The sequence below is a fragment of the Sminthopsis crassicaudata genome, chromosome 3 (assembly GCF_048593235.1).
Source record: "Sminthopsis crassicaudata isolate SCR6 chromosome 3, ASM4859323v1, whole genome shotgun sequence".
NCBI classification, from domain to species: domain Eukaryota; kingdom Metazoa; phylum Chordata; class Mammalia; order Dasyuromorphia; family Dasyuridae; genus Sminthopsis; species Sminthopsis crassicaudata.
Genome location: NC_133619.1, coordinates 262,846,825 through 263,135,182, shown reverse-complemented (window position 1 = coordinate 263,135,182; position 288,358 = coordinate 262,846,825). Strand labels below are relative to the sequence as shown.

General features: G+C 32.3%; 2 protein-coding genes and 2 long non-coding RNA genes across 11 annotated transcripts; 2 read left to right on the top strand and 2 right to left on the bottom strand.

The window, feature by feature from the left end:
- Positions 1–37,315: 37,315 nt before the first annotated feature.
- On the top strand, positions 37,316–50,150 carry LOC141559480 (uncharacterized). Its single transcript, XR_012487431.1, has 3 exons — positions 37,316–37,530; positions 48,963–49,049; positions 50,098–50,150. It is a non-coding gene; the product is annotated as an uncharacterized LOC141559480 (long non-coding RNA).
- A 26,035-nt stretch (positions 50,151–76,185) lies between these two features.
- On the top strand, positions 76,186–206,760 carry ERG (ETS transcription factor ERG). 7 transcript variants are annotated; one of them, XM_074300651.1, is made up of 11 exons: positions 106,773–106,849; positions 128,417–128,559; positions 130,392–130,609; positions 159,336–159,487; positions 182,296–182,499; positions 184,991–185,071; positions 185,782–185,853; positions 199,494–199,559; positions 200,236–200,292; positions 200,853–200,900; positions 205,655–206,760. In XM_074300651.1, exons 2-11 carry the CDS (start codon positions 128,542–128,544, stop codon positions 206,173–206,175), a joined length of 1,437 nt encoding a protein of 478 aa, XP_074156752.1. In that variant the 5' UTR covers positions 106,773–106,849; positions 128,417–128,541; the 3' UTR covers positions 206,176–206,760. The 7 variants fall into 7 exon arrangements, with proteins under 7 accessions (XP_074156754.1, XP_074156755.1, XP_074156756.1 ...); XM_074300653.1 differs by lacking the exons at positions 106,773–106,849; positions 128,417–128,559 and adding an exon at positions 76,186–76,327; XM_074300655.1 differs by lacking the exons at positions 106,773–106,849; positions 128,417–128,559 and adding an exon at positions 76,555–76,696.
- Positions 206,761–208,475: 1,715 nt separating this feature from the next.
- Positions 208,476–224,379, bottom strand: LOC141561273 (uncharacterized). Of its 2 annotated transcripts, none has more exons than XR_012488008.1 (3): positions 224,115–224,379; positions 215,870–215,945; positions 208,476–208,659 (listed from the first exon to the last, which is right to left on the bottom strand). It is a non-coding gene; the product is annotated as an uncharacterized LOC141561273 (long non-coding RNA). The 2 variants fall into 2 exon arrangements; XR_012488007.1 differs by lacking the exon at positions 208,476–208,659 and adding an exon at positions 213,417–213,742.
- Positions 224,380–240,286: 15,907 nt separating this feature from the next.
- KCNJ15 (potassium inwardly rectifying channel subfamily J member 15) lies at positions 240,287–287,477 on the bottom strand. Its single transcript, XM_074300649.1, has 2 exons — positions 287,245–287,477; positions 240,287–243,610 (listed from the first exon to the last, which is right to left on the bottom strand). The coding sequence occupies exon 2, from the start codon at positions 243,587–243,589 to the stop codon at positions 242,462–242,464; it is 1,128 nt and encodes a 375-aa protein (XP_074156750.1). The 5' UTR covers positions 243,590–243,610; positions 287,245–287,477; the 3' UTR covers positions 240,287–242,461.
- Positions 287,478–288,358: the final 881 nt, after the last annotated feature.

Below are 288,358 nucleotides of genomic sequence, written 5' to 3'. Positions count from 1 at the left end.
TGGCTTGCTATTGCTTATAATATCAAATACAAAATGCTCAATTTAGCATCCAAAGCCCTTCATAAGTAGTGCCCTCCTGCCTTTCCAATCCTTTCACTTTACTCGCTCCTTAACCTAATGACTGTGATGAGAGTTTGGAAAGGGGGATCCCCTCTTGGGTCAGCGCAAGGATAGTCCTGTGATGGCGCAGAGTCCCCTGTGAAAGGAATTTACAGGCCTGAAAACCTAGATTGATAAAAAAGGTTTATTGTAGGGGTTTAGAAGTAAGGGCAAAGGTAGAAAGACGCCAGGGCCAGAGGTAGTCACTGGGCAGATGGAACCCTTACATGGCCTGAAGGATACCATGTTTGGGGGGAGAAGGGCTCCTGCAAAGAGATAGCTCCATTTTGGTTCTTTTATACCTAAAGGGGCTTGTGGGGAGTGTCTTAAGTTGGTTCAGATCCGGTGGGGTCTGGGACAGACCTGATAACCAGGATTTGTAAATCAAAGGTTGTAAGGGGCCTTTAAATGGGTGCCACAGTGCATTGGGAGATTGAGGCCCGGAAGTAAATTCTGTGGATATTAGGACTGCCCTTGGGCGGGATCCTGGCCATATTGAGATAGCTTCGTAATGGGTGACTCTCTCGCTGATTGGCTGTGTGTGTGACTTCACAGGCCCTATGTAAGCCCACTGCAGGCAGCAATAGCCCTCTTTAATCTGGCCTTCTTCATCCTGGCTCCCTAGCCTGGGTGGCTAAGCCGAGATGGATAGCCAACAGAGGTAAGGGTTTTGGTAGTGAACACATGGGTCTTCTGACCAGGTGTTCACTAGGGAACCAACAAGTCAGGGCATCAGTTAGGGCATTATGTGAGTAGGTATAATAAAGGCTTTTAAGATTACACGTGGTTGTTCTTGAGTGCGCTACCGGTTATTAAGCTATAGATTCAAGAGATTGTGGCCAGAGACATTAGAAGGCCTCAGAGGAGGCGAGCCAGGTAGAGTTCACACTGCTAAGGACAGTGGTCAAAGGTACTCTGGTGGGTCTAGGACAGACTAGTAATAGTAACTGCCAGGAGAGCACGTTACAAAAGGTCAGCTGGAAGGAATCTTAAAGGGACCTCAACCTCCATCAACTCTAGTCTTTGATTCTTCTATGAAATAAAGACATTCTCAGTTCTGGGTTATTTCTCTGGCTGTCTCCCATCTCTGGAATGTTCTCCCTTTTCCACTCCAACTACTGACCTCTGGTATCTTTTAGGTTCCAATTAAGATCTCAATTATTTATTATTATTAAAGCTTTTTATTTTTCAAAACAAATACATAGATAATTCTGCAACATATGAGCCCTTGCAAAATCTTGCATTCCAGTTTTCCTCTTCTTCTCCCATCCCCTTCTCCTAGATGGCAAGACCTCAATTTCTACGGGAAGCTTCATCTAACCCCTTTTAATTCCAATTACTTTCCCTCTGTTAATTATTTGCTATCTATCCTGTACATAGCTTACTTTGTATATATTTATTTGCATGTTGAATCCCCCATAAATCTCTTGTCTCTTTTTGCATCCTTAGCACTTAGCCCTTAACTGGCATTTAGTAGAGGCATTGTGCAGTGGATGGATTCACCTTCCTAAATTCGAATCTGACTTCAGACACTGGCTGTGTGACCATGGGCAAATCATTTAAGCCTGTTTGCTTCAGTAAAATGAACTGGAGAAGGAAAGGACAAACCTTTCCTGTTTCTTTGCCAAGAAAACCCCAAATGAGATGATGAAGAGTTGGATTCAACTTGTGTGGTACGGAAATGGTGAAGGGTCACCATTTAATAAAAAAAGCTGGAGAGAGCTCTAGAGAAAAGCAAAGTTTATTGTACATTCTCGCGAGAAGGGCGTCCCACTCTTCGAGTAGACTATCGAAGAGAGGAAGCGCCTCCTGTGGGCAGGACAGCACCTTTAATCCCTAACGCAAAACGCCCCCTCCCACCACTGACCCTCATCCTCATTGGCTGAGAGTCTTACATTCTAAACGTGAGATCTACCCATGAAATTGAACTTGACCAATAAATACATAGTTGCCCATATTTGGATGAAATAGGGAGATATCATGGAGGGGAAGGCAATGTCCTTTACTTGAACTTCAAAGTCCTTCAGGCCTACTAGAATTCTGAAGTAGATGAAGCCTTACTCGATTTTCGCAACTGTCTTGAGAGATCTCACCTTATCTCATTCAGTCCCTCCTCTTATTTGTACATTGAGATCTCTTCAAATTTTTGTAACATAACCTCACATTCCCTATCAAATTCCTCGTTTCCTTCTGGTTCTTGTTGCCACTGTTTCACTGGCTCCCATCCTTGTCCTTTTAATACCCTCAATCTAACAGACCCCTCAGCTTTTTCCTCTAGCCTAACCATTCCAGATAATGAATTTCAGACAATTCTGGTTATTAATCTGATCAAACAGGGGATGCAGATAGGGAGTAATATAACACCACTAAGAGCTATAAGGCCAAACCAAAGGAGCTGCTTCCACCAGCTTTCCCCAAACCAGGACCACCAAGAAGTACTGAATGGTGAGGTCCATGTCTGTACAGGAACATGAGCAAGCTTCCTAATGTTCTTAGTGATTTCTTTCACTAGATTACCATTGTTATCAATCTTTATACAACATGTGGATAAATTTAGGGTTAGCACAAACTCTCCCTTCCTCAGCCAACAAATAATCCAGCACAAGTCTATGTTGTAAAATAGCCTCTCTGGTTTGAGTAGCTTCATCAGCCAAAAGATGTAGTGCCTCAGCTGTCTGATTGGTGATAATCTCTACAACTGCCTGAAGCCTAATTATCCTGTTCAACATGTATATTGGAGTTCTATATCCCCAACTTCCATCTTGAGCCCAGGTCGCTGGCCCATACTCTTTGACTATTCTTTCTGGAGGCCAGGCCTCACCCCAACCATTTGCATCTCCAGTCCAAGTGATGGAGGTATCTAAACTCCGTTTCTCCCTTCCCAAATCATTATACAACTGAATCCCTAAATATTGGTTTGCCTGTTCGCAAAGAAAGAAAAAATTTTGGCCTTATTAGTCCAATATAACAATTCCCTGTCCAATTGAGAGGCAGGTGATTATAGGCAGTTAAACCACAGATCCAATAATGACCCTTTAGAGCAGGTTGTTCCCTTGGAAATATGTCTGAGCTATTCCTTGTAAAAGGGTAATATTGTTGGTCTCTCGTCCCTAGGGGGCTTCTCTCCACAAAGGGGTCATACTGGCATTTCCATAAACCTTGCTCTTTTCTCCAACTACAATTGGCAACTGGCCACTGGCCTGTTAGATTAGAGGTACTCCAAAATGTGGAAAACAGAGTCCCATGTTGCCCGGGTGTCCCTGGGGTGACATTATACCAACCCCATTGGTAACTGTACCCAATGTATATGTTCCTTTTCCTCTTATTCTCTTTTATACATCTTAATACATCCCATTCTACTTCACACTCAGCAGTAGTGACTTGTTGATAGCAATATCCCTGCTCTCCTATTTCTGGGAGAACATCCAAGGTACAGTCTTTCTAGTCCTTCCCACACTTCAATTGAGGATTCCTCCCCGTATCCTGCCAATATTTAGACATTTTTGTACAATCAATTGTCTTTGGCCTCAGGTCTGTTCTCGAATAGGTCCACTCACATACACTAATTCCCAGCTTCAAACCTTGTCCTGTCTGATTTAAGCAGTATTTCCCTTTCCTATCTTTGGTCAATGACCACTGATGTTTCTCTTCTCAAATCTGGAAACCGGTCCCATTATGAATTTGGGATCTGTTGCTAAGGATCCAGGCTGGGCTTAGGGGGACAGGTACCCATGGCCATTAGTTCAATTGTTGGGATCCACCACAGATCCAACAATTCGATAAGTTAAATGTTCTCCTTATATTCTGCATGAGCAGGAGAAATTGGTTCTCATCTCTAGAATGTCATAAGGAAATAGATAAACCCAAAGCTTAGGGAGAGCCTCATAATGTTCAGCTATTATAACACCGTGAAGTTAAGGTGAACTTCCCAAAGGAAAATATATCAAATCACAAACAGGCAAAGAGACCCAGAGTAAGAAAAGAGAAGTCATACAGTTACAATGCACTGGATTCAGAATCAGTGTTCCCATTCAATGGAGGTCCCCTCCTCTTATGTAATTGGAGGTCTCCCCTGTCTTCAACTGTCCACTCTGATAAAGGTGGCGCCACAGGTCCTTTTGTCCTGGTGTGGTGTGTCCAGCCTCGTTCCTGGGTGCGAATCGCAGTATCTGAGGTCAGTATCACTTGGTAGGGTCCGTCCCAGCACGGAGTCAGCTTCTCGTCCTTCCAGGAACGGATCAGCACCCAATCACCAACCTGAATTCTATGAACAGGGAAACCTACAGGAGGAGTCTGAGCTATTAGCCCTTTTTGTTGAAGTCCTTGCAAATGTTCCAGCAATGATTTCACATATCTCTTAACAAACAAATCCTTAGTTTCTAAAATAGGGTCCCAGTCTCCCTTAGGATAAGCCTGGAAAGGATGACCATACAATAATTCATAAGGTGAAAGCCCAATATCTCTACGTGGCTTGGTCCTGATTCTAACCAGAGCGAGAGGAAGGCATTTCGTCCAAGGTAGTTGGGTCTCTAAAGATAACTTAGTCAGCTGCCATTTTATTTCTTGGTTCATCCTTTCTACTTTCCCAGAAGAGGGAGGATGACAAGGGGTATGGAGATCCCAAGTGATTTCTAAGGAATCAGATTCTGCAATACCTGGGCAGAAAAATGTGTTCCCTGATCCGAGTCTATCCTCTCCACCATTCCGTACCTAGGAATAATTTGTTCTAATAAGACCTTACTTACTGTCGAGGCAGTTGCTCGGCCTGACGGGAATGCCTCCACCCATGAGGTCAGATGGTCCACTATGACCAGCAAGAACTCGACCCACTGGTGGCAGCTCAGTAAAGTCCACCTGGATGCTTTGGAATGGTCTGATTCCAGGAGGTCGTCCCCCTTTTGGAAGCTGGCGTTGGGCAGCCCTGTTAGTCCTTCGACAAACAAGACAACCGTCCACCAGTTGTCGAGCCATAGTATATAGGCCGGGGGAAACATACCTTGTCAGTATAGCATCACACAGGTTTTGGACATCCCAATGACTGCCCTGGTGCAGTTGCTGAAGGACTTGCCTCATACTTGCTTTGGTCAGTACCTCTCTGCCGTCAGGTAAGAGCCATCGTCCTTCCGAGTTCTCAACTGCTCCCAGAGTTGAGGCTTTCTCTTTTTCCTCCTGAGTAAAACTAGGAGAGGGTAGACTAGGGGGAAGTACAGGTATCAAAGCCATTATATGAGAGATTTCCTGATCTCTGGCTCCCTTGGCCTCCCGGTCTGCTAATCTATTTCCCCTTACCTCAAAAGAATTTCCCATCTGATGTCTCTTTACATGTATTACTGCTATATTCCTAGGAGTCAGAATATTTTCTAGTATCTCTCTGACTAGTGTATGATGAACCAGTTCTTTACCTTTACTGTTTACATATCCTCTTTCCTCCCAAATCCTCCCAAATACATGCACCACACCCCAGGCATATTTAGAATCAGTATATATATTCCCATCTTGGTCACGCAATAATTTTAACGCTTGATTTAAAGCATACAATTCACAGCAATTCACAAGTTTGAGCCAACTAATGGGCAGATAGACTGCCCTTGGTAACAGTGGAAGTTCTAATAAACCCATTTCTTTTCCCATTTACCATCCTAGAAGAACCATACATAAATTCTAAACGAATATTTATCATAACCTTGTGTTGATAACAATAAGGAATTTGTCCCAATGAGTTTATATCCAAGTAGATCTTTCATAAGTGAACATTATTCATACAAATCAGTTTGTTTTTAAAAACACCCAATGCAAATACAATCATACAGAATGTCTAATTCCACACAAGAGAATTCAAGAAGTTTTGATAATAGATTCCCATTAACTTGTAATGGGAGAGACATTCTGCTATTCTGAAACATAAGGTCTTATCAAGTATTCTGATAGAGGCAGGGGGGGGTTTTGCAGAACTAAGAGGCAGGGAAACTGAGGCAGGACTGAGTCAGGACAATAATTCAAAGTTAAAACATAAGCTAGCCAATCATAGTCTAGCAAATTTTCAGCTAGAGTCCCCTGTAAAGGCCTTTTGTCTCTGCAGCCTTCTCCAAACCCCGCATCTGCTAAAATCAGGTGTGTCTAGCTAGTGGACAGGTAAAGAGCTTTTTCAACTTTTTGCAGCCTCTCCCTTATCTGTAGAGACAAGAGAGCGAGACAAAAGGAGACCTTTCGTCAATCGCAGCAATTCTTAAAAGAATTGTGCCGAGCATAGAGCTCTAACAACGATCCAGGCCAGAAGCAGCCTGGATGTCCGGTGCAAAAAAGAAAAAAAAATCTTTTACCTTTTCCAGAGTTCCATTCAGTACCCAAATTATGTCTATTTTCGTGGTCCTTCATCAGGGAACCAAAATGATGAGGTAAGCAAAGAGTAAGTAGTTTCCAATTATGCCTGAACTGAAATAAGACATCAGTTTTTCCCAATTTTCTGACCAGTTAAAATCTCAGTTTCCCTTCCCCCCCCCCTGTTTACAGAAATTATCATATTATACACAACAGACTAGTAAATTTCCCAAAATAGCAATAGTCATACAGTTTTATACAGCAATAGTTCTGTTCTCCAGGGGACAAAAAGGAAGCAGGATTAAAATTTTTGCAAATAACCCTATCAAATTATCAGATCAGATTAAAATAATCTTTAAACAAGGAGACTATCACGCATGTAAATAAATATTGAATAACTTGTTTTCAGAAAACTTCAGTTCCAACTCCTTAGAACAGTTATAGACTTGAAAAATAAAAATAAAACATTCAGTTATCAACACCATATAAATGTAGGCTTTTCCTTTAAATAGTAGAAATAATTAATATCTAAATCAGCAAGGAGGTGCAGTTATTAAAAACAAAAAAACCCCACTATACTTAATGGGAGGGACCTCTCCACGTGGTCACCCTTCCCCCACACCACCATGCTTCCCGACCCAATATATCATAGCTCCATTTAAACTATTACTTTTACAAATCAATCTTTCCTGTCCCGTCTTTAAGTAAATATATATGTATATATTTTTAAACTTTACACTTCAATGTTTGCACGTAACTGACCCAAATTTCATAAAACTTAATACATGCCCAACAGAGCTGACAAACACTTAAGGCATAGCTCAGTTACAAATTACCCAATTACTTCTAGCAAACATACCATCGAAGTAGGGAGATACAACCACAACCTCCCCTAAGTAAGCTACCAGCATTGTTTTAAAAACCTATGTTTTAACTTAAAATCCCAATCACAGCTTTAAATTCCCAGTAATATAAAACTACTTTGCTATCAGATTTAAAACAATGAACTTCACCAAATAGCGGTTTCTTTCCCCCGGCCCACGTGGCCCTGCTGCAGTCAGGACACGTGGGAGGAAGAGGAAGGAAGCCACCATCTTCACTGGCTCAATCCCACAAACTTCCCCATGTACAGGGTTTCTGATCCCAAATGGGATTTACTAACAACTATTTCTGGTCAGCTGAAACGACCCCTGCTTCAAAAGACCTAGTTCTCCTCCCCGCCCGAAGGCCCCTGGAAGAGCTAATGGAATTAAATCCTCTCAGGTCCTTCCTTTCAGGTACCATTTAATCCTTTTGGCACCACCAGTCTGCAACAAAACAACAATACCTTATCCACTTTTTCTTGCTTTTTATTTTTCCTCATATTTTGGCAGTTTGTTCCAATTACTTAATTTATCTCCCAAGGGAATATCTACCGGTATTTTCTGATATTTTTCTCATTTCTCTCCGCGAGGGCTGGCTGGGACTAGGCCACACCCATTGAATTTGGAAGGAGTTTAACAGACTCCTAAACGCCCAAACACGCTAACTGTCACCAGTTAACCCAGTCACCCAGGAAGGCCTAGCTCTCTTCCTGTCTACCGTCTACAGCCCCCTCCAGAATCTATAACTAGACTCAAGGGGCTTCACAGGACGCTTACCTCCACTGGGTTGCTGCGCAGCAAATTTCTTGACTGATCTGTCCTCCACCAACCGGTTGGGATTTTCACCGCGGAGTTTCCGTTGCTTTTCTCTGAGTTTCTCCACTTCGGGTCCACTCTACGTCAGGGAGCAAGGAGAAGCCCCTGGATGCTAGCGGGCTGCCTAAATCAAGGCAGGGCGCCATCCCACTAGCACCCAGGAGTTCACTTACTCACCGAGTAAAGGATCCGGACTAGCCCCCAAACTGTGTGGTACGGAAATGGTGAAGGGTCACCATTTAATAAAAAAAGCTGGAGAGAGCTCTAGAGAAAAGCAAAGTTTATTGTACATTCTCGCGAGAAGGGCGTCCCACTCTTCGAGTAGACTATCGAAGAGAGGAAGCGCCTCCTGTGGGCAGGACAGCACCTTTAATCCCTAACGCAAAACGCCCCCTCCCACCACTGACCCTCATCCTCATTGGCTGAGAGTCTTACATTCTAAACGTGAGATCTACCCATGAAATTGAACTTGACCAATAAATACATAGTTGCCCATATTTGGATGAAATAGGGAGATATCATGGAGGGGAAGGCAATGTCCTTTACTTGAACTTCAAAGTCCTTCAGGCCTACTAGAATTCTGAAGTAGATGAAGCCTTACTCGATTTTCGCAACTGTCTTGAGAGATCTCACCTTATCTCATTCAAACTGAAGAAACTGAGCAACAGCAATGACAAATATTGATTGGGCAACACTTTTGCTGTTGTTGTTTTTTGTTTTTTGCTAAGGAGATTGGGGTTAAGTAACTTGCCCAGGGTCACACAGCTAGGAAGTGTTAAGTGTTAGAGGACAGATTTAAACTCAGGTCCTCCAGACTTCTGGGCTGGTGCTCTATCCATTGCCCTAATTAGCTGCCTCTGGGCAACACTTAAAAAAACAAACAAACAAACAAACAAAAACACAAAAAAACATCTATTTCTTGAGTAAGATAATCTATTTCCTAACTTTGGGTCTTTTCCCTAGGTACCTCCATGCACTCCTTTTCTTCTGTCTCCTGGCTTTTTAAAAATTATGCTCAAATCCTACTAAAAGCCTTTTCAAATTGGCCTTAATGCTAATATCTTCCCTCTGAGATATGTGCAATTTATCTTTTATGTATCTTCTATTCACTTTGTTGTTTGCAGGTTGTTTCTCTCATTTAGAATACAATTTCCTCAATTGAGTACAGGGATTGTTTTTGCATTTCTTTTTATCTGTGGTGTCTAGTTAACACATTTCGGCCACATGGCAAGTGTTTGTTGATTTGTTGACTTTTTCTTCCAGGTAGTTATTTTTGTCATTTAAAAAATTAATCTTTCTGCCATATATTACGCAATGCTGTAGGTACACATCATTTCATAGCACTCTGCTATTCTTATTTCAAGAAATTTCACCTGGATCATAATATTGACAGAGATTCTCCAATCAAAGAAGGTATATTTAACCTTTTCTGTGTCATACTCTTTTTAAGTACTCTAATACCAATATATATATATATAATATTTAATATGATATATATAATATTATATATATATAATATATATAAGCTTGCTTATATTGATTTATAATTTAAAATATTTAGAAAACAAATTTGTGATATGGTAATGCATATACTTCTTTATTAACTCACTAAATAACTGGACAATTTATTTAAAATGTAAACAAGTTTAAGTTAAATTTTATTTTTTAAAAACATTAGTTTCAAGACTATTATTACTTAATTTGAATAAAATATTAAAGTTTGTAGGTCTTTGACAAAGCAACATATCACATGAATACTCTGATTTCTATTGTGACAAAGTCATTACTACTATGGTTTCTTGCCTATAATAACAATGTAAGAAAATGGTAATTTCAGTTAGATATTAGTGAAAATAAAGATATATTTTCATTCATTTTCATAGAGCCTCTCAGATATATCCACAGACTTAAGAATCCCTTCATTAGAAGAAAGTTTTTTCCTCCCAATGTCTTTAGTATTCTGTGTAGTCCTTGTTACTTAGTGAATCTTTAAATAAATGTTTATTGAACTTAATGGCATAGTAGAATTTCAAATTAATAAGTATATTTGGCATTTATAGTGTTAAAAGTTTCTTTAGAACTATAAGTCCTAGAAAAGGCATTCTAAAAAAAAAGTCACTATGTAGACCCACTTTATTATTTTTTTCCCCCTCGAAAACAGGAAATGGAGCCCTGAAAATTTTCTTAACTGGAAAGAGAGTGGAAAGGGAGGTCTATTCACACTACTCAAAATCAACTCTGATCTTGACCTAGACTTGGGGGTCTGTGTGTGTGCTTTTCCTCTCTCTTTTTTTCTATTATTTTGGCAGACTTTTAGGAATGTCTGGGAGCTAAGGGCTTTGCTTCATGGAGCAGAATTCGTAAGCTAGAAAAAGAGAAAGTTATAGACTAAACCACAGAAATGTAAACATGTCTGCAGCTAAAATAACTCTACTTTCATTGAAAACATTCCTCACTCTCAATCAGACTTCTATGTGCTAAAGTTAAAAAAAAGGGCATGTTAATAGTAACCAATTAATAGATTATATTGCTTTGCCTTAAAAATTGAAGCAGTTTTTTTTTCTTTTAATATTAAAGAAGTCCTTAATTTTCCTCTTCCCTTCTTTTTCTCCCTTTTGCTTTCTTTTCTGGCAGTTATTCATGGATGTTTGAGGTCCAGATAACAAAACTGTTAGTTTTTTAGTTGGTCAGGACAGAAAGGTGGGACAATGTAAAATACCCAGAACCTATCCTACTGATATGGATATCACTCAGAAAATGAAAGAAGAGACATATAGGTAAGCAACTTTTGAGATTAAAATTTATTTTAAAATGAGGATAATTCTTTGGAAATTTTTCGTAATCGGAATAGTTTGACTTCTAATCATTTCATTTAAAAAATTCTGTGTGCCTATGCATAATTATTTCTCAGAAAAGTTGATATTCAGATACTTATATATATGTATATATATGTCCCTGTATACATATGTGTGTGTACCTATGTTTTCTTTTTTTCCTTCTCCAAGGAAAACACTTACACTCATTTCTTGCCCTACAATCGGTCCTTTTGTAAAATCATCTGTAATGAGATGATTAAAGTTTATACTATTGAAATTATTTTTTTCCCCCTTTTCTTTCTTTCTATACTAAACAAATTGTAATTTTTTGAACTTTGTTTTTAGCTATTCAGGCTATTTTATTTTCTCATGATTTCCATTTCGATGGAAGAAATTCAGGCTTAATTAGACAATTCTTATAACACTAGTTTAGTCAGCACCTCTTCTCTCGACTTCTCCACCCATACCTTTATTTCCATCCCTTCCCCATTCCTCTCAGATGTTGATTTCAATTTGCTCTTGCCTTTCTTATCCCTTTCAGAGATCAAAGATTCGCCCCTCTTACTTGGAAGATTTTTTTGAGCTGCATTTTTCTTCTTCTGAGCTATTAATAGAATATATAGCAATCTGTCACATATACGTTACACTCTGGTACACACACACACACACACACATACACACACACACACACACACATCCCGTCCCTGGAAGTTACACTTTGGTAATAAGAGTTTAAAGTCTGGGTAGTTCTGTTTTCATCCATGATTGGAGAAAGAAAGAGACTCATTGAGGCCGGGGCCAACACTTCCCCCACCCAACCCCTCAAAACCCACCGGCCCGCGCCTTGGCTGCAGCCACAATGCTTCCCTGGGCGGCTGCAGCAGCATCTCCGCTTTTCCCTCTGTCAGGGTCTTCACTCTTCCGGTGGTAAGTCTTGCTTGTCTCCTTTCTCACCCTCTTCATGTTTTCCTTCCTACCCGCAAAATGCTGGGAGGTCAATTAAACAATCAATCCACCTTCCCCCTCCATTCCCTCCTCCCTACCACTCTTTCTTTCCCCACCATCTCTAAGTGGTAAGAACGAGGGGAAAGTTTTGACAGATGGATGATAGAAGTTGTTTGATAGAAAAAACAAGATTGGGACACGGGGTCCCAAAGTGGAAACGAGGAATGCAGGTTAAGACCAGAGGGCAGGATGGGGGTGGAGTAAGAACTGGAGATGACCACTCTCTCTTCCTCCTTCCTTCGCTTCCTCTCTAGTCCTGCTGGGGCTGGACCTGAGGATGCCTCTGGGAAATAACAGAGGAAAGCCTGAGCTGCGTAATTAACTTAGCACGGCACGTTTGGATAATGATGAGAAAACAGCGGTTTCCACTTTCTGAAGGCTCTTTGCTTAACTCGTTGTTAAAACAGCTCAGTCTCAATAAATGTCTACTCTGGATACTAATCGAGGAGAGGGTCAAAGGCTGCCGGTTCTATTCAATGTGGTGTAATGGAAAGAACACTTCCTTTGGAGTTAGAGGATTTGGGTTCCACTTCTGCTTGTTTCTTGCTACTTGGGTGACAACCTTCCTGGGCCAAAATTTCCTCATTCTTAAAATGTGTTTGGACTAGACTAAAGAAAGGTCAGTTCTTCTCTGCCCTCAGCTTCATCCAGTAGTTAGTTCTTGAGGTTGGAGTTGGGTGGGATCTTTCACTTCTGCCCTAGGGATGCCAGAGACAGAAAAGGAAGGTTTCTTTCTTTGGGCAAGCCAAAACACAACTCTGGGGATAAAAAAGAAAAGTCTCCCTTTTTACTGTCTTCTCCCATCGCAAGAATGAAGAAAAATTTGAGAAGCTGCTAGGATGAGATGAAAAAGGATAATAACCCAAAATACACCATTAAAAATATCTAACAGATTTGGTCAGTCCGGTAAGGGAAATACAGATTCCTGGCTTATTTGGAAAAGGTAAGAAATCTCACAGCAAGGCAATATAATAGGGTGTTTTTCAGTAAAATATTTGTTTTTTTAATCTGACATTAAGTGTGATTTTCATCCATATCATCTTTCCATGGTTGAAATAACTTTTTTTTAAAAACTTTATGATTTATGATCCTTCTACTATCTTTCATATGCTTTAATTCTTTTACATAGAACCTATATTCTTATATACCAAGTTGTTGAATATTTTCATTGGTGTCTGATTCTTCATAACCACATTTGGGATTTTCTTGGCAAAGATACTGTTATTTTCTTCTCCAGTTCATTTTTACAGATGAGGAAAATGAGGCAAAAAGGGTTAAGTTGCTTGCCCAGTGTCACACAGTTTACCAATTGTGTCTGGAGGGCCATATTTGTACTCAAGAAGAATAGTCTACTTGATGCCAAGCCTGGAGGTCTACCCACTGTACTATTTAACTGCTCATAAGACTAAGTACCTTTTTTTTTTTTTTTAACATTTTGAATAGTTTCAAGACAGATAGTCTTCACATAATCTTTCTCTTTCTTCCCCTCTCATTCTTCCTTCATCCAGTGATGTAATGGAAAGAAAAAAAATCCAGCAGGAGTTGGAGTCTGATAACATCTATTAAAATCCTTAATGTCATTTAAATCCTGTGTGACCATGATTTAATCTTTCTGGAACAGCTTCCTAATCTGTAAAATAAAGTTTTTGGACTTGACGTCCTTTTATGCCCCTCACAACTTTCTATGATGATGCATATTCTTTACAGCATAATAGATTTGTAGTTGAAAAGGACCTTATGAAACTCTCCATATTACTTTATCTCTATGCTACTTAGTGAAGAAAATTGAAACCCAAGTGACATATTCAAAGTCCTGTACATAATAAATGTCAGGTGTCAGATTTGAACTGGAGTATTTGGACTTCAAATATAGTGCCTTTTCTTCTTTCTTTACAAATGTATTCCTCTCTCCTGGTAATTAGTATATTAACTGCCACCTAATTCATTAGGGTCCAATTTATGTTATATCTAATCCACTATTTTATATAGCATTTGTCTTGATACTTGAATAAGATATCTACTTATTTTTCCGAATTCACATTGATCTTATTAACCCTACAAAAATAAATTAGATTAAGATTTTGCTTAAAACAATAAAGTTTAGAATATAATCAATAGTTTAAAATTGTCTAAGCCTTTCAATAATGGATTTGTTCTTTTGTGGTTGCTGTTGTTATTGAATTAAGATTGAGATATGGACTCAAGTAACAATGTATTACTATGTGAAGAAATTGAAATGACTATTAAAATATGATTTCATAGGTAATATAGAAATATATTCCAGTTATATATTAAGTTCTATATTTCAGAAAATTTTAATCTGTCAATCAGAAATATTTTTCAGTGAATCCAAAGCAATATCTGTTAACATTAATGTTATCAGTAGAACATTTTCATAGCATATATTCTACATTAATAGTTTATAGTCCACTGGAATATTGTATTAGGTCTAACAAATTATGTGTAGAGAATTATCACATTCCTTAGACTCCATTTTCAATGCATTATGGGAAATAGCTGGCAGTAGACTGTTCTTAGTATTTTCAGTAATCACTAGGTAGCCCAGTGGGTAAGAGTGCTGGACTCAAAGTTAGGAAGACTCCAGATGTTTAATAGTTATATGATAAAGGGCAAATTACTCAACCTATTTTAGCTTTAATAATCACCTATAAATTGGGAAAAACAAGAACACAGTTGTGAGGCTCAAATGAGATAACACAAATACAGTCTTTCGCAATTCTTAAGGGTTAAATAAATGTTAGCTATTATTATTAGCAGTTATAGTGATGAGATTTATTTTTAAATGCTTGCTAAAGCAAAGAGAAAAATAAAACTCAAAGTGGGTGGCATTTTGGTTTTATTTTAAAAATTATTTATTTAGTATTTTATTTTCCCCAATTATATTTAAGAAATAAATTTTAACATTAAAAAAAACATTTTGAGTTGAAAATTCTGTCCCTCTTCTTCCTCCTCATTGAGAACGCAAGCAATTTGATATAGATTATATATATAAATTCATGCAAAATATTTTTTTCAATATTAATTATGTTGTGAATGGAAAAAAAATAAAGAATGTTTAAAAAGATATGTTTCGATCTGCATTCAGACTCTACCATTTTTTTTTTCTGGGAATGTATAACATTTTTCATATGTCCTTCAGAATTGTTTTGGATCATTGTATTTCTGCAAATAGCTATAACTTTCACAGTTGATCATCATACAATATGGCAATTTATTTTAAAAATTGTTGATGTAATGATCTAGGATGAGTGGGTAAAAGTAGGTGTTTTGATAATATGTAATGCTATGTTCATAAAGAAAAATTTTAGGAATATTGTGTTATGTTTATAAAGTTGTAATTTAATCATTAGGGTTTGCTTCTGTGTGAGTAAAATAAGGAAGTAGTACTAAATATAAATGCTAAGCAGTTTCTAAATGTTTGTGGATTAATCTCATTCAATATCCTTTAAAATTTCATTTTTTCCTCCTTTACAATAGCTCATTTCTCTCAGTTTAATAGAAGGCTAAGAACAGAAGTATTCTGTTGATTTTTTAAATGAACCATTATTATGAATTTTATTAATATTTCAATTTAAACATTTTTTGAGGCATATTTTCTTTTCTTCATTTTGTGATTTTTGATATAAATGTTTACCCTATTTTTCAAAACTTTGTTTTTATTTTGGTAAATCTTTAAATTCATATCTTTGTATTAGATTTTACTTAATGAATTTTTTTTAGAAATCCCAACAGAATGCAAGAAATTATATAAATCATAAGATTAAATTAAAAGATAAAATGCCACACCAAGAATTTCATTCTATTTCTATGATCACTTGATATGTACATATTATATCATATTTCTCATAGGTTAGGAATTTTTAAAAATCTTAAGAAATGATTTTTAAAAAAAATCAGCATTAATGTTGATTTCCACTGGTTTCAAAGTAATAATAGTAATATAAAAGTATGTAACAACATGCTTTCTTTTGGCAAGGAAGCCTCTTTCTCAGTCTTCCAGTACTTGTTATATTGATAGGAAGCAATCTTGTCTGTTGGTGTTCACAGGAGGGATGTGCCTGCTTATGTAATGCATAGATTCATATCATTCATGATGGTAAGCAATATGTAGTAAAGTTAGCTTAATGAAAATTCTTTATTAGATAAACCACATTTGAGATTATGACCCCATTTCAACTTGACATTTTTCTTTTATTAATTCTTCAACAAGCACTTGAATAAAGTCTTTAAAAATTTTTCTTCGAATCATTATACTTCAGTTGCCTGCCTCCTAATTATCAAAAGAAAACTGCTTTATTTCACTGGTGACTGGTTGTGATCGAAGGCATATTCTTTTTTAGGAGCTATTATTTTTTTCAAAATGTAATTTTACTTTCTGGGTTTTTTTAAATATGAAATTATTTAAACCTTTAGACAATGTATAAATTTCAAGTATTGAAAATTATACCATTTTTTGAAATTTAATATATTTTATTTTCCCCTCAATTATATGTTAAAACTTTTTCTTTTAAAGTCTTGAGTTCTAAACTCTATCCCTTCTTCCTTTTTTTTCTCCCCTATCCTTGAAACAGTAAGCAATCAAATATAGATTATACTTATGGTATCATGAAAAACATTTTCATAGTAGTCATTTTGTACAAGAAGACAAAAGAAAAGGAATGAAAAAGTGAAAAATAGCATTTTTCAGTTTGTATTTACACAATATCAGTTCTTTCTCTGGAGTAAGATAATATGCTTTATCATTAGTCCTTTGGTATTGTCTTGGACATTGTCCTGCTGAGAATAACTATTGATTTTTCTCCTTTAAAAAACTCCTGAAAGATACATTGTGACTTCAGTATCTAATAAAAACCTAGCATTTATGCCTTAGTTCTTCATGTGCAGATTACTTTTTCTATAACAATAATAATTTCATGGAATTCCACTGAAGATTGAAGTCTGAGAAGTGTTAGGACAACTACACAATCAGTTAATGTGTATAGAATCTATCTCTTCTCAAATGTTCTTCCTCTAAATTAAGGTGCACATAAGGACTTTACTATTTCAATGCTTAACTTCACAACTTTAGATAAATTTTAATACAAGGTTTGTTAGCTATATATTTAAAAAAATTCCAGACCTATAGTTTTCTTATTGTTGAAAACTTCTGTTGAGAAAACATCTGAGTCATAGAGAAGCTGTATCTTGTGCACAGTCAAACAGATAGTATATAACAGATACAAGATTTTACCTCAGGTCCTCCTGAATCTGAAAGCAACCTTCTTTTTATTATGTAAACTTTTCCCAGCAATTGATTCAAAGGATCTTAAGTAATAGCAATTAACTTATCACAAACAATTTCTATAAATAAATACTCAAATAACTTTCAGCTGCTAGGAAAAATTTAAAATAAAATGACTCCTAAACCCCTAAATAGTTAGGAAACCCACTGCTAGTTAGGAAAGTGTGTTTACAAGGCTCTTTTGGGGAAGTGAGGTGAGGATAAAAGGGAAATCCTTTCTAACTTGACATTTTATTTATTCTTTCACAATATTATCAAGAGATGACAAAATATTTCATTATAAATCTTGTGATAGGCATAGCTAAACAGTATAAGGTTAATTTCTTAAATTTAAGTATAAGCAAAATGTAGACAATCCCCTCAAATTAAAAGATGCTTCCAAAAACAAAGTTCTGGACTGAGCTTTTGAAGTGTGACAATCTTAAATATCAGTTTGTATACAAGAAACAATAATTGAGTAATTAAAGTAAGAATCTTAACTTGCTGTGTGTCCTAAAACGTTCAAGGAAGGTTTATTTGTGTGACTTTTTACTATAATAATATTAGTAATAATAGCTAGCACCATCATGGCACTTTAAGATTTTCAAAGAACTTTATATTTGATCCTTCATTTTTACATTTTACACTTGGTAATACAAAACCATATGTAATAAGATTGATAAGGAAACTGAGGACGAAAGTTGTTAAGTGACTTGTCCAAGATCACAAAACCAGTAAATTTTTGATTTAGGATTAAAATCTAAGTTTAGTATTCCATTTATTTTGTTAGCCTAATTGCCTCTATTTGCTACTCTGTTTATTCTATATGATAATAATAAATGTATATGAGAAAAACAAAACTTATGTCTAAATCCACTTAAAATTAGAAGTTCACATAAAATTGATTTATGACTTTTTATATTGCTTGTAGAAAGAGAGTTTAGCATAATGAATAAAGAGCTGACATGATATCTAGAGAGAACTGGGTTCAAGTCTCATTTGTGACATATATAGGTTGTATAACTCTGGACAAACCACTTAACCTTTTAGTGCTCAAGGTACCTCCCCAAGACTATAACACGAAGAGAAGGTACTAGTATTTGTGACAGTTCTTCCCCTGAATTTCTCTATAATGAACATAATCACTGGAATATCCCTATCCTTTCATCTATACTAATATTCAATTCTGAATAAACAGAAAGGTCTTCAAGAAGAGTAAAAAAACAATAAAATGTAATATAAAATGTAATATATATATTTAATATATAACCTATGATATTCAATATTTTAAAAGGTCTTTTAGAAGATATTTAGAAGGCATGTTTCTTGTATCATGTAATCTTTTTTGTAGGCCTAAAGTTATTTTAATCAGAAAAAAATTAATTGTCCCTTATGACATACAAAATAAAGAAGTAAAATTTAGTATTTTTTTTTTTTTTGGTGCAAAGATATATTTTTTAAATGTTATAATTTATTTATGACCTTTTATAGACCAATCAGGTCAAAAACTCTCAAACACACATCAAGAAATATCATGACAGACATTACCTATATCAGTACATTTTTTGTTTTATCTGTAGGAATCTTCCACTAAAGTTCTTTTCTGATGGCATTTAGATGGCAAAGTGGATGCTAAGCTTGGAGTCAGAAAATCCTCACTTAATTTTTCTTTTCTTTTTCTTTTTTTTTTCTTTTTTGGTATGGTTGAATATTCTTTTCTATTTTTTTATTAAAAACTTTTTTTATTAAAACGTTTTATTTTCAAATTATGTGCATGGATAATTTTCAGTATTCACCCTTGCAAAACCTTGTGTTCCAAATTTTTTTCCCTTCCTTCCCTCACCCTTCCCTAGATGATAATCCAATATATGTTAAACATGTACAATTCTTCTCTACATATTTCCACAATTATCGTGCTAGCATTTTTGTTTTAATATAGCAAATTTATGTTTTTAGTTGACTTATGAGTTATGCCAATGTTCCCAAAATCTACAGTTCTAATACATGTAATTGTATCATAGCTTTGAATTAAGTTACAGAGGAGGAAAGCTTTGTGTAAATATTGTGTCCCCATCTTTTTATTATTTTATATAACTGGTAGAAAATAATTATTTTTAATTTAGGAGAATCTGTGAGATATTGATATTTTGGTGGAGTTGCTGAAATAGGTAAAACAAAAAACCAAGAGAAGTTAAAGCAATTTGCGACGCTACAACATATGTTTGTGAAAATATTTGGATTTAGTAAATGCAAGTTTTGAAACATAAAATTATAGTGCTATTTAACTAGAAGCAATAAAATGAATATAATTTGAAATTGAATCTTTAAAAGCAATTGGACATGGCAATTTATGTTTTTTACAAATTTTATGCTGAACAAAAGTGAAACAATGACCTTTTGTATGACCTTTTTGTTTTGTTCAAGTCAAGACAATAAGGATTATTCAAGATTTTGAAATAGTGAGAACTATGATAAGATACAAAGGTTTTCTGATAAATGTTTACTGACAAAAGAAGTATGCACAGCACATTTTAAGGTTTAATCTGCATTATTAATTTAATTTCATTATTATCCATCATAATTTCATTGATAATTGAATTATTAATTATTTTCTTCTTTATGGTCTTAAGTCTAGATAATCAACAAAATAATTGTCTTGATTCATAATATTTGTTGATTCCTGAGGTATAAATACTGACATTAAAATTTTAATTGTTGGCTTTCAGAAATTGATAAGCTGGCTCCAATCCAGCCATCATAAATTCATTTCTTAATAAGATAATAAACTGTGTTAAATCCTAGCAAATAGGAATGCACATTCCTCTTTGAGGAAAAATACTGATTAGTCAACTGATTATTACAACTAATGTGTGCATGAATATAAATCTACTGTGAACATGTTAGTATTTTTTAATATATATACTTCAAAAGATCCATGATCCCATAGGACTCATCTTTACCTTACTATTTTGTATAATTCTTCCCTCAGGCACAACAACCTTGGGTTATAGGTGCTATTACTATCTCCAATAAAACTATATTTTATAGTTGAGGAAAATGAGGCAGCTTCATTAAGTGGCTTGCCTAGGATCACATAGGTAGTTAGTACCTACTAAGGTACTGAAGCTAAATTAGAATTTCTTCACTTCAGACTTAGTTGCTCTATCCTTTTAGCTGCTACCTAACATGTTCAAAGTTCTTTAGGTATTTTAAAATTTCATGGAGGTCAGTACATCATTCAACCTTATCTCTTGCCCTTACTACATAACTGATTATCTCCTTTTTTGAAAATACATTTTCTCCATGTTGTCTTTTATATTGATTCTTGCCCATAAGCAGTTGATAAAATGTTGTAGCCTATATATGTCTGCCTTGCATTTTTCTTTGGGTACACTTTCTTCATAGGCTATTTGAAATTTTTATTCTTTAGAGATAATGGATTTTTTGTTTTGTTTTTAACCATGATCAGTTGTTAGAAATTGTTAATTAGAATTAAAAAGATGGAATTTTAGTCATGGAGCAGTTTCACATACTTAAAATACTGTCTTTTTTCTCAAATATGATCTAGTTCTTTTTCTTCCTAATTCCTATCTCATTGTGCAGCTATGATTATTTTATAATCAAAATCTATAAGATGATAGATTAAATCAATGAGTTGCCTATACAACTGCATGCTCTATTGAGAATAATAGACAATATTTTAGGTTTTTTCTCCCTGTAGTTATCAGTCTCTTCTGAATGACTATGAGTCTACCTTTGTATAGGTTTTGATATAAATAACACAGTTCATCTACACAGGAGAAGATTTTAGAACTATCGCTGGGATTCCATTTTTCCATTTATATTTTATATAGAATATTCCTTGTGATAAGAACCAAGATATGTTTTCTTAGTTCATGGCTTATTTTATACAAATAAGCAGCGTATTATCGAACAAATTATATCTGTTGTTTCATTGTGTAACAAGATATCTGACAATAAATTAACATATATAAAACATATTGTAGAGGAGTTTTGAAAACTAAATACTTTTAGTACAGAACTTTGACTACTAATAATTGACATTTATATAGCTTTTTAAAAGTTTGCAAAGTTACATACAAAATCCACCTTTGAGCTTTGCAACAATATTGAGGTAAGTACTATAGATTTTGTCATCTCCATTTTACATAAAAGGAAGCAGAGTAGTTCATTGACTTGACCAGGGTCATACAGAGATTAAACATGAAAAACTATATTTGACAAAACATCCAACTCTATGCTATTGTTATTGAAGATTTTTTGTTATTGCTTATATCACACTGTATTAGTAAATGAATGTTCTGGCAAATGACAGATTCAATTGTCATGTGTATATGCAAAGAAATACATTTTTATAAAAATGCATAGGTATACAAAGAATAGAATGTATCTTTTAATACGTTTAAATAAACTTGGTCATTCTATTCAGCTATTGGGAAGGAAAGAGTAGATGCTTTCCATAAATTAGTTTTTGTGTTAGAATTATGGAAGATAACATGGTGAAGTGGTAATATTTTTGAGTTTAAAATCAAATTCCATGATATCCATGTGACATTTTACAAGTTACTTGACTTCCTTGTCCTTCAGGTATAAATAACAGTGTTGAGCTAGATAGTTTTTAAGGTTTCTTTTGTTGTCCATCTATGGTCTTAAGAGTTCTTTGTGACTGATTCTAAATTATTAGCCAAGAAGTATGAGGACTTTACCAGATTTGGGTATCTGATAGATGAGATTATAAGGATGCCCGAAGAGGTGTTGGGAGAACTAAGAGAGCCATTGGTCTCCAGATGATTCCGAATAAGGAACTGTGGAAAACAAACATTATCTATTTTGTGTAGGCCCAGTCTTATCATTAGAAGTGGGACAAATCATATTTGAAATCAGTACTAGTGCAATAATAAATAAATCTGATAACAATTTATGTAAAATCTAAATGAAGCAACCTTCCATGTTACTTTTATCACTAAATACCAATACTTCTGTTTATCTTTGTCCCCTTCTAAACTTCATTTTCTTTTGTGTATATTTTCAAACACATCTTTTTTTTTGTATATAAATATACATACAGTTTTTAAAAAGTGTATATTCATTTGTTAAGAGTTTTTTTTTCTTTTTTAATAAGAGAGGCAGGTAGAAGAAAGAGAAAATAAATGCTAGATAAGTCAAAATAATAAAATTTATAATAAATTTGATATGCTAGTACCAGCATTGTCATATTTATTTCCTCTTCTCTATTCTGTGTATTTGTAGGTATTTTTTATTGACGATCTTGATTCATTACCTTCCCCTCCCCTTTATTATTACTTAGTCCTCAGTTAAACTCAATCTCCTACCTCTAAATAAAAATCCTTCCTTGAAACAACTAAATAAATTTGCACATTGGTCAAGTCTGAAAAATGTGGTTCATTTGTCACTGTTGGCCCATTGTTGTTGTTAATACTTTTTTCTTTATTTCTTTTATTTTGGTATCACTATTACTTCCCTCACCATCAAAAAAAAAAATCAAACAAAATCCCCTCAACATATCCCACATCTAAATGTGCTTATTTCACCGCATTCTTAGTTCCAACCCTAATGGAAGCAACCTAAGACCTTGAGCCCACTAATTCTGGGATAGCAGTGTCCCCCAGAAGACTGAACCTGCTTCTATCCTGGAAGTCACCGTTAAAAGAAGCAACCACTACAGAAAATGAACCAGTCATCTTTACTATTACCCAGCACTAACGGCTGATCCATAAAGCTAAGTTAACTCCCAATATTCTTGGGAAGAATACCATTCTTCTTTCCAGCCCAGATCTTCCCTTCTCTGCTCACCCTCCTTCCCTGGCCACTAAAGCAGCAATCATTTTAGGAATGAATGTAAATAGTAATCATTTCTATTTTGGTCAAAATCCCTGAGGGTCTTCCTCACCCAGATTTATTTTTATTTATTTATTTTTGGACTAGGTGAAAGAGGCCATTTGTTTCAATTGCTACTTTGCCTTAATCACTGAAAGGGTTCAACCACAGTCAAACTGACATCTGTTAAAGACCTTAGCTTAAAAAGATCAAGTTCTCTCCTTGCATCCAGGGCCATCTGTAGTTGTCCTGATCTATATCTGGCCACTGGACCCAGATGGCTCTCAAGGAGAAAGTAAGATAAGTGATCTTGCCCTGTCTGCCCTCATTTAAATTCAATTCACTTGTACGTCATAGCAACACCTCCTTAATGTCATGGTCCTCTTCAAGAACGAGGACAAACACAACCTACTGCCAAACAACTGTCACCCTACAGAGCAGAAAAGTCAATTTGGCCAACAAAAGGAAGTGTGTTCTAGAATAGTTAATCCACCACTACTATATAAAACACTTCTTAGATTCTCATAGAGATGGTTTAGGACTTTGAGCATAAGGGCTACAGAAAGAGCTACTAGTCCAGCCCTGATGATCATCATTTAGGGAATCAACCCGTGGAGATGCTATTTGGCAGTTGCTTCTTCAGGTTCTACAGAATATGCTTCCTCAGCAATAATAGATATTAAAGATCAGAAAATGATTATGACACTATCAAATAATTCAATAACAAATACATGTGGTTGTCATTAAAGAATGTGAGTTATGAACTGCTTTTTCACTGTACTTGAAGAATCATGGGACAAAGCTTGCAGGTCCCAAGCCTGAGCTATCTCTGATATCTTGGAACAGCATAATGCTCAATACCCCAAGAAAGCAGCAATGAGATCAGTCCAGATCTTCTCTCCGGAAGTGCACAAGACCCCATATCAGCATAAAATCTGAAGGCACAAAGAATGAAAAAACAAAAGAAAAATTCCCATCATAAAAAACTGTTATGGTGAATGAGTGCTCAAGACAAAAAGTCAGAAGAGCATAATTATACTTATAAACAAAGCCTCAAAAAAATGGCACAAGTTTAATTAGAATTAAAATGAGAACAGTATAGAGAAAAATGGAAAAATTAATAATTATGGAAAAAAATCAGAAAGAGAATAGGCAGATTGATACAAATACAAAACCAAGCAATAAAAATCAAAATGAATCAAATAGCAGTCAGCATCTCCATGAAACCACAATAAATATAAAAACAAAGATAATAGTTTTGAATCATTGAACTTGGACATAAGACAAATAGCCATTTCCTCATAGATTAATGAGCAAAATATATGAACAGATAAGAACAAAGAACTCTCAAAAAACCTGCAAAATATTCACAGTAATATGAAAAAAATGCTCCAAATCACTAAGAATAAGAAAGATGCTAGTCAAAACAACTCTGAGGTTTCATATCACACTACTGACAAAAATAAAAATATTTGCAACTGTCAATGTTGGAAGGGTTGTAGAAAGATAGGACACATCATTGGTGGAGCTATGAAGTAGTACAGGCATTTGGAAAGCATTTTGGAATTAAGCAAATAAAGTGATTAAAATGTTCTTATCTTTTAAACCCAAGAATCCATTATTGAGCTTATACCATAAGAAAGCCATTAGTAAAAGTCCCCATAGACTCCAACATATTTATAGCACTATATTTTGTGATATCTAAGAATAGGAAATAAAGTAGATGCCTACCAATTGGGGGATGACTAAACAAATCATGGTACATGAATGTAATAGAAACTACTTAAGCATGGAAAGATCTATATGAAATGACGCAGAGTGAAGTTAAGTAGAACCAAGAAAACAATATGCACAATGACTACAATAATGTAAGTGTAGATAATGACACACACACACACAAAAAAAATCAGAGGTAAATGCAATGAACTTTATCAAGCTCAAGCAGGACTAAAATGAAAAGCTAAGAGAAGATTCCTCTAACTTATGAACTGGTAGAGGTAATAGGTTCACAGATGTTACACATTACTCATGTTTTTACTTATATTTCTTTGGTGAGACTTGAGATTCAAGTTTTTTTATTTTGCTCATTATTTTTCTTTCATAGGAGGACATAAATTCTGCTCTCATAATTCTCATTTCTCTTTTATACCACTCAGAAACTGTGTTATTGTTCCATTTTTCCTCTCAAATTCTCATCAAGCACTGAATCATTTCCCTTCATTTTGCAGTCTTTATTGATAAATGCCTGAACTCACTAAATCTGGAGGCCATATTTCCTTCTGTTGTTGCTTTTTTTCCTATTGATTTATCTGTTTATGATAAAAATCTATGAAATTCTACTTTCTGAAAACTTTGGTACTTTCAATCCTTCCCTTATTTTTCCTATCATTTGTTTCCTGACTCTCTCCCCTCTGACTGTGGTTTCCTTAGAGGCTGGATCTCAATTAACCAACCTTGGGATGGTCAGAAATGATCTGGACTGAATGTTATGCTCTTTCCTTCAGGCTTGGTGGAGTACTGCACAGTTCCTCACACAGAGGATGTCCTATCTTGTTAATCTGATCACTTCCATTACTTAGTTCTCTGGCTGGGTACGACCCTAAGATGTGGGGGATGGCTGCTGAGTGAGATAGAATCACTGAGCATCAATACCTGGGTTTTGATTTGCTTTTGTTTTTTAACCTTCTTTTGGATCCCGGGTGACCTAGACAATGGAAACAGACGATGTTGCTTTATTTTTGATGCATAATTTCTGTTTTGGAGAGGTATGAGAGATGATGGGGATCAGAGAAAATGTTTATTTTGTCCTTTTGGTGCTCATGTGATATTAAAGTCCTTTCTTTCATTCTCAGTATCAGCTGGGGTGAGAGAGACAAGGTAGATTTTTGCTAATTAGAAAAAAATAGAATTTTTTATAAAAGAAATTAAAAAAAGAAAAACCCTTCCCTCAAGGAATTTACAATTTAGCATATATAAAATACATGTATATATGACTACAAATAAAACCAGATTAAGACAAGTGTTTTGTAAATAGAACAAATTAAATACTCTGTTGTTGACTCCAACTGAATTGATCCCCAAAACAGAACATGCTGTTTTCCTCCCTAACTCATCTTTCCTCCAAGAGTTCTCACTTTCTGTGGAAGATAACCATTATTATATAGTTTCCACAGCTCTAAAGTTTTTAGTCACCTAGGTACACAATCTTGGATGAGTAACATTCATTATCTTGTCATGTTGATCCTATACTGCTAATAACTCTCAAATTTATCAACTTCCTTCAACTTACATGGCCAATGTTCTAGTTCAGGCTCTCCTGCACTTCTGGCTGAATTATTGAAATAATCTACATTTTGAAATCTTCTTGGCAAAGATACTATATTGGCTTGCCATTTTCTTCTCTAGTTCATTTTATGAGTTAAACAGGGTGAAGTGACTTACCTAGGGTTATATAGCTAGTAAGTGTCTGAGACCAAATTTGAACTCAGAAAGAGTCTTTCAGACTCCAGGTCTAGAACTTTATCCACTATGTCACCTAGTTGCCAAAAGCTAATCTTCCAAAATAATATCTAGGTGTCCTCTACACATATCTTTTTGAATACACTTCTCCTACTATAACTAAGTCAATATTATTTTTAGTTAACTATTCAATGACTTATGAATGCTTTCTTTCGTGCTAATATGAACACCAAACTTACAGGAGACCAGTGTAAGTCAGGCTTAGAACTGAACAAGTACAAATCATCGAGGACTGGAGCAGAATATAGTTATCCCTTCTACATCACTGGGACTAGGGGCATACCTCCAAATATGGAAAATTTGTGTAAATTTTTTTGGCTTTCCCTTCATGCCACAGAAATCTGAATTTTTTCTTTTTCTTTTCTGAGGTGTTTATAGTGCCTTACTGCAAATTTGGGTAAAGTATTTGGTGGTAGGCTCTGTGTTGTCTGCTGATATTTGTGTGTTTCTCCAAAACTCCCAGAATATTCTCATTTAATTTCTTATGCCAACTACCAATATGTTGAAACTGTAATAGGGAAAGTCATGATATGGAATGGATAACTGTACTGGTTTTGATGTGACAAACAAGTAGTGGATAGGAAAGTTCAGAGTGACTGGCTTTCATGATTCTGGTAGTCCTTTTGGTGATGCTTTTTAAGACTGTAGTTACTTATTATAAAGTGCCCTGAAATATTGGACGTCAGAGAGTAAACAGTTTGTAGTTTTTCTGCAAAGGGAGACTTATGCTTAAGGACACATATGCTTTTTGTTCTTAAGAACTTTTCCTTGAAGTTCATTTTAGGAAACAATTTTTTAGGACAACTGGTTGTATTGTCTCTAGAATTGCCAACCTGGTAATTTAAGCATCTTCCAAATACTCTAACAAGAATCTTCCAAATGCAATCAGATGATCTCTTCTGAACTCAATTTACCTTATGGGAAGTATAAAATTTGGAGGGACTGAATGTGTTTTTTATTTTGCATTAGAAAAGAGCAAATTCAGGAGAGTGAGTTGTATTCTATGCTAACAAGGTCTGTTTCCCTTTATATTCTTGGTTGTCATTACTTATTTGTCTTAGGGAGGCCTACTGAAAGAAAGCCCTTTAAAATATTAAGTATTCATATGTATGGGTGAATGGGAAAAGAACTGTTTGGTTTCAAATGGTTTTTCTGAAATGACAATGTAGTTGAACAAATTCTCAGTTCTATATATGAACATAGCCAGCTAAGAGGTAAGAAGGATACTAACAATGACAGTGATGAGGTTTAGAATTGGGGTACCTAAATGAAATTAGGTTTAATGGAGGTCTAGTGGCAGGTTCAGGGCACAGAGAGTCAAATAGAGCTCCCTTGCAACCCCTTTGGATTCAGCTCAAGGATACAGAGTTAAATTAGGTCTAGTAGTGGCGCAAGAGTCCCCTATAAAGGAATTTACAGACCTGAAAACTTAGATTGATAAAAGAGGTTTATTATGGGGTTTAGAAGTAAAGTCTATATGGTAAAGTTGAAGGTAGAGATAAAAGGCACCAGAACCAGGGTTCCAGTGGGCAGAAATCCTTTGACATGCCAGGCGTAAGGCTGCCATGTTTGGGACCTCTGCAAAGAGAGGACTCCAGCTTGGCTCTTTTATAGCTAAAGGGGCCTGTGGGTGGAGTCCCAGGTTGGCTCCTGGCTGAGTTTCAGCAAGGACTAGAATTTGCTAGGTGGGGGTTGGGAAACCTGAGCAGATCATTAGAATGGGGCTGGGACAGCCCAAGTTGGCTCAGATATGATGATGGCTGAGAGAGCCCAGATATCTTCTATTGGAATTCAAAAGGGTGCTTTGACCAGGATTTGTAAATCAAAAGTCCTAGCTTCTTCAGCTAAGAGGGATTGGGAATCAGAAAGGAATAAATCAATCTGAAAGGACTAGTCTTAAAGGGACCACAACCTGCTTCACCAGTATGTAAATCAAGGCAGATGTCTGAAATTTTAGCTACTGTGTTAAAGTCCTATTTGTTTTTGTTTGTTTTTAAATTGGCATTTGGAATTTTACCACATAGATTTTATAATGTTTTGGGGAGCACACTACTCTTGGAAGTACTTGTAAGGACAATGCTTAATTGTCCCTAGGACAATTAAGCCCAGAGCACAATTGATGCTAATGGTTCATCTGAAATTGAGGATATGGACAAATGTACCAATTTTTTTTCCCAGTTAATTTGTTGAGGACAGCATCAATTTCAAAAGTTTCCACTCTCATCACTTAATTGTGGACTATGACTACCCCTCCTTGTCTTTTCTCTCTCTTTATGTCTCTGTTTGTCTGTCGGTCTGTCTCTCTCTCTTTATCTCTGGAATTTTGACTCTTGATCCAATGGACAATGGAACAGGAACAGTCTTAATGTCAGGGAAGAAAAAATAGTCCAGTATCAAAAGAATGAGCACTGCCACACATAGTTGCAAAAGATAGGCCCACTAGTGCTTATTTCTATAATTGGCTTTTCCATATTCATTCAAGTATAACACCTTTTCCTCCCATGATCATTATATAGCACCTCAGAAAAGCCTCAGAGGACCTCCCATACCTGGGAGAGAGCTTACTTTTTAGCAAGGAGGTAAAGGTGAAAGTACCTATCTGGTCTCTTCAGAAGAAGAGAATAATCCTTTCCAGAGGAATCTCACTATTAAAGATTGTTTTATTCCCTTCTTCCCCTTCCTGCCTTGGGGGAGCACTAAGGAGATAGTGGTACAGAGAAATTCTTTCAAATTTAAAATGAGAAATGATAATTATACAGAGTCATCATTTTTCATGTATACCTGATATTTCTGGTATTGAACCTTCTTATGGTCGCCTTTTTATGTTGAGAAATACATGTTTAAATTAAAAACACCCAATTAAACATCAAACTTGAAATTCTAAAAATAAAAGGAGAGATTAATAAAATTGAAAGTAAAAAAAAAAAACTATTGAATTAATAAATAAAACTGAGAGTTGGTTTTATGAAAAAACCAACAAAATAGATACACCTTTCATTAATCTGATTAGAAAAAGAAAGGAGGAAAATCAAGTTGTTAGTCTCAAAAATAAAAGGTAAAACTTTCCACCAATGAAGAGGAAATTAGAGCAATAATTAGGAGTTATTTTGCCCAATTTTATGTGAATAAATTTGATAACCAAAGTTGCAATGTTCTCTGTTTTGGCTTTCTTGGAGTCTCTGAGGCAGCCTTCTTTTCAGTTCAGTAATCACCAGAAGAGTAGCCAAGGGTTAAAGTCCAAATCCTTTATTATCTCTTTGCCTGATGCTGAGCAGCTTTCTGGAAAGCCTTTCAGTCTGTTCTTGGTCTTAGTGGGGAAAGTGCAGGAGACTAGGCCAGCTACCAGGAAGATTGAAGATTGAATTGAATTTTTCCCCTTGGTTCTGAGAGCTTGAGCTCCTGCCTGTTTTTTGTTTGAGATCTTGGAGTTGGGCCCTGCCTCTCATTTCCCTGGGTCAATCTATATTCTGAGGCACAGTTGCAATTTGGATATAGGGTTTTAGGTCTTCTCTCACTCTGTCTTCTCACTCTAACTCTATGCCTACATTGAGCTCTCAGATGTCCTATTTTTCCACATTGAAAGCATTAACAAGTTTCTCTAGAAGTTCCTTGCCAAGACAGACCTCTTCTTTCCATGTTCATCATCATAACCCGGGTGTAATAAGCATTTGCGCCCACTGTGGCACAGCCGTCTTATGATCTCCTCTAAAGGAGCATCTTTGTTTAGTCCCCATATAATTCTTCTACAAACCTTATTAGCATTTTCCTTAGCCAGCTGTCTCATCATAATTCTTGTAGCTGAATTTTCTCCAATGGTTTTTGTGACAGTTGATTGCAAACGTCCTACAAAATCAGCAAAAGGTTCATTGGGACCTTGCTCTATTTTTGTGAAGGCTTCCCCTTGATCTTTCCCTGGGATGGTGCCCCAGGCTTTTATAGCAGCAGCAATTTGCTCATATGCTATCAAACGGTAATTAATCTGTGCTAAAGCATCTGCATACTGACCTTTACCTTCTAGTTGGTCAAAGGTGATTTGTATGTTAATTCCAATTTGCCTATTGCATTGAGCTTGTATCCTGCATATTCAGAAAGTCACAACAAGTTTTGTCCAGGTTCTAAACATGCCATTGCTATAGATTTCCAATCACTAGGGGTTAGAATTTCATAAGCCAAATTCTCTAGTAATATCTTAACATAAGACAATGTAACCCCATAAAGAATGCAACCTTTTTAAAATCCTTAATTTTTTCCAGAACAAAAGGAGTGTATCTTCTCCTTTGTTGACCTGAAGAGTCAAGCTCTTCAATCACAGGGTATGCATTTATTTTTAAATCAGATATATCCTGTCCTTGTTTTTTTTGCTTTAACTAGTGCCTCTTGTAATCTTGTCATAGGCTGCTTCATATATGCTGATTGTGTCACAGCCCTTTCCCCTCCTCTTTTTCCCTCCACCCATGAAGGATTAATTGAGGAGGGAGGGTCAAGGGATGGGGAATGCTCTAATGGCTCCTGCTGTGAAGCACCACACTCAGAATTGTACTTAACTCCATTCTTATCAGAATCTTCATCCTTTTCACCTAGTTTATCTGGATCCTTCCCCTCCTGCTCTTTCTCCTTTTTTTCTTATTCTAATACTTATATAATTTCTTAAAGCCAGTTGTATTAAGTTATATGTATAAAGTGTTTCTTTGGAAATTGAGTCAGGTCCATTATCATTGTAGTCTTCACATAGTGGCTCTCCTACTAATTTCCACTCCTTTGGATCTAATTCTTTTTCTTTAGAGAACCAAGGAGATGTGTACTATACTGTTTCTAAAAGTTCAATGATCTGCTCCCAAGTTACAATCAAACCTTGGTTTTTTATAAGTTTAACCAAGCTTTTGACACCTTTTTCTTGAATTGGAAAAGAAGACTGTTTTCTAAACATCTGTCTCATTTCAACTGAAGCACTAGTTTAGCCCTTTACAAAGTTTCCTTCTTGTACTCACCCTAATTTCTGGGTCACAGAGAGTTTTCCACTGAAATCAGGATCACAGATTTTTTCCACTGAACTCAGGATCATGTCAACCCCATGGGATGTCAAAATGCAATGTTCTCTGATTCAGTTTTCTTGGGGTCTCTGAGGCAGCCTTCTTTTCAGTTCAGTAATCACCAGAAGACTAGCCAAGGATTAAAGTCCAAATCCTTTATTATCTCCTTGCCTGATGCTGGGCAGTTTCTGGAGACCCTTTCAGTCTGGCCTTGGTCTTAGTGGGGGAAGTGCAGGAGGCGAGACCAGCCACCAGGAAGATTGAAGATTGAATTGAATTTCTCTCCTTGGTTCTGAGAGCTTGAGCTCCTGCCTGTCTTCTCTGCCCTCTGAAAGCTTCTTGTTCTCTTGTCCTTTATGGCTCTCAGTCCCTGCCTATATGCTCCACACTGAGTATAAACCAATCATTATATCACTAGGAAACCATTATTTGTTGTAGGATTAAATCAATCAATTTGAACCATGCTAAACTAGATAACCATTGTCTCCTCAATTCCACTTAGTACCTTGTAAGCATCCTTGTTTCAAGTTCAGAGTTCTGGCCCATAACACTAAGTGAAATGGAGAAATACCTACAAAAATATAGATTATCCAGATTAATGAAAGATGAAATACATTACTTAATTAATTCCATTTTACAAAAAAAAAAAAAAATAGAACAAGCTATTAATTAACTTCCTAAGAAAAAATTTCCAGGGCCAGATGGATTTACATGTTAATTCTACCAAAAATTTAAAGAACAATTAACTCCAAAACTACACAAACTATTTGAAAAAATAGGGAAGGAAGGACTCCTATCAAATTCCTTTTATGACACAAATGTGGTACTTATATCTAAACCAGGAAGATTAAAAACAGAGAAATAAAATTGTAGACCAATTTCCCTAATGAATATTGATGCAAAAATCTTAAATGAAATATTAGCAAAGATATTGCAGAAAGCCATCTCCAGGATAATACAACAAGACAAAGTAGGATTTATATCAGGAATGCAGGGTACAATATTAGGTATATTAGGTTTAATGTTAGGAAAACTATTAACATAATTGACTACATTAATGGCCAAATTAAACAAAAAAACCAAAAAACATGATTATCTCAATAGATGCAGAAAAAGCATTTGATAAAATCCAACATCCATTCCTATTAAAAACACTATAGAATATAGGAATAAATTGACTTTTCCTTAAAATGATCAGTAGTATCTATTTAAAACCACCAGCAAGCATCATTTGTGATGGGGACAAACTAGAACCATTCCCAATAAAATCAGGGGTAAAACAAGCTTGCCCACTATCACCATTACTATTCAATATTGTATTAGAAATGTTAGCTTTGACAATAAGAGAAGAAAAAGAGATTAAAGGAATTAGAGTATGTAATAAAGAAACCAAATTATCACTCTTTGCAGATGATATGATGGTATACTTAGACAACCTAATTAAAAAACTACTAGAAACAATCGACAAACTAGAAATATAGCAAAGTTGCAGGATACACAATAAATTCACAGAACTCATTAGCATTTTTATATATTACTAACAAAGTCCAACAGCAAGAAATACAAAGATAAATTCTATTTAAAATAACTGTTGATAATATAAAATTTTTGGGAGTCTACTTGCCAAGGCTAAGTCGGGAACTATATGAACATAACTACAAAATACTTCCTACACAAATGAAGTCAGATTTAAACAATTGGAAAATGTTAAGGACCATGCCTAAGTGCACTGTAAGGGGCAGGTCAATTCTCCGAGAGCCTCCACAGCTATGAACATCTGAAGGAGTTGCAAAACAGCTTTTACTGACACAGGTGTTGCTTGTGGACTGGGAAAATAAATTGGCGGCAGAGGGAAGAAAGAGGAGAGAGGTCAGACAATGCAATAGCTTCTCTTTTATTTTATTTTATTTTATTTTTTTATTTTTTAATTTTTTTTACTAATTTCCAGTTTTCCCAGCAGTTTTTGTCAAATAATGAATTCTTATCCCAAAAGTTGGGATCTTTGGGTTTGTCAAACACTAGATTGCTATTTTTATTCACTATCTTGCCCTGTGAACTTAACCTATGCCACTGATCAACTACTCTATTTCTTAGCCAATACCAAATGGTTTTGGTGACTGTTGCTTTATAATATAGTTCTAGATCAGGTACAGCTAGACCACCTTCATTTAATTTTTTTTTTTTCATTACTTCCCTTGAATTTCTCAACCTTTTGTTGTTCCATATGAATTCTGTTGTTATTTTTTCTGGGTCATTAAAATAGTTTCTTGGGAGTCTGATTGGTATAGCACTAAATAAATAGATTAGTTTAGTGAGTATTGTCATCTTAATTATATTCACTCCACCTATCCAAGAGCACTGAATGTCTTTCCAATTATTTAAATCTGACTTTTTTTTTTTGGTGGCAAGTGTTTTGTAATTTTGCTCATATAATTCCTGACTTTCCTTTGGTAGATATATTCCCAAATATTTTATACTATCGACCATTATTTTTAATGGAATTTCTCTTTGTATCTCTTGCTGTTGGATTGTGTTGGTAATGTATAAAAATGCTGAGGATTTATGTGGATTTATTTTGTATCCTGCAACTTGCAATAGCTTCTCAATGGGGAGGTCAGAGAACAGCAACTGCCTCTCAGTCTCTTTGAATCATCATTATCCTCTCACAAGAAGAGAAGAAAAGGTCTACTAGAGGTAAAGCAAAGTTACATATTGTGTTTCCAACAGGAAAAATATCAAGTGTTCTTGGACAGGCCAAGTGAATATAATAAAAATGAAAATACTATCTAAATTAATCCACTTATTTAGTGCTATATCAATCAAACTCCCAAGAAATTATTTTACAGATCTAGAAAAAAATAATAACCAAGTTCATCTAGAAGAACAAAAGGTCAAGAATTTCAAGGAATTAATGAAAAAAATTCAAAAGAAGTTGGCCTAGCTGTATCAAATCTAAAATGATATATAAAGCAGTGATTATCAAAAGTATTTGATACGGGCTAAGAAATAGAGTAGTTGATCAGTGGAATAGGTTAGGTTCATAGGGCAAAATAGTCAATGACCCTAGTAATCTAGTGTTTGACAAACCCAAAGAGCCCAGCTTTTGGGATAAGAAGCTTTTTGCCACTATTTGACAAAAACTTCTGGGGTAATTGGAAAGTAGTATGGCAGAAACTAGGCATTGATCTATACCTAACATTGTATACCAAGATAAGGTCTAAATGGGTTCATGATCTGTTATAAACAAATTAGAAGAAGATAGGATAATTTGCCTCTCAGATCTGCAGAGGAAGGGATTTGTGACCAGAGAAGAACTGGAGATCATTATTGATCACAAAATAGATAATTTTGATTATATTGTTAAAAAAGTTTTTATGCAAACAAAACTAATACAGACAAGATTCTTAATATTAAAGCAATAAACTGGGAAAACATTTTTGCATTCAAAAGTTCTGATAAAAGCCTCATTTCTAAAATATATAGAGAACTGACTAAAATTTATAAGAATTCAAGCCAGTCTCCAGTTGATAAATAGTCAAAGGATATGAACAGACAATTTTCAATTGAAGAAATTGAAACCATTTTCAGTCATATGAAAAGGTGCTCTAAATCATTATTGATTAGATAAATGCAAATTAAGACAACTCTGAGATACTACTACATATCTCTCAGATTGGTTAAAATGACAGGAAAAGATAATGACATATGTTGGAGGGGATGTGGGAAACCTGGGTTACTAATAGATTTTGGTGGAACTGTAAACTGATCCAGCCGTTCTGGAGAGCAATTTGGAACTATGCCCAGAGTTATCAAAATGTACATACCCTTTGATCCAGCAGTATTTCTACTGGGCTTATATTCTAAAGCGATCTTAAAGGAGGGAAAGAGACCACATGTGCAAAAAATGTTTGTAGCAGCCCTTTATTTTTGTAGTGGCAAGAAACTAGAAACTAAGGGGATGCCCATCAGTGAGAGAATGGCTGAATAAGTTATAGTACATGAATGTTATGGGATATTATTGTTCTGTAAGAAATGATAGACAAGATGATTTCAGAGAGGCCTAGAGAATTTACATGAACTGATGCTGAGTGAAGTGAGCAGAACCAGAAGATTATAGTACACAGCAACAGCAAGATTATATGATGATCAATTCTGATGGATGTGGCTTTTTTCAACAATGAGATGGTTCAGAACATTTCCAAAGATCTTATGATGAAAAGAGCCATCTGTACCCACAGAGAGAACTGTGGGAACTGTGTGTGGTTCACAACATAGTATTTTCACTCTTTTTGTTGTTATTTGCTTGCATTTTATTTTACTTCTCATTTTTTTTCTGGTTTGATTTGATTTTTCTTATGCAGCAAGATAATTGTATAAATATGTAAACATATATTGGATTTAACATATATTAAACATTTGACATGTTTAACATATATTGGACTACTTGTCATCTAGGGGAGAAGGTAGGGGGAGGGGGGAAATTGGAACATAAGGTTTGTAAGGGTTAATGTAGAAGCATTATCCATGTATATGTTTTGAAAAATCTAAAGCTTTAATAAAAAAGAGAAATAGATTGTTAACTTCAAATATGGCATCAACAAAAATATGGTAAACTTGAGTCTTGATCCTTCAGGAGAGATTGGGGTGCAAACAAAACCTGACATTTCTTATCTTTATTTTTTTATATTCAACCACTCTTTTTGAGAGCTGGAAAGTTTTTTTTTTTGTGTGTGTCTCTTTTTTTTAACCTTTTCTTCTCCTCCTTTAATGGTGCCTAATATGATTTGGGACCACTAGGTGACCAGTGGATAGAGTACCAGACCAAAGTCAGGAAGCTATATCTTTCTAAGTTGAAATCCAACTTCAAAAACTTACTAACTCTGACGTGGGGCAAATCACTCAATCTATTTGCCTCAATTCCTCATCTGTAAAATAAACTGGAGAAGGAAATGACAAATCTTTGCTTAAAAAAAAACAAACCTAAATGGGGTTCACATAACTGAAACAACACAATAATGAAGTGACTTGTTGAATATCAAAGTTAATGGTACACTAGTAGTAATAACTCTAAAGTGATTTAAATGATGAAAGGTCCTATAGAATACTGAATGAACTTTATCACCAGGAGGTAGAGGTAGATCCTAATCTGGTTTGCAAACTCTTTGGGGGTTTACAATGAAAATCCAAAGGGTTTGTGCAATCATATCATATTAAGCAGTAAATAATTGTTGAATTATATTAAAAATGTAGTTTTCTTGCATGACAGTAAGAATGAAGATTTGTTTAGGTTCATTTCTGCAGCATTTTGAAATCATCATTATCTGTGCACAAATTTTGTATTTGTTCAGTGATTACAAATTCTGACTACTTCTAAGTGCAACATGTTCTTGCAGTTTCTCAATCTGTCATCTATTTGTTCCAAATCAACACAAGGATTTGACATTCAAGTACAAACTGATTCTGAAGGATAGTCAGTAACATGTATATCCTTATTTGTGTTCTGTACACTATATCAGAATTGCTCCCTTATTCTCAATTGTTGTCTTGCAATTGTAGCTCATCATCTTTGTAATCATGTTACCAAGATGTTACAAATGTTTGTTTTATTACAGCACAAATGTCAACCTGTTTGAAAACCTTGATCACTGGCCATGACCATTGCAAGTCATCTTAAAATCATCATGGACCATCACAAATGTTCTACAGAAACATACCTTATATTGCCTTTTATTGCAATAGCAAGGCTGTTTTCCAATTTAAACTCATCTTCCACTTATGTTATTCTTCTTCTATCTGGTGGATTTTCAAAAGGATTGGTTGGCAACACTGGTCAATCATTCAGTGGAGCTTCTGTGAGAGTATTACTGGTGCTCCAGTGGTAGAGAGAAGAAAGTCATGTCTGAAGAGATGATTTCCTTACAAAGGTTAGTTTATAGACAAATATTGTTAAAATGAATATATGCAATTGAACTTTAAATATATTCATCATCTCATTATGTAACACAATCAGTAGAAACTAACTTTTTATTTTCATTAGTTAGGTAACTAAAAAAAAAAATTGTATCTCGGGGCAGCCAGGTGGTGTAGTGGATAGAGCACCAGGCCTGAAGTCAGGAGGACCTGAGTTCAAATCTGGCCTCAAACACTTAACATTTCCTAACTGTGTAACCCTTGGCAAGTCACCTGACTCTAATTGTCTCAGCAAAAAAAAAAAAAAAAATTACATGTCTCAGAAAGAGATCTTATAAAATTCTCCTATCATTTCCCACCATGTTTGTGTAAATGAACATTTTGACTTTTTGTAAATCCAAATATAGAAATAAACTCAATATGGGTACACATTTAAGACCATTTGTTTGATGTTGAGCCAAATATTATGAACTTTTAAGGTACATTCAAACACAAATTGATTGCCAAAGATAATTAGACATAGATACATATACTCATTTGTGTTCTCATGTTCAAATGAAAATAAGTCTAACATTGAAATGAAATTTGCATATTGTTATTTTATTGTTAAATATTTAAGTTGTAAATTATTTCATGGAGTCTTGCAAATAATAGTAAACATTTATATTTGGTATTGTCTACAGAATTACAGAATATCCCACACAAATATTCACACTCATAATTTCATATTTAAATTTTTTATAAATATAAGTAAAATAAAATATTACATTTTATAATTATGGCTATATAATATAAAATTTAATTTAGAGCTTTTGAGGACAGAAATTATCAATGTAGTTATTATAAGAACTTAATGAATGAATTTAAAATAATATTCTGATTAACATATTAAGTTAGCTTGGGAGTTCACAATACTTTTTATTGTTGTTAAATAGTTTTTGCAGAAGATAAAACATTAGAAATCACTGCTATATAGCTATAAATCTTTGTTTCATGTCATCCATTACATATGTTATATACAGTCAACAGAGTGGTATATAACAAATCTGAGCAGGCTACCACATATTATAAAGAATGCTGCAAGACAATTTTCAAAAAGGATAAAGCTGATAATGTAATGATCACAAGAAATATCGGGATGGTTTGTATGAATGAATGAAAAGCACTTGTATGCTAAATCTATGCTAATTGTTAAATATTTAGATGTGTAAAATAAGATAGCCTCTGTTCTCAGGAGCCTTAAATTCTACTAGGAGAGACAACATATGTAGATGAGGGGTGGCAAATGAGGAAAGAAAGTTATAGTCTGGCAAGTTATATGGATGATGAGTGGAATAATAGGCATACCGTTTCCAGAAGTAGTGTTGATTAGACGATAGTACTCAGAGAAAGAAATAAAAAAAATGAAAAGGGTGGTGGTGGTAATGTTATGTATTTGGCAGTAGGATGGAAAATGTCCCAGTAACAGAGAAAGGGAACGCAGAGCCCAATAGCTTACCTCTCCAAGGAGAATCATTCCGTTGATATCCAAACATTGTCAAAATATTTAGCATAAGGCCTCTAGGACATCAGATGGATCCTTGTGAGAAAAGTGATTATATAGGATGTAGATGAGAATCTCACAAAAATAAGAAAATATGGATGAATAGTTCTAATCTAGTCTATTTTATCCCAGATCCATTGATGTACAAATCAAAGAATCCATGAGGGCAAACAGCATTGGTATGTTTTTATTATTTTGCTTTATGGACCAATATACTTGATTACGTTTTTGAGAAATATACTTTTCACATATAAATATTGAAAATTTGGCTAGGATAAGAAAATCTAGACTCAAACAGTTAAACAGTTCTTTCATTCAAAAAGAGGTAGGTTCAAAAGCAAAGGTGCAAATGCACAGGTCTTAAATGTGATAATCTTTTAAATGATATTGTATTTATGATTTATTCTAAACATATAGAATATGAAAAATACAATATAATTCTTGATTGTCTATAACTTTTAGGAAATACTTAATTTTTATCAAGAAGAGTTCAATTATAGAAGCATTTTCTATTTTATTTATTTCAATTTGCTTGCACTTCATTTTTCCCCCCATCTTTCCCTTATTTTTTTCCCCATTAATTATTAGGGCTATTCCTGGGGAAAAATCTCAGCAAAACATAGAAGAAACAAAGGTTAATTTTTATTAGCAATGATTTTTCAGTCAGTTTAAAATTTAAATAGTCGAGATGAAGAAACAATATTTTATTTGTAACACTGGGTGTCTGTGAACTCTTGCTATTTTTCCCATGTTCAAAGTGCACTGTTTTGTTTATAAATTTTTAAAGTCATGACACATAAAAAGCTCAAAATTTTGTTTATAGACTATACATTTTACCAACAAATTAGTGAAATATTTAATTGTCATGATGCAAATATAAATTTACAAATGGAATTTATTAATACAAGACAAATTAGTTTATTTACAAGAATGTATATCTTCTACACCTCCTAAGAGTAATAGATAAGACTGAAACCTTCCAGAGGAAACTTGTTAACATGAGGAAACTATCTCACACTTTATTGTTATTCTGGAAAGTGAACTACCAATCATTCCATATGATATTATTTTGACTCAATCTTCCCATGAGTAATGTTTTTCCAGTTAATTAGGTCCATTTTTATTTTTGCAAAGCATGTTTTATACTTGAATTCATATAGTTCTTGCTAGATACACTCTCAAATATGTAATAGCTTCTGTATTTATTTTGATCCCTCCTGCATTATTGCCTAATTTTGGTAGAAAAGCTTGTGTACAACAGTGAAACTATGAGCTATGCCAAGTAGGGTTAGCCGAAATGGACATGTCAAAGTGGAGAGTTCTGACCAAAGGTGATCTACTGGAGAAAGATATGACAAATCACTTTAGTATCTTTGCCAAGAAAATCCCATATTAAATTGACAAAAATATGATATTGGAAGATGAACTTTGCAGCTCTCAAGGCATCTAACACTCTATAGGGGAAGAATAGAGGGCAACTATAAGCAGCTCCAGAAAGATGAAGTAGCTGGGCCAAATTCAAAAGGAAGCTTTTGATTTGTCTGGAGACTAAAGGAAAGTCTGATGTTGTAAAGATTAATTTTGCAATGAAATATAAGATCTATGAACCAATGTAAATTCTATATGGTCAAATGGGAGATAGAAAGATTAAACATCCATATCTTGGGTGTCAGTGAACTTAAATAGATAGCAATGGGTGACTTTAGTTTAGGTGATCATTAGATATACTATATAAAAATGGAGTAATTCTCATAATCAAAAAAAAAAGGTTGAGAAAAGTAGTACTTTGATATAACCTCAAAAATGAGAGAATTATTTTTGTTGAAATTCAAAGTAAACTTATCAACATCAAAGCAATAGAAGTCTCTGTTTCAACCACTGATGCCATATAAACCAAAATTGTACAGTTCTATGAAGTTCTATGTTTTCTAGGGATAACATTAAAAATGTTATGTATCATAGGTGTTTGGAATGCTAATATAGGAATTCAGAATAACAGTTATGTTAAGATAACTTACTAGTAAGAGCAAACACTCATTTTTCAAAAACCCAGATGACTCTACATATGTGCATCACTAAATGGTCAACAATAAAATCAGATTCATTATATTTTTATAGCCAAAAGTGGAGAAGTTCTTTATAATCCGTTAAAACAAGACCTGGACTTAACTGTGGGTCAGATCATGAATTTCTTACATGGAAAATTTCTGACCTAAATTAAAGACAGTATGGAAAACCATTAGACTATACATATATGACCTGAATAACATTCCTCATGAATATGAAGTGGAAGTGATAATAGATTTGGGAGTTTAGGTTTTGTAGATAGACTGCATGAAGAATTATGGATAAAGTTTGCAATATTGTACAGGAAGAAGAAACAAAAGCACCCTAAAGAAAAAAGAAGAGCAAAAAAGTAAAGTGGCTGCCTTATATGGCTTTATAAATAGTAGAGGAAAAGAAAGCAAAAGGGAAAGGAGAAAGGAAAAAAAAATATGCCCAAATGAATGAAGATTTCTATAGAACAGCAAAGAGAGATGAGAAAGTTTTCTTAAATAAGAATGTAAAAAAATAGAAGAAAATAGCAGATTAGGAAAGATGAGATGTCTTCAAGAAAATTAGGAACATCAAGGGCATATTTCATGTAAAAAATGAATGTGATAAAAGACAAAAGGAATCAACTTAAGAGAAGTAGAAAAATTTAAGAAGAGGAGTGTTTACTGATCTATAATCAGACATCATGAAGAATGAAGTCAAGTGGGCCTTAGGAAACATTGATAACAATAAAACTAGTGGAGGTTATGGAATTCCAGCTGAGAAATTTGGAAAATTGGAAACGATAAGTTTACATCCCAATCCTAAAGAAGGACAATGCCAAGGAATGTTAAAATCACTGCACACACTGTATAGGTCAGCACAGTGTTAAGATTCTGCAAGGTAGACTTCAGCAGTCTATAAACCAAAAATTATCATAAGTAAAGAGCCAGAGGAGCTATAGAGAAAATTGACAACATTTGGTGGATTAGAGAGAAAGCAAGAGACTTCATTGCCTTGAAATATGTGTATCACAATGAAATGTGACAAGTCTTCAAAGAGATGGGAGCACTAGATCATGTTATTGTCTCCTGAGGAACCTGAATGTGGATCAGAAATCAACAGCTAGAACTGAATATGGAACATTTTATTGGTTTAAGATTGGGAAAGAAATACAACAAGGCATTGTCACCTTATTTATTTTACTTATATGCAGAATATATTATGTGCAATGCCTTGGGTGGATGAATTGAAAGCTGAAATTAAGTTTACCAGGAGAAATATCAATAATCTCAGACATGCTATTCTGATGGCAGAAAGTGAAGAAAAATTAAGAAAGCTCTTAATGAGAGTGAAAGAGGAGAATGTAAAATCTGGCTTCAAGCTTAACATAAGGAAAAAAACCCCTAAGATCATGTTCCATCAATTCTTTACAAATAGAGAGAGAGAAGAAAATGGAAGTAGTGGCTGATTTTATATTCTTGGGTTCAAAGATCACTGAAGATTATGACTGCAAGATATGAAATTAAAAGATGCTTGCTCCTTGGAAGAAAAGCTATGACAAAGCTGGACAACATACTGAAGAGCAGTGACATCACATATCAAATCAAAGTTCTTATAATCAAAGCTATGATTTTTAAGTAGTAATGTATAATTGGGAGAGTTGGACTATAGGGAAAATTGAGCACCACAGAATTGATGCTTTTGAATTTGACAGAAAAGACCTTTGAAAACAAGGAGATCAAATCAGTCAATAGTTAAAGAAAATAATTCAAGTTAGTCAAATTAAACTGAGTTTAAATATTTTGACCACATAATATCAGGACAGGACTCATTGAAAAAGGCCCTGTTGTTGGGAAAGATTGAAGTCAAAAGGAAAAGAGGCCAGTAGAACATGATGTAGAAAATGTATGGAATTGCATAGATATATTCAATATAAAATTGCTTACTGTCTCAGGGAGAGGGGAGGGGAGGGAGAGTTGGATAGTATTTAAAACTCAAAACTTAAAAAAAAACAGTGAAAAATAAAATATTATTAAAAAAAATAAAGAGTGTCATGGAAGCAATGAACAGGAGCTTGATAGACTTAAGGAAATAGTGACAGACAGAAGGCCATAGGGTCAAAATTGACCAAATGGACTATTATGTTATGCTGATATTTTATGTGGATTTGTTTCATGTGTTGCAAATTTGCTAAAGTTATGAGTTGTTTTAATTAATTTTAGTTGGTTCTTTAAAGTTTTCTCTATCATCAGCAAAGAGTTATCGTTTTATCTCTCCTTTACTTATGCTTAATCCTCAATTTTTTATCTTATTTTACTAATACAGCTGATATTTCTAGTATTGTGTTCAAAAGTAATTGTGATAATAGACGTTTTTGATTTACTGCTGATCTTATTGGAAAAGCCTCTAATATTTCTCTATTGTAATCAATCTTTATTGCATGTTCCCTGATGATACTAAATACTGTATTTATTATATTAAGGGAAAATCTATCTCTATGATGAGTTCTAGGTTAAAAAAATAGAAGTAAGTGTTAAATTTTCACAAGATTTTCTTCAACACCTATTGATAAAATCCAAATGTTTATTATTTATATTATTAATACAGTTTATTATGTTTACAGCATTGGTCTACAAGGTGATTTTAGGGGAACAGTAAATTGTGACTATTTAGAGGAATGGCTTATACTATTCTTCTTGCCATGTCTTCTCTTTTGCAAAAAAGTAATTGATGTTAATTGATTTTCTAGCCAGCTAACAACTAGAGAGCATAAAGGAAATTCTAAACTGTAACTGGTAATGATTAATATTGGAGGAACATATTAGAATAAGGGCTTGAGCTAATAGCAACAGAAAAATATCATCATAGCTCCTTAGGTGTACCCTAGAATCCTGTAGGGAAGATAGTAGCACATTTCACTCTTGAAACATGACATGTGGGTTAGAAGAATAAATTCAAAGTACCTTAACAATACAAAATAGAATTGTGTTTATTTTGTAGAAAGATCTTAATTTTTCATAGAGGGGCTATGGAAGTAAGATGAAAAAAAACATTATTTACATACAATATGACATTTGATTTTCAATTTTTATAAAGGTTGATTTTGATTTTTTTAAAGAGCAAGTTTTTTTAAATAAATTTTTTCTACTCACTTATCCTCTTTCTCCCAGTGAACATTTTTTTAAAGATGAAAAACAAATCCTTCAATACATTATTATATAATCTGGCAAAACAAAGCAAATTCCCTTATTATGTGACATATGAAGTGAGCCTTAAGGAAAACTATGAATTCTAAGAAGCAGAAGTGAGGAATTAGTGCATACAGGCTTAAAAGGATGGCTAGTAAAAAACATGGAGAAGGAGACAGAATGAAGGAATAAATAAATCATTTAAAATTATTTAGCATTTCATTTCCTTTCAATTACATGTAAAAAGTTTTTAACATTTGTTTTTAAAACTGAAGATCCAAATTCTCTCCCTCCCTCCTTTTCCTTCTTTTCCTTGCGAAAGCAAGCAATTCAATATAGGTCATAGATGTATAGTCATGCAAAACACATTTCCATATTAGTCATGTTGTGAAAGAAAATGTAGAACAAAAAACTCTAGAAAAAATTTTAAAATATGCTTCAATCTGTATTCAGACACCATCATTTCTTTAGGGATGGATAGCATTTTTCATCATAAATCCTTCAGAGTTATCTTGGATCATTGGATTTCTGAGAATAGCTAAGTCATTAACAGCCGACCATTTTACAATATTGCTATTACTTTGTACACAGTATATTTCACTTTGCATCAGCTCATGTAAGTTTTTCCAGATTTTTCTGAGAACATCTTCTTCATCATTTTATAGCACAATAGTATTCCATCATAATCTCATAGCAAAATTCTCAATTTATGGGCAACTTCTCAATTTCCAACTCCTTGCAACCAGAAAAGTGCTACTCTAGATATTTCTGTACATATGGGTCCTTTTCTTTTTTGTTTTATATCTCTTTTGAGATGTAGACCTAGTAGTGGCATTACTGGTCAAAGGGTGTGCATAGTTTTATAGCCCTTTGGGCATAGTTCCAAATTGCTCTAAAGAATGGTTGAATTCACCAACAAGGAGTGTCTCATTTTCCCTACACCCCTTCCAACACTGGGCTTTCTCCTTTTCTGTCCCATTAGCCAATCTAATAAGTATGGGGTTGTACCTCAGACTTGTTTCAATTGCACTCCATCAATCAATAGTGATTTAGAGAACCTTCTCATGAGGCTTTGGATAATTTTGAGTATTTCATCTGAAAACTGTTCAGATCTTTTGATCATTTATCAAAGGGATAATTGCTTCTATTTTTATAAATTAGGCTTAATTCTCTAAGTATTTGAGAAATGATACTAACTACATCATTTTGGCTGGATTACTGTGTATATGAGAAGAAGAGTAATGAATATAATAAAACTAGAAAGGGAGTTTGGGGTCAGATTGTGAATGATTTTAAATGTCAAAGGAATTTATATTTGATTCTTGAATTAATAGGGAACTATTAGAATTTATTGAGTTGGGGAATGTTATGGTCAGATTTATGAAGTATCCATGTATGAAATATCCATCTAAGGAGGCAGCAAAGAGGTGCCATAGTTACTGTACTAGAAGACAGCTAATTTGAACAATCTTATGATTATTTCAACCCATATTAGACTTTAATATTTATTCCTGATAATTTTCATATTATCAAAATAGACTGCATATTCTAGTCTATTTTGAATTCTGTCTCCATCATACATTCTAGGTATCTCTCTCAACATTGGATCATATTTTAAGAAGGCCATCTGTGCTGTTAGTCATTAATAAAAATGTTAAACAGTACAGGGTCAAACAGAGATCCCTGATATACTTCATTGGAGAACTTTTTATAAGTTTATATAAAACCATTAATTATTACATTTTGGGACTGGTCCTTCAACCAGTTGTGAATACACACAATTTGTATTATCATTTTGCTCACATCTTTCCATAATTTCCACAAGAATAATAAAGGAGACTTTGTTAATATATAAACAACTATTACCACATTCCACTCATTTATCAAGTCAGCCATCCTGTCAAAAAAAGGGAATTTACCAATAAACATTAAGCAGTTACTAAGAATACAACTACAAAAATGAAATGGCTCTATAACATTAAACCTTTTTACTATATTGTTATCTATTCCCCAACTTGTCACCAATTCTATCTGTTAGAGTGTTTCTATTATATTCTGAATAGCAATTTTGCATCTATATCTATCTTTTAAAACTTTTATCCAAATTCCCTCCATCATTCTTCTCTTACTAGGAAAATAAAATACACTCACAAAGAAATAAATACAGCATAGATAGATCTACTTCTATACATACCAACATACACATACTGTTATTTCTTCTTTCTTCTCTATCCCTTTACCTATTCTATTTTGAATAACTAATCTTTCCAAAACCATATTCTAATAGGTCTTATCCCATTGTCTTAATGTTATATATGAGGTCAAGTGCTCCATCTTGTTTCAAGATTCTATATTAATTTTATTACCCCCTTTTTCCTTTCCCCTTTTGCATTAATAAATAGAAATTTAAGATAATAGATATTTTTGGAAAATTTATAGTAATCATATAGCTTGGGAAGCATTGTGAATTTCTTTATGGCCCTGAAAGATATGCCATGGGAAACCACCAGACAGACCTTTCAAAAAAGTAGTTGTCACAGTGCTGGTTTTTTTTTTTTTTTTTTTTTTTTTTTTTAAGACACTCACTGGATTATTTCTCTGAACATACCTGTGAGTGGAAATAGAGCACAAAATGCTTTTTTCTTTTGGGAAAAATGTGTTTACATTTAAATTATTTACATATGTTTTTAACTTGTAGGTCCCCTATTTCACCAAAAGAAAAGCAAAATAAAAAATCAATCATAATATGCTTATAAAAAAAAATTATGCCTGTCTTTATTTTGGCAATTGGGATTAAGTGACTTGCCCAGGGTCACACAGCTAGAAAGCATTAAGTGTCTGAGGTCATATTTGAACTCAGGACCTTCTGACTTCAGGGCTGGTGCTCTATCTACTTCACCATCTAGCTGCCCCTATGCTTGTCTTTGTATTTTAAGTTTATCAGTTCTGTGGCAAAAGATGTATTGATCAAAATTCTAAAGGCTTTTAAAGGTGCTTCATATAAAATGCTATTGCTATTGTATAAATAGTTCTTTTGGTTTTTCTTATTTGACTCTTCAACAGTTTTTAGAGGTCTTCTAACTGTTCAATTGTCATTTCTTTTGGTATAATAGTATTCCATTATATTTTACATACTATTTGCATGTTATAATTTGCTTCTTTTTTTTTAAATACGCAATTAGGTTTGAGTGACTTGCCCAAGATCCCACAGCTACATATTAAATGTCTGAGATTAGATTTGAACTCAGATCCTACTGACTCCAGGGCTGATTCTCTATCTGGTGCTCTATCCACTGTGCCATCTAGTTGCCCCTAATTTGTTTGGCCATAAACAAATTTAGCTTCTTCCTTACAACACTGTCCTTCCTTTATTTGCCTGAAAAATTTTGTATTTGTTTCTTAGCTTTCTTTGGTAGATCCTTCTTTCCTTCTTTTGTTTTATGTAAATGCCTCTTCTTCTTCTTCCTTTTCCTTCTCCTCTTCCTCCTCTTCCTTCTTCCCTCTCAGTCTAATTCTCCCTCTAACTCTCATTCACATATATGCATATATGTGCATTTAATATATATTTTTATTGAATTATTCATAAGCATCTATCTGCTTTCCTCCTCCCTTTTTAAGTTTTGCTTTTCTTTGAAAATGTAAGATCCTTTTGAAAATAGGGACCACTTTTGCCCTTTGTTTTTGTAAACTCAGTGCTCAGACTGCAGTGACTGACACATAGTAAGCATTTAATTAATGTTTTATTTAATTATGTATTTATTGATTTACCTAGCTAACTAGTTCTTTACCACAGATGAGCATTTTGAACTACAAAGAACAGTCTATATATTTATACAGGAAGATGTAATAGTTATTGTTTAATGTTTGTTACTATTGTTGTTGTTTTTAGTGTATGTTAAATTTAATATTATATAGTGTAACTATACCTCTGGGGCCATTTCCATAAATGCTATTTACTTGCTAAGGTTGGAATGGGTGTCCAGAGAACATCTATTCTTTATTCTTGAAGAGGATCAAAATAATAATGTTGGAGTCAAGGTATAGTGTGTCCAGCTGTGATTAATCTAATCAATATGAATTTGGAAGCCTCTACCACAAGTAAAGCGCAAATAGTCCATATGAACATCTGGAGTTGAGATGACTCTAAACATGCACATCTTATGTTTCTTTTGAGTTACTGTAATTCTGCTTCACTCATAAAGTACAATCCTTTTTTTGATGTGGGCATAATATTCTGTGTGGTAATGAGCTAGTGTCTCCCATGTCACACAGTTAATTCCGAAGTTCTTTAGAGAGACATTGAGAATATCCTTGTATTGCTTCTTCTGACTTTCTTGTGAGCATTTGCCTTGTATATTATTCATAAAAAAGTCTTTTTAGGAAAACTTTCTTTTAAGATTCAAACAATGTGTTCAGCTAATCAAAATTGGGCTTTCTGTAGCAGAATTTGAATACTTTTTTCAGCCTGAGAAAGGACCTCTGTGTCTGATACCTTATCTTGTCAGGTGATTTTCAGATTCCATTCCTAAGACAATTCAAATGGAAGTAATTCAGTTTCTTGGTGCTGTTATATTATCCAGGTTTTGTAGGCATACAACAATGAGATCAGCACAAAGACTCTGTAGATCTTCTGTTTGGTAGGCAGTCTAATACCTCTTCTCTCCCACACTCTCCTTAGGAGCCTCCCAAACATAGAGCTAGCTCTGGCAATGTGTGTGTCAACCTCATCATCTATGTGTACGTCCCTGGAAAGTATGTTTACAAGGTAAGTGAAATTACTTTTGTTAGAGCTAAATGCTGCTTTCTTATAGACAGATGAACTATCTTGTTGGTAAACACTGGAGATCATGTTTTTCATTTAGCAGCTTCTGAATTTCCCCATTATTTTAGTCAAATCATTTTAATGTTTGTGAGTCTTCTGGGCCCGATGATTAAATACAGTGCTACACACCAAATCTCTGAAAGATGCCCATTCTTTTTCTGCTTCACTGTTGCCAACTGTATGTTGGCTCAGCTTTTGCTCCAAGTTAGCAATGAACTGTTCTCTCTGAGAGAAACTTTCTATTCTGTTGACATTAAGTTTTCTGGCAGTCATCTTTCTTTGGGGCTTCTTCTTTTGTTGAATGCAAATATTTAGATCGTAAAGGTTAAATCTATGACTTCAGCATGACTATGCCATGCATCACCTTCACTGCTCTTATATCTTGCCTGTCTTTTCTACTTATTATGATATAGTTTATTAAATGTCAATATTTGTTGTGAGGGTGCCTTTAGGTAAACAGATGATAGTATCGGGGATGAGAAGGTCAGGAAATATATAAGTTTTCAGCAATAATTGACTGTTGTTGTTGTTGCTCTTTCCAACTCCATTGCTCTTGAGGATTCCTTACCATATTGGTAGTCTGTGCATATTCTTGCACAAAAATCACATAGAATTATAAGACTGTCCTCTTTTGGCATACTGATGATGAAGGTTTCTTAAATTTCTTCTTAAAAGTTTTCTTTCTCTGATCCAGATTCATCATGGTGGGAAAATATTCACTGGTGATGGGGGCATGGCACTTTCCTGCAAGTGGCAATCTCATTGTCATGAACTGGTCATTGATTCCTTTTGGTAGGCATAAAAGCTTGTTGCCTAGATTAGTTTTTATTGAAAAACCTATGTCAGCTTCACGGTGCTCCCCTTTACTGTGGTCACATCAAAAAATGTGTATCCAGCTCCAAATTCTGTAAGCTGGCCTTCATTTGACAACTTTGCTATTTGTTGTGATACCTGCTGAGTTCTCTCTCAACGAGAGCTGTTTATCTTTCAGGTCTACTGGATTTCATGTTGTCCATAAGTGTGTACACATTCCATATCCCAATGGTGAGTGGAATCATCTTTGTAAAAGTTTTAAATTATTTATTTATTCTTGATGTTTTGAATGAAGGGTAAGATTCTCACCTGCTATGGTAAGCAGGCCAGGATTGAATAAAGATGATAATTTTTAAGACACATTTTCTAACCCCTTTCTCACATTAGGAGATGAGGAGTACACTTTTTTAAAAAAGTTTTCTTAGACACCCAGAGCCTGCTGAATCTTTCTTCTGCTTTAGTTTAGTGAGAGACTATCCTGTGAGTTGGGCTGCTACTGTACAAGGTTGTGACTATAGCTCTAAATGTATCCATACCTGCTGCTTCATCATTTGCCTTTTGTCACAGGACTTTGAGATAGGTAAAAATGGTGAAGTGATATGGGTGATACTTTTTGGTTGATATATAAATTGTATTTAAATGAGGCAGAGTTGAGTGAAGTCATTGACCTCACTCTTTCTTCTAGAATCATCAGGGTCCAGTGGGAAAACAAAGTCAAGATGACTGGTGATGATTCAGGATGCAGTCTATGACCAAGGTATATTTAATGTCTAACAAAATTCTAAGCACTCTACAATGACTGCTTCAGTGGCCTTCATGGTAACTGGAAAAAATGGTTTTCATCAGTTCTTTTTTTGGGGAAAGTCTTGCAGTAGACACCCTCCCAACCCACTGAAAGATGGGTTACTATTAATCTGGATTAGTCTTTTTACTTTTTTACTATTTATTAGCCCTATTTACTAGAGTGTGATCACTGTGTATGCCACAATTTCTTGGAGCAACAGGCGAGAATTGAATGAATTAGGTAGACACTAAAGGGGGAAACTAACTCTCCTGCTAGAAGTACTATTCTTCCCTGAACATACCCCACACATCTAACTACTACTATTTTGAGGAACTAGGGGTAACCCTGAAAGATATGATACTACTCATTTTCAAACTCCATAGATATACTCTCCATTAAAAACTATTAAACTAAGCCTTATAGAAATATTATTTTGTAAGAAGGAAGCTGGGGAAGCCAATAGGTAGAGATAGAAGTATTACAGCCATGGGGGAGAGTCCAAGAAAAATGCTTATAACATTTCATATTTCATCATGAATCCTTTGAAATTGTGTGAGATCTAGTGTTGACCATAATTCTTAAGTTTTTCAAAGTTTGTATCATTGTTATTGTATAAACTACTCTCTGATTCTGCTCACTTCACTTTGCATCAATTTATACAAATCTTTTCAGGTTTCCCAGAAATTCATTTCAACATTTCCTGCAGTGCATTAGTATTACATCTTTGAATTCTTGATATTTCTTTCTAAGTTTTTATAACATTGATCTCTCCTGCTTCTCTTCCTATCTGACTACCCCTTTATTTTCTTTGCTGGATCTTTATCCATGCCCATCAACATTGGGGTCTTTCAAGGAGACTTCTTTTCTTCCTCTATATTTATTTTCTTTTAAAAATGTATTTATTATTTTTAACATTCTCTTCTTAGTAAATTGTGAGCTTCAGATTCTCCCTTTCTTTTCCATCTCTCCTCTACCCATTGAGAAAGAAAACAATACAATACATCATTATATAGGTGAAATCATTCAAAAAATGTTTCCTTATTTAGCCATATCTCAAAACAAAGCAAAAGAAACAAAGACAATTATTCAATTTTTACTCAGACTTCAGTAGTTTTTTTCTCTGGAAATGAATAACACTTTTTCATCATGAATCCTTTGGAATTTTCTTGGTTCATCATATTGATCAGAATTGTCAGTTTTCCACAGCTTAGTTCCATATTGTTCTCTAAAATGGTTGAACTAGTTCACTACTCCACAAACAATTCATTGTACTATTTTCTTTCAAACCCTCCAGCATTTGTCAATTCTAATAAGTGTTAGGTGGTACTTTAGTAGTGTTTTAATTTGAATTTCTGTAATCAACAGTAATTTTGAATTTTTTTATAATTATAAATAGCTTAGATTTCTTTTTCTGAAAATTGTCTGTTCTTATCTTTTGACCATTAATCAATGGCTCATTTAAAAAAAATAAATTTGGCTGTTCCTTAAAAATATACTTTAAAATTAGGCCTTTAATATTTACCTTTATGTGATTCTCTTGAGTCTTTTATTTGATTGTCAAATTTCTATTCAGCTCTCGTCTTTTCATTGGGAATGCTTGAAAATTTTCTATTTCTTTCTTATCTGAATTATTATACTCAAATTTATTGGGTATATTATTCTTGGTTGTAACCATAACTCTTTGCCATCTAGAAAATCATATTCCAAGCCTCTATCCCCTTTAATGTGAAAGATGCTAAATCTTGTGTTTTCCTGATTGTGGCTCCATTATATTTGAATTGTTTCTTGCTGCTTGCAATATTTTTTCCTTGACCTGAGAGATCTGGAATATTTTTTGCTGTTTGTAATATTTCCTCCTTGACCTGGGATTTCTGAAATTTGGGTATAATATTTTTGGGAGTTTTCATTTTGAGATCTCTCTCAAGAAATAACTGGTGGATTTTTTTTTTCAATTTCTACTTTACCTTGTCTCTATGATCTTGGAATACGATGTCTAGTCTCTTTAAAAATCCTGACTTTCAAATATTTCAATAATTCTAAAATTATCTTTCCGGTATTTACTTTCTATGTAAATTTTTTTCCCCAATTGTTTTCTTGTACCAAGATGATAATTCTTTCTCTCTCCCCCCCTGCCTCCCTTGCATTTCTTTTTTCATTTCCTTCCTACTACTCTTATGTCCTTCTTTAACTCTTTTAGGAATTTTGCTGGACTTGCATCCAATTCACATTTTTCTTTGAGGCTTTGCTTGTAACAGTTTTTGTATTGTTTTCTTCTAAGTTTATGTTTTAGTCTTTCCTGCTACAGTAATTGAATTTTATGATGAACTTCTTTTGTTGTTGCTGTTTGATCATTTTCCCAGTCTACTTTTTCACTTTGAATTTTATGTTAAAGTTGAGGGTTTTTTTGTGCTCCTGTTTTCAGAACTATTTCTGTGGGTCTGCAAGTTTTTAGTGCTTACAAGGTAGTACGGTTTTGAGAAAGGTATGGTCACTGCTTTTCTGGTATATATGCTCTGATCTTTTATCCCAGTTCTCCTTCAGACACAAATGTTAATACTTCTCTTGACCCTGAAATTATAATCAGCTTCCCTGCTTTTCTGCAGTCACAGGTGTTAGAACTGTTTTTCCTGGAACTACAATCCAGAACTGTTTATGAGCAATAGAATTGCGAATCAGTGACAGCTACACATGATTTCTGCAATGGTTCCCATTAATTTCTTTACCCAGGCATCTCACTTTTTTACTGCCTTTTGACTGCTCCTGTCATAGCCAAAGCCCAAGTGATACTTTTGCTACACTCTGAGTCTGTCCCCACTCCAGTGTTACAGAACTCCAGTGTTACAGAGCTCCAGTCATAGGCTTAATATTCTTCTCTGACCTGTTGCTCCAAAATTTGATTTGAGATGCTATTTTAAAATTGTTTGAAGGGAGATGTTGGGATAGTACAGGTGGATCCCAGCCTGCACACTACCATGTTGGCTTTGCTTCTATATTATTTCACTTGATGATTTTATTACCTCCTAGGATTTTAATTATCATTGATCTCTATGCAGGCGACTCTCAAATTTACATTCTAGCCATAATCACTCTTCCTAAGAACAATCTCTTGTTTTCAACTACTTTTTAGACAAATTGAAGTGAAAATTAGTAAAATGTGGAACACCTGTGGCCCTTTCACTTATTTAAAGGAGTGGGTTGGGGCAAAGCAGGAGGTGGGCCAAGTTGAATAGGCTAAGTAGATCTATTAAATTTACAGTATGAGTTTTTACACCTTAGAAATCAGCTAATATTGAAAATCAGTTTTATAATTTCATTGATTGTTTAGATACAAGGTGAGAAAATTTTGATGAAATTAAAATTAAACTTGTGGTTCCAAAAACTTAAGGAAGAAAATAACTCCTTGAAAACTAAAATTGGGAAAGGAGAAGCTAATGAATCTGTAAGACACCAAGAAATAATAAGACAAAAATCAAACAAATGAAAAAAATAAAAGAGAATGTGAAACTTTTCATTAAAAAAACAAATGATCTGAAGAATATATCAAGGAGAAACAATATAAGAATTGTTTGATTACCTGAAAGTTACAATTTTAAAAAAGGATCTTGATATAATATTATGTGACATTATTAATGAAAATTGCTTTGGAGTTGTAAAAAAAAGTTTAAATAGAAATAGAAAAATCCACTTATCTCTATCTGAAAGAGATATCAGGATGAAAACTTACAAAAATATCAGAAAATAACTCCTTGAAAACTAGAATTGGGAAAGGAGAAGCTAATGAATCTGTAAGACACCAAGAAATAATAAGACAAAAATCAAACAAATGAAAAAAATAAAAGAGAATGTGAAACTTTTCATTAAAAAAACAAATGATCTGAAGAATATATCAAGGAGAAACAATATAAGAATTGTTTGATTACCTGAAAGTTACAATTTTAAAAAAGGATCTTGATATAATATTATGTGACATTATTAATGAAAATTGCTTTGGAGTTGTAAAAAAAAGTTTAAATAGAAATAGAAAAATCCACTTATCTCTATCTGAAAGAGACCTCAGGATGAAAACTTACAAAAATATCAGAAAATAACTCCTTGAAAACTAGAATTGGGAAAGGAGAAGCTAATGAATCTGTAAGACACCAAGAAATAATAAGACAAAAATCAAACAAATGAAAAAAATAAAAGAGAATGTGAAACTTTTCATTTAAAAAACAAATGATCTGAAGAATATATCAAGGAGAAACAATGTAAGAATTGTTTGACTACCTGAAAGTTACAATTTTAAAAAAGGATCTTGATATAATATTATGTGACATTATTAATGAAAATTGCTTTGGAGTTGTAAAAAAAAGTTTAAATAGAAATAGAAAAATCCACTTATCTCTACCTGAAAGAGATCTCAGGATGAAAACTTACAAAAATATCATAGCCAATTTTCAAAGTTTTCAGGTTAAAGAGAAAATATTATAAGCAACAAGAAAAAAACCACATATTCAATTTTAAATACTGCAGAGTTACAATCAGGATCATACTTCTGGCAGCTTCTATAGTAAAAGACTGTAGATCTTGGAACATTATATTTTTAAGGGCAAAAGAGCTGTTTGTGATCTAAGAATAACTTACCTAGCAAAACTGAGTATAGTCCCAAATGGAAAAAAAAAAATGGACATTTAACAAACTGAAAGACTTTCAGGTATTTGTGACAAAAAGATGACAAAAAGAACTCAATGGAAAATTCAACATATAAGATCCAGGAGAAGCATAAGATAAACATTAAAGACCAATTAATTATAAAGGACTCACTCTATAAGGCCAAACTGCTTTTTATATGTTAAAATGTTATCAGTACTCTTAAGATTGTTGTTATTATTTGGGAAGTTTGAAAGAAAGACTGGGGCTATGTTGAATAAGATAGGGTAATTCTAAAAAAAAAAAAAAAAAAAAAACTTGTAGGAAAAACTAAAAAGGAGCAATTATTTCAAAATTATTTTTGTCCATAATATTGTTATTGTAGAAGTTGTTTTCCTCATCCTGCTCAACTCACTCTTATCAGTTCATACAAGTAACCTTCTCCTTTATCCTTTATTTATTTATTTTTATAATCCAATAGTATTCCAATACATAGCTATTTTTGTACATACATTTGTGTATATATTTCTAATTTTTAAATAAAAGCTATTAAATACTATTTTGTGGTTAACTACTTTTAAATGATAATACTTTTTATGAAAGAAGCAATAAACTTTCATTAATAAAAAACATTACTAAGACATAAATGTAAAAAAGAGAAGTTGAGAACCAGAGAGCTTGCATTAGTTGAAAGCATTCTCTCTCTCTCTCTCTCTCTCTCTCTCTCTCTCTCTCTCTCTCTCTCTCTCTCTCTCTCTCTTTCTCTCTCTCTCTCTCTCTCTCTCTCTCTTCTCTCTCTCTCTCTCTCTCTCTCTCTCTCTCTCTCTCTCTCTCTCTCTCTCTCTCTCCCTGTCTCTGTCTCTCTTTATCTCATTTCTTTCTTGGACATGGAAATAACAGCTATAATTTAATATTGGAAACAAAGAGTGTTCTTTCCTTTTTTGCTCTCTCTCCTTCTCCCCCTACTCTTCCTCCTCCTTCTAGTTGCAATTTCTCACTTGGATTAAGGAAAAATTTTTTCAACAGATAATATTCATCTGATAAATTCATTGAGAATCTAATTCAGTAGTTTACATTTCCAGTTAGATATTTTGATATGATCTTTAGAAATTTATCCCAGTTAATTTGTACTATATATATTAGCCTTAAATTTTATATAAATATATATATACACACAAATATACATGTACAAATCTTGTATTTGTATATAATTTGTATTTATATGCAAATTCAGAGATATTAAAAATTATTCCTAAAATCTGGCAAGATGAATTAATTAAAATATATGGTTCAGATTCAATCTTATAGCAAATTTTATGAGCTCCTGAATATTTTAATATCACATTCCTTCCTTCCTTCCTTCTTTCTCTTCCTTCTCTTCCTTCCTTACCTTCCTTCCTTTCCTTCCTTCCTTCCTTCCTTCCTTCCTTCCTTCCTTCCTTCCTTCCTTCCTTCCTTCCTTCCTTCCTTCCATCCTTCCTTCCTTCCTTCCTTCCTTCTCTTCCTTCCTTCCTTCCTTCCTTCCTTCCTTCCTTCCTTCCTTCCTTCCTTCCTTCCTTCCTTCCTTCCTTCCTTCCTTCCTTCCTTCCTTCCTTCTCTTCCTTCCTTCCTTCTCTTCCTTCCTTCCTTCCTTCCTTCCTTCCTTCCTTCCTTCCTTCCTTCCTTCCTTCCTTCCTTCCTTCCTTCCTTCCTTCCTTCCTTCCTTCCTTCCTTCCTTCCTTCCTTCTCTTCCTTCTCTTCCTTCCTTCCTTCCTTCTCTTCCTTCTCTTCCTTCCTTCCTTCCTTCCTTCCTTCCTTCCTTCCTTCCTTCCTTCCTTCCTTCCTTCCTTCCTTCCTTCCTTCCTTCCTTCTCTTCCTTCTCTTCCTTCCTTCCTTCCTTCCTTCCTTCCTTCCTTCCTTCCTTCCTTCCTTCCTTCCTTCCTTCCTTCTCTTCCTTCTCTTCCTTCCTTCTCTTCCCTCCTTCCTTCTCTTCCTTCCTTCTCTTCCCTCCTTCCTTCTCTTCCTTCCTTCTCTTCCCTCCTTCCTTCTCTTCCTTCCTTCCTTCCTTCCTTCCTTCCTTCCTTCCTTCCTTCCTTCCTTCCTTCCTTCCTTCCTTCCTTCCTTCCTTCCTTCCTTCCTTCCTTCCTTCCTTCCTTCCTTCCTTTCTCTTCCCTTCCTTTCTCTTCCCTTCCTTTCTCTTCTCTTCTCTTCTCTTCTCTTCTCTTCTCTTCTCTTCTCTTCTCTTCTCTTCTCTTCTCTTCTCTTCTCTTCTCTTCTCTTCTCTTCTCTTCTCTTCTCTTCTCTTCTCTTCTCTTCTCTTCTCTTCTCTTCTCTTCTCTTCTCTTCTCTTCTCTTTCTCTCCATTAGAGGGTGAGGATATAAATGTTTATTAATTGAAAACAAAAAAAACCCCATGAAATTATGTTTTCTTTTGAGAACTGCAACAGCTGTAGTTTTGAGTATTACAATTAAAGCCACGAAGTTAGGCAAACATTGTTTTTATAGGCAAACATTATTCTTACAGACATTAAAAGGAAATATGAAAACTATATATATTGTTGATATAAAACTTTTGCTTCAACTAAATTTAAAATATAACTATTTAATGTGATTATTTCCTAGAAATCTAGTGGGAGACATATTTCTCTCTCTCTTTCTTTCCCCTTTCCACTTAGCACTGAATGGCTAACTGCAATTTGTAGCTAAAAGTATGTGATATATTGCAGAAAAATTTCAAATGTTTAGCATATTATGAGTTTAGCAATTTAATTATATTCTGAGTAACACTTTATCCCAGTTTTTTTTAATCTAGAGAGGGGCAAAATCAGGTATTTTTAAAAAAATACTTTCTGATATATTTCTGATATCTGTCATACAGATTCTTATTATTCTTATAATGAGTACAAAATCAATTAGTACATATTTAGGGGAAAGTTTTTGCTTTTGGTTCCAGCAAAGAAATGGACAATGTTTGGGGTTTTAATTTAAATTCTTTCATTTGAAAGTTGACCTTTGGGAGGCAGTGTGGCATAGTGGATAAAATGCTAAGCTTGGAGTCAGGAAGACGGGTTAAAATGCCAACTCACACATTTAATTAGCTGTGTCCCATAACTTTTCTAAGTTTCAATTTCATTACTTGTGAGATGAAGTGGATTATTTTTAGGTCCCTTCTAGTTCTAAACCTATTATTCAATGAAATGGAAAGTAAAAGAAATTTTGAAGAAATTACATTCTAATATACATATTAAATTTAACTATTTTCATTTGTAATCTATGAAGATTTATTGACAAGTGAAATTGTGTCTACAAGTAGTAAAGGTTTTCAGTGAAAGGAAAGAAAAACTGATGCAAAAAAAAGCATTTGTTTCCCAGAAAACAATAATTAAAAACTCCAGATATTGGATTGTAGAGTGTGATAATTAGTGTTGATGACCTATTACTGGAAATACATTTTGTTTCTATTATCTACAAATATGTCTGGTCTGAGGATTTGAAGCACTAAAATTTGCAGTGTGAAATCTCTCACCCTTTTTGAGTATAGATTTTGGTTCTTAAAAGAGGGATCCTTGTTTGAAGTATTTCTACAAAGAATGGAAGATTTAGTTTTTAGGTCAGTGTGCTGAAATGTTCCTTTAACTTGGAAAAGTCATGAATTATCATTAAGAATTATTTTATACCTCATGAAGTTCAAACAAGTAAATAATTTGTGTATCATTTGCATAAATTTCCATTGAGTACTTTCAAATTGAACTGAACAATGTGTTTTATTTTCTTTGAAAATTTTATTCTATTGTCCAGGATACCTTTTTCTGACAAGTTCTATATTTGAAGAGCTAAGAAAAAAAAATGAAGAAAAAAGATAAGATGAAGTAAAGATTCAAATTTAGCACTAGAAATTAACTACCAGGCTTTTCCATTAGAAAAAAAGCCTTTTTAGAACACTTTTCAAAAACATTAGAGATTCAGAATAACTTAAGGAATCTCAAAAATTTACAATGGCAATATTAAGTTTATTTTACCTTACCTCAGTCTCTGAAGGGAGTAAGTCCATAATTTAGCTTAGTTCCAACCTAGTTCTACCAAGTTTCATGACTATTGATAAATTTTTCCTCTCAGATTTTGTGATTTGGATTTAGAAGGTCAATTTTGAAGGCTACACTTTGGACCTCAAGGCATTAATATTGGACTATTCACAAAACCTAAGTTGGATGATGACTTCTGAATTCCTGTGACTCCCTCTACCAATCTTTCAAAACTCAAAAATTTGGAATTTTCATTCTCTTTACCTAGAATAAAAAAACAAAAAACAAATGTAGAAATTAAGGACAAAAGGCAGTATTTTTGGGCCAGATGGCCTCAATGAACAAAAGGCCCCAAGACTTTTTTCCTTTTCTCATTGTCTTTCACTATTCTCTGTGTAAATGGAACAATTAAACTGATTGATGTTACTGAGGATCAGTTGAGATTATGTAACATATATTTATAGTGAACTCAGTATTAAACTTCCAAAGTATATCTGACCTAGATATGAAAGGTCACATCATCAACAAACTACAGGAGCAATGAAAAAAAATCTGATCTATTAATAGAACTAGAATTGTTGACTAAATAAAGAGGATAATACAAAATAAAATGGATAGTTTTGAATATATAAAAATTTAAAAGCTTTTTGCATTAACAAATCTGATATAAAATTAGATGGGAAATATTAGTGGTAAACATTTTTATGAAACAAGTTTCTTTGATAAATGTCTCATTTACAAGATATATGAAAATTAATTCAAATGTATAAGACTAAGCCATTTCCCAAAGATATTTAATAAAAAAAATGAACAGGCAGTTTTCAAAGGAAGAAATATGAACTATCCACAATCTTTTTTTTTTAAAGTTCTAATTTACTATCAATTAAAGAAATGCAAACTGAGGTTCTACTTCACATCTGTGAGACTGTCAAAAGATTACAAAAGAGGAAAATGTCAAATGTTGAAGGTTCTATGCATGGTACATTATTACTATTAATGGAGATGTGCATTTGTTTAAACATTTTGGAAAGCAATTTGAAACTAGTCCTTGAAAGTTACTAAGCTATGCATAGCCTTTGACCTAGTTATACCACTACTAGCCCTATCTTTTTTTTTTTAAAACAACAACAAAGAAAATAGAAAAGAATCCATATATATATAAATATTTATAGTTGTCTTTTATATTGTACTATAAAACTGGAAACTAAGGAAGTACTCAGCTATTGAGGAATGATTAATAAATATAAATGTAACAGAATATTATTGTATCATAAAAATTATGGACTGGACAATCTTAGAGGAAACTGGGAAGGTTTATGAATTTATACAAAAAATGGGAGCAATTTATATAAATATAACATTATAGAGAATAGTATCTTTGAAAGATTTTAGAACCCTGATCAATACAATGATAAATCACAAATCCAATATGAAGGTGAAACAGGTCATTTATCTTCCAACAGAGAGATAAGTAATTTAAAAAGGGGAAATATGTACATTTTTGGACATGACTAATGGGAATTTGTTTTTTTCAGATTCTATAAACACACATGCATGCATGCACACATGCATGCTTAGACACACACACACAGAAGGTTTTGTATTTTGTATGTTTCTTAAATATTTGCTTAATGAGAAGAAAGATAATAAGAGAATCTTCTCATTAAGATTAAGTTTAAAATTAATTAAATTTGTCAGATTAATTTTAAAATATGACTTAATTTGAAACTTTTAACAATAAATTGAATGGCTATTTGCTGTTTGTTGTCATCACAAATATTGTTGTATGTTTCTACCTACTTCACTTTGCATAAATTTATGTCTTGTAGCATTCTATTCTCATTTCTTACAGTACGGTAATATCATGTTCCTTTTGACATATTTTCAACCATTCTCCAATTGATAGATATACACTTTGCAGTTCTTGTTGTTAATAAAGAGTGCAGCTAGAAATATTTTAGTGTATATGGACTTTTTTTATTACTGATATCTCTTATATCTACCAATGTAGTTTCTATATCAAAAGAGCTATACACTTTAATTTCAGAATGGTATCCAAAATTTAGTCTGGAAGATAAAATATTGATAAAATATTACATATTCAATTTACTACATTTAAGTTTTTGATCTTTTCCCTTTATTTTATTGTCTTTATTCAGACGCATGGTATGTGATCATGATTGTTAACTGCATATGGAATAAATTAATTAGGAAAACAATTTTCTATTAGTATCAGTAATTATTTCTCCAGAACATGAATACCAGCAACTTTTAAAAATAATTGTGGCATAACCAAATGTTCATTGGGGCACCTAGCTAAGCATCATTATTGAATTTAAGCCCTGCCTTTACAAAAATTAACTAAGTTTTGTAATTTCAATGCTTTCAGGGAATTCTAAAATTGTAAATTACAGATAAATTGCCTATTTATCATCAACAAGAATTCTCACACTAGAAGGCCCATATATGGATGAAATAACAGGTGCAGATTCTCATCTCCCTTCCTTCAAAATGTTTCTCATATGTTTTACAATTTATACAAAACTTTCATATATATATATATGTACACATATGCACACACATACATACACAAAAATATGTATAGGTTATTGTTGATTTTATTATCTCAATGTATTTTATAGATGAGGAAATTGAAGTTCAGAGATGTTAAATGAGCCCATAGTCATATGCTACCCAGAATTCTACAGAAATCTGCAGTTTTGCAGCCAATAGGTTTTGGATCTGAATTAGAATCCAGATCATCTCAGATATGGACATTCTAACATATATTATACTTGTGAACCTTACTCATTTTTGTTGTATTTTCCAGTAACTTAACTTAACTTAACTTTTGTATTATTTTCTTTAGTGATGCCATTAGAGAGGAAGAATGACATGGAGTTCTAGAGTTGGACTTATTTTTTAATTACTGCATGGCTATTGGTACCACATATACCCTCTGCAAGCTGTCATTTATGGAGAAAGAGATTACATATATCATACTCTTAAAATAGACCTTCCAAGTAAAATTGGAATACTCAATTAAATTATTTCTTTTGTTACCCTATTAGGAGAGCTAGTGTTGCTCACTGAAACATGAACTTCTAAAATATTGGTAGACTATATGACCCCGACTTCATGATGTGACTGGATACTTTCAAATATTCTGGACATGGGCTAGTAGAGCCACTTGCCATATTATGTTTAAACTGAACAGTTGTCCTAATATCTTTTCTTCATTCTGATGGTCATTTAAATAAGCCAATAACTTTTACTTTGTGAAATTATATGACCTAGGTATAGGGAGGAAGAGATAGAGAGAGAAGGGGAAAGAGAGGCAGACACATATAGAAACAAAAACAAAGATAAATGGAGAGACAGAGATAGAGAAAGAGACAGCAAAAAACCTACAAATTTCTTTAAGTACCACAACAACAGAAAAGAGAAAACAAAGTATTAAATCAGTTTATTTGTCATAATGTTGGATACTCAGGAAATAAAAGTGTTATTATGCATTTAGTTTAATTTAATTTTCTTCCCATCCACTTTGTGGATTAAAAAAAATGTTTATAATGTTCACTTTTGATTCTTTTGTGGGTTTTTCTTTAAATTTACATGGGCAGTAGTATGGTTTGGTGTTTCTATTTTTTGTTTTTTGTCTTTTTTGCTCTTCTTATTTCATTCTGAATCAGTTCATGTAAATTTTTCCATACTTCTCTGCATTCTTCATATTTATAATTTCTAATAGCACAGTGATATTATGTTGTATTTTTGTATCACTATTTGTTTAGTCATTCCCCAATCTATGGGCATCTAATACTTTGTTTCTGTTTCTATCACAAAAGTGCTATAAAATAATAATACTAATGATAATAATAATATCTTTTCTTATATATGGGAACTTTTTATTGTTGATCTCCTTGGGGCATGAATCTCCAGATTAAAAGGTATTTACATAATTTCAAATTACTTTCCAATTTGGTTGTATTTATTTGCAGCTCTACCAACAATTTACTAGGATTTTTTATCGGCTCACAACTCCTCCACCATTGATTATTGCCATCTTTTGTTTGTTTTGCCAATTTGCTGTGGAGTGAATATTCAGTGTAATTTTAATTAACAATATTTTATTGCTAGTGATTTGAAACATTTTCATATGATCTGGAACATTTTCATTGTTAAGTGCTTGTGATTGTTGTTTGGGAAATTATTTGTCACATATTTTTGGAATGACTGTTGACTAGCATCTTTCTCTCTCTCTCTCTATGTTTATGTACACACCTGTGTGTACATGTGTTTTCATGTACATATATAGGTCAGTTATATATATATATATATATATATATATATATATATATATATATATATTATATCGATATCTATCTATCTATCTGGGATACAAAGTCCTTATCTGAGAAATTTGATAAAAAGTTTCCCCTCTCAAATTGATAATTCCCTTCTTATCCTTGGCCCACTAATTTTGTTTAAGTAAAAACTTTTCATTTTCATTTATTTCTTCTTTAACCTCTCCATTCCTTATGGAATTAAAATTTCTATTTTGAGTTCCCTCTTATAAACCATTTCTTTGTAAATAATTCTCTTTCTTCCCTTTATTCTGACATACTTCACTTGGCAGTATGAATTCCTATATGTGATGGAAAAACCAGAAGTGTTCATAGAAATGGTAGAAATTTTCTTGAGTTACTGATTGTGTAGTTCATTACTTACCCCATACATTCTCCATGATCAGTTTCCTTCCTATTTGCCATGAAAATTCCCCTATGGATCCATGCCCTCTCACTCTTCTGCATATCAGTAGGCCTAAGAATCCTGATTATTCTTCTCTTGAGGGAGGATACTGTCCACAAAGGAACAGTACTTTCTCAAGGGTAGTTGTTTTTTTAAAGATCAAATCCACGAATAGTCATTATAATACCTCCATGTCTCATTATATTTCTTTTTTTCTCACTCATGTATTCTTTGGTTGGGCTCCATCTCACCACCAAGTCAGTCTCCCTCTTTTCTTTACCTTCTTTTCTGTTTTATTACTTCCCTTTGCCATGTTACTTATTTTTTTATAGGCTGTCTTTTTGCTAATCGACTGAAGAAGTTTCTCCTCTCCTATTTTTGAAAAACCGATGATTTGAAACATTGAAACTGAAGCTTGATTACATGAAACTGAAAACTTTTTACTTAAACAAGCATTGGAAAGTAATAGGGTCAAATGATGTTATGTCAACAAAGAAAAGAACTTAAGAGATCATCTAGTCTAAATCTATTTTATGGATCAGAAGCTGAGACCTAGAAATGCAACGTTAATGAGATTCATCCAGCCTTAGAGTAAGGAGGACCTGAGTTCAAATATAGCATCAGAAACTTATACAGCTGTGTGACCCTGGCAAGTCACTTAATCTCATTGCCTAAGACAAAAGAAAACCAACCTAAATGAATAAATATGAAGGGCAATAAAGAAGAACTTCAACAAAACTCCTTGGGAACTAACTGCGAAACAGCTTCCTTGAAGTTAGCCTGGAGGTCAGTGTGTGGAAGGCATACCTATGCATTCCTAGGACAACTGTCTCTTGGGGCACAGGCTGGGCATTTGGGCTGAGCTTTTCTCATGTAGGCAGTGTGACCCTCTGGCACTTTTGAAGATGGGGAGGCTTTCTTGGTGGCTAGTCAACAAGTGCAGATAAAGCAAAACTTACTGGATGAGTTTTTTGCCCACTTCTATTGTAGCTCCAAGATATATCCTTCACTTTAACTCTAATTCCATTTTGTTGTTAATCTTTGCTCTCTTTTGTCCTTCATTTTGGCTGAAGTCACCCTGGGCACCCCATTGTTTGACTTCAGATTGAATATTCTGTTTCTTCTAGATAAAAATTGATGTGATCTGCTGAAGTTTATATAATTCTCTCCCAGTTCTCCATTTATGCAAGTGCATTCTAATCCTCACAGGTCTAGAAAGTTGTAGAAAGAAATAACCTTTGAAAAGATATGTAATCCATATTCCATTTAATTAATAATAAATTCACTAACGTAGCACTAATATATCAGGTAACTATGAACCTTCTCAAAATTTTTATAAGACCAGAAGGCAGGTGGGTTAGAAGTCATGGAGATGAGTTTTAGGTTGGTCATTCTAGATGTATCTTCAGCAAAATCACTTTATCTCTCCAGGACTGGACTATACAAACATAAAATTCTATGTCTGAAATTTAAGATGATATAATTCATTTTTATCTTTGGAGTTTATTTTTAATAAATTAGTGAGATTAAAAATCACAAAATTGCACTATTTTGCAATAAATTCATGAACTTTTATTTTTAATTTTTCCATTTTATTACTATGCACTGGATAAACATCAAAAAAACATAAACATTTCCACATTTAAAGAACAGAAAAAAGACCACCATATGAAATTTTGAATCTCTAATACTATAGCTTTTAAAACATATGTATTTTATATTTAACATGCTGGTTCCACCATTGTTGTATTTTTAAAAATTTCATTCTGAATTCTGCTCTTTCATTTGTATTTATAAATGATATATCAATGTTCTTTTCTTTCTTTTTTGATATCATTAATTGATTATCATTAACCTCATTTCTCTTCAAAACCCTTCTGTTCAACAAGAAAGTTATAAAATTTAAAAATAACTTGTATTCCTTTTAGGCAACTGGTTCTAGAAACATGTTTTCTTTCAATGAGATAAAAATAGAATTTATTAAAAATTACTCATTCTAGAATAATAATAGCTAATATTGAATTGTGTGCCAGATATTATGGTTAGCATTTTTCAAATATTATCTCAGTTGATCCTCACAACAATACTAGGAGTTAAGTGCTATTATTATCCCTTTTTTAGTAGATGGAAAAACAAAGGTAACTAGAAATTAAGTCACTTGCTCAAAGTATCACAGATACTATTTGTCTGAGTCCATATTTGAACATGGGTGATACTAGGCAACACAGTGGATATAGTGCTATGACTGACATCAGAAAGAGCCGAGTTCAAATATAGCCTAATTAAATGCACGACTCTGGGCAAATCACTTAACATATATTTGTCTTAATCCACTGGAGACAGGAATGACAAACTAGTTCAGTATCTTCATCAAGAGAACTCCATGGACAATATTGGCATAGGATCATGAAGAGTCAGACATGACTGAACATCAATAAATTACTGACTTGAGGTCTACCTGGCATTTTTTTTAAAGAATAAAACACTATTTAATTTAATTTTATTTAAAAGATACTTCCTTAGGAAGAACATAGCAACAATTTAAAAAATCTTGGTGGTACATTTAACATCCCTTAGTAACAATGGAAGTACAAGTCTGAGATTATTTCTAGTTTCCGTCTAGGAAAAAAAAGCAAACAAACCATAGCAGTTACTTTATTGTTCCATAAATTCAGTTCCTGCTTAGCACTTGTCACTTGAGGTAGACTTATTTTTGCATCTGTATGTGGACAAAAAAAATTTGTATTCATGCAACTTAACCAAATTGAAAATTTACTTCTTATTTTGACACATCATTTGTAATAAATTCAAAAGTAAATGTTTTCTTTCCTTCACCTAAAGTCTTCCAACATAATATGTTCTGGTATAACTTGAGTACTATGTAGTATCTTTTTGTAATTGCTGAGAGGAGTCAAGATTGATCACCTTGAAAGTCCAAAGCTTCCAGCTATGAATTGAACAATTGATTAGTTAAATGAAAGCATAGCAGATAGAAGGCCAGACTTGTAGACAAGAAAACTTGGCCTCAGGTCCTGTCTCTGGCATATATTAAAGGTTTGGTCCTCTGCAAATTATTTAACCTGACAGTGTCTCAAATAGCTGTTTAAGGTTATAAATTATAGTTGAATTGTTGATTTTCATCAATACAGGGAAACCAATAAAATCATAGATTTGTCCCTTCACTCATATATTATTCAATAAATAAACAAATGTGTAAATAAATAAATATATGTACAGAATTTAGTAGTATAAAAGGAGTCTTTTTAAAGCTAATTTATTACTTCAAAAATGTCTTTTTTCTTAGTTTAATTTATTGATATATTTTTAAATGCTTTCCTATGTTGAAAAGCATAGCATGCCTTACTTTTATATTTTTATTAATTTATTAAAAATTAATTATATATAATTTTCAGTTCTTATTTTTCTTCCATCTCTTCTCCCTCTCCTCTTTCATTGAGAAATCATTGAGAAATTTTTTTATTTTAAATTACAAATATGTATATTCAGTCAAAACAAATTTCTGCATTAGCCAGGTCATATCTATAAATACATACATACATACATACATACATATATATATATATACATATATATATATATATTATACTGAGTTTACTACCTCTCTATTTGCTCTCTGGAGCTATTCCGTTTTTTCAGTTTTTCAAAATCATTTGTCTTTACAATACAATTGTTATTGCATAAATTATTCTCTGTTATATTTATTTCACTCTATATTAGTTTATAAATGTCTTCTTAGGTTATTATAACTTAATTCTACCACTCAGCACTTTTCAGTTTCTGACTTCCATATTCTTGTGACTTGCTCTTAGAGCTGTTCAAAACTTCTACAGTCAGCATGGACTCTCACTAGATACTATGAACTAAGGAATTACTAAATAAAAGCAACAAAAAAATTAGTAGAGGAAGTAGCTGAAGTCAATAGAATTTTGTGAATGTCTCTGCAGCCAAAGTTTCTCTTCTTCAACAGTTGTTTAGTTGTCCAGTTTCAAAATATCTAGACATAACTGTATATGCTCTACAAGGTACTTTTATAAATCATACCCTGAAGAGCAGATTTCCAAGATTCTCAACATGGAGAGAAGCCTTTATACATGTACTCAAGCATTTATACACAGTCTATGAAGTTTTAGTTCTGCTCCAAAGGGAAGCAATTTTGTAATATATTCAAAATTTATTTTTTGATCTGAATCTTTACATATATATATATATATATATATATATATATATATATATATATATATATATATATAACTATATAGTTATATTTCATTTGGGATAAACAGAGAAGGAAGTGAAGCTTTTCAGTGAGTCATTTCCCAGTTGTGTCCAACTCTTCATGACCCCATTTGGGGTTTTCTTGGCAAAGATAATGAAGTGGTTTGCCATTTCTTGTCCAGCTCATTTTACAGATAAGGAAACTGAGGCAAACAGAGATTAAATGATTTGCCTGAGATCACATAGCTACTAAGTGTTTGAGGCTGGATTTGAACTCAGGATGAGTTTTCCTTACTAGAGGCTTAGCACTCTATCCACTGCATCATATAGTTGCTTGCAGTGAAGTGAAGTTGAAACTGTATTAAACATGTGGGAGTAATATTTTTTTCCCTCAAAATACATTGAAACCATCCTTGAAACTAGCTTTGAGGATTAAAGGCTCAGGCTGTTGACATAGTTTCTTGTTCACTTGAGTTCAAAATAGACATAAAGTGCTTCAGGTGCTGTCAGGTGCTTGGCTGGCAGATCACAATGGGGAACTCAGGCAAAGGAGCATTATTCAGCTAAATCAACTTATGATATTCTTAATACATGACTTTCTTGAATATATTCTCATTATGGCTAAGTTAATCTCTTTTCATTAACTGTCAAATGGCCTATGAGTTTCATTATTTTATCAAATTTAAATTTTCCAAAGCTGGGCCTGAGTCATGTTCTCTCAGAACAAAATCATTAACTTATGAATTCTCTCTGTAGGATTAAGAAAATTACGTAAACTGGCCCTTTAAAAAACTCTCTACTAACTTACACATCCTAAGGCTTATAAAGGTTAAGTGATTTCCCACGATCATACAGATATTAAGTTTAAAAATAAGATTTTATCCTTTATTTTTGAAGAGGACTAAATGACATCATTATGTTGGAGTTAAGGAACAGTGTGTCTACAGTGACTGATCAGATCAATATGAGCTTGGCAGTCTCTACCACCGTTGGAACACAAACAGTCCATATGACCATTTGGAGTAGAGATGATTCTGAATTTTACACATTTCACATTTCCTTTGAGCTATTGCATTTCTGCTTTGGCCAGAAAGCACCGTACCTTCTTCGATGTAGACAGCAATGTTGGGTGACCCTGTGCCAAGTGTCTCCCATGTTTTCCAATAGATTCCAGAGTTCTTCAAAGAGATCTTGAGGTTGCTCATCACAGTTGTTTGCTCTGTAGTGGAGTTTTCATTTTTGGCAGTTCAGCCTGAGAAAGGACTTTATTGTCTGGTTTCTTATCTTGCCAGGTGATCTGCAGACATTTCAAATGGAAGTGATTCAGGTTCCTAGAAAGGCACTAATATACTGTCCAGATTTCACAGGCATACAAAAATGAGGTCATCACAATGGTTCTGTAGACCTTTGATTTAAAATCTTCTCTCTCATACTTTTCTTTGGAACTTCTCAAATATTGAGTTAACTCCAGCAAAATGTATATCAGCTCCATCACTTTAAGCCCTACACATACTTCCTAAAAACTTAAAGATTATTATGTTCTTATATGAAATCACCTGCTTACAATGAAAAAGTCCATATTATTCCTAAAGTGCCTAGTGTAATTTTATATTGCAGGTCAGCTCCAGCTGGCTAATTATGTATATATATATATATATATATATATATATATATAGTGAGGGGATGCTCTGATACTTAAAGAAAAACATGCATAAAATCAATAGTTGTTGATAATAGAAAAGCTTGGCTATTAGAATTAAAGTTGAAACTGAAAGAAAAAGACATATTCTTCTGTATTCTTTCTATCACAGTTAGTAATATGAACAGGTTCTTCTCAGACCATTCCATTATCTTTTTATTAGATATTCCCAAGGTATTGCTCCATCCTTCCTTGTTCCCAGTTTAGAGACAAGATCGCATGAAGTATGAAACACCTGTGTTCCAAGTTATATTTCAACTGACTCACCAATGATTCAATTAACCTAGAGATTAAATAATCATAACACATAAATTGTTAATCTGTAATTTAGAAACTACTGATAAGAGGCAGAGAAAATTTGGCAAAATAAAGGCAGGGATTCACTTGAGTTTTCCAAATTTCATCTCTAAACAACATTAAAATAACATCTCTAAACAAGTTCTGGAGCAGTAGAGCCAATGAAAGCCTAAGGTAAAATAATTTTTTATTCCAAGGAAACATGAAAAGTCTGAAGGAAAAGTCTGTCTCCCTGGGGATGAGACTGAAATGCATTCCAGCTTAGGCTTTAACAGGATGCCACACAAGTGAGAAGCAGGTTTTAGGTATGACTGAATCACAGTGGTGATGGTTTCCAGGGTTCTCAGCCAACAGATAGCAAAGGTGTGAGACAAATGGCCAGAAGAAGTTTACAGAGAATCTTTTACTGGCACTGGAACCAGGACTTTGTTGCATTGACCATATGTGATTCTGGGTTATAGTTCCAGAGCAAGGAGTGGGGTTTTGGTCACACTTCTAGGACAGAAAAGAGTTTGTCGTTACTTACAGATTAAGTTACAGGTCAGGAGAGCAGTGACCACAGTTCTCCTTAAATCATACCTTCTTGGAAGAACTGAGAGTTTGCTGATCCCAGAATTAACTTTGAAAACTATAGTACAGAAATCCTGAAATTTGGGACAGTATCTCTTCACTCCAGGAGCAAAGTCCAACTTTACCATAAAGTTCAAAATGAAGAAACAAGTTGGAAAATCAGAAAATGATGAAAAAGAATCTGACCTTAGAAAATTACTATAGTGACAGGACAGATCAAAACAAAACTCAAAAGAAGACAGCAAAATCAAAGTAGCTATGTGCAAAGCCTGAAAGAAAAAAATATGAATTGGTTTCAGATCCCAGAAGAGTGCAAAAAGAATTAAAAAACAACTTAAAGGCAGAGTTGGTCAAATATAAAAAGAGGTACAAAAGTTCACTGAAGAAATCATTCCTTAAAAATGAGAATTAGGAAAATAGAAGGTAACAACTTCCTAAAGCTCAAAATTAATTGAGGAGAAATAATTTAAAAATTTTTGAACTACCAGAAATCCACGATTAGCAAGGACCTAGACATCATATTTCAAGAAATGATCAAAGAAGATTGCCTGATGTGCTAAAAACAGAGGATAAAGTAGAAATTGAAAGAACCCACCAATTAACTCCTGAAAGATATCCCAAAATGAAAACCCCCAAGAATGTTATACAAAATTTTGAGAAGAATATTCCTAGCAGCCAGAAAAACAAAACAAATTAATTCAAATATCATTTACTCAAAGTCAGGATGGCATAAGATTTAGCAGCTTCTACATTTAAGAATTAGAGGACTTGTAATATAATATCCTGGAGGGCAAAGGAACTCAGATTACAATCAAGAATCACCTCCCAGCAAAACCTCCCAAAATTAAAATCCTTCAGGAGAAAAATGAAAATTAGTAAAAATGAGACTTTCAAGTATTCATGATTAAAAGACTGATTAAAAGAATAAAATATTTGAATTTCTAATATGAGATTTGAGAGAAGCATGAAAAGGTAAGAAGAAGAAATCGGTAGGAACTTGTATGGTTAAACAGTTTACATTCCTATATTAGGATGTGATACTTTCTTTCTTTTCTTTTTTTTTCCTGAGGCTGGGGTTAAGTGACTTGCCTAGAGTCACACAGCTAGGAAGTGTTAAGTGTCTGAGACCAGATTTGAAATTCAGGGCTGGTCCTCTATCCACTGCGCCACCTAACTGCCCCCTAAGATGTGATACTTTCAACTTCTAGGAACTTTATCATTATAAGGGCAGTTGAAATATACATAAAATGCATAGTTGTAAGTTGAATGTGATGGAATGATATCTAAAAAATGCAAGTAAAATGTTAGAAAGAGGGATGTATTAGAAGAAAGGGAAAGGGAGAAGTACAATGGGATAAATAACACAAAAAGGTGCAATAAAACTTTTACAGTTATGGGGAAGATGGCTAATACTCTTCAGAATTATCTTGGAATGACATCTATATTCAGCTGGTCATAGAAATCTATCTTATCCTTCAGGGAAATAGAATGAGAGAAGGATAAGAGGATACTGTTAATAGAAATTGGGGAAGGCAGTGGTCAGATGGAAAACACTTTTCAAGAGGTACAGGGTGAAAGGAGAATGAAGGAGGATGAACTATGGGGATGGTGGAGAGTAGCATATAGGGAAGTACACAAGTAGTAATCATATTTGAATTTGAATGGGATGAACTTACCCATAAAACAGAAGAGAATAGCAGTGTGGATTAAAAAATGTGGAATTGTGCAATATTTTGTTACAGATACCTGAAGCAGAGAGACACACACACAGAAAATAAACAAAAGGAACTGGTGCAGAATCTAATATGCTTCAGTTGAAGTAAAAAACAAAATAAAACAAAATCCAAAACAACTGTGGTAAATACAGTCTCAGTCAAAGTAAAGTAAAATAGATTTAATTCAAAGAGATAAGTGGGGAAACCTAAAAGGTACCATAAACAATGGGTTTATTTATTTTTGCTAAGGGTACCATAGGCAATGAAGTAAAACAATATTTAATATATGTGTACCTAATTATATAGCAACAGAATTCTTAAAAGAAAAGTTAAATGAATTACAGGAAGAAATAGACAATGCAACTATAGTGGTGATGGACCTCAACTTTCTTCTCTCAGAACTAAATAAATCTCACCACAAAATAAACAAGAAAGAAGTTGAGGAAGTGAATAGAATTTTAGCAAAGTTTAATATGATAGATCACTGGCAAAAAGTGATTGGTGATAGAAGGGAATATACTTTTTCTTCAAAAGTACTTGGTCCTCACACAAAAATTGACCATGGATTAGGGCATAAACCCTCACAATTCCTGTAGAAAAGCAGAATTATTAAACGCATGTTTTCCAGATCATAATGCAATAAAAATTACGTTCAGTAAAGGGTCATGAAAGTACATATCAAAAATTAATTGGAAACTAAATAATCTAATAATAAAGAATAAGGGAGTCAAAGAACAAATCAGAGAAGCAGTAGTTTCATTAGAGAAAATAATAACAGTAAGACACCTTACCAAAATTTATCAGAGGGAGCCAAAGTGCCAAATCTCTAAAAGTATGCATCATGCACTTAGAAAGAGAACAAATTAAAAATCCCCAATTAAACACTAGGGTGAAAATCCTGAAAGTCAAAAGAGAGATTAATAAAATTGAAAGTAAGAAAACTATTGAATCAATAAATAAAACCTGAATCTGGTCATACGAGAAAAATAAACCAATAAGATAAATAAACAATTGGTTAATTTTATTTAAAAAAAAGAAAGAAGAAAACTTAAATTACAAGTATCAAAAATGAAAGGAGCAAATTCATGACCAAATGAAGAGGAAATTAAAGCAATTATTGAGCTATTTTGTCCAACTATGAGGTGATAAATTTAAAAATTTCAGTGAAATGGATAACTATTTTTAATAGTTGTCCAGATTAACAGAAGAAAAAATAAAATACTTAAATAACCTATCTTACTTAGGAAAAGGAATTGAACAAGTCATCAGTGAAGTCCTTAAGAAAAAATCCCTAGGCCCAGATGGATTCACAAATGAATTCTACCAAACATTTAAAGAACAATTAATTCTTATATTATATAAACTATTTGGAATAATAGGCAAAAAAGAAGTCTTATCAAATTCCCTTTTTGATACAACTATGGTGCTGATACCTAAACTAGAAGTATATAGACCAATTTCCTTTTGAATATTGATACAAAAATACTAGCAATAAAACTAGAGCAATATATCAAAAAGATCACATACTATGACTAGATGAGAGTTATATGAGGGATTCAGAGTTCGTTCAATATAAGAAAAACTATTAACATAATTAACCATATCAATAACAAATCCAATAGAAATCAGATGATTGTCTCAATAGATGCAGAAAGTAGCTTTTGACAAAACACAATACTCATTTCTATTTAAAAGACTAAAAAGCATAAAAACATTTCTAATTTTAGATTTATAAAATATTTTCAAGGAAATAAATGTTTAGATTTTTTTGTCTACTTAAGAAAAATTTACATTAACTCAGAAAACATGTCTAGGTAGATATTTAAATTTTGGTTGTATTACATTTGAGCCAGGGAAAATAGTTATAGCACTTTATTAGATTGGAATATTTCAATAGAAATAAAATCCTTGATGCTTCTTACTATGGAGACAAAGAATATGTTAAATTATGAAGAAGCAGAGAGAATGGTCAACTGTAAATGGTCATGAAGAATTTTCTTTTGTCTTTTTTTCTTATTATCTAACTGTACTTTGAAAATTGTAGTTGTCAACCATAGTAGAGTACTCTATGCTATAGTGCTGTTTTAAACTACTACTTCTTATGAAAGAAGAGAAACTAAAGAACATTGGGTGGAAATTACCCACATAAAATAGCTCCAAGTGTTTTGAAAATTTAGGGGAAATGAATTTCTAATCAGCTACTCATCTCACTCATTGTTTGGAGATGAAAGTAGAGGAAATCAACATTCCCACCAAATACAATTGCTACAAACTGGTCAAGTTTTGATTTTCACACAGAAAAGAAAAAATTTCATTTGTCATCTTTCTTGGCCAGGCACAAAGGTGAAATCATTTTTGTTGTTGTTGTTTTTTAGGTAGACAAAAGACAAATAATCTAGTTTACAAAAATGAGACTTATGATCTGAATTGAATGGTGTAAACTTTATGGTTTCATCAAATAAGTTCCTTGATCAATTATTTGTAACTCTTAGCAGACTTTGATTCAGGATTTGACTCTATTGTGTTCTCTTCTGTTACATATTTGGGCCACACCTTTTTACTTGTGTAACTTTCCTGTAGCCTGTCTAGGCAAAATGTTACTGCCAGAGTATGTCATTTCCTGAAAATGAGTAATAAAAATTATGTAGGAAATTCTCTAAGTAATGTGCATGTCTATATTCATTGTCTGAATGTTCGCTGCTATTGTTGTTGTTTTTGTTGTTATTAGGAGAAAGGAAAACAAAAAAGTGACCCTGAACTTATGGATCAAGTTTAGAAAATTTCTTAATTAATCATTTCACATAACATGCAGGCAAAATCCCTTGGGTATCCAAGTTTCTTTGCCTTTGTGACTTTTGCCAAATGACAGTATTCCTACTGGTATTATGTGATTATTATGAACTAAAGAAATTTTGAGTATTGTATTTAGTTTTTTAGTAAAATGGGTAAAAAGACACTTTCTCCCCATTAATTTACTTTGATTCATAAAATTCTAGAATCTTTAAATTTGTACACCTTGAAGGAGAGAAAGTACAAGGGATAATCAAGATGCCTTGGAATTTAGACATTGATCAGAATCTTGAAAATATTCAAAACGCTATTAATAAATATCTTGTGGCTCTGTTAAATGAACTTTACCTGACAGTTTCCTTTCATGAGAAAGTCAAAAGGTCAGGGAACCTTGATTTATTTGATTCCTTATTAATGATGATGTATGAGGTTTGACAAGACAGAGACTGTCAATACCTAGTGATCCTGTTTGGTAGACATATTAAATAAGTGGGTCCCTAGGGATTAGCCTATGTAAAATTGCACAGTACTTGGCCCAGTTGGACCATCACCTGCATCCTGCTTCAGTGGACAATGGTACACACAGTGAACAGCCAATCACACCTGCCCAAGCAGTCAGTCACAAGCAATTGACACTTCTTTTTAATTAGGGAAAAAAAAAAACAAATCTTGGCTGTATGTAGTCAAGAAAAACAACATTGTTTTTAGGGTCTCTTATCTCTCTGCTCCCAAATATCCTGTTTCTTCGAGTCATGTAGCCAGGACCAATAGAAACCTCTTCCTGCCATTGGCTGACTTCATTTCCCAGACTTAGCACAATCTCATCCGCTTTAAACAACCTCATCAAAACTACTTTCTGGTCAGAGAGAAGCAATAATTATTATTATCAATAATTAACGATTAATAAACTTGAATGCACTATGGCCAGCACCATTAAGGTAAGGATTGGTACCTTTTGATTTGACAGGAACTTTTTTCTTGTTGCTCTGCTTTTGATTTCCTTTATCAACATAGATAAGTTAGGATTGGGAAACACCCCCACTGCCACAATAGAGGACAACAAGATTTCCTTTGTACTGCCTAGTAAATTTCCTTTTTCCTACTCCAACCATCCGCAAGGTTTAAAAACTTCAAACTCAGAAAAAAAATAGGATTTTAAAATTAACCACTCAGTACCATGGATTACTTTTGCAAAGCACTATTTTGCAGCATTTTTGAATTTTTATTTTCTTTAACTATCATTTTGTACAACTTGGATATATGTCTGACTAGAAGCTGAACTAACCTGGAAAGGAGTAGCAGGCTGAGTAAAAATAAATGTTCTTATAAATATTTAATTTTGGGATGCTCTTTGATTAACATTCTGATGCTCAACAATGAAAAGCCTTTCAAATAGAATTGAAGGGGCACCTGGCAAGGTGTTATTAATGGAATCTACAGATATTATTTGCTTGATTTTATGAGATCTACATTTTGATGGCTACCTTGTATGAATATACATATATTCTTATACATACATATGCAAAATTTTTGTGATTCAGTGGTACCTACTAAGAACATAGAATATCTTAGTTCATTTTAACAATATATAAGTTTTATTTAGAGCAAAATATTTGTGAGATTTCTAGAAATCTAGAGCTAGATGGCTCTAGCTGATTTTATGACTGGATAAAGCTCCATATTTTCTTTGCATGTATTTCTACAGAGATAATATGTAGATAACCTATGATAGTTGTAAAGATTAAATTCTAAATAAGGTTGAATTCTTAGTAACTATATTAATTTTATGTATCTTGTGAATCAAAAAGCACTGCACATATTGTCATATACATACCTTGGGGCTACGTTTATACTTTTCTGTTATTGACCAACTATCACCATCAAAAAGTAACCAAACTAGGTTAGAAATATTGGAGGTAATTGCATTTATTACATGTTATTAACTTTACTATAAAATGTTGAAATTAAATTTGTGTTTTTTTTAAAGTTATGGTTAATGTTAAAACTCAGAAAAAAGGAAAAGTTTGTCCAGAAATAGGTGTGGAGATAAAAAAAGAAAAAAAATTCTTTTTAGTTAGTTCTTATTGTAATCTGTAGGAATTGCACATTATAGTGGAATTTTTTCTAACACTATTCCTGGGTAATAACAGAAACATTCATTTTTTTTCCTGCCATATTCTAGTTTTTAAATATATGTTATATTTTATATGTTACATTTTGTCTCAGGCAAACATGATATAATTCATGGCATTTAAAACTCCATGAACCAGTGAGCTGTGAACTGTCATATTATTGAGACTTGTACTGGTTTAATGTACATAGGTCATCAGCTACTAAAACTTCCATGCAATTTGTCAAAAACAACGGAGTTTTGGAAAAACAAACATGTTTTGATATATTGTCATTTTTATTTTTCAAAGACAAGAAAAGTTAAACTGTACATATTAAAATATTCTCTTTTCTTTCCATTTACACAATGGGGAATAGTTATATTTCATAGAAATAAACATTTTAATACTTCAGTGGACCTGTAATTTCATTAAAGTGGGTGCCTTCTCAAAGGTACTGCTTTCAAGCTATCCATGACTTCTTTTTATTTAGAATTCTTGCTTGTTCTCCTGTAAATCTTTTCTATATAGGATCTATCATATTTATTCTACCATACATTATTCTTTGGAAATCTTGAAATATTTTGTATGTTGATGAATCATGAAGCAGAACTTGGCACAAAACTATACAAACATGTATGCAATAGGGCATCTATCAAGACTACTGATATGTAGGTCCCTTATTTGAGTGATGAGCTTTGCAAAAAGGGTGATACAACTGTATCATCTTTTTATTGTACATTTAAATATGTGCTTTTTGAAGTTAAAATATTTTCAATATTGTTAATAAACATATTTCTTACAAGTGTTTTGCATCTTAATGGAATGGTATATTGTTAATATGTTATTCATAAAATGTTTATGCATTATATCTTTGTATGTTAACATGATTTATATGAATGTTTAAAAACTACTATTGGGGGTTTTAATGAATGAATCAATACTTATCATATGATCAAATGAAATAGCTGGAATTTTATTGATTAGTACTTTTAATGCAAGTATTTATTAAATTTCCTGAGTAACGAGATGATATCACAAACATATAGCAGGAAAAATATCTTGAAGTGATATCTTCAAATTTATTTATATTAGCTAAAATTAGTAAGGGTGAAATTATAGATGTTTATTAAGATGGGAAATATAGTCTCAATTATCTCAAGATAATATCTGGTCTCAAATGTGTGCTATTTCTTTTTGGTATAGGAAATAAACCAATAGTTTGATTAAACTTAAAATTTATGATAGAATTTGGTTTCTGTGCTTCAATATTATATTTTGTAATTAATATTTTAATGTACTTTTGGGTACTCCTTGTTGAAGAATTAAGAATCGACATATCCTATTATATGTATAACAGTTTTTTCTCCCTCTTTCCTTCTCTTCTACTTTGGTAATTTGAAACTAGCAATAAAGTTCATACAACAGAAGAAATGTAGTTTTAAATTTAAACTGAATGTTATTGCTCTTTTATATATGAATGTATTTGGCTTTGAAAATTAGATTAAAAAATTTTTTATGGTTGTAAGCCACAAAAAATGATGATGCTTATGAGTTAGGCTGTTTCTGTATTATCTGGTTATATTGAAGAATGCTTTACATAAAACTCATTATAGGTTGCTTACAAATTTCAGGAAACCTGGATACTTGACTTAAAATTAAAAAATTAACATACAGATAACTTGATTGAGAGAAAGCCATATGCTTGATTTATATAGTTCTAACAAAGATTTATTTCATGATCTAGAGACACATATACACTTTAGTTACTTCATTTTAAAATGTAAATGTTGGTATTTTCCTATATCACAAAAATATTTATAAAAGGATGCCAATTATAACACAATATTTAAATGAAGAACAGCTACATTCCACCCTCATTAATAGAGAGTGCTGAAATTCATTGAAAAAACAAGATCGAAAACACAGCATCACTCTTTTAATTGCTTCCTAAATTTTTTTTTTAGATATTTCTTTGAGATGCTAGTACAACTATTAGGGACTTAACTGATACTTAAATATATTTCCTGATTTTGTAAGTTCTTAAATGGTTATTATTTTGAATTTAGACATCAATAAACATGGACATTTGGATGTGCAACAAACATAAAAAGAGAACATTATATGAAATCATGAATCTTCATTACATATAGCATGATTATTTTGAATTATATAATAAACTCAGTCTCATAGTTCAAAAGTTGTCCTTCTTATTTTTTCCTCTCTGAAACTTCTGTTCTCTTCTGTGAATTTGTAAAATACTTTGTTTGCACTTTTTGCTTTTTTCTTCTTAATTTAGCAAATTCAAAATAATAGGAATTCCAATATAATATAAAAAGAGGATTCTATATGAAATTGTAGATATTACATACAATTTGATTTTCTGTTTAAGTACGTAAGTTCAGCCTTTCAAAAATTTTTTTCTCTATCTCTGTCTCTGTTTCTGTCTCTCAATCCCTCCCTCTCTAACTTTCTCTCTCTTCCTCTTTCTTTCTTCCCTTCTCTTGACTTTTCTTCTTCCCTATTTCTCTTCTCTCTCTTCCTCTCTGCATCTTATTGTTGGGATAAGAGAGAAAAACAAAGCCCTTGTAACAATTGTGTATAACTGTGCAAAATAAATTGTCTCATTGGTTGCTGGTTGTATTAATCATTCTTGTTTTTCAGACTCATTTTTCTTTGTAATGTAGTTATTGTATAAATTGTTCTCTAAACTCTCATCACTTATCTGTATCAGTTTATATAGGTGAAAATCTTTCCAGTTTCCTCTAAAGTGCAGTAGTATTCCATCTATATTAATAGATCATAATTTGTTAAGCCATTCCCCTATGGATACTCCATTAGTCTTGGTTCTTTGCTTTTATAAAATGTGCTTCTATACTTTTGTTTGAATCCTTTTCTGTTTCCTTTGTTCTTTTTTTCTGAAGTGATTCATGCCTATTATTATGCTTTCCAGAGCTTTTTGAAAAAACAAAAATCAATGTTAGAGTTGTCAAATTTTGTCAAATTTGTCAAAATTTTATCTGTTTATACCACCCATTTATACCATTATTTCTGTTATCATTATTATGTTATATTTATGATTTTCCTTATATTTAACCATGCTTATATACATGAGATTAATTCATTCTTCCTTCATGTTTTTTTTTTTCCTGAAATCTATCTTATTTAACATTTTGTGTTAAGAATACTGGTTTATAGTTTTCTTTATTTTTTCTTCCTCTGATTTAGATATTGAGACCATGATTGTATCATAGTATTTCAAAGACTCACTTTTATTAATTTGACAAATAGTTTATTTAATAATTGCTCTCTGAATTTTTGATAACATTTCTATGCCATTTCATTTGATCCTCAATCTCTTTTTCTTTGGGAGTTCAGTTATAGTGTGTGTGTGTGTGTGTGTGTGTGTGTGTGTGTGTGTGTGTGTGTGTGTGTATCTATATCTATATATAAAGGTAGATTATAGATATCTTTTCTGATACTAGCTTAAATAATATATTTTTTCTCCTTTTATTTCAGCTGTTCTTTTAATTCTTGTAGTAAAGCTATTTTTTTCTTCCTTTGAAGTTCTATTTATAGTTGTGGAGCTTTTCTATGACTCATAAATATTCATTCTGTTAGTGTTTTTTTATTTATTAGTATTTACCATTTTTGATTTAGTTCTTGATTTCATTGCCAATGTGAACTCCCTCCTGCCTTCTTAAATGCTGGTTCCTGTTTGGTTTTGAATTTGATTTTTGGGCTTTTGCCACTAGGATCTACCTTTACTCATGTGTCTGTGCTAAGAGTGCTGAAAGGCACCAAAGGCATCAATGTTCTTATTCAAAATTGTGGTTCTTAGCTATTCCTTGGCATTTCCAGTCAGGATATTGTTCTAAGCTTCTAGCTTGCTCCCCTAAATTTGTTCTCACTTTCTACTCTGGATCCTTCTTCCAGTGCCCACAGATTCTGTGATCTTTTTTTTTTTTTTTTTAAGAAAGATCAATTACGGACTTTATGAAGGAATTTTTCTTTTTCTTTTTGAGTTTTTTGATTCTTAACCAAAAATCTGATGGATGGATAGGTGGATTGATTGATGAGTAATTTCTGATAATTGATATTAAGTAATTAGAAATAGCATTCACTTCTTTTTGAGATTATTAATTTGTTGGTTTATGGTACATACATAACGTTTTGTATTCAGATAGAAAATGAGTAAATGCTGAAATGTAAGCTTACAATGAAGAAAAACTAATTGCTTATAGGATTTTGGTGAAAATGAAAAAGGAATTTGAATGGATAATTGCAATGTTTATACATTGCTTCATAGAGTAAATTAAATATAAATTCTTCCACTTCACTTTCTTTTCCAATAATTTCTTAATAATAAAAATAATATTAAATATAAAACCCACTCTTTCAGATAGTTTTAATCTTATGTCTTTAGATGTAAAGGTGTAATTTATCTTTTTTGAATTAAAATCTTTCCCATACATAATTTATAAATGAAAATTGCTTATTGATTTCCCTTATAGATACTTTCTTAATTTAATCCACATATATGGGAATATATATATCTGATTAGTCTTTTTTGGCCCATGTTTTAAGGAATTGCAAATTTGAAGGCAAAATTGGGAATAACTTGGTTTGTGAAGGTCCTAGATTTCTAAAAAAAGGAAATGGCTTCTCTGAGATATTTCCTTCACTATTTACAATACAATATTCACTATTTTATGATGTTTATTATCAGCAAAATTAAAGAATTGTAAAAGGAAAATAAAATGTTAATGTATTTGGAATAAACCTTACTGGATAGCCTAAATCTGAATATGGAACACTATTCTAGGATTCACTCTGTGGATTCAAAATCCAAAAGAAAACATAAGCTTTTTTGATATGAATATGTTGGAAGTTATTCTGGGTAGATATTCCCAAATTGGTAGATACACTGAGGTGGGAATTAATAGCCAAATCAAAATCTTGAATAGTTGGATTCATGATTCCAATAAGGCATCTGTTAGCTATGTCACTGAAATATGGCACTATTCATTAATCACTATATACTAAATACTGTAGGGTTAAAAGAATATGGCATAATCTTTACCCTTGCGGAATTGATTTTATAGTATGGGAGAGATTATATGTATAAATAAAATATAAGAAAGATATCTTATAAAAGTACAATTAGAAACTTACAAAATGTTCACTTTGAGAAATACTTTCAGAAAGTGAGATATATGTTGCAGTATAAAGTCACAGAATACTTTCAGGTACATAGGGGAATGTCTAGCATAATTTTTAGAAATAACTTTTCATACTTGAAAATCATTGCTAAATCAGTAAAAAACAAATACAAAATAATCCCTAGTCTTATGTGGCACTCTTCCAATTCTGCAGTAACTGAGGAAAAGGAATAAGAAACAGGAAGAGTGATAACAATCATATAATAATTACCAAACCCTGAAAAAAATGCTTTTTTTTGATATTTGTTATTGAACAAATTTTCTAAATCCTTATGAAAGATATTAGTTCTTGCCTTTTTACAGTAATCCTTCCTACCAATTTCATTCATCGTTTAAACACACACATAAATGTTTATTTTTAGAAGGTAAACATATCTATTTAGAAAAGATATATTTAGATCAATAATATATAAATAATACATATATATTTATGATATAAATATATTAAAGAAATGTGCAAATTATATGTATATGTGTATATGTATATGTGTATATACATGCTTTATACCATTCTGGTAATCTTAAGATGAACATTTCCTTAAGGTAAAAAAAAAAATTCCTCATGGATACAGAGAATAAGTAGGACTGGGGAATCTGAGTATAGATTTCTTTCCCCAATCCTTTTGATTTTTTTCTCTAAACAGTGCCAGTCATTTAATCATTAAGCATTTGCCAAGTGCTTATTAAATGCCAGGTGATGTGCTGAACACTAGGAATAAAAAAGAAAGGCAAAACCAATCCCTGAATTCAAGAAGGTAACATTCTAATGAGCTATACAAAATGTAAAGAACTAGGTATATTTAAAATACTTATAAAATTTATATATTTATTAAAAATTATAAAAAATATATTTATAAATTAAAAAATTTATATACACATATATACTTATATGCATATATATACTATATATAGTATAGTGAATTATAAATATAGTAGATTTGTTAGAAATATGGTAGATATGGTTATGAACACAGTGGTGAGGTAACCTGAATGTGCAAGGATCAAAGGGACTTAGATATATATATATGTCTTTCTTAAAGAAACTAGGATTTGAACTTAGATTTGTAAGGAGGCAGGAAAACTAAGAAATGAAGGTAAGGGAGTAGAGTGTGAAAAGGGTTCTAAGTATAAAAAATGATCCAAGTTATAAAGAATTTAATTGCCACATGGAAAAATTATTATTTGATCGTGGAAATAACAGGGAGCCACTGTGATTCAGTGAGCATGGGGTAGATAGACATGATCAGATCTAATAACCTTGCCAACTGAGCTGAAGATTGATCCGAATGGAAAGAGACATCAGAAAGAGTAACCAAATAGAATATTGTTGCAATCAATAGTCCAGGTGAAAGATGATGAGAATCTACTAAATTTGTGGCTGGGTTAGTGGAGAGAAGGAAATATATCTAAGGATCTTTTGGAGTTAGAAACCATATTTGGCAAGGGATTGAATATGTGGTGTTGAAGAGGGTAGAGGGAGTCAATAATGACACAGACATTGTGAACCTGGATGACCGGGTGATGCTTTTGACAGTAATAGGGAAGTTCAGAAGAATGAAGAGTCAAGTCAATAATCAAGACAAAAAACATTTATTAAGATCTTTGTTGTAGTTGAGTCACTTTTTAGTCATGTCTGATTCTTCATACCCTCATATGGGATTTTTTTTGGCAAATGGAGTGATTTGTCATTTCCTTCTCCCACTCCTTTTTTTAGATGAGGAAATTGAGGCAAATAGAATTAAATAATTTGCCTAAATTCATACAGCTAATAAGTGTCTAAGCTCAAATTCAAACTCAGGGCTTTTTGAATCTAGATCCAGTGCTTGGTCCACTGTGCCAATTACTGCACTTTTAAGTATCTACTATGTATGAAACACTTTATTAAATGCTGAGAATAAAAAAAAAAAAAGGTCAATTTTCCCTTGCCCTTCCAAAAAAAAAATCCCAACAAAACCTAATCAAAAGATAATATGCAAACAACTATATAAAAATAGGATATATACAGATAAATTTGGGGTAATCCCAAATGAAAGCTATGATGATTAAAGAGAAGGGAAAGGCTTCTTGTGGAGGGAGGCACTTTAGTAGATACCTGAAGAAAGCTAGGAAAGCAGCGATCAGGAGGGAGTTCCAAGCATGACAATAGCCAATGAAAATGCCCAGAGATGAGACATTGAATGTCATTCATAAGAACAACAGAATGTCCATTGTTATTAGATCTTAGCATATATAGAGGAAACTAAAGCATAAGAAATCTGGAAAAGTATGAAGAGTTAGGTTATGAAGGACTTTAAAAGCTAAATACTGAGAGGAATAGGAAAATGCTGGAGTTGATTGGATTTGGGAGTAGGGTATGTGACATCATCAAAATGTATATTAGGAAAATTACAGTTGAGTGGGGGATAGAATAGAGTAGGAAGAAAATTGAAGTGGGGAAACTAAATATAAATATAAAACTTATTGCAATAATGCAGACATGAGGTGATAAAAGCCTGCATTAGGGTTATGACACAATCAGAAGTGAGAGGAAAGTAAGAGAATCAAGGATGACACCTAGGTTACAATCATAGGTGACTGGAAGGATGGTGGTGTTCTTGACAATAATAGAGTATTGAAAGAGATGAGAGGGTTCGGGGGAGTGGAGCAGATAATGAATTCAATAATGGACATGCTGAATGAATTTAAAGTGAATTTAAGATAAGGCATCTAGTTCAAGGTATTAAAAATGCAATCAGGGATGCTAACTTGGAGATTAGGAGAGAAGTTAGATATATTTCAGAATCATCTGAATGCATATGATAACTGAATCCATGTAAGCTGGAATCTAAGGATTTGAGAAAATCAAAGGAATTTTATTTTGGACATTATTTGCCTTTCTGTAGAGAAGAGGAAAGAAGGAAGGTGAGAAATAGGGAAGAAAGAAACAAAAGGAAGGAAAAAAGGAAGGAAGAAAGGAAAAAAGGAAAGAAGGGAGAAAGGAAGAAGGATAATTCATTTTCTCTTTCAATTTCAGTCTAATGTGTATTCAAATGCAATTATAGGTTTGACTGTTTTGAAATTTGGCAGGATTACTTATAATTTTAAAAATAATTTTTATGTGATCGCATCATGCTGTCAAGCTAGATTCAATTATTCAGTTTGCTCTTTAACATAAGAAAAGCAATTCCTAGTCAGATGTGAGCTCTTTACCTCATTTACCAAACTCACTTGAAGAAAAGAAAATACATTTCATCTGGTTCATGAGAAAGACAAAAGAAATAAGATGTCAAGACAGAGATATAGTAAAAATAATGAAATTATATTTCATAACATATTGAGTGTAACTACTTCCAGAGTCAAAGTTTATTGAATTTTGACCAATGATATTGATATTGATCTTAAAGACACATTGGCTGCCACTGTTTATTCAAATGGCCATCAAAGTATCACTGATTTTTAAATGGATTGTGAATCAGAAAGATGGGTATTATTCAAAAACAAGTCTCCTTCTCATGTCCACAACTCTCCAAACTCTAAGACATCAAGTAACAGGAGAACCCTACCTACAAATTCTGGTGCATATAGAAATAGGGATTGGTCACCTTATTGTACATTAATTTCTAAAATAATTTCCAACTTCCAATTCTCTCTTTCCCTGTAGCCCTTCTCCCAATCAAGAAAATAAGCAATATAATTCCCATTATACATGTGAAGTCATGTAAAACATCTTCATATTAGCCACTAAAAACACCCAAAAATCCCCAAGAAAAATAAAATGAAAAATTATGCCTCAATCTATTCTCACAATTCATAAGTTTTTTCTCTGGAGGTGAATAGTATTTTTCTTCATGAGTCTTTCAGAATTATAGTGAATCATTCTTATTGATCAGAGTTACTGTCTTTCACAATTGATTGCCATTAAAATATTGTTGCTATAGTATACAATGTTCCATTGGTTCTGCTCACTTCATTTTATAATTTCCCAGCTTTTTCTTTTTTTCCCCCCTGAGGCTGGGGTTAAGTGACTTGCCCAGGGTTACACAGCTAGGAAGTGTTAAGTGTCTGAGACTAGCTTTGAACTCAGGTCCTCCTGAATTCAAAGCTGGTGCTCTATCTACTGCGCCATCTAGCTGCCCCTACTATTGCTTTTACAGATGAATTTTGTCATTTTTATTATATTGATTTAACTCCACATGAGCAATTAATATGTCTCTACTTGTTTAGATCTGTATTTTTGTGAAGATGATTTTGTAATTTTGTTCATATAGATTCTATGTGTTTTGATAGGTAGACTCCTCAATATCTTATCCTTTCTGAAGCTATTTTAAAAGGAATTTTTTTACTATCTCTTCCTGCTGGGTTTGGTTGGTGATATTAAAAAATGTTGATGATTTGTATGGATTTATTTTCTATTTTTGCAGGTTGGCTAAAGTTGTTAATTTTGATGAGTTTTTTTAAATTGATTCTCTAGGCTTCTTTAAATATAACATCATGTCATCTTTAAAAAATGATAGTTTTGTTTCCTCATCATCTATTTATTTCAATTTTTCTTCTCTTATTGTTATAATTAACATTAATAGTAGAATGACAAATAATCTTGATACAATTGGAAAGGCTTCTAGTTTGTCCCCATTGTATAATATTTGGTCTTTTTAAAATTATTTTGATACTGCTTATCATTTTGAGGAAAGTTCCATTTATCCCTATCCTTTTTTATGTTTTTAAAAAGAATGGATGCTATGTTTTATCATAATTTTTTTGTATCTATTGATATAATCATATTATTTTTGTTGTTTTTGTTATTGATGTGGTCAATAATATTTGCCTTAAAATGAGAATTGTTTCACTTACACTTTCTGTGCAATTGATAATGCTAAAGAATGACCTAGAGCTCTGAGAAGTTGACTTCCCCATGCTCACATGGCAGGATTTGAAACTGTATTTCTGGCTTCAAAGTTGATTCTTTATTCTCTTTAGCACCCTATTGATTGTATGTATTACCCATACAAATTAAAGATGACTCACCAATAAGTCAAAAACTTTTTGTTGAAGTAGCTCAGCAGAATTCTCTAAATATTAATATTTTATGTCTCAAAGTAATCTATGTTTTATAAAGTCTGTGTACCAAATTAACATGAATTTATTATGTTTCATTCCCTAATTAAAAAAACACTCTCTAAAATTACTAGGGTTTTTTTTTTGCATGTATGTACTTTATTTATTTTTATTTATCTCAATTTTATTCTTCCAATTACACATAAAGATAGCTTTCAAAATTCATTTTTTTGTAAGATTTTAATGTTCCACATTTTTCTGACTTCCTCCCTTGCCTCCCACTCCTTAAGTTAGGAAGAAATCTGAAATAGGTTAAACACGTACAATCCTTTTAAACATATATTTGTCATATTATGCAAGAAAAATCAGACCAAAAGAGAAAAACTATGAAAAAGGAAAAAAATAAGCAAACAAGTAAACAAACAAAAAAATATGAAAATATTATGCTGTCATCTACATTTAGTCTCCATAATTTTTCCTCTCTAGGTTCTAATGGTATTTTCCATCCCAAGTGTATTGGATTTGTCTTGAATTATTGTATTGTTGAGAAGAGATACATTCATTATTGTTGATCATCACATGATCTTGTTACTGTGCACAATGTTCTTTTGGTTCTGCTCACTTCATTTAGCATCGGTTCATATAAGTCTTTCCAGGCTTTTCTGATATCAACTTTCTCATTATTTCTTATAGAAAAATAGTATTCCATTACATTCATATACCATAATTTATTCCACCATTACCTACTTGATGGGCAGACACTCAATTTCCAATTTCTTGTTACTACAAAAAGAGCTGTTATAAACATTTCCCTTTTTTTAAAATGATTTTTAAAAAGATGCAGACCTAGGAGTGACACTACTGGATCAAAGGGAATGTACAATTGATAGCCCTTTGGGCATAGTTGCAAATTGCTCACTAGAATGGTTGAATCATTTCATAACTCCACTAACAATACATTAGTATTTCAGTTTTTCCACATCCCCTCCAATATTTATCACTATTTTATCCTATCATCTTATTCAATCTGAGAAGTATGAAATAGCACCTCAGAGTTGTCTTAATTTGCATTTCTTTAATCTGTAGTGATTAGAGCATTTTTTTTTATATGAGTATAAATGGCTTTAATTTCTTCATCTGAAAATTGTCTATAGTCATTTCTTAACCACCAAATTTGATGGTCTTTTCTTAGTCTTCATCCTTTACTTTGCAGATTCATTTTACACCACTGATTGACTTTTCCTCCTACTTTCCTCTCTGGATTTTCATAACATTACCCTTGCTTGATCCATCCCCTACCTGTTTAACTCTTCCTATAAGTTTTCTTTGATAGCTCATCATCCTTATAAAACATTTTAAAATCTCAAATCTATATATTAATTCCTAACCTTTTCCATGAATTTCAATCACACATTACTAGTTGCTTTAGATGATTTGAACTTGATGTGTCAGAAATATTCAAAATTGAAGTCATTATTTTCATCTTCAAATCCGTTTTTTGAATAAAAAGTAATCAGCCTTCTAGTCTTCAATGTTTGTAATATTCATCTTATCCTGGCCTTCTCACTCTCTCTTACACCATATAAAATCAGCTGCCAAAATGTGTATATATAGATATATGATATCCCCTTTACAATGTAATCTCTTTGAAAATGGAAGTTGGTTTACTTATTGCTTTTGTAACCCTGCCGTTTTACAGTGTCCAGCACATAATAGGAATTTAATAAATAGTTCTTGACTTTGTATCCTGGATCTTTTATGGTTATTCCCTTGGGTTTTAAAATAAAGCATTATGCCATTAGAAAATTTAGTTTTATCTTCTCTTTGCTTGAATTTATACTTTTGATTTTTTTGTCTTATTGTGATTACTGGTGTTTTTTAGAACTATATCAAATAATAATTGAGATAGTGGGCATGCATGTACTGCCTCCAAAAGTGTGGGATTGCTGGACTTGTGGATCCACAGAACGTCTTCTCTTTGACTCAATCCAGACTGCCATCCCAACTCAATATCTCAGTTTAGACTGCTCTTCAGACTCAATGCTGCCTTCTTTTATCATTAAAGAGAATGGGCTTGTGAGAACTACAGCCAATGAACTTGCTCCTTTTAAAGGTGTAAACTCCTTTAAATGTGTAAACTCCTTTTCAGAAGTCTAAAGGTATAAACTCCTTTTAATGGTTTGAACTAAAGATTCATGAACTAGAGAATTGTTAAGTACCGACTTAGCACTTAGTAAGAAACTAACACATGCCTGTTTTCTTTATTTCACCATATTTTGAGAAAGCTTCTGTTATAATGCCATTGCATGTGATTATAGATGTTTTTAAGATATTAAAATCCCTCTATGTTTATATTTTTTGTAGTATTTTAAAAAATAAGTGTATATTATATTTTGTCAAATATTTTTCTGCATCCATTGAAATAATAGTGATTTTGAATGTTTTTGTTTTTAATGTGATTAAGTAGATTGATAGTTTTCTTAATGTTGAAACATCTTTGCATCCCTGATTTAAATCCAATTTGATTATAACAAGTGATTTCTTGGCTGAACCACTGTAGTGAGGATTTTATTTAAAAATTTGAATTAATATTCATTAATGGTATTTACCTATAGTTCTTTGCTCAATTTGTCCTTGGTTTAGGTATCCTGAATATATGTCTCATCAATGGCTTCTGATAGAGCTCTGTATCAATTTAGAGAATAATTTGTAAGATATTGTTTCTAATTATCTTTAAAAAGTTAGGTAGATTCAATCAGGAACAGAAATTTATTCTTTGGTAGTTTATAGGGAGTACTATTTTCCCCTCTGAGATTAGATTTTAATGGCGCCATTTGGTCTTTTGTATTCTCAATTTTGTTAGTGTATAAATTTCTATAATTGTATAATAGATTCTCATTATTCTTTTAAATTTCTTCTTTATTTTTGTGACTTTGCCTTGTTCTTTTGTTATATTGTTTCTTTTATTTTCTCTCCTTTTCTTTTTAATCAATTAGGGTAAAGGAGTATCAATTTTGTTAAGACTTTCCATAAGATGAATGTTTAGTTTTAATTATAATTTCTGTAGTTTGTAGTTTCCAATTTTTATTTTTTCTCTAATTTTATTTTTTCATTTAATTTTTAAAACATTTTCAACATTTAAAAAATATCTTGAGTTTCATTTTTTTTTCTTTCCTTATTCTTTTCCTTCTGCTTGAGAAGGCACAATAGTATTCCATTACAGTGATATATCACACTTTGTTAAGCCATTCCCCAAGTGAATAGCATCCCCTCAATTTCCAAATGTTTTGCCACTACAAAAGGAGCTATTATAAATATTTTTGTACATATAGATCCTTTCTCCTTTTCTTTGATCTCTTTGGGATACTGACTTGTAATGGTATTGATGGATCAAAGGACATGCACAGTTTTATAACCCTTTGGACATAGTTCAATTTGCTTATCAGAACGATTAGATCAGTTTACAATTCCACCATCTCCTTTAATTTTCAATCGTTCATCTTTTGTGGTTGTTTTGGACTTTAATTTGTAAACTTTCTAATTTTTAATGCATGTTTTATTCATTAATCCACTCTTTTCCACTTTGTTATTCTATTTAGACATATAATTTCTCTTCCAAACTATTTTATTTTCATCTCAGAAATTTCTTTGTTTATAATTTTCTTTCACATAATTTAAAATTGTTTTTGTGATTTCTTATATTACCCATTAATAATTTAGGATTTCATTCCTAAGACTTCATTTGGGACTATGAATTTTTTTTTTTTGTGCTTCCTGAACTGATTGCTTTTTGTTTTGTTGTGGCCCATAAATGACATATTCATTATTTAAATTTTTGCATTAATCTGCAATATTTCTGGAATCTAGTACACAGCCAAATCCTGTAAACATTCCACATGGTACTGATAAACAAACATTCTTTATTGGCTCTATTTAATGGATGTAATAAGTACCTTTTGCTTGTGTTTTTCAAAAAAATTGCTAAATTTTATGTCTGTAATTGAGAGGGGACAAGAAAGTCTCTTGCTAATATTGGATTTGTTATTGTTCATTTATTCAGTCATCTCTGACCCTTCATGAGCCCATATAAGATTTTCTTGGCAAAGATAATGGAATAGTTTGTTATTTCCTTTGCTAGCTCACTTTTACAGATAAGGAATCAGAAACAAAATGAAGATGATTTGCTCAAGATAAGAAAGATAGTAAATGTCTGAGACTGAATTTGAACTCAGGTCTTCCTGACTTTAGATCTGGCATTGTATCTATTGAACTACCCAGCAGTATTATTCTATTCTTTTGTATTTTAATTAATTTTTTTATGACTTTAAATGCTAAGATACTTAGAGCAAAGAAGTTTAGTATTGATATTGATCTGCTGTTTATGCTTTTTTGAGCACAATATCATTTCTTCATTTCTCCTGCTTTATAGTTTATTTTTTATTTTTGCTTTGTCTGATAGTATAATTCTAACTTCTCCTTTTTCTTTTTTGATTCACCTGATGCATAACAGATTTTATTCCAGCCTTTGTTTTCCATTCTATGTATATTATTTATTTTTGATGTATGTTTCTTTTTTTTTTTTTTTTTTAGTTTTTATTTTCCTCAGTTACATGTAAAAACTTTTATTTTGGTTATATATGTACATTAAATTTTTAAAGCATATTTTCTTATGAATCATGTTGGGAAAAACAAATCAGAACAAAAGATCAATTCATAGTTCTTTCTCTGGATGGGAAGGGCATTTTCCATCCAAACTTTATTGGGATTACCTTGGATCACTGAACCACTGAAAAGAACCAAGTCTGTCATAGTTGATTTGATGTATGTTTCTAATGAATAATAGATTGTGGGTTTTTTGTTTCTTATTAATCTGACTTTTTTTTTGTTTGTTTTATTAGGTTGCTTAATTCATCAAAGTTTTGAATGTAAGGTTTAAATTTTGTTCCATTTGCCTCTACTGTGATATTTTTTTCTGAATTCAGGAATTTTGTTGTTGTTTCTCTTTCTCTATAAAGACAGTACTTTGTTTCTCCAGCTAGGTTTGTTTAATTACTTTAAAGCAATCCTGTTCTTTCACCTTATTCTTTCACTAACTCCACTCTGCCCCTACCTTGACCCCATTTTTCATGTTTCTTTATATTAGGAGTTTTATTTCACATATTAATTCCTATTTCCTTTTTAAAATCTAATTAACTAATTCTTCCTCTATTATTTCAATAAGTAAACTACTTTTTTATTCCTACCCCACTTGATCCCCAGCAATTCTTTTCATTTTATTTTGTTTTTTCCCAAAGGGAACTTTGTATAAACTTGACAGCTAGATTGTTCAATACATAGAACACTAAACCTGAAGTTAGAAAGACATGATTTAAAATCCTGCTCCACAGATTTACTAGTTGTATGATACTGGGCAACTTTCAAGAGAACAGGAGACAACTTTGAAAGAATTCATAATGATTACCAAAGCAAAGATGAATCTTTACTACACATGAATAATGATATCTTTTCACTTCTTGTAAAGAACTTCAGAGTAAGCCATACTTTCTCAGACACTGTCATTGTGTTGATTAGTTTTGCTTAAATACATTTTTTTTAAGAAGAGAGAACTTCTACTTTAGTAAGTGGTAATAATATATTTTAAAAGAGCATCAAAAATTCTTTTAATGTAAAAATAACATTGGCATTTTTTACAGGAACAGGAAAGTTGCAAGGAAGAGAGTTTTTTTTTTTTTGAGAATAGTAGTGTGTTCTGTATTGGGAAAATGGAGTTTGGTATGTCTGTGAGACATTCAGGTGAAATGAATAGCTAAATTGGAAAAACAGGATTGGAACTGAAAAGAGAATGAAGGCTGAATTTATGTTATTAGCATTGACTAGTTGAAGCATTGGGACCAGAATTTTCTAAAAAAAAGAGTCCAGAAATGAAAAGAGGTCCTAAGAGAGAACTCAGGTGGTAAATTCATATCTAGGGAATGAGCAATAGATTGTAAAGGATACTGAGAAGAGTCCATCTGACAGTTAAGGGATTGAGAACAGAATAATGTTCTGATATTTTAGGATGGGAGAAGAAGGAAGGAGTGGATGGTTAACAGCATCAAATATTATATACAAGCCAAGAAGCATGAGGCCTGAGAAATAGCATAAAGAATACAAAGATGAAAATAAAATATCCCCTGCTTTCAAGAAGCTAATAGTTTACTGGGTGGATATGACATATATACAGAGAAGTAAGTATAAAATTTCAGGATGCAGAGAGTTCTAATAACTGGGAAAATATGAAAAGGATTCCCATAGGAAATATCATTACTTTTGAATCTTGAAGTAAGAAATTTAAGAGATAAAAGCAAGGAGAGTATATACTTTAGACATTGAAGATAGTCTATACAAAATCAGCAATGGGAGATGAAATGTTAAAGCTGGGGAGTAACTACTAGACCAATCTGTCTGTAATATAAAGACAGAGGGGATGAAGATGAAATACATTTGAAAATCTAGATGTTGACTAGATTTATAGAGTCCTTCAAATACCACACCAAAGAGTTTTGTTTTGTTATGAAGGAAAGAGGAAGTCCCTGAAAATTCTCTAAGAGAGGAATGACATCATCATTCTTGTATTGAAAGGTTGGAGGTGTCATGAAGATAAGCTTTTATAACTGAATTCTTTGTACTTTAGATGCTATAGAAAATAGACATAGAGGCTCAAGCTATTACATCTTTTGATTTACAGTACATGGTGCTATCATTATATAGAACCAAGTTTGAGTCTAATTTTTATATCTGAAGCACGACACATAAAATATCTTGAGGGCTTCTCTTAACCTAGTTCTCAAATTTATTAATTTTTTTTCCTTTTCAACTTAATCTTGTAACTACATGTCAATAAAATAAAATTTAACTATTCCTCCAAAATGCTAGCACTTCCTTTCAGCTCAATCTACTAACCAGTCTTCCTCTGGCAAGCGAGGTTCTAGGAAGGAGGTGGGAGAGTACTTCTATGTTTCAGGTTCTAGGAGTAAACCTTAGGACCTGTGACTTCAAATACTATAGCTTCTGAGCCCCCATCCTATGCTTGTCCCTCAATATAAATAATCAAACTTTGTTAATTATTAAAAGAGGGCACATAGAAAATACAGAAATAAATGGATCTTCCAATAAATAACACAAGTAGCATATAAGCCAAGTCTGAATTATATATAAAGAGATAAATTAGAGAACTTTTGAAAGCAAGATATATATTATCTCCTTTACTATTATTTTGGTATTAGAAATCCTAATTATAGTCATAAGACAAGAAAAAATTGATTGAATAAGAATAGGCAAAGAAAAAAACAACAACAAATATTTCCTTATTGCTTTATTCATAAAATCTAGAAAGAGAATAAAAATTAGTTTAAACAATTATTTAAAGAAAATAGCAATATATAAAATTAAACACATTAATTAACATTAGTGTGTTGCTGACAAAACAAAGTAGGAAAAGAGAATGCAGTTATTTTAAAATTAATTACGATTCCCTTTCTCAAAAGTCAAGCAGAATAAATTTAAACCCTCTTATGCAGAATAGTTTCCTAAAAATATTTTGTCCTCCTAAGTTTTCTTTTCTTCACACAAAATATTATCAATTCATTTAAACTTCATTATATATCTTGATTTTGAGGCCCTTATGATTTATATTTGTTTTGTTATTGATTCACTCAATTATCCTGATAATTTTCTGTTATTGATTCAATCAATTATCCTGATAGTTTTCTTATCCTTTCTGCATTTCTGGTACAAATTCCATCTCATCATGATGTTGGTGATATAGAGCTATAATCTCCTTGCTACAATTTTATTCAAAATTTTTGTGTCCATATTCATTAGGGAAATTGACCTGTAGGGTTCCCCCCCCCCGTTTTTGCTCTTCCTGGTATCAGTATCATATTTGAATCATAAAAGAAATTTGATAGGAAAACGTCACCTATTTTTCCATATTATGTTGGGATTAATTTTTCTTAAATATTTGATAGAATTAGCTTATGAATTCATCTGACCATGGGTTTTTTTCTTAGAGAGTTCTGTTGAAAGCTTATTCAATTTCTTTTTTAAAAATGAGATTATTTAAGTATTCTATTTCCTTTTCTGTTAATCTGGGCATGTTTATGGTAAATATTTATCCATTTCACTTAGATGATAATATTTGTTGGCATGTAATTAGACAAAAGAGCTCCTAATATTTACCTTAATTTCCTTTTCACTAGTAATTCACATCTTTCAATTTTGATACTGGTAATTGTCTTCTTTTCTTTTAAAAATCAAATTAATCATTGGTTTATTCATTTTATTATCATCCTCCAAATAAAACTAGCTTCTAGTTTTATTTGTAAATTCAATGGTTTTCTTGCTTTCAGCTTTTTTTTTAGTTTCTCCCTTAATATTCAGAATTTCCAAATTGTCCTCTAATGAGGATTAAAATTTTTTTTCTAGTTGCATATCCAAATCATTGTCCATCTATTTCATTGGCAAAGGTGTTTAAAGATATACATTTTCTCCTAATTATATTTTTTGCCTCCCACAAATTTTGGTGTGCTGTCTCATTGTCATCATACTCTTTAATGAAATTATGATTGATTCTATGATTTGCTTTTTACCTTATTTATTCTTAATACTTGATTATTTAGTTTCAGATATATATTTTAAATTTATTTATTACTGTCCTTTATTAAATGTAATTTTTATTGCATTATGATCTGGAAAAGACACATTTAACATTTCTGCTTTTCTGCATTTAGTTGTGAAATTTCTGCTCTGTATTGCTGAGAAAAGTGTAGAGTCTTTTCTATTCCCATTCACTTTTATTCACAGAGCTGCCATATTTAACTTTTCTGAAATTCTATTTAAGTTAACTTCTTTCTTGTTTATGTTTTTAGTTAGATTTATCTAATTCTGAAAGAGGAAATTTGAGATTCCTAACTAGTATAGTCCCTTCTTTCCTGTTACCAATTTAACTTCTCTTAAAAAAATTTAGATATACTATATTTAGCACTGATATTACTTCATTATTTATGATACCTTTTTTCAAGATAGTTTCCTTCCTTGTCATTTAATTAGATCAGTTTTTTGCTTTTGCTTTGTTTGAAATCATGATTGCTACCCCTGATTTTTTTTTTTTTAACATCAGCAGAGGCATAATAGATTCTGATCAAACCCTGTATCTTTACTTTGTGTATATCTTTTTACTTCAAGTGTATTTCTTATAAAGAACATATTGCAGGAGTCTGATTTTTAATGTATTTTGCTCTCTGCTTCTGTTTTATGGGTAAGTCCATTCCATTCACATTAAATGTGCATTGCCCTCCATCTTCTTTTTCTCCTATTTATCTTTTCTTCTCTCTTACATGTCATCCTTTCCCTATTCAAAAGTGTTTTATTTGTGGTCCCCAATCTGTTTTCCTTTCTATCAGTCTCCCAATTTCCCTTTTCATCTTTTTTTTACTTCTCTATATGATAAAATAAATTCTATATCCATTTACTTTTCTCCTCCTCCTCCTCCCCCCTCCTATCCTATCCTTCTCCTCCCCCGCCCCCTCCTCCTCCTCCTCCTCTTCCTTCTTCTTCTTCTTCTTTTCCTCCTCCTCCTTCTCCTCCTTCTTTTTCTGTTCTGGTTTTGTTTTATTATTTCTTAATGTTTCATGGAGTGTCTAGCTTCAATTTGCCCAATTCTATTTTTAAGGAATTATCTTTATTTATTTATTTATTTTTGTTGAGACAATTGGGAGGAAGTGACTTGCCCAGTGTCACGCAGCTAGGAAGTATTAAGAATCTGAGATCAGATCTGAACTCAGGTCCTCCTGACTTTAGGGCTGGTGATCAATCTATTGCACCAACTGTCCCAGGAATTATTATTTTTTTTTAATAAAGTTTTGTATCTCTTTTTCCATTTGACCATTTCCATTTTTAAAGAGTTGTTTTCTTAAGTGAATTTTTGTATAACGTTTTTCATATTTTGTGTTCCTTTTACTAAGCTGTTGACTTTTTTTTTTTTTTTTGTGATTCCCTTGTATCACTCCCATTTTTCTTCTACTTCTCTTATTTATTTCTCTTTAAAAATCCTTCTTTTTGGGCTTCTGACTAATTTTCATTTTTCTTTGATGCTTCTCCATGTAGACATTTTGACACTATTGTCCCCTGTTTAAGTTTGTGCCTTGATCCTCCCTATAACTATAGTCAATTTTCTATAGTCAAATTTTTATGTTTTTTTGCTTAATTTTTTTCTATTTTATTATTTTGTACTTATATGTGAGTTTGGCTTTTTCTCCTGTCCAAGATCTTTGCTTTGCAGCTGGTTTTCACTGGGTCTAAGGGCCTAGCTATTGACTTGCACTAGAGATGGTAGGAGTGTCCCTACTGGCTTTTACTAGGTATGGGGGCCCCTATTGGCTGGCCATGGTGGGGGTAAAGTCTTCTTTCTGGCCTTCCTTCGTGGTGAGGTCTGGCTTCTGATTTACTAGGAAGGCAGAACCTCTCTACTGGCTATGCCTAGATGAAGTCTCCCTACTGGCAGGCTTCCAGGAAGGGGCCTTGCTACTGGTCAGCAATTGTGGCAGGACCTCCCTGGTGGTCTGCACTTGGACTGGGCTCTTATGCTGCTGGTGTGGGACTGCTGGCTTGCCTCTGAGGCTGCTGTTTTGCAAAGAGAGGGTTCTTGATGGTTATTGATGTGGGGCTTGAAGCCTTGCTTTAGGTCCCCTATAGTGAGGTCTGTTACTACTGTTTGGTTACTGAATTCCCCTTTCACCACTGAGGCAGACCTGCTGTACTTCTAAACTCCTAAGTTGGCTTAGATATTTTTAAGGTTTTCTAAAAGGGAATTCATGAGATCTCCAGGAGTTCCTGCCTAACTTTGTCATTTTGGCACTGGAAATGCCATTAGTATTCTTTTAAAAGAAAATACCTGTCTAAAACAAATAGAATCAGAAAATATTGACAATAATATGGAGAAAGAATGAAAAATGGATCAGAATTAACAAACAAGTAAGACCAATTTGTCCCTGGAAAGATTCACACATATATACATGCATGTACCCACAACTACACATGTGCATGTGAATGTTCATGCACACACACACACACATATATACACCCATACAGTGATGACTTGGTGGGAAGAGCAATAAATTGATACATCTGTGACCCAAGTTGTCACCTTGTCCTTTTAATTAATTCACTGTGTTGTTTTTGTCAAGTCATTTTAACTTTATTGTTGTCACTTGATTTTTTAATTAAAGTTCTGAATTGTATGAGTCCTTTGTATTCCCTCCTCTGGCTGGCAAATGCACAACAGGAAAGAACTTTTAGGGGAAGAGCTTTTAGTTCTAAAAGTCTATGGGAATATAATGGTTTTTGCCTATATAATTAATTCCATATAAAAACTCATTCTCTTGAAATCTATTTTTGTAGTTCCTTTTAACAAAAAGATAGAAAATAAAACCACAAATTAGAAGATAGGAAGCTGTTATTGAAACCATTCCTATATTGCTCTTCCCATAATTTGGCTGGTTATCTATGTAGGAAATGAACAAAGGAAGTATCTGTCTACAAACTCCTTATCATCAAGGTTATTGCTGTAGTAGCAATTCAGTGTTTGCCAAAGAAGTAAACATGTAAGCTAAAAAAATATTTTCCATCTTCAAATAGCAAGAATTTAAAAATTAAATTCAAATTAAATCAATAAATATTAAGAAACCAATAAAATACTTTACTAGGCATTAAAGAAACAAAGACAAATCAAACATCCTTTGCCATTAAGGATCACATATTCTCTTTAGGGGTTGAACTGATCTGAACCTTGAAGGAAGATAAAGATTCTTTATCCAGGTAGAGGGAGGGGGTGCATGGTATTATCATATGGTATTATCACAACCATATTGTTGTAGATTGTGATAATATACAAAAGTGGAAGGTATAATGTTAAATAGAGGGGATAGAAATGAACTCAGTTTGGTTGAAATGCAGACAGTCTGGAAAGAAGTAAAGTAGAGAAATGAAAAGTAAACTGATGCCACATAGTCGAGGTGGAACAAGACTAGAGAGGGGAAGAAGGGCATGAATGTCAGGTTAAAATTTTTGCATTTTATTCTAGAGACTGAGGAACTATTGAAAGCTTTTGAGAAAGGAAATTATAGATTGTAACTTAGGAAAATTAGTTTGGTAACTCTATGGAGAATGGATTGGAGCAGGGACAGAATAGAGAAGAATAGTAAAATAATATAACACTAGCTAACAATTATATAACACTTTTAAAAAACAGTTCCTTATCATTTAATTTGATCCTTCCAGCAACTCTATGAGTTTAAATTAAGTGTAAGCACTAAATTAATTATGAGACTATGCTAATAATCTAGAGGAGAGGTGGTTAGGATGGTAAGCATGTGAGAAAGGGAAGAGGCAGTATCTGTTACATAGAAAAAAATTGGAAACTTTTTGTTTATTCACCTTGGAAAAGAATATTAAATAGAAAAGATTTAATAATAAATAATAAACAATTTATTTATTATTACATAAATGAATAATTAATAAAATTAGTAATAATTATAATTAAAATAAGTAAATAAACAATAAATAAAATAACAGAAAATTTATGAATTAAGTTATGGAATACAAGTCAACTAATCTAGTATCATGAATAAAAAGTCTATTTATGGGCCTTAATTTGGTCATTTTCTCAAAATGAAGTTAGATCTTTGCCTAAATTTATGAATGCAAACAAATATGTTTGTGAGTTCTGGAAATAAAAACAATAACTAATATTTGTAAACCTTATTAGTTTTGAACTTTACAATAACCCTGTGAGACAGTTGTTACAGGTACTATTTTCCAAATTTATAGATAAGGTGATTGTAATTAAAATTCTGTGGTTACTCCAGTAATAAAGCTAGAAGCAGGAACTGATCACAATTTTTTTTGAGGTCAAGTTCAGTCCTCTTTATACTACATTGTCTTTACAAATAAAGGAAGGAAAGAGACAAAAACTCCACTCTGGATATTCAGAATAGTGTGTTCAAATTCTTGGAGCCTTAAGAGTACAGGATTTGGCTGGAGAAGAGAATGGATAAAACAAGGTCACACACATACACATAAACACAGACACACAGACACATGAAGTTGGAATAGTAGGCTAGCCCTAAGACCTTGAATGCTCAGAGTTTGTATTTTGTTTGGTAAGCAACAGGAAATTACTAAAGATTTTTTAAGCAGGATAGTGATATAGTTAGTGCTATGTATGAAGAAAAAATGTTTTGGAAATTTTTGGAGAAGAGAAAAAAGAATGAAAGCCACAGTATAACAATGGTTCAGAGGTTAAATAGAAGAAATCTAACTTGATATGATTGATGATTCACATAGGATTGGAAAGAAAGAAGTGCATGTGAGATATGGCATAATAAGAAATGATGATACTTGACAACTAGGTGGATGTATATGTTGAAGTGGAGAAAAGAACTGATGATTGGGGATTAAAAAACAGTATAAATGTTCCTAAAAAGAAAAGCAATCCACTAATAAGTTAAAAAACAAAAAAACAAAAAACAAAAACAAAAAACAAAACCCACACAATTTTGATGTCATTAGACATGTCTAATAACCTCTATAAAAACAAAAATCAAGACATTTAGGCAGTTACTCTTTATTTCCTGAGGGAAAGAATGTCAACATTGTCTATTTTTACTTTAGTTTTCTATTCTCTTATATCATATCACTCTGATTTTTCAGAAAAAGGGTCTACTTTTTTCTATATGTAGCAGCTGGGCAGTGATATTGTAAGTTTATCCTATTTTGAAGATTTTGAAACCTTATCAAGGTAGACATTTAACCAATGCTTTTTGTGATTGTTTTGGAAAATCATGTTAAAATAGACTTTATTCTATAAAGGCAATCCTGATCTAGTACAGAGATTCATAAAATATGATCCTCCCTGAAACCATTTTAAGGAGTCCTCAAGGTCTAAATTGTTTTCAAAATAATATTGACATTATTTGCTTATTAAAATAATACTCCCTTTTCTAAATACAGATATGTGAGGCCAGTTATTCTTCATATATTTCAATCAAAATAACATATTACAATAGATTGAATATCAAAACAGGAGAATCTGTCTTCTATAAATTCATTAAATAGATTTGCAAAAATATATAAAAGAATTTCATATATATATATTTATCATTTTTTGTCTTGAAAAATATAGTTTTTTCATTAAAAATGTATGTGTTAACATAGAATGTAGGTAATATTACTTAAATATTTTAAAATATATTAGTTTTAATTTTAAATAAACTAGGTATCAATATATATAATTCATGTAAATAAAAGGTCTCTTTGGATCCCTTATTACTTTTTAACAATATTATGGGATAGAGAGACTGAAAAATTTAAGAAAAGCTAACATAGTAGATAAAGGGGTAAAACTGGAAACAAGAAGATAGAACTCTGAACTCCAGCTCTGCTTCTAATTTATAATAGTTGGATAATGGGATGACTTGATTAGCTTCTGTGTACTTCCAAATATCTGACTGTTTTACAGATGAGCTGTCCATCTCACTCAAACTCACTCTAGAGTTTGGTTAAGAGAGTTTTCATATGAGAAGTTCCCCACTAATTAAGATGAATCATCACTCTCCAACCAATCAAACAAAAGGTTAAAGCAGCATTCCTTCTGCTTTATGACCTGTCAAACTACAATTTCAGAAATCATTCTTCAGAAGAGGGACAGAAATGTCTTAAAACTTATTTTTTTTTGTGACATGTACTCCTTTGTTGTTCTATATAATTTGAGGATTTCTATCTCAAATAAGGAAGCAGTTAGATGATTCAGTGGATAGAATGTTGGGTTTGGAGTCAGGAAGACCTGAGTTCAAATCCAATCTCATATACTTACTAATTGTGTAACTCTGAACAAGTCACTTAAACTATGTTTGTTTTAATCCACTGGAGAAGGAAAAGGCAAGCCACCTCATCTTTGTTGAGAAGACTCCATGGACAGTATTTATGTAGAGCTAACACAGCTGAACAATAATCTCAAATAAAAACAGTTTTAATAAATATTTCAATGAAAAAATTGTTTAATGAATAAAACTAAATACTTAAAATTCCAAGTGTAAAAATTCCCTTAAAGAATGTGTGCATTTTGAAATGACTTTGCTTTACAAAAATACTTATAGCAGAGTGACTTCAGGTGCTCAGTATTACAGGTTTTTTTTTTACGATTTGATAAATACAAATTTGATTTAATATAACTTTTCCAGAATGCCTCTTTTAAGAAAATAACACATCTATACATTGCTTTAAAGTCCACAAGACATTTTTTTTTGCTTGGTTCTCTTTTCATTTTTTGTTATAACTTTATATAAACTTTATAATCCATAATAATTAACATTTCAATATACAAAGAACAAAATAGAAGGTTGCATAATATATATATATATATATGTGTGTGTGTGTGTGTGTGTGTATATATGAGTATATGATACTCTAAATTTCATTGTGTACAATTTAAAATATTTCATGATGAAACTAATGATCCATAAGAATACCAATCCTCTTCTACTTGGATAGTTCTCCTTGTGAATGTCCTTCTCTTCTCTATTGTTTATTTTTTAAAAAATATTTCATTGACACTCTTTTCTTTGACAAGCAATTTTCTTCACAAAAGCTCTGTGAGGTGCATGGTGAAGATATTATTATATTTACTGAATCTTAGAAACATTGATTATATGATTTATACAAGGTCACATAGCTAATAAATAGTAACAAAGGGATGTAAGTTCAGTTCTTCAGATTCTAAATCCAGTGATTACCTGATATGTATATGTGTATATATGTATTGTATTAATAAAATTTTATGAAAGTAAATAAATTTTTGTGTGAGGAGAGGCGTATGGGATGGTGGGAGACTAAGGGAGAAGGATTTTGTTAGGTACCCTGAATTATTTATTATGATATTTAGTATTTAGTTTTTTAGTATTATTTAATATCAATTTAATATTGACATTTTGTATTAATTTAGTATTTACTGAGGTTTTGCCTTTTGCTTCATTTGATAATTATTGTACTATAAGTTGAAAGAGCAATAAATTTGGAAGTAGGGGACATGGATTCAAATTTCATTTCTGCCTTGTGAGCTTGGGCATGTCACTTAACTCCTCTGAAACTTTCCTCAGCTAAAATAAAACATAATAAAAAAAGTTCTAAAACTGTGTTACTATGCTCATCTCCACAGCATGGATAAAGTTTAATACATATCATCTGATAAACGCAATTGATGTGAGGATTTTTATTTACTTATTTTAAAGGAAATATGCAAACTGTACTTATTAAGTATGGACTAATTAGTACAAAGGAAAATATTGTTAGGGTTGTTTCCCCAAGGGGAAGCTACTGTTCACTATTTGAAAACAAAATGCCTTTCTGTTTTGAGGTTACAAATTGTCCAAAAAATAAATGCATTTCATTAGTCACACAGAACTTTGTGGAAGAGTAAATACATGACTCAAGGGAACAATTCCACAGCAATCATGGAGAAGACAATATAAAACATATATCCTTTAATAGTTTAGCTGTTAATATGCTAATTTATGTATAAAAGATACCTCAAAATTCCTTTATGTTAATAGTTTGCCTAAAATATTATAAAGCATTTTCTTTTTATAAAAACAATTTTAATTCGTTCAAAGAGAACAGTCATGTAATTTGTCAGTAGTCTCTGTTACTATGTTTGTTTGTTTCCCTCCCCCAACCTCAGGAATTTGTCAGCAGTATATACATCTGCAAAAAGCATAAAGTTTACATGGAATTAAAATCTGATTATTTAGTCTTTATGGGAAAGGGATTCTGTCCGTTTGATGCTTAAAACGGTTAGACAGAGCTTGTCAGGTGAAGGTTAATTGTTCTTTAGTTAAAGCAGTTCTGTGCACAGATGGGTTATCAGGGCTGAACACTCGTTACAAGATTAATCTTATTTCCGACAAGACTTCCCTTTCCTTCAACTGATTTTTGCTCAGCCATTGGACCTGTCATCAGCCGTTAAATGAAGGGTGGATTACTTCTGGGATATTAATGCTTATGTTCAGTGAAACAATACCAAATATGTGTCATATCAGAAGGACCATCTTTAGGAGTATCTCTTAAAGATACATATTTCTCTGCCCTTCAGAGGACTGTGATTCATAAACAACTAAAACAATCAGCAGCATTGGATTCTCAATCTTAACGAAAAGGCAGTATAAACAGTTTCATCTCAGTCTCCCTTTTTGCATACTCATGACTTTATATGTGCGTCATGGAAATTCTTTTGTCATAAAATCCTTCATAAGTGTTTGAAAACTCTACTATTATCAGCAAAGCTTCTTTCTTGCTAGAACATCACTGAAAGAATAATTTTCATTTATTGTCTTAGTGAATGTAATTAGGTCATATTCAACATCTTTGAAATAAGCAGACCTATTGCAGGTAGTTTCCCCACTCAACTTCCTTGAATACTTGTAAATTATATTTTTTTAGAAGCCAAATGTTCAAATTCTGGGATATTGTATATATAGGCTTTTGCTATGTTACTCTATTACAAATATCAATATATATGTACATATATAACATATATGTATATAATACAAACATATATATTTGTTAAATCATTTCTTTAGTTTGTCTTATGTAGCCACATTTAGTTTCTTGCAAGAAATACTTCTAAGAAAATAAAGAGCAATACTAATGTATGTTTAAAATATTTTCATTTTCTGGCATCTAATAATTTAGTTCACTTTTGCTAAAAGGTTCATAGAGTACACAGTTTGGAAACTCCAAACTGTGTTTGGAGAAAGTAACAATTCAAGCAGGCACCAATGAACTTTACTTCAATCAGCATAAAATACTCAAATCTTCTATGATCTCAAATTTGGCATTTCTGTATAGTAGGTATAAAGTATATAAGAAGGGGATATGAAATCCATCCTTGACCAGAATTTTTATGAAATTTCTACCAATAAATAAAATGTGTAAAGAAAGATCTTATTAAACTCCCTAGATTAATTTGTCTTCTTTCTATGTCTTTCCTCTAGAACAAATTTTCCTTTGCTTAATTCCATTTGAGAGTTTTATGCATTCCTATGCCTTGGCAGTACAATCTGTGACTTTAGAGTTAGGTTTGTTCTGTAATCTCATAGCATAAAGTTTTTGCATTGCTGGATGCATTCCACTCCTCTGAGTCATAGAGGCACACCTTGCTTAGTGAGGAATAAGAATAAATGTTAACAGTGACTGGACTGAACATTTTCAGTGGTTGAACTTTGGTGACCATATCCTTTAATACTTCATCCTTAGTTAAAAAGGTGATGAAATTTCAATCCAAAGTCAACAAAAACACACACTCAATGTAGCTATTCAGGGAAAATCTCTGTTTATTAATATGGCTAATTCATAGTTCAAGTTGAGATCATTTTTCTTATAGAGACATTGTTGTGGAAACTTGGTTGGGTCAGAATTGTTTATGCACTGGCAAAGTAGGATTATCAGAGATACTAAATTTTGTTGGACTTTAGACCTTCAAGGAATTTGGTTCTTGGAGAAACTAGATGAAGAAGCTATACAGAGAAACAGAGGAGTCCATAATGTTCCATTCTACTATCAAGCCTGATTGAGAATTTGGGATGGAAAATTTGGATTTCCTGACAACAAAAGTCAGAATCAGTGGAAATAGGCCAAAATGAAAATGGGGTGCTAAGCAGACCAAAAGAACAGAGAATCTGCAGTAACCTTTAACTGTGATGATTGATGAAAGTGATTTTCAGTCTGTAGCTCATTGATTGTAAGGGTCCTTTAAATGGGCGGCCCCAGCGCAAAAGGAGATTGAGTGGCCCAGAAATAATCTCTGTGGATATAGGATTGCCCTGTGGGTGGCATCCTGGCCATATTGAGAAAGCTTTGTAATGGGTGATGGCTCTCTAGCTGGTTGGCTATCTGTGTGACCTCACAGGCCCTTTATAAGCCCAATGCAGACAGCAAGTTGCTCTCTTTAACCTGGCTCCCTAGCCTGGAGTAGCCAAGCCAAGCTGATGTTTAGCCAAGACAGGTAAGGAGTTTGGTAGTGAACACGTGTGTATTCAGACCAGGTGTTCACTAGGGAGTTAACCAGTCAGGACATTAAGTCAGGGCATTATGTGAGTAGTTATAATAAAGGCTTTTAAGATTACATGTGGCTGTCCTTGAGTGTGCTACCGGTTATTAAACTATAGATTCAAGAAATCATGGCCAGAGACCTTTGAAGGCCTCAGAGGAGGCGAGGCAGGTAGAGTTGACACTGCAAAGGTCAGTGGTCAAAGGTACTCTGTTGAGCCTAGGACAGACTGGTAATAATAACTGCCAGGAGTGCATGTTACAATTGATCTCCCTTCTTCCCTGTATTGGTGCCTAAGAAAATACCTATATGACCATTTTTTTTTTGTCCCATTACCCTATCTCAGAAGTTTGGAGAAGGAGAGACCAGGTTTATCCCCCTGGCTGCAAGATTTTGTTTTAATTCTTTAAAAAATATTTAATAAACATATTAAACTACTAATAAAATTAACAAACATAATAAAACCATGATTTTACTTAAACCTGTAAGTGCATTAAAAAAAAGATTGAAAGATATATATGAGAAGTTGATTAAATTAAATCCAAGTTTCCTTTTCTATATATGCTTGTTATACTTGACCTTCTCTGGCATAAGTCATCACATCAGGTGATGTAGTCACTTCTATTTACATCAAGTTCTTGATCAGTGTAAGGACCACTCTCCCCTTATGTAAGAATATATGTAATATATACAATAATTGGAAAAGTTTAATAACTATAGAAAATCAGGAAAGGCCTCATACAATAGGTGGTACTTGTGCTGATTTTCATATATTATATTTGATCCTTCCCCAAACCTGTTTATAAGTAATTATTGTCTCCATTTTAAGAATGAGAAAAGAATATAAGTATATTGCTCATGGATACATAGTTAACAAATGGCAAATTAGAGCTCATTTATCTCATGATTCCAAGGCCCATGCTCATCATACTGTCCCACATTGCCTCTCATGGGAGATGAAACACAAAATCCATGCTTGCTGTGATCATATCCGAAGCAAGTAAAATGCACCAAAGGTCTTCAAGGAAGTAAAGATACTCAGTCTATGCTATACAGTTTTTTTTCCATTTCTTTTTTTTTTTATTTAATAGTTTTTATTTACCAGATATATGCATGGATAATTTTACAACATTGACAATTGCCAAACCTTTTGTTCTAATTTTTCCCCTCCCCCCCAGATGGCAGGTTGAGCGATATATGTTATATATGATAAAGTATAAATTAAATACTATATACATGTCCAGACAGTTTTTTTGCTGTACAAAAAGAATCAGACTTTGAAATAGTGTACAATTAGCCTGTGAAGGAAATCCAAAATGCAGGCAGACAAAAATAGAGGGATTGAGAATTCTTTGTAGTGGTTCATAGTCATCTCCCAGAGTTCTTTCACTGAGTGTAGCTGGTTCAGTTCATTAATGCTCTATTGGAACTGCATACATAACTTTGATTTCTTCATCCAAAAAGTTTCTGTTTATATTCTTTGAACAATAATCAATTGGAAAATATCTCATATTCTCATAAATTTGACAGTTCTCTATGTATTTAAGATATGTGATTTTTATCTGAGAAACTATCTATAAAATATTTTCCTAAATTTTCTATTTTTCTTCTAATCTTGACTATATTGGTTTTATTTGTACAAAAGCCTTTTAATTTAATGTAATCAAATGTATCTATTTTATATCTCACAATGCTCTCTAATTCTTGTTTTTTCCTCAATTTTTCTATTCATGTCAGATAGGTAAGTTTCATGTTTTTATAATTTACTCATGCTATTTCCCTTTATATCTTGATCATGTATCCATTTTGACCTTATCTTGGTAAATGTATAAGATATAGGTCTATACTTAATTTTTGCCTAATTCCTTTCCAGTTTTTCCAATAATTTTTACCTAATAGTGAAATTTTTTCCCCTAAATTTAAAATTTTACATTTTCCAAATACCAGTAGTACTGTGTATTGTATATCCTCCACTGTTTCAGATTTCTGTTTCTTAGCCAGTACCAGTTAGTTTTGATAATTACTGCCTTATGATACAATTTAAGCTCTAATACTGCTAGAAATCCTTTCTTTACATTTTTCATTTATTTCTTTGATGTTCTTGATCTTTTGTTCTTCTAATGAATTTTGATATTATTTTTCTAAGTCAATACCATAAATTTTTTGGTCATTTATTTGGGATGGCATTGAGTAAGTAGAACAATTTAGTTATAATGATCATTTTTATTATATTGCCTCTGCCACTAATGCACAATTAATATTCATTCAAATGTTTAAATCTGACTTTAGTTGTATAAAAAAGTGTTTTTTAATTACGTTCAAGTGGTTCCTGGTTTGTCTTAGCAGGTAGGGATACTCCCAGGCATTTTATGCCATCTATGGTTATTTTAATGGGGGTATCTCTTATTATCTTTTCTTTCAGAATTTTACTGGTGATATATAGAAATGCTGATGAATTATATGGGTTTTTCATATTTATGTGGGTTATTTTATATCCTGCAATTCTGCTAAAATTATTGTTTCAACTAGTTTTTTAGTTTAATTTCTAGGATTTTCCAAGTGTATCATCATAATGTCTGCAAAATAAGCTTTTTTAAAAACCTTATTTTCCATTCTGAATTATTTAATTTCTTTTTCTTCTCTTATTGCTATTGCTAGCACTTCTAATAAAATATTGAATAATCTCAGTAATAACAGGAATCTTTGATTTGATGTAAAAGCATCTAGTCTTATAGAGAATGTTAGCTTACCTGCATTACAAATAATGCTTGCTGATAGTTTTAGGTAGGTGCTTCTTATTTTAAGTAAAAAATCAATTTACACTTATGCTTTTTTTCTTAATAGGAATGATCATTGTATTTTGTCAAGTTTTTTCTTCATCTATTGATATAATCATTTATTTTTGGTTACTTTTGTTATTGTATAAATTATGTTAATAGTTTCCTTATGTTAAACCATGTTTGCATTTCTGATGTACAAATATCAATTGTCACAATGTATAAATTTTTGTATAGCCTATCATTTTTATATTTGTCTCCTTCCTCTTTGTCTCCCTCAATCCATAGACAAAAAAATATCTTGATCAATTTGTTAATGATATGACTTTTTATTCAAATTGCATGCTTATAGAGATATAAAATATAAATGTTGCATAAACCAAACTTCTGCCAAACTCCTTTCCAATTTCCTAATGATTTTTTATTAGTCTTCCATATTAAGTAATTTATGTTCTCAGACTTACTTTATCAGTAACTTAGTTTTTTTCTTCCTCTATTTCTTCTTTATTTATTATAGTTCACTAAATCACTTTTCTATTTTTAAAACTAGCAAATAGATGTGATGATTACTGTTAAATAGTATAAATTGAGGTCTTAGAAATTCTATATTACTTTCATTTCAACATTTTTTTATATTGCTTCTTGTTCCTTCAAATAAATTTTAAAAAATCTTCTTGGTTATTTAATTTAAGCAGTAACATAATTTTTATTTGCAACTATTTGGAATGGTCTAGGGCTCTTCACTGAATATCTGTTAAGTGGTTCTTTATTTCCTTAAGGAAAATTTTCCCTTTCTATATTTATATAGTTTGAAAGATTGATTCAAAGATATGGATTTCATACTTATTTTGAATGGGGTTTTGCTTTCTATTATATCATTTTGGATTATGTTATCGCTATATAGAAATGCTGACCATGTTTATGGCTTTATTTTGTATCCTGCTACTTTATTGAAATATTTCATTGCTTCTCTTAGTCTTTTTTTCTGTTTCTTTAGAATTTTTTAAACAAACCACAATGTAGAAATTTTTAAAAATCTGTGTTGCCTGTCTCTATGTCCTAACTCTTTTCTCTTACCTATTGCTATTGCTAGCATTTCTAAAAATAAATCTAATTGTAGAGAAGATGAATATCCTTGCTTTACTTGTATATTTACAGGGAAAGTTTCTAGTGGTTTTTTTTAATGAAACATTAAAAATTTTAATTTTAGCTCTTATTTTTGACATATGCTTTTTACTGTATTAAAATTGCTTTTATGTTGTCTTTGTAGAGTTTAAGCATAACTAAAAGTTGTATTTTGCTAAAGGCTATTTATCTATTGAATAATTGTGATTTAACTGCTTTCATTTTTAATATTAGTAATTATGTTATTTGCTTTCCTGTACTAGAACATTCATCTTCATGAGTTCAGATTTGATCTGAGACACTTATTGTGTAATGCTAGGCAATTCATTTATTCCTGTTTGCCTCAGTTTCTCCATCTATAAAATGAGCTGAGAAGAAAATGGCAAACCACTCCAATATCTTTGCCAAGAAAACTTCAAATGGGGTCACAAATAGTCTGACCTGATTGAACAACAACAATAAGGCTCACAAGAGTAAAGGAGAAGATAGTGGCAGAAGACATATGAGTGATATGAGATTAGAAAAAGGAAAGAGAGAATTGCTGATGAGTAGTGAGGCACAATCAGGGCTTATGATAAGGGAGACAAGGACTCAGGAGAAGTGGATAGACAGTATAGAATTGAATTGGTTTACCAAGAGTCAGGAAGGGGAAAAGAGAAGATAATGATAAGTTATTTTAAGTTAATGGTAAGGGTATTTTATTTCATAAAAGGAGTTTGTTTCTTTTTCAATTTTTGAAAATAATTTTTGTGGTACAATTACGATTTAAAAAATAGCTTTATCAAATTGTTCCATAAATCCCCATGAGACTGAAGGATTTTTTTTCTTTTTTCTTTTTTTTTGGTTTGGAATTTCCTTTATTGCTGGTTCAATTTCCATTTCTGAAATTGATTGTTTAGAATCTCTATCTGATCCTCCATTATTCTGAATGTTTAAAGTTTGTTTTATCACCAAGTATTTAGGATCAGGAAAGAAGGAGCTAGTGCAAGTGTGATCATCACACACATCACCCTTGATAACCTATGAAAGAACTAAAGAGTCAAGGGATTGGAAGTCACTTTGTGAACAAAGAATAGTATTTGAGATTGAAAGGCTGAGGGTCACAATAGATGTGAGCAGATAAGAGACTTTCAAAGTTCAAGAACATAAAAAGGGTGCATTTATGTGTGACAGCAAGATCAAGGATATGACTTTTTTTTTTGTGCGGCTAGGAGGGGTAGGTCATGGGAAATAACTAAGTTGAGGAACTGCGAGGTTGGAATATTTGAGAGTATATATGTTGAAATCCTCTAGTATAAAGGCAAGAATTGAGGAGGAGAGAACTATTGTGAGTCAGGATCTTTGTCCTTTCTTTATTTTGTTGTACCTCATTCTTAAATGAGAAAAGCAATGTATCATAGGAACAATATTTCATGGTAGAAGACAGGAAGCAGAGATGACTCCCACATTTTGTATCTCAGTGATAACCTCCTGCCTTTACCATATCAGTCTCTTTCCCAAAGGCAGTCCTGTCTCATTTCTAGGTCTATGTCCTCTTCACCATCTTGGGTGATAATTACCCCTAGGAAATCACATATCCTTTCTAATCAGGCATAGCTTAGGCCACAGAGGAAAAACACTCTCAAGAAAAATTGATCTTTCAAAGCAAAAATTCTGCCTAAAATTACCAGGACATCGAAAACTATCCTATATATCCATATAACTGAATCTAGACATAGTCCTAGACTCAATATTTCATATCTACTGCCCTCTTTTCCTAGCTTCCTCTTTATGTATTCAGTTTTCAAATGTATAATTCTGTTCAATAATATTTTTGATTTACCTAGAGGGAATACAGACCAGTGTGTCCATGCTACTTTATTTCAATATTTCTACCTTCATTTCTCTTATTTCTTTAAATTCTGCTTACATTTTTATTGCTTTGTACTTTTTCTTTATGTAAAGATCTCTCTTTTTTTAACCCAATAAATCAATTTTTTTCTCTTCTTAAATACATTTATCTTGAAACATGAAAAAATTTATTTCATTACTTATTATTTCCTTGATAATTGTAATTCATTTTAATAGCTAATATACCAACTACAGTTCCAGGCACTGTGATAAGCCTTTATAAATATTTGAATAACATTTATAGGTGTGTTGATTTTCTCAGTAGCCTCAAGAGGTAGGTACTATTATTGTCCCCATTTTACAGGTGAGAAACTCAAACAGAGATTAACTAACTTGTCTAGGGGCACACAAATAGTAAGTGCATGAAGCTGGATTAGAAGTCAAATCTTCCTGACTCTAAGTTCAGAACACTATTGCACTACCTTTTTAAAGGTTGGATATTCTCCTCACATTAATTCTTTTTGCTTGCAGGAATGGACAAAATGCTTCCATTTTGTTCAATGTCTATCTTTCTACTTGATGCTTAAACTTAGATTTGCATTTTTTGCTGTAATTTTACCTCTTATTTTTCACTATATATTCTTTCATTTATTTCTGTAATTTTTCCTGACCATTGGATAATCTTACATCTTTAAAATTTATTTTTCTTATTTTTAAAGTTTTTTCAACTAACAATCTGCAAAATTTATTGTTTGTCACTGAAATTGTTAAATTTGACAATTACAGGTCAGGTCCAATGAAGTCATTCTTGCTAGCATCCACTTTCCTTCCCTCCTTTCAGTTCTCACAAGCTGCACAGAATCAAAATTTATTCCATATTTCAGGGTGAGAGGAAAGAAGGCTACTATGACAGGCATTTCAGTATACTGTGTTCCCTATTAATTACTGGGTGATGGCAACTCCATTTGTTGGGTAAATGCATCTCTATCTCTTTTTTTAAGATCGAGGGGAAGGAGTTAATGTGGGAATGTTTGAATGGAGTCATTACAGTATAGGCTGTCTTTAGGTGGGACCCTTTACAAGCCTGAAGTTTGTGTACTCACAGTGAAAATGTGGGATTGGAACATTGAGCAACTATTCTAAATGTTAATGTTCTTTATCCTTAATAAACACAAATTTTATGTTGGCAACCTAATATTGATTTGACTGTAATTAATCTAGTAATTATTATTTTTTTGTACACTGAATGACTGAATTGTTTTTGGAAAGTAACAAATATCTTTTGGTCATATTATCCAGATTGGACAAGCATAAAATTCTTAATTTATGATAAAGAAAGATAGTTACTAAAGAATGGATGCTTTAATTCATAAGCCAAATTGATGGAATAGATGAAGGCAAGACTTATAAATGCTTTAGTTATCACCAGGTAAGACATATTGAGTATTAAGCAATCAGGGCATCAATATGGCTGTGTAGGTTAAAAGATTTACTAGCATCCTAAAATCAGTGCTCAATGTGAAGAGCATGTTCAAAATAATTTATATCAATACAGTATTTCTATTAATGTGTATGTTCTGTACTATGAAATGGAACATAAACAAATTTGGAAAATATTGAAACAAAAAACCCTTACAATATTTGTGAAATAGAGGACCCATCATCCTAAGGTATGTATGAAAAGATTGACTTCCTCATTAAAAGGAAGAAAAGGATTCATAACTATTACCAAACCACATAACACTTATGTGGCCCAAAACTTACAGATAGCACTTTATTTTGTTTTCCAAATAATATCAAACCACTCATTAAACTAATAGATATAAGGAAATTTACATTCTAGAATAAAGTTAACATGACTTGTTCCTATTTTTCAGGTAAAGACAAAGCAAAATAATTTCTGTTTCAGATATACTGATTAGCTTTGTACTGCTTCTGCCTTTTAATCAAGCATTACTTATCTTAATCTTGATTTGTTAATATTTCTTATCTAAAATTTCTCACAGCTTCAACTTTTTGGAACTGAGGCACTTCTTTGCCATAATCAAAAATCATCTTGTTTTATATAGAAGTGATGCTGGATTTAATTATTTTTCAAAAATTATCTGTTTGAGATGAGCAGGTGTTCATAGAGCACAACTTTTCTTTGTTTCAGCTCATTATCTAATTCCAATTTATGCATCAAGATCATGAAATTGTCTATCTTCTCAGATGATTCCATGTTTTTTCCTTAAACAGAAAGAATGTATGTAGTACTTATCTATCACAACATACACATGGCCGAATCCATGTGGATTTGTTTATGATAACGGAGAAATTTATAATAGCAATTTAGGATCAGCAATTTTCTAAAATTTGCAGAAGTAAATCTTAAAGATGTCTCAATTTAATGATGAATACAGAGTTTGGAAGAACTGTAGAAACATATCAGTGTACACTAATAAAATTTAGCACCTATCAACCATCTAGCAAGATATGACTTATTATTTTTGAAACTTATCTTCTTTCATGGAGTAACAGATGAAAATCTTCATATTATTACATAAAATTAAGCCAAAATATCTGAAAATTTGATCTTTGAACTGTACTATATAGTTTTAGATAAAGGTACCAGAATATTATCACAAACCAAACTGTTTCCCATAATCATCAAGATAGAATATTTGATCTATAAAAACTTAAGAACAATATTTTAAATAAATGTTAACATAGCAAATGTTCATAACCTTCAAGTTACAGGAAATTAAAATATTTCAAAATATAGAGAGCTAGCAGAAGATATTAAAATCATGTGGGAATAGAATCAGTAATAAATTATCCCTATCACTCTTCTTATTACTATCAAAGATCCTTTCAATGATCTTACAAAAGATAAGGTAACAACTTCATGTTTTTATTCAACTATAAAAAGCAATTTAGTGTACTTGTTCTAGTACTATTTTTATTTAAATACCATTAGACAAGATGTAAAGAACAAAATAACAATAATAGAACAATAACAATAATGATATTAAATATTATTTAATTTTTCAAAGAGCTTTCTCATTTGACCAAAGGTTAATTTACTATGTCAGATAGACATAGTTTTATTTCAGTTCTGGTATTGGACATTAACTTATTCATTTGCCCATTCATCATTTGATAAACATTTACTATGTGTAAGACCCTTCTGCTAGGTATTAGAGAGGAAGTAGATGATGATTAAGATACTGTCTCTGTCTATATGGAGCTCAGTATAACAGGGGGAATATGACAATTATAAATACACAAAAATTCTTTAATTGTTTCATAATACAGAAGTTGATGAAAACATAAGAAATGTATATAGATTGAAGTGAAGGGAAGGAAATTTCTACAGGAGATATATGTTCTTGTTCTACATAGCATCATAAATGATTATTCTTTATATCTAAAGTTATAATCAGGCAACAGATAGGGTTGATAGAGGGGGAGAGCAGATAAGACTATTGCTGATGGGCTCAGAAATAAATATTTCCAAAACTAAGAATTGTACAAATTCAATCAATGACTTTATCTTATGCAGAGCATGATTAAAAAAAAAATCCAATTATTGAATGTTTGTAATCCTTCTCTGATTCCCTTGGGCAATAGGGGATGCCTTTTGGTATTTGTCTCCTATCACCACAAACACCACACGTTCTATCACAAGCATTGAGCCACATTTTAGTATCACTTTCTTCTAGATATTCTCTCGTCACTTCAACAAGATCATTCTAAAGCAATCCTGCAACATTTATGCCAAATGTGGTAGTTTAGAACTGCCCTAGGAAGCCTAGTAACACAGGTTTGAAATTTGAAGGGAAAATGAGATAGTCATAGAAGATATGAAAATGAACCAAAAAAAAAGATTTTGGTTGTTCAGTTATTTCAGGTTATTTTCTTGACAAAGATAGTGGAGTGGCTTGCCATTTCCTTCTTCACTTCATTTTACAGATGAGGAAACTGAGGCTAACAGAGTTCAGTGGTCACATAACCCAAATCTTCCTGACTCCAGTTTCAGTGTTCTACACACTACACCTAGCTATATAGAGGGGAAGAATATTCAAGGAAGGAAAAAGATGGTCAGTAAGGATGCAGCTCTGATTTATTTGAGCACAGCTTATCTAATTAATCTCCATGTTACTCAGAGTGTCCTATTTGGCAAGTCTGAAAGAACATAGAGAGTTCTAATTGTCCTTTACTTTTTGTATTTATGTCATATCAAAAATCTGACTCATTATTCTCAAATCAATTGTCTTTTTTCAACAATATTTCATTTTTCCAAATATATGTAAAGATAGTTTCCAACATTCCAACATTCCAGCATTCCAACATTCATTTCTGTAAGATTTTGTGTTCCAAATTTGTTCCTTTCTGCTTCCCCCAAATCAATTAAGTCTTAAAAATAATTTTGACACTTTTTGAGGAAAACTGCCCTAACATAAATTATTAATTTATGATATTACTCTCACACAAAGGGATAAGAAAATATGTCCCCCAAGTTCAGTCTTGAAACTCTGTTAGAAGAAGTGCTGCTATAAATAAGAGGAAGAAGGCACAGAGCAGTATGAAGGAAGTGGTGTGTAAGATGAGCTTTAAAAGTAGGTGATTTTAGGCTGACAATTAATACAAGAAAACAAAAGTTATCCAACAGCCAGCACCATACCACCTATATGTAGAACCATTGATTATGACAAATAGAGAAATTATAAATGCTGTGGTTAAATTCATTTGCCTTGAAAGTATACTTTCTAGGGATATACATGTAAATAATAAGGTTGATTCACACATTGCCAAAGCTAATTGTGTTTGGGAGGCTACAAAGGAAAGTGTAGGAAAGAAGAGTTATAAGACTAATTTACAAACTAAAGGTTTACAGAGCTATTGTTCTGAACTCATTATTGTGTATCTGTGAAACCTGACAGTCTACCAGTGCCATGTCAGGAAATTAAATTGCTTCCATTTAAATTGTCTGAGAAAGACTCTGCAGATCACTTGTCAAGACAAGGTAGTGAACACTGAGGTCCTTTCGTGAGCTGAACTGCTAAGCATTTAAATTCTAACACTAATGGCTGGCCACATTGTTCAAATACCAAATGTACTTTTGCCTAAAAGACTATTTTATAGAGAACTCAAAAGACAAGGAAAATACTCACATGGAGTTCAGAAGAAGTGATACAAGGACATCCTCAAGATTTAGAGCCATATATGCTTCAAATGTTCATATAGACTCTTTGTACTTAACCTGTGGTAGAGCCATCCAAACTTGTATTGGTTTAGTCAGTCATGGTGACTGACTATTCCTTGACCCCAACATAGTGATGTTATTTTGGTTCTTTTAAAGAATAAAAGACAACACCATATCAACTATGAAGGAAGGTACATGGAGATTATGAAGGGGTAATATATTTTAAAAGTTGGAGATCATGGGATGGGGAATGGTATGAAAAAAAAGGAACAGAGATGAATGAGGGCCGAATGAGATTTAAGTTGATAGAAAATAATATAATGGAAAGGTACAGTGGAATTCAAATATCCACAATAAACTAAAATAACTTGATGTATTCACTTACAGCACAACAATAGTCTTAGATTCAGAAGACACTTATTTTAAAATGTACTGGCCCTGTGATCTTGGGGAAATTTCTTAATCTCATTCTTTAAGAATCTCATTAGGATTACAAATTACAAAGAATAGGTTAATTTGTCTTGGTAGAGGGACTTTACTCATTTAGCAGTTACCCTTTACCAATAAAAACATAAGTCCTGGTTCTAATTATATATGATTAACTTTACATTTTTGCATCTTAAAAATACTTTAATGTACAATTTACACTTCATTTTTGGGTAATCTTTTTTTTAAACATTTAGCATTGAGTTCATAGGATTTTGACATATATTCTTTAATTCTTCATGATGAAACCCATTTTTTTTCATATAGTGTTCCTTTGATGTCCATTCATTATTCCAGTCTGGTTTTAATTCTATTGCATAGTTTTTTTTTTAAATTGTGGATTAAAACAAGCATTTTCATAATATAGTACAATAAAAAAGATGATTGCACATGAAACTGAAAATCTACTATACACAACTTGCTATATACAATATGCAACAAATATACAACAAAATTATCATATAAATTTCCTTTTTTTCTTCTTCTTTTAAATATATATATGCATATATATATGTATATATATCTATATATATCTATATCTATCTATATATATATATATATATATATATATATATATATATATATATATATATAGTGTGTGTGTGTGTGTATGTATGTAAAATCATTCTACACACAATTCTATTTTTTCTGCTCTTTCTCTGGATGTAGATAATGTATCCTTTATAGTTAATTTGGGTATTTGCTCTAAGTCCTCTCTCTCCCTCTCTCTCTCTCTCTCTCTCTCTCTCTTTTTTGTGAAGCAATTGAGGTTGAGTGACTTGCCCAGGGCCACACAGCTAGGAAGTGTTAAGTGCTTGTGGCTGGATTTTAACTCAGAAACTCCTGGCTCCAGGGCTGGTGCTTTATCCACTGCACCAGAAGTTCTTCTTAAAACAATATTTATGTCACTGTATACAATGTTCTCTTGGTTCTGTTCATTTCCCTCTTTTTCATGTGATTTTCCATGTTTTTCTAAAGTCATCAAGCTCATCATTTCACACTAATATTCCATCACAATCATATACAACTTATTTAGTCACTCCCTGATTGATGAGCATCCCTACAATTTCCAGTTCTTTGCCACCACAAAGAGATCTTTTGTAAATATTTTAGAATATATAGGCTCTTTTCCTTTTTTCCTAATCATCTTTGGAAAGTATAAGTAGTAATATTGCTGAGTCAAAAAGTAAAGTTTAATAATTCTTTGGGCATAATTCCAGATTGCTCTCCAAAATGGTTGGATCAGTTAATTCCACCAATGAGGAATTAGTGTATATAATTATATTGTCTGAAAAAGAGACATTTTTATAACCTCATTCCCTATTGTGATTCTATTTCTTTTTCTTTTCTTATTGCTATTGCTGGGATTTTCAATATAATATTGAAAAATATTGTAAATCCCTCTGGTCTTGTTGCTTTTTACTTGGGAAACTCATTTATGGCTCCATTCATTTTTTTTCTAAAATAGATTTATTTTATTTCTTCTTTGCTAATCTAGGTAATTTATATTTTTATAAATAATTTTTCATTTCACTTAAATTTTAAATTTATTGGCATACAATTGGGCAAAATGCCTCTTTATAATTGTTTTTATTTCTTCTTCATTAGTGATCCATCCAGCCTTTTCATTTATAATACTGTTGATTTGGTTTTCTTCTCATTTTTTAAAACAAAAATTTATCTTTTTTTTTTTTATAAAACCAACACCAAGTTTTATTTATTAATTCTCAGTTTTATTAATCTCATCTTTGATTTTTAGTATTTCCAACATATTGTTTAATTGAGGATTTTTAATTTAATCTTTTTCTGGTTTCTTAATTGCATATCCAATTCATTAGTCTGTTTTTCCTCTTTTTTATCGACATTAGCATTTAGAAATATAAAATTTCCTTTAATTATTGCTTTTGCTGTATTTCACAAGTTTTAATATATTATCTCATTATTGTCAAATGTAGTTCTCTTCAGAACCACCTACACAGAAATGATAATTTAAGATGAAATTGCTAAGGAAAAGAGTCTGGAGATTTAATAGAACTACGGTAATACAAGGCAATGAAAGCCAAGAGACAGCAAAGGAAGTAAAGAATAAATGTGTGATTTGTAGTCTCTAAGGTTAAAAGAATATAAAGCAGTATAAAGATGGAAAGAAGATCACTGGATTTAATGATAAGATCATTAGTAATTTTAAAGAGAATTTTATCAATAAAATAGAGCGGGTGGCAAAAGAGGTGACAAATAACTTTCTAGAAGCTTGAGAGTGAATGTAAGGAGATTGATTTGAAGAGATTGAAGGGTTTTTTTTTTTTTTGCAGTTATTGATAAGATCATAGGAAGTTAAAGTAGACATAACAAATATTTGAAAATCAGTGTGATGTAAAGAACTAAAATTAGAATTAGGCAATCTTGATTGAATATTGGCTCTGATTCCAGTTGTGTTATTTTGGATAAGTGTCCCTTTGGGCAAGATCTCTCAGAGAGCTCTCTCCTCTCTGTTTCCTCACCTGTAATATTCAGAAATTGGATGATAAATCCAGAGATGATAAAATCACTTCCAAGTAAGGTCTTATTTACCTCTATCATCCTATGAAGTTTGTCATTTAAAGTTAATTATACTTTCATATTTTTTCTTTTCTTTAATCTGAAATCCATGACTTTATTTATTCCACAAAATTTATTGCTTTCCGGTACCTAAATAACTATAATTATGAAATAAGAATATGGAAGAAGAGAAACTAAATAAAAAACTGTATCATGCTAGAAAGAAATACAGATATCTTTTACAAATTGCTTTTTTGTGAAATGAAGGAGACAACTAGTTGGCATAGTGGATAGAACTTTCATTAATGTAGGAAGCAGGGAGACTCATATTCATGAGTTCAAATCTGGTCTCAGACATTTACTAGCTATGTGACCCTAGGCAAGTCACTCAAACCTATTTGCCTCAGTTTCTTCATCTATAAAAATGAAGTAGAGAAAGAAATGGCACTCTAGTTTCTCGGCCAAGAAAATCACAAAATGGACTCATGGATGAGACTGGAAATTAAGTGAAGGGAATTTCTTTTAAAACAGAAATGAACAAGCTTTATTTTCTAATCAATGCATGTAAAGAACATTTACAATTTTGGCAATTTGAACTTATTATCCTTTGCAGTTATAAAGTCTTGGAAATGAACTTTTATGTATTATTTTTAAATTTGATTTTCTTTCTCTAGTTATTTGACAATAAAAATTTGAAATGTGCTAAAATGTATTTCTAATTGACTTTTACAAAAAGGGGAAGATCATAAATCAATCAATGAGACCTAGTTCAATGGAAGTCAGCTTTTGAATAATTATTCATCCTCTTCTTCAAGAAAGTAATATTCTGAAGCATTAGAGTTCAGTCCTCTAGATGAAGCTCATGAATCTTTTGTGTTTCAGTGTATGAATCATCCATCAAAGAAACAGGAATTCTTTATAAGTCAGAGGCTCAGTAAGAGGAGTGGCAAGGGACGGCTAAAACTAACTTAGGTATAAAAAGTGAATAGTTTTCATTTTCTTTAGAGGGAATGGGAATGACCCTAGGAATGTTTTATAGGGTTCATTCATCTTATTTTTTTCTAATTGAATACAAACCAATCACAACTAATATACTAAAATTATTTTTCAAAATATTTGTTGTTATTGTTCAGGGATATGTGTATGTCTCTCTCTCTTTCTCTCTCTCTCTCTCTCTCTCTCTCTCTCTCTCTCTCTCTCTCTCTCTCTCTGTATGTGCATAGGGAACTTTCATTAGTGTAGGAAACTCCCGCTGATGAAGCAAATAATTATCATAGAAAATTCTTTGGAGAATTAGGAGGTTAAATGATTTGCTCATTGCCACAAAGCTAGTGTGTAACATAAAGGATATTTGACTTTGATAAAGTCCTTTGATAAAGGACTTCCTAACTCCAAGGTTAGTTTTCTCTCTTTGTGCTGCATCATGCTATATCATCCATAATAAAATAGGCTATTTCCTCAGTTTTCACTTCCAACTTTTTCATTCCTGAAGTGAATAAGTGTTGTTGTAATTCAGAAAACAATTATATTAATTGATTGACTGAAATGGAAAACTATTACTTAGTAGTTCAATCACCAAGTTTTCCCCCAAGGGAATTCTATAGTGCAGAAAATCTGATTCACTGATTACATTGCTTGTTGACTTTGTTGACAATGGTGGAACTGGAGAATCCTAAGAGAATAGTTCTTTATTTTGTATTTTAACTATTTCAATTCAGAAACAAAATGTCAAAAAAATTCAGTGAACTTTCTGAATTTGATGAATGAATTTAATGAAATAGTATGACATTTATAGTAATGAGGACCATCAGAAATGGAATTTGGAATTCTTGCTCATCCATTGTATACTTTAAGCTTAATTCTTTCTATCAGGAAACTAATATATTCATAGTATATGTTACCCACCAATTTCAGTTCTAAATAGTTCATTTAAAGAATAGATCAAATATAATTTGTTAAGTAACATAACTCCTGTAAGTCTCAAGGTAAGAGAACTCAGAAATGAAAATACAAATATATACTAGGAACAATCAAAACTGTTGGCTCCTGATTATCCTGCACCATTCAGAGAAGTGTGTGATAATATTAAGATGTAGATAATTTATAAATTTAATTTTGGTGAACAATTTCAACTAACAAGAGAGTTATTTTGAGTTTCACCTCCTTTTCTTTTCATAATACATATTCTCATAAGTAGATGATTTTAAAATCCCTTGAAGGGAGGAAGAGAAGTAAAAAGCCTAGAAAATCTCTGGATTGTAATAATAGGCTTTCATTAATCAAGAAAAATAGATTTGATTTAACAATCTTGCTCTCCACTTATTTCTCTCACTTATACCTTCCATATACAAACATCCCAAATAAGTGTTTTTATTTTTTTATATGGGTATTCCTCATTAGTAAAATATAATTTGCTGTCTTGCATCAATTCATTTGAAATGATATAAAGAAATGTTGGTCTTTGAACTCCAGGACACCTAGACTTTTTTGGAAGTCCCAAAACCAGAGTGTAAATTAGTCAAACTTCCTGGTAAATTCATACCTAAAGTCCTTTGAAAGAGTTAGCAATCTGTCTTGACATATTTATAGTTATATGACTCTATGTGACTTGTTTGTAATCCTGACTTTTTTCTTCAAATCCTCTTGATAGTACTGAAGGGACATTCTCTTCTTTCTCCACCTTACTCCATTTCACACCCCACTCTATTTCAGTATGTTCCTATGATGGGTTATTTTATGGATAAAAGTTGTTCTGAATTCACATTAGTTTCTTGAGGTTTTTAAAAGTTGGACATAGCACAGAAGCCAAGGGAATAGCTAGTAGGAAATGAGTCTGTAAAAACAGGAAAAGAACACTATCTTACTCTCTCAAATACATATTTATATATCTTTTGGTATATCTTTGTCCAGAAAATTTGCAGTGCAAGAAGAAAAATAAAGAAAATAATGTTTCATTAATGTTTTTAACATTAAAATTATATTTCTTGTCATTCTTATTTTATTTCATTTAATTAATATGTTATAGGCAATTAATTAGGTATAGTGGAGAAAGAACTTTGCTTGGAGTCTTAAGGAGTTCAAATCTGGTCTAGACACTTAATAGTTATGTGACCTTAAGCAATCATTTTACCCTATTTGCCTCAATTTCCTCATCTGTAAAATGAGAAGGAAATAACAAGCCATTCTAGTATCTTTGCCAAGAAAAGCCCAAATGGGATCATGATTGAAAACAAATGAACCTAATTAATATGTCAATCACACTGGGTTCTGATAGATAAATGGTCTTTTGCCTTATCTTTTTCAAACTCAAGCTTTCACTCATTTCCCTTCAATCTCTCAACTGTTCCTGTATGCTCCATTATCTCCACCACCACTACCTTTTCAGGACCTCTTAAGAATATAAGCTTTTTGAGGCCTGTTTGTATTAATGCCACTTTTGTTTAGCAAAGAACCTGAAATATTATAAACTTTCTCTCTGTCTCTCTGTCTTTCTCTGTTTCTCTCTATTTGTCTTTCAAGATAGAAGGCGGGAGAGAGAGAGAGACAGAGACAGAGAAATAGAGAGACAGAGAGACAGAGACAGAGACAGAGAGACAGTGAGAGAGAGAGGAGGCAGACACAGACAGATACAGGAGATGAGTATTTGGGCTCTTTTGTATGCACAGTTATGACCCCAAGATTAAATGGAGTCTTTCCTTTCCATATGGTAAACTCAAAGGAAAGTAAAAAAACAAAACAAAAAAACCCCAAAAAACCTATATTTGCTCTATCATCCATGCAAAGGATTGTATCAAGCCACGCCTCTTTGTATGCTTATAAAGATTGGGCTCTTATTGATCTTTTCACTCATTATATTTAAGCAACCAATCTAAAATTAGAGTTAATTACTATTAAGATTTATATAAGGATTTTGGATAAAAATGAATGATGGAAATAAAAACAAGAAACTGAATCCCTTTCCCTTGAATGCTTTCTGATCCCCTACTTCTCAGGATAAGAGAAATGAAAAGAAAGTTAAAAGTTTTTTGTTTGGAGGATTTCTCCCTAGGTAGACAGAACACAAAAGAATCATGCACAGTTCTCATTTTCTTTTCCTCCTGATTGCTCCTGGATCTGCAACATAGGTCCAGGCCCATCTTTAGCCAGTAAACTTAAGAAGTCTAGATTCTCTTCAATTGGCCACTATCCTGCACCCGTTATTATTCTGTATTACCTCTCCTTCAGTCAGAGTGAGGAAGTCAGAGTATGACTTTTGTCCTTCATCCTCATCACCAGGCTACAATGGAGTCTCATCTTTTTGCCCCAGAAGTACATTGAAATTCAAGGTCAAACACAAGACTACAGTAATATGGGGAATTCTGGGTAAACACTTCAAATAAATATTTGCTATATTAGTTCTCCTAAGGCTTCTGTGTTAAGTCACAGTGTCAGTGTCAATTCTATATTATTCTAATATTAACGATGATGATAAATAATTTTTGACTGTATAACTTTATAGTTCTTTGAATTTTCACAGAATATTTCAAATTAAAAAATTTCAAATTTCAAATTAAAAGAGATCTCAATGGCCATCCATTTTAACTTTGCACAGTGGATAAACTGTTAGACTTGGATTCATTGATATGACATGTTTCTGTGTAATACTAATAGTGGTCACTTAGCTGTTCTCAGCCTGAATTTTCTCATCTCAGAAATGAGGATAATAAAAACATCTTTATAAAACAGGGGGGTTGTTGTGAACATAAAATGAAATAATGGATGTAAAGTGCTTTGCAAATTTATGTCAGCTATCAGCTATCAGTCTGCATATGAATAAAAATGCTATCTACTACATATCTGCTATATGTTTAACATATCTTCCCTCTACAATATATCTGTGAAATTAAGTGAAGTGCTTCATTCTACAAATGAAGAAACAGGCTCAGATAAGTAAAGTGATTAACTCATAGTCATATAGATAGAAATACCAAATAAGAATGTGAATTCATGTCTTCTGATTCAAAGTTAAATATTATTCCCACTACATAACTATAAACTTTTGGCCAAGAGTTTGAATAATGTATTTGCCTTTAGCAGGGACTTCTTACAGGAACATGTGGCACTATTGTACAGGGGATCCATACTGAAGCATGAAATTCTTCATGGAGAGTGTATCTCCAGTTAATCTAGTTTAGAATTCAAATGATTAAAAATGATACCAATAACAAATCTTTCTTTTAGAATATTAAATACCATCCTAATCCTAATTACTTAAGATCTATTCCTTAGGATCATTCTAAGTTTTTTATTGGAACATCATAAAATTGCATACACCTGGTTGTCTTCCCTATATTCATCCCTGAAATCACTTTCTTCATGTATTTCAGCCAAATAAATACTTAAACTTAACTGTTCTGTTGCAATTTAATATGGCAAATATAGAATCGAAAGGAATATAGAATCTTCCTGTGTGTTCTGGTGTTCTTTATCTACTAGATTTGTTTCATTTTATTTTCTTTATATTTCATCTGGTATTTATACAACTCTCTTTTCTTTTGATTTTTTTACCTTTCCTTTTGTTTGATTATACCTTTGTTCAATAATGTGCTTTGTGCTATTATTGAAAGAATGCTATTAGGAGCTAGAAGGAGATATAGATTCTATAGCTGCTAAGGTAGAAGGGTTCATCCCCTTTCTAACTGTTCTGACCATTTCCTCCATAATGATAACTAATTTGTGAATTAGATGCAACTTGCTTTTCTAAATGCAGGTCAGAAAGAAAACATGATCTGAGCCTATTTATTTTATCATTGGTATTAGACATTTTTCTTTCCTTGTTATGGTAGGAAAAATAACTCTCATGATATAGCCTATTGTGTTCACATTAGAACAAATAAATACCCTTATGCCAGGAAAATGATAAGTGATTAAATACTTAGTATTAAAGGACTGACATAAGCAATTTTCAAAGCCCTTTTTAAAAAGGAAAAAAATTAAATTTTATGAAATTGAAAGTATCTATTTTATTATCTAAGATCACATCCATCAATTCATAATAAATACTTTTCTTTCTAGCTCTTGTTATTGGAACTATCTCCTTCCATTAGTATCTATTCTTTTTTAAAAATCCCTTAATGTTTATCCTTAAGATCCATTTGAATCTTGCCTATAAAATTACTTTTGTTTCAACAATTGATACTCTAGATGGTCTTGTTGAAATGATAAATATGATATAATGGTATATAACATAATAAAATAATACATTTCAAATATTTTAAATCAACAGATACTGTGGTAAATATGGATCATTGGGATGGGAATGTATATCAGTTTTAAAACTCTAGAGCCAAAGGAAACTTCAAACAAATTAACCATGAAGATTGATTTTTGCATGATAACATAATTTTACTAATCATTCTAAGGGAGGATGACCAAGAGAAAGAATAAAAACAACCTTTGTGGTGCATTCATCTTTAATTTTCATTAATCTCATGTGCAATAGTGAGACTAAATTGAACTTAGTCTAAATAAAACTTTATTATTTTTTGAAATTTGAAAGTAAAATAAATTGTAAAAAAAGAGGGAACTTAGACCTCTTTCAACCAATAAATTGGATTATTTTTGTCAGTGAATCTAAAGATCACATGACCAATCATGAAGGTAGTTGAGTATCCCAAAGCAAATATAATTGTAGCTTTGGTATCGTTATATGAGCAGAGTCAAAGAACGGATTATTTTTCAGAAAATCCCCTCCAATAGTTATGAAACATTGAATACTTTGTTTTTCTACCCAGTAATTTGTATATGATGAGAAAATTGAATTTGAAAGGCTTTAAAAAAATCAATATCTCATCCCAGGTGTTTAAATGATTTGGATATTTGGAAATACATTGGAAGTTTTTTCCCAGTTTTTTTTTCTGTCTAGATGTCAAGATGACTGACATCATGGAGTTAAAGTTTAAAATGCCATTTCTGTGATAACTTAGAGCTGAAAGATTTCTTAACTTTAGTCAATGACTTCAGAATCACATGTTTAACAATATGGTGGACTAGATATTTTTTCATTCCTATGACCTCTCAAACCTTTTCAAAACAGAAATTATGTACCAAAGATCAAGAAACTTTAGCTGTCCTCATGGTCAAGTGTCAAACTTTAAATAGATCCCTGTGAGCTGCATGAAATTATGAAGACCAAAATGAGCAGAACCAAAAGAATATTATATAGAGTAACAGCAATATTATTTTAGGAATGACTATGAGTGAATAAGTTATTTTGTCTATTATAAATATCCTAATTAGGATTAAAAGACACATGAAGAAAGATGCTATCTGCATCCAGAGAGAAAAAACCCATTGATAAATAGAAGTATGTAGAGATTAATTTTACATACATTTATTTGTGCCTAATTGTAGCCATTTCTAGGGTGGGGGGGGGAAGAAAGAAAAAAAGAAATTTACATGATAATTTTGTTGCATATTTGAAAGGAATAGGTTTGTAGTTTCATGTACAATTATCCTTTTTATTGTACCATGTTAAAGAAATGCTTTGTTTTATTCCATAAATTAACAATAAAATGAAAAAAAAACACAAATAAAAAGGGGATAATTTCAGAGCAAGCTCTACAAGGCAGTGATGGAAGCTACCTGGAGGGAAAGTCTATTCTCAGAAGTTTTGATTTCATGAAGAATAAAAGGAATTCAAAGACATAAAGAAGATAAGGATCATGAACCTGAGAAAGAAGGTAGATAGAGAATATGAGTAATGAAAAGTGTAAGAGAGAAATCCTCTCTAGAAATGAAAGCAAAAAATGAAGAATTTTTAAAATTGATGAATAGTACTAGTTGAAAAAGAGAAGAAGAGAGAATCTAATTGACTAAAACAGAAAAAGGGAGAGGGAATAATTAAATAACCAGATAAAATCAGGAAAGGAAAGGGAATCAATAGGCAAATGCCCAAAGAGAAAAGGTTGACAAATGGTTTGGAAAAATCAGAGATGAAGAAAAGAGTCAGTGGGAACAAGGCCAGCTAATAAAAGTGTAAGCTAAAATAACTAAAGAAACATAGTACTGTATTTATAGAAAGGAAAAATAATAATTTGAAAAAATCCAATATTAGAGACAATTGGAGAAAAATATAACTTTCATATTTCTAATTGTGATTTGATTAAACAATCCAATTAGGGAAATGAGTTACAGATTGAGGAAAAAATAAACCCTACACCCAGTTGCCTACAAGATATTCATTTTAAAAACAAAAAAATATACATACACAAAATAGAAAATATTTTTTACTGTGAACCACATAAATTAAAAAAAAGTAGGAGTTGAACCCTTGTTATCTGACAAAACAAAAACATTAAAAATATAAAAAAGTTTAAACAAAGAAGGTACATCATGCTAAAAGGCACCATAGACAGCAAATCAATATCAATATTCAACTTACATGCTCCAAATGCCTCTGTATCTAAACTCATAAAGGAAACATTAGTTGAACTACCAAAAAAAACATTGATCATAATATAACAATGATTGGAGGCTTCAATATTCCTTTCTCAGTTTTGGATAAGTCTAACAAAAAGATAAATGAAAAGAAAAATATGGAACTGAACAGATTTCTAGAGAAATCTAAAAATCTAAGACTTAGAGCATCTTCTAAATAGGATTGCAAAGGAATATGCATATTTCTTAGCACTACAGAGAAATTTTATAAAAAGGTTTCAGACAACTGTAAAAATGCATAAATAGTTAACATATCCTTTACTGATAATAATGCAGTTATCAGTTCAAGGACAACAAACAAAAAATATAGACTCAAATAGAAATTTAACAATAAAATACCTGATAATGTATGGATCAACATACAAATCATAGGAACAATTCATAATTATATGAAGTAAAATGATAATGATAGGACAACATTCCAGAATTTCTGTGATACAGCTAAAGTAGTCCTTAGGGGAAAATCATATCATTATGAACATATATAAAGAAAATAGAAAAAAATTAGAAAACTCTTTAGAAAAATTAGAAAAATAAAAAAAATTAATGAACTGAATATGCATTTTAAATTTTAGAAAATTTTGTCTGGTCCTTTCATTATTTAATTTTCATGCCTTCCCAAGAAGATTTTGAGAATGTCTTCTCCATAGTTTCATAGATATACAACTGTTGCTTTGGGTTTAGTCATGCTATTGCTTTGCTAATCTGTTTTAGTGCTGTATAGTAGATGGTTGGATGACAGGTTGCATGTGTCAGACAACTACATATGGAGTTGAATCTTCTATGGAACCAGTCTTTTAGAGTTGAGATAAACATGGATATTATCTGCTGATGTGGATGAAGCTATTATGATTCAAGGTCTAGCAAAGCTTTTCCATGCTGACCTAGTCTAAATCAATGCAAACAGTTTGACAAGTGACTGGCATACTGAGTCTTTGAAGAAAAAAACCACTGTGATTCAATATCTATATTATTATGGAAACTGGCCCCTTCTTATGATAATCTCCAGTGCTAGAATTGTCTATGGAAGTTTTCTGAATAATAGTGTCTTTTTTTGGTGGGGGGTGTGTTTCAGGAAGCATTATCAGTGGTGAGTGAGGATCAATCATTATTTGAGTGTGCTTACGGTGCTCCACACCTTGCTAAGACTGAGATGACTGCATCCTCCTCCAGTGAATATGGACAGACTTCCAAGATGAGTCCACGTATTCCTCAGCAGGATTGGCTACCACAACCCCCATCCAGAGTTACTATCAAGATGGAATGTAACTCTAGTCAAGTAAATGGGACAAGGTAAGGGAATTATGGGATCCATTTTCCTTTTTAAAATATAATTTGAAATAAAATTGTCAGAAACAGTATAAGAATCATGTTTTTCTTTAAAGTTTCAAAAGGAAAATTGAGAATTAATGTTGAAGTACTTGGAGAAAATCATGATTTGTTTTGGTTTGGTTTGGTTTGGACAGAGATAGTAGAGTTTAGTAAAAGATTAAATGAAAGATTTTTCTCAAAACAAAGAATAGAAGAATTTATGTTCACATTCAAGAGATTTTATCTTTGAATTTTTTTATTGTCTGGGAATTTATAGTGAAAATGTTTTTATACATAAAGAAATCTACTGGTCAGAGAGATAAATTGTATGTACAGTGTACAATATATATTGTATATTTAGACTGTTCCAACTATGAAAATGAGACTTTATTCTGTTATTTACTTTTGCTTGTAACAAAGCATGAATTTTTCATATTTTGTGAAATTAAATATTAAATATGGAACTGTTCCAAAAATTTGAATATTTTTATCTGAGCCTGACAAAATTTTAAGAAAACAAAAGAAACTAAAGTGATATTATATTTCTTTTAGAAAAATAAAATAAAACAAAAAAAAGATCAATAAGGAGTAAAATTTTTAAATTGTTATTAGCTCATTGAAGATTTATAAGGACATTTTTTATGGATGTAATAACTAAGTTATTTTAAAATATAATAAATATCACAAATCATTATTTCCCTTATTGGGTCCTAAGTCATACTTTTTCTAGGATGTATGACTAGGACTAATGAGGTTTCATGTACTTGTGTTATCCACAAACATTTATTAATGGCTAATATATAATAGGCATTATTCCAATTTCTGGGTAAACAAAAACAATGAATGAATTCTCATTCTCAAGAAGTTTACATTCCCAAAGTGGAAACATCAAAGATACATAACAGAATAAATATGAAGAAAAACTACAAAGTAGTTTTAGAAGGAGGGTGTGACTAGTGAAAGTATCAGGAAAGATTTGAAGTGGAATATAGTGATTTTATTGCATATTGAATAAAGTGGGAGATTTTATGAGGTAGTGAAGTAGAAGTACATATCAGTCAATACAAAGTAATAGAGATGGAGATCAAATTTTGTGTGTGAGGAACAGAGTTTAGCTGTATTGTATAATGTATAGAGTGGAATAATGTGCAGCAAGATTGGAAAGACAGTCAGGTAATCAAGGATCTGGCTAAAAGCTAACCAGAGGAGTTTACAGTTTATCTAAAAAAGCTATAGTAAGTTATTGGAATTAACTGGGCACAGGAGTGATATGCACTTAAGGACAATACTTCTTTTCATCTGTGAATAATATAGACTAGAATGGGGAAACGCTGAATGAAGCATGGATATCAGTTAGTAGGGCCTAGCAATAATCTAGGTGGAAAATAAGAGCCTACATCTGTGTAACCAGAGAAGAGTTGTGTGCATGAGTAAATGTGGAAGCCAATAACAGTGTACGATTTGCCAATTGATTGGATATGCAAGGTAAGGAAAAGTAAGGAGTAAGAGATTAAAGCCAAGAGAATAATACCATCTTTGATAGATATGGGTTAATTTGATAGAGAGAAAGTTTTGAGCAAAAAATAATAAATTTTGGATGTGGTGAGCTTGAGATGTCTTTGGGAATCTAATTTGCAATGTATAATAGACAATCAGTAATGAAGTAATGAACATTCTATGTGAAAGTTATGCACTTCCACTGTGCAACATTGTGATTCAATTCATATAGGAAAAAAAAACATTCAAAGGGTTTCTTTAGTGAAAACACACCAAAGGGACCCTGAAATGAAATATCCTTTGATATAAACTCTGAAGTCAGTGTTATAGTGAAATTCAAGTTTACTAAACTTTCTAAAGATAGTTTTGAAGGTAGTCTCCATAAAACAGTTAAGGTTCTCTTACAAATATGAAAGAGTTCTTCACTTAATTATATTCTCTTTGGGTCCATCTTCTTTCCTTTCTCTGTGAAGGGTTGGGATAGAATTTTATAAATGGTATCAGGAAACTGAGGTCAAGTACTATGTCCGGTCTTCTGACTTAAGCGAAAGACTTTAAATAAATAAAATACCTGAAGAACTTTTCTGAAGAATTGACTTCTGTCTTTCTTTAATATTAATCAAAACTAAAAACTTGAATGAAGAATAGGGGCATAACATGTAAGAGACTTGAAGGTGGAAAAGATGCTAAGGATCATAATTATTCCAAATTCTTGCTTTAATTTATTCACTTTTTTTCTTCCTTTGATTATTTGTTTGTTTATATATCTAGTTGCAACTTTATTGGTTTGTAAATACACCAATACAAAAAGAACAAGTTCTCACCAATACATCTATCTCTCTGTCCATTCTACTCTTACTACAAGAGAAGGGACACAGGCAAGGTGAGAGAGTGCCAGGGGCTCACTTTACAAAACTGGGAAAAGGAAAAATAGGTCAGTCAATAAACAATTATAAAGTTCCTACAATATGGTAGGCATTGTGTTAAATATTGGATACATAAAGATACAAGACAGTTCCTACTCTTAAGAAGCTCACAATCTAATGGGAGAAACAAAATATAAACAACTACTATGTATGATCAAATTTTACAAAAGACAAATTTGAGCCAATCAATAAAGGAAAGATGCAAGCATTAAGGAGTATCAGGAAAGGTTTTCCATAGAAAGTAAGATTTTACGAGGATCTGAACAAACCCAGAGAAGTCAGGAAGTAAAGAAGAGGAAAAGACTTTGCTGTAAGGAGAGGAAAATATCTCTAGAATAATCTCTTATTTACCCTCAACTTGCTGCTACCAAGATGTCTGAGTTGAAGCCAAGATCTTCAACTAGTTTATATAGTTTTTTAATTCCAGAGGAGGAAAGTCAAGTGGAGAGGAGGAAGTTAGAAAGGAACAATGACTCCTGTAACCTGGTCCCACCCAGTATCTAGCTCCATATTCTTCACTGGGCTAGGACCCCAACTCATGCAAGAATGAAAAAGGAAAATCCTGACAACTACCTCTGTCCAGGGAGAAAATATTCAGAAGTTTAGACACCTAAGTAAGACTGACAAGAAGTGTCAGGGAGAGATGCTGAAAGCATAACTAACAATATCTACTCATATCCTATTACTCTATCTTTTTTTTTTTTTTTTTTTTTTTTTTTTTTTTTTTTTTTTTTTTTTTACTTGATTCAGACAATCACAGACAGCAGCAGTGTTCGGTGAGGCTTTAATCTCTAAATGGAATCTCCTTAAACTTCCATGGATAAGTTTCAAAGAAAATGAGAAATCCAGACATCTTATTTTCTACTAAACCCCCTTTTCTTCCTTACCAAAAATCATTTTTGTCTCTTCCCACCTGAGAGTTACACCAAGACTTATAAAAATATAAGGTCCATGGTTGTCAAGGGCATTTCTTGGTCCTATTTCAGTTGTATTCATCATCTACTAGTCAGCCATTAGTTGTCCCTTGTGCTCTCAGATACAGAGTTATTGGATCTCCTTGGATTTGAAGTTCAAGCCCAAATAGCTAAAATTTCAATTTAACCACTTCTGGCATGATGACTCATGCAAATTAGGATCCTGATCATCAATGAACTCACTTCATCATGTACCACATGGATATACCAACTTTGAGGGGGATTTATTGGTACCTCACTATCCCCTAATTCCTAACTATTGTCATCTGGAACAACCAATCTACCTACTGTTTTGTTACAAGTGAACCTGAGGGAGGTTCCTAGGAGAAAGGAGACTTGAAGGAAAGTTTAATATTTTCCCTGTAATTTTCCTCTGGGAACAGGATCAGGCCTTGGAGCCCATAGCCCTGCACTTTAGTCTTAGGATCCAATAGAAAGGATAAAAGGTAATGATGAGATGTGAATAATAGGCATGAAACATAATGAGATTTCCCAAGATGAGTTTCCTAGGGAAGGAAGGTTTGATGGTGAGTTCCAAAGAAGTTCAAAAGCAGTGCAGCTGGTGGGAAATGGTAAGGTTACTGTAGTCACAAGATTTTATCACATATGAGTGGGCTCTAATGTCTTAAAAACTGAGAACTTTGTTATTCTTTTATGAAGTATGACCACTTATATTATTGAGCCAGAAGAGAACATCATATGGATGAATAAAAATTTGTCACAAGGCTTTCAATAGCTAAGCCCCAACGACAGTTTGAGTATTTACAGGAGCTGAAATAAAAGGCAATGGTAAGGGAAGAATCTAGCTTTTCCCCTTTTTCCTTTCCCTCCCAAATCCAGCAATTCCTGTGAGTATGGTAGTAGATCTTCATGCCCAGAAATAGACACCCCATTCAACAACAAAGATTAAATGTAAGAATTGATGGAACAGAGACAGCCAGTGTGTATATAAAGTGGCAGTCACCTGAAGCTAGAAATAGCTTCAAGGAGTTCATATGATCCTTGGCTAAATATCCACACATGAACTCATTAGCCGAGTAGCCCACAGTAATGATGGAAAAGCCCTTGATATTTCACAATACTGGAGCTTTTACTGCACATGCTCTGTGTTGTATTCTCAGACACTATGTATGTTAGCAGGGAAGTTTATCACAGGTTTAGAGTAGAGAGATTATTTTAAAGATACTAGTTTTTACAAAACCATCTTAGTAAAATGGCTTTTGGGGAGGCATTTGTTGCTCTATTATAAGATGACTATTAATAGAAAGACTATTAGTGGAAACTTTTAAGTTATAGCAGTAGAAACTTGGACCCCTACAATACCCCAGAATTGGAGGTTGGCATTACTCCTTAGGATCCAACTGCAAACTTGTGAATTAGAGATAAATTAATAGATTCAATTAAAAGAGAAAAATAGGGAAACTATACTATATGTCAGCCATATAAATCAATATTGTTTTAGACTATTTAAAACAACTAGGTAGTATAAAATTGGAATATTGCTGTGATGTAGAAAATGATGAATTGGTAGATTTAGAAAAAATAAAGACTTAGATTTATGAAGGATGATATCCACCTTCAGAGAAACAGAGGACAAATAAGTATAGTATGGCTTTACATAGATGAGTACATGCATGACTATAGATATCTATGTATATGTATGTATATACACACACATACACATACATATATAATATACCTATACCTACATATATATACACACACACTTAATTGTAGCCTTCTTGGGGGAAGCAGATGGGGGATGGACAGAGGAATAAAGTAAAAAGTATATTGCAGAGAACAAAAGAAAACTTACAAGGAAGCAAAGAAGATGTGGGCAGCTTTGAACACAGTGTGTAGAATTTATTATATAGGCTTTATTTAAATGGAACTTTGTTGTTTCATGTTTTGAATTCTCTCTTTTATTCTGCTATGTACATAGAAATTTTTAAGAATTCTTTTTCTATTTAAAAAAATTTGAAAAGAAACAAATACAAATTGGGGACAAATAGCTTAGAAGTAATTATTACAGTATGGATTTTATGACTCATGGTAGTTGTAAGACAAGTGATTAAAACTTTAACATCTTTCTCATTCAGAAAGTACTACCTATATTTAAAGTTTTTTGTGGTGGACTTTTTTTTTTGCTGTATTAGATTAGACACAGGGCCTTTAGGTGCTTCAGTTTGCTGTTTATAAAATGAATACTTAACAGGCACTAACTTTTCTTAGCAATGATGTCATGAGATGGTTTGGAAGTTTTGTAAATTGCTGTTAAAAAGAGTTAAACAATGATTGCAGAGCACTTTACCATTCTTGATAATAACTTTCTTCAAAGGAAATTTCTTATAGAAGATTTTCTGAAATGCAATGAGAAATAACTATGCATCAAATTTCCCAGCTATCAGCTTAGTGGTATTTTATGTACAGAAAAAAAATTATTATTTGGGTTTCTTGAACAATAAGTTTACTTAAAGCCAAATGACTTCTAAGAACAAAAATTATTAGATAGAAAAGAAAGATTAGATTTGGATTTTTTTTGTCATTTGTTTTTCTTGGTGCCCTTCATTGCCAGTCACTTAATAGGCATTTATTAAGTCAGGGGCAGGCACTGTGCTAAATGTTATTTACTTTATAAAAAGATGGACATTAAGAAAGCAATTTTTGTACTCTGAGTTTTAAAACTAATAAATATGAAAACTGCATGGTTTGGAAAGAACCCTATTTCCCAACCAACTAGTATTCTACAACTTTAAGCTTATTATGGTTACAAACACATAAAATAAAATACATTTTGTAAAAAGTAAGCAATTGTCATTTGATACATTTTTCATACAAATAATAAAATTAGAAGGGAGAAAGTACCTATATTAAAAGGCCAACTGGGAAGGTATTATAACTATGGCTTGTATACCTCATATTTGACTTTCAAATTCATTACATCTGTAATCCAATTGTAATTTGTATATAAGACAAATTGTCAGTTCATACCAATATCATAAGCTTATAAGTCCAGTGATATAAAACTGGAAGGGACCTTTAAGGTCCATTGAGCTTAAATCTTTGATTTTATTTGATTTTTAAATTCAAAGATAAAATTATTAATGATTTAGAGCATTTTTCATATACTATTGAAAGCTTGGATTTTTTCTTTAAAAACTGTCTATTCTTTTCCTTTAGCTATTTATCAATTAAAGAATATTTCTTTATTCTTATAAATTTGAATCAATTTCCTACATATTTTAGAGAGAACTTTAACAGAAACTTCCTACAAAAATATTTCCCCAATTTCCTGCTCCTCTTCTAATTTTAGTTGCATTTGGTTTTTGTTTGTGCAAAAACTTTCAACACCTCATTCAACAGAGAGGTTGACTTGCCCAATATCATAAAGGTAGAATTTCATCTCATGTCCTCTAACTCTAAATTCAGCATGGCCTTTTCCATAGCACTCAGAATTCTGTAATATCAGACATCTGAAGCCCAAATATACTTAGGAGCCATGATGCACAATCTCTTTACAACATTTTTATAGATGAAAAAACTGATAATTGCATCAAATATAGAAATAACATCAAAGATAGAATTTAAACTCAGATCCTGTCCTCAGTTTTATTTATACATAGTTGTTTGCACATTAACTCCCCAAAAGACTATGAGTTCCTTGAGATGCAGAATCATTTTTAAAAATTTCTAGCATTTAGCCCAGTTTTTGGAACATAATAGGCACAAATATTTGTTGACAACTTTATTTGATTGTACTATTTTGCTCCAATTAGCAGATAGTTTTCTTTAACTTAAGTCTCATACCCAAAAAGTACTCAAGTGTTACATTAATGGAAAATGAGAATTTGTATTTAAATTTAAATGATTTGTTTCTCCAGTCTTAAATACAAATGTATTCCTTGTATTTCTAGCCTGCTTGGCCTAGAGTCAAAAGTTGACCAACAATTTGATAATCTATTCATAAGGTTCAAAGTAGATGTGGGCAGACAATTAGTGTAAAAATGCACACAACAACATGATGCTTTCAATTAGCACCTAGCTATCATTTTGTTGAAATGAAAGATTACTGTATATAATTTCATGAACAGGTTTTGCTTTCTATGGAACTCACATATATATATATATATATTTTTTTTTTTTTCCTTCTTTTTAACTTGTGGAATAATGATGGCTTTGTGTACTCTAGATTCTTGGCCAGATAGTATATAGCACACTTGGGAGGCTTGATCAAAAATCATATATTGAAAATGACCCACATGTGCAAAAATGTTTGTAGCAGCTCTTTTTGTGGTAGCAAAGAATTGGAAAATGAGTAAATGCCATCAAGTGAGGAATGGCTAAACAAGTTGTGGTATATGAAAGGAATATAATATTATTGTTCTATAAAAATGACAAACAAGCTGATTTTTTAAAAAGCCTGGAAAGATTTACATGAACGTATTCTAGCAAAACAAGCAGAACCAGGAATACATTGTACACACTAACAATAAGAATATATGATGATCAACTCTAAAAGACTCAGTTCTTCTTAGTGGTTCAGTGATCTAAAATAATCCCAATAGACTTTGGATAGAAGATGCTGCATTCATCAAAAAAAAGAACTAAAGAGACTGGATGTAAATCAATAATGCTATGTTCATTTCTTTTTTTTTTTTCTGTTTTTTTTCTGTACCATGATTTTTCCATTTTGCTCTGATTTTTCTTTGCCAACATGATTCATAAAACAATGTGTATTGATAAATAAATAAATTTACTAGAAGAAAAAAGACAAATGAAATTTATTGCACTTATTTATATACCATGCTGCAATTCTCAAGGTCCCTTTTTTTCTATCTCTTCCTCTGTATTATAGATCTCTAACTATTTGTAATTTGATTAAACAAACTCTATGTGAGTTTCATTCTCCTATAGTGTCAGGAAGATAAAGATTCAAATACTGTCTCTGATACTAGTTGTGACCATAAGCAAATCATTTAATTCCTCAATGCCCAAGAGCAACTAAATCCAAGTTACTGAGGAGTTAGTGGGGGAAATTTTAGCATTTAGAACTCCCTAAACTAATAAAGTTATAAAATTACATGTTTGTGTGAAAAAATTATGCAAATTTTTGCAAGAGCAAAAATGAGACAAAAGATGTTCTTTACCCTTATCACCAATGAAATTTTTTATTCATTCATACATTTATTTGTTAAACATTTATTCTGTAATACACAAAGACTTGTTTAATCCTATCTGACTCCTGGGGACCCTATTTAGAGTTTTCTTGGCAAAGATACTTGAATGTTTACCATTTCCTTCTTCAGCTCATTTTCAATATGCAATAAACTTAGATATTCTAAGAGGCATAAAATAACTTCATCAAGGCAGAGACAATTTTTTGCCTAACTATTGGCTTCTTAATCCCCTATTTTACACATAGTAAGTGCTTGATGAAAAGATAGAAATTAAGTTTTTGTATTTTAAATGTGTTTGATGATATTACATTTTCTTCAAGTGATATATTAAAATATGAGTGATGAAAAGATTTATAGTCTAAGATTTAGGAAGCATATATTAGAAACTGATTAAAATAAAAAATATTGGAAACTTTTTACCCGCCAAAACTTTTAGACTACCAAGTCATGTTGCATATTATCTGTCAACTTTCTGGAAATTTTAATTAGTATGTTTAATTGCCTAACATAACAGTAAAGTTACTTTCATGTGTCAATTTTTGTTTATTTATTATTATTATTAAAGCTTTTTATTTTCAAAACATATGCATAGATAATTTTCAACATTTATCCTTGCAAAACTTTGTATTCCAAATTTTTCCCTCCCTTCCTCCTACTTCCTCCCCTTGATGGCAAGTAATCTAACATGTGTTAAACATGAATAATTCTTCTATATATATTTCCACAATTATCATGCTGCACAAGAAAAATCAGATCAAGAAGGAAAAAAATGAGAAAAAATAAAATGCAAGCAAACAGCAATAAAAAGAGTGAAATGCTATGTTGTGATCCATACTCAATTCCCACAGTCCTCTCTCTGGGTGCAAATGCTTTCTTTATCACAACACCATTGGAACTGGCTTGAATCATCTCATTGTTGAAAAGAGCCATGTCTTTCAAAACTGATCATCATATAATCCTGTTGTTACCATGTACAATGATCTCTTGGTTCTGCTTCAATTAGCATCAGTTCGTGTAAGTCTCTCCAGGCCTTTCTGAAATCATCCTGCTGATTGTTTATTATAGAGTAATAATATTCCATTACATTCACATATCATACTTTGCTGACAGGCACCTACTTAATTTCCAGTTTCTTATCACTACAAAAAGGGCTACTACAAATATTTTTGCACATGTGGGTCTCTCTCCCTTCTTTTTGATCTCTTTGGATTACAGGCCCAGTTTTCTTTATTTTTTAAATACAACTCTAAAGATTAAAAGCTGTGAAATGTTTATTTACAATTGTTTTGTTTCCATAATTTTTCTGTTATAAGAAGTTATTTCTTTTAATATTTGTATAGAAACTTTGTTACAAGACAAGTTGCAATTTCATCAAAATGGCTATTTACTTTACCAAGATGGATCACTAAAACCTCTATGACTTGGTGGAAAATCTTTGCAAGTTGTTCTGCTTTCCCCTCCAAAAGCACATGTCCAGCTTTCTAATAATTAACCTCTCTGAATTTAGTTAAACTGATTTATGAATGACAGACATACAGACAGTTGCTGAGTACATTACTGAGGGAGTTCAATTTTGATAGGGCCTGCTAGACTTTGGCCCTTCATTCATCCAAAAGCTATCCACACCATAATGAGAAATCAGAAGATGCTGTCAGTGAAAATTATAAAATCTTACAAATTTTTAAAACTGAAAGTAATACATTGTAAAGGGCTGAAACTCTTGAGTTAATGCACTGAGGTCGGACAATCGAGCACTTGAGGTTAATTACCAATTGGACAATAGTCTATAAGAATATGCTTGGAAAATGGCCCTTCCCACTATCCTGTGCTGGCCCAATCATTTGGTGAATACAGAGAATTGTGGGAGGGACTAAGGGATCGAGTGAGACAAGCCAGAGTCACTTTTGGGCGGGAGCCGAAGAGGTGAGGCCATGGAGATCCTGCATCCTCCCCTTGACTTCTACCACTAAAGACCAAGAATAAAGACTTTTGCTTATCCTGACTTCAGCTGATTCTAAGGTATCCAGGGTGCTAACATAGTCATCAAAATACACCATAGTAGTTAAAACTGTTAAAACCAATTTGTTGGTATTCTCATTTAAAAAATTGGTTAATCTAAAATTTATCCCCAAAGTTTACTTCATTGGACATATAGGATCAGCTGTAAACTCTAGATAGTATCCAAATAGAATCAGGTGAGGCTTTACTGCTATTTGTATATCCACTAATTTTTTCATTTGATTACAAAAATTTCCTTAAGCCAAAGAACTAAAGTATAAAGTGACTGTTTAAGTTGCTGAAGAGCAGTAGTATAGCAATGTAAATCAATCTCTTTCTCAACTCATTATGGCCTACAATAATAAGCTATATAATTTTGGGCAATAAATTGCTCTCATCTCTCTCTCTTTCTTTCTTTCTTTCTTTCTTTTTTTTTTTTTAGCTGAGGTAATTGGGGTTAAGTGACTTGTCCAGGGTCACACAGCTTGGAAGTGTTAAATATCTGAGTTCGGATTTGAACTCAGGTCTTCTTGACTTCAGGGCTGATGCTCTAGCCACTGTGCCATCTAGTTGCCCCACTCTCATCTCTTCAATAGTTATATGCAGTTGTCCTTTTCTTTCTTTAGAGAAATCCTCTGTTATCAAATACCAATGTATGTATTTTCTTCTCTCAGTAAATGTGTGGTATATTAGTTGTAATATCAGATTAGTGAACTCAGTGAGTGAGATAATCAGAATTTTGACCTGTAAAATAAAATAAATTTAGTTCACTAGAATTTTAGTTTGTTATGAAAACAATTTGAAAGACTTCAGTACATTTCATGCTTTTCTCTATGGAAAAATTGAAATGTTTACAAAGCAGAAAGACTTCACCATTTACTATTCCCCTATATTTTATGAGTACTTCATCTTTAGCATATGTCCAGTTGCTATATATAAGGTACATTAGTTTCTAACCTCAGTATTTAAAAGATCTGATTTCATCAGTATGGGTGACACAAGACCAATAAAGATTAAATCTATCACTCAATGAATGGCCTTTGAGATTATCTGTGGCTGAAAAATTAATCATCCTGCTTTTAACCTAGTATTGAATTTCTCTACATTGTAAAAACTGATCCCTAGAGAACAACATATAGTCAATCATTGAGAAACTTCGAAACTTCAAGGGAAAGAGGACAGTATTTAGAGACAGAGGTTATAGACTGTGCCATTTTCTAAATATTTAACTTTGAATTTGTCAATTACATGTTTTGAGACCTCAGTTTTTTCATATATAAAATGAACAAGTTGGACAATGTCTCTTTTATTTTTAAATTCTGTGATCCTTGTGAAGCTTTCTCAGTTTGGTAGGATCTACAAGATTATGCTCTGCTGACAGTCTTGTAGAGCTTAATGTAAACTTCCCATCATGACATGGAATACAGATAAGACCCAAGTGAAGTTTTCTTATTATGGTCACTTATTCTTATGATGAAAAAATCCCCAAATCCCAAGAGTCAGAACTATCTTTGGTATCTTCATATTAAGAAAAAGAGAGACTTATTAATGAAAAAGTAAAATATTAGGGTTTTCCTTTTAGGAACAAAAGATTAATTCTATAAGAGAGTTGGAAACGACTTATTTAGTAATTTTATTTCATTTTAGAGAAAAAGGGAAAGTGAATATGAAATTTGAAAGAAGTTTAAATTCTAGGTGTAGAAGAATATTAACAAGGGTAAAAATAAGCAGGTAGCACAAAGTTACATATTTAAGATTTCTGTTTGCACCTGGAGAGTCTATATAAATCACAGCTGAGTTTGACTCTACTCAAGGGACAACAAATGAAATAATTTTTCTGCTACTTCTAGTCTAGAATCCTGGTGACTCAGAAATAAAACAGAACAGAAACCCTGTGCACAATTGCCTCCTTGTTTTGAATACTTTGAGGGGAAAAAGTCACTTTTGCTTTTATTTTCTTACATGTGTGTGGCTGTATTTTCTCCTTTCCTCTATCCAAAATGCTATTGAGTAAACCTAAACATTAACTTGTAGGATTTTAATGAAGAAATACTGCTGAACTGATGATAGATTTGTCCCTTGGTTGATATTAAAGCTAGAAACCCATCTCATCTTCCCTGTCACTAACAGGAGCTCTTTGTTTAAACCAGCTTCAGTCCAGAATGGCTTATTTATAATATTATTCTCATAAGTTATTAGCTAGAGACCATTTAGCTAAAGCCACAGAGGCCATCAATCTATACCAAATTCTATCCTTTACTTTGCATCTTGGTTTACTCAAAGTTCAGCTCTGGTGTGAATGTGACTTTTCTGTAGAAATATCCTACTCAATTCTCATGTCTAATTGCTCAACATTGATTCTGACTTCCCAAGAAAAATTCTTAATTACAATAATGTTATTTTTGGCACTGGTCCAGGAGATTCTCCGAGAAGTGAGAAAAGTTAAAAAAAAAAGTCAATGTACAAATACAAATGAGGTACAGAACAATTTTGGTCACACATAGAAAAGGAACTTTGAAGCATAAAAAGTTATAGAATGTATAAAAATGTGGCACCATTAATTTTGTCACCTTCAAAAGTCTGAATCAATCTAATAGAACTAGGTGTGAACAGGTTAGCCCACCTTCTTGAATGAGTCACAGGCATTGAATGAAGAACAGTTTGTGTACTTTAAAGACTTTCTATTTAAAAAGAAAAGAAAGAATTATTTCAAAAACATCATGATATTCTGTGAGCCTGGCAGGTGGGAAAATAAGAATTGAACCAGAAAGATCCAACACACCAGGGCCAATCAATGAAAAAGAAAAAGAGGAGAGAACTAAGCTGTTAGGGAAGAGAGAGCCTGAGAAGAGCTGTCAACTCAGCAAAAATCTATGCCTTTTCCTTATTGGAAATACTGATGAGATTAGATTCAGGGAACCAAATGATGAGATTAGGGTTCCTGGTGATCATGATAAGGTTAGTGATAGCTTTGGGGGGTTCAGGGAACCAAATGAAGAGGTTTGGCTCCCGCAACCTCCCTTAGGATTGAGGCAAGGTAGGGAGTTGTGGGAACCCCTTCTGGCGGTAAAGAGGTCCTTCGTAAAGGAATTTACAAACCCGAAAAGCTACACTGATAAGAAGTTTATTATTGGCATTGAGAAGTCAGCCTCTGCTATGCATAAATAGAAAACTTGAATTCCTTAGTAGCAATGTCCCGACAGGAGAGTAAAGTAGTGGAGGAGTCCTGGCAAGGAAGTAAAGTTTCTAGTAGAGAAATCCTGACAGAGACATATAAAGTCTTGTAAGGGAAATAGGTGAGGATAATGAAAGGGTAACGCTGAAGGAGAATATTCCAGTGGGCAGAGGCTGCTATGCCAGAAATAGAGAGAGGTTCCTTGGCATGTCATATTAGCTCCTCTGCCAGGAATGAGTTCTAAGTTGGCTCTTTTTATCTACAAGCTGGGTTTCAGTTTGAGCTGGAATTGAATAGAAAATCTTCAATTGAATAGGGTTGGAATTCTTCAGCTTAGGACTCAACCAGCCCCACCTAGATAACAGAATGAAGCTATTTGTTCTCAGGTGGGGTCTTTACAGTGGCAGGATTCAAGGAAAAAGTCTCCTTGAAGGAGCTTTAGAGTTTTGGGGCTCCCTTTATCAATATATTTTATATATAGTTCTAGATCTAGGATATAAAATAGCTTTCCCTTCCTGGTCTAGAATTATGATGATTCAGAAATAAAACTGAACAGAACTTTTTTTTTTTTTAATTATAACAATGCTAAGTGACACAGTGGACAGAATGCTGCTCTGAAGTGAGGAAGACCTGAATTAAAATTTGAACACTTAATAGCTCTGTGACCCCGGGCAAGTAATTTAATCTTTTTACCTCAGTTTCCTCATCTAGAAAATGAGTTGGATAAGGAAATGGCAAAACACTTGAGTATCTTTGCCAAGAAAGTCCCAAATGGGGTTATAAAGAGTCAAACATGACTAAAATGTCAACAACAGTAATAAATAAATAGTATCGAGAAAGTAATTTATATAGTATCTAAAATGTTATAAAGAAACATAATTTTGAAAGACAAGAATTCTGATCAATGCAATGACTAGCCACAAAGACTAATAATGAAACATGCCTCTCCCCTCATAGGAGGGATTATTATTATCAATAAATGCACAGGATATTTTTCCTCTCCTGATTTATTGCCATGTAGTGGAGCAGCTTGTATAATTCAATGATACTATGAACTATGCTATGCAGGCTTACTCAAGAAGGACAGGCATTGCATATATTTCAATTTTGTCTCAGCTGGGTAAAGAATTGTTGATCACACACAAATATATATATATATGTATGTATACATATATATATGTATATATATATATATAATAAAAACACATTAAACTAAAGAGTGAAACAGAGACAAAAAAGAAAGATTGGGGGATAAATTTGTGAAAACTCAAAATGAACTTCTGTTTTGGAGGATGGATCATAAAACATTTTGGATCAGATAAGGGCTAATTCTGTTCCAGGCATCTCCTAAACACTGAAAATGTAAAGACCAAGAATTTAAGACAGCCCTTAGATTCATTGATCTTACAAAGACAAAACACAGAGGAGCCTGAAAGAGTTAGGAAAGAGGGAACTCATTTAGGGTCAAGTCAGCTAGTTTATAGGTTGAGTAGAGCCACAGTGAGCTGTATGTTAATTGACCAGTATGGCTGGAAGTTTTCATGATCTGGCATTTCCTGGCAGAAAGTCATCAATCATCCATAGATCTCAGAGTGGAGTCATTTTCAGTGGGGAAAACAGTTGATATAAAGGTTGAGATGAAGAGAATAAAAGAAAAAGGGTAAGGTAAGAACCAACTATATGGATCTGGTCTAGTGAATAAGAGGAGGATGAAACTGCTTCAATTGTACATCATTAATGTTAATTACATTCTTTCTCTTTTATTACCTTCTTGTTTGTAAATAAGGGGATGGAAATGAAGTGAGGAAAATTCTAAAAAGTTACAATGGAAGGAAACTAACAATTGCAGCAGGATAAGGAAAAGGAAAAGAATAGTAGAATTCAGCACAATGTTTACAAGAAACATTAAACAAAGTTAGCATAGGGTTTAATACAGAGTTAAAATGATGGACTGGTGCAGCTTTATTATGGTTCAGAAGAAACTAAACACCAGAGGTTAAAAAATCATAATCTCAGTAAAGGCAAAAGCAAAAAGAGATAACATTAAAAGAGATAAAAAGGGAAACTATATTTTGTTTCAAGGCAATGTTGTTAAAGAAATAGTATCAATACTTAATATATAAGCACCAAGTGGCACAGCATCTAAATTTTAAACTGAAAGTTAACTGAATTATAAGGAAAAGCAGCACAGATAGCAATAATCTAATTTACAGCACATGTACAAGAAATAAAGGAAAATTTTAAATACTACTTTGCCCTTTACATGCCAACAAATAGATAATTTAAATGAAATGGATGAATATTTACAAATATATAAAATACCAATAAACAAAGCATATCAATAAACACATGGCTCAGACTCAGGGATAGACTGAGGGGGGGATGGAGTCAGGGTGCTGAGAGTGGGAACCAATCCAGTTCTGACAGGGTGAGGGGAAGCATGGGGGGAGGAACCCCGGAGATGGGGAGAGGCATCTTGATAAGATGGTATAAAACATTCTGATAGCTTAGGATGGGGAAAGACATTCTGATATTCTAAAACATAAGATCTTTTATCATTATTAAATATTCTGATAAAGAGGGAGGGGAGGTTTTGCAGGACTGAGCTTTGAGAAGTAGGGAAACTGAGTCAGGATAATTGGAGAAACTGAGTCAGGACAATAAAAGAGAACTGTGGCGTAACATTATGATACCTAAAGAGTCTCTTGATATCTAAATGGAGAAAAGAAAAAGTGGAGAATCAGAAAACTCTAAGACTGCATCCCAAATAAATATTTATACAAAAATGTACAGCAAATATTTTTAAAAAGACAATAAAGCAACATATTAAAGAAGATTGCATCTTATGATCAGGTTGAATTTATGTCAGGCATTCAGGGTTGGTGCAATAAGGCAAACTATAAGCATAATAGACCATATTAACAACAACCCAATAAAAATCAAATTATTATACTGATAAAGCAAAACATAGCAATGATCCCTGCTTTTAAAAAGTAAAGGAGATAAACTCCAAATATTTTATCAAAACTTAGAGATACATGACAAAAAAAGAGAAAGTGTTCTATTTAGGTATTTTTATATGCAGAGAAGGGAAGGAGCTTTAAAGGGAGATGTAAATCAGTGAGATCACTTTGAAACTGATATGTTAAATTTATTATGTATTTTAAAAATACAAATGATACATAATAAAGATTTGTAGTTTCATTTATAATCCTTTCCCCATTCTTTTTTTTTTTTTGAATGTGGAAATCTTCACTGTGTTTGGTGTTTATCAAATTCAAAATAACAAAAAATTTTTTTTAAATTAAAAAAAAAGAAAAGGCAACCAACTGGAGGATGTGGCATTTGATTTGGATTAAAGGATAAGTAGGGATTGAACAGTTTAAGAAGGAAGCACTAAAGTGCCATGACTGGGACTATACACAAAAAATTTCAGAATGTCAATGGTGTGAAGAATGAAGTAAAGAAATAGTAAACAGGTTTAAAAAAGACCTATTAAAATGCTACTATAAAAGTTCAAGCTATTGGTGAAAATCTATATTAAAATGATTGCTGACAAAAGAGATATATAAGAAATATAATCCCTGGTTTAAAGAGTCTATTGTATGGGACTCTGCTCCTTATTGACAGAGATTAATTGCTCATTGCTCCATCAATATATAAGGGGGCAGATAGATCCACTTCTAAATTGGAAACTCCCATTCTCTGTAGAGAGCAAAATGGCCAGCTTCTGCTCCAACATCCTGCTTCCCATTCTCCCAGAAATCAAAGTCTTTGGAGAAAGAAACTCCAGATATCTGATCTTGCCTGTGAGACACATATAGACAGAATCATGTGGACTATATAAGCAAAGAAAGAATCAAAAGCATTTGGAAATTAATTGGATATGAGAGATGAGGGAGAATAAAATGTAAAAAATGACATCAGCATTTCAAATATAGGCTATTGGTTAAATAGAAGTTTTAGTAATAAAATTGTTCAGAAGGAAGATTAAGTAATATGGTAAAGATACTAAGCTTTGGTTTCAAAATGCTGACTTTAAGGAGATGGTCGGACATCTAGGTAGAAAAAATTTAAAACTTTGAGAGATGTGGATTTAAAGGTCAAGAAAGAGGTTAAATCTGTAGACTCAGAGTTATAAATTATCTGCATAGAAGAAATAGCTGAAGTGTGGGAATGATTGAAATTGAGTTGAGGGAGTTTACAGTAAAATAATGAAATAGGGATAAATGCAAAAACATTTGTAATTCTCCTGATTTAAGGAGCTGAGAATAGGACAAGTTGGAAAAAGAAATAGAAAAATGAGGTAAGGAGGTAGGAGGTAGAAGATCCAAGGAAGTGTTGCATTTGGAAAAGGAAGATAAAAAGAGTATTCAAAAGAAAGGAATTATCAAGTATTTAAGATGGGTTAAAGATGTTAGGGGCTAGTTTATTTGACAATCAGAAGGTTAATAGTGATCTTTGAAAGAAAAATTTCAGTAAAAGTGAGGGAAAAAATCATATAGTAAAGTGTTGAGGATAAAGTGGGTGTTGATAAAGAAGAGATAACTTTTTCAAGGAGATTGACAAAATATGGCAAAAGAGTCGAAAGAAGGATTTATTTATTCTTTTGTTTATATATTATGCATTCAGTTTGATGGAAAGGAATTAATGTAAAGAAAGAAGATAAATGAACTTGAGGAAGCAATTACTGACTATATAGGAAAGGATGGGATTAAGAACAGAAGGAAAGAGAGATTAGTTTTGAGTTTGCTTTGGCTTTTGCTTTGAATTTCTCTTCAATAATTTTATGATTTTTGAACAACAACCTTTGAGTAGTGAACATTTTTTTTTTTGCCTTGGCAATTGGAAATATCTCCAATTTGATAGGTGGCTTATGCATTTCTCATGACTGATACATATTGTCCTATCAAATGATTTAGGAGATTATGTCAGATTATCTATATGATCTTTTAAAAAGAGATAGGCATTTTTTGGTTAGAAAAGAGTTTAGGCATATGATTACTGAGTACATGGGGATAAAGTATCTTTATAATTTCATTACTTTATGTTAAAAAGTTTGGGGTTTAGCAAAATATATTTTCACTTTATACTTGGACTTTAGCAAAATTCTAAATTCACTTTTTCCTTAGGTGCTTCTTCCCCATTAATTTAAAAATTCCAAAGCATTATAAGAAAAATAGTCAATGTTCCTGATTCACTTACACTTAATTCTCATAAAGACTTTTTGAAATGAGTTATTTCATACCCATTAAATAATTTAGATTTTTTTTTTTGAGATTTGTGCTTAATTCTCTCTTGAACACAATCAGGATACTAATGACATCTAGGAGAATCATTCTTATGTATTTTATTTCTAGGCTCCATATGTATCATTCATTAACCTCTAGTCTAGAGTGTTGTATGAGAATATTGAACTTGAAGTCATTATTAGCTGGGCAAATAGCAATCTCTTTTGGTCTTGATTTCTTCTTTTATAATGTAAAGATAATAACAATAGCAACTAACTCACAGGCTATTATTAAAATACAATCTTCTCATTATATAAGATTAAGAAGCTTTTCTTTATTCCTTCCTCATCTTGTACCTGTAGCCATGATCCAATGTTTCAAAAACTTATGAAGCCACAAATAGTAGCCATACTCCTTTAATTGCTGTTTTAGTACAAATAGATAATCAGAGAATGCAATCTAATGGAATTGCTATGAAGTTGGTCCTATAAGATTCTATATGTTTTTCAGCCATCTTTTTCCATGCTCCTTTTGGGATAGAACTCATAGGATTATAAATTAGGGGCAGAAGAAATAAGGAAATATTCCATCTCTACATCCATCTCCTTTGTTAAGGAGGAGAAGCAGAACTATTACATTTTGTTCATCATAAATTGGAAATAATAAGAAAACTAAGTTTGAGTCTAGATTTAGAACCTTCAATAGCTTTTAGAAATAGGAAGTAGATCTGTGATTTCACTGATATAGAAAACTACAAATAAGAAAAATTTCAACCACCAATATACAATAGAACTTTCTCTGCAACTTACAGTCTTAGAGCATTACCTAGATTTCTGAGAGATTAAATGATTAGCCCAGAATTGAACAGCCACTATATATCCAAGCCAGGACTTAATGCAAGTCTTTCTACTTTTGAGGTCAGTTCTCTATCCATAGTCACGATTATACTAGTGGATTTTTAACAATTTATAAGATATCTTGCTAAATGCATATCAGCCAAAATAATGTTTGACTAAAAACTTCTATATGAGGCTCAAACATTTTACTTTTAATAAAATATTATATTTACAAGCAATTAATGGCAAACTGCATAATTTTACTTTAAAAACACTAGCAAATAAAAACTATATTAGAAGTTTATCATTTAAAGCATATCAATTTTCCTAATGCAAAGATTTTAGTTGAGATATTTTTTGCTAAACATATTTTAAGCTAAATGGACGACTAATCCTTATCATCTGAAAATAGAACATATGGTTCAGATTGCTTAAAAGAGCTTTGACATGCCAAAGAAGATTGTGCATAATAAAAATTTTCTTCTCAAGAAGTTTTCCTTGCTACTTGGTAACTTCAAACATCATCTTTATTAAATGCACATTAGCAGATATAAAGGCAATGACATAGAGACTTATATCTTCAATTTTTAAATAATAATTGATAATCCCCCAACCAAAAATTAAACTCGAAATACAAAAATTAAAAGGAGAAATCAATAAAATTGAAAGTAAAAAAACTATTGAATTAATAAATAAAACCAAGAGTTGGTTTTATGAAAAAGCCAATAAAATAGATAAACCTTTGGTAAATTTGATCAAAAAAAAGAAAGAGGAAAATCAAATTGATAGTCTTACAAATGAAAAGGGGGATCTTTCCACCAATGAAGAGGAAATTAGAGAAATAATAAGGAGTTACTTTGCCCAACTTTATGCAATAAATTTGATAACTTAAGTGAAATGGATGACTTCCTCCAAAAATATAGGCTCCCTAGATTAACAGAGGAGGAGATAAATTGCTTAAATAGTCCCATTTCAGAAAAAGAAATAGAACAAGCTATTAATCAACTCCCCAGGAAAAAATCCCCAGGGCCAGATGGATTCACATGTGAATTCTACCAAACATTTAAAGAACAATTAGCCCCAATGTTATATAAATTATTTGAAAAAATAGGGGATGAAGGAGTCCTACCAAATTCCTTTTATGACACAGACATGGTACTGATACCTAAACCTGGTAGATCGAAAACTGAGAAAGAAAATTATAGACCAATCTCCTTAATGAATATTGATGCTAAAATCTTAAATAAGATATTAGCAAAAAGACTTCAGAAAATCATCTCCAAGATAATACACTATGATCAAGTAGGATTTATTCCAGGAATGCAGGGCTGGTTTAATATTAGGAAAACTATTAATATAATTGACCATATTAATAATCAAATTAATAAGAACCATATGATCATCTCAATAGATGCAGAAAAAGCATTTGACAAAATCCAACATCCATTCCTACTAAAAACTCTTGAGAGTATAGGAATAAATGGATTATTCCTTAGAATAATCAGGAGTATATATTTAAGACCGTCAGTAAGCATAATATGCAATAGAAATAAACTGCAACCTTTCCCAGTAAGCAGGAGTGAAACAAGGTTGCCCACTATCACCATTACTATTCAATATAGTACTAGAAACGCTAGCCTCGGCAATAAGAGCCGAGAAAGAGATTCAAGGAATTAGAGTAGGAAATGAGGAAATTAAACTATCACTTTTTGCAGATGACATGATGGTATACTTAGAGAACCCCAAAGACTCTGCTAAAAAGCTACTAGAAATAATTCAAAAATTCAGCAAAGTGGCAGGATACAAAATAAATCCACATAAATCCTCGGCATTTTTATATATCACTAACAAAATGCAACAGCAAGAGATACAAAGAGAAATTCCATTCCAAACAAATGTTGATAGTATAAAATATTTGGGAATCCATCTACCAAAGAAAAGTCAGGAATTATATGAGAAAAATTACAAAACACTTGCCACAAAAATAAAATCAGATTTAAATAATTGGAAAGACATTCAGTGCTCTTGGATAGGCCGAGCGAATATAATAAAGATGACAATACTCCCCAAACTAATCTATTTATTTAGTGCTATACCAATCAGACTCCCAAGAAACTATTTTAATGACCTAGAAAAAATAACAACAAAATTCATATGGAAGAATAAAAGGTCAAGAATTGCAAGGGAACTAATGAAAAAAAACTCAGAGGAAGGTGGTCTAAGTGTACCTGATCTAAAGCTATATTATATAGCAGCAGTCACCAAAACCATTTGGTATTGGCTAAGAAATAGACCGGTAGATCAGTGGAACAGATTAGATACAAAGGACAAAAAAGGGTACATCTATAGCAATCTAATCTTTGACAAACCCAAAGATTCCAACATTAGGGATAAAAATTCATTATTCGGAAAAAACTGTTGGGAAAACTGGAAATTAGTTTGGCAGAAATTAGATATGGATCCACACTTAACACCATATACCAAGATAAGATCAAAATGGGTCCATGATTTAGGCATAAAGAGGGAGATAATAAATAGATTAGAGGAACAGAGGATAATCTACCTCTCAGACTTGTGGAGGAGGAAGGAATTTATGACCAGAGGAGAACTAGAGATCATTATTGATCACAAAATAGAAGATTTTGATTACATCAAACTAAAAAGTTTCTGTACAAATAATACTAATGCAAACAAGATTAGAAGGGAAGTAACAAATTGGGAAAATATTTTTAAAAACAAAGGTTCTGACAAAGGTCTCATTTCCAAAATATATAGAGAACTGACCATAATTTATAAGAAACCAAACCATTCTCCAATTGATAAATGGTCAAAGGATATGAACAGACAATTCTCAGAGGAAGAAATTGAAACTATATCCACTCACATGAAAGAGTGTTCCAAATCACTACTGATCAGAGAAATGCAAATTAAGACCACTCTGAGATACCACTACACACCTGTCAGATTGGCTAAGATGACAGGAACAAATAATGACAAATGTTGGAGGGGATGTGGGGAAATTGGGACACTAATACATTGCTGGTGGAGTTGTGAAAGAATCCAGCCATTCTGGAGAGCAATCTGGAATTATGCCCAAAAAGTTATCAAACTGTGCATACCCTTTGACCCAGCAGCGCTACTACTGGGATTATATCCCAAAGAAATACTAAAGAGCGGAAAGAGACATATATGTGCCAAAATGTTTGTGGCAGCTCTTTTTGTTGTAGCTAGAAACTGGAAGATGAATGGATGTCCATCAGTTGGAGAATGGTTGGGTAAATTGTGGTATATGAAAGTTATGGAATATTATTGCTCAGTAAGAAATGACCAGCAGGAGGAATACAGAGAGGCTTGGAGAGACTTAAATCAACTGATGCTGAGTGAAATGAGCAGAACCAGAAGATCACTGTATACTTCAACAACGATACTGTATGAGGATGTATTCTGATGGAAGTGGAAATCTTCAACATAAAGAAGATCCAACTCACTTCCAGTTGATCAATGATGGACAGAGGTAGATACACCCAGAGAAGAAACACTGGGAGGGGAATGTAAATTGTTAGCACTAATATCTGTCTGCCCAGGTTGCATGTACCTTCGGATTCTAATGTTTATTGTGCAACAAGAAAATGATATTCACACACATGTATTGTACTTAGACTATATGTAACACATGTAAAAGTATGGTATTGCCTGTTGTCGGGGGGAGGGAATAAGGGAGGGGGGGTAATTTGGAAAAATGAATACAAGGGATAATATTATAAAATATATATATATATATATATATATATATAATAAAAAAAATTAAAAAAAAAAAAAAAAAAATAAAAAGCTTGAATGAATATTCTTTAAGGCATTCTATCTAAGAATCATTCTTATGTATTTTATTTCTAGGCTCCATATGTATCATTCATTAACCTCTAGTCTAGAGTGTTGTATGAGATTGTGACCACTCTTAAAACAGAGAGTAATTAATAAACTGTGATGAAAATAATTCTATCCTTTAAAAAGCTATATTTTTTAGACCTTGTTCCTAGAGGTGTAATGGTTTCAATCTGTGGGCCAAGAACATATCAGTTTGTAAACAACCTCCCAAAGTTATTCATACCAGGCAAAAATGAATATTACCAAGGTAGTCTATTAAACACATCTGGAGGTTCCTTGAACAGCCTACCGGGAAATAAAAAGGACTGAATTAAAGGAATAAAATTAAATTGCCATTAAAGATAGCATAAGATAATGTCACCATATTTTCAGAATACCAGACTCTCGGTGAAGAATATGAACATTACTCGAAACAATCTCTCCAAGACAAACGTCTTAGTTTCACTGATCAATATTAGTTTTTTTCCCCTCATCATCACACTCAATCTGCTGCAAAGAAATTACAAAAAAAGCACTGTTATATCTATATGGTTTCTTAATTACAAAACATAAGTGGAATTTAAAGGTGATTTGTTATTATTGAGTCATTTCAGTTGCATTTGACAATTTGTTATTTCATTTGGGGTTTTCTTGGCAAAGACACTGGAGCAGTTTGCATTTCCTTCTCTGGCTCATTTTATAGATGAGAAAACGGAGGCAAACAAGGTTAAATGATTTGTCCACATTTAGTAAGTCTAAAGTCATATTTGAACTCAGAAAGATGAGTCTTCCTGATTTTGGTCATGGCACTCTATCTGTTGTGCTGGATTTCTAGCTGCCCCAAATAGGTTGATAAGAATCACTTATGTCTGTGAGTGCTGTTTTCTTGGTAGATGACTATAATGATCATTAAAATTACAAGCTGCAAAGGATAGTGTCTATCCTATATGTGATGCTTTTAGTTGGGATACAGATCTATGATTTAAACAAGAGGTAGCTTACATTGAAGGAATGGAAATATGCCTAAACTTATGAACTTATGATGAGCAAAATAAAAATGTTTCCCAAATCAGAGTGTAATCTGCATAGGGATGCAATAGTTATACTTTGTGGTCATCTGTTCTGCTGGGAGTACATTATAGAGTGATGGGTGATGTAACAGCAGATAAAATATCTTTTATGTAGAGAAAGTTTCATGTATCAAAATATTTGCCTAAGATATAATCTTTAGCAACCCAGAACAAAGACCACAAGAGAAGAAAAGGAAGTTCAAGATCATTTCTTAAGTCAAAAGCAAAGTTCATTTCTAAGGTATCCAAAATCAAGATGGTGAATTAACTTGCTCTGAAATTATAAAAATTTCAAGCAATTTTATAAAAGTTTTCCTTTGATTTTGTTTTTGAAATCATGGTACAACTATATCTGATGCTCAGATATTGATGAGATTATAAAAAAGCTAGGCCTAAAATTAGAGATACAACTTTGAGATATTCAAATGTGGTAAGCTAGGCTACCACTTTAACAACATACATGCAAACACTGGGACACAGACAAAGACAAGGTGAGCTTGATTTTACTCAGGAAATGCAATGTAAACCTTAAATGATGCTGTTGAGTGAATATCAACATTGCCTTCTAATCTGAAATAATTTTATTACTAATTTTGAATAATTCCACTCTAGTTAATGTATCATTTCCTAACTTGTTGTTATATAGATATAATTTTCTTAAAAAAATATTTTGCTTAAAATTATCTGCCATAAAAAAGAGGCAAGGAAAAGCTTTTATAGTGGAGGAGAAGGGGGGGGGGATGAGGGTGAGCGAGTGATCCTTACTCTCATTAGAACTGGCTCAAAGTGGAAATAATATACATGCTTAATAGCGTCATAGAAACCGCTATTTGCAGGAAAATAGGAGGTGAATGGAATATGGGAAGAAAAGAGGGTGATAAAGGAGAGGACATATTTGGGGAGGGAGTAATCAGTACCAAAACACTTTTGAGGAGGGACAGGATGAAAGGAAAGAATAACTGGAGGGAAATACATAATTCCTCCCAATTGCAAAAAAAAAAAAAAAAAAAAAAAAAATTGAAGAAAGGTTCTCTGATAAGCCCTTATTTCTCAAACATAGAGGGAACTCAATGAAATTTATATAAAAAAAAACAAGAGCCATGCCCCAATTGATAAATAATCAAAAGATTTGATCTGTTTCCAAAGGACTATAAATTCTTTGATCTAAACAGTACCACTACTCAACATAAATACCAAAAGAGATTTTTCAAAAAAGGGAAATGACCTATATGTGCAAAAATTTTCTCAGGGCAAAATATTTGGAAGTTGTAAGGATGCCTATCAATTGGGGAATGACTCAGTAAACTGTGCTTTGTGTTTGTGATGTAGTAGTATTGTTCTATGGGAAATGATGAGCAGGAGGCTCTCAGAAAACAAACAAACAAACAAAACTGGAAAGTCCTCCCTGAACTCCAGCAAAGTGAAATGTGCTATATGCAAAGTAATATCAATGTTGGGGGTTGACTAGCTGTAAATGATTTTTGCTATTCTCAATAGTATAATCATCCACAGCTTCTCTGAAAGACTTATGATGAGAAATCCTATCTATACCCAGAGAAGGAACTGATTGTGTCTGAATGTAGGCTGAAACATTCTCTCTTTTCTATCTCAGTCTTTCTTTTTAATTTAATTTTTCTTGAGGGTTTTTATTTTCATTAGGGTGGGAGAGCTATGTTTTCTTTCACAACTTGACTTTTATGGAAATGTTTTGCATAACTTCACATGTGGTTTCTTAATTGTGGGTGGGGATAAGGGAGAGAATTTAGAACTCAAAAATATTAAAAAACAAATGTAAAAATAAATTTTGTTTTGAATGTAACTGGGGAAAATCATCAAAATCATCAAATCATCAAAAATCATTAAATCATCGAATCAAAAATCATCCAAAAAAAGAAAAAATGTTTTGCTTATTCAAAAAGGGGTCCCATATGCTTATAGAAAGTAAAGTTTTAATTTAACAATGAACTGGAGATAGAAAAAAATGAGTCTGCTTTCAGGGAGCTCAACATGCTCTCATGACATGAAAAATCCTTATTTCCTAAATAAATTGGAGATAATCTTAAAGGTAAAGCATCATATTGAAGGCTTTTTATTTATTTATCATTATTTATTTGTTTTTTTGCTCATGGTAGAATTTTAGCTGAAACTTGAATGAAACCAGAGAAGTTTTAAAGTAGAAATGAAAATCAATTGAATTCAAAGCATAAAAAATAGACATGGAGTCCAGAGATGGAAGATTATGCATAAAGAGCAATAAGGAGATCAATGTCACTGAATCATGGACTATTAGGGGATAATAAAGAGTAAGAAGTCTGAAAATATAAAAAGAGATAGGCTATTAAGGGCTTTAAAAGTTGAAACAGATGATTTTACATTTAATCCTGGTAACAGGGAGCTACCAGCATTTATTGAATGTGAGTCATATGATTGCTGCACTTTAGAAAGATCATTTTGATATCTGAGTGAACAATGGGCTGGAGTGAAGAAAGACATATAGCAGGGAGACCAATGAAAAATTTATTGCAATAGTCCAATTGAGAGGTAGTGAAGGACTACACCAAAATGATGGTATAGTGAGAGAATAAAAAGGAATGTATATATATATATATATATAAAGTTGTGGAAGTAGAATTTACAGGACTTGACAACAGATATTATATTACAGATTAGGGCTGATAATGAGAATTCCACAGTGGTGCCCAGTTTTTAAGCATGGATGACTAACAGAATGCTATTGCCTTCAACAATAATAGGGAAGGTAGGAAGAGGGGATGGCTTTAGGGAAATATTAAAAAGTTTATCTCTAGATTTATGGAATTTAAGATGCTTAAATAATATCCAGTTTTAGATGTTTAAAAGATAGTTGTGACTGTAGGTCAGGAGACAAATTAGAATTAGAAAAATAAATCTGAATACATCCATATAGAAATGGTTGCATTCTTGGGAGCCATTTCTCAGGTGTTTGAGGTTTCCCCCAAGCAAGGTAAATATCAGCCTTTTAAGAAGAATTTCCTTAAAACTTTAAATAATTTATCCAAACAACTCTAATCTGCAAATTAGAGGTCCAAAAATCTAAGAAAGCCTGTATGTCCTTCATTTACAACTTTTCTTATTTCTGTATAGTTTGAAATAGCTATTTTTAATGGGATGTCCTATTAAAAATTTTAGCATTTTCTTCAAACTTATCAGATTTCACCATTTTTCTCACACAGGTCCAGTTAGCAATATAAATGGAGATTCAAGTGAGTTCTTTTCTTCTACAAATGAATGGAATTAATCCAAGCAAAAACTCCATAATTTGGGGTTTTTTTTTTGTGGCTAAGTAGCATATTGATGCTTCTAGATGTCTGGATTTGGGTAATTGCAATGTTAAGATTGCTTCCAGTAATTTCTTTAAAATGTTATTAGAATTTGTTGCAGATCAACCTCTAGAGGAGTTTGAGTTTTTGTCAACTTAGTTCTTGAGATATTTTCTAGCCTTGTTGCCATAAAACATAGTGAATATTTCAACTGGCTTATCAAAAGAGATTGCTACAGTAGTACCAAAATAAATAAAAACAATTTATGTTGGGACGTTTACTATTTTTTATCATATATACATTTTGACATTTATTTTAGAACAAGTAATTCAAAGTTTTAGTTTAACAATGAATTGAAAATAGAAAAAAAAGAACAGTAGAAGAACAAGTAAATATCATCAATTGCTACTCTTAGAGTTTTGATATTATAGTTTCAAAATGGAATTATTTGAAGAAATAGAAGCCATGATACTTTGTTCACTTTGCAACTTATATAGAAATTAAGTTAACACTGCTAAGTTATTCTCTTAGCAGTTCTTTTCTCTATATATTTTTTCTATCTCTCCTTTGTTATCCTTCACTTCTTTCACCTAGTATGTGATTTTAAGGGATTCTTTCTGAGTGTCATATTAATTGAAGAAAATACCTTATATTTGTCTAGGAACTCTCCTGATGACTGCAGTGCTGCAAAGGGTGGGAAGATGGTCAACAGCCAAGATAATGTTGGAATGAATTATGGCAACTTTTTGGAGGAGAAGCATATTCTATCAACCAACATGACAACAAATGAACGAAGGGTTATTGTACCTGCAGGTCAGAAGCTTACAAATTCATAAATTATATAAGTATATAAATCTTCCTTTTTCAGAATACCTTCATCTATTCTGTATACATTTTCTATAAGCTCAGTTATTATATGAATGTAGTCACCATGCACTGGTTTTGTTTTGATTTGTCACATCCATTTTTATAATCCCAGCACCAAATATAGGCCCTGGATAAACATTTAAAAATGTTTGCTTACTGACAACTTCAGTTTTTATAAGTATTAATTTTTAAAATTTTTGTTATTCAGATTTTAACAAACATCAACAACAATGAACATTCCCATATAGAAAGGAAAACAAAAAAAAATTTTATATGAAACTACGATTCTCTATAATATATAGATTAAAAAAAAATACGTGAGCACCAGCCCTGAAGTCAGGAGGACCTGAGTTCAAATCCGACCTCAGACACTTCACACTTTCTAGCTGTGTGACTCTGGGCAAGTCACTTAGCCCCAATTACCTCACACAAAAAAAATACATGAGATATAATGTGTTCATTCCAAAACGATTTTACTTTGATTTCCCCTAAAATTTCTTTTATTATCTTTTATGTGTTTTTAAAAATACTTCATGGATACTTTATTTTTTTGAGAGAGGTATTATATTTCCAGTTTCCCTCATCCTACCAATTCCTCCATTTCAACTAAAAAAAAAAATCCATTATGAAACAAATGAAAATAGTCTAACAAAATATATTGATGTTATCTGAAAATATATACTTCAGTCAGCACCTCTAGTCTATCATTTTTTTTCTATTAAGAAGTAGTTTTATCATGTTTTTATAGTAATGATCTGAAGTCCTAGTTGGCCCTTGAATCGATGAGTAATAAAGACTGTATTTATTTAAATATAGTCATCATATAAATTGTGCTCCTGATTGTACTTGTTTTACTCTTTATCAGTTTATACAAACCTGTCCAAATGTATTCATCATTTTAATTTTTTTCTAAAGACCCAGTAATATCCAAATACATTCCTTTAACATAGTTTGATCAACCATATCCCAATCAATGGCAACCACCTTACTTTCCAGTTTTTTGCTAAAACAAAAAAATGCAGCAATTTCTTGGTGCTTTTCATTTGAAAGTGTTTACCTAAATGCTAGTCTTTTCATCGAAATTCTTTGAAATCTCTTAAAGGTACACTTTTATTCTGCCAAATAAAATTATACTTATTTTTCCATGTTTTTCTTAATTAAAAGTCTTTGTCTTTTATCCACTGAAATATCATATTCCAAGCTTTCTCCTCTTCCGTAGCAGCTCTCACACCTTGAGTGAACCTGACTATGATTCCTTTTTTGATATTTGTTTTTTGGATGTTTGCAGAATTTTTTTTCTTTGACTTGGAAACACTGGATTTTGATCCTGGTGTTTCTTTTAGAGGAAAGCGGGTGTATTCTTTCATTTTCATTATGCCCTCTGGCCCTAATATATTTGAGCACTATACTTTCATGATTGGGGTGTGTGTGTTATGTGTGTGTGTGTGTGTGTGTGTGTGTGTGTGTGTGAGAGAGAGAGAGAGAGAGAGAGAGAGAGAGAGAGAGAGAGAGAGAGAGAGAGAGAGAGATGATTTTCAAACCTTATATATTTTTTGCCCATTTTCCAGGGTCAGCTTTGTTTTGTTTTTAATATTTCTGTAGTCTCACAAAGTGGTTATATTTTTTTTAGCCCATTATAATTTTCAGAGGGTTAATTTCTAAGGTTAAAGCATTAATTCATTGTCATTAATTGCCATTTTCACTTCCTTACTATTCATTTTGTACCATGATTTAATTTCTTCTATTTCTTGTAACCAGAAAATTCTTTTCTCTAAGATTCTATTTGAACATTTGAGGCTATCTTTTTTACTCCTTAGGCTTGTCGTAATCTCCATTGTGTTTGGTCTTTCCTTCTATTTACTCATGTCACCAAGCTTCAGGATTGAGGGATTATGCTCAAGTCAAACTCTATTCTTGCACATTGCAAATATTAGGCAAACTCTTCTTTCACCACTTTATTTGGAATATGAGTAAGGGAGAAGGAAATATACAAGAGAATAAAATGGTAGGAAATAAACAACTAAAAATCATAATCCAGAACATGAATGGAATGAATTCATTTGTAAAAATTACAGAGTATTAGCAAAATAGAGTAGAAAGAGCAATTCAGCAAAATACTTCTATTATCCAACACCCCAGAAATATTCTTGAAACATGAAGATTCATATAGAAGCAAAATAAGAATCCTGAGAAAAATCTGTGTCTCAAGTAAGCTAAACAAAGTAGGGGTAGCAATCATACTTTCAGATAAGACTGCATACAGTAAACATTAATATGAAAAAAATTGATGGGCAACTACATTATACTTAAAGGCAATACAGGTAATGAATCAATATGAGTACTTAAATATATATTCATTTAATAATATCATCTAAATACATAAGGAAAAATAATTGAATATCAGGAAGAAATGGTAAAATTATAATTGTAAGAAGTTTCATAATATATTTTTTATATTTAGATATATAGGAAAAAGATGAATAAGAAAAAAATATATTAACAGTCTTAGAAAATAAGTCAATAATCAGGTGATTACTGAGTGAGGAAGACAAAAATACTTTTTAAAAATGATACATGGCATCTTTATACATTGACTATTTAATAAGGCATAAAATCCTCAAAAACAAATGCAGAAAAGCAGTCTGTACTAATCATAGTGTAATTAAAACTACATTTGATAAATGGCTTTTTAAGAACAAATTAAAAATTAATGAGAGGTTAAGTGGTGGACTAATTATTCTTGCAATTCTTATAACATTTTAAATCTTTCCAAAATATATATTATGAGCAGAAATAAAGTACTTTTGGTATCTCCAAGGTCCAGGACACAAATCCTCTCCCCAAAACATAAAACCAAGATGAATTAATAGTAGATGCTTAATCTCTGATATCTAAGATTCTCACTCAATACATTCTATATCCTATTCCTCCATTCCTCAAACAGGAGCTGCACAAGATGATCCCCCCCTTTGCAACAAAACTTAACTCTGTACCTCAACTTCCCATATCATACATTAGCCTTTTTCTAGTGACAAAAGGCAGGGAGAAGAGAGAATTAGACTGAAATTACCAAATATCTCAGGATTAAAAAAAGCTCAATTAAAGACCTTGACCACAAAGATAGATCAATAGGGGGAAATTGATAACAGAAGGGGAAATGAGCTCCAGATAAGAGAAAAGATTATAGAAATGTATGAAAAAAAATAATAAGGAATATGTCAATGATTGATAAAGAAAAGGATTCTGCTGATTCTTGAGAACCCAAACTATAGCAGTATGTTCTTCATCAATTTAGAAGAGAAATAAGACTTATGTATAATATCCGGGTTAGTTCTCTGGAGGGCCTCAGGATCAGTCAGAGTCCTTGGTCTTTAGGAGGAGAAGTGAAGGAGGCAGGCAAGCTTCCACTTGGCTCAATAAAGATGAATCTTGGACTCTCAAGTTTTGAGCTGAAATCTTCTCTCCTCAGCATGCTGTGGCAGAGAAACTCTGATCGTTCTCCCTCAGCCCTCCAGTCCTAGCCTACGATAATCTCATTCAGCAAATGCTAATCCTGAGGAGAGCCTGTCATATTATCATATTATCTAAGTATATGCTTAGAGAACCATTATCTCATATGGAGTAGGTAATTAGCCTTAAGTGTTCTGCTGTCTTAGATTCAAATACATCTTTTCAGAGTTCTAGCTCTCTACATCTCCAGCTTTTTTTGTTTTAGAACACAGATGGTCACACTCTCCCTGACTTCTCAGGAAGGGAGGTGAAAACACCAAAGGGAAATGGGGAATCAAATCATATTTTGTTAGCAGTTTTCTGAAGGGCTCATTTGAAACAGGTATACATAAATCCATCAGCATGGGAGGTATTATACAAGCACGTAGTAATATAACACAGGCTAGTAATGATATAACAAACAACATGACATAACAAACAACACAAGTACATGTCCATAAGTCCTAGAAGGAAGGTATATAAAAAACAATAACACATTCACCTACTCCAGCAGCCAAGAGATAGTCCAAAACCAATCTACTGTCCATTACTTCATATGTCAGGGAATCCAATGATGCCTGTAAGTTTTGAAGTCCTGCAACAGTCTCATGCTCTTTCAGTGTCAGATGTTTCTTAGGTTTTCTCCTTTGTTTTGAAGTTTTTTTCTCTTTTTTTCTGTCTCTTTCTGATGGACAAGGCGAATATGGCTCATTGGCACCCATCTGATTGCTTCTCCATCTGTAGAGATACAAGCCAACCCTCTCCCCCAAGCAGTTAACCTGTTTGGTCCCTTCCCTTCACCACTTTCTGGATCTCTCCTCATCACCTGGTGATTATATTGGAGCTGCTCGCACTGGACACTGTCTTGTCAGGTTATAAAACCTGTATTCTTCACAATTGCAATCCCTTTTTGCCATCTGATTGCTTTTTGGCTGATAGATCATGAAATCTCTTTCTTCCATCAGATTGCTTTTTGGCTGATTGATCAAGTCAGAATACGGAACTTCTAAAGACTCTCTGGGTGTAACCTCGGCTGCCATCATGCCCCACTTGTTTTTTGCCTGGGGCTCTGGAGCTGGGCCTCCGCCTCTCATTTTCTTGAGTCAATCTACAGTCTGATGCCTAATGGAAGCCTCTGTTGCATTTTGGACATGGCATTTTGAGTCTTGTTCTCTCACCCTATCTTTTCACTTTGTCTCTATGCCAACATTGAGCTTTCAGATGCCCTACTTTACCACATTGAAAGCATTGACGAGTCTCTCTGGAAGTCCATTGCCAAAAGGGACCCTGTCTTTTCATGTTCTGCATCATAGCCTGGTTACAAAAGGCATTTGTGCCCGCTAGTTTCCATTTATCTGGCTCTAATTTTTCTTCCTTAGAGAACCAAGGAGATGTGTATTTTAATGTTTTTAAAAGTTTAATGATCTGCTTCTGAGTTACAATCAAACCTTGGTTTTATATTAATTTAATTATGCACTGTACACATTTCCCTTGGGATGGGGAAGGTTCTTTTCTAAGTATTTGTCCCATTTCAGTTGAAACACTAATTTAGCCCTTACTATAGTTTCCTGCTTGTCTATTTTTGTACTAACCCTATTTCCGGGTCACAGGGACTTCTCTACTGAACTCATGATTGTGTCAATCGAACTGTTGAGTGTAACTCCTTAAGTCCACATTCAGGCGCCAAAATGTAATGTCCAGGCTAGCTTTCTGGAGGTCCTCTGAATAGATATTGGTTTTAGTGGAGGAATGCAGGAGGCTGGAGAGAATGTCTCTCTTCCAGTCCTTGTTGACATCTTACTTTTACACCTTATTTTTATTACATCATTACAACATACTGATTATGTGTAAACTTAGAGAACCATTACATCATCATGCTAAGTACTAAGTATATATGTAAATTAGATAACCATTGTCTCATCATTTCCTCTGAATTAGCACCCTGTTTCAAGTATACTTCTCCAGAGTTCTGGCTCTCTATAATTATAAAAGCAAAATTTGTTGTTAGTACAACAAAAATATTGGAAAATGCATTGGAAATTGCAAAAATGGAAGAAATTGAATCCATGTTCAAGTCTCACTAAAGAAATAAAAGAAGATAACTGATAGGGGAATTCAATTGCATGCAAGTGAAAGACCATCTGGAAAGAAATTAAAAAACCAACAACCCAGTAACACTAATAAAATGCAATCTCGAAGAAAAAGAGGAGGGATCCATGGGTGAGGGAATGTATATTTTTGTATTATATACACATATACATATATATATGCATATATATATATATATATATATATATATATGTTAGGATTACTAAGTGAGAACTGAGGTTTTCTGGACAATTACAAGGTGAGAACTCAGGTTGACTTGATAGAGGGGGCAAGCTCATTGGCTGGGGTGGTTCTTCCCAGAAGCCCTTGCATTATCCCACGCCCATTCTCTGGGAGAATAAAAGAGAGGACTCTCAGAGAAAGAAGAGGACTCTGCATTGCATCAAGCTTGACGGGGCTCTCTGCAGGAAGGGAAGTCACTTCTAAGGACAAGAGTTAACAGCAACTGCCTGGAGACAACGGTTCACTAGAGGAAGAAGAATCTGTCTGAGAGATTTGAGTAGACACAGCAGATCTCTTCCCAGAGAGCGATCCAGCAGCTTCTAGAGACGACAGCTCGTTACATATATATACATAGATACATGTATATATATTATACACACACACACATATACATAAGTGGGGAGATGAAAGAGGAAAAATGAATTAAGTAAAAAAAAGTGTGCAGTAGAGAACAAAACAACAACCTACCAGGAAGCAAAGAAAAGATGAGTGTCTACTCATGAATATAATTTCTTCTATTATTATATATGCTTTCTTAAAATGGACATTTATTATTAGATATTTTGAATCTTCTCTGATGTTCTGCTAGGAATGACAATGTTCTGTTTCTGTTCTGTTTTTATTTTTCTTTTCTGTTTCTGTTTTCTATTCTTTTTATTTTGTATTTATTACAAAAATACATTTATAAAATTAAATATAAAAATACAATCTCAATATAAGCAAAATGTAGTGACTTTGAAGACAGGCTTGATGGAGATAATTTAATGAGTATAAATCTATAAGAACATAAGTAAAAAAAAAACCAATGTTCCATAATAGAAGAAATAATATGAGACAGAATGGAAGAGAGCATGATAGGGGAAGAAAGATGGGGAGAAAATGCAGTGTATCCTAGTTGAGTAAAAAAATTAACAATGAAGGGAAAATAACTTTGATAGTTTCTCTGAAAGAAGAAAACCTATGAGAGGAGAAATTGGGAAGAAATAATCTTGTTTAAGTGATGGGAGGGAATACCACTAATCAATGCTTCTATGGGAGAAGAGATAGTTTATAAAGTGAGATGGATATGTTATAATGGTTATTTCCTGCAGGGATTTTCTGTTTGAAGGCAATAACAGTAGCATTAGCAGCTTCAGGGGCTCTTAAATAAGACATGGAAAGGAGATCTTTCAACTGGTCAGAAAGAAATCATAGGGGACTTTTGGGCTAGAACTGGACAAAAGACAGGGGGCTCCATTGCCCAAGCTCACTTCCTTGTCACAGTTCCTGAGCAGAAAAACAAAACACAAAGATAATTACAAGGAATTAGAGCTCCGGGGAACAGTATTATTTTTGATCATAAGGAAGTGAGGGCCTGAGAATAAGTATCTTTTGGATATTTAGGGGATCAGGGATCCTCCCTTGGTAAGGACCAGAGCTCAGGCCAGAAGAGCGGTGAGCATACTTCTTGGATCCAACTACCTGAGAAGCATTAAAAAACACCCAAAACTTCCAAAGCTCCCACCATTCCAGAAACAGAACCCAGCTTTAACGTTAAGTTAAATCTAAGAAATAGATAGAAAAAAATGAGCACACAACAAACAGGAACTTGACTATAAAAGCTACAATAGTGATGGGGAAGATTAAGACACAAACTAAAATGTTGAAAGAACTACATTCAAAGCCTGAAAAATTATACACAAACCCAATATATCTAATTCATATTCCTAGAGGAGTTAAAAATGATTTTCAAAATCAAACGAGTGGTAGAAGAAAAATTGGAAAAGGACATGAGAGTGATAAAAGAGAATTTTGAAAAGATGATTAATAACTTGTTTGAAGAGACACCAAAAATCACTGAAGAAAAGAATTCCTTAAAGAGAATAATTGACTAAATGGAAAAAGAAGTACAAATGGTCTTTGGAGAAAATAATTCCTTTAAAGCAGAACTGAGCAAAGTAGAAGCTAATGAATCCTTGAAACATCAAGAAATAATAAAACAAAGTCACAAAAAAAGAAGATAATATAAAACATCTCATTGAAAAAACAACTGGCCTATAAAATACATCCAAAAAAGATAATTTAAGAATTATTGGACTAATTGGAAGCCATAATAAAAAAAGAGCCTCAACATCATGTTGCAAGAAATTATGAAGGAAAATTGCCCTGATGTCTTTGAATCCAAGTGGAAAATAGAAATGGAAAGAATCTACTGGTTACCTCCTGAATGTCCAGAAAAATGTACAGAATAAAAATTCCCAGAAATCTTATAGCCAAATTACAGAGTTCCCAGGACAAGGAGAAAATAATACAAACAGTTAGAAAGAAATCATTCACATGCTGTGGGAAAACAGTCAGAATCACAAGATTTAGCAGCTTCCATATTAAAGGTATGGAGGACTTGAAATATGATATTCCAAAAGACAAAAAAAATTGGATTACAACCAAAATTAATATACTCAGCAAAACTGTATACAATCATTCAAGGTGGAAAAATGACTGTTTAATGAAATAGAAGATTTTCAAATATTCCTGATGAAAAAAAAACCCAGATGAATAGAAAAATTGACTTTCAGATATAAGATTCAAAACAAGTTAAAAAAAAGTAAATATTAAAAAGAAATCATAGGGGACTCAGTAAGATTAATTTTTTTTACATTCCTATATGGAAATTGTTTACATTCCTATATGGGAAGATGATACATGTAACATATAAATCCTTATTAAAATATGTACATACATACATACATATATGTATATGTATATACATATACATAAACTGGGTATAGAAATATATTTTACCCAATTGAGAAACAAAAGGGGAAGCAGAAAAGAGAAGAGGAGGGGAGTGATAAAAGGTAAACTATATAAAGGAAATCAGTGATCAGAAACAAAACAGACTTTTGAGGAAGGATACTGTAAAAAAAGGGGGGACTGAACAATAAAGTAAGATGAACAGAAATGCATATAGTATTAAAACTGTAAATGTAAATGGAATGGAATGATTTTACTCATAAAATGGAAACATATAGCATAATGTATTAGAATACAATAAGATATTATTTACAAGAAACATACCTGAAATAGAAAATTATGTGCACTTAAAATAAGGACTGGAACAGAATAGATCAGGTTTAACTGAAGTATTAAAAAATAACTAAAGAAACAGGAGAAACAATCATGGTCTAAGGCAGGGCAAAAGCAACAATATACCTAAATTAAAGGGAAAGCAAAATTTGTGTTAAAAGGTATTATAGACAATAAAGTAAATATTAAACTTATATGCACAAAACAGCATAATATACAAATTTCCAAAGAAAAAGTTAAATTAGTTATGGAAGTTTACACACAATAAAACTAATAAAGGACCTTAACTTTCATTATCCATAATACCACCTAGCTTTTCAGATAAATCTAACCATAAATAAAAAAGAAAGAAATTAAGGAAATGAATAGAGCTTAAGAAAAGTTAGAAGTAGTCCTGTGGAGCAAATTAAATCAGAACAGAAAGTAATAAAGTTTTTCTTGGCAAACCAAGACAAAAACAAACAAACAAACAAAAAAACCCACAAACAAATGCAGAAGTATTAATTTTATCTTTTAGGATTCTAATGTCAAAAGAATTATATTAAAGGACCTTGGAAGCATAGACCAAAATTAATTTGAAATTAAATAATGTAATTCTAAAAAAATGAGTGGGTAAATAGCAAAGCAATCAATAATTTTATTAAAGATAATGACAATAATGAGACAGCATATCAAAATCTGTGGGATACAACTAAGCAGTATTGAGGGGAGAAAAAGCAGATCAGTGAATTAGACATATAACTAAAAAACTAGATAAAGAACCAATTAAAAGTTCTCAATTAAACACCAAAATGGAAATCTTGAAAATCAAAAGAGAGATTTTAAAAAAATTAAGTAATAAAACTAAGATGTTTTATTAAAAAAACCAACAAAATGATAAACTATTGGTTAATTTTATTTAAAAAAGAAGAAAAGCAAATTACAAAAAGAAAAAATGACAAGGACAAATGTACCACCAATGAAGAGGGTATTAAATAAATTATTAGGCATTATGTCAATTAAGGTGAGAATAATAACTATTTTTAAAATGTGCAAATGTCCCAGATTAGAAGAAGATGAAATAAAATACCTCAACAATTTACCTCAGAAAATAAAATTGAACATGATTCCCCAAGAAAAAATCCCCAGGACCAAATGTATTTACAAGTAAATTCTACCAGACAATTAAGGAACAATGAATACCGATGCTTTATAAACTATGTGAAAAACTATTTAAAGAAGTCCTACCAAATTCCATTAACAACATAAAGATAATTTTGATACACCAAAATATAAAAAAAAAAGATCAGACACTGTGACTAAGCAGATTTTATACCAGGAATGCAATATTAGTTCATTATAAGAAAAACTATGAATAAAATTGATCATATCAAAACAAAACCAGTAATTACCACATAATTATATAAATAGATGAAGAAAAAGTTTTAAACAAAATACATACCCATTGCAACTAAAAACAATAAAAAGCATGGAGTTAATGTAGCTTTTTAAATAATGATAAGTAATATCTGTCCAAAAACAAGAGCAAGTATTATCCTTAATGGGAGTAAACCTGAAGCTTTCCCAATAGGTGTGAAAGCACTCAAAAGTCTGAAGCAAGGATTCTAGTATTCGTTACTATTATTCAATATTTTATTAGAAATGCTGCCTATACAGATAAAACAAGAAAAAAAGAAATTTAAGGATTAAAAATAGGCAATGAAGAAATAAAACTATCACTCTTTGCAGGTGAAAAGCAAAAGCTAGTTGAAAAAAAAATCAACAACTTTAGCAAAGTTACAATATATGTAAAATAAATCTTCACAAATTATCATCAGCATTTCTATATATCACTTGCCTTCTCAATTAGTAGAATAGAATTAGGAGAGGGTTAGAATGTGGAATTCAACAATTTTAAAAATGAATGTTAAAAATAAAATTTTTAAAAATAAAAAATAATAGTGTCCATATTACATAAATTATTCTAAAAACTTGAGAACTTATTATGTCATAATCATTTTATAAGACAAATATAATCCTGAAACCTAAATCAAGGAAGACTAAAACACAAGAGAACTTTAAACCAATATCATTAATGAATATGAATTCAAAAATTTTACATTAAGCCTTACAAAATTGATTTCAATATCTTATCCAAGAAATAGTTTTTTTTTATAACCAATTTAGAATCATAGCCATAATGCAAGAATGGTTCAACATTAGGAAAAACAACAACATAACATTAAAAAGAAAAACATACAGAATTATAAGTTCTCAATAGACACAGAAAAACTTTTAATGAAGTACAGTATTCATTTACGATTTTTAAAAAAGTATAGACACAAAGAAATCTTTTTAACATCATAAAAGTATCTATCTAAAACCAAAAGCAAACAAGTACTGAATCAATGATGTTCATTTTCCCCACTATTATTTAATATATCTTTGGAAATGACAGCAATAGTAACAAACAAAAGAAAGAAATTAAAAATATAAAGAAGAAATGAAACTATACTTATTTGCTAATGATATGAAGCATTGTGTTGAAAATCCTATGAATCAGCAAAGATATTAATTGAGAAAATGAACAGCTCCAATAAGTTGCAAACCACAAAAGCCCTAAAAATAACTGCATTTCTAATAAGAAAAACAAAAACTAAGATTGAATAATAGAAAGGGAAATCTTCTTCCAAATTCTTACTACAAAAAGGATATAACATCTGGTAATTAACCTATGCTTATAAAATACTCAAAACAGTTTAAAGTGCTCTTTGCATTATATTGAGCATTAATACTCATGATTGAGCCATGCCAATATAATCTTTAGAAGAACAGCAATTTTGCCAAAGTTAATTTACATTTTTAATGCTATAATAATCAAATCATCAAAGGGATACTTTTTAGAACTTTATAAATAGCAAAATTCATTTGAAAAAACAAAAGATGAAGAGTATCAGTGGAAATTATGAAAAGAGCTAAGATTGAATGGAAATAGCAATTTCACACCTCTTACTATATTATAAAGTAATAGTAACCTAAACTGTTATTTGTTTCAAAAATACAGAGGAAGATCATAAGAATAAACTAGAAAAAGTATTATCTAAAACTGTAAAGCATGGCATTTTGTAATTTCATGTTCTTTCTTTTTTTTCTATTTTATTATGTATATGAACATGCTCATTTTCTTTGCTTTTTAAATTCAGAATAATAATAAAAAAAAACTGTATTAGTGTGCCTATCATCCCACATTACCTCTAAGAATTAATATTTTCTTTTTGATCATCTTTTTAATTCTATGAATGTGAGTTAGAACCTAAGAGTTCTTTTAACTGGCATTCAATTTATCATTAATGATTTAAATCTTTTTATAAAACAATTGGTTACTGACATGCTACTTTTTTCTCCTGAAATTTCTTATTTATAACTTTTGATCACCTAATCTATTTGATTAATCTACTGAGCAATGTTTTTCTTCTGAATTGGAAACAATTCCCTGTACATCTTGGATTTCAGACCTCTACCAGAAAATTTTGCTACATAATTTTTTTCTCAGTCAACCATTTTTTTGCTGATTTTAGTGATTTTTTGGGGGGGAACTATAGCTATTCATTTTATCTACTTTAAGTCTTTCTATGTCTTGTGTGATCAAATTTTATTTCCACATTCCTGGTTGTGAATGATTTCTCCTCTGTTCTTCTGATTGGTTAAAATGTGATCTTCTATATCTGGGCCAGGTATTTATTTGAAGTTTATTTCAATATATGCTATGAAATGTTGTCCTAAATCTAATTTCTGTTAGACTCCTTTCCTATTTTTCCAGCAATTTTTTCAAGTAATAAATTCTTCTCTCTAATATTTGGAGCCTCTGGATTCTTCAATTGATGTTATTATATTATTATATCATTAGCTGATGACTTTTGTATACCTAATCTTATCAAATGAGAAAAATCACAATTTTTCTTTTTTTAAAATCAGTAGTAAATAGTTTTGATGATTAGATGAAATTTTTTTATTTATGTACATACACATAGATAGATGATAGATAGTAACCCTTTGGGGGTTTGATTGGTATGATAAATTAAGTAGCATTATTATTTTTATTGCATAGCCCAATCATAAGTAAACAGTATTACTGCTTAGAAAACCAATTCAATTCTAACATATCTTCTACTCTTGAATATTCTTCATTTCACTGATTTTGCTTTGCCAATGATCAGCCTTGGAATATTCTCACCATCACTTGCCTTCACTCTTAAACACATGGTCCTTAATATAGGTGAAGGAGTTCATGCAAAAAGTCTAATTAAATTCACTAAAAATTTACATTACACAATTCCAACTGGGCTAGGTAACCCTTCCTCTATCAATTCACTATATAACTCTTCAAAGCAGCTCCTCCAAACTTTTTTTTAATCTTTCCTCAAATTTCCCAAGGCTGTCCATTCCTCTCATCTGTGAACTGTATGTCCTATTTTACATTAAAAAAAATTGTGGCCATTTTCAGTGTTCCCTCCCCTCTTCTCTTTTCATATCATCCAGATATCTTCTCCTTCACCTCTCAATTATGCGGTGAGATGGCCTTATACCTTAATAAGGATAACTTCTGATTGCTCAAGTAATCCCCTTTCATCTTATCAATGCTAATTGATTCCCCTCTATGTCATCCTCCTTCTATCACTTCTCTTTAATCCCTCCCTGTCTACTGGTTGCTTCCTTTATGTCTAAAAAGTTAGCCCTTTTTGTGACACACTTTAATATCCATTCCTTTTTCCTACTCTATGAGCATTGAAGAAATAATTCTTTTTGATGATCAGTCTTTCTTTGTTGCTTAATATCTCTACAGTTATTCAGTTGATGTAAGAGTACGTGCTGTGGCTGATTTTGCAAGTTGCAGTTCTTTCAGTTATTTGCCAAGTTTCACCTGCAAATACAAATGCACAAAAATCTTTGTTACATAATCTTAGTTCCCCAATGATGCCATGAAGAAATTGAAATCAGTGCCATCATCATCTTCATAACATTCACTATTATTAGAAGATAAGTTTCTTCAGAGTAAGGATTGTCTCAGTTCCAGTATCAGTCTCTAGTACACAGCACAGTGGCTGAATATTTAAAAAATGATTGTTGATTGGTAGATTGCTATACCTAGGAATAATTCTTGCTGTATCATATGGGTAAAGTAAAAGAGAACATTAAACCAATTATGTATAAGAAAATTATATAGATAAATGTGGGATAGTATTGATGATTTCACTAGTGTTGTGAAAGTAAATCCTATTTATTACTTAATTGAGAAATATTAAAGAGCTTATTGATGCACATAGAGATTCATTGTGGCTAGAATGATAGAATTATAGGATTTAGGGCTAGAAGGAAACTTAGCAGTCCAGTTTGGTTCAACTTTTCACTTTATAATTAAGGAAACTGAAAATGAGGAAAGTTTGATGACTTGCCTAAGGACACCTAACTAATAAATGTCACAAAAAGCACTTAAATCTAGTTTTTCTAGTATATCTACTACTTTACTTTACTAAATTTAAGTATTTTGATATTATTCCAGCCAAGAGTAATCACATTAGGTAAAAAAACATTTAATTTGGGGTCAAATTAGAATATTTGTGGGATTCACATGTTTAGTAAAACAGTTTAATTGTATTTTGATCTTTTAATAATTTAGATAAGGGATTCCAAGGTAACATTAAACACAGAATGTCCCTAATTTCTTAAGGAACATTGTAAAATTCTCAAAAATTGGTTCAGAACAAAATTAATTTTTAAAATACTCAATGTAGCATTTTGCAAAAAGGAGCACACATATTATAAAACCTTTACATCTTTTTTTTTGGCTTCCCCAACTGAGATGGTCAAGATTTTAAGATTTTTGGAGGACATTCATTATAAAGGCCATGCAGAAAAGCAATCAGTGAACTGAACTAAAAACAAAATATTTTGAATTGAATGTGTTGAATATGAATTTTTATTAAATATGGGAGGCTCTTATTGAGTAAACCAAAAAATTATTTTACTGCTTTCTGGTATTGAATTCTTTTCTATCTTTCCATTCCTTAACCCCCACCATGCTCTCTGCAAGTCAGTAAAAATGCATATTTTGCTTATATTTCATTCATGGTAGCCATCATACAAAGATAGCCAAAAAGAATTTGAGCAGAGCTTGAGCTGCCTGATTTCTAGGTATATTTCCTTTCTACTAACAGTTTTCAGAAAAAATTCTGAATTTGCAATTTTACAGTGAAACTAATATTTTAGGCAGAATTTCAGAATAATATTCAACAATCTTCTGTGAGATGTGGCATTTAATTTGTCCTGCAAGTGTACTGTATTTATTTTAACATTCTCTTAATCAAATTTTTTATTTTCACTGGGACCTAATAGCTTGTTTGTCAGTATGCTAACAAAGAGGAAGGCAGAGACCTCAACCACCTTCCTTACAATGTAGCTAACATTACAAAATGATGTGAAAATTGCAATAGACTTTGGATTTTCATAGGTCATGGCATTTTGAAACTTTCTTTTCTTTTGACAGTATTTGTTTTAGTTCCTAAAATGAAGTGCAGCAACATATTACTAAATTTAAATTTGACATTTTTACCTTGAATATATGTAGATATTTTACATATAAACAAGATCAAGATGTTCACATTCATAGATTTGGTGAACAGATGCTAATCATCTGTCTTTTTCTTTTGCCTTCCTCCCCAACACATCAATCTAGAGATGCATGCATTTTACTTACATTAAGCATTTATTTGACCCCAAACCAGCAAATTCAGCTTAATTCAGTACTACTATGGGGAAATAAGACATACAACCATAAGAAACAGACTAAATATATATGAAAAACTAAAGTCTGAAATAAATTAAATAGCCAAATCAGAGTTGAAGGCAAATGATATTCTAAGGGAATTGGCTTCTGAAAGTTCCAAAATCTAATCACTCAAACTAAGTTGTGGACAAACTAATGCTTAACCAATTGTGAAAATCTAACCTTACTTTGTTATGTCTTTATGAAATGTCAAAAAATAAATTGAACTAGACATGAAGCAATAACATTCACTAATGATTGATCATGTCTTTAGAAAATCTTAAAAAATAGTAGGAAGGTCTAAGAGGAGGTAAATTTCACTGAGTTCAGGTAAGTGTTAACTATCAATTCCTTTCTGTGATTGGGTAATAGGTTTTCAGAGGCCCTCTTCTTTCATTGTTAGGAGTTCTAAGAGGAATATATGATCAATACAGGCTGGAATGTTAAAGAAGGTCTGGTATGAATATCTGTGTAAGATTTATTTAAGTGTTTCTGGTATTTCTAGACCATTGAAAGTTTTGAGTCTAAGTTCAAGGCAATCGATTTAACCTGCAAGGCATTTGTTAAATTTCAACTATGGAATGGGTAAATTCTTTGCATTCAAGGAGTACTAGAATAATAAATGTATATAAGAATGCTTTTTAGTACTGATTTTCCTCTACTTACTTGTAAAAACAATTTTTAACAATCATTTTTGAAACTTTGTGTTCCATATTTCCCCTTCTCTTCCCCATTCCTTGCCTTGCATTGAGAATTCTATACAAAAACATTTCCATAATAATCATGTTGTAAAAGAAAATAGACCAAAAATATGGTAATGTTTTTAAACTGATAACATAACCTTATGACAACTATTATTGTTATTGTCATTTTTTTTAATAAGGATCATTCTCAAGAAAAAAATCTTTCAATTTTCATGGCTACATTAAGAATAAAATGAAATCTAGTGGGAAGTCAAAGCCATTTGAGGCACACTGAGAAATCATAGAATTACAGATCTAAAGTTGGAAGGGACCTCGGGAGTCTTCTAGTCTAACCTCCACCATTCATTTGATTTCTTGCCCATGGTTACAATATGTGATAAGCATCAAAAGTTGGATTTTAACCTGGGTCTTTTGACTTTAGAGACAGTGCTCGTGACTTATTTGAAACTGTAGCATTTAAGAAAGAAAAAATAATGAAAAGGAAAATGAGAAAAATCTACTTAATTATGGTAGAGCTGCTCTCCTAGTCAAGTGTCCCTTTACTAAGCTGAAATGGTTTTTCCTGTAATTCCAGGATATTAAGGAAAATGTTACTTAAAGCATCACTGCTCAGGATCTACAGGATACTTTAAACATTCCATAACTGCAGAAATTAGAAATTGTCGCCTTTCAAATCAGAAGAATATTGTACTATTAAATAGGAGTATTAGTTATTTAGCCATTTCTTCAATTATACAAAAGCATATAAAGCTTATATTGAAATATGTACTGAAAACACATACTTTTTAAAGTGAAATACTTTTCTTACCTTATTCATAAGTGACTTACACAGTTTCACTGAAACTCCTTCATCTCTAAAAAGTTAAATTTGAATATTTTTTCAACCTTAGAGTATTTTTAAAGATTTATTTTATATAAAAAAAACAGAATAGGGAAAAGAAAAACAGAAAAAGAAAATACATAGCTACATATACTCACATATATAAACACATATATCCACCTTCCTGTAAACATGCATCTAAAACAACATCAGTATAGCTGACATATAATGTAGATTTCTCTCTTAATTGAATTTTAAGCTTGATTTAATCTCTTCTTTTCTAGCCATACTAACTCTTCTGTTATAAATCTGCCCCTTAACTTTTCTTGCTGTTATTTAATTTCCCCCCCAAAATCCCTCCCTCATCTTCTCCTACCCTTTGCTTCCCCCTTCATTCATCTCTCCCCCCTTATTTCTTTAAAGATTTTGGAAGGTGCAATACTCTTGATGGCATATATATATATATATATATATATATATGGATTGCCTATTTAACCATTACCAATGTAAGTTTTCAGAATTATGAGCCCTTCCCTCCCCCTATTGCTTCTGTGTCTATTCTTCCTCTGCATCTCATTTATATAAAATAATTTCTAATTTTACCTTTTTCTAAGTAGTTTTTTTTTGAGAGTATTCTCAATTCTACCCAATCTACCCAGTTATTGATGTCAATCTTAAATAAATAGTAAACATTTACATGAAAAAATCCCATAAACAATATGTCTGTGTTCAGTTCCTTGAAACTGTTCTTTGATATTGGCTCCTATATGTTAAATTTTCTATTGAGTTTGGATTTGGTTGAAAGAAGGTCCTGAAAATCTGCAAGTTTGTTTAATGTCCTTTTCTCATTCAATATTCTGGATAATTTTGCTGGATATGATAATTTTGGCTATGGTTTAGTTCTTTTGATTGCTAGTATATATGATTCCAAGTCTTTTATTGTGGCTGCTGAGTACGTCTTGTACAATTCTAATTGTAGCTCCACTTTGAATTTTTTTCTTGTTTCTTGCTAAATTTTATTTTTGATCTGGGGTTTTAAAATTGGCAATAATATTCCTATGTGTTTCCCACAAAGGATCTCTTTGAAGTGTGATTGATTGGTGGAATTTTTTTATTTTTACTTTCCCCTTATTTTCTATCATTCCAGGATACTTTTCTTGCATTATTGTATCAAGGTTCTTTTTTTGGTCACAACTTTCACATAGGCCAATTATTCTTATATTTTCTCTTCTAGAACTCTCCATGTCTGTTGTTTTTCTTATAAGATGTGTCACATTCTTCTCTATTTTTTCATCCTCTATATTCTGTTTTGTTGTTTCTTGATCTCTTATAGCTTCACTGGCTTCCCCTCACCCAATTCTAATTTTCAAAGAGTTATTTTCATCTTTGTGACTCTTATCTCCTAAAGAGGTTGATAACTTTTTTTTTTCATAATCTTCTTGGTTTTTTTGGATGGTTTTTACTTTTGTTTTTTACTTTTCCCTCAGTGTCTCTCATTTGATTTTTAAATTCTTTTTTGAGTTCTTCTATAAATTTTCTCTTGACAGGTAACCATTTAACATTACACTTTGGGGAGAAGACTTTTTTTTTTACTTCAGTGTCTAGATGAACCCTGCAAATTGGTTCTGTTTTGGGGGGAAATCTGAGCAGCCTGAAATTTACTGACCTACTTCACAATCCTTTCAATCTTAGAGTAGTTACTATTTAATGGGAACATAGTAATTTTAATTCTAACTTTTATCCATTATTTGTTTTATTCTCAGTCCAAGTAGCCAATGACTTATCTGCATATCTTTTAACAAATATTTTAGAGCATTTACCACTTTGGTACTTTTTTTTTTAAGTAACACTGACTGTTGTCAAGATAGGGATTTGGAGACCACTGCTAAACATTTCAGAAAATGCTCAGTCATTTGCATGAAGTCATGTATGATCTCTGGGTAATATGTTTGACATGACAATTGATAACTGTAAGTACAGCTTTGCCAACTCTAAATCAAGAGAAACATCCTGAGGAAGAGACTTCCTTTTGGACTAGCTCCAAAACAAACTAAATTAAGACCACTCTTAAAGCAGACTTTCTTTCACTTAAAGTCATAAAATATTAAATGGTATGTGCCATCTAGCTCATTCTCATGCATTTGGTGAGTATCAATTTATATATCTCCTAATATTATAGGTTACTTCATTAGATAAATATCCTTTATGCTCTAGAACATGGAAAGCAAATGTCTAAAGTTTTCTACTCTTTCTTTTTTGAGAAAGAGAATTTATATCAATATTTTATATTAATAAGGTGATTGGGAACAATTCAATATTTAAAGAGCTGTTTGGCCTCACTAATAAATCTGTGCTTTTTCATCCTATATAGTTCCTGTATATGTTATTATAAACATATTTTATCCACAGGGGTTACAATTAATTTGCTATGGGATTTCTTCCAGATCTACCAGTATAGGATTCAGTCTGTCCATCTAGTTTCCTTCACAGTACTGTAAGACCTTCCCATTTCCTGGATAATAAGCCTTATATATTTTTATTTTTGCATAGAATTCATCTTTGGAAATATGCTGCAAATACTCAAATTCACCCTTCTGCTTTTTACTACACTTAAGGTTTTTTATTCTCTCATGAGATTACAAAATCGTACAGTGAAATATAATATTGCTGGGAGAACTGTAGTGATAGAGAGAGATGGATTTTTGTGTTAAGGAAAGGTCAGAAACACTGAAAGTTTTCTTCATGTTCAATTCCAAGTCCAACTTACTGTAAATGAGTGAATAATTTAAGTACTGACTATATGCAAAGTACTATTCTAATAATAATATTAATGATGATAATAATAATGAATACAAGCATTTATTTAGCACTGTGTTAAGTACTGATTTTGTGCAAAGCACTATTCTAATACTAAGAATATTAATAATAATAATGATGAAAACAAGCATTTGTTTAGCACCTACTATGTGCCAGGCACTGTGCTAAGTGCTTTACATATATTATTTCATTAGATCCTTGCAACAACCCTGGGAAGTAGGTGATTTTTTTATCCCCAGTTATTGCTGATAGCACCTAATATCACCTTGTACATAGTAATCACTCAATTAGTACTTATAGATTAGCTGATTAATTGATAAAAGTTGAAGCTAATGAAAAAGTCAGTCAGAACTGTAGTGTTGAAATAGTGACAACAGAAATGGGGAGAGAGTTAATGGTTATGAAATGTGACTGATTATTAATGTGGACCTGTGTTATATACTAAGTATTAATTCATCAAGGCTAGTTTATTTCAAACTCATTTATTACATTGTATACTTCCAAACTGCCTTTTCTATTAGCATCATTAATTGAAAATATAGGATCCAATTTGCATATATGTACTTGTCTTTGATTGTAGGTTGTGGCTTGGCTAATGGCTGGCCAAATAAGAAATGGCTGCAAATAAGAATAATAAGAAACACTTAAAGAAAATTTTGATATGATGTCCCCCCCCTCATTTTATTGCCAACTTAGTTTAATTATATGAAAGGCAAAACTTTATAATTAGTAAAATTGGGAGATTTAGTCTAATTCACAATCCAAATACCCTTTTAGTGACCCTTTGATCCTTAATACCCAATAAGGCTTAAAACATTTCTTAAGCACATACTATGTGCCAGGTACTGTGCTAACCATTAGGAATATAAAGAAAGGGAAAAAAAAAACAGAAAGGCATCATAATCTAATGAGGTATATAGTATACAACTGACTTATAAAAAAAAAGATATACATGGGACCTGTTACAGAACTCTGGAATACTAGCAATTAATGTCCATGCTATGGATGATGGAAAAACTAAGGTTACAGGGCTGGAACAGTCAGACATAAAAATCTAGAGAAGAGAGTATTCAAGAGTATATGGTGGCTAATAGTGTCAAACATGGCATATAGGATAAAAACTTAAGGAAGCTGATTGGATTTAGCTATTAAGAGACTTGGAGGAGAAAAGTGGTGTGGTGAGGTCAAAAGCTAGTTTGCAAAGGTTTGAAAAATTAGTGAGAAGTAGAGGTAACAAGTATAAACAACTTCAAAAAGTTTGAATAAGAAAGTAGGACCTGCTGAAAGGCTTTATTTTTATGTATTTTTTTTTTTTAAGGACAGAGAGTGAGGTGTGTTTTACTGCAGTAAGGAGAGGGTTAAATTTTAGTGGAGTGTGTGTGTGGGGATAACTGAGAAAATTCCAGAGAAAATGGGAAAGGGATGCAATCAAGTACATTGCAAGAGAACTTAGAAATGGTCTGATCAAACTATTTCATTTTATTATTGAGTAGTATGAGTCATAAATTAAGTAAATTGCCCAATGTCACATAGTGACAAAGTTGAGGCTGACTCTTCATTCAGGTTTTACTATGTTCATTACTGATTAGAAGTTAGTGGTAATTTTAGGTGTCAGCTAGCAGAAGCATTTCATCTCAAAGTGACAGAGTAAAAGGTAGGGTGATATGTTTCTACACTTGGAGTCACTAAAATGGGGTTAAAATGCTGTCTCGCCTATATTCAAACAGCTATGGGAACCTTAGCAAGTAATCTGACTTTTTTGGAACTCAATTTCTCCTACTGTATAATGAGGAAGTTGAAGGTTCTTTCTAACTCTAAGTCTCTTATCCTATGAAGTTCATGCTTTGTCTAATACTTCACTGTTTATATTTCATTTGAGGAGGCATTTTCTCCCAAGGGAAATATCCTATTCTTTCTTCACTCTGATGAGTAGGAATTAGCTTGCCTGGTATGGCAATGAAGTATGACCATATTGTTTGCATTCTGTAAAATGCTTCAGTAGCTCAGAATATGTATTCTATAACTGGGGAATGTGGAAGTGCTTCATAGCAGCCTAGATTTTTCAGGTTCTGGTCTGTAAAATATGGAACTCTAATACATCTCCCACCTTCCCAAAAAGCCAAAACAACAATCTGTTGTAAGAATTTGTCGTAAGAAACCCCTCAAAAACACTCAATTCAAATCGTGTATTCTATTGTATATTTCAGGAATTTAGTATTCTTCCACTTTCATTTGATTTTTTTTGCTAAGCATTAACAATATTTTACATCATCTACATTTATAATGTTTTTGTTTATTTGTTATGTTCTGCTAGTGAAGATTTTAGGATCTGTGTGGACACTTATTTTCACTCTATATTTTTACATAAATTTATTAATAATTTTTACAAAAAAATTGATGTATACTTAACCTACTAATTGTTTAAATCACTGAAATTATAAAGTTTCTCTCTATATAAAGTTTCAGTTATCTACGCCAGAGACATGGGCTAGTGATATGAATAATATAAAATTAATTTTAAAATAATTCAAAATTTGCAAATACTTTGTATGTTATAACCTCTGAGTTCTTAATGATAGTTTGTATTTTACTTAAAGTTAGTTTTCATGCTTGGGGCCTATCTAAAATTGCAGTGGGGAAAATTATCTAAGCATATATTGGGTAGAAGGCTTAAGATTTAAATTCAAATAATTAATCATGATATTTACTTTGCTGAATTTTTCAGATCCTACGTTATGGAGTACAGACCACGTCCGGCAATGGCTAGAATGGGCAGTGAAAGAATATGGTCTTCCAGATGTTGACATCTTGTTATTCCAGAATATAGATGGGAAGGATCTATGCAAGATGACCAAAGATGATTTCCAAAGACTTACTCCAAGTTATAATGCTGATATTCTTCTCTCCCATCTTCACTACCTCAGAGAGAGTAAGACAGTTTTTTTTTTTTTTTTTTTCTGGGACAAAACTTCAAAAAAATTGTTAACTATCTTCCTGTTTTAACCTATTTCTGATTTGAGAAGTTTCTATTTGAAATGTTACTGTCTTAGTTTAGCAAAGGATAATTTAGCAAACACCGCAATCAAAAGTTAACAATATTAGCTACATTTTACAGATAAGTAACTGAGACCTAAAGAAATTAAGTGAATTTAAGTAATGACAAAGTAGTAAATGGCAAAGTCAGTCTTTGAACCAAAGTTCTCTGATCTTTCTACTCCCCCCCCCAATCCTTCTTTTCAGTGAAATTAATTCCATTGCCAAGAAACTCAAATGTGAATAAATTTGTTCCTCATCAGGAAATTGAAGAGCAGTTTTATGGCACAGTAGATAGACTACTGAACCTGAAGTCAGGAGGACCTGAGTTCAAATCCAGCCTCAGACACTTAATACTTGCACAATGAGAGGACAATTTGACATTTTTGCCTAGTTAATGATGAAATTTGGATGCCAATCAACTCTAGAATTAATAAGCCCTTAAACCAGAGCCACCCCCAGGAAAATTGTCAAGGAGACAGTTTGTTTTTAGGTAGCCTCTAGTTATAATTTTTGAGAGGTTTTTAAAAATTTCTTTTTGGCATTTTACCTCCCCTTTACTTTTACAACCTTGATCTTGCAAAAGAAGCTTCACTTTGCTTAGCTTCTGAGGGCTCTCATGCTGTCCCACCTATCCTTCCCTGTAGCCTTTTTCTCTTACAGTTGAATTACTTTTAGGGCTTCCATTTTGTGACATCCCTCAACCTGGTTGTGTCTCTGGACTTTGAAACTATGTTGTCTCTGGACTTTGAAACTATGTCTCAGCTACTTTTTCACCCTGCAATATCTTTGCTTCTTTTTGGCTCTCTTCTCCTATTTTGGTGAATTTCTCTTTTAAACTCTGTTTTGAAGAAGAATTCAGGTTGATCATATTTGATTCCCCTTCCATCTTTATTTCTAACTCTTTGAATTATATCATAATGCCCCTGCAGGTTACTTTCCTCAATCTACTTTTCATTTTCCTTATATATGTATTTGCTTTGCCCATTGGAATATAAGCTATAGGAGGTTGGGAACTGTTTTCTTAATACTCATAAACTCTAGAGCTTAGCACAGTGTCTGGAACATAGCAAGTGCTTAATAAATAATTGTTGTTTTACCCTTTATCAGTTATTTATGCTCTGGTATGAATTTCATCCACTATTTTATAATCTCTAAGGGATATTTTGCTTCCTATTACTCCCAATAGTATTTGCATCCAATTTCTCTTGCTGGAATAGAAATCTTTGATTCCTTATAAAAGAAATTCCAGGTATTTGCAAGTCTAACAGGAAGAATACATTGAGAGGGGTTATGAACCTTTATGATGGTTTCATAAGTATAGGGGCAACTCCTAGGGTAGATCTTAAACCAATCTAGATAGGCATTTCTTTTAATCTTAGAGCTATAGAGTACTGCATTAAAAACAAAAGACAAAAAATAGGAAATTAAGTGACTTTTCCTAGTTTCTCAATTAGTATATATCAGAAATGACACTTAAATATTGTTTCTGATTTCAGGACTGTCCTTTATCTATTACTAAATAATGTATGACCATCAGCGAGTCATTCAATCCCAATTGCCTCACAAAAAACAAAACAAAACCAAAACAGATGAGGAAGCATAAAGATGAAATGACTTGTCTTAAAGTCATTCTGCTGGTGATAAAAACTAGATCTAGAATCAAGACTTGGCACTCCTACGCTTATACTGAGGTACCTCTTCTTAGCTTCAAGTTGACTAAAAATCAGTATACAACAATATGTAAGGGACAGGTTCATAAGTGCTTAGAAACTGGATATTTTTTCCACTCAGTAGGGAAACAGTACTGCAATTTCACCTAAATCTGAAGTATAAATTATTGGCAGAATCAAGGGATTTATATTTACTTAATGATAAGTGAGAGGAAGGATATTAGTGATCAAATTAGTGATCAAAAGACTAATAGATTGAGACTTTTAATTTTAAAAGTAGCAAGCATATTTAAATAGGGGAAAAAACCTGACAGTGCAGCACTACTGTTTCTCTAGAATTGCTTTGCATGTGAGCAGATGTGTTTATTTCTTGAATTAAGATAGTTTTGACATGCTATCAGGGAAGCTAGGTGGCACAGAAAGGCCAGAGCTCAGACACGTATTTCCAAAGTGATTCAGGGAAAGTGACTTAACCCGTACCTGAATAAAAGTGCAGAAATCACTAGTAGACCTCTCCAGTGTCCTCATCAAGAACATCCTTTAAGTTGATTTACTGGGACACGAGATAAATGTGACTCAGGGACTAAAAAACAACAACATACTAACAAGAAATAGGACATGTTCCTGAAACTGACATAGAAATACATACACAAAAATGACTTTTAAAAGATAATTGTCATTTTTTTTCATTTTGGCCTTACTTTTGTTTTGTAGCTCCTCTTCCACATTTGACTTCAGATGATGTTGATAAAGCCTTACAAAACTCTCCACGGTTAATGCATGCTAGAAACACAGGTAATGTTGGCTTTGTTCTCATATCTTAAAGATATCTTAATTTATGACCTTTTTCAAGCATAGAATTATTGTTGATTGCTTAAAAAAAAGAGGAAATGCTCAGTTCATGAAGCAGAGATGATACTTTTAGAGTTATGCTTTTCCTTGATGAATGGAAGTCAGGTTTCTCTTCAATGCTAGAAACTTCATACATGTATCTTTTTTTAGGTACTATTCTTACCCCCCATTTTATTTTTTATGAAAGCTTTTTATTTTCAAAACATGCATAGATAATTTTTCAACACTGATCCTTGCAAAACCTTTTGTTCCAAAATTTTTCCTCTCTTCTCCTCTCCTGTCCCCTAGATGGCAAGTAATCCATCTTGTCCACATTAGGATGGAAACTTGAATTAATTTTTTAACACATTATTTAAAACATTTGTAATTCTTTTAAAATAAATATCAAAATGCTATAGAATGTTGTACAAGTATTTCAATACTCTGGAAAAGTTTCTACTCTTCCATTTATTGATAATAACTATGTCAGAAAATTATAAAGTTAAAACTAAAAATACTTTGTAAATAATGTAACACGCAAATTCCAGAACTTCTTCCTTTTGGAATTTATTCATGGCTCATGGAAATGTACAATTATTCTTCTGTTTAAAATAGATCTTGATAATTTTTTTAAAAATAAGAACATCATTTGTTTTCTTTCCTTCTGCTTATAGGAGGGGCCACTTTTATTTTCCCAAACACTTCAGTATATCCTGAAGCCACACAAAGAATTGCATCTAGGCCAGGTATGAAAATTTCAATGATTTGACCTCTTCATTACAATATTTTTTTCACATTCATGGGATATATAATGTATTTGAAATATATATGATTGATAGAGCCATGGATACTCAGTTTACATTTGTTGATTTTTACACCAAAATTGAATTACTTCAAGTGAATTTCATTCACAAATTGTATCAGACTCAAAAATTACTTTAAATTTTTAAAATAACTACTCCAAAGAGTAAAAGAAAATGATTTCAGTATATGTAGCATTTAGTAGTCTCTTTCAATGGAATAGAGGGAGGAAGGAAAGGAGGGTTGAAAAAAGAGAGAGAATATTATTAAGAACTTACTATTTGCCAGGCACTGTATTAAACACTGGAAACATAAATACAATCAACCAAAATAAAAGCTGCTCTCTCTGAATGAAGGAAGTATGGAGGCTTCATTATAGGCAAATAAAGGTGAAAGCTCATTTTTCAGTTTCTGATTTCCCAAGGATGAAGCCCAAAGCTGAACCCAAAGTGAGATGTGGAGTAAGAAAGGCTTAGAAAGGTGAAAGAAAGGAAAGAAAAGCAGGAAGTGGAGATAGCCTAGGATGGGGGGAACACAATTTCCAAATCAGTTGATGATTTTTAATTAAATAATTAATTAAATTTTTAATTATATAATTAACACTACATTCATTAATAATAACATGTTGGGAAATAATGAAAAGGAAATGGCTTTAATATTACCAATGCATTTATTTTTGATTGAGAATTTATGACTGAAGTATAATATTGTCAATACAGTATTATCATTGGTCATAAATGCCTGACAAAATTGACTGAATGCTAACTTGTGCAAACTGCCAATCATCATTACTATCTCTTCTCTCTTTGACCACAGAATAGACAATTAATCTCTTTCCTACAAGAAATAATTCAAAACACTTGAAGACAAATTCATACTCTGTCCTCAAGTAGGTCTTATTTTAGCCAATCATCACATGCATGATCCTGAAGTCCTTCATTATGATAGTTTCCCCTCTCTTGGACATTCTCTAGCCTATCAATTTCCTTTCTAAAATGTGGTATCTAAAATTAGTATAGTCTGACATTTTCTTGCCTGATGATATCTGACACATTCCAATGATTCTGAACTCTTTTACATCAACATCCAAATTCCATTCCCACTCCCACCTCTTGATTCCTTATTTCCATTTCCCTCAACCCTAACACCCTCAAATTCCAACCACACTCCCTTTCCATTGTTCCCCTTTCCACTGTTCTCTTTGGAACACCTCTTCCTTAGGTAATAAACTTTCCTTTATTCTAAATAATTTTATCTTCCACTCCTATCTTCTGACAATCATTGAAACTTGACTCCCCCTGATGCCATAGCCTATCTGGACATCCTATTCAGTACTGGCTGTATTCATTACCCTTGGCTCACTGATCAAGGTAGTAACTTTATATTTTCTTTATATTTTGCAAACAATTGAGGGGATCCATTGTCACATTATTCAAATGCCTTCTCTTACTATCTCCTCCTTCAGCTTTGTTTCATGAAATGAATTAACTCTACTCCTTTGTTCTCACTCTTGTCACTTATCTTCCATCTCCCTCTGTCTACTGGTTACTTCCCTGCTAAGATATGATCATATCTCTCCCAAACAAAAATAAAAACAAAAAGCTCTTACTTGATTCTTCTATCCCTTTTAATTATTGTCCTATATTTTTCTGTTCTTTAGAGCCAAACTCCTTGAGAAAGCCACCTATAACAGGTGCTTCCACTTTCTTCACTATTACTCTTCTTTTTTTTTTTTTTTTGTAATAGTATTTTATTTTTTCCCAATTGTGTATAAAGACAATTTTTAAGATTCATTTAAATTATTTTTGAGTTCCACATTTTCTCCCTCCCTCCTTCACACCCTTTCTACCTATGATAGTAAATAATTTGATATAAGTTACATATTTTGCAATCATGTTAATTATATTTCCATATCAGTAATGTAAAAGAAAAAACAAATCAAAAGAGAAAAACATGGAAAAAATTAAAGAAAGTGCAAATAGCATGTTCTAATCCACATTCAGAGTCTATCACTTCCTTCTCTAGATGTAGATAGCATTATCTATTCCTTTGGAATTCTTTTGGATCATTTTATTGCTGAAAAGAGCTAAGTCATTCATATTACAATGCTGCTAATGGTGTATACAATGTTCCCCTAGTTCTGCTCACTTCATTTTGCATCAGTTCATGTAAGTCTTTCCAGGTTTTCTGAAATCCACTTGCTTATCCTTTCTTATAATACAATAGTATTCCATTACATTTATGTACCATAAATGGCTCAGCTATTCCCCAATTGATAGGCATCCCCTTAAATTCCAATTCTTTGCCACCACAAAAAGAGTTGTCATACATTATTTTGTACATGGAGGTCCTTTCCCTTTTTTAATGATCTCTTATGATCTCTACCTCTTAGTGGTATGGCTAGATCAAAGAGTATGTACAGATAGTTGCCCTCAGGCATAGTTTTATATTGTTTTCCAGAGTGGTTGAATGAGTTCACAACTCTACCAACAGTGCATTAGTATCTCAACTTTCCAACATTTATCAATTTCCCTTTTTGTCATATTACTAGTTGTTTTCATTTGCATTTCTCTACTCAATAGTTATTTAGAGAATTTCATATGACTAATGGTAATGATTTCTTTTTCTACAAACTTCCTGTTCATATTCTTTTGCCATTTACCACTTAGACGATGGCACTTTTTTTTTTAATTGTTAGGTGCAGTTCTCTATATATTTTTGAAATGAGATGTTTTTCAGAAGAACTTAGTGTAATTTACACACACACTCACACACACACAATTTCCTTCTTTCTTTCTAAAACTGGCTGCATTGGATTCATTTGTGAAAACTTTTATTTAATGTAATCTATTTATTTTACTTTCCAAGATCCTTTCTATCTCTTACTTCATCATAAATTCTTCTCTTTTATGTAGATCTGATAGATAGCATTTCCCCTAAAATGCTTATGATGTCACAGTTTATGTCTAAACCATATACTTATTTTGATCTTATCTTGGTATATAGTGTCAGATGTTGGTCTACACCTAGTTTCTGTTAAACTGCTTTCCAGTTTCCTCAAATGGTTTTTTTTATCATATTATATCATATCATATGTCACATCATATCATATTATCCCCAAAGCTTAGATCTTTGGGTCTGTTAAACATTAGATCATTATGATCATTTCCTACTGCATATTGAGGACCTGATTCACTTTACTGATCCACTATTCTACTTCTTAGCCAGTACCAGATTATTCTGATCATTATTACCAATTTAAAAAATTTCCCCCAATTACATGTAAAAACAATTAACATTCTTTTTTAAAATTTGTGTTTCAAATCTTATTTTTCCTCCTTTCTCTTTTCCCTCCTTGAGATAGTCAGCAGTCTGATATAAATTATATTCATATTCAATTATATTAAATGCTTCCATATTAGTATTAGCATTTCTAAAAAAAGACAGTGAAAAACAGTATGTTTTGATCTGTATTCAGACATCATCAGCTCTTTATGTGGGGTAGATTTTTCAACATGAGTCTTTAGGGATTATTTTGGACCATTATATTGCTGAGGCTAACTAAAGCCAATCACAGTTCTTTATCATACAATGTTACTGCTACTGTGTATGGTATTGTCTGGTTTTGCTCCCTTTATTCTGTATCAGTTCATGTAAGTCTTTTTGTTTTTTCTGAAATTATCCTTCACATCATTTCTTACAACATAATGCTATTGCATGCCATTACAAACTACAACTTGTTCATTTCTTATAGTGATTTTTATGGCACAATTATATTCCATCACAATCAGGTACCTGCAATTTGTTCAGCCTATTCCTCAATTGATGGCGATCCTGTCAATTACCAATCTTAACTATCACAAAAAGAACTGCTATAAATATTTTTGTACAAATAGATTCTTTTCTCTTTCAAAAAATCTCTTTGGGATACAGACTTAGTTGTGGTATTGTTAGATCAAAGAGTATGCACAAGCAAGATAACTGTGTAAATATGTATACCTATATTATATTTAACATATACTTTAACATATTTAACATGTATAGGACTACCTGCCATCTAGGGGAAGGGATGGAGGAAAGGAGAGGAAAAGTTGGAACAGAAGTTTTTGCAAGGGTCATTGTTGAAAAATTACCTATGCATATGTTTTAAAAATAAAAAGCTGTAATAATAATAATTTAAAAAGGTATGCACAGTTTTGTAGCCCTTAAGACTCATTTCCAAATTGTTCTATAAAATAGGTGGGACAATTCACAACTCTACCTATACTGTATTAGTGTTTCTGTTTTTCCACATCCCTCAAACATTTATCTTTATCTTTTTTCTGTAATATTAGGCAATTTTATAGGTTTGCAATTGTATTTCTTGAATCAATAGTGATTTAGAATATTTTTTATTTAACTGTAGATAGCTATGATTTCTTCATCTGGATACTGCATGTTGCTATCTTTAATAATTTATCACTTGAAGAATGAATTATATTCTTATAAATTTCACTCAGTTTTCTATATATTTAAAAAATGAGGCTTTTATCAGGGAAACTTGTAAATTATCCCTTCCCCCCAGTTTTCTGCTTTTCTTTTAATTTAGGTTGCATTGGCTGTATTTGGGTCAAAAAAATTTCTAATTTAATGTAATCAAAATTATCTATTTTATATTTTGTAAAGTTATCTCTTGCTTGGTCCTAAATTCTTTCATTTCCCATAGACTTGACAGGAAACATTCTATACTTTCCCAGTATTGTTGTGATACAACTATGATTTCTAAATTGTGTAGCAATTTTAATTTTATCTTGGTAGTTGGCATGAGAGGTTGGTCTATACTTAGTTTCTGCCATACCATTTTCTGTTTTTTCCCAGACGTTTTGTCAAATAGTGAGTTTTTGTCCCAAAACTTGGATCTTTGGATTTATTATACATTAAATTACTATTGTCATTTACTACAATGTAATTTGTACCTAATCTATTCCATTGATTCCCTATTCTATTTCTTAAACAATTCCAGATTATTTGGATGATTACCATTTTATAATTCAGTTTAAAATTGTCAAAGTCCATCTTCCAATTTAAAAAAAATTATTTCCTTGATATATTTAACCTTTTATTGTTCTTTTTCTAGCTCTATAAAATACTATTTTGGTATTTTGAATATGTAGATTAATTTATGTAAAATTATTGATATTATTATGTTGTTTGGCCACTCATGAGCAATTTATATTTTTCCAGTTGTTTAGATCTGACTTTATTTGTGCTAAAAATGTTTTGCAATTGCATTCATATAGTTTTTGGGTGTGTCTGGGCAGGTAGACTCCTAATATTTTATATTATCTATAATTATTTTAAATGGAATTTCCTTTTTAATGTCTTGCTGCTGGACTTTGTTGATCATATATAGAAATGCTGATGATTTGTGGGAGTTTACGTCTTGCAGATTTGTTGAAGTTCTTAATTATTTCAAATAGTTTTTAGTTGATATCCTAGGAATCTCTAAGTAAATTTCCTTCTCATTGCCTATTCTACTTCCTTCAAATTATTTTATTCTTCTATTTTTGCTATAGGTACTTTTCTAGTACAGGATTGAAAGATAATGCTGATAATGGACATTGTGGTTTTCTTTTTGGGAAGGATTCTAGCTTATTCACATTACACATAATGCTTGTTGATGATTTTAGGTGAATACAACCCATCATTTTAAGGAAAGCTCTATGTATTCTTATGTTCTCTAATTTTTTTTAGAAAACAATAATGCTGTTGTGCTTTTCAAATACTTTTCTGCATATATTGAGAAAATTAGGTGATTTCTTTTGGTTTTTATTATTAATATAGTCAATTATGCTGATGGTTTTCCTAATATTGAAGAAATCCTGCATTCCTTTTATAAATCTCATCTCATTACAATGTATGATTCTTGAGAGATATTGCTGTCATCTCCTTGATGGTTATTTTATTTGAAATTTTAGCTAACATAAATAGATATTTAGGAAATTGATTTCTAATTTCCTTTATCTGTTTTCACTCTTTCTGGCTTAGGCATACAATATTTCTCTCACAAAATGGTAGGACTCTTTCTTTGCCTATTTTTCCAAATAATTTATAAAATATTAAGATTAATTTTAAAAAAATATTTGATGGAATTTGCTTATGAATCCATTTGGTCCTGGAGATTTTTTTCTTAGGGAGTTTATTAATGGCTTGTTCAACTTTTTCTAAAGTAGGGTTATTTAAGTGTTCTATTTCCTATTCTGTTAATCTGGACAATTTAAATTTTAGTATTCATTTATTTCACTTATGAGATTTATTGACTTCTAGTTGGGCAAAATAATTTGGTTCCAATAATTGCTTTAATTTTCTTTTCAGTGATAGTTAATTCACCCTTCTAATTTTTTTGGGGGGGGGAGGCGAAGTGAGGTAATTGGGGTTAAGTGATTTGCCCAGGGTCTCACAACTAGTATATATCAACTATCTCAGGCCGGATTTGAACTCATGTCCTCCTGATTTCAGGGTCAGTTCTCTATCCACTATGCCACCTAGTTATCCCAACCCTTTTCATTTTTGATACTGGTAATTTGGTTTTCTTCTTTTCTCTTAAAAATCAAATTAATAATTTTCTATTTTATTATTTTTTCACAAAACCTAATTATACTTTTATTTATTAGTGCAATGATTTTCTACTTTGAATTTTATTAATATTTTATTTGGTTTTAGGATTTTCTATTTGGTGTTTAGTTGAACATTTTTAATTTGTTCTCTTTCTTGAGTTTTTTTTTTTTGTTGTTGTTGTTGTTGCATGCCCAATTTTGCTTTTTCTCTAGTTTATTGATGCAAACATTTAAAGATATAGATTTCCACACACCCACCCCACCCCCAATCCCTCATATTGCTTTGGTTCCATTCCATATATTTTGATATATTGTCTCACTGTTGCCATTTTCTTTAATGAAAGTATTGCTTGTTTCTATGATGTTTCTATTGATTCTTTGATTCAATAATTTTTTTAAGGATTAGATTAGTTTGTTGTCAGTTAATTTTGATCTGTCTTTCCATGCCTCTTTATTGAATGTAATTTTTATTACAGCATAAGCCAAAAAGGATGCATTTAATATTTCTGCTTTTTCCCATTTGATTGTGAGGTTTTTATGCCCTGACGCATGATCAGTTTTTGTGTCAGTTCTCTGTACTGCTGAGGAAAAAGATAAATTTCTTTCCATTCCCATTCAGTTTTCTCTAAAGGCCAATCATATATAATTTTTTAAAGATTCTATTCACTTCCTTTTCTTCTTTCTCATTTATTTTTGGTTAGATTTATTTAGTTCTGGAAGGGGAAAGTTGATATCTCCTATCATGTAGTTTTACTGTCTATTTTCTCATGTAATCAAAAATTAAAAATTTATTTGCTACACTATTTAGTTAATATTATTTCATTGCTTGTAGTCCCTTTTAGCAAGAGATAGTTTTGTTCCTGTCTCTTTTAATTAGATCTCTTTTTACTTTTACTTTTTCTGAAATCTACCCTTACTTTTTTTTTTTTTTGTTTTGTTTTGCTTCAGTTTGAAGCATAACAGATCTTGCTCTAGCCCTTTAAGTCTCTGTGTGTCTCTGCTATAAGTGTGTTTCTTGTAAACAATAATTTGCAGGATTCTGGTTTTTAATCCATTCTGCTATCTGCTTCCATTTTATGTGAATGTGAATGATATGAATTCATTCACATTTACAGTTCTGATAACTGAATATCTCCCTCCATTCCATTTCTCATTGTTTATCCTTTCTTTTTCTCATCTTTCATCCTGTTCCTTCACTCCAGTGTTTTACTTATGATCACTTCCTCCCCTACCTAATCTGCCTTCCCTTCTGTTAACATTCCTGCTCTCCCTTCTCTTGTTGCCATCCCTTTATACTTTCCTTTAGGGTAAGATAGTTGTTTATATGCAGCTGTGTATATTATTTCCCCTTTGAGCCAATTTTGATGAAAGTAAAGTTCAAGCACTGGTCTCTACTATCTTCTTCCTCTCCATCTTCCCTTCCACTGTATTAGCTCTTTTGCATCTCTTTTATGTGACATAACCTACTACATTCTATCTATTCCTTCCCTCTTCAACTAGTGCAATCTTCTTTCTCACCCCTTAATTTTTTTTATATTATCCCATCATAGTAACTAATAATAACATCTATGTATACTGTCAATTGCCCTATAGCAATAAAGTCTTAAGAGTTTCAAGCATCATCTTATCATGTAGGAATATAAACAGTTTAACCAATATTGATTCTCCTATTGTTTTCTTTCCTATTTATTTTTTTTATGTTTTTCTTCAGTTTTGCATTTGTCAATTTTTAAATTTAATTCTGTTTTTTTAATTAGGAATTCTGAAAACTCTTTAATTTAATTTAATATGCATCTCTCTTCCTACATCCCACCCCAACAAAGGGTCAGTTTTATTGAGCCGATAATTCTTGGTTGAGATCTTAGCTATTTCACCCTTCAAATTATCATATTCCAAGCCCTCTATTCCTTTCATGTAGAAACTACTAAATCCTATGTAATCCTGACAATGGTTTCATGATATTTGTCTTATTTCTTTCTGATTGCTTTAAGTGTTTTCTACTTGGCCTGGGAGCTTTGAACTTTGACTACGATATACTAGAGGGTTTTCATTTTAGAATATCTTTCTCAATGTGATTTGTGGATACTTTCAGTTTCTATTTTACTCTTTGGTTCTAGGATATCAAGGCAATTTTCCTTGATCATTTCTTGAAATATGATGTCTAGGCTTTTTAAAATCATGTCTTTCAAGCAGTTCAATATTTCTTAAATTCTTTTGGGATCCATTTTCCAGGTCAATTGTTTTTCTAATGAACAATTTCACATCTTCTTCTATTTTTTCATTTTAAAATTTTATTTGATCATTTCTTGATGTCTCATGAAATCATTCGCTTCCACTTACCATTGTTTAATTTTTAAAGAATGATTTTCTTCAGTGAGCTTTTTTACTCTCCATTTGGATAATTCTAAGTCATTCAGAGCTAATCATCTTACAGTATTGCTGTTGCCAAGATTGTGCAATGAACAACTCAATTCCAATAAATTTAGAATGGAAAATGCTATCTAAGTCCAGAGAAAGAACTACAGAAACTGAATGCAGATCAAAGCACACTAATTTCCTTTTTTTTCTTTTTGGTTGTTTTTTTTTCCCCTTTTGTTCTGATTTTTCTTTCACAGTATGGTTGATATAAAAAAGTATGTTTAAAATTATTGTACATGTATAACCTATCATATTGTTTGCTGTCTTAGGGAGGAGGGAAGGAAAGGATGAAGGAAGAAAAAATTTGGAACTCAAAATCTTAAAAAATGAATGTTAAACTATCTTTACATGTAATTGAAACAAATAAAATACTAAGAAGTGAAAGAGGAGAAACTCCCAAAACAATATTGTTGTTACTTTTACACAGTACATTTCACTTTTCATCTTCCAGATTTTTTGGAGAGCATCCTACTCATCATTTCTTATACCACAATGATATTCCATTATAAATGCATACCCCAATTTATTCAGCTATTCTCAAATTGATGGGCATCCTCTAAATTTCCATTTTTTTGTCTCTAGAAAAGAACTGCTATAAGTATTCTTGCACATATAGGTTATTTTTCTTTTTTTAAAAATCTCTTTTGAGGTATAGCTAGTAGTGGTATTGCTGGGTTAAAGGGTATACATAGTCTTATAATCTTTTGGCCAGAGTTTTAAATTGCTCTTCAGAATAGTTGAATCACATTTGTAGTTATTTTAACTGGACTTTCTACTTTTAACTCTTTCTGCTGGATTTTCTTGGGGAGATATGGAAATGATGATGATTTATATGGGTTTATTTTACATACTGCTACTTTCCTAAACTTAGTTGTTTAACTTTTTAGTTAACTTTTAAAAGTTAACTCTTTAGTTATCAGTTGATTCTCTAAGCATATCATCATACCATCTACAAAGACCACAGTCTTGTTTATTTATTGCCTATTCTATTTCCTTTAAGTTATTTTTCTTATCTTATTACTGTAAATAGCATTTCTAGTAAAATATTGAATAATGATGATGATAATGAGCATCCTTACTTCAAACATGATTTTATTAGGAAGATTTTTAGTTTATCCTCATTACAGACAATACTTTGCTGTTGGTTTAAGATACTACTTATAATTTTAAGGAAAGTTCCATTGATCCCGAAGCTTTGTAGCATGTTATTTATTTTTTCTTTTCCTTATTTATTTAATATTCAACACCCCCCCAGTTGCATTCAAAACAACAACAACAAATTTATATTTGATTCTAAATCTTCTAGTTCTAGGTTCTCTCCCTTATGCCTACCCACAATTAAGAAATCACTTGTGAAGTTATGTAAAACTTTTCCATAAAAGTCAAGCTGGAGCAAAAAAAAAAAAATAGATCTCCCACCCAAATGAAAATAAAAACCCTCAAGAAAAATTAAGTTTAAAAAAGAAGAAACAGTGAAAGAGAGACTGATTCAGTCTGTATTCAGATAAAAGCAGTTCCTTCTCTGAGTATGGATAGGAGTTTTCATCATAAGTCCTTCAGAGAAGTTGTGGATGATTGTATTACTGAGAATAGAGACAGATGGTCACCTATAACATAGCTTTGTAGCATTTTAGACAGAATGTTGTGTTTTGTCAAAAAAATTTTCTGCATCATTTGAGGTAATTATAATCTGTCGGTTTGATTATTGATTTGGTCAATTATTTTGATTTTCCTAATATGGAATCAGCCCTCCATTTCTAATATAAATTCCACCTGGTCAAAGTATATGGTGATATATTGCTATAATTTTCACACTGACATTTTGTTAAAATTCTTTGCAACCATATAGGGAAATTGTTCTATAGCTTTCTTTCACTTGTTTTTGCTCTTCTTGGTTTAGATATCAGCACCATATTTTTGTCATAAAAGGAATTTTAAAAACTCCTCCTTTGCCTATTTTCCAAAATAGTTTTATTGGAGTTAATTGTTCTCTCAATGTTTGATAGAATTCATTTGTGAATCCATCAGATCTTGTTTGTTTGTCTTTTTTTTTTTCCCCTTAGGTACTTCATTTTTGGTTTGCTCAATTTTTTTCTAAGATAAAATTACTTAAGTATTTTATTTCCTTTTTTGTTATTACAGACAGTTTATATGTTTTTTAAAATACTCATTAATTCCATTTAGATAATCAGTTTCATCAGTTTCACTTGCATATAATTGGACAAACTAATTCCTTAAAATTGCTTTAGTTATATCTTAATTTTAATACCATTATTTTGTTTTTCTTTCTTTTTTAAAAATCAAGTTAACCAATGGTTTATCAATTTTGTGTTTTTCCATAACATAATTTTCAATGGTTTTCTTACAATTTTGTTAATTTCTCTTATGATTTTAATTGGATGTTTAATTGGGGATTTTTATTTGCTTTTTTTCTAGTATTTCAGATGCTTGCTGAATTCATTGATCATTCTTTCTTTCTTTTACCTATGTATGCAAGAAGAGATAAATTTTCTTTAAGTATTGCTTTGACTAAGTTTTAGAAATTTTCATATGTCTTGTAGTTATTTTTTAATAAAGTTACTGATTATTTCTACATTTGATTTGTTCTTTAACCCACTCATTCATTAGGATTACATTATTTAATTTCTAAGTAATTTTATGTTTATTTCCCTATTCTTAATTCAATATAGTTTTTGTTGCATTATAGTCTGAAAAAATAAATTTAATATTTGTGCTTTTTATAATTCTTTGTGATATTTTTATTTTCTATAACATAATCAATTTTTGTGATGGTGATATGTACAGTTGAGAAAAGAGTATACTTTTTTCTATTCCCATTCAATATTTTTCAAACATTTATTACAGCTAACTTTTCTAAAGTTCATTGATTACCTTCTTTTCCTTTATACTCTCTCACTAGGTTTTCAAGACATTGCTTTTTCCTGGTTATATTTCTATCTGACCTTAATCCAGGTCATGTCCATTAACTGTGGATGTCCCCCAAAGACTCTGTCCTATGATCAAGCGTTGTCCTTTTATTAGTATAATCAGTTGGACTTCTCATAAATTCCCATGGTTTCAATTATCTATGCAGAGGATTCTCAGATTTATTTGGCTACTCTTAGTCTCTCCCCACACTTTCAGTCTCAAATACTTACTGAAATCACAAAATGGATGTTGTATAGAGACATATTAAACTCAACATGTCCAAAGCAGAATTTTTGCCCCAGATCCTCTCCTTTCTCTAACTTTCTTAATTTACTAACATGAACATCATCATCCTCTCTAGTCATTCAAAGTTCAAAAAAAGGTATTATCCCCTACTCCTCACTCTTCCTCCCTACATCTGTTCAGGTGCCACATTTTATTTATTTAAATTTTGTAACATCTCTTATATATGGTCTCTTTTCTCTTTTGATACTGCCATCATCCTTTTACAAGCCCTCATCATCACATGTTTGATCTATTGTGATAGCTTGCTGGTAGACCTTCTTGCTACAAGTCTCTGTCCACTCAAGTTCTTCTACTTAGATGTCAAACTAATTTCCTAAAATGCAAGTCTGATCATTTTATCCCTCTACCTAAAAAACTCTAGTGATTCCTCCTCACTTCCAGGATCAAATATAAAGTCCTTTGCCTAGTGTTCAAAACCTATACTCCATATCTTTCCAGTTTTCTTACCTTATGCCTTCCCCATACATATTTACATTCTGCAGTACAATGACATTGGTCCTCGGACAAGATACTATAACCCTTCATTCCAAGCATTTTTATTTGTGGCCTTTACTACTGGAATTTCTGGAATCCCTTCAAATCTTGACTAAAAATCTCAACTTCTATACAGAAAGTTTTTTTCTGATTCTCTTAATGCTTATGCTGCTCTCAGTTATTTCCCATTTATCTGGTATGTGTCTTATATGTATATAGTTCTTTGCATATTGTACTATTATTAGACTGTAAGCTCCTGGAAAGCAAGGATAACCTTTAATTTTTGTACCTTCAACATTTAACACAATGTGTGGCTCTTAGTAGGTGCTTAATAAATGCTTGTTGACAATAACAGATGAAAAGATAACTGGAAGGAAGACAAATGAGGTAATTTTCAAACTATTGAAGGTGTGTTGAATAGATAATGAATATAATTCTGTTGAATAGGATAATGAAACATACCTCCAGAATGGTTATTATGATCAGTTGTGATCATGGTATCTCATGCTTTTGCTTAATTGTTTTTCTTTGTAACAAAGGAAAGTACAAATGAATGGAAAATGGGAGTATTTCTTTCTAGAAATAACTATTATAAAGATAAAAGTTTTCAATGGAATACATGTTTTTAAATTAATTTGGGGAAAATACCAGAGTTGTTATCACTAAATCCTTGTACCCATCAACAAAATTCTAAACATTTTACCTCATAATTATAACTTAAAAATAAGTGAAATGTGATATCCACAAATTACTAAATTTTCTTATATGGTATAAGTTTTAATAAGGCACAGAAGTAAAACCAGAGTACATATTTAAAATTTTCTACATTGTCAATATTGGTGATAATTTATTGATCTTTATAGATTTACCATATGAAGCAGCCAGGAGATCAACCTGGACAAGTCATAGTCACCCTACACAGTCAAAAGGTAGAGTTTATCCCCCTCTCACATGGATTTAGAACTTTGTGCTTTAGTTCCATAGTATCATTTTAATAACTAGAGATTTCCCAAGTCCACTCATGTTTTAAAATTTCCTACTTAATTTCCTCTCTACTACTTTCTATAATTTCTACATTTTAATATGACAGTAAATGGGTAGATAAAATGTTATTACATTCCAAAAACTCTGTTAAGCACTGGAGGCACAATTTTAAATAAGAGAGGCAGTCTCTGACTTCAGGGAGATTATAATTTAGTGAGGTAAAACATCACATAGAAAGGTGATGGAAAGGGATGGGGAGGGGACTTGGGTATGATGTAGCAGGCTAGGAGATAGCAATGGAGCCTGAAGAAAGCCAAGGGAAAAAAGAAAGACACTGAATGGCTGAATTCTTTTCCAAAATGAGAATGAGTCATTAAAATGTAGAGAAAAAACTAAGGCAAAGATTTTCTAGGGTTACAATGTGGCAATAAAGAAAATCTTTTTCAACATAGATTTCTTCCTATATTTCTACTTTCTTTGGTGACATATGACAATAACTCAGTACCTTGATATTCATAATGACTTTGATTACTTGAGTTTAGTGGAGGAATTTATTATAAGAAAGTCTGAATGTGGTTCTCAAGCATAAAATATAGGTAATTAATTTTTTTTCCCTCCTAGTTACTCAGCCATCTTCTTCAACAGTTCCCAAAACAGAAGAGCAGCGTCCCCAGTTAGGTATGTTACAGTATAATAGAAGATATTATCTTAGTATATTTGAAAAAGTAAGCAGCTTCCTGAGAATATTAATAAATTACAGGTCTGATACATGAGAATTATTTCTATAAATGAAAGCTAGCCCATTAGTCCTATTTTTGTGTTGTGAATTAAATATTCTAAATACACAAAACAAGCAATTAAAAAATACTCAAATTTTCTACAAGTAGTGCAATATTAAACAGTTTGTGAATAGTTTTAATCCTGTTACCAAACCAAAGTTTTATAATACAATTCCAAGTTGCCAGAAACAAATTTTAAGAAAAAAACAGATATTTCAAAAATCTTTAATGTCTAGAATTTCTATAGAACTTTGAGAGATATCATCATTTAAGGGTAGATCTTGACAATGAATCATGATCTATATCTACCTTCCCTATTATGTAGCACAGTGCTCTGGACTCCATGGGCAGATGATACTTATTTACTAATTGAACTATTTATTTATATGGAACTATTTATTAAAAAGCCTTATTTATGCTATCATATAATTTATTTTCTTCTTTTATCTTTTGGCATAGATCCATATCAGATTCTTGGACCAACAAGTAGCCGTCTTGCAAATCCTGGTAAGATGTGGGTGCTATTTTTTGTTTTTCTGTACAAGAATTAGAATTTACATATTGGAAGGGACTTCAGAAGCAAACACCCATTAAAACATAGTGATAATATGGCCTCTGCTTAAAGAATTTCAAGGAGAGGGAAAATACCTTATCTTGAAATAGCCCATACTACTTTTGGGAAGTTCAAATTGTTAAGAAAGTTTTTCTGATATTGAGCCCAAATTTGCCTCTCTGAAAATTTTTACCCATTTAAATTTTGCTCTCTGGAACTAAAACACTTTTCATACAAATAAAAATACACATACATCATTGGAGAAATATTAATTGCTCATGGATAGGCCAAGGCAATATAATAATAAAAAAAAACAGTAATACCTCTTTCAGTGCCATGTCAATCAAAGTACCAAAAAATTGCTTTATAAAATTAGAAAAAAAATTCATATGATGGAATAAAAGGTCAAGTATATCAGGGGAATAAATAAAAAATGGAAAGGAAGGGGACCTAGCTCTACCAGATATGAAACTATATTACAAACCTATAATTTGAATTGAAGAGTCATCAAAGTAATTTGGTACTGGGTAAGAAATAGAGAGATTGATCAGTAGAACAAGTTGGAGATACAATATACAGAAGCAAATAACACAGAAACCTGACTATTTGGTAAACCCCCAAATCCCAACTATTAAAGGAAGAACTCTCTATTTGACAAAAGCTTTTGGGGAAACCAGAAAGTAGTTTAGCAGAAATTAGACATAGACCAAGATTTCACAGAACATACCAAGATAAGTTCAAAATAGGCACATGAAAAGAGTGATATCATAAACAGATTAGTGGAGGAGGGAACAAATTACTTGGCAGATTCATGAATAGAGAAAGAGTTTATGACCAAACAAGAAATAGGTTAATTAGAAGTAAAAAAGATACAATTTTGATTGTGTGAAATTCAAAAGATTTTACCTGAACAAAACCAATACAGCTACAATTATTAATAATAGAAGGAAACAGGAGGGAATAAATCTTTGTAATAAATTTCTTTGACAAATATTTCATCTTTAAACACATTGGGATCTAAGTGAAATTACAAGAATATGCTCCATTTCCCAAATGATGAATAGTCAAAAGGAATGGATAAGCAATTTTTAAAGAAAAAAGTCCAAGCTACTAGTAGTCATATACAAAATGCTAAAAATCACTAATAATTTATAAAAGGCAAATTAGAACAATTCTCAAGTACCACTTCACACACATCATATTGGCTAAGATGACAAAAAAAGAACATGATAAATGATAAGCCAAATATCAGAAAGTAAGTATTTTTATGTACAACATGTTGGTGGACTATGAATTAGTTCAATCATTGTGGAATGCAATTTCAAAGAATGCTCAAGAGGCAATCAAATTGTGCATACTCTGAACCAACAATGCTCAAATTAGGGCTATATTTACAAGGCAATCAGAGAAAGAGGAAAAAGACCCACTATACAAAATTACTTGTAACTTCTTTTTGTATTGGCAAAGAATTAGAAATGGAGGGATTGTTCATCAACTGGGAAATAATTTAAAAATGTATGGCATATGAATGCTATGGAATACTATTTTATTATAATAAATGAGGAAGGAGATGGTTCCAGAGAAACCTACAAAGATTTGTATGAACTTGTATAAAAAAAAAAACTGAAAAGAATCAGAAAATCAATCTATAGTGTAACAATAAAATTGTAAAGATAATCAAATTTTAAAGACTTAGTAATGCTGATCAACACACTCCATACAACCACAATTTCAAAAGACTCATAATAAAACAATCTCTCTGATAGAGAACTATAATAATAAATAATAAGTAAAAAATAATAAATTTGAATTATATTAGAATTTATTGCCATTAAATGTTGCAAATTTTAAGATATTGACTTCTTAAAACTGATTTTCATTGCTTTACTTCAACTGATTTTTATTGGATACAATAAAAATAGAATTATGTGATTATTACCATTTATAATTTTTCATTCTTTCTTACAAAAAATAGAAAACGAGGACTCTAAAATGTCAAGGCTTTGCAAATATATATATATATTTTTTTTCAAGGAACTTCTAATTTTTTTTATTATTATAGCTTTTTTATTGACAGAACATAAGCATGGGTAATTTTTACAACATTGTCCCTTGCACTCACTTCTGTTCCCAACTTTTTCCTTCCCTTCCTCCATCTCCTCCCCTAGATGGCAGGCAGTCTCATACATATTAAATATGTTAAAGTATATCTTAGATACAATATATGTGTGCAGACCCGTTCTCTTGTTGTATGAGAAAAATTGGATTCAGAAGGTAAAAATAACCTGGGAAGAAAAACAAAAATGCAAGTAGTCCACATTCATTTCCCAGTGTTCCTTCTCTGGGTGTATCTGATTCTGTCAATCATTGATCAATTGGAGCTGAATTGGATCTTCTCTTTGTTGAAGATATCCACTTCTATCAGAATACATCCTCATACAGTATTATTTTGAAGTGTATAATGATGTCCCGGTTTTGCTCATTTCACTTAGCATCAGTTCATGTAGAGATTCATCCTGCTGGTCATTTATTACAAAACAATAATATTCCATAACATTCATATACCAGAATTTACCCAACCATTCTCCTATTGATGGGCATCCATTCAATTTCCAGTTTCTAGCCACTACAAAAAGGGCTGCCACAAACATTTTGATACATACAGGTCCCTTTCCCTTCTTTAAGATCTCTTTGGGATATAAGCCCAGTAGTACTGCTGGATCAAAGGGTATCACAGTTTGATAACTTTTTGAGCATAGTTCCAAATTGCTTTACAGAATGGCTGGATCCATTCACAATTCCACCAACAATGCATCAGTGTCCCAGTTTTCCCACATTCGTCACTATCTTTTCCTGTCATCTTAGCCAATCTGATAGGTGTGTAGTGGTATTTCAGAATTGTCTTAATTTGCATTTCTCTGATCAATAGTGATTTGGAACACCCATTCATATGAATGGAAATAGTTTCAATTTCATCATCTGAAAATTGTCTGTCATATTCTTTGACCATTTATCAATTGGAGAATGGCTTGATTTCTTATAAATTAAAGTCAATTCAATATATATATATATATATATATATATATATATATATATATATATATATATATATATATATATTTTGGAAATGAGGTCTTTATCAGAACCTTTAACTGTAAAATGTTTTCCCTGTTTATTTGCAAATATATTTTTAAGTATACTTTCTGTCAGGCATCTATTAAATGCTTTCCATGGCCCAAACATGGTACTAATTGTGAGATACAAATGTAACACATGACACAAAATAACAAGTAAATATATGAGCATACAGAATAGTTATAAAGAAAAAAAATCTAATTAGATAGTTAGGGAAGGAGACTACTGGCAAGTAAGGAGAAGTAGGAAAGATTTCATGTAAAAAATTGTACTTGAGCCATATCTTGAAGGAAGAAATATATTGTATGATTCAAAGAAGTTTTCATGCATAGGAGAATGGAGAATGCAAGTCCAGAGAAAAGAGAATGCTGTATGTGAGGAACATAAAAGGGCCAGTTGGTGAATTCTTAAGTATAGGATGGGTAGTTATACACGATGAAGCTAGAAAGATATAATGGGAAACAGGTTGCAAAGCTAAACAGAGTTATTTATATTTGACCCTTGAGACTAAAGGGAGACACTAATTTATTCAATAGAGGGGTAACATGGTCAGATCTGCGCTTTAGGTTGTCAGCTCAATAAATAGATAGACTAGATCTGTCTATAGACTATATGTATGAACGATAGACAAGAATGTGGAGAAGCTTGAGAAAGAAAGGCTAGTTAGGAAGATATTATAATAATCTAAGTATGTGATGAGATCTTAAATTAACCTGGTTCCTATGTGAGTAGAAGGACAAGATCAGATATAAGATATGTTGTGTTAAGAGAACATGAAAAATTTGAGAACTGACTAATATAAGCAATGTGAGAATGAGGCAGCAACGATGGTACCAAAAATTTGGAAATTAAGGGGATGCCCTCAATTGGGAAATGGCTGAATAAATTGTGGGGTGTGATTATGATGGGATATTATTGTTCTATGGGAAATGATATACAGAATGCTCTCAGAAAAACCTGGAAAGAACACCATGAACCCAAGCAAAGTGAAATATATTATATACAAAATAATAGCAATGTTGTAGGATGATCAGCTATGAATGACTTTGCTATTCTCAACAATATAACTGATCTATGACTACTCTGAAGGACTTATGATGAAAAATGCTATCCATACCCAGAAAAAGAACTGATTGTGTCTGGATACAGGTAGAAGCATATTCTTTTTCTTGAGGGTTAATCTATGTTTTCTTTCACAACATGTCTTATAGAAGTGTCTTCTTATACTATGTTATACTGTGACTTCTTAATGGGGATTAATTAAGGGGGGAGATAAACAGATAATTTGGAACTCAAAGTTTTAAAAACAGATGTTAAAAAAAACAAGGATGATGACAAGATTATGAATCACAGAATTAGTAGAGTTTAGAAGAAAACTAGGTTTGGGGAGAAAGTTAAATTCTATCTTAGTCGAAACTTTGGTTAGAAGTCTGAACATAGTCTAACAAGGAGTTCCCTCAACTTTGTGAGAAGTTTGAATGAGGCAGATCAACATGAATGTCAACAAACAGAGCCAATGGGAAAATTTTTTATGTGATTTATTCTCATTGATTTTTTTTTCCTTCTGCTCCAGGAAGTGGACAGATACAGCTTTGGCAATTCCTTCTGGAGCTTCTATCGGACAGCTCAAATTCCAACTGCATCACTTGGGAAGGCACCAATGGAGAATTCAAGATGACAGACCCTGATGAAGTTGCCCGTCGCTGGGGAGAACGCAAAAGCAAACCCAACATGAACTATGATAAGCTTAGTCGTGCATTACGTTACTACTATGACAAAAATATTATGACTAAAGTTCATGGCAAGCGTTATGCTTATAAATTTGACTTCCATGGAATTGCTCAGGCATTACAGCCCCATCCTCCTGAGTCTTCTTTGTACAAGTATCCATCAGACCTCCCTTATATGGGCTCCTATCATGCTCATCCTCAGAAGATGAACTTTGTTGCTCCTCATCCTCCTGCTTTGCCTGTGACATCTTCCAGTTTCTTCTCTGCCCCTAATCCATACTGGAATTCATCAACTGGAAGTATCTACCCCAATACCAGGCTTCCAGCCAGCCATATGCCTTCCCATTTGGGGACTTACTACTAAAGGAAAAATGACATTCCTCTACATTGTAAAATTTTCCATTGAATTTTTGTAAAGTCTACTAGAAAGAACATGAAATCAAAAGTGGAATGAAAGGAATGAAAAAGGTTGATTATATTTCAGACTGGGTGTGAGAATGGGAGGTGGAGAAAGAGATCAAACAGTCCTTTAGAGACAGGGAATTAATAAAATTAATACTTAAAAAAGCAAAGATTAAGCTAAAATGTAATATGGACCAAACATGAAAGACAATGTAAGTTGAAGCATGAAGTGATTATAATCAAGAGAAAAGTTGTTTAAGTAAGTTTATAAACTTTAGTGTAAAGTTTGGTATCCACATGCTAACTGGGACTATACTACAATATTAGGATAAACAATATTGATCTAACATACAATATATGAATTCATTTTTAAACTCTGTATTTAAAATAGAAGTATATGCATATATGGTATGTGTATATATGAATTTATATACATACTCATACACAGATTCAGAGTGGTTTATTGTGGAAACCAATGTGTGGAATACAATGGCACGTGCTATTTTGATTAAAATCAAAATGGAGGGCTATGAGCTATTTCAAACTGTGAAGACTCCTCATCATTTCAGAATCCTATGATCCAAAGAGTAGGACTAAGAATGTGTATAAAAGACAAATGTATGATTGTAGAACAAGAACTTGCATCTGCAACAGGACATTAGAGAGAAGCAGAAGAAGAGGGCAACAAAGAGTGAGAAAAAAACTGCTTAATCAAGTAGAAACTGAAAATGTTAACATTGGACCTTGGAGAATGATTTATTAGGATATGAAATAAAATATTATCAGTGTTATGCCATTCCTAGTACACAAAGAGGACCCTGCTAATCTTAAAGGGAAAAGTAGTGTGAAATTCATAAATCAGATTGCACATCATTTTTAAAGTTTTCCTTTTTATTATTATTAACTGGAATTATCTGATATTTGGAAGAAACAGTCAGGACCATTATCTTGGGGCATAAGGTAAGAGACAGTCTTGCTGACTGTCACTATCAGAAATCACACAGATGTTTTGGTGAAGTGAACATCACTTTTCCTTTTGAGTCACAAATGCTGTGCGTTTGTAAGAATGAAGTATACAAGTCAGTGAGGTTTTTCCTCTTTATTATGTAATAATTATATAACTTATGCATTTATACACTACGAGTTGATCTCGGCCAACCAAAGACAAGCACACATACACACACACACTCACACACACACACACACACACACACACACACACACACACACACACACACTGGATAATCAGAAATATTGTGGCCTTGAATTTTAACTCAGTATGCTTAATGTTTACAATATGAAGTTATTAATACTTAGAATGCAGAGTGTACATAATAGAATAAGCTTGGCCTAGCCTGATTTATTTATTTAGTTATCTGCATTTTTAGTTACCAACTTGCTTCATTATCATAACTGGTTAAAAATGTTAATCTTCATTTTTTTGTCCCTTAAAAAAATAAGAAATAAATTGAAAGGAAGCAAATGCTTTTTGACTGAAATTATATCAAGGTCCAATCCTTACAATCATTTTATACCACATAGTTTTGAGAATTTCTACCAAATTCTTCTTATTTGTTCCCATGCTGCTAGGATGTTCATATCTTCTCTCTGGCATACCAAACATTATATTGGCAGATTGGCCATGCATACTAATTTGTACTCATGCACAGAATGGAAAGAGAAGTCTAAAATGAGGAGTGATTTTCAAAGCAAAAATTTCAATTCTGTCTCTATCGCAAATCACTAGGTGGTTCTAAATATAATGATAAAATGTTAATTGAACCATGAAGAACTTGCTGCACTTAAAGAAACTATATTATTAATAGTAAATGAAATGTATAACCATAAAAAAAAAAAAAAACCAAACCAAAAACCCTGTTATTCCTCAGTTTATAACAGTAGGGGGCAACATTTTAATGTGTTATTTGCATTTTCCCCATTTTATTAAAGTAAACTGATTACCTCTGAATTTTATGCCACAGGAATTTAGGATTTACCCTAATTTAGGGTTTAAATGCTAAACTCAGAGTTTAGGGTTTAGAAACCTCTAACTTCATATTTATTAGTAGTTTTGTTCAGTAGACACTGTTTCCAAGATCCAATATACCAATGGATTTATGATCAAATCAATGTGAGTATTTCTATGTTGTGTCTGTTGGTCCTCTTTCATGTCCTCATTTATATTTATTGTAGGGTATCAGTCTTTATGTGATGTAGGACAGAGGGGAAAGAGAGTTGAGCAACAAGATTGGGGAGATTTCTGAGTTATCTAGTAAATTCAACTTACCTTGAATAGTGTGAAGAACAAACCCTGAACACCAAACATGGCTGGGCCATTTCACAATAGTTCCAGAGACACTTGTTAGCTTTGTGCATTTTTTTGCCATAAGAAAAAAGTTAGTTGTCAGCCTTCTATCGGCCGGCTGGAAAGTCTTGATAGTCAATCCTAAATATTATATAGGATCACATTATTTGAGTTCCAGACTGTCAGCATTATTCATATTGCAAATAGTCTCAGCCATTATATTCATATTGAAAATTACTCCATTCTGCTCTACCTTGTACCTTGAGCCTATATCATTTTTTTTAAAAAGAAGAAACCTGCAGTAAAGGATATGAAAACTGTACTACTGAAAAAGATTGATCACTTACTGTGTCAGAAGCTTGAGTCAGATATGCTGCTGGTAAATCAGTGCTATTATTTCAAGGCCATTTCATGAGCAAAATAATAAAATTAAAATAAGATCAAATTCAGTTTTATAAATGTTTTAAGTTTTCTGCCCATATATTCCCATATATTATTTACAAAGTTTGATATAAAAATGAGCAATGAAGTAATGTTTTTGAAGACCTTGATAATGAATATCCTAAATAAATAACCCTTTAACTTTGCTTTTAAAATTATTCTTTTACCTATTTATATCATGATGAAACTTCAAGTTGTTTTCCTATTGTTTTTGTTTTCATTTCAAATCCCCCAGGAATTGATTTTAAGATTCTTACACCACCATTTGAATCTTAATTTTTTTTTCCTATTGCTTTTTTCCCCAGAAGCATTTGTTTATGTTGGCTTCCTAAAAAACTGAGTCTTGTTGGAAAGATTTCTCTTTTGCTATCTTAAATAGTGTTTTCATTTCTTTATCATATTTTTATCATATCTATATCTTTATCAAATTCATTCTTATTCTAAAATTTTATTGAACATAAATTTTTTCTAGCCTAATTGTAGGATATATATAAAATATTTCAGTTTTTGATAGAGTGATTTGAAAGTTCTAGTATAATTAGATCTTTTTCTGAACTATTAGCATATTTCTATGTAATTTGATAGTACCTGAAATCTTGAAGTCTATTAACTATAATTAAGTTTTTTTTTTTATCTAAAGAATAACACTTAAATTTCAAATATAACTACATACTTGGACTTCTGGTAAATTGAGGGGAAGGCTTCATTGTTCTGTTGTCATCAAAACTTCTTCTGAAATTGGGTGTATAGAAAACAATGTGACAACCCAAAACTTCTCTACTTGTGATTTGAAAATGTAACCTTGGGAAAAAGAGATTTAACAATATATTACTGTAACCATATCTAAATAACAGCTATTCTTTTGATTGTCTTTTAGGACCTGAGAAAGCTTCTCTTTCATTTTATTCTTTCACTTAGCTATCCATGATCTGACCCTTTGGGTTCTGGTTTAAGAGGGAAAAGTTATCACCAGGAAAATTATCCCTTAACTCCTGAAAATGAAAAAGTATTATTTAAAAATCCGATTTTAGGGGGGCAGCTAGGTGGCGCAGTGGATAGAGCACCAGCCCTGAATTCAGGAGGACCTGAGTTCAAATATGATCTCAGACACTTAACACTTCCTAGCTGTGTGACTCTAGGCAAGTCACTTAACACCAGCCTGGGGGTGGGGTGGGGTGGGGTGGGGTGGGGGGGAAATCTGATTTTTCAGCCATCTGCACCATTATAGTAGAGTCATAAGAAAGAGATTAAGCATTTTGATCTACTCAAATGTACTTTGTGGTCCAAAATTCTTTTTAAAATATTATTTTAAAACATCTAGTCCAAATCATTTAAAAGCAAATTGATAAAATAAGAATTCCTAAACAAACAATTGAAAATTCATAGTTATTTATATTACAAAGGAGAAAAAGGTAATGTTATGCTCAAGTATTTATATACACATATATATATATACACACACACATATATATCAGTAATATAATACATATATTATATAAGTATTTTTTTTGATGATAGTGAAGAAATATGTAGTTGCTATATGAAAATGGTACATGGAAAAAGGTTCTATTATATCATCTTGAGAAATATAAATCTATAAAAATATTCATCACAAAGCATGTAGTTAGCAAGTGATTAAGTAAATACTCATTCAAGTACTATTTTCTCTTTGAATTCAAATATAATTTATTAAATACATATTATATGCAAAACCATCAGCATTTTATTGAGCTGGAGGCTTTGTATGAAAAACCTGATATTTACACATAAGGAATTTGCAGTCAAATTGAGAAAATGTGCATATCTGGATTTTAGTAAAGCTTTTGTTAATATTTCTGGCTGTCTAACATTTAAATAAATCAAGAACAAGTTGAATTACAAGGCCATAGAGAAATAGTAAATGAACTGATATTCAGTCTTGAGGGATATGTTTGACCAGTGGATCTGTTCTTATTCTTATTCGGTAAAAAAAAAGTTTTCTCAGTGACTTAGATTTAGACATATGCTTGTGGTATGTTTTTTTTTTCAAATTCATAGATGACACAAATGATATAGATGCTACAAGAGGTAGTAAACAAAGAACAGATTCAGATTAGGTCTAATATCTAAGAAGATGAAAATAATTAGGCATAAACATAAAGGAGTGTGCTTTGATTTTTAAAAAGGAATTTGCAAACACATGTGGGAAACAACTTTTTGATATAAATAGAGATGTTATAAAAATATAATAATTGCTCATGATTTGCTTATATATAAATATAAAAATGATGATGCTAGTAAGTTAATTTGCTTTTTGATATTATACCATTCCAATTACTGAAAAAGATACTTTCTAGAATAAAGACAATTATTTCACAAAAAATACAAAAGAAATATAAATCTATAAAAGTATAGATTCTTAAGAGAAATGCTCTAAAAAAGTATATATTCTCAAGAGAAATAAATGTTTTTTATAAAAACAAGACAAAAGAGAATATACAAAGTTCAACTTACATTACAAAGTAGTAGTCATGAAAATTATTAATTATTTGGTATTGGTGGAGCCTAGATGATAGAGTAGCAGGAAGAAGTACAAGAAAATACTTTCCAAAACTTGTCCAAATAGATGTAGAAATTAATCGAAGCCTGATGGATAAATCTAAGAAAAAGTCTTAATGAATAATTTTTTTTCTAGCTCAACCTCACATAGGAAGAAACATAAAAAAGACTGTAGACAATGAGGACTCATGGATTTTCTAGGAATTTGAAGCAAGAAGCACTATAGTACAAGAAGAAACTGGAAAGCAATTGGAAGTCCTGGCCTTTTAGTGGGCACTGTAATCTCATGCACTTGCAGGAACAGGTCCCAACTAACATCTTAGTCATTCACAATTCAGTTATGGGTAACAAATATAGGGAAGAATAAGGAATGGACCTGTGCAAGGGATGGATTTTTGGAGTAAGTTGTATTTTTGGGTTTTGGCTGTTTATTGAAAGAGAAGCAAGTTGAGATAGCAAGCAGAAGCTGTGTAGCTCAAAGTCCAGGGGCAAATTAAGTTCTCATTTTCAACTTCTAGCCCACTCTTAAGTCTATGGAGGGATAATTAAGTTAGTTATCCCAGCCCAAATAGTGTAATTCTACACTCTGTACCAGCAGAACTTTGCAGCTGTTTAATAGTGCCCAACTCCAACAGATACCTACTGTGGCTCAGATCCAAAACTAGATCAGCAACTTGAAGATACCAGAATGGAGTAGATGGGAAAAGTAGGGGAGGACGGGAATGGGGAAGAGTCAGAGACCAGACTTTGCCCTGAAACTGACCATTTTAGGAGAACTGATAAGTTATGTTTTATAACTAATGAGTTAATGTGAGCTATTAAGAGTACTATAATTCTCAATACCCCAACTTTTAAGAAATCTTAAAAACAAACTATTGATAATCCCTTTGAACCAGAGGACAAAGTAAAAATAGAATCTTTCTAATCTGAAATAAATCCTAAAATAAACATTCTAAGGTCAAAGAAAAAATACTGTAAACAGAAAGAATTCAATTACTATGGAGTCAGTTAGAATCACACATACTAACAGCCATCACTATATAGGAGTAGACAGTTTAGAATATAGTATTCTGAATGGTAAAGAATACGGGCTTACAGCCAAGAAAAACTGGCCTAGCAAAAACTAGGTAAGTCTTAGTGCAGCAAGGCTGCTGGTATTTATTTCACTCACCAGGTAGGTGATCTCTAAGATTGCCATCTGATCCATTGCCATATTCAATCTTTGTATACCAAGCTCCAAAGAAAACTAGGGGTATATTAAGATATTTTCTTTTTAATGAATACAATTGCAGCTTCTTCACTGATAAAGTGATATTGAACCTCCACCACAATTCCCAAATATTATTTTTAGTAAAATGTAGGAACCTCCATTTCTAACCATAGCTATTCATTTCTCCATATAGTAAACACTTTAATCTCTTCTGACTAAATAAATAAATATTAAAATAACCAGACATGCATTTATGAACAATTAAAAGCATTAATAAAGGCATAGTTGTCTTAAACATGAATTGTTTAGAATATTTGACTACAAGAAAGGCCACATTCAAGTTTGCCTCAAATTGATAGCTTTTCCTTACTTCTGCAAATACAGTTTCAACATTCAGTTCACTTCCAATATTGATTAATATCTTTGGAGAATTCTCTTCATGTTTCTGCTCAACATAAATTAAATTTAGTCCCTCTCGGAAGAACCAATAAGTTTACAACAGTCCTTTTATTTTCCTTTCTTTTTTCTTCAGTAAATACTGGAAAGAGTATTACCAAGTTGTGAATCTACCAATTACAAATAAAATTCTCTTTTAAAAATGTTTCTCTATTTAATTAGTTAAGACAGTTCTGAGATTAACAAAAAACAAGAAGAAAAAAATATTTTCACTGTTTTTTTTCTCTGTCTTATCTACAAATTACCCATAAATCCTCCTTGATCAATATTAATCCTTATATATTTTTCCTGATTGTATAGAAAGAAGTGTAATGTTCTCTCTAAAAAGTAATGTTCTCTTTTGAGGTTTTCTTGGGGTCTCCGGGAGCAGCCTTTGTTTCAGTTCAGTAATCACCACACAAGTGGCCAGGGGTTAAAGTCGAAATCTTTTATTATCTCCTTCAAAGTCTTGTCTCTTTTCCTGGGGCTTCAGCTAGTTTTCTTGGAGGTCTTCTGTAGTCTTGGTTTCCTAGAGCTTGAGCTCCTGCCTCCTTCTCTGGACTCTGAATCTCTCTAAACTCCAAGGGTTTGTGCTTCAACCTGCAGCCACCACAAAGGACGATGGAATGAATCTGTCTCAGCCTCCAAGAGTTTCTAGTGTACTTGTTCCTCTCTGGCCCTGAGAGCTTCTCCCTTATATGATCCACACTGAGTATACACAATCATTATATCACTAGGAAACCTTTGTTTGTTGTAGGATTAAGTCAATGATAAACTACATTTAACCATTGTCTCCTCAATTCCATTTAGTACCTTCTTTCAAGTTCTGACCCATAACAAAGAAGCCTCTCATAACAAGATACTTTTCAACTGTAAATTTAACTACCATTTCAAACTAGTTTTTTTTTTTTTTTCCTAGCAGTGTTACATGTAACTTTGGATATATTCTTCTCAATATCCAGAGTCTCTAGGATAGAGTTTAATGAAACAGTTATTAGGTAAATATGGAGAGATTTAAGACCCAAAAATTAGCTACTAATTGATGAATCATTTTACCATGACAATCAATGAAATATTGAAAAATGATTTTTAAAGTGTTCCTCAATCTTACATATATAACTTCTACAGAAATAATAGCAAAGAGGAAGGGGGCAAAGGATACCATCAATCATATCACTTTTAGACCATCTATTAATATTTATTTAATTGTAAATATACTAAATGTTAGGCAATATCTAATGAGCACCAAATAGACATATCATTAGAAGAAGCAAATCATATTAATATTCTGTATAAATTAAATGCAAATACATGAGAAACTTGAAGGATGGTTCCCAGATTCCCCTCTCCCCAGGAGAGACAACTAAATGATGGTTTTTTTTTTTCATATTTTGCTTAAAGATTATAAGGAATACCATTTCTGGGAAGTTTTGGTTATCTTACCATAGTGTCCTTTTCAATAAGGAAAAGGAAAAAGGAACTACAAAGAAGAAAGGAAGAAAGGAAGGAAGAAAAGAAAGGGAGAAAGAAAGAAAGAGGAAGGAAAAAGAAAGGAAGGAAAGGATGAAAGGAAGGAAAAAAGAGATAAGCATTTATTAAATGCTTACTATATGTCAGGTACTGTGCTAAATGTTTAACAAATATTTATCTTATTTGATTTTCACCACTCTGTGAAGTGAGTAATATTTTTATTCCCATATTCTAGATGAGAAAACTGAGGCAGACAGAGATTAAGTGATTTTCTCTGAGTTAATAAGCTATTATATATATGAGGCCAAATTTGAATTTTCTAATTCTAGGTCTACTGCTTTATTTACTGTTCATGTAGCTGGGTAGAGAATACCTTGATGAAAAGTCAGGTCAATACTTTCTCTGCAACTTATAGTTTTAGAAAATTGTCCAGAAAGGTTAGTGTCTTATTTATGATCAGAGGATAGACTTGAACTCAGCTCTGATAACAACTCTATATCAAAATTTCTTAAACTGTGACTCTCAAATCCATATGGGTCCTATAACTTAATCAGGGGGTCATGAAAAATTTAGCAATAGTAATCCTGAACACAATGACCAAAAATTAATTCAAAATCAAATGTGTAATGAATCTAAGATACTTCCAGCTTCCTAATGTTGCATTGCACATCTTAATGGCAGATTGGTTCTAAACACTCAACATGCACCCGTGCATGCATGAACACTGTCAGAAACACCTCAACTCAGAATTGAGACAAGGTCAAATAAAAATTTATTTTGCAAAAAGGAGTCACCAGTGGAAAAAATAAAAACTGCATTCTGTATAATACTCCAAGCTTCCTCACTATTTAAAATTCTAACCTGACTTGTTGGGATAAAGTTAAATATTGTTGTTAGGTAAATAAAAAGGTATTGATTGACATGGAAGTTTAGCCAGTATAAAAAAATTGAAACAATAAGAGCAGAAGGAAGAAATTCCATTAATAATTGAACACTATCTCTTTGCCAAGTGAAAAGATACGTCATACAAGTGAAAATAAAATACTACTTGCCAAACACAAAGACTAAGGTTATCCTACCTAAATAAGACCTGTTTATTTAATCTCTTCTTTGGACTCAGCTTCCTCATTTAGGGGCTTGTGTCTCTTTCTCAGAGACCCCATATTAGTTAATGATAAACATTCTCTACAACTCTTAATTTTAATCCCTGGAGGATAGACTATAAGACACATAACAGTTATTTGTACAATGACTTACCAAGCAGGACTAGGTTTGAAGTTCTTTAGTTTTTAAACCTCTTCCATTTGAGTAAACAACTCTCCCACATTCTCCCCTGTATGTAAAGAGATGGATAAAATATATAGATAATGTTTTTCATCTTTCACATACATATAGAGAAACCCAAAGTCTCAGTGAAATTTTAAGCCATACTATTATATATAATATAAATATATTAAATAAATATTTAAAATTTTTAATAAAATATTTTAAAATATATTAAATATAAATAAATACTACTATATAAAATATAATATAATTTAAAACTATAAACCATTCTTACATACTCAATATCAATGTCACAGTGAATTCCTACATAATGCCTTACAAAAGAAGACATCATTTGTATGGCATATATTTTCACTTGGCAAAGAAATAGTACTATGTTCAATTATTGAGGTAATTTCTGATTTCTTTCTTCAATTCTTATTGCTTCAATTTCTTTATATTGGCTAAATTTATGAAAGAACTTTTTTGTACCAATAAATTCTTTTCTCTTTTAAAAATCTCTTTGGAATACATATCTATTTTTTTGCTATATCAAAGTATATGCAGTTTTGTAGCCCTTTAGTTATCGCTCCAAATTGCTCTTCAGAATGGTTGGATCAGTTTACAATTTTACCACCAGTGCATTAGTGTCTCCGGTTTTGCATATTTCCTCCAACATTTATCATTTTCTTTTTCTGTCATGTTAGCTAGTTTGATAAGTATGAGCTAGTACCTCAGAGCTGTTTGATTTACATTTTTCTAACTAATAGTGATTATGAGCATTGTTCATATGATTATGGATTATTTTGATTACTTTTTCTGAAAACTGGCTGTTCATGTTCTTAACCATTTATAAATTAGAAAATGACTTGTATTTTCATAAATTTGACTCCAGTGTTCTATTTATTTGAAAAATGAGGTATTTATCAGAGATACTTGCTATAAAAATTTCCCCCCAGTTTTCTGCTTTCCTTCTAATTTTGGTTTCATTGGCTTGCTTTTTCAAAAACTTTTAAAAGTCCAAATTATCCATTTCACATTCTATATCTTATTTCACTCTCTATATCTTATTCTAGCTCTGTTTTTATCCTTATGCTTTTCTAATTGTTTAAGGCAGGAACTTCTTAAACTTTTTCCACCCTTGACCCTTTTTAACCTAAAAAACTTGTTTGTGACCACCCATGGGTATATAGGTATATAAAATAGGAATACAAATCAAACATTTACTGATAATAAATCATACTTTTGGGAATCCCATGTTCAGTTATGAGACTACATAGGGTTGAAAACCACAGTTTAAGAAGTTTTTAAGTCTAAAATCCTGTATTCATTTTGACTTTATCTTAGCAAATAGTGTAAAATGTTGATCTATATCTATTTCTGCTATTTCCTAATTTTCCTAGTAGCTTTTGTGAAATGGAGAGTTTTTTGTCCCAAAAGCTTAAATCTTTTAAGTTTATCAAATATTAAATACTATAGTTATTTACTACAATGTATGATGTATATAACTTCTTAACCATTACTTGATTGTTTTGGTAATTATTTTATGGCGGTATGAGTAAGCAATATTCCTTCACATTTTAAAAATTAATTACCTTGATATTCTTACTATTTTTCTTCCAGATGAATTTTGTTATGATTTTTTCTAGCTCTGTAAAATAACATTTTGGTAGTTTTGTTGGTATGACATTGAATAAGTAAATTAATTTGTCATCTTTATTAATTAGTTCTGCCTATCCCTGAGCAATTAATATTTCTCTAGTTTATTTAGATCTGACTTTATTTGTGTGAAGCGTTTTATAATTGTGTTCATAGAGTTCCTGGGTTTGTCTTGGCAAGTAAACTGAGGTGTTTTATATTTAAAGTTATTTTAAATGGAATTTTTCTATTTTTTCCTCTCTATTTCTTATGGTTGAACTTTATTGGTAATATGAAGAAAATATTGATGATTAATGTAGGCTTATTTTGTATTCTGCAACTTTGCTGAAGTTGTTAATTATTTCAGTTAGTTTTTTACTTGATTTTCTAAAATTCTCTAAGTATGACCATCATCATTTGAAAAGAATGATAATTTTATTTTCTCATTGCCTGTTTCAATTCCTTCTATTTCTTTTTCTTTTCTTATTGTTAAAACTAATATTTTTAGTACAACACTAATGCACTGGTAGTAAAATTGTAAACTGATCCAACCATTCTGAAGAGCAATTTGGAGTGATTAGCTAAAGGGCTACAAAACTATGCATACACTTTGATATAGCAAAAACTAGATATGTATTCCAAAGAGATTTTTAAAAGAAAAAAGAATTTATTGGTACAATAAATTTCTTTCATAAATTTAGCCAATTTTAGTACAATTAATAGTGGTGATAATGGGTATCCTTGCTTCACCCCTGATTTTGTTAGGAAGGCTTCTAGCTTATTCCTATTACAGATAATGCTTGCTGATGGTTTTAGATAAATGTTATTTATCATTTTAAGTTAAATCCCATTTATTCCTCTGCTTTCTAGTGTTTTTAATAGGAATGTATTTTGTATTTTATCAAAGCCTTTTTCTTCATCTATTGAGATAATCATATAATTTCTTTTGTTCTTTTTATTGATATGTTCAGTGTACTGATAATTTTCCTAATATTAAAGAAATTTTTAATTTCTTATATATTGGTTATAGTGTATGACCCTTGTCATATATTGTTATAATCTCCTTGCGTGTATTTTATTTAACATTTTTGCATCACTATTAATTAGGGAGATTGGTCTATAGTTTGCTTTTTTATTTTCATTCTTCCTAATTTAAATCTATATCTTTATTTATTTTTGCAAGGCAATTGGGGTTGTAACTTCCTCAGGGTTGCACTGCAAGATAGTTAAGTGTCTGAGGTCACATTTGAACTCAGGTCCTCCTGATTCCAGGATTGGTGCTCTATCTACTGTGCCAACTAAATGTCCCATTCTTGATTTATTTTGCCTCATAAAAGAAATTTGATAGGACTCATTTTTGGTCTATTTTTTTCAAATAGTTTATGTATTACTGGGATTAATTCTTTAAATATTTGATAGAATTTTTTGTGAATCCATCTGGCCCTGGAAATTTTTTCTTAAGATCTTCACTGATGGCTTATTCAATTTTTTGGTAAAGATTGAATTATTATTCTTCTATTGATCTAGACAATTTATATTTTTGTAAATATGCATTAATTTTGCTTATCTTGTTAAATTTATTTACATAAAATTGGGCAAAATATTTGCTAATAATTACTTTAATTTCTTCTTCATTGGTAGTGAATGCATCCCTTTCATTTTTGATGCTGGTAATTTGTATCTCTGCTTTCCTTTGTAAAATTAAAATAACTAATGATTTGTCTATTTTATTATTGTTGGTTTTCCCCATAAGTCCAGCTTCTAGTTTTATTTCTAAGTGCATTTCTAAGGATCTCTTTTATTTTGTTAATTTCTCCTTTGATTTTCAGGGTTTTAAATTTTGTATTTGAGGATTTTAAATTTATTCTTTTTCTGTTTATTTTAATTGCTTATCCAATTTTGGCAAGTAGTATTGAAAATGTTTCTGTTGAGGAGATGAGAGATTGAGCCAAGGCTCTTAGGAAGATAGATAGAGGAATCTAAAGAAGATTGTTCTTGTTCTTGCTCTTGTTATTTTTCTTTGCTGCTACAAGACAAGGGGTTCTACCTTTTTTTTTTTTTCCTAAAATAGCAATGGTGAGGAAAACTATTTGAACTAAAAGAATACGATAGTGCTCTTGCTTTAAGGAAGAGATAACCAAGTATTTCCACAGAGGTATAAGCTATAATCAATGAGCAAGGTGTAACAAAATAGCCTTCATCATAGGCTACACAATTAGGCAAGCAGTATCTACTGAGCACTGCTCAGTGGATCTTTATTTGGCAGAGCATCAACAGAGACTACAAGTCCATCTGGGAGCATGCCTAGTCAGAGAAAAATGATAACATTTCAAGAAGATACCTGACTTTTATTGTCTATTTATATATTTGCTTGTTTATTGTATATGTACCCCATAACATATGTCCCAGGGTATTTCCATTATGCTTACAATGTGTATCTTTGAGAGGAGTATGCTTCCTAGATATATAAGAGAAATATTTTGATGTTACTTCTTTTACTATGCCTAGATTGGGGGAATGGTGAAAGAGAAAGCACTAGAAGCTCCCCATGTATACAACAAAAATCATGACTATTTAAATAAATGCAAAATAAGCAATTCACAAAATATAATATTCATTAGTAGTTTTTTTAAGACCTCAAAAACAAAATAATATAGACATGGAAAGGTTCTTACTGTGATGAAAAATATTCATCAAAAACAAAGAGCCACTATTATTTTCAATGGAGAAATGCTAAAAAGAACAAAAAGGGAAATAGTAGAAATTAAAAATAAAATTACAAATGGGGGAAAAACAAAAATGATCCTTTCCCTTGATATTATTTGACATGCAAAATATAAAAAAAATTGAACAAAATTAAATGTATTTTGCAAATATATCATCATATCATTTGCAATGAATGATAATTTTGTTTCTTCATTGTCTATTTTTACTCCTTCATTTTCTTTATCTTCTCCTTTTGATATAAAACAAAATCACATAAATCATAAACATTTTTATTTTTAACAAAAAATTCCAGCAGTAAGAGTTAGAAATAGAAATTCCACTTAAAATAATTGCAGATAATATAAAACACCTGTCATTTTACCTGTCAAGATAAATCCAAGGACTATGTGAACTCAATTACAAAATACTTTTCACACAAATAAAGACAGATCTAAATTACTGGAGAAAATAATAATGGCTCATAGGGAGGCCAAACCAATTTTTAAAAAGTGACAATTCTACCTAAGCTAATTTACTTAGAGAGCTAGGAAAAATAATTTTAAAAATTTCATCATGAAGAACAAAAGGTCAAGAATATTATGTGAATCAATGAAAAACTGTGTGAAGGAAGGCAGCATGGCAGTTCTAGATTATTATTAAAATATTAAATATATTAAAAAGTGTAATCATCAAAACATCTTGGTATTGCCTAAGAAAGAGTGTTGGATCAGTAGAAAGAATTAGGTACACAATACACAATAGCAAGTGGCAACTAGTTAGTGTGGCAAATTGAGTGCTTGAGGAGTCAGGAACAATTAATTTCCTAAATTCAAATCTGGCCTCAGACACTTACTAGCTGTATGACTCTATTTGTCTCAGTGTCCTCATCTATAAAATGAGCTGGAGAAGGAAATAATCACCTACTCCAGAATCTCTGCTAAGAAACTCCAGATATAGTCATGAAGAGTCAAAAAACTGAAAAAAAAAAAAAAAAAAAAAAGACTGAACAAAAACAAGACAATGGTAAATGGCCATAATCATCTAGTGTTTGATAAACTCAAAGAACCAACCTTTCAAGGTAAGAACTCATCATATAACAAAAACTGTTAGAAAAACTGGAAAGCAGTCTGGAAGAAACTAGGTATATATGAACATTTCACACCTTATACCAAGATAAAGTCAAAATGGATGAATACTTTAGAAATAAAAGGTAATATCAAAAGTAAATTAAGAAAGCATGGGAAATCATTCTTCTCAAATTCATGGATTAGAATCAAATAACTAAACAAGAGAGAGAAGATCACAGGAAATAAAATAGTTAATTTGGATCAAAAGCTAAAGCTTTTGCACAAACAAAATTAATGCAGTGAATATTAGAAAATAGGGAACTGATAGGGTAGAATTTATATCAAATTTCTTTAATAAAAGTATCATTTCTCAATGTAGGGCTGAGCCAAATTTATAAAAAATAAGAGCCATTCTTCAGTTGATAAATGGTCAAAAGATTTAAACATATCTTTCAGAAGAAGAAATCAAAGCCATATTGTCATACCAAAATTAAAAAAAAAAACCCTCTAAATCACTACTAATTAGAGAAATGTAAACTAAAACAGCTTTGAAATACTACCTGATAACCTGTTAGAAAATGACAAATGCTGGAGGGGCTTTGGAAAAATGGGGACACTGGTGCACTCTTGGGGGAAGTGTGAATTAGTTTAACCATTCTGGAGATTCAGAACTATGCCCAAAAAGCTATAAAATTTTGCATACTCTTTGACCCAGCAACACCACTACTTGGTTCGTATTCCAAAGAGGTTAAAGAAAGGAAGGAAAGGCCTATTTGTATAATATTTGTATATTTATAGTAGCTCTTTTTTTTTTTTTTTTGTGATGGCAAAGTGTTAGAAATTGAGGGCATGTTCACTGATTGGGAAATGGCTGAATGATTGTGATTGAATACTATTGTGATGTAAGAAATGATGAACAGAATGATCTCAGAAAAACTTGAGAAGATATATAAATTGATGCAAAGTGAAGAAGCAGGAAATTATGGTACAGAGTAATAGCAATATTGTTAGTGTGTGGGACAGTGAACCCAAATTAAAATCGGAGACATTCAAGATAAAAAGAAAAAGGGGAAAAAAAAAAAGGATAAATTATGATCTCTTGAGAAAGGGCAACTCCCAACTGACAAGGTGTCCATAAAAGGACATAATTCTGTCTCTTGAATTCCCAAAGCCATCATGGCCTTTAAAAGAAATACCTAAATGCTAATTAAGAGGTGGTGAAAAACAGGATGGGAAATGTTCATCCAAGACAATGGAATACCTGCAGCCTTTTAGCTATAACTGAATTTGTTATCTCAAGTCACAGTAAGGGGCATAGTTCAAAGCCACATTCCCATGAGAGGTCTTCACTTAGTTATTCCCATAAATTAGGATAATCACCTGTGAAAGACTTAGCTACTTTGATTAAGTCAACAATCTAAGATAGTTACAAAAGGACCTATGATGAAAAATGTCATCCATCTCCATAAAGAAAACTGATGAATTCCAAATCATATTGAAGCATAGTTTTTAAACTTTTCTTCTTTTTTTGTCTGATTTCTTTGGGTAAATTATTTTTAAAAGATTAAAAAAATATATTCAGCTCCCGATTCCCTTTCTCCTACTTCTCCCAAGGAGAGAGCTAAAAAAATAAATAAATAAATAAAGTAAAACTAGGTATAGTCAAGCAAAACATATCTTTAATCACATATAAATATAATATATACATAACTATATATGTATATGAATGTACACACAAATGCATTGCGTACAGGCATAAATATGTGTGTACATATACATATGTGCATGTTCATACATATTTAAATTTGGGGTTAGGATTACATGTATCTATGCCTCAATTTACATTCTGAGTGAATTATCTCTTTATGTGGATGTAAGTAATATGTTTCATCATAAGTTTCCTGGAATTGAGGTTTGTTCTTGTGTTGATCAGAGTCCATAAGTCTTTCAAAATTATCTGCCTTATATCATTGTTGTATATATTGTTCTCCTGCTCTAGATCAATTCATACAAGTCTCACCAAGTTTCTCTGAAACTATTCCTTTCATTCTTTCTTATGCCTTAATGTTATTCCATTACATTCATATGCCATTACTTGTTCAGACATTTCCTAATTGATGAGTACCACACCCCTGACAATTTCCAATTCTTTGCCATCACATAAAGAACAGCTATAAATGCTTTATACAGATGTGTCCTTTCCCTCTTGACTTGATCTCTTTGGGGAATAAATAAACTTAGTAGTAGTATTGCTGTCTCATAGTTTACTAATTTGGAGGGCATTATTCCAAATTGTTTCTAAGAATGGCTGGATAATTTTACAATCACACCAACATGCCCTCTAGCATTTGGCATTCTTCTTTTATATCAATTTTGTCATTTTAATGGAAAAGAAGTGTTTTCATTTGCATTTTTCTAATTATAAGTGATTTAGTTTTTAATTTATTTTAAAATATGTTTTTTATTTCCTTAAATATTTCTCAGTTAAACATGGTATGAGAAAGATTATTCACATGATTCATCCATTATTAGAATCCACATATCTTGGGTAATCACTATTAAGTGATATGAAAGCACAATTTTTCTGTGCTTTTTTTTTTTTTTTATTTTCCCTGTGGATATAACCAGAGGTAGAATTAGGGATGTTGTCCATTAGGGAAAAATAAAGTTGATGTGATGATAAGAGGAAGGAATTTTGTACAAAGTCATAGTAGTAATGACTATGAAATATAGTAGTTCGGACTATAGTGATTTTGACAATAGTGATATATATGGACTTGTTGTCAAAGGATTTCAGTTCAATTGTTAAGAAGTTTTTTCCTTACCTCAAGTCTAAATCTTCCCAGAATGTCTGAAGCTTTCTCCCTTTGTTTATAGTTCTGCTCTCAGCAGTCAAGAAGAGCAAATTCTAGTTCTTCCATGTGACAGCCATTCAGAGAGTTGAAGACAGGTATTACTCTGCTTTTCCCGCTTACTTTAATAGCTATATAAATCTTTCCAAATTCATTTCAGCTTTCTGAGTCTTAGTAGCAAAAAGTTCAACCTGGAGAGCAGATCAGGAACAGTTAGAGAGAGTGCAGTTATCCTTGGGAAAAAGATGATACAGTAAAGGGATATTACAATTATGGGAATTTGGGAGTGGTTGCCTGAGGATAACATTTATACAGTATGGTGGTATGTTTGGCAAAGGAATTCAAAGTAAGCTTCAGGAACAGTTCCTCCCTAAGAGAAAGTCTGGGCCCCACCCAGTGTGTCGGTGCTTGGAGCAAAAATCTGTCCTATGTTATTTACTGCACTGCTTGGTGATAACTGTGGAAGGTTACTTTCAGGTCTGGAAAGTTTTCACCTGTTTTATCATTTGTGGTCTGAATACTAACTGAATAGTCTTTCTCATGCCATTTCACAGCTTCTGATCTTCAGAAGAGACAGTAATGTTTGTCTGTTGTTTTTGAAGTCAGTGAATTATTTCCCCCCAAGTCTGTAGAAACTCACAATTCATTTGATCAGGTGGAGGTTAGGATTAGTTTTTATTTTATTCAAGCTAGCTTTTCTTTCATTGTTCCTAATTTGAAAGGAGATTCCAAGGTAACTGACTTTCAGCCACATTTTAGACAGTACTACTGATTGATTTGCTTTTCCAAAAGATTATAACTAGACTATTTTTTTTTGGTAGTTCCTTTCTCTATATTTCTCTGAATTCAGAGCATGTTAGACTGTATAGAACTTGTCCTTGATAAATACCTCATAGCTGCCAACATTTTGTCACCACTCAACAATCAAATAAACACTTCCTTCATTGACCTTCTCTTGACTTTATTATGTTTACTATGGAAAATTTCTAGAATTTTTTTGAGAAATAGCTAAGTAATGCAATATGGAAGAACATTGGGACAGGAGTAGAGAAAACTGATTACAAATCTAGCCTTAGATATTTATTAGTTGTATGACTGAGCAAGTCACTTACTAGTTATCTGCCTTAGTTTCTTTAACTGTAAAATGGGAATAATTGAACCTACTTTACTAAGTTAGGAAGATCAAATGAGATAAAGCAATTTGCCTGATGTCTGGCACACAATAGGTACTTTAAAAACTTTATTCTTTCTCTCTTTCTTCTAGAGAAAATGAATGGTGGTGATATAAACAGAAATCTTTTTTAGGGGAAAGGATTCTTCTGAGTCTCAAACTCTGGGAGGGGCACATTTTTCCAGACAATACCCTTCCCAAGATAAGTAATCTCATTCAATTGGAAATCTTGGCCTGGGGCATAGTCAATGTCCTCTATTGAGTGGCTCAAACTGCTCCCCAGCTGCAGGCCAACACTGGCCCAAAATAACCTGGGGTTTATTAACGAATCTTGGCAGAAATCCTAACTGGATTTTGCCCACTTCTTAGCAAGCTGTCTTCTTAATGCAAATAAATCCCCCTTTGCCACAAACTTCCAGTTTTCGATTCTTTTGCAAACAATTTGTGACATCAACCAGAGAAGATCTCTTACCCTCAATTCTCCTACCTTATCAGTGGTAGCTTCAATTATGTTCAATGAACATAACACTTGGTTCATAAATGAAAAAGATAATTTTTCATCCAATTTAAACCTTATCTATTTAACCATTTCTTCCCTCCCCTCAACTAAAAAATTGAGAGAAAGCAGAGGGAAATACTTTTAACAAATGAGCATTGTAATACAAAATGAAATAATACAATAGTCCTATCAAAAAATGTATCTCTTCACATTATTTCCATCATCTCACAGTTAAGAGGTGGGATAATGCATTTTATTACAGGTTATTTGGAAATGAACGAGATGAGGTGAGATCTTTCAAGACAGTTGTGAAAATCAAGGAAGGCTTCATCTACTTCAGAGTTGATACTGAAGGACTTTGAGGATTGAGTCAAGGGCATATGTGAGTCCCTTTCCTGCTCCCATTTGATGTGGGCTGTGATTCCTTTTAAGATTTCTTTCTGATTCCCAACCCCCATGGCTGAATTCCAATGGGAGATATCTGGGCTCTCCCAACCCCCATTGGATCTGAGCTAACTTGGGCTGTCCCAGCCCCCATTCTAATGATCTGTTCTGGTTTCCCAACCCCCCACCCCAAGCACAAATAGCTTCCTCCTTATCTAAAAACCCATTGAATTCTATTCAGATTCTAGCCCTGGCTGAAGCCCAAGCCAGAGACCAACCTGGGACTCCACCCATGAGCCTCTTCAGATTACCAAAAGCCCCCCATTATAAAAGGGGCAAAACTGGAGTTCACTCTTTGCAGAAGTCCTAAACATGGCATCCTTACGCCAGCCATGTCAAGGATTTCTGCTCACCAGTGGCAGCCCTATCTTTTAACCTTACTTCCAAACCTCACAATAAACCTCTTTTATCAATGTAGGTTTTCGGGTCAGTAAATTCCTTTACAGAGGACTCTTGCACCACTACTAGACCTCATTTAACTCTGTATCCTTGCGCTGAATCCAAAGGGGTTGCAGGGGAGCTCTATCTGACTCCCTCTACCTGCCACTAGACCTCAACTAAACCTAATTTCATTTAGATACTCCTTATCTAATTCTTATCACCATGACATCATTTCCTCCCTATTTTGCAACTATGTACTTATTGGTCAAGTTGAATTTCTTGGGTAGATCTCGCTATTAGAATGTAAGATCCTCAGCCAATAAGGATGAGGGTCAGTGGTGGGAGGGGGTATTTGCATTAGGGATTAAAAATACCCTGCCTCAGAAGGTGCTTCTTCCCTTTGATTATTTGCTCGAGGGGTAGGACGCCCTTCTGGAGAGAATGTATAATAAGCTTTGCTTTGCTACTAGAGATCTCTCCAGCTTTTTTTTTTTTTTTTTTTTTTTTTTTTATTAAATGGTGACCCTTTACCATTTCTGTACTACACAGAAATATGAGTGTTTATCACAATCATTCTTAAGTCTGTCAAAGTTGTTTTATTTTACAGTGTTGCTGCCTTACATAAATTGTTCTCATATTTCTGCTTGCTTCATTCAATTGATACTACTCAGGTTTCTTAAATATCATTTGCAGTAATAATATTCCATGCATTTATAACAATTTTTATAACAATTTGTCAGCAATGCTATCTAAGAGTCATCTAAGGCAACTTTTCATATTCCATGGCTTCTTCCCTCCCACCTCAACTTTCTTAATTGTAAAATTATTCAAAGTCTGTGTGTTGGTCAAATGATGTAATATTTGTAAAACGTTTTGTTAGGGACTGATACATTGTAAGCACTAATAGTGCTTGTTCCTTTCACTGCCTCCTTCCAACGAAGAGATTGAAAGTCTTTGTCAAGTCTAGAAAGACTACTTTGCCTGTAAATAGGACTAAAGCCTTATCCTCTAGTAGATAGATAATATTAGCCCAAAACTGTCATATAGAGATAAGAAATGGGAAAGTGAATATTCTTTCTAGTTTTCATAATACTGTTCTCCCCTGGTTCTCCTCCTACTTGCCTGGGAAACTCTTTTCTCAATATCCATTGTTTTATTCTTCAGCAAAGTTTATAGTCATATCCACTCACTCTTGTATTTTTAAAATTTTGTCCATGACTTTCTTCTCTTCTTTTTCTATATTATATTACTTAGTGATCACATTAGTTCCCATGGATTTGATTTATGCAAATAATTCTCAGATTACATTGTAGGTAATTAATTAATATTTATTTCTTCTCCACACTCTGAAAGTCTATATCATTTTTTTTTTTGAGGGGGAAATATTTTATTCCAAATCTCCTTTCATCTATAGTAGAATTTTCCTGGTCTTACATGTTTTATGATTTGATTATGAAATAATTCTTTATGGATGTTTGAAGTAATTTTTTTTTTGATATTGGATCTCTAGATTTGGATAATGACATTTCTAGGACTTTTTGTTGGTAGGTTACTTTCAGGAGATGGCTTTTTCTAGCATCATTTTTCCTTAGATAATGGCAGTTTAAATTTATGATTTCTTGAAATCATAAATTACTTTTCTATGATCTGTTTTCTAGGTCATTTTCTAGTTTTTAATGTAAGTTATTTTCTATTTTTGCAATCTTTTCATTTTGCTCTAAGATTTCTTACTGTACTTTCTATTCTAAAATGGTTTTTCTTCTTTCAGTTCTTTGCTCCCGAGTTTTGTTTCATTTTTAAAAAATCTTTTGCTTCATTTTTTTTCTTGGCATTCATATAGTCCTTATAGAATATCATTCTGTTTATAAGTATTTTGGAGTAAGTTATTCATTCCATGGAGAGGAGAGGGATCTCTAAAATCAATCTTTTATTTTCTTTGATCTGCTTTAGTTCCTGAAGTGGGTCTTTGTTTAAGGTCAGAGATTGTCTTGACTTGTCTTCCACTTCCAGGGTAAACCTTGCCTGATGATTAAGGTATTGGATTTTCAGGACTCTCTTTTACATCTCAGGAGAGGGTATTAGCTGCTAAGCATTTCAGCCCTTTACTAGTCAATGGTTTCTGTCTGGTGCCACCTTCTTGGATTTTCTCTTCAATCTTAAATTGTCTAATCTTAATGCCAGCATAAAAAGAGCCTTCATGGCTATATGGATTTTTGGCCATTTTTTAAAAAACCATTCTGAGAACCCAATCTATGGAAATGCTAGCTTTTTAGGGAGTCTCTATTCCTATTGTCCTCAGGCTTTTTGCTGATCGCTTGTACAATTCTGGGGAAGAAATCACTATAGTTACTCATTGAGTTTTTTCATCATTGTTTGGTTTGTTGCAAATTTCATTGTTTTGCTGAAGTAAGTGGGAACTGCTTCTCATTCAGGCAGACATATTAACTAAAAGAGTTTTTATTGACTGATATTTATAGTATCACAGAAAACCAGGGAGCTAGTTTGGGATTGGATTAGGGAAATGCCAATTTCAATTAGGTCTTTGGAGGTTTTTCTGAAATTATCCTGCTCATCATTTTTGATAGCACAATGATATTCCATTGCAATCATATATAGCAACTTGTTCAGGCATTCCCCAATTAATGACTATCTCATCAATTTCCATTTCTTAGCACAAAAACAGCTACTATAAACATTTGTATATAAATAGATCCTTTTTCCTTTAAAAAAAATCTTTTGGGCATATAAACTTAGTACTGGTATCAAAAGCTACAGTTTTATAACCCTTTGGGCATAGTTCCAAATTGTTCTTCAGAATGGTTGGAGCAGCTCACAGCTCTATCAATAGTGTATTAATGTCTCAATTTTGTGATATCCACTCCAATATTTATAATTTTCCTTTTCTGTCATATTAATCAATCTTATATATCTAAAGTGGTGTTTCAGAGTTGTTTTTATTTTCATTTCTTGAATCAATAGATATTTAGAGCATTATTATATAATTAATATTTGTCTGAAAACTGCCTGTTCATATTATTTGACCATTTATCAGTTGTTGAATGAATTGCATTTTTATAAATTTGACTTTGTTCTTCACTTGAGATATTATAAATATTTGACATATTGATATATGTGATAATCTCTATATGTTAACTGACTTTTTAAAAATCAGAGATACTTGTACACTTTCTCCCCAGTTTTCTGTGATCTTTGTAATTTTAGTTGCATTGATTTTGTTTGTGCAAAACCTTTTGAATTTGATATAAGCAAAATGATCCAATTTCCATTTCATGATGCTCTCTATCTCTTGTTTGGTGCTAAATTCTTCCCTTACCCATAGATCTGATAGGTAAATTATTCTATGTTCCCCTAATTCACTTATGGTATCCTCCTTTATGTGTAAATCATGTACCCATTTTGACCTTATTTTGGTATACAATGTAAGATGTTAATATGTATCTTGTTTCTGCCATATTCTATTCTAATTTCCCCAGAAATTATTGTCAAATAATGAGTTCTAGTCCCAAAAGCTTGAATCTTTGAGTGTATAAAATACAAAATTACCATGGTAATTTACTTCTGTGTATTATATACCTAAAATATCTCATTGATCCACTATTATATTTTCTAGCCAGTACCAAATTATGTTGATGATTACTGCTTTATAATACAATTTCAGGCATGGTAGAGTAGGCCACCTTTCTTCATACTTTTTTCATTTATTCCCCTTTTATTCATTTATTCTTTCAAATTTTGTTATTATTTTTTCTAAATCTATGAAATACTTTTTGGTAGTTTGGTTAGCATGACATTGAATAAATAGATTAATTTAGGTAGAATGATCATTTTCATTATATTGGCTCAGCCTATCCATTGATAATTAATGTTTTTAAAAGTTTTAGATATGACTTTGTGTTTTGTAATTTTTTTTATTGTGTTCATATAGTTCCTGGGTTGTCTTGGCAGGCAAAACTTGCTTTCATCTTAAGTCTTTTCCTTTCATCTCCTTCTATCTTCTGAATCTCACTGAAACTTGCCTCCCTCTTGGTGACACAGCTACCCAGCTTCTCTTTTCAGGAATGGTATCTTCACTAATTCTTCTCATTTTTCAGTTGAAATAGGAGAGTTGGAATATTCCTTGCTCCCAAAGGCTACTTCCATATTCTCTTACTACCACTATCACACAATAATATCATCTCTATCATTCATTCAAAAGTCTGGAAGATATCATTTACTACTTGCTAGAACATTCCAGTTTAGTGTCTGGCTCAAAATTTCTCTTTCCAAATTCTTCCCTTACATTTGAGTATTTGGTACTATTGATCTATTTATACTCCCTCAAGCATAGTAACCTCAGTTCCTCAATTTACTAATTTCACATAATCTATTCCACTTAACCTCAGCCACACACAAAAATGGCCATAACTTTGATTTTGCCACCATTCACAAATGCTCTATTATTAGGTTCATGAACTTTGAAATTCCCTTATCTAACCCTGGAATCAGTGGAACCTTAGTTCAATCCAGCCTCAGACACTTAACATTTACTACTTGTATGTCTGGCAAAAAAATTTTTTCGCATAAAATTAAAAAAAAATACCCTCATCCCTTCTCTCCTTCTGCCTTACCACTCTAAATTCTGTTTTTTGTTCACACTGTGAAGAACAATTCCTCAACTCCTTTCTTCTTTTCTAGACCATTAGCTCAATGTTATTTACACTCTTCTACTTTTCCCATCTTGATCCCTTGGTGAATCATTCCTCTACAATTTCTGCTTAATTCCCTTGGTCTGCCAAGCCTCAATTGAATCAATCTTATCATACACTGTCTTGACTTTAATATATGTGCTAGAATGAAGCTAGAGAAAATTATTGAAATTGCTGCATTATAATTTCTATCACATAACTTCATTGCAAGACAATTCTTTTATACTTCTCTAATTAACTCACTATCCCATTCACAACAGCTTCTCTTCCAATCCCTTTCTTTCCTCCTCAAATTTCCCATGACTCCACTTTCATTCTTCCTCTATCAGCTAAGAACCTTACCTTATATTTCCTGAAAAAAATGAGACCATTCTCTGAGAGCTCCATTTTCTTCCTGTCTCATATCATATGACTCAGATGCCTGCTGTCATTATCAGCTCATTCACTCATGTCTTTCACAAAGTGATAACCATTTAGAACCCCTCTATTACCCTAGTTATCCCATTTCATCTTATCTTCTCTAGCAGATTGTTCTATCATTTCCATTCTTACTTATCTTCCTTCTCTGTCTATCAGCTGCTTTCCTATTACTTACAAACATGTCCATGTCTCTCCTATCATTTAAAAAAAAACAAACTCTTGCTTCATCCATACATCTATCTTTCTATCTATTCTCTTTTTTTGTGGCTAAACTTGGAAAAATCTATTTACAAAACTTGTCTTCATTTTCTTTTCCCTTCACTCTCAACTATTTTTTTTTTACTTAAATTTTTTTCACTCATCAAAAATCTTCCTTCTCTCCTTCCCCACATTTCTCCCCTCTACTTTAGACACTGAAAATAAAAAAAATAAATATCTGTTACAATAACATATAGTGAAGCACCATAAATTAGCCAGCCATTCCTTAGTTTATGAGTCCTCTCAGATTTGCAGCCTTTGTTACCTCAAAAAGGTCTATAAATGTATGCACATCTTTAGAGTTCATTTTGTTTAAAAACTAAGCCTTTCCTTAATTTATGTTTTGTTATTTTTCCTTTCTCTCCTTTCCTTCCTATTTCTCTCTTGAGTGAAATGCATTTATGAGGTATAAATAGGATGTACTCTGCCCTCCTTACCTGTGTATTTTGGTTATGTGAGAGAATTTTCTATAAATTTCCATTTCCTTTCTCCTTCTTTATTCCTTTTCTCTTCTCCATTTTTCTTCTAAGATAATCAAACATAAGCAGACCTTGGATAATTAGATTTCCCCATCACTCCTGAGAATGATTTATTCCAAGGGGACAGATAAACATGAGCAGTTGTCCTTGTTTAGCCCTTTATCATTGCTGATTTTTATGTTTCTTTTAATTCTTGTATTGTAATTCAAAGTTTCTACACAGTTCTGACCATTTTACTCAAAATTCTTGAAAGTTCACTAATTAAAAATTCATTTTCCTCTGAAGAATTATAATCAATGAGTAGAATCAAGAGAACATCATATAGAGCAACAAGAATATGTGATGATGCACGTGGCTCTTTTCAACAATGTGATGATTCAATTCCAATAGACTTGTGATGGAAAGAACCATGTACATTCAGAAGAGGATTGTCGGGACTGAATCGGGATTACAACATAGTATTTTCATTTTTGTTGTTGTTGTTTACTTGATTTTAAATTTTTTCTCATTTTTCCCTTTTTGATCAGATTTTTTCTTTTGCAGCATGATAAATGTACAAATATGTATAGAAGAATTGTACATAGTTAACATATAGTGTATTGCTTACTGTCTAGGGGAAGGGATAGAGGAAAAGAGGGAGAAAAATTTGGAGCACAAGGTTTTGCAGGAGGGAATGTTGAAAACTATCTTTGCATGTATTTTGAAAATGAAAAGCCATTATTTTAAAAAAGGAATTATAATCTGTTTTATTGCCTAAGTTATTCTTGATTGTAATCTCCTATCCTTTATTTTTTGGAATATCATATTCAAAACTCTCTGCCCCTCATAGGGGTAATTGTTAAATAATGTTTTCCTTACTGTGGCTCCTCAGCACTATAATTTTTTTTCTTTCTGACTGCTTACAGTATTTTTTCTTTGACCTGGAACCTTTGGATTTTGCCTATAATTTACCCAGGTATTTTCATTTTAGAATTTCTTTCAGGTGAACAATGGATTCTTTGTATTTCCATTTTGCATTCTATTTCTGAAAGATCTAGGCAGTTTTCTTTTAAGATTTCTTTTGTTTTGTCTTTTGGGCAGAAGTCCATTTTTTTAAAACAATTTAATACTTCGCTTTTATGCCAATTGCATATAAAAAGAATTTTAACATTCCTTTAAAATGTTCTTGAATTCTAAAGTCCCTCCCTCCCTTCTTTCTTCTACATCCTCCTTCACTGAGAAGGCAAGCAGTGTTATGTAGGTCATACATATATAGTTATATAAATCCTATTTCCATGTTAGTTGTGTTGTAAAAGAAAATAGAGACAAAAAACCTCAATAAAATAAATTGATCTGCATTCAGACTCCATTAACTGTTACTTTGGAGATGGAGAGCATTTTTCATCTGTTCTTTGAAATAGATCTTGTCATTTGTTCTTTGAAACAATATCTTGTCTTGGATAATTATATTGTTGAGAATAGCTAAGCCACTTATAGTTACTCACCATACAACATTGCTATTATTGTGAATAATATTCTCCTGGTTCTTTTGGCTCTTTTCTTTTCCCTTTGCATCAGTTCATTTAAGTCTTTCTAGGTTTTTCTGAGAGCATCCTGCTCATCATTTCTTATAATAGCTTGATAACATTTTATCAAAATCACATAAAACAATTTGTTCAATCATTACCCAATTGATGAACATTCCCTCAATTTCTAATATTAAAGAGCTGCTATAAAACTTTTGGATATATGGGTCCTTTCCCCCAATCCCTCCTCCCTCCAACTTTTAAAATTTCTTTGAGTTACAAACCTTGAAATAGTATTACTGGGTCAAAGGGTTTTTCTAAGTCTTTGATCATAGTTTCAAGCTGCTTTGCAGAATGGTTTCCCACATCCATATCCTTTTGTCATTTTTCTTTTCTGTTATTAGTCAATTTGATATATGTAAAGGGATACTTCAGGATTATTTTAATTAGCATTTTTCAATCAGTAGTGATTTAGAACACTTTTTCATATGATTTTAGAAAGCTTCCATTCTTTTGAAAACTGCCTGTTCATATTCTTTGACTGCCAATTCAAGAATGACTTTTCTTTTTATACATTTGATTCATTTATCTATATTTTTGAGAATTGAGATCTACATCAGAGAAAATTGTTAGAAATTTTTTTCCAGTTTTGATAACTTTGTATTCCCTCAATCCTATTTTGCCCCCATTTATCCTTCTTTCTCTACTCAAAAGTGTTTTGCTTCTCTCTTTTACCTATCCCAATCTGCCCTCTCTTCTATTATCCTTTCTCTTTTCTTAATCTCTTCCTCTCCTACTTTTCTGTAGTATAAGATAGATTTCTATACCCATTTGAGTTTGTACTTTATTTCTTCTTTGGGCCAATTCCACTGAGAGTAATACTCTTACTTCTCCTTCCTCATCTTCCCCTTCCCTATAAATAAAAGCTCTTTCATGCCTCTTTTATGTGAGGTAATTTATCCCAATTCTACCATTCCCTTTCCTACTTTCCAAATGCATATCTCCTTCTTACCCTTTAAGTGAATTTTGAGTAATTGGTGATGTCAATCTTAAACATATGGTATACATTTCCATAGTAAAAAAAAAAATAAATTCTATTGGATTTGGGTTTGCTTGAAAAAAGGTCCTCAAAATCTGCAAGTTCATTGAATATCCATTTTTAAAATTCAATATTATGAATAATTTTTCTGGATATGATATTTTTGACTGCAGGCCTATTTCTTTTAATTGCCAGTACACATGATTCCAGAGTTTGCAGTCCTTTATTGTGGCTACTTATTAGTCTTGTACAATTCTAATTAAAACTCCACTTTGAATTGGTTTGGTTTTTTTTTTTGTTTCTTACAAAATTTTCTCTTTGATCCGGGGATTTCAAAATTTGGCAATAATATTCCTATGTGTTTTCCACAAAGAATCTCTTTAAAGTAGTGATCAGTGGGTTTTTTCTATTTCTACTTTCCCCTGATGTTCTATCACTCCAGGACAGTTTTTTTGGATGATTTTTTTTGCATTATTGTGTGAAGGTTCTTTTTTTAGGTCACAGCTTATATTTCCTTTTTCTGATCTGTTTTCCAAATCTGTTGTTTTTCTTATAAAATGTTTCAAATTCTGTTCTAGTTTTTTATTCTTTATATTCTGTTTTGTTATTTCTTGGTTCCTTATAGTTTTACTGGCTTCCCCTTGTCCAATCATAATTTTCAAATTATTTTCATCTTTAAAACTATCTACACAGGTAGGAAGTGTTAAGTGTCGGAGATCAGATTTGAATTCAGGTCCTCCTGAATTCAGGGTTGGTGCTCTATCCACTGCACCACTTAACTGCCCCCAATCTTCTTGTTTTTCTTGGATGATTTTTGTTTTTTATTTTTTCCTCAATGTCTCTCATTTGACTTTTTGAATTCTTTTTTTGAGTTCTTTGACAAATTAATTCTGGTAAAGGAGACATTTTAATGTTATTCTTTGAGGTAGAAGGAGTTTTTTTTTAAACTTCAGTGTCATCTCTGAAGAGAATCCCAGTCTTCTCTATTTCCATAGTAGGTTTCTATGGTTGGGTTCTTCTTAAAAGAGTTTTTGGTAAACTCTTCTAATCATGTGGGGTATGGTGCTTTTAGCTTCATTTTAGCTCTTCTCTCTGATCTGAAACTCCAAACCAAGAACTTCACCACCTGCCAGTGCTCAGGTCCCTGCCCTACTGCTTCTCTATTCATGGAGTGTGTTCACTCAGGGGTGGGCTCTATGTACAAATATGCCTGGTGTTCCTAATCAGCCAAGGTTCCCTCAAGGCTTCCTGGACTCAGACTCCTCAATTGCACACAGAGTATAGGAAGTGAAAGTCTCTGGTTCCTGCTGAGGCTCTGGCCAAACCTAGCTAGTCCCAGGGGATATAGCCGAGATAGCCTGGAGGTATTTGCACTTCACATTGATCAATCACCAGACAGGAGTTTTCCTTTATATCTTCTTGGATTATATCAAGACTCCTGTTCTGCCCCAAATCCACTTGATTTTTCACCAATCTCTATGCACCCTGAGGCATAAATTTGTTCTGTTTGTGGGGGAAAACTGGAGAACTTGAAATTTACTGTTCTACTTCACCCTCTTCCCAGAATCCTCCTCCTGTCCTATTTTTTAAGGTTTTATTTTCTTCAGTGATTTTTTTGCATGCATATGCATGTATGTACGTGTGTGTGTGCGTGTGTGTGTGCGCGTGTGTGTGTGCCTCCTTTATCAAGGTGTTGACTTTTTTCATGACTTTTTTTTGTATCACTCTCATTTATCTTCCTAATTTTCCCTTTAAACTGTAATACTGGTATCAGGTCAGACTGGATCCAGCAAGCCACAAGCAGACCATGGGAGTGACTGAATCAGCAGCTATTTCTGGAACTCTCATCTCATAGTCAATAAGGGAAGCAAAATTGGTCAGAAAAAGTTTAGAGGGGTCACTTTAATGGCAATTGGGTCAGGACTCTGCTGCATTTCCCAATCTTGATCTGGGTCAAAGTTCCGGGTCTCAGTTTCAGAACAAGGAGCACTGGCACATCAGACCTTGTGGCCACAAAAGAATGGGAACTCTGATCACAGTTTCAGTGTAAAAAAAAAAGTGTTTATGGTTACATATGATTACATAGATCTGAGCATAGGCCAGGAGAATAGTAAACACATCTTTCCTTAAATCATACTACCTTGGAAGAAATGAAACTTACAGATCCCCAGCACTAGCTCTAAAAACAGCAGCTTCCTTGAAGCTTGGGAAAATACACTCTGCATCCCAGAAGCAGAGCCTCACTTTAAGGCAGAATTAAAAGTCAAGAAATAGACTAGAAAATGAGCAAAACAACAGAAAAAATTCTGATTATAGAGAGTTACTATGGTAAGGAATATTAAAACATGCATTCAGAAGATAACAAAGTCAAAAATGCCACATTTAAAATGTCAAAATATGAATTGATCTCACGTCATGAAAGAGCTCAAAAAGATTTTTAAAATTAAGAGATAGAGGAAAAATTGGGAAGAGAAATAAGAGTTATGAAAAAAAAAAAGTCATGAAGAAAGAGTCAACATCTTGATAAAGGAGGCACACACACATCAAAAAACAAAACAAAAACACCAAGAAAATAACACCTTATAAAAAGGACAGGATCTCCACTTCCACTGACATGACAAACTGCCCTGGATGACAACCTTTCCTGCCAATCTCCTAATTAGTTTTGGGCTAGAAAACTGTTATATCACAATATATGTGATATAACCTTTTTATGGGTTCTAAAATTTGTTTTTGAGACATTAAGGTATTTGGATGGGAATTTGGGATAGTTAGATGAGTTTCCTGCATTTTCTCCACCATCTTGCCTATGCCCTTAAAAGTTCTTGAAGTATGGTTCTAGTATTTTTTTTTTATCATAATATTCAGATAGTAAAATAATTCTTAACTTTTCCTACCTTTAATCTGTTTTCTAGGTCAGTTGTATTTGCTAACATGTGTTTTCTTTTATTTTTCAGCTTTTTAACTTCAATCTTCTTTCTTGCTTTGTTGTTCAATCTAATTTCTTGCTTTGTTGACTCATTAACTTTTAGTGATCCATTCAGGCATTTTTCCCTCCCTAGGCAAAGTTTTGTATGTTTTCATCAAACAAGTAATTCCTTTTCTTATGGTTTCTTATATATAATTCTTATTTCATTTATAAAAATGTTTTATCTCTTTTTAAACTCTTCCTTCATCTTTTCTAGGAATTTTAGATAAACTTGTACTAAAACTGTTTTTATTTGAGACTTTTCTTACAGATATTTTGGAGTTATTCTTTTCTTTTTAATGGGTTTGTGTCTTAAGTATTCCTGTCACAATAGTTTTTTTTTTAATCATATGATTCTTTTAGTTGTTTTCTGATTCTTCCAGTTTACTTGCTGACTTCAAATATGTTTGATGCAGAATCTGAAAATTTTCAGAGGAAAAGTCTGCTTTCTTAAGAGTATTGTGTTTTTTCAGGCTCTTCAGCTCATACAGAAGACTGACAAGCTTTATGGGCTTTCCAAATGGTATTGTGAGCCAGCTGGGGAACTCTCCTGATTCAGAAGCAAAGAACTACCGACTCTTTTTTGTTCTGGAATTTCTATGTTGAGATTCAGACTTGCCCAGAAGATGGAACTGAGATCTTAATCTATTTTGGGGGTCAGAAATCACTCTACTGCTATGTCTTCAGAATTTGTTTCTCTCAGTCTATTACTTGTGTCTGTTCCCTTCCCCAAAAATACCAGTCTTCTGAAAATGTCTACCTTCATTCTATAATTTGGAACTGGGATAGTAATGATAAACTTTCAGTTAGCACCTATTCCTATACTCTGCAATACCCTGATATAAGTCTGGGACCCAATCTTACCATAATGTTCAGACTCTCCCTGGGCACAGGAGACTTGGGTTGGAAATATGACTTAACTGAAACTTTTTTGGGGGGATTTCCCCATCTGGATTTGATCTGGTATATTTTCTAGGTCTGTTTGGAAAAGATATTTTCTTTCAACCAAAACTATTCTTTTCAAAGTTATTAATGATTTCTTAATTGTTAAATTTAAGGGATTTTCTGAATCTTCATCCTTTTTGACCTCTCTGCAACCTTTCACACTGTTGATCACTTCTTTTTCTTTGATACTCTCTTTTATCTAGATTGTGTGTGTGTATGTGTCATGTGGTATGTGACAAAAAAATCTTTGGCAGTTTTCCTCCTCTGACCTCTCCTCAGCCTCTTTTTTTTGGATCTTCATCCAGTTTATGGTAATTGAAGGTGTGTCACAGTTGATTCAATTTTTTAATTGCTATTTTGGCCAAAATATTTTTTAGTTATTCTTTTACTATCGATCAGTTATTGTCCACAGCAACAGAATCCTTGATGTAAAATCCTCTAAAATAATTGTTTTAATATCTTTCAACAAACAACATATGATTCATTTTAAAGTGTGTTTCAAGGTTTCTTGCAGCTCATTTTGGACAACAAAATTGGAATGGCATATATCAATCCTGTTATGAGAATCTGAAAATTAATATTAGTTTGTTAACATTCACAAAACAATTTGAGATCATTGGGTGAAAGGGGATAAAAAGCATATTTTATTACTGAAATAAGGCACTGTTTACAGATTGCAATGCTATTTTGCTGTTTATTTGAGGTGTTCAAGAAGGAACAAAGTGATTTTTAAAAACAGTTTCCAATAAGAAAGCTTTATGCACCAGAAAATTTTCAAAATGCCAAAGCTCAGTGAAAGTATGCTTAGTGTGAATTTTTTAGCATCAGAAAACTTCAAATATAAGAAATTTGTTTATTACCTATATACTTTGGCCAGATTATAGTTTTATATATAATCAGTATGATTGGATGTATCTGTTCAGACTATAATCAGAAAAAATTAAACTCTATATATTTTATATTGACATCATCTCAATTTATTACTGAAATTATTTTTTAAATCTTCTGCAAACTTGTTCTGCATAAAACTAATTAAATACCACAAACTTTATTTAAATCAAAGGTTGCTAAATGAACATATCAGAAGAATCTTATGCAATATTATTTAAAATATTCCTATAAACTATAGATTGAGCTATTTGACTTTTATTCAGATTTGCTTCATTTTACATCTTTATTATTTCAATAGATTTGTTTTCTTAGCAGTATAGGCATTGTATCTGAAGGAGTATATAGTACTATTTCTTTTTCTCTTTATTCTGTGAATTAGTGGGTTTTAAGTTTCTTGATGTTGATTCATCACCAACAAAATACCTGGATTCTCCATTGGTTTTTCTTTTCTATATGATAATTTTCTGCCTCTGTTTTGTCAAGCATTTCTATGATAAGTCTTTATAATAATAATAATTATTATTATTTATGTAGCACTTGAAAGCTTGTAGAGAACTTCATAAATATTATAACATTTTATTTTCATAACAACTCTGGGAAGAAGTACTATTATTATTGCCATTTTACAGAGGAGGAAAATGAGGCAGACTGAGATTAAGAATTATCCCTGGTAACACAACTAGTAAATATCTGAATCTGGATGTGAATTATCTTTCTGACTCCAGATCTAGAGCTCACTGATTATGCCATCTAGTTCCTCATTGGCGAGATATTGTAATTTATTTTGTCAGTATAATGTGAGTGAATCATAAATTTAATTTTTAAGAAATCATTGTATTCTATAACTTAGAATGAGAATATTGTCAAAAGGATAGTGATATTAAAAACATAAGCCTTTGTTTCAGAGAGAAACTTGGAGTTCTTCAAAAGACTATATGATTTGCCAAAGGCAATTCAGCTCTTCATTCTTTTCAATTACAAGAGAGATTAATTATTCATCTACATTGTTTGTCCAAGATGTACGTTTTCAAAGATTAGGTCTGTGGAATTTTCATTCAACTACAATTCACAATGTTAAAAATATATATTCTTCATCTTTGATTTCCAAAGTCAAATTCATGAGTGTTTCCGAATCTCATTTAAGTAGTTCTGCAGTGATCTGAGCTTCATGAACTCAGCATGTCACCTACAACAAACATGAGATCTTATGGGACCTTACAATCAATGAATCCTTCTTTCTTTTGTAATTTACATGGGATATCTTCCACAACAATAATGAATATCTTTGGGGAATATATCATGCTATTCTAAATCTAGATGTTACAAACAAAGCATTGTTGAACAAAGTTCTCCTCATTGTTATAGTTTTCTAAGAATCTTTTATGAATATGCTGCAAATTGGAGAAAACCTTAAGGCAAAGTCGTACTCAAATGAATCAAATGTAAACTGAAAGAATTTGATAAAGAAAGGAAATGCTGTCAATATACATGTGAGCATTATTGTCTTACATATTATATCACACTATTTTGTGTCAAGTGTAGAAAGACAAAAAATGTCATGATATAATGGATAGAAGAATGGCCTTGAAGTCAGTAAAATCAAGTTCTGCCTCTGACACATCCTATGTGCCCATAGCCAAGTAATTTAATAACAAAACCTATTCTTATTAATGTTTATCTTTTTTTTAACATCATCATCATTTTCATTTTTTCCCTCCTAGAATCCAAAGTCCTTTTAAAAAAAAAGAAAGAGGTAGGAAACAATCCAGCAAATGCAACTAATTTATAAAGCAACTCATTCCTGTTGTCCACAACTGAACAAATTACCTTGAACACACACAAATGGCATCCTAAAGAAATAAATTTTAATTATATTTAATCACTGCTTTATTTAACCACTCTAGATAATAAATATAAAGCAAACCATTTACTAGATAAGTGGTAAAAAATAAAAATTCTTAAGAAACTAATGCTTTTAGTAATCTGTTGAAGTGTAGCCAACTATCAATTCAAGCAAACATTAACACAATTTTCTCTAAGAAACAAGATTTAAATTATGGCTACATCATTTTTGTCTATTTTGTCACTCTTTGAACCAAATCAATACCTTGTATAATTATCTTGCTAATTATCTTTATACAGTCATGTTTCCTTTAAATATTTATTCCACTGATGTTTATCAATCTTCTGGAAGGAGTGAAATTCTTAGAATTATACTTGCCCAAGTTCTTCCAAAGTCATTATTAGAATATTTTATTTTTGAGAGATTTTTTTAAAAAAGCATAGTAAGTGCAGCCAAGGAATTTTTCATGTAGAAAAATATTTGATTTGGCTGAATATAAAGGAAGGATCCACTTTTTTTCCTACCTCACAGCACTTTTTAATGGCCCCTGCAAATATTTATAATTAGTAGCTTCATAGAAGACAGAATAATTTAATCCTACAAACTTGTACTAAGTACCTTCTATATGCAAGGCACTTTAGTGGGGACTGGAGATACAAAGACAAGAATGACATAGTTTCTGTCCTCAAGAGCTTATATTCTACAGATTCTTACCCTTTTTTTAATTTGGAGAATTAGCTTGTAAAGTTAAAATTTTAGATTCCGATGTGATTACATATTACTGTGTTGTAACAACATTGTCCTGAGTTCTCTATCCCTTTGCTCTTCCTCTCTGTATTTCATTTCAAGTTTTTGTTTTTCTGGGTCTACACAATAAAAAGTACAGTCTGAACTTCTTCGGATTTCTTCAAACTGACTGAAATCAGCCACATATTTTCCATTTTTGGAGAGAGATACAACAGGTACAAATTCAAATCCCCAGTAGATCTCTTCTGGTATATAAGATGTTCGGCTCTGGCAGACAGCACTAGTGGACTCCACTGTGGCGTTAAGAAGAACTACCAATTCAAAATCCTTTTCTTTCAGATTTTGTGATGTTAGATCTCTCAGGGGGCTTGTCTCATCCAGAACATGATAAAATGTCATGGGTAGAATGAGGAAGGGACTTTCAGAAGAAGAGTCCACATGAAACTTGACAGTGGCTTGGTTGAGTAGTATTCTTTCCCCTTCTTTAGTAAGGTGAGTCTTGAGGAGTTTGCCAGAAAGCTGGCATTGGATCAACAGACTTTTCCTCATATTGGCCACTTGAATCACCAGACATAACTTCCCATTGTGTTTGGTAATGACTGCACAATGGCTAAACTTAATGGTCTCAGCCCGTTTTTTAGGTCTTGCAATTTTGGCCAAGAAAGTACCAGTGATAAAGATCTCAATTAAGGTTGTTATAACCAGTTGAGTAACCAGCAAGAAAATGGCATGAGGACATTCTTCAGTGACAAAACGTACACCATATCCAATAGTTGTCTGGGATTCAAGAGAAAAGAGAAATGCACCAGTTAAAGAGTTGACTTTCATAATGCAGGCTGTCTGATTTGGGAAATGCTCACTCGGTTCCAAATCCCCATGAATAAATGCAATCACAAAATAGATGACTCCAAATAGGAACCAGGTTACCACAAAAGTGGCAGCAAATAGAGAGAGTTTGTACCTCCATTTCATATCTATAACTGTTGTCCATAAATCCTGAAGGTAAAGTAGGTAGATACCATCAACTTTGTCAATCCTCACATTGCTGTGTCCACTTTTTGACATGACCCGAGGTCTCTTTGTCTTGAGTTCAGAATTAGTTGTGTGATTCATAGGAGGACTGCTTGACATATTGATGTGAATGGCTTCCATTTTTAATATCTTGCTAATATCCTAAGAAAATACAATAATTCAGTCACTTAAAATTGCATATTAATGAAACATGTCTAAAATGTAACAATTGGTAGAAAGTATATATGATTGTATATAGTATTTTATAAGAAGTAATTATAAAGGACATAACATAAAAGATTAAAGTAAGTTAAATTTATTTAAGGAAACATACTATCATGCATATTCTCTTGCTTATACTTATGCTTAAAATTTACTGTGACAACATTCATGATAATTCTTAATTTCTCTAAAAGAAAATCAAAACCTGAATAAAGCCAAAATTAAGCTTCTTATTGAATGATATCCAATATTTGGACAATGGCTGAATAAATTATGGTATATGAATTGAATAGAATATTATTGTTTTATAAGGAACTATGAGCTATTATAAGGTCCAGAAAGACTTACATAAACTGATGCTGAGTGAAATGAGCAGAATCAAGAAAACACCATACAAAGTAACAATAGATTTTGTGATGATCAACTGTGATAGACTTGGCTCTTCTCAACAATGCAATGATTCAAGGTAATTCCAATAGATTTGGGATGGAAAATGCCATACACATTCAGAGAAACAACTATGGAGACTGAATATGGATTGAAGCATAGTATTTTCACTTTTTTGTCATTGCTATTATTTGTTTTTTTCTTTCCCATGTTTTTTTTTTCCCCTTTTGGTGTGATTTTTCTTATACAACATGACAAAAATGGAAATCTACTTAGAAGATTTGCACATATTTAACCTATATCAGATTGTTTGCTGTCTTGGGGAAGTGGGAAGTAAGAAAGGAAGAAAAATTTGGAAGACAAAGCTTTATAAAAATTAATGTTGAAAATTATTTTTACATGTATTTAGAAAAATAAAATACTTTTAAAAATAAAAATAAGCTTCCTCTTCATGCTCTTAGGAATGTTACACACAAGAGAATTATGTGCTATGTAGAAAGGATGCACTACTGTTATTAAGTTAAAAACAAACTGCTCAAATATAGTGTAACTGATTTCTAGTCAAGCCTGAAAAATTTTCCTTAAGTCTTTTTAAGAGAGAAAAAACTGACCCAAAGCTACATGATTGCATGAGGGAGGAGTTTGGACTAGAGACATTCTTCTTTTTCTTCTTTTGGAGGAGTCATGATTCTATACTTTTTACTGGATGAAGACCAAAGACATGAAGAAAGAAAGACCCAGAATTCATATTGATTTCTAGGTGAAGTCCTATCCCCCTCCCCACTTCTCTTAGTGAGGAATTAGCATCCTTTACTTGCCTGTGGCTTCCAAGGTCTTTCTTGTCTAGAAACCTGAGTTATACCAACATCTTCTGAGAAATATTAATTTTGTTTCAATAATATAAGCTTAAATTAGAATTCATGGCCAATCTTATACCCCCATGCAAATGAGACAATAGAAAAAAAAATAAAACTGTAATGATAATTTCCTTATTTTGAATTCATCAATGTCACTCACTCCTGAAGAGAAAGTCAATACAAAATTTTAGACATGTCCTTCTTGATATAAAGAGGCTCCATCTCTTTAGGAATATGAACATAATAAATATCTTTTCAAATAGTCATTGATAATTGGGAAATATTCTGAAATTCCAGCAGATATGATATGACCTACATATACTAGCTGAACTGAGAAAGTAACATATGTCATTATATGGCTTTTTATATGTATCTGTTTGGTGAATTTTGTAAGTTGGTAATTTTGTAAGTTGATTGTATTCTCTGAAGCTATATACACCTATAGCTAGGTGAATAGAGGATTTATTTTAAGACTTACAAAATTGTACTTTATAATGAAGAATTTCTATCTAATAGTTTTATAATTTATATTAAATTTTCTGACTTTATAATAGTCCACTTTTAATAGAGATTTTAAAAAAGTATTTATCACTATTTTTTTTTAAAAAGTCTTCTAGATACAGCTCTTAAAAAGCAAACAAACCCCTGTTTAGGATAGTGCGAATTTGTCAAGTTTCAATTTTTTAAAAGCTTTGTTATTTTCTAAGTAACACTCAAAATTAACTATGTTTTTCATAGAAAAGAGGTAGAAAAATTTTTATTTTATGAAGGTTTTTATATTTTTCCAGAATTCATTTGGCATATTTTGGGATTAGTTTCAAAGAAAATATAGAATATTTTTTAATTTTAAATAGTATTTTATTTTTTCTAATTACACACATAGTTTTCAACATGCAATTTTTATAAAAATTTGAGTTCCAAATTTCTTCTCTCTCCCTCTCTCTTTCCCATGCCCTTTCCCAAGAAGGCAAGCAATCTGATATAATTTATACATGTATAGTCATGTAAAGTTTTTGCCTTAGTCCTGTTGTGAAAGAAGCGACAAAACAAAAGGAAAAATCCATGAAAAACAACAGAAAAGTGGAAATAAGATACTCTGATCTGCATTCAGATGCCATATTTTTTCCTCTGGATGGGAATAGCATTTTCTATCAAGTGTCTTTGAAATTGTCTTAGATCATTGTATTGCTGAGAAGAGTGAAGTCAGTCATGGTTGATCATCACACAATGTTGCTATTACTATATACAACATTCTCCTGGTTCAGCTCACTTCATAGTTATCAGTTCATGTAAATTTTTCCATGTTTTTCTGAAGTCTGCCTCCTCATCATTTCTTACAGTACAGTACTATTCCATTACATTAATATACAAGCTGTGTAACTTGTTTAATAATTTCTCACTTATACATACATGTATACACATATACATATGTATGTATATGTATGTACATATACATACAAACATAAATATGTATCTATTTGTATGTAAGGATAATTATCTCTAGACAGGGGAAGGAGAGAAAAAAATAAGAAAAAAAATTGTATAGGATACTTTTGTTGTGTAATTGAAAGGAATAGCAAGTTGTGCATAATAGATTTGCAGTTTCACATACAATTATCTTTTTTTATTGTACTATGTTATAGAAATGCTTGTTTTATTGTATAAATTAGACTGTAAAAAAGAAAAGGAAAATGCTCAGAATTTAATTGCTCTACAATTACTTAATCTATTTTAATATTTAATTTAGATGTTAAAAATAAAATTTGCAAAAAAATGTTGAAACTTGTGTTTTAAAATGTGATCCATGCCCACATATCATGTGAGCATAAATGGGGCTTTTATTGGTTTGTAATTTTCCACTATGTGCTGTAACTTTCTAGCCTTATTAAATAAATAAAACATTGGGTTTCTTTTTCTAAGATATCTATCAAAGAGGTAATAGATCAGAAATCCAAAAATATGCATTTTTCCTTGTTTTTACCAAAGGCTTTGTGATTCATTAATCTTGTTATTCTTACATTCTCTATAGAATGTAATAAAGAATAATATGTAATGTAATAAAGAATAAAATATAATAAAGAATAATAGTTCCTAAATACTTTATGGGCATTATGTATGTTAATGACTAATTTAGTAAGCTTTGATCATCTTGAAAAAATTGCACAATAGCTGAATTTATTATTTAATCTAAATATTTAATGATTCTTTCCTTTTCATAATGTCAGGAGTTATGTGTATCTTAACGTACTTAAGATACATATATATATATATATATATATATATATCTCATCCTCAGATAACATTGGAGTCAGGGAACTTCTGCAAAGTTATGTATTATTCTGATTACAATTTAAATATGAGATATAAATTATCATTGGCATATAAGATCAGGGTTATCGTACACTTGTTTCTGCGGCTTCCACATTTCTGTGGAGAAGAGGAAATAAAATTGTATTGGGCTTTTGTTGATCCCTGTTTTTCCCTTCTCTATCTACCAAGTAATGGCCAAATTTCCTCAACATTATTGTCTATCTTGTCCTTCTACTTAATTGTACCTAAATATAGCAATTTATCAGATCACTTCTTCCCCTTTAAAGATAAAGTCATCTTTCATTTTTTTCTGGCCATTATTTGATTACTTTACATTCACTTTTTTAATTAAAAAGGATTACTACTGGAAATATCCTAATTAGTATAAAACATGAAACTGGTTTTTATTATTTTACTACTTGGGAAAATCAAGTCATCTTTTTTGCCCAGTTTTTAGGTAAGATCTTTTTTTCTCCTAAAATCAGGAAGATATGAGTTTAAATCCAGTCACAGATACTTATTAGCTATGTGACCTTGGGCAAATCACCTGATTTAAGTTTGCCTCAGTTTCCTCAACTATAAAATTGGGACAATAATTGCACTTACCTCCCAGGATTGTTATAAGGATTAAATGAAGTAATATTTGTCAAGTGTTTAGCATAGTGCCTAATACATAATAAGTGCAACTACCTAAAATTTATTTATTCCCTTCTCTTCCTACCTCCTTTCCCCAAAATGTTTCACTGTGAGTGCATGGAAGAAGTAGGAAACCAGATGAGAAAGAGAATAAGAGATATAAAGTATGTATGGTTTTTCTAAGAGAAGAGTTTAGAAATTATTTATATTCTATAGAAAAGTATCATTTCTAAATCATATGAGTTTTTAGATTGAAGTGACCCTAGAGATTATTTCATCCCATACCCCATTTTAGGCATACAGAATCTCAAGACCAAGGGAGTACAAATTTTTCCTAAGAGCAACAGAGAGAATTCAGTTCAATTTTAAAAATTTATTAAATATTTCACATGTGCAAAGCTTTGTGCCAGGTGTAGGGGATACATAAAAACTCAAATGAACTATGATTCTATCAATGGTGGTAATGTTTGATATTGGAACTTCCTCCACTAATATACATTATAACCTATGTGATAATACATGAATCATAAGGACTTTCTTGAGACATATAGTATGATTAAGTAACTTGCTCAGAGCAAAACAGTTAGTGAATGTCAGTGTAATATTTCTTTCTCTTTCTTTCTTTTTTTTTTTAACCACATCAGCACCTGATCCACTAAATCATATTATAGATATAGAGATAAAAATTGAAAGTAATCTCTGCTTTGAGGAATTTACATTTTTCTGGTAGCCATAATATGTTATTATGGTAATAGTAATAATAATAATAATAATAACATTTATATAATACTATGTGCCAGATATCATACTAAGCACTTTATAATTATTATCTCAGTCTCTGATCTTCCTGACTCAAGAAAAATAGATAAGAAAATATAACTAGCAACTAGAAAAACCAGGGAATATCTCTCCTTAGGAAATAACTCCTAAACTAAACTTTAAAGGAAATTAGACATTCAAAGACGTAGAGGGATAAAAATTGTACTTCAATCAACCTTTTCAAAATCATATAGATGTGAGATAGATAAATTTGGAGAAGAGCAAGTGGAACAGTTCCTCTCTAATGTAAAGTATGAGAAAGGAAATATAGAGTATATATTTTGCCCTTGTAAGATATGTGTATACCCATATGTATGTCTAATTTGAATCCTGGGAAGGCATAAATAGATATTTCTGAAATAACCACCTTTCTCCAAAGAAGTCTTTAAATTCTTCCTAAAAAAAGAATAGAAAAAGGGCCCACCAGACTAACTGCTCTGTTTTTCTCAGACGCTAGAATTAAATTTGACTTCATGTTTTGTATAACTTCAAATGTGGTTTCTTAACGGGAGTTGGGGGTGGGGATAAGGGAGAAAATCTAGAACTCAAAAGTTTTAAAAACAAATATAAAAAATTATTTTAAATGTAACTGGGGGGGAACATTAAACTAATTAAATTTGTCTTCCAACTATTACTAATCTAGGGGAAATTATTTTGGGGTTTAAACTCTTCCTGATCACTATCTTTTAAAGAGAAAGCAGTACATTTTATATAGCCAAAGTATTGATTTCTTCCCACTGAGCTAAGTTACATGAAGATATCTTAGATAAAATGAGAGTTCCTGATCTCACCAAAGAGAATTATTCCAATGTCTCTAGGGAAACAAACTGGAAATCAGTAATATATTGAGATTTCCTAGACATCTGCTACTTCCCAAACTTATTTTCCCCTCTTTCTTTGTCCAGTGTTATTCCCAAAAGGATCCGGCATCAAAGAAATTCTCTCTTGAAACAGGAAGGAAGAAGAAAGTAACTCTTGTCATGACCTTTCTCAACATTTCCATCTCTCATGAAGGTATCCAGAGTAATCACTCACTCCTCCAATGAAAAGAGTCATTATACAAATGCACCAGGTTTGAAACTTAGATTGAAGAAATAATATGAAAGAAATTTTAAAAGGTAACTGAGGTCCAGATTGTGAAGGGTTTTAATTCCAATTAAGAAGCCAACAATTAAAAAGCCATCAGAAGCATTAAAAATGTTTGAATAGCCTGGTGGCATGGTCAGAAATGTGCTTTAGAATGACTATTTTGGAATCTATGGATGGATTGGAAAAGAAAAATACTAAAAGCAAGGAATACAATTAGGAACCTATTATAACAATTTAATGAAAAGGTGATAAAGGCCTGATAAAGAGAGATGATTTGTGAATGGAGGGATAGGGGAAAATGAGATATTGTGGAGGTTTAATCAATTATAATTGGTGATTTATTTAATTTAGAGAAATTTAGATAAAGTGTTAGATAAGGATTACACAGGTCATGAACCTAAGTGACAGAGAGAATTGCAGTAGTTTTAGTAGAAATAGATAATTTAAAGAGGAGCAGTTTTACAAAAGAAAATGAATTTCATTTTACAGCTATGGTGTAGTAGGAACAATGTCCTATCTTCTCTTTTATATGTGTCAGGCTAGTTTTTCCTTAAAATATATTAAGATTCTCCTTGAGACCTGGCTGGCTCAGGACCTAGTAGTCTTGAACTGTTGATTCTTCATCACCTCAGTAAAAAGCAATCTAGAAGTAATCAGATATTGATTGATGGCTTATGAGGGATAACTCAAGCAAGTGAGCTTTCCTCAGCTAAGTCAATGCAAGAAATCTGTAATGCCTATGATTATTGAATGTCATTCTCCTGCTATGGTTAAATAAATATATTTTTCTTAACTACTAAATGTATCTCATTTTTTTCCCAAAATTGAACCTAAACTACCAGAGAATTAACCTAAATCAGGACCAGTCACAACAACTTGTATAGTCATCAGGATTGTAGTGGAAAATGGCTAGTGTAAAGAGAGGAGAAACTGGGTTGGCCTTTCTGCTTCTGGAGGAGTTTTGGCAATACCTCTCTATATAATAGTTGGTTATTGAGGTGCCTTCAATTCCTGGAAGATGAGAGTAAACTGCTTGTGATCATTTGAAAAGAAGAAAATGATATATGTTAAAATAGTACTTTAGGAACTATTGCTTGAAGATAATTTTGGTAAAGTAAGCATAGAGCTTTATTAGCACTTTCAGCTTAGTAATGGAAGCTTCCTCAAAATTCTATTAGAAGATCTTTTCAGAACTCAGTTTGTTTCAGAAAGTTTGGAGAGATTAGACTGGAGCAAAGGGGAAGAAAAATATTTTCCCCTTGAAAAAATACAAATTCAGAAGAGCAACTTGTGCTCAGCTTTTGCTGGGATTCATGTTTTTGCACTTCTCCTGGCCATTTTTTGCTCAATTGTCTTGGGAAAAGTCTCCTGAAAATAGGGCCTTATCAGGTATAAGGGATTTGTTTTGTTTTGAAGGACTTGTTGCCAAAGTCAATGCAACTGTAGCTACTTTTAAATATAAATGGACAAAGCCAGACACTAAAAATATAATGGTAAGGATTCCAAAAAGTGAGAAGTTGTAAACCAAGGGAGATCCTTGGACTATTAATGTTGAAAAATATTGTTGGGTTTATTTATTTTGATTTAGACAATTTCAAACATAATTTCTAATTTTGTCATGAAAGTCATTGGAGGGTAGACTAGAAAGGGTAATGTTAAGTCCTTTCCAGGAGTCTTGAGATATTACTGCATTCATGAATATGTGGACAATTGTAGCAGTTTACCCCATTTAATTAATTGAAGACAGGCAGGGTAAGTAGAATTATACAAATAGAAAAGAAAGTACAAAAGTTCACTGAAGAAAATAATTCCCTAAAAATTAGAATTGGACAAGAGGAAACAAATGACTCCATGAGACATCAAGAAGCAATTTTAAAAAATCAAAAGAATGAAAAAAAAAAGAAGATATATGAAATATTATCATGGGGAATGGGGGAAAAAAACTGGAAATATCTCATTGGGAAAAAATAGATTCAGGAAAGGTGATTTAGAAATTATTGGACTACCTAAAAGCCATAAACAAAAGAAGGCCCTAGGAATCAGTTTTCAAGAAATGCTCAAGGAAAACTGCCCTGATCTAGAGCCATAAAATAAAACAAAAATTGAAAGAAAGTACCAATTACCTCATGAAAAAAAAATCCCAAAATGAAAATTCCCAGGAATATAATAGCCAAATTCAAGAGATCTCAAGTCATGGAGAAAATATTGCAAACAACCAGAAAGAAACAGTCCATACTCATGGGTCCATACTCAGAATAATACAAAATTTAGCAGCTTTTACATCAAGGGATTGGAGGGTTTATGGAGAGAGATTGGAATGTGATATTTTGGAAGAAAAAGGAGTTAGGATTACAACCAATATAATTAGTAGCCATAACTGCAATAAAATTTTAAAATCAAGTTATCTCTGATAAATATATAGAACAAATATAGAGAGAATTGAGTCAAGTTTATAAAAATAAGTGCCCAATTGATAAATGGCCAAAAGATATGGTTAGGAAGTTTTTAGACAAAGTAATCAAATCTATCTATAGCCATATTAAAATTTCTCTAAATCACTATTAATTCAAGAAATACTAATCAAAACAATTCTCATGCATTACCCCCCCCCCACACACACACACACTAATATGACAGAAAAAGAGATTGACAAATGTTAGAGAGAATATGGGAAGTTGCAAACTGATTCAATCATTCTGGAGAGTAATTTTGGTACTATGTGAGAAGGCTAGAAAACCATGCATATCCTTTTATATACCAATATACTAATAGGTCTTCAGCCCAATAAATAAGTTATGGTATATGATTGTGCTGGAATACTATTGTTCTATTATAAGAAATGATGAGTAAGATACTATCAGAAAAATTTAGAAAGACTTATATGAACCGATCAAAGTAAAGAAGATCCAGGAGAACAGTATACAAAGTAACAGCAATACCATATGATTATCAGCTGTGAATTAGTTAGTTATTCTCAACAATACAGCAATTCAAGATAATTTCAAAGGATTTATGATGAAAAATGCTATTCATTTCCAGACAAAGAACTAATGGGGTAGGAATACAGATTTAGGCATACCTCTTTTTTTGTAAACTACCTTTTCTTGGGTTTTTTGGAAGGTTTTTTTCATAACATGATTAATATATGGAAATATGCTTCACATAATATGTATAATCTATATCAAATTGCCTTCTCAATGAGAGGTTAAGGAGAGAGAAAGAATTTAGAACTGCAAATTTAAAAAAAAGTTTAAAATGGTTTTATATATAATGGGGGAGGGAAGAGAAAGGGAATACTGAAATATATGTAATTCTCTTTTAATGAAACTTTCAAGGGGAAACCCTTGAAAAAACCAAAATTCAGACCACAGGGACATTTTCCAAACCACAGCAAAAAATGGTTACTACTTTTACATCTGAAATAGAAACACATATCTACCTAGAGGAGACTCTGGCTTCATTGCTTTTTTTATATTGCTTTGTAACAATGCCCTCAAAATAGGAGTCTGGCCTTAGAAGTGGCAATGAAATACCACTAAGGTCTACAACATGTTCTGGCACAGCCTTGGCAGAAGAGCTTAGGTCTTTAGTAGTAGCAGTGGTTCTCCTCTAGTCCAAGAGATAGCAGCTGATCCTGGCAGAATTGGCAGCAGGTGGAAATATAGATAGTATTTGGCATAAGGGAATGGGCAGAGGTCCCAGTGGCAGTGGATAGGATATTACTTCACAAAGTTAAGACTGGAATATGAAAAACAAAAGACATTCCCACTGTAGTCCACTGCTTATTGTAACATAAAAATGATTATAAACCTCCATATTGCCATCAGTATAATATCCAGCATTATTATCCAGCTAATATCCAAGAAGGACTTGGATCAAGGGTTGGCCTTGTTGGGAAAGGGTTTGGTATGTGGTAGTGAGAGGTAGACAAAAAGTATCTAATCAGCCCTCACCAGAGAAGGCAGGAAATGTTTCAAAGGTATCTAGTGAAACAAAGATTTTGTATCCTTCTCCTCTTCCCTCATGGAGTTCCCATGGAGTAGTTGGGTGGTAGTGCAGAGTAATTCTCCCTGATCTATGACAGTGATCATTGATTATGTAGGAAGGATCATTATCATTGTTGTAGGTCTAATATTCTTGGATTTGCTCCTACTTTTTAACTCTGAAAGACCCAATATAAATTACAAAGATATGATATCATGTTCATGTGGAACAAGTCTTTTAGACTTGAGACTGTTCTGAGATTTTCTAGATTTCATTCCTTTTTCATGGAGTTGTTACACTTTTTGTTGTTGTTATTGTTTTGCCATGTTTCTGTCTTAGTTTTTCTTTTTCTCCTTTCATTCTGCCAAGCTTCTTAAGTATCAGATGTCAGGGTTGAAAAGTAAGCCCTAAAATCACTTGAATTATAAAATTATTTAAATGATAAGACTCAAGAAGTCCTTAAGGATCTTGCTACAAAGGGAGGCATGTGGTAGAATAATATACTAATTTATCCCACTACAGGTTGTGCTATTTTTTCCTTAAAAGATATTGAATGTTGAGACTTGGTTGGCTTACGACACCGAAAACTAAGATTGTATCATCTATATACAAAACAGATATGGAAGGAATTTTGCTCAGCTGAATTAACTCAAAATATCTTTGTTGAATATTTTTCTCCTACATAGCTAAGTCTTTTTTTGTTTAACTGTTGAATGACATAGAGTGTCAGCTTATTATAATATTAAACCTAAACTACCAAGTACTAGTCTGAGTCAAGCCTAGCTCCAAACACTAAGATTATACCTGTCAGAAGTAAAAGAAGAAAAGGGATAAAAAATATTCAAGAACAATGTTCATAGTTTGCTTCCCAGAGGACAAAGACTTTAAAGGAATCAAAAAGATCAGAATAAATATGATGGATTGGGGTAGAAAAATGGGCTAAAAGTCACTGTAGTACAAGGTGAGGATGACTAATAGCTTTAGTTGTCACTATTCTTAATTTGTTTTTGAAGAGAACCAATAACATAATTAAGATTGGGGGGGTAAGATTATAAATGATTGGTGATGTCTTGAATGCTTATGATTTGAATTTAAATGAGGCAGAATTGCATAAAATTGTCAAACTCACTCTCTCTGCTAGACTTATTAGAGTCCAGTGGTAAGGTAAAAGTTAAAGACTTAGTGATGGCCTAGGATGCAGTAGATGTCTTTGGTGAATTTGATATCTGATCAAGGTCTCAGCATGATATAATGCCTGCTTCAGTGGCTTTCATGTCCATTGGAACAAATTATTTGCATCTGCCCATTCTGCCTACAGAAGCCTTGACGTTTTTGGGGTACATATTCCCCTAATTTACCAGTGGGTTTGGAGCCTGCTGGTTATCCTCAATCTGGTATAGCCCACCTGCCAAAGTGGTTTGAGTTAGGTGTGGCTACTATACATTCTACTATACGACTAGAAAGTCATGGGACCATAGGCAAATTATTTCCTTTTGCTGAGCCCCAATTTCCTCATATAGAAAATGTAGGAATTGGAGTAGATAATATATATGCAGTATTTTCCAACTCCAAATGCTGTAATGCTCTGATTTCATCTAGACTATTATAATAGTATTTAATTACCTAGCATCTTATCTATTAAATATAAACCTATAAATTAAATAGTGCTTAACTGATCTTTTTGTCTCTAGTTTCTAATTCATCTTTTAGATTGCTGCTTCTTTTCCTCAAGCACTAATCTAGTTATGTCATTCCTTTGCTCAAAAGCATTCTTTGGCTCTCTATTATCTAATCAGGGTAAATGGAGTGTTTATGGAGAATTAGCACCTTTGGTGTAAGGGCTATCAAGCCCTTTTCAGGGCTGCTAATCCATCCTTTGTGTCCATCTATCATCTAAGTTTTAATAGTTCACAAACTAAATAGACATGGAATGATAGAAGGTTGTGATCAAAAAGAAAATTTTTTGTTCTTTGCATCATAGTTAGAAAAATAAATTGATGGTGAAATTAAGAGCATAACCATTTCCTGTCTGTATGAAGTAGAGTGAAAATGCAAATCATGACAGCTGAAGAGACTGATGAAGTAGAAGGCAGACATATACCCTTGGTTTGAGAGCAGGTCTTAGGGTAGAGAAGAAAAATATGAGCACGATTCTAAACTTCTTGAATAAAGAAAGAGAAAGAACCATAGAAGTCAACACAAAAACCTTGATTGTTGAGGTAGGTAGCATAAACTTCAAATGAGAAGAGTTTGATAAGTAAAGATAGCAAGATGGAGTATGGGAAAATCAGGGAGGAACTAGGGCTATACTTAATCCTACTCTTTACCTAGTCATAGACATAGTCAGAACATCTTAGAAGATGAACACAGTACTAAAAAGACAAGCAAAAGATACCTTCTAGGAAGTGTCAGGTATCTATGAATGGATTGAAGAAGTATAAGCAGAAATCTAAGATTAAGGAGAATTTATTAGAAATACAATTGGAGTTTAAGATGGAAAAAGAAGGGAAGGCCAGAACAACATAAGAGCTTGGAAAGAAATATTGATGAGATTTTGAATAAAGGAATTTTCACCCAAGAAAATTATGATTGAGTCATAGCCATTAAGAAAAGAAGATTTGAAACCATTCTCCAATTGATAAATGATCAAAGGATATGGACAGACAATTTTCAGATGAAATTGAAACTATTTCTACTCATATGAAAGGGTGTTCCAAATCATTATTGATCAGAGAAATGCAAATTAAGACAACTCTGAGGTACCACTACATACCTGTCAGATTGGCTAAAATGACAGGAAAAGATAATAACAAATGTTGGAGAGGATGCAGGAAACTGGGACACTGATGCGTTGTTGGTGGAATTGTGAACAGATCTAACTATTCTGGAGAGCAATTTAGAATTATGGTCAAAAAGTTATCAAATTGTGCATACCCTTTGATCTAGCAGTATTGCTACTGGGCTTATATCCCAAATAATTCTTCCCAGGTTATTTTTACCTTCTGAATCTGATTTTTCTTATGCAACAAGAGAACTGTACAGATCTGCACACATATATTGTATCTAAGATATGCTTTTTTATTATGACTTTTTATTGACAATTAAGATATACTTTAACATGTTTAACATGTATGCCATCTAGGGGAGGGGGTGGAAGGAGGGAAGGAAAAGTTGGAACAGAAGTGAGTGCAAGGGACAATGTTGAAAAATTACCCATGCATATGTTCTGTCAATAAAAACAAAAATGCAAGTAGTCCACATTCATTTCCCAGGGTTCTTTCTCTGGGTGTTGCTGATTCTGTCCATTATTGATCAATTGGAACTGAATTGGATCTTCTCTTTGTCGAAAATATATACTTCCATCAGAATATATGCTCATATAGTATTGTTGTTGAAGTGCAGAATAATCTCCTGGTTCTGCCCATTTCACTTACCATCAATTCATGTAAGTCTCTCCAAGAAAAGAAAATGTGAAAGACTGCTAGTCATAAAGTACCATTTGACTGTTATTTATATAGTGAATCTGTTGGTTGAAAGTAGTATCAGTGTATTCTATCTCAAAACACCAAAGAACAACAGAAATAGGTTGATATATTTGGGTTAGTAAACTCTTGCTGATAGGGGCCTGGTGAACTGTGAGTTTATTTTCCTTATCCAAAAATGCAGATGGAATGTATGCATTTATTCAAGGCCCATTCCTGGATGAATTCCAGGTGGTGAGTCCCAGTGTCTGAGGATTTGATATTTAGGGAGAACTAAGACTTCCTTGTTTTTCTTATATGTTTTGATTTAGCAAGGTGAAATGGGAAATGTCTTTGCACATGTAGTTGGAGATGAAATTTTTGTGAAAGTAATAGTTCACCAAAAGTCATCCTATGGGAGAGTTGGAGGAAGAATATTGGATAGTTTCATAAGAATAGTAATAGGGAAAGAAGTTCCAGCAGTCTGAGGATGAGATAAATTCAATTTTGAATAACAAGATGGAGAAGGGAGCAAAAACAGAATATTTCTAGCATGGAACCCTAATACTAAGCACACACATTCTCTCACCAACCAAAAAAATTGTCTTTTGTAAAAATGAAATCAAAAAATTTTAGGAAGAAAAAAGTTAAGGATCTGAATAGATTTTGAGATGAGTGAGATTCAATAGATCTCTGCCAATTACTGAATGGAAATAAAAAGTTCATGTCAAGACTTATCAGCCTTGATGCAGCAACACCAGAAATATAACCATATATTGATCATTGGATATAAGTGTCTCACATTTGAAGTGCAAATAGTCAACTTCAAATTTGTATGTGCCTTTTCAGCATCATTAAGTGATAAATTTCTTCATATCTGGATAGGTTGAGCCTTGGAAAAAAGATTTTTTTTAATGTTCCTTGGGACATACATGAAGCCTTTGAAGCTTGACAGAACTTCTAAGAGCTTACACTATGATTCAAAAGTTACTTCCATTCTCCAAAGGCTTTTGAATAGGAATTTGTAATCAGTAAAACCTTAAGAAAAATGAAAAAAATATATAGAACATATACCCTGATTTGCTTTTTTTTTTCTTTAAAGTCCACAGTTTCTTATGTGGATCTTTTATTCTTTTTGTATATAGAAATAATTTATGTTTGTTAATGATTGTATTATTTATAATGAATGGAAATTCATTTTTTAAAAATATAAGGCACACAGGTGAAACAATTTCAAGGATTATTTAAATAAGTAATTGAAAATGAAAAATAAAAAACAAAGAACTCATGATGACATCAAATATAACAATTTTATAATTTAATCATTAATTTAAACCAGTGATTATAACAAAACCAAAAGAACTCTGAATACATATTAGTCAGGAAATGTCTATCTTACTTGACAATCAGGAAGAGATGGTGATCAAAGCAACCCAAGTTTGGCATATAGGCTCATGTATAAAATTATATGAAGTAGGATGACAGCTGACTGTCATAGAAGCAGAAAAAAACTAGGAAGGGGAAAAACAATTTAAATAAAGCTTGACAAAAGATCCAATCTGTCATCTTCATGGTATTAAATGATAACAATGAGAAAAATGTAATGAATAGATGATAAAAATGAAAATATCTACAAAGATTTTTATACCACATCATTTGCACCAAAAAAGTCAAGTGAAGTCATTTATTGTTGGAATAATCCAGGTGTGCTTATGGGGACTATGGCACTAAATAGATGGAAAAGGCAATTATATTGGAATAAGTAAATACAAAAGTAATATGTGTTAGAAGTATCACAATTGTGAAAGCATTAGGGACCAATTCACAAAGGATAACAAAAGAGATAAGATATCAAATGCATTATTTGAAAATGGACTTTATTAATACTGAAAAATTTGGCCATTATGAAAACATCATACTGCCTAGTGATATTATGAAGGTTAAATGAGATAATAGATGTAAAGCAATTTGCAAACCTTAAAACTCTACATGAATGACAATTGTGGTTGTTATTAGTGTGCTGTCCAATCTAATGATAACTTCATTCCTTGAGTTTTTTATTGCAGTTGTGCTAAGTTCAGATAATGATTATAAGAATAACACAAGGGTTGCTAGTAAACATTTAGTGAATGGGCTCTCTAGGGGAAAAAAAGTTTACATACTCACATTTAAGTTCAGTTGACATTATTAACACTTTCTTAAGTTTAAACAATCAACAACAATAAATCAAACCCTGATGCTATTGTCAAATTCTAAGATATAAATTCTTGTATTGAAAATTTAATAATTGTTTTTGCAAATTGGTTAGAAATAAAATTAGGATAAAAATTCATTATTTGAAAAAAAACTATTGGGAAAACTGGAAATTAGTATGGCAGAAATTAGACATGGATCCACACTTAACACCATATACCAAGATAAGATCAAAATGGGTCCATGATTTAGACATAAAGAATGAGATCATAAATAGATTAGAGGAACAGAGAATAGTCTACCTCTCAGACCTGTGGAGGAGGAAGGAATTTATGACCAGAGGAGAACTAGAGATCATTATTGATCACAAAATAGAAGATTTTGATTACATCAAGCTAAAAAGTTTCTGTACAAACAATACTAATGCAAACAAGATTAGAAGGGAAGTAACAAATTGGGAAAATATTTTTACAGTTAAAGGTTTTGATAAAGGTCTCATTTCCAAAATATATAGAGAACTGACCCTAATTTATAAGAAATCAAACCATTCTCCAATTGATAAATGGTCAAAGGATATGAACAGACAATTCTCAGATGATGAAATTGAAATTATATCCACTCATATGAAAGAGTGTTCCAAATCACTACTGATCAGAGAAATGCAAATTAAGACCACTTTGAGATACCACTACATACCTGTTAGATTGGCTAAGATGACAGGAACAAATAATGATGAATGTTGGAGGGGATGTGGAAAAATTGGGACACTAATACATTGTTGAATGACCTGTGAAATGGTGTGCTAATTTTATTTCTTTTTTTTTAATTTCTTTTTTTAATTTTATAATTATAAATTTTTGTCAGTATATATGCATGAGTAATTTTTTATAACATTATCCCTTGTGAAAGACCTGTGAAAGAATCCGGCCATTTTGGAGAGCAATTTGGAACTATGCCCAAAAAGTTATCAAACTGTGCATACCCTTTGATCCAGCAGTGCTGCTATTGGGCTTATACCCCAAAGAAATACTAAAGAGGGGAAAGGGACCTGTATGTGCCAAAATGTTTGTGGCAGCCCTTTTCGTAGTGGCTAGAAACTGGAAGATGAATGGATGCCCATCAATTGGAGAATGGTTGGGTAAATTATGGTATATGAAGGTTATGGAATATTATTGCTCTGTAAGAAATGACCAGCAGGATGAATTCAGAAAGCTTTGGAAAGACTTACATGAACTGATGCTGAGTGAAATGAACAGAACCAGAAGATCACTATACACTTCAACAACAATGCTGTATGAAGATGTATTCTGATGGAAGTGGATATCTTCAACATAAAGAAGATCCAACTCACTTCCAGTTGATCAATGATGGATAGAAACAACTACACCCAAAGAAGGAACACTGGGAAGTGAATGTAAATTGTTAGCATTACTGTCTATCTACCCAGGTTACTTATACCTTCGGAATCTAATACTTAACGCGCAACAAGAAAATTGGATTTACACACATGTATTGTATCTAGGTTATACTGTAACACATGTAAAATGTATGGGATTGCCTGTTATCTAGGGGAGAGAGTAAATGGAGGGAGGGGAAAATTTGGAAAAAAAATACAAGGGATAATGTTATAAAAAAATTACTCATGCATATATACTGTCAAAAATTTATAATTATAAAATTAAAAAAAGAAATTAAAAAAAAAGAAATAAAATTAGCACACCATTACAGCTTTTCTATTTTATTCTTCTATTCAAGACCTTTATGTGACCTACAAATTAAGTATTTCTTTAATGAAAGTATTGGAAGGGAATAAGCAAGCTTTGGCAAATGATAATTTACAATAGGACATATATTTACTCTTTTGTAACTGAAGGCTATAGAAGAAAACTGATGTAAGAATTGTAATCAATTGATTGAGTAGAACAAAGTTTACATTTTAAAGGCTTTCTTCAACAAGGTATCTGAGATTCACATGCGGAGTCTTTCTATTGATAATTCTCCACATGTAGAGGCTAGGGAATCAGTTTTCTTTAAGAGTCATTATAATATGTAATGGCAGTGCTTTGAAGAGACTAGTATAGACCATAAGTAGATAATTTATAACTGTTTCTAATTGACTGGCGTGTAGTAGAGAGGAGGCTTTTTGATTGGCTGTTCAAAAAAGGCTTGAATCAGTCTTGGTCCTTTGTTTACTACATTGTTGGTTTGACTCCCTAACTCATGGCACCTGGTAAGAAACAATACTGCCAGAAAAGAGATTTGGAGCTTTCTCTCCCTCCAAGACCATATTGCCCTGTGAAGGGCTTGTATTGATTTTTTTTTTAATTTGTATTTGTTATTTTCGGAGTATAGGGACAGTGGGTTCTACATGTCTAAGTTTTGCAGGCAAATAAGCCAAATGAACCAAAAAGGCAGGAATAACCCTTGAGCGTTACCTTCAGGATCCACCCCCTTAGTGGCTGAGATAAAGACTCAGGCAGTGGGGGAAAATATTTATAATTTTGTTCTTGTTATAATTTTGAAATAAATATCTTTCAGCACTTAGCATAGCATCTAACACAGAGTAGGGACCTAATAAATGTTTACTAATATTAATATCCCTTGATGTTAAGTAGTTAAATGGAACTAGGGAGTTAGTCATTGACATCTAATATAGAAGGCTGGAATTTCGGAGAATTATACTCAAAAGAAGAATACTTGAAACAAGGTGTTAACTCAATGGAATTGATGAGATAATGGTTCTCTAGTTCGTATATATCTAGTATAATATAAGGATATAATCACTCTAGTTTGACATAATGATATAATCACACTAGATTGGCTCAGTATACTGTAATGTTGTAATTGTAATAAAGTATTTAAGGGTTGAGAGAACTGGGAACAAAATCAGACTCAGAATGAGACTGTTGAGACTGGCAGACTGGCAGACTGCTGGAGGAGACTGTCAGGCTGAGACTGGGTCAGACTATGACAGACACAGACTGTGTAAGAGACAATAAAGACTTTGGACTCTATTTTTGTTCATCTTCATGGTGACTACCCTGCTAAAACCAAGGCCCTTCTGGAGGACCTCCAGAAAGCTAGCCCAAACATTATAACCTAACAAGGAGGGAGGGAGAGGAAACAGGAACAGCCAATGGAATTAAGACCAATGTCAGCAGCAGGACGAATACAGAGAGGTTTGGAGAGACTTACATGAACTGATGCTGAGTGAAATGAACAGAACTAGAAGATCACTATACACTTCAACAACATTGCTATATGAAAATATATTCTGATGGAAGTGGATATCTTCAACATAAAGAAGATCCAACTTACTTCTATTGATCAATGATGGACAGAAACAACTACACCCAGAGAAGGAACACTGGGAAGTGAATGTAAATTGTTAGCACTACTGTCTATCTACCCAGGTTACTTATACCTTCGGAATCTAATACTTAACGTGAAACAAGAAAATTGTATTTACACACATATATTGTGTCTAGGTTATACTGTAACACATGTAAAATGTATGGGATTGCCTGTTATCTAGGGGAGGAAGTAGAGGGAGGAAGGAGAAAATTTGGAAAAAAGAATACAAGGGATAATGTTATAAAAAAATCACTCATGCATATACACTGTCAAAAATTTATAATTATAAAATAAAAAAAATTTTTAAAAATATATAAAAAAAGACCAATGTCAGTAAAGAAGAGAGATAATTTTCAACCCTCTAGGGTAAACTAGGACACTGAGGAAGCTATATAACATCCCTTGCTCTAGGAAAGTAAGATCAGAGAAAATTCAATGCAAATACATCAAGCATTTGATATTTATTGAAATGAATATTCCTGAAGCAATAGAAATAATCCTATTTAGCAACGTTCTATTAAGAAACATCAAATAAAGCAAAACAGAAAACTGTGTGCTTGTCACATTTGTTTATCATTGCAATGGAGGAGATCCACTTCACATTTGAGAGGTTCTTTGTGGATAATGAGGTGTTCCAAATATGCTAATTGTGTTAATTGAATCAAAGTTTGCAACATTGCCACACCTCTTGAAAGATCGTTTGCTATGGATGAAAGAAGTCTATAGCTCAGAGTATGTCATACCTATAGAATTTTTCTAGTTGTGTACCTGGGGTTAAAATAAATAGACAAATAATTAAATTGAAAGGGTATAGTAAGTTGCCTTCCAGAAATTACAAAACTGCTTTAATAATCAAGTATTTTTTCCCTAGAATCAATGGCCCATCTTTTAGAAAGCAACTTTATGCCAATGTTTCTATGCAATTATGAGACATGGGACATAGCAATCTTTAAAGAACTGAAAATGAATATTATCCACAAAGCAATAGCAAGAAACATGTTGGATGAACAGGCTGAAATATTACCAATGAAGAAAACTGAATAAGAACAAGTTTAAAAAAATGTCATTGAGAAATTGTGATAGAAGAAAAGATGGATTGGTCAGTTGGAAAAAAAATTATTATAAGTGAACAATTTTTATGCTCCAATGATATCTTAATGGTGTCAACATAAAGCAAGAAAAGAGTCCAGTACATTGGGTTTACCACCTGAGATGAATTTATAATTGTAAAGTTTTTCTGAGATTTCTTATTTAGGAGATTGGTAAGTATAAAGCATTATCCATTATATGGATGTGGATAAGAGTCACACAGGATATGCAAGTGTGCATGGTTTATGCATTGTTGCAGAGAAAAACTAAGTTGATGAGGTTATGAATCTATTATCGATATTATTTTATAAGTACATTTTATATATTTATTATTATTTAATAATATTTTTTACCAATTACATGTTAAAATAAATTTTAATATTTGTTTTAAGTTTTGAATTCCAAATTCTATTCTTCCTTTCATCACCTCCCCCTAACTGAAATGGTAAGGAATCCAATATAGGTTATACAAGTGCAATCATGTAAAATATTTCCAAACATTTCCATATTAGTTATATTGCACAAGAAGATTTGAACAGAAAAAAGAAAAAAAAATGTATGTGATTCCTACAATGTGCCAGGAACTGTGCTTTGTACTTTACAAATATTATCTTATTTGATCCTCACAATAATCCCTGGAGTTAGGTGTTAAATAACTTGCCCTTAAATATCTGAGTCCAGATTTTAATTCATGTCTTTCCTGACTTTGGGATCAACATTCTCTCCACTCCACTGCACCACCTATCTGCATTACTGTGGTCCATTCCTTTATATTAATTGAAGTAAAGAAACTGTATATATACATATTTTATATATATGTATGTATAAACACATATAAATACATATATATATATACTAATAGTTCAAGCAATACATTTTTTAACTCAAAGTAAAATACTAATCCTGTAGTAACCAAATACTAAAATAAACTTGTATACAAATATATAGAAAAGGCGAAAGTAAACAAAATAACTTTATAATGCACAGTTGTTTGTAGCCAAGAAAAAGGAGTCCTCCCTGTTTAAAGTTTGTTATTTACATGAAACAAACCATGCCGGTGTATGAATCACACACACAGCTAATCTAAATACACTCTCTCAAACACATACATTTTCAGAACTTTTGTTGGTTTAATGGTAGCAGAGACATATGGGGAAAACATTTTCAGGGAGGATTTTCTCTGTGGGCTTTTTCATTTAAAAAAATCAGAAATAAGCAATATTGTACACAATTGGAAAATTGGTCATCAAACACAATCTAAGTAAAAATGTTCCTCTCTTTATTAGAACAGTTAGAATATAGGTACAAAAGTCTGCTGACAGAAATTTATTTCTTGGGGAAAATATTCTATTTAAATATTTTCTCAATGTATTCACAAATCACAAATGATACAGTGTCTATCTAGCATGACCACAAGTACAGGAGCTTAGGACAATGTCTGGTATATTGTAGGTGCTTAATATATGCTGATTCTGTTATTATCTTTTGTTCTTTAAGAGAGTCAAAATTATACTACTATGTTAAAGTCAAGGTAGGTTGTGTCTATGACTGATCAGTTCCATAGAAGTTTGAAAAGCTTTAACACTGAAGTTCTGATACAAATAGGCCACATGAATATTTGGAGTAAATAGGTCTCTAAATTTGTGTTTCTCATATTTCTTTCTTTTTTTTGAGATTTATTTTGAATTTAATGTAATCAAATAATTCATTACTAAGTAGTTAACCTGCTGATGAGAAGTATCTAGCCTGATCCTCAGGAAATAGAATTGCTTTTTTTTCTGGCCACACTCAAAGTCCTTCTGGTGGAGTAGTATGTTTGAGAACTCTGATCCACTGGCATAACTTTTAAGAACTCAAGATCAACTATCCACTATGAGGCCTTTCTAAGTACGACTTTCTAGACAATATATAATATTAGGGGGAAAATCTTGCCAATGTACCAGTTGAGGAAATTATCAATATTCTTTCCTTTGCTATAATAAATCACATGCAGCAAAATTCCCTTTGCCATTCTCAAAGTAAATATTACCAACTTAAGGACCAAATAATCAGCAATAAGACTAACAGCAATTCACAAGAAGATATCTCCTGAGATTTAGTCACAGGACAGTACATGGCATATATATAATATCCTTAGATAGACAAATAACAGTTTAACCTTCTCTCCTCCCCAAAATATTTACCTAACTACATATAAACATACTTTTATAGTTATGCATATATTTCCATGGTATCTCATATTTCTTTTGAGCTATTACAATTCTGCTTTGCTCATAGAGCCTAGCACCTTCTTTGATGAGGGCAGGCCATGCTGGATGGTCCTTTGCCAAAGTCTCTCATGTTTCACAATTGATTCCAGAGTTCTTCATTGAGACCTTGAGAGTGTCTTTGCATCACTCTTTCTGATCTCCAGGTGAGTATTTGTCTTGTGTGAGTTCTCTGCAAAATAATCTTTTAGACAAATGTACATTTGGCATTGTGGCCAGCTCATCTAAGTTGTGTTCTCTGCAGTAAAGTTTGAATGCTTGATAATTCAGTTCAAGAAAAGACCTCAGTATCTGGTACCTTAGTTTGCCGGATGATCTTCAGAATATTTCTATAACAGTTCAAATGGTTTTGGTAAACTGTCCACGTTTCATAGATATAGATTATAGAACAATGTGGTCAGCACAACAGCTCTACAGATCTTCAATTTAATAAGCACCTTAATAACTCTTTTCTTCCACACTTTCTTTCAGAGCTTCCCAAACATTGAGCTAGCTTTGGCAATCCTATCATCTGTGAGTGCTTCTCTGGAAAGTATACTGCCAAGGTAAGTGAACCTATTCACGAAATTCAAAATTTTTCCATTGCTATAACTGATGGTTCCACATATAGATGGTGCAATGTTGGCTGGTGGAGAACCTCTGTTTTCTTGATGTGAATTATCAGGACAAAACTAGCACAAGGAGCTAAGAATGAGTTCAGCCCAGAGGCTGCATTGAATATACAATAACCTGTGAATAAAAAAGTTGCACATCTACTCTCCGCTTTAGTCTTGGCTTATAGCTTTTTTAAGTAAAATAATTTACCTTCAGTGCATGCAGTAGCTGACTTTGATGCAATTTTTATCTTCATTGAAGGCATCTGACAACATTACTGACAACATGTTAAAAGGCTTGAGAGCAAGCGCAAAGCCCTGCTTCACCCCACTAGTGACTGGGAAAGTTAGAGCATGCTCCATTATCTAGAATCCATGCAAACATGCCATCATGGAAATATTGATGAACTTCTCTAGGAAACTAAATTTTGCTCTCAGGACTGACAGTATCAAAGGCTTTAGTCAGATCAATGAATGTTGTGTACAGACCTCTGTTCTGCCCCTGGCATTTCTCCTGAAGTTACTGCTACTATCAACACTATATCAAGCGTTCCTCAGTCCTTTCTGAAATCACAGTGGCTCTTGGGTAGATAATTATCTTCTAGGTGAAAGACAAACTTATGAAGGAGAACCTTGTCAAGAATCTTGCCAGCAATGACTAAGAGAAAGAACCTCCTGTGGTTGCCATAGGACAACCTCCTTCCTTTTCCTTTAGGGAGGTATCCTTGAATTCCTGGAAAATAATCTCCTCTTGTCATTTAATCCAGAAGATTGTAATCAGGTTTTATATGAGTAATGGATCCCTTGCCTTGTAAATCTCACTTTGCCTCACAAAAGAAATCTAATGCCATTCAAAATATCTTCTTCAGTTGGAAGTTTGGCTAGAAAGGAATTGATTTCAACTTGAGGTATATGGTCAATGCTTTCAGCATTAATTGATGAAGGTCTGTTGATATCACTATGGAAGTGTTCAGCCCAACTCTTTTGGATAATCAGTACTGAGTAGTTGAAGTTCACCAGAGGTCTTTGGCCCATAAGTAGCCATCAGAGAATCACAAAAAAGCTTAATGTTTTTACTATCAGCATAAAACTGAATTTCATCTGTCTTCTTACTGGACTAAGAATCCTGCCTCTCTCTGAGCTTCACTTTGCACTTTATATTTGATGAAATTAAATCCTGTTTTCTTAGAAGCAGATGACCTATCCTGTTGATAAACCCTTTGGGTTCTTGTTTTTCATTTAGCAGTTTCTGAATTTCCCCATCATTTTTGTCAAACCAATACCAAAGTTTTCAAATGTTCTGGCCCAGATGAGTAAAGGTAGTAGTATATACCAAATCTGCCCTCTCCTTTTCTGTTCTACTGTTGGTTCTATTCTACAGTTGTGTGTTGACTGAGCTTTCTTTCTTTCTTTCTTTCTTTCTTTCTTTCTTTCTTTCTTTCTTTTTTTTTTTCTTTTTGCTGAGAGAGTTGGGGTTAAGTGACTTGCCCAGGGTCACACAGATAGGAAGTGTTAAGTGTCTGAGGCCAGATTTAAACTCAGGTTTTTCCCTGACTTCAGGGTCAATGTTCTATCCACTGCCCTGGATAGGTTAGGTTAGGAACAAACTGGTCACTCACAGAGTACTTTAATGTTGACATTATATCTTTTGGTAGTTGTCTTACCTTGGGACTTCAACTTTTGTTGAATGTGAATGCTTGGCTTGGAGATGACATCTATAACTGGTGCAGCACTCTGTAACATACATTGCCTTTGCCACTCTTATGTCCTATTTATCTCTGCTCCTTACAATGACATAGTTTATTAAACACAAAATTTATATATATATATATATATATATATAAAATCTAGAACTGACTTTGGTAAGCTGACCTGTGTTTGACAACCTTCTTTCACTTAAGAATATTATTTTGATGTTATCCCTATTGAATTCTCTTGCAACAATTGCTGTTCACTTTTTCAGTCTATTGGATTTCTTGTGGTTCATAAGTGTGCATATATTTTATATGCCAATGGTGACTGAAATTATCTTCAAAAAATTTTAATGCATCGTTTGTCTTTCAGCCTCAGGGTAGGATCCAGTTAGGTTAGCTGAAGCAAAACAATTTTTAGGGGACATTTTCTAGCCTCTTCATTACACCAGGACCCAGGACATGAACAGTGTGGTTATTTTAAAAAGGATTCTCAAACACCTAAGGGGCTGCCAAATCCTACTGCTGCTTCAGTCCAGTGAGAAGATCCTCTGGCCCAAGTGCAGGTTTGTGACTATAGTTACTAGTATATCTACACTTGTTGTTTCCCTACTTGCTTCTTGCCACAGGACTTTGCAATAGGTATAAACAGTTAAGCAATATGGATGATATCTTCTGACTCATGCATAAATTGTATTTAAATGAAACAGGTGGACAAAGTCATCGGCTTTAGTCCCTGCCAGAATCATCAAAGTCCATGGCAAGAGAAAGCCAAATGACTGATGCTGGATCAGAATGAAGTGGATGACTTTGGCATGTTCATTGTTTAACCAAACTCTAAGCTTTCCATTACAACTGCCTTTGTTACCTTCATGGCCCATTGGAACAAATTGTTCACATCTGACTCTTCTGTTACGGAAAGTCTCAATATTCTTGGGGTAGACACTTCCCTAACTCATCAATGGGTTTGAGACCTTTTGGCTACTTTCAATCTGGTTTAAGCTATCTGCCACGACAGTTTACTGGGATATGGCTGCTGTGTTGTTACAGTTTCTTGGACCCACAGGTAAGAGTTCAGGGCCAAGTGGACTCCAAAGGTGGAAAGCAGTTCTGAAAAGATCTTGGTAGCTTTCACATCAGTGGTATTAATTTTCCCTGAACATCGATTAACAAGTGCCAGTTTATTATTGATTGAATGATTAGACTCTTAAAAACTCTTGAGTTATAATGATATATAAACAAAATATTTAGAGTATATGGTCTCCCATTTTAAGAGCTCTTTTGAACAATTGAACTTTATGAAACAATAGATGTTATTATCTTTCTCATTAACAAAAATAGTTCTTAGCTTGGATTGTTGCTCAAAGTAGTATAAAAAGGATCCAACAATCTAACGAAACTTTGATTTAGATGGAGAATTTATAATAAACTCAAAGAGTACATAAGTTTATTTTCTCAATGTTTTATATAAGGGAAGAAGAGTTTATCCTAGCACGTGATGGAATAGATTAGCATCTGTTGTAGTATCAGTGCTCTCCTTGTGAAAGAGACAAAATCTAGGAGACATTATATGTTTAGAAAAAAACATCTCTAGGGAAAATGGTTATTAATGAAAGAAGAGAGGAAGAAAAAAGAAAGCAGTAACCTGTAGGAAATTATTGTATGATTTATTTCTTAGAAAATTGGTCAGTATATGGCATGGTTACAGGAAAATAAAGAACTGGAGAAAAATATGAAAAAAAATTGGACATAATCTAGTCTAATCCCATCTTCATTTTTAAAATGAAGGAATTTATGACCAGCTTTAAGATAATGAAATTCAAAAATATGTTATTTAATTTCCAGTTCAATGATCTTAATTTTTAAAAACTGCATTATATAGTTTCTCAGAGGAGCATAAACATCTTTTTCCAGATAGAATATCCAACTTCTGCTTTTTTTCATAGGGTGTCATATGACCTTTTCTTGTTCCTTTTAGAATTTTAATGGTTAGGTGCTTACTATCTTTTTTAAAGTACTATCCAATTGATCAATTATAATAGATTTAGCTCTTCTCAGTGATGTGGTGATCTAAGATAATTCCAATAAACTTGGGATTGAAAATGCCATTTCCATACAGAGAGAGAACTATGGAGACTAAATATGGATTGAAGCATACTGTATTCACCTTTTTTGTTTGTTTGCTTTTCCTTTCTTGTGTTTTTTTCCCTTTTGGTCTGATTTTTCTTCAAAAGACAAATATGGAAATATGTTTAAAAGTTTTGTACAAGTATAACCTATATTGAATTACTTGCTATCTTGAGCAGGGGGAACACAAAATCTTGCAAAAATTAATGTTGAAAACTATCTTTACATGTATTTGGAAAAATAAAATATTGTTGAGAAAAAAATAAAGTACTATCCAAATTTTGCATTTTATTAGAATTTAAAACTGCATAATTAACTTCTGTAACTAAATAGTTATCTTCTTTCTTACATCAATCAATAATTTGTAAAGCATTTATTAAACACATTAGAGGTACAGAAATGCTAAGAATTAAATAATCTTTGCTCTGAAGGAACAAGTATATATGTAAGTACTTACAGAATAAATTTGAGAATAAATAAACATAAATAAAGACAGTTAGAAAGGGAAGACAGTTATTCGGGGGCTTAGGAAAGCTTACATATAGAAACAAATGCTTGAGTAATGTCTTGAAGAAGATACGGATTCTCCAAGGCAGAGGTGAGGAGGAAGTATAAGTCATACATGGTGAATAACTAGAACAAAGGTACAAAGATACTATTTAGACTGTCATGTACAAGAAAGAGAGAAGGCATCTATCTATTTACCAAATGGGGGAGGGGAGGCTAGAAAGATAAGCTACAGCTTTAAAGACTTAACAAAGGAGTTTTTCTCTCAACTTAAAAGGTAAAGGGGAGAGACTGGACTTAGTTGAGGAGGAGAAGTATTGTGGTCACATGTGAGCCTTAAACTTACTTTTATCCTCTATATGAGGATGTGTGGAAGCTGATGAATAGAATAGGGAGAGATCAGTATCATTTATGAAGATGTTACAATACACTAGATGAAAGGTGACTTAAAGTGATTAAAGTAGTAGCTCTGAGTAGAGAGAACAGATTGGAGATGAAAGATAGGATATGAAAACAGAAATGGCTAAATGTGGCAGTTGGATGGATATGTAGTGTGAAGGAAATAAAGGATTTTTAAGGAGTCAAAAATAAACCTGAGGTTAGGAACCTGAAAAAGTGAAAAAATTGTGGTGACTTTGATTAGGAAGTTAACAAAAAGAGTGAGGTTTCTGGAGATAATTAAGAACTGTTTTGAAATTTTGAATTTGAGGTATCATTGACAGATCCAATTTAGTTTGTCCAGTAGAGAGCTGGTGATGTCAAACGAGAAAGAGAGAGATAGAGACAGAGACAGAGACAGAGAGAGAGAGAGAGAGAAGGAAGAGAAGAGAGGAGAAGAGAAAAGAAGAGAAGACAGGACAGGGGAGGACAGGGGAGGGAAGAACAGAGCTTTGGCAACAACCATAATTCAGTGATATATGGCTGATGAACCATCAAAGGAGAACCATGAGCAAATAACCTGATAAAATAGGAGAGATTATCCAGAAACAAAAAGTGATTGATAATCTGAAATGTATCAGAGAGATCAAATAGTTTAATCCCTGAGAATATATGATTGGATTTGACAACTCAGATCATTGATAACATATTCATTATTACAGTTTATATGTGTCACATATTGAAATGGGAAAACAACCAAACACCTACTATCTGTAAATGAGTCATGCCTTATTTCTTAATGCTTATTCTATTTTTTAAGAGTGCATTGACAACATGCTTGGCAAAAACAAGTTTAAACAGATACCAAGTTCACTGTTAGCTCCACTTTCTATTTTCCATTTCAAAGAATCTCAGCCTTGGAAGGAGACCATGAATTGAAGACATCATTAGATTATTATTTTTTGTAAGGGCTTTTGATTCCATTTGTAAGGACACCTGCCTAACAAATAAAATACAATAAAAAACTGTTTGTGCAAGGGACAGATTTCTAGGTAACATGATCTATAAGTAGTTAGATAGCTCCTTTAGCTTATTTTCCTTAGCCTCACTATTTCAGTGTGTAAAGAACTATGCTAATAAGCTTTTACAATGCATCTTGAAAGATGAGTAAACTATGAAGAAAAGAGTAAACTATATTACATTGCCCAAAACAATACCTTTTCTCTCCTTCCTAGTTTATCATCTTTTCACCCTTTGTATTTAGGAAAACTGGTTTCTTCCACTTACTTATCTCACTTAAATGTTCTTGTCTGGACAAGTTCAAATGATATGGATTTTAAACAGCAACAGTTAGGTCAGGAAAAGCAGACAGTTTAGATTTTTCTCTTAAGGCATAGTTATACCCTAAAATGAGAGCAGGGTGAAAGAACCTATCTTTGCAAAAGAAACTAATTTTTAATTTTTTTTTTCAGTTTTGTGAATTTCAATCAGGGAGTAGATGTCACATTCTAATTGTAGGTTAAGGAAAAGAGAGAAGCAAGCATTGTCTTAAAAATAAATTAACTTTCATTCTTATTAGATAAGTACTAGCTATAAAGAATCATCATTTTTAAAAGTACTATTAATCTATCTTGTAAAATTCCAAATTGACTTGGGTAAAAAAATCAGAGCTGCAAATTTCTTGTTTTCAAGAAATGTCACATTGAGCTTTTTTTAAAAACACTTTTAAGAAGTTATTATCAATAAACTGCTAAATAAAAAGATGAAAGAGTTTTCAACTATGATGTCATAAAATGGCTATAAATTGTTTTATGTATATAATTACATATAAGAGTTCTGGCCTTACTACTAATCCTCTCTTTATTTAGAATGAATTTTGAATTTTTAATCTGTTCTAATCACTGATATTTTTTTCTAATAAGATGCTTCTCAATTCCCAACTCACCTTAAATATTTTTATTATGAGCAAACACTGATAAATATGAACATTTCAATATACTTGGCTGTTCAATACCTTTCTACTTTTCCAGTTTTATTTGTATTTTTAAAAATTTAATTTCTTGGGTTTAAAACATGGTTCTTAAAAAAGAAATGTAGTCCATAAATTCCAAGATATCTTTGAAGGTTTCAGTGATCAAAATTTATATTCCTTTGGGCAAAATACTCTCAGCTAACAATATGATTCTTTGTGTGGACAGAGAGAAAGAAGGAAGGAAGGAAGGAGGGAGGGAAGGAAGGAGGGAGGGAAGGAGGGAGGGAGAGAGGAAGGAAAAAAGGGAGGAGGGAGAGAAGGAAGTAAGGAGGGAGGGAGGGGAGAAGAAAAGAAGAAGGCAGGGAAGGAAGGAAGGAAGGAAGGAAGGAAGGAAGGAAGGAAGGAAGGAAGGAAGGAAGGAAGGAAGGAAGGAAGGAAGGAAGGAAGGAAGGAAGGAAGGAAGGAAGGAAGGAAGGAAGGAAGGAAGGAAGGAAGGAAGGAAGGAAGGAAGGAAGGAGGGAGGGAGGAAAGGAGGGAAAGAAGGAGGGAGGGAGAGAGGAAAGAAAAAAGGGAGGAGGGAGAGAAGGAAGTAAGGAGGGAGGGAGGGGGAGAAGAAAAGGAGGAGGCAGGGAAGGAAGGAAGGAAGGAAGGAAGGAAGGAAGGAAGGAAGGAAGATAGAAAGACATGCTGGAGAGCATGGAAGGAAGAGCTATGGATCTCATTTAGGAAATGCTTGAATTTTTGTTGCCCAGTCATTTCAGCTGTGTCTGGCTCTTCATGATCCCATATAGGGTTATCTTGACAAAGATACATATGTGGCTTACCTATTTCCTTCTCCAGTTCATTTTACAAATGAGAAACTCAGGCAAATAGTTAAATGAGGACAGATTAGAAGTCAGGCCCTAATTCCAGGCCTAGGGCTCTATCCACTGTGCCTTCTATTTGCCCCTATGATTTGGATATGTTAAATTAAATAAAATGTTTCTGGCAGAATTCTATTGAAGATACAGTCCACAGTATGAATATATATTCTTTAATAATTCAGTTTATTATTGAGAACATGTTAATTAGGGAATTTTAATAGATAATTAAGCCAAATTGCAAATTTGTTGATGAAATACATTATTAAAGATACTACATAAGTATCTTTACTTATTAGTTACAGCTACATTAATAAGAGAAAAATAAGAAAAGAGATTCATAATTAACTCATAAGCCTGTTTAATTTAGGACAACTGATGAGGAATTTGTATTTATGCTTTCATATTGTACACAGCAGAATTACTTGACTATATTTAAATTCTGAAGTACAACTTTTAATTTAATGAATTTGTTTATATAGCATTTTGAGATTTTTAAAATGATATTTTCTTAATGTAATTATCATTACCCTATTTTAAAATATAACAAAGCTGAAACTCAAAAACTTTAAGTGCCCAAGTACCCAACACTTGCCTGACTCACGTTCTAACATGCTTTATACATACCACGTGGGCTGAGATGTCTGAAGAACAACTAAGTAAAACATCAATAATAACTATAGAGGTATGTTCTGCTATGTTTATGTTATCACTAAAAATCCATATAAATGGTTATCATGATCCCTCCCTCTTTGCTTCTCAAATAACCATTAATTAGAATTCTTGTAATTGAAATAGTTTAGCAGTTAATTTATGTGATTTAATACGTAAAGATTTATAAGCTTGCATAATAATTAGGACATATTAATTACTAGCCAAAAGCAGCTATTGTTTGGATTTTTATTTTGTACTATTTCTGTACCATTTTGTACCATCCTGTACCATTTGCTTAACACAAAAATTGATGGTCATCGAATCAGGCTAAGAGTAATTTCAGGGAAAAACCACAGATTCCATTAACTAGGCAATACAGTTGACAGAATTCTGGGTCTATTGTCAAAGGTTTATGTGGGTTCCAAATTGGCTATCCATCTCATCCTCTGCTTGTCCCCTTTTCTTTTTGCCTTTAATCTTTCCTAACATCAGCATCTTTTCCAATGAGTTCCATCTTTTCATTATGTGGCCAAAGTGTTTAAGCTTCAACTTTAATATTTGGCCTTCTAGTAAAAAGCCTGGATTAATTTTTTTCTGTATTGGTGTTTTGATCTTCTTGCTGTCTAAGGAATTCAAAAAAATCTTCTATAGTACCACAATTCAAGTGTTGATTCTGTAGCACTCAGACAATGCTCTAAAGAAACCATATCTTTAACTATACAATCTTTGTCTGTAAAATGATATCTCTGCTTTTTAGAATGCTATTTGGATTTGTCATAGCTTTCTTTCTAAGGAGCAAAGCATATTCAACTCACTAACCACCATTCACAGCATTTCTTCCAAAATATTTCACCCCCACTCTGGTTCTCCCTTCTTCTACCCTTTCAGCTGAAAACCTTGCTAGCTGAAAACTCTTGCTTTAAAAATTGAGGATATTTTCTTTTTCTCCATCTTCTCTCTTTTTCATCTTTTATCACTTAGCTCCCTTTGGCCATTATATCCCTCCTCTCACATGAAATGGTGATCTTACCCCTTACTATCTGCACAACCATTCCTATTCCATCCCATATCTTTCAACAGATGGTTCCCTCAGTCATCCCCACAATTATAATTTTTACTGTCTACTGACTTCTTATCTCCTTCATACAAACCAACTCATGTCCTTCCTCCTCAAAAAGAAAAGAAACGAAAAGCCTAATTAGATTCTTCCATCTATATTATCATCCTTTATCCATTCTCTTTTGTAACTAAACTCATTAAAAAAGGCTGTCTTCATTTGGTACCTACACTTTTTCTTGTCTTGTTCTCTTAGTAATGTGGCTTCAAAACTTATCTGTCTTTAATTTATATGATCTAAGCAGAATGTACAATGCTGCAATATGTAAAAATATTTCTGTCATTGACATAAATAGATTTCTAATGATGGTTCATGTTTGTTCTGACTATGTTTGGATATAAGAAAACTTAGTTTTTACTTGTATAAATTCTGTATTGTCATACATTTTGACAGCTGTTACCTATGACACAGAGTCAGAACAAACACTTCTCACATAACAGTTCTAATCATTTGGTTTTGAAACAGTATATTACTAACCATAGTCTCTTGTATGTAATTATTATAGGTAATAACATTTGCAGCTTCCTGTGAAATTACATATTTTCCAACCTTTATTTTTATAAATGATAACTGCCCCCATGCACATTTTAGGAACAAAACAAGAAATCAAAGTTATTCTCAGGGAATCATCTGCATAAACATCCTTTCTAAATACCTATAGTGCACCTGACTCCCCAAGAAAAAGGGTAAAAGATTTTGTGCCTTTCAATTCTCAGCCTGCCATTCCTTACCAAACACCATCTTTCAACCACACTACAAACTCCAATCATTCAACTCCTCAGTTCATATGAGTGAACAGTATTTGTGTTTGTTTGCTTTATTTAATAAAGGAATCGCATATATTCAGTGTCCTGGTAAATCCAGATGATATTTCCCCTATATTATGATCAGCCTTAAAAAATGGATGAAAAAAGAATTTTTCTGCCAAAAGCTTTAACAGTTTCAAAAGACACAGTCTTTGTTATATAACTTGTACAAATTGAGAATGTAGAGAGAGATAAGAGTGAATGCAAATAGGGAAATGGATAAATGCATCATGATATAGATATCATTCTGCAAATCAATAGTGCTTCTATACAATGACTTCCCCATTTTAAAAAATTCATGGGAATAAAAATAGAAGCTAGGTTTTAACTGAAGCACAACATTTAATATGGATTTGCAAATTTGGTAAGAATTTGGTTGAGATATTTTATATATACTGTCATATTTTAATGATTTGAAAGGCAGATATGCTTCTGTCATTTTCTTTAGCATAAGGGAAGAAAGTGATTCTGTGGACTAGAGAATATTCTCTACTGAAGAGAATTGAAGCTTCTAAAAGTTTTGTAACTAGTGATTCTATAATAAAAGGGAGAGGGGAACAGTTTTGCATCACCATTATACCTGGTTTGGACTTTGGTAGGTAGAGAGGGAAGAGAATAAGAAAGTAGTGTTTGGATGATTAACTTACAGGGGTTTAACTCATTAGAAGGTGAATCTTATGAACAATCTTGTGTCTTTCAGGACTTTGAGTAGTCCTTAAGGGGAACAAAAAGAGTGAACATTTAAATCAATTAAAGGGAAATCAGTAGTATACAACATTGTTCTTAGAAGTAAAAAAAAAAGTTTTCAAAATAGAATTCTCCAAAGTAGGGATATAGAACTAGCGACTTCTCCAAAAGTCAGACAATAATAAGATCTTGACCAGCTATCAAAATTGCTCTCATAGATCAAAATAAAAGTCAACAATTTAACAAACCATTGCACATAGTTAAGAATTAGAAAATTACTATACCTATAGAACTTCAGGGGAGTTAATAAATGCTTGTTTCTTTCTCAGGAAGTTAAAGTTAGTTTTTACTTTTCTCACAATTTATAACTTTGACATCACAAATTCTGACATTCTTATAGATGAGGAAAAGTAACTGGAATCACATAGCAATATTTTAAATTGAGAATATTAAAATTTGGATTTATATTGGATTCTAGAAATTTAGGAAATTTTTGTTCACTGTACATTGTTCTGTAGTTTAAAGCCCAATGGTATTGCCTTATCTTTGTATCTATGTGAACTAAAGGGATAAAAACTCTATAGTGATTTATTTCAACATGGAATGACAAAGTTGATAGGGAAATGGAATGAAGAATTCCAATTTATTAATGTTATTTTACTGGAGATGTTTTATGTTTTGTGTTGTAAATCCATGATATTTTATTTGTATTATGCTTATAAGTTTTTTTGGAGGAAGCCATTGTAAAGAGTAATGTTGATTTGCAGATTGATATGTATTGAATATGCATTTATAATATTAGCTATAATATATGCATATATATTATAGATTACTATTTTATTCTATATTATAATGTATATTATATTATATAATATGCATTTATAGCATTAGGATGTTAGTTACTCTTTTCATCTAATTGTTATGATTTTTAAATTTTGACTCATCAGAGACTTTTGATTGGAAGGCAGAATATCCTTCTGATTAAAGATTGTCAAATATTCAAAATGGATGTACTCTGGTTTGTTGAAATTAAGCTAGTACCATACCCTCTCACTGTCTATATGATAAGCTTTGTGGGAGCTTGACAAACCCTGGCTATTTTCAGCCCTATTAAAATCAAAAAACATTACCAGCTCAGTGAAAGAAACTACAGGAAGGCATATTTAATGGAAGTCTGGCAATACACTTATAATGATGATTAAAACATTGCCTTATAAATGGATTAATACACTAACCTCAGTACAAATTAGTACTCTACTACTGAAGGGAAAATGTAAAGAGTATTGTGGTATCCCACAAGAAGTACCATTTCCAAATATTAAAGTATGCAGGTGAGCAAAGGTGACTGAGAAGGTTGAAGAGATAGTCTCACGAGGGTAATGACAAGATCTTCTTGACTCAATTTTCTTTCTAAATAGGAAAGTTTCCCTTTCCTGGTTATGAATCTGTCTATGAGATCCTTTGAATGTGGAACTTTGTTCCATTCAAAAAGTTTATTTATGACAACTAAAATCAAACAGAGCTGGGGAAGTTTAGTCCTGTTAGATGCATGATAGGTCAGTTTGTAAGATCTTCTCATCTTATTTCTTGAAGCTTTGTGCTAAAAAAGTCCCTCTGTCCTTCAATTGCATTTTTGTATGGTCTGCCCTGTTTTATCTCATCCTGGTTTCCCTAGATACCTAGCCTCCAACTCTCATAGGACTTTTACTAATCCAATTCTCTGTATTGGGCTCTTAAAAATTTCTATAGATTACCCCACTCATGGTCTCTCCATTTATAAAGCACATACTTTGAGGATAAATTCATAATATATACCAAATTCTTAGCATAAGGTTGGAATAGTGTTGTGGGTATAGGAAATGATGAGTTGGTCAATTTAGAAAAATATGGAAAGATTTGGACTTATGAAGGATATTATCCATTTTCAGAAATATAGAGGACAAACATCCTTATATAGATGCATATGAATGTGTGTGTTTGTGTGTATATATATATATATATAATATACATACATATATATATATATGAGAGTGTATGATTATAGATTCAATGTATATGTATATGTAGATATGTATATGTATATCCACACACTTAATTGTACCTTTTTGGGATAGGCAGAGTGGATGAAAGGGGAAGAAATTAAGTAAAAAATGCATAGCATAGAACAAAAGAAAAACTACATAGAAGCAAAGAAAAGATGGAAAACTCTGAATCCAATATTTATTATTTATTTTTATAGATTTTCTTGAAATGGAAATTTATTATCATATTTTGAATCCTCTCTTATGTTCTACAATGCATATAGCAATACTTTTTCCCTTTTTCTATTTTGTACTTAAGTTTTAAATCGATAAGTAAATTATTTTAAAAGAATAAAAAATTCATTAAAAACTAGCATTAGGAGGAAAATGAAAAATTACTTTACTTTTCCATTTTCCTAAATTATAAGAGATAATGATAGGAAAGAAGTGATAGGAAAAAATGACATCAATGATTTCATTATGTCAAATAGGCTACTATAGTTTGATGTACTTCATTTTGTATGATCTGAATTTGAATCTCTATCATGTAATGGGAATAAAAAGGTAAATTATAATTTTTTCCTTCAAAAACCTAACTTACTATTTTGGTGCATGTGTATTCCTGAACTAAAACACTAAACTTTATACTGTAGTGCCACAGGATTTTCCTTCAAACACAATTCTGCTGAAGAATTCCCTTCATCTATGACCTATACCTCAGAATTTATGGCTTCCATCATTTATGTCTTTTTACCCCCAAGAACCACTTTTATACTTATAAATTCATGAGCATTAAAACATACTATTTTATTTCCCTTAATTATCTTTCCTGAATCTTTATAGCCAGTTTCATACCACAGGAATTTAGAATTAGAAATAGAGGAAGAGGTCTTATTAAAAGTTCAATGGAAATTTAATAGTCTCAGTAAAGGAAGGCTTGATAGCTGTTTGAGTTAAGGAGATTGTAGGTTTAAACTAAAAGCTATAACCCAAAAAATGAAACCAACTTCTCCACTTAATGGGGTAGTATGGAATATACTCAACACATGACTTTCTTTCTGAGACTTGGAATACCACAAAAGGGAATTTGAAATCAGCTTCAGAAATTTTCTTACTCTTCTCTTACTTGAGTAAGCAACATCTCTAGGACTGTTTTCTCCTCTGTAAAATAAGTTGAGTCTATTGGGCTCTAAAGTCCTTTCAAGCCCTTAAATCTGTTAGTGTATGTTCTTAGAAATTAAAACCCCAAACTGGAAAATATCTGCTCTACCTCTCAGTTTTTTCTGTTTTCTCAATCAGAAAACTACATTGAACACTGACTGAGTAAATGTGAAACCAGAAGACATGGATTCAAATCTCATCTTTGACGTTTGTGATTTTATTAAACTTAGCAAATCATTTTAATTGTCTAAAGTTCAATTGTTTAAAAAAAAAAGGGCAGAGGGAGGTAGGGGAGATGAGGAAACAATGTCATATTCTCTCCCTTCCTCACAGGTTGTTGAGAGGAATATACTTTGTAAATGTTAATGTGAGTTATTATTATTTTCATAAGAATAATACAGTCTTCCCTCCTTTATAGGGTTGGGAAGAAAATTCTTAACACCTAAAGTTGTTATAGAAGTATAAATTGATAATGGCAGTAGAATCAGCAATAACTATTATTACTCTAGAATATACCAATAGCTTATCACCTGGATAGCCACAGAGTAAATTTTTTAGCCACAGTAACTTTGGAAGTCCATCTTTTTAGTAATAAAAAGTTTGCTTATCTGTGTAGAGGAGCTACATAGGAGAAAACCTATGATTTAACAGATCTTTGAGATATTAATTTATGAAAAACTGGCTTCAGAATCAAATAAATATAAATGTATTTAATAATAATAATAATTAATATTAAATAAATATAAACAGTTTTTCAAATCTTAAAATGCCATGTGCCTAGCACAGTGCCTGGCATATTATAGGCACTATATAAAGCTTTATTCCTTTCCTCTTTATGTAAATGTGAATTGTTATTTCATTAAATATTTGAGTTTTTATAGTAGAAAGCACAGTGACTGAATTAATGAGCAGGTGAGAAGAAAAAAATGAACAATTAGAATTATATACCTTAAACAAATGCCTCAGATCAGTCATTGACTATTTTATCCTACTTAAAACTCTCTGCACATTTGTGTCTGATCAAAACATTGATGTATTAGTAGCACTCTACATCTGTTATACTAATGGTCCCCAAATAACTTACTATCATGAGAGCAAAATTCTCTTTTTCCTATGTAATTCAGACTAGTTCTATCTCCCTTTCCCCACCCCCCGCCAAAAAAAAGCTGCCTCTGAGATTCGATTTTTCTAGGGGACTAAGCTTAAAGATACAGCTTCCTAATAATGTTTAGCCATAAAAAGGCCCTTAGTTTATGGGGAGTTAGGTCCCTTTATATTGGCAAATATCTTGGGACACAACTCACTACACCATGACCAGACATTTTTCTGTAAATAGAACAGATAGATATCTTTAGAAGGAGAAGTAGACTGTGACCACCCAAACTAAATGTTTCAATGTCCTTGTGAAATATCCTTTCTATGAAATAATAAAGTAAACCTACTTTTGTTAATTGTGAATTTGTGATAATGTGTGGAGAATCCTCTCAATGGTTCCCATTGATGGGAAGCAATTTTCTGAGCATTCTAAAAAAATGATACCTTGGAGAATAAAGAATGCATGAAGTCTTGTTATGAGTTGATTGAGTTTTTAAATTTAGTTAAAAAATTAAAACCAGGCTTTATTATTTTGTTTAGGTAGAAGCTATAAGTCTGCATAGTACCATTCAGAAACTTTGAACTGGGTTGGATTTTTTTTTTTTACATTTCTGACCTGGACTAGTTTTCTACTACTTAAACAAGCTGGTACCCCTCAACTGTTAGCATCATGACCACATTGAGACTTGGGCTATAGAATCTTAAACATGAGTTGATAACAAAGCCCTAAGGGACTTATAATAAAATCATACTATGAAATAGGCAGCTAGTATAAGCAGTACAGTAAGTTGAGCTGCAGGCTATGTGGCTGATATATGAGAGAGTCCTGAGGGATGGGGCAGAGATGATCTTTATTGATATTGTCTGTAGAAGTGGTAGCCAAGTGTCTGGGTCCTGGAGAAGACAGAAATGGACAACCAAAGACTATGCCTTCTGAGTTCAGGACCAATTGAGGAATTTTACTGAAGCTTCCCACTGCATACAGGTATTTATGGGTCATCTCCAGTCATCTTGATCTACATCTTGCCACTGGACCCGGATGGCTCTGGAGGGGAAAGTGAGGCAGATGACCTTGCTGAGCCCTCCCTCACTTAAATCCAACTTACTCGCATGTCATACATCATCTCCCTTATGTCATGATTCCCTCTGAAAACAAAGAACAAACAACGTGTGTCATGTCAGTATCCATTAATGGCATCCAGTGCTCTTTGAGGGTTTAACCAACTAGATTAGAATCATTACAACAACAGAAGATAGAAGTGAATTTATTATGAATCTGAACTTTGGAAAAGTGATACTGTATTAATCAGAATATGGGACTGTGTTATCTCCCTTCAGATAAGGTAGTTATTCCTCCTTATTTAGGCTCATTATATCAATAGGAACACTCAAGTGGTCTTCAATCTAATCCCAAATTGTAAAATGGCACATTCACATCTCAGTGCAAGAGGTTTATCCCCTAGAATCAACATATGCATCCTTATACCTAATTGTCCGAGCCAGATATTCACCTTCTCACAAGCCATGGGAAACTTCAATCCCAAACAAAGCAACAAATCAATACCAATTACCAAAGGCATGAAATCACCAATCCAACAATTTCTTGGGTTCAATCTCCAGTAATATTTGCCTAACAAAAATGGACTTCATTTGGATATAATTCCAGCTTTATATACTGTGGCCTTTCTTTATTTCTTCCCTTTCAATCATCTAGAATTAGATGAAAACACTATTAGAGTGTTTTCCCTCTCAGTGGACTATCTACAAGCTCAGGAACACATAAATTGGCAGATTTCCTTTCCTCTGGAGTTGTCTAACTCTTCAAACAGATAATGGGGAATCAAAAGGTGATACTATTGAGAGATGACATGCTTTCTAGTTGATAGGGGAGGTAAAACTGTCAATCTTTGGAAATATAATGAATGTATTATTAATTTTTAAGTAAAGTGAACTTAACAGCTGATGATTCTGAGTCCTTGAATGAATACAAAGAAAGGTCTTTTATTTAGACTTTTTGGAAGGAGACAGCCCTCCACAGAACCTTCTAATGGAGAAAAATTTGGTATCATTCCACTTTAGGATGTGGCTCATAAGGAAATAAAGGTTTTGATAATGAGCTCAGGATATTGAGTGGAAAACAGTACTGAGAAAGCTTCAGTACTAGCTCTTTGGACTGGATGTATGCAATGTTTATGACCTCTTAACCACTTTACTTCTGGTGACTAACATAAGAAGAATACATAACAATGGCAGATATCACCATTTGTAGTTTCTTTCTAAATTTCTTGATACTATATCTTTGTACTGAAACTACCCTTATTGTCAATAGATAAATCAATAACTACAGGTCTTAATGTTGTTTTTGCTTGCTCCTGCTTATTTTTGCCATTTTATATCAGGAAATTTACTATAGTAATAGGACACTATTAAGATTTTGCTTCACATGCAATATATACTAGATCATTGAGATCTGGGACTGAGGAAAAAACTCAGGATTTCCAGTCTTTGTCCTCTTCATTTTTTAATTGCCTGACATTTTACATCTTTCTCTCTGATTTCCTAGTAATGCTTATTCTAGGATCCTAAAATCAACATGATTAGAATCATCTAGTAACAGCTCTAAAATCATCTAAGTGGTGAAAATTCCACTAAAAGATCTTAAGATGTTTGGTAAGGGACAAAGAAGTATTGTGAGAAATATTATAGCCCTATAGTTAAGCTAGGTGTCTTTTTTTTTTCCCCTCTAAAAAGTGAAAAAGCTGTTGCTGGGATTTGATTGGCTCAGGGATACAAAATTTAATTTATGCTTCCCTTGATGCATTTTCCTGGTGACCTCTGGCTCAAGGGAGGTAGTTTCCTGCCCACTTAAGAGACACAAAAATGCCCACCTATGTGGATAGGTGAGGATTTTTCAGAATTGGTGAATGTTTCAAGATCACTTGAATTATTAAACCCTTTCCAGATGTAGATGCATTTCCATATAATAATTAGCATTTAAATAGTATTTCAATGTACTCAAAACTCTTTACATCATTTTATTTTTACAAAAACCCTAGATTATAACTGCTATTATTAGCTCCATTTTATAGACAAGGAAACTGAGTCTAAGAAAGATTTAGTAGATTGCTCAAGATCATAATAAGGGTCTATGGTCAGATTTGAACTTAGGTTTTCTTGACCGCAGGTGTAGCACTCTCAAAAGAATATTTAGCAAGGATCAATTCTATACAAGCTAAGATTTGCAATATTATTGTTGATTGTCCTTTCTAAGTTATAAGTAGCTGCACAAGCCTTGTTTTGTTAGTGGTTGAATGATCTATGTTATTCATTTTGTACTAAGATGGAACCTCAACCTAATAGTAGATTAGCCTAAGGCTTGCTCTTTAATTTCAATAAACTAATGGGATAGAATAGGAGGAAAGGAACTTTTAGATGCTTGACATTTTTTAACTTAATTTGGAAAACCTAACTATTGATTAACTATTTGATACTTTGTGCTATAGTGTGTTGGTTCTCCTTGTACAAATTTTCTTGTTGATGAGCAGGAAAAAATTAAAAAGAAAACAAAACCTTAGAAAAGAACAATTTCAATGTTCAAAAGATATCTAGCCGATTCTCTTAAATGTATCTTCTATGTTAACCCTATCTGACATTAGTTTTAAATATTAGATCTTACTGTCTTGTACAAGCTAGAAAAGCTCAGGCTATTATTACTCATGACTCTTATTTCACTGTTGATCCCCTAAGGAACTTTAACCTGTCCTATTTCAGACCTGAACTGATTCATTTGTCCTTAAGCAACTTATTAGTCCCAGTCAGTGAGAGATAAGGGAGAGAAAAAGGAGACCTCCTACCCCATTGACAAACTTAAACATGGAAATCTGATAAACACTAAAGTTCAGAATTCTGGAGCTCAAGAGATCTTCCAGCACCATTCTCCACAGTAGCTGGGATTAAAGGTACAATACCTAGCAGTTTACCTACCCTTAAAGAGAATAATCAATACCAATTAGAAATGTCAAAAAAGGGAAATTAAGTAATGATTTTTCAACAAAATGATGACAAGTTTTTGTTTCTTTCATTGAGGAAAACAAAGTGAAGGAAAGAAGTCTTTATAGAATCATTATTTTATATAAGCCAACTGAGACTTGTGATCACAGCTGAGTAGGGAAAACTTCCAAAACCTAAGCATTAAGTATCATGGAGGAGGGGGATAAAAGGCAATTAACTTCTGGAGGACAACTTGAAAATAAAATAAAATAGCTGGTTGCTTTTTTTCCCCTTTTTTATTAGATTTTTTTCTACATTTCAGTCTATTATTATTGTGGTATTGGCTAGACCATGTTTAAACTTTCATGTCTAAGAATTTCTTTTTATATTTAGGAGTGATAGCTATTTTGTCTTTATTTTTACTAGTGGAACTTTGTGATTTTAAAGTCTTGTGGGTACTCAATTTTCACATGTGATGTCAATTATAAATAGCAAAGTTTTTTTTAGCATCAGACCCAGTTTTTTTTTAATTCTTAAATTATCAGCAATCAATGAAAATTAATTTACCTTCCTTACTCTCCTTCCCCCTTTCTCAGTATATGATTACTGATTGTTTTATACATTCATATGTACATACATGAATATAAATACACATACCCCTATGCATTTGTATACATATAGATTTTTTAATCAAAAGGACAATTTCAGCTTTTTTGTACTTTTTTTTCTAAGTCTGAGTAATAATAAAAAGAGCATTTTTAATTAAAATGAAAAAATGAGGCAAAAGGGAATCTTGAGGTCTGAACTTAGGAGGTATAAAGCAGGGAATAACTTTGATCTTAACTATGCAATAAATCAAGAGCATATTATTTTTTGTAAATTTCATAACCTGTTCAAGTGGGGAAAAGATTAAAAAAAAGATTAGAATAGATCTAAGGAAAACGTTTCTCAGGAGAAAAAAGAAAATAAATGTGGATATGAATTAGAATGCCTTTAGGCATAAAGGAAAGCAGAAATAGTAAATATAACTAAATTTCATGAGGAAATTTCCGCCAGCGTAGATTTATTTTCAGAGACTAAACCTAAACGTATAAAGGTACCTTCTATGGATCAGGAACAGTTCAAAATGTCCTCCAAGTCAGAATTGTTTACATTCCTTATACCTAGCCCAGAAAACTTACATAATCTCTTCTTACAAGACTAAGCAATCAATTTTAAAATGCCCTGATCAAATTTTCCTTAATAGTAACTTAACCTCTTTTTCCACCAATAAAAGAAAAGTAACTGACAGAAAGTTATTGAGGGGAAAAAACTTTAAAACAGTAACATAAAATCAAGAAGAAAAAAACCCCAATATTTTTCTCCTACGCCATCCTTAAATATTAACCCTTTTTTTTTCTACAAGTAAAACGTACTTTACAAATTCTTTCAGACATGATCCAGTGTTTTAAATAAGTATTGCTTCTTACCTGCAAAGATCAATATATGTAGACTTCTTGTTATATGTTGTCATAACAGAACAAAGAATAAACAGCTAATTCAGGATCCTTCAGGAAAATAGAAAAATGAAGATGTCTCTTGCTCACTCTCACTAGGAAAAAAAAGAAAGTTGGTTTGATTTTTACTAACAATTACCTGAATGAAGAGAGAGAAGGAGAAAGTGAGAGGAGACCGAGGAAAGGAATCTGAGAAAAGAGTCAATGATGTCAGCAGAATTTCTTAAGGAAATCTACAGACCAGCAAATGATTTGCAGCAATAAACACCCAGTTCACTGTTATGCAAATATCTGCCTAAGAGGAAACTGATGTACTTTTAAGAAAGCCAGTTAATCTTTGAAGAAACTTCAGCCTGTCAGATCAAAGTCTGATTTTAAGACTATACAGCCAAAATAAAATGGATTGTCTTTTTTGCATAAGTTTGTCCCGTTTAGTCTAAGCTACATCTCTATATACTTTCCCCCTTTTAGGAATCAATTCTTATTCCTGTCTTCTCAAAAGGGTGAAAATTGGCATGTAACTGAAAGTCTAACAACACTGACTAAACTAAATATAATAACGATTATCGTGAATAAATAATCAGATAACAACTAAAGTCACCACCAAGCACTGTGACCCACAACATTAACTTAATGTTATTTCTTCTACTAGTCACAAAACCTGAAGTAGATTAGAACAGATTTAAGGGAAATGTTTCTCTGGAGGGAGATAAAAAGGAAATAAATTTGTATATGTATTAGAATGTTCAAAGTTGCAAAATTGCAAAGTCTTATGTAGGATAGATTTTATTGTATTACATACAATAAATATGTAGTTATTGGAACTACAATTTCAGAGGACTAATGATGAAATATGTTCTACACTTCCTTCTTAACAGGAGAGATAGAGAATGAAATATACATTTTTACATACTGCCAGTTCGTGGATTAATTTTAATCAACTATACTTTATTTCATGCAAGGGAAGGAAGGGCTTTAAGGGAGGTATTAGTGATAGTAATGCCCCCTTTTCCCTTCCAAAAGAAGTGTCATTGAAATATTTTTTAAATACAAGTACAATAGAACTAAAGGAAGTTCAAAAGGGAGA

Excerpts from the sequence above, each read along its gene's own strand:
- ERG (XM_074300653.1), top strand. Across the intron at positions 159,488-182,295 it reads AAGGGTTATTGTACCTGCAG|ATCCTACGTTATGGAGTACA; the intron begins GTCAGAAGCTTA and ends TGAATTTTTCAG. Across the intron at positions 182,500-184,990 it reads TCTTCACTACCTCAGAGAGA|CTCCTCTTCCACATTTGACT; the intron begins GTAAGACAGTTT and ends TTTGTTTTGTAG.
- KCNJ15 (XM_074300649.1), bottom strand. The coding sequence starts at position 243,589 with ATGGAAGCCATTCACATCAATATGTCAAGCAGTCCTCCTATGAATCAC.